The 265,510-nt window shown below is 37.8% G+C and overlaps 14 protein-coding genes and 1 long non-coding RNA gene across 20 annotated transcripts; 8 read left to right on the top strand and 7 right to left on the bottom strand.

Annotated features, from left to right (window-relative positions):
- The first annotated feature begins 33,570 nt into the window (after window positions 1-33,570).
- shisal1a (shisa like 1a) lies at window positions 33,571-59,734 on the top strand. Of its 2 annotated transcripts, XM_056235782.1 has the most exons (5): window positions 33,572-33,826; window positions 41,153-41,313; window positions 48,471-48,684; window positions 50,807-51,100; window positions 59,543-59,734. In XM_056235782.1, coding segments are annotated over exons 2-5 (576 nt in total). In that variant the 5' UTR covers window positions 33,572-33,826; window positions 41,153-41,246; the 3' UTR covers window positions 59,544-59,734. The 2 variants fall into 2 exon arrangements, with proteins under 2 accessions (XP_056091756.1, XP_056091757.1); XM_056235781.1 differs by lacking the exon at window positions 59,543-59,734 and having other exon boundaries at window positions 33,571-33,826; window positions 50,807-51,104.
- A 2,325-nt stretch (window positions 59,735-62,059) lies between these two features.
- LOC130071150 (uncharacterized) lies at window positions 62,060-67,043 on the bottom strand. Its single transcript, XR_008803969.1, has 3 exons — window positions 66,981-67,043; window positions 65,231-65,301; window positions 62,060-62,191 (listed from the first exon to the last, which is right to left on the bottom strand). It is a non-coding gene; the product is annotated as an uncharacterized LOC130071150 (long non-coding RNA).
- An 11,234-nt stretch (window positions 67,044-78,277) lies between these two features.
- On the top strand, window positions 78,278-81,913 carry akr1b1.1 (aldo-keto reductase family 1, member B1 (aldose reductase), tandem duplicate 1). The gene is made up of 10 exons (XM_056235809.1): window positions 78,278-78,439; window positions 78,715-78,882; window positions 79,220-79,336; window positions 79,418-79,495; window positions 79,609-79,731; window positions 79,838-79,944; window positions 80,603-80,684; window positions 80,872-80,955; window positions 81,103-81,185; window positions 81,278-81,913. Exons 1-10 carry the CDS (start codon window positions 78,377-78,379, stop codon window positions 81,318-81,320), a joined length of 948 nt encoding a protein of 315 aa, XP_056091784.1. The 5' UTR covers window positions 78,278-78,376; the 3' UTR covers window positions 81,321-81,913.
- On the bottom strand, window positions 81,557-85,389 carry akr1b1.2 (aldo-keto reductase family 1, member B1 (aldose reductase), tandem duplicate 2). The gene is made up of 10 exons (XM_056235808.1): window positions 85,293-85,389; window positions 84,341-84,508; window positions 84,111-84,227; window positions 83,870-83,947; window positions 83,567-83,689; window positions 83,028-83,134; window positions 82,818-82,899; window positions 82,655-82,738; window positions 82,492-82,574; window positions 81,557-82,150 (listed from the first exon to the last, which is right to left on the bottom strand). The coding sequence occupies exons 1-10, from the start codon at window positions 85,356-85,358 to the stop codon at window positions 82,108-82,110; spliced, it is 951 nt and encodes a 316-aa protein (XP_056091783.1). The 5' UTR covers window positions 85,359-85,389; the 3' UTR covers window positions 81,557-82,107.
- A 286-nt stretch (window positions 85,390-85,675) lies between these two features.
- prdm4 (PR domain containing 4) lies at window positions 85,676-92,737 on the bottom strand. Its single transcript, XM_056235805.1, has 12 exons — window positions 92,545-92,737; window positions 92,154-92,204; window positions 91,883-91,995; window positions 91,591-91,779; window positions 89,873-90,628; window positions 89,650-89,799; window positions 88,672-88,790; window positions 88,042-88,127; window positions 87,795-87,922; window positions 87,288-87,701; window positions 86,769-86,937; window positions 85,676-86,454 (listed from the first exon to the last, which is right to left on the bottom strand). The coding sequence occupies exons 3-12, from the start codon at window positions 91,992-91,994 to the stop codon at window positions 86,115-86,117; spliced, it is 2,463 nt and encodes an 820-aa protein (XP_056091780.1). The 5' UTR covers window position 91,995; window positions 92,154-92,204; window positions 92,545-92,737; the 3' UTR covers window positions 85,676-86,114.
- A 119-nt stretch (window positions 92,738-92,856) lies between these two features.
- psmc2 (proteasome 26S subunit, ATPase 2) lies at window positions 92,857-96,602 on the top strand. Its single transcript, XM_056235807.1, has 12 exons — window positions 92,857-93,022; window positions 93,384-93,421; window positions 93,510-93,591; window positions 93,692-93,791; window positions 94,248-94,379; window positions 94,465-94,537; window positions 94,621-94,716; window positions 94,834-94,998; window positions 95,111-95,198; window positions 95,776-95,978; window positions 96,085-96,181; window positions 96,325-96,602. The coding sequence occupies exons 1-12, from the start codon at window positions 92,953-92,955 to the stop codon at window positions 96,480-96,482; spliced, it is 1,302 nt and encodes a 433-aa protein (XP_056091782.1). The 5' UTR covers window positions 92,857-92,952; the 3' UTR covers window positions 96,483-96,602.
- A 1,002-nt stretch (window positions 96,603-97,604) lies between these two features.
- On the bottom strand, window positions 97,605-109,492 carry slc26a5 (solute carrier family 26 member 5). Of its 3 annotated transcripts, XM_056235794.1 has the most exons (19): window positions 109,371-109,492; window positions 108,982-109,244; window positions 107,891-108,030; window positions 107,605-107,715; window positions 105,939-106,111; window positions 103,297-103,461; window positions 102,860-103,012; window positions 102,683-102,765; window positions 102,434-102,581; window positions 101,392-101,505; window positions 101,104-101,181; window positions 100,861-100,956; window positions 100,595-100,701; window positions 100,084-100,153; window positions 99,747-99,839; window positions 99,412-99,540; window positions 98,874-99,083; window positions 98,208-98,262; window positions 97,605-97,848 (listed from the first exon to the last, which is right to left on the bottom strand). In XM_056235794.1, exons 2-19 carry the CDS (start codon window positions 109,134-109,136, stop codon window positions 97,709-97,711), a joined length of 2,220 nt encoding a protein of 739 aa, XP_056091769.1. In that variant the 5' UTR covers window positions 109,137-109,244; window positions 109,371-109,492; the 3' UTR covers window positions 97,605-97,708. The 3 variants fall into 3 exon arrangements, with proteins under 3 accessions (XP_056091769.1, XP_056091771.1, XP_056091770.1); XM_056235796.1 differs by lacking the exon at window positions 109,371-109,492 and having other exon boundaries at window positions 105,939-106,122; window positions 108,982-109,110; XM_056235795.1 differs by lacking the exons at window positions 97,605-97,848; window positions 98,208-98,262 and adding an exon at window positions 98,278-98,459.
- Window positions 109,493-112,791: 3,299 nt separating this feature from the next.
- tspan33a (tetraspanin 33a) lies at window positions 112,792-120,476 on the top strand. Its single transcript, XM_056235803.1, has 8 exons — window positions 112,792-113,110; window positions 115,180-115,234; window positions 116,342-116,472; window positions 116,754-116,828; window positions 117,525-117,620; window positions 117,706-117,834; window positions 118,444-118,605; window positions 120,287-120,476. Exons 1-8 carry the CDS (start codon window positions 113,024-113,026, stop codon window positions 120,386-120,388), a joined length of 837 nt encoding a protein of 278 aa, XP_056091778.1. The 5' UTR covers window positions 112,792-113,023; the 3' UTR covers window positions 120,389-120,476.
- Window positions 120,477-122,818: 2,342 nt separating this feature from the next.
- smo (smoothened, frizzled class receptor) lies at window positions 122,819-129,051 on the top strand. Its single transcript, XM_056235792.1, has 12 exons — window positions 122,819-123,637; window positions 124,493-124,701; window positions 124,780-124,989; window positions 125,130-125,302; window positions 125,511-125,730; window positions 125,825-125,948; window positions 126,060-126,152; window positions 126,363-126,471; window positions 126,603-126,788; window positions 126,889-127,037; window positions 127,223-127,357; window positions 127,851-129,051. The coding sequence occupies exons 1-12, from the start codon at window positions 123,340-123,342 to the stop codon at window positions 128,438-128,440; spliced, it is 2,496 nt and encodes an 831-aa protein (XP_056091767.1). The 5' UTR covers window positions 122,819-123,339; the 3' UTR covers window positions 128,441-129,051.
- A 2,759-nt stretch (window positions 129,052-131,810) lies between these two features.
- Window positions 131,811-140,450, top strand: cax1 (cation/H+ exchanger protein 1). The gene is made up of 20 exons (XM_056235793.1): window positions 131,811-131,946; window positions 132,848-133,003; window positions 133,361-133,473; window positions 133,617-133,725; window positions 134,058-134,174; window positions 134,271-134,332; window positions 134,636-134,818; window positions 135,459-135,644; window positions 135,722-135,821; window positions 136,137-136,278; window positions 136,401-136,584; window positions 136,730-136,829; window positions 136,903-137,021; window positions 137,125-137,162; window positions 137,411-137,529; window positions 137,628-137,773; window positions 138,451-138,545; window positions 138,632-138,710; window positions 138,795-138,903; window positions 140,282-140,450. Exons 1-20 carry the CDS (start codon window positions 131,874-131,876, stop codon window positions 140,353-140,355), a joined length of 2,304 nt encoding a protein of 767 aa, XP_056091768.1. The 5' UTR covers window positions 131,811-131,873; the 3' UTR covers window positions 140,356-140,450.
- Window positions 140,451-141,670: 1,220 nt separating this feature from the next.
- Window positions 141,671-151,748, bottom strand: klhdc10 (kelch domain containing 10). 2 transcript variants are annotated; one of them, XM_056235801.1, is made up of 10 exons: window positions 151,467-151,748; window positions 148,797-148,889; window positions 146,661-146,882; window positions 146,381-146,535; window positions 146,102-146,250; window positions 143,636-143,720; window positions 143,340-143,406; window positions 143,167-143,214; window positions 142,921-143,060; window positions 141,671-142,766 (listed from the first exon to the last, which is right to left on the bottom strand). In XM_056235801.1, the coding sequence occupies exons 1-10, from the start codon at window positions 151,549-151,551 to the stop codon at window positions 142,557-142,559; spliced, it is 1,254 nt and encodes a 417-aa protein (XP_056091776.1). In that variant the 5' UTR covers window positions 151,552-151,748; the 3' UTR covers window positions 141,671-142,556. The 2 variants fall into 2 exon arrangements, with proteins under 2 accessions (XP_056091776.1, XP_056091777.1); XM_056235802.1 differs by lacking the exon at window positions 148,797-148,889 and having other exon boundaries at window positions 151,467-151,747.
- A 1,328-nt stretch (window positions 151,749-153,076) lies between these two features.
- On the top strand, window positions 153,077-157,002 carry zc3hc1 (zinc finger, C3HC-type containing 1). The gene is made up of 10 exons (XM_056235800.1): window positions 153,077-153,228; window positions 153,769-153,871; window positions 154,272-154,422; window positions 154,507-154,590; window positions 154,674-154,801; window positions 154,876-155,024; window positions 155,111-155,363; window positions 155,503-155,706; window positions 155,885-156,097; window positions 156,193-157,002. Exons 1-10 carry the CDS (start codon window positions 153,095-153,097, stop codon window positions 156,262-156,264), a joined length of 1,491 nt encoding a protein of 496 aa, XP_056091775.1. The 5' UTR covers window positions 153,077-153,094; the 3' UTR covers window positions 156,265-157,002.
- Window positions 157,003-157,404: 402 nt separating this feature from the next.
- Window positions 157,405-186,576, top strand: ube2h (ubiquitin-conjugating enzyme E2H (UBC8 homolog, yeast)). Its single transcript, XM_056235804.1, has 7 exons — window positions 157,405-157,672; window positions 177,775-177,851; window positions 178,720-178,794; window positions 179,239-179,278; window positions 180,286-180,338; window positions 181,605-181,733; window positions 183,125-186,576. The coding sequence occupies exons 1-7, from the start codon at window positions 157,620-157,622 to the stop codon at window positions 183,247-183,249; spliced, it is 552 nt and encodes a 183-aa protein (XP_056091779.1). The 5' UTR covers window positions 157,405-157,619; the 3' UTR covers window positions 183,250-186,576.
- A 19,336-nt stretch (window positions 186,577-205,912) lies between these two features.
- Window positions 205,913-222,625, bottom strand: nrf1 (nuclear respiratory factor 1). Of its 2 annotated transcripts, XM_056235798.1 has the most exons (11): window positions 222,349-222,625; window positions 222,000-222,114; window positions 221,143-221,269; window positions 220,911-221,054; window positions 217,901-218,059; window positions 216,850-217,053; window positions 215,068-215,169; window positions 214,789-214,946; window positions 213,772-213,813; window positions 212,548-212,672; window positions 205,913-206,282 (listed from the first exon to the last, which is right to left on the bottom strand). In XM_056235798.1, the coding sequence occupies exons 1-11, from the start codon at window positions 222,569-222,571 to the stop codon at window positions 206,122-206,124; spliced, it is 1,560 nt and encodes a 519-aa protein (XP_056091773.1). In that variant the 5' UTR covers window positions 222,572-222,625; the 3' UTR covers window positions 205,913-206,121. The 2 variants fall into 2 exon arrangements, with proteins under 2 accessions (XP_056091773.1, XP_056091774.1); XM_056235799.1 differs by lacking the exon at window positions 213,772-213,813 and having other exon boundaries at window positions 222,349-222,624.
- A 30,938-nt stretch (window positions 222,626-253,563) lies between these two features.
- Window positions 253,564-256,782, bottom strand: LOC130071149 (uncharacterized protein K02A2.6-like). The gene has a single exon (XM_056235785.1). It carries the CDS (start codon window positions 256,780-256,782, stop codon window positions 253,564-253,566), a length of 3,219 nt encoding a protein of 1,072 aa, XP_056091760.1.
- Window positions 256,783-265,510: the final 8,728 nt, after the last annotated feature.

Below are 265,510 nucleotides of genomic sequence, written 5' to 3'. Positions count from 1 at the left end.
AATCCTGTGAAAACAACAGAAATCATTTACAGTGTGCTTATTATAAGGACACGCTGCAGTTTGTCATCTGCTGTTCTAAATGCTCGATCTCTTTAAAGCAGGATGGATTCTGATTGGCTGTAAAAAAATGTAATCATTTATCAGCTTTAAAAATGTGAAAGCGATTCCAAAGATATCGTTCCTCTGTCTTGTTATTGTTATAGTTGTGGTGTGGATGCTGCTATTCTTTTACATTTAGAATGACATTTAAAACTATCTTTATCATTATAGTCATCGTCCTTAAGGGCTTTAGATCTATCTGAGAACATGGGAAATTGGGAACATGGGAACATGGTATCTCATATATATATATATATAGGCCTATATATATTCTAAAATTGAAATTATAGAGTATGAACAAAATTGTGTTACTCCCTGGTATACCCTACATAAAATGAATCCTTATCTACAGTCACAGTTTGGCCTTTTCACAATGTATGGTCATTCGCTCTGTATATGCTCTCTTTTCCCATCTGTTTAAAAGTCCAGTGATCACGGCAGGTAAATGCACTTTCAGCGACTGAAACTAGTAGCACTTGAATTTAAAAGGTTATAGAGCATCTTGTCCTGTTTTGCTTCTACCCTCTTGTTCATCCTTCTCGTCTTCCATTATGTCCTAATCTCTCTCCCGCAGATCTTATAAAAGATGCATCACTTCCTCTGCGTAAGGACCTATAATGCTTTTATTGCAGTCTTTCAGCGCCATAAATCTAATGGTGAAAGCATTAGGAATAATAAGAAGGCTGTGGATCTTTTATATGCATGTGTCTGTGGTAGCGTTTTTATGATACGAGTGTCTTATTGTTGTGTGCAAGTGAGGTTCAGGACAATAAACAAAGTGCATGGCCGTGTTTTGAGCATGTCCATATGTCTCTAATGCCCTGTTTTGCATTTCGAACCTCATGAAACCAAGGAAGCAGATTATCTTCATGAAATTACCTGATGAAATGTGTCCAGACTCTGGAAGCTTCTTCCTGCCTCAGCCTCACACTAAAACAAACGTTTGTTTTGGTCCTTACTTTTGATTTACCTCTTTCTCTTTTTCTAGAAAAAATGTTTGCTGAGCATACAAACTGTTAAAATACAAAATGCGTTGTTTTAGAATTAAGTTGTCAGTGCTGATTTAGTCTGTTCATCAGTCAGTTTTGATGTCTAACCTGAAACGATGACTCAGCTGAATCCTAATGCTGCCCATCCTTCAGCTCTTAGTGGCAGTAATGATCTGAGACTCATCATTTAAAGCTAATCTCAGGCCAAATCTAGATGGAAATTAAAATCTTTAGTCGGAAGGTCAGGAGCTTAACGGCGTCTCACAAAGTTAGATGAACTCTAGTCAGAGCCGATTTTCTCTGCTTGAGTCTGAGAGTAGGACAAATCGGATTGTCTGATTGTGTAATCCTTAACAAATATTAATCATTTTGATCAGAAAATCAGCAGTGCTGTGAGCTTTTAGATGTGATCTCATTGACTCTTTCTAATAAAAAAATCATTGAATATTTATTTGTAATCAGTTTGTGGAAAAAAGCTTTTCATTGCTCATTATAAATAGGTCACATGAAAGGTCACATGCCATCAAATGTCAGAATTTAGCATATAAATTAAAAAAAATATATTTTAAGAAATTTACTGTAAAAAAACAAAATAATGTAATAAACATCAAATGTAACAAAACACCTGAATGCTGATTACAAAGCCGTTTACACAACATCGCTTTCAACAAAAAATGGCCGTTCATTTACATGACAGCAGCGTTTTGGGGGACTGAAAACGCAAACTTTTGAAAACGGGTTTCAAAGTGCAAGTTTTTGAAAACGATACCATTATCATCTCTGTGTAAACTACAAAAACGCACATTTTTGAAAACTTTGCCGTCATGCGGATGTGTATTACATGTTCAGTCTAGGCACGTAGTGTTTCTTTAAAAAGTGACTGCCAAGTGACGTGTGAACGGGGATCGTTTTGACAATGTTGTCGTCTGTACGAGAAAAACATAATTCATGGCATCATTGTCATTTAAACGTACCCTACAATAATACAAAACATGTATACGTGAAATTACATGAGGTGTTCTGTTACAGATTACATCTAATACAGATTTCACTACACATGGTAAAGTAACTTATAAAGGCATTTCATATTATTTAAAGTAGGTCTTTTCCTAGTTAAAACTTTTGTTTAGCTTTTATTTTCACCATATGAATAGTGGAATAAAGTAGCACTCAATAGCCTTTGCTTCTGTAAAGCAGATTGAGAACTGGTCTTCTGTAAGTCCCTCTTCGTCTATTCCTCAATTAATAAGACTTGAGGGTGAGAGAGGAAGGAGAGGAATAGGAAAATGTGGCTTTGCTAAAAAAAATTGTTTTTAAAAAATGATCACAAAACAAATTGTCCACATCAGATAGTAGAAAGCAATTTATTCAGCCCAGCTGAGAGACGCTCTGTAAGTCAGATTAATGTGTGTCTGTGGAGGTAAAGTCTGGCTGTGGCCCTGATAAGGGTGGCCTAATGAATATGTGACACTCCCAACAACAGCGCTCTAAATAGCATCTTGGAGGTGACTGGATGCTGAATGATCGGATAGGCTAACGCATGAATCCACACTCCCCGAAATATGATTTTCCCCTCGGAAATCCCAGGCTAGGGCCTCTCATTGAAACCGAGCTTTGGAGTGCAATGTAAGATGGAAGGGCTTCCAGTAATACTTGATTGAAACAGGACATAAACCACACGACCTTGGCTCAGAAGGGATTTTATGTGGCAAGTCAAAGCGTGATTTGTTTTCTGGCAAAAAAATTTGATATGGAAACAAATCTGAAGGCATAATATTATATAATGTCATGCAGTTTGTGTCGGCTTAGAAAGCAATAAAATGTGATCTGATGGGAATATGTTAACATTCATTTCTTCATATACCACTTAACACCTGCATATGAGTTTCTGACAGGCAGACAGGCATCTGAAACGCCTCATTGGCCAGGGAAATATTTAATTCATCATGTCTCGCTGCTGCTGATTCTAATTTTTACACGCCAAGTCAAGTTATCTGGCATTATTAGGCTTCATGCTTCATTTGAAGTGAGTCCCATCACAACTTCATTGTCATAAATCAGGATATTCCTCATAGGAAGAAAAATCCCAATTTCCGTCAAAAAAAGTTGCACTGCTAACTCAAATAATCAACTGTTTCCTTTAAAATAAATCAATTTCCTATATGAATAAATATGCAAATATAAACTAATAATATACAATTATAAATAAACTATTATACAAATAAATATACATAAAATACAAATATGAATGAATACATTTTAAAATATATAAACTAATATGCAAATATAAATAGATAAATAAAAATTCGTTCATTCATAAATAAATGAATAAATTATATACAAATATAAATAAACTATTATAAATAATATTAAAAGTAAATAAATAAATACAATAATAAACTATTATACAAATAAATAAATTACACTCGTTTACTATTTTTTCACCACAAATAGGGTGACTTGCATTTTTTTATTTACAAAAATAAATTTTAAATATTATTGTAAGTGCACATATTATGTTGATGAATATTTCAGAGTAAATAATTCATATACGTCACTTCCAAAAACTTTAGCAAAAAATTTATTTGCTGTATTTTGCACGTCTTTGATGCTTTAGGTATAAGCTATGGTGCTCATGTGGGTGACATGAGTTTGAGCAATAGAAATGGTCTAAAACAAGAAAAAAAGAAAAGAAAAGGAAGTGCAACAAACCCTCAAACCCCCAAATGCCCTTCTCGTTGTCCTCTGTTTTAGCAATAATCTCTTAAAACTCAGATCTTCTTTGATTCTGCTCTGACAGCCTTTATAAGAAAACAGGCAGGCCATGGTATTTAAATAGGCCTCCTATTTTAGGAGGCCTATTATGCAGAAGCTGGTGTTGTGGGTATAGGAGGGGGGTTTGTTGGGTTTCGATCTGCTTTCTCAGAGGGCGAGATCAAAGCGAGAAAGGCTGGAATCCGATACCTGCCTCCAGCCGTGTGCACCAGCACCAGCCTCAGTCTGGGAAGAGAATGAAGAGTCTCTCCCTCAGGGACCTCAGAGAATCAGAGACCCAACCCAAAGCCACAGTCCAGCCACTCACACACATGCTGAAGAATGTTCATGCTGACATTTTCTTTTGCTGGAGACGCTTGCATGTTTTAACAGACAAAAGGAATTTGTCACATTGGTGCGGATGCTGAAAGTTTTAATGGCTTAATGCCAGTTGGTGCTTTTTGGAAAAATGGTCTCAATACACATCAGCCTTAACAACCACATGAATTCCTGCTGATGGAAAACATTATTTTGACTGTATAAATGTGCAGTTACAACATTTACCAGCAGGGACTGGAAGCAGTAGAATATCTACTCCTAAATGTAGAAAAATTAGATAAATAAAGAATAAATAAATAAATAAACTACAGTACATTCATAAAAGAAAGAAAGAAAGAAAGAAAGAAAGAAAGAAAGAAAGAAAGAAAGAAAGAAAGAAAGAAAGAAAGAAAGAAAGAAAGAAAGAAAGAAAGAAAGAAAGAAAGAAAGAAAGAAAGAGTGCTATGACAAAATGTCCACATAAATGCATGGTCGTAATCTTGTATTGCAGTTGATGTGAAAAAGCCTCTTCTCTCTTGTGCTTTGAAGTTACGTGAGTATTACACATGTTGTGGATATGAAACTTCACCGTTCTGACACCTTTTCACCGAAAACAAAAGAGCACTAACAATACGCATATGTTATCTAGATCAAACACAAACTAGCTATGCTGCAGGAGATTTCCCTAGACACTCGACTACAATACCCCTTAATTAAAAACAAAGCATCAATCCGGCTCTTCGCCGATTCAAAGCTTATGCTTTGTGTTTTGTCACTTGCAATTAGGTGGAACAGCTTTTGCTGGTGACAGATGGTCTGGCAATCAGGGACCGAACTTTCAATACACATCTGCTAGCCAGAGTTTTTTTCCCCTTTTTCTTAATGACTGCTTATACGGGGCTGTTGAATGTTTGAATCTGATTGGTTTATGAACGTTCTAAGGTGTGTAATTATTTTGCGCTTATATTTTGCGCATTACAATTCCATATCACCTCGCTAAATGATTTCAGTTATTTTTCAAAGGTCCTTACAGTCTACAACAGCAAAACAACCAAAACCCACAATCACACTGACCAAGCAAAAAAAAATTGTAAACAATAGGATAAAAACGACAAATTATTTCCATGTTTTTTGCCACAAAATAAGGTTTTAATATGTATGGACAGCACATACTCTTTCACATGCTCTCTCTCCCGCTCAAACACACACACACATACAATACGGACACACACAAAAGGTTTTTTGCATCTTGAAATCATTGTAGGCTATATAACGACAAACTGACAGTCAGATATCCCATAAAAGTGATTAGCCTTTGTGTCTTTCACTTTAGCTGCTGACAGGTTTAAGCAGAGAGGAGAATAAGCCTAGTGAACACTGTTTGGATCAATAGCACTACCGCAGTCAGAAAGTCTGCATGCTGACTAAACAATGGCAGTCATTAACAAGTATGAAGGAGAGAAGAATCAATATTCGTCTGGGAACACCTTTCACAAAACACAGACATAGGACATCCAATGCAAATCAGCTTTTTCAGTGGCGAGATAGATGGAAGAGATACATTCAAACCCATTGAATTCTCCCACATTCTCACACACACAAACACAGAATCATTTATATTGATACTACACATGAGTGAGCATTAGACTTGATAGTCTTTGGTCTCAGAAAATGAACTCCAAATCTCAGTCGAAATTGGAGAATAATATATACAAAAACATGCTTAATATTAATGACAATATATGGGCAGGAAAGGTAGTTTCAAACCCGTAACAGAAGCAACAGTATTCAGGATAAATCCAGGCAGTTTCTTGGCAGGATCAGTTTAATAAGAAAGAAAGATAGTCTATTAATGATTGATTAAGTGGCTGTCATGCTCACAGCACTCAGCAGAATTGGAAAGGTCATCGTTCACGAAGCTTGTCGCATCCATTGGCCCTTGCATGTTAATTTATGAAATATTTGGACAAGGCTAATCATTTTACAATGCTTTCGGCATACAGAAAGAGTGCATTTCTTTACCCTATTTACCATGTTAAACAAGTTCAGTAGTTCATGTAATTAGCGTGATATACAGTAGGCAAAGACATAGATATCCATAATATCCAAGAACATTAAATAAAAATATAAAATTCTGTCTGGGTTTGGCGATTACCAAAGTAGAATCTAAATGTGTCAATAACATCATTCTCTCATACAAACCAGTTTTGTTCTGGTTATCTTTTTTTTTTTTTTTTAGGGTGTTAATCACTCACAGATGCAGTTTCAGACTTGCAGGACTGACAGCGGTCAGAAAATAAGCGGGTTATTGTTTGTAAGATGAGTGTGAGATGCTTATTGACTGTCGTGTAAAAAACTAACCAAGCATGTCTTGTCATGACCAAACCGTGTCTCCTGCTGATTTATTCATATTAGCAATGACAAAACAACCACATCACAAAACAGATGAGACAAACTATTTGGTTTCCACTCATCTCTTCAGATGGTGCTTTTATGGTTATGTTCCATAGAGATGGCATTAGCAGGATGCTAATAATCCTAAGGTCAAGGGTCCATTTCCCAGGAAACACATATTGATAACATTCATGGGCTGGAATTCAATTTAAGTTTCTTTAGATAAGCATATAAGTAAACATGTTCATTTGCAGCTCTCAAAGGTGGAGCTCCATGGGCCGCAGCTCATAAAAAGGGAATCACACACAGGGGCCACATAAAAGCAGTTATTTTCATGGAAATGTGAATTCCTTTTCCGTAATGATTTTGCCCTTTCAGCTGTCATTCAAACTTTACAGTGTGCTTATTTTGTTGTTGCTTGCTGGGACTGGGCTTTTGTTTGTTCACAGCTGAAGCTAAAGATGAAAATTTAGCTCATTAAAACAGTTGGGCACTGAGGGGGAAAGGCCAGCGCATTGCCTGTCTCCCGCGGTACCGTTTATCGCTTGTTTGGTTGCTCTCATTTGCGTAAGCAACTCTCTGGTCCCTTAGTGACTGTTGTCAGGGACGACGGTCGCGCTGCTTACCTCACACTGACCCAAGGAGCAAGGTGAAACAAACAGCGCCAGGAGTGAGAAAGTTTAAGAGGGGAAGAAAGACACTTTAGCTCCTCCACCAATGAGAGTCCATTAATTGAAGCAGTTCAAGGAAAGCAACTGCTTATCGAAGCATTTAAACGCAAGTGAGGATTCGCTTGTGGAGTCTGACAGCTTTCGGCTCAGTACTGGACTCGGACTGTTTAGAAATTCACCAGGGCTCTCAGGTCTTCAATAAAGGCAGAATACAATCTTCTTTAATTATATATTTTTCGAGAAAACTAAATAATAAAAAAAGCATTAAGGTTGTCCTGCACATTCAGCAGGTTTAAGAATCCAATAAACCACATTTGGACTGTGTGTCAAATGTGCGGAAGAATTGCAAACTATTGCCTTTTGTTTAATAAAAAGGCTTTTAAGACAATAAAATATTAAATACTTCTTGAAGATGCCACTTTTCTCAATCTTAAAACACTTTCTTCTGTCCCAGCTCAGGTACACTGTACAAAATGATATGTTCAATAAGTTATGACAACATATATTTTCTACATTGCTTTAACTCATCAAAATAAGTTAAGCAATTTTCAACTTTTTTATAAGTTATACAAATGATTCAACACATTTTTTAAGTCAGTTTAATGTAATTTAAGTTTAAATGACTTAAACATCCAACAACAAGTTGATTGTACTTACAAAATTAAGTCAGCAACTTTTTTTACAGTGTAACTGTAAGCACACATTTTGTTGGTTGATTTACTAAAAAGGTTAATTGGTTGATTTAAATATATATAAATAAATAAATAAATAAATAAAAAAGGAAGTAACTAACTAACTAAAGAAAATAAATAAATAGATTACCGGTTTTAACAATTTAGCATGCAAACGGTCAGCTCATTAGCAAATTACCGGTAATGAAAAAAAAACAACGGAAAACAGTGGAAATAAGGAAACGCGTGTGCGTGTGTGTTAATCTTTGTCACTTGAAACCCTTAATTTATCAGTTTTCTGTTCACACTGACAAACTGACACATGTGAAAAATTGTTTTGAATTACCTTTGAATATCTCACCCCACTCTCATTATATAACTGAATGTGTCTTTGTATATTTATGCATGAAAAACAAAAAGAACAAAGAAGTAAATTAGAATTAAAACAATAAACCACTTTAAGCAAATCCTTTCCCCTGCTGGGCAGGACGCCTGCTCTTCTGAAGATCTGAAGAGCTGCTAATGTGAATATGAAGATCAGAGGGAGAGAAAGACACACCTGCTTGCCACAGACCTGTACAACAACAGTAACACCACAGTGAAAACCAGTCAAATACACGGGCTTTCATGAGTGAAATGATCAGAGATCACAGGTGTTTTAATACTGAATAATTTAAGTTTTTCCCACAGAATCTTTCTTTTGACATCAAATTACAATTTTACCATGATGTCATGTCCACTGCTTTTCAAATGATGTATTGTGTTTATTAGCATGACATTTTAAAAATGTTTGCAATAAAACACCTGTATCACTTTTGCCCTAGCTTAGGCTAATTTCATAGCTACCATTGCATCCTAAATACAATAAAACTATATTTGCACACTTTTTGCATAATTTAACAAAACTACAGCTTGATTTGAAATGACCAACACAGTCTAATGATAATTTGTAACTTTTTTAGATTTTGACTAATTGGGGTGAATTATTTGTACAATTTGTTATCTAATTTGTACATTCTCGCATGACCTGCTCATGCCCGAAACAGGGGTTAGTTTTAGGGGTGCAGATTCAATTGAAATGTTTTCCTATAAATCACATTGTACAAATTCATACAAAAATGCTGCTTTGTACAATACTTGCATTTTCTTATATCAGGTATAAATAAGATATTATATTTATTATAATATAATATATTTATTATATTTAAATTTATTTTTCTATTAGCATGCATTTCACACAGACCTTTGTTTTATGATCCTGACTATAGAATTTTATGGTCATGATGGAAATAATGTTAGAAGTGTGGGCATTTTTCACACAATAAATAGACTTTTGACAATTTCACTCTTTATCAAATTTTTTTTTAAATTTATGATGGATTATTATTTATTTTTTTGTAAGATTAAGTCTGACTGGCAATGAGGATAGAAAAGTCATTAATAGATTAATTCTAATTAATGGTAAAAAGTTTCCAAAACTATTTTAATATTTTAATTGTAATATATAATATATATATATATGCATAATATAATATAATAATTTAAATATAATAGTTTAATATAATAAAAAGAATAACATTTTAATAATAGTTATAAAAAAAACTGGACACATCAAAATACTAATTACTGTGCTTTTTTACAGTATTAAATCTAAAAGTGAATGCACAAGCACTTTTTATGAACTTAAAATACAATACTGACTTCATTGTCATTGAAGCTGGAGAATTAAAGCAAATTAGTAGTTTATTGGTACTAAAAGAAATGTACACAGGTCTAACATAGTTGACTTTATGCAATCAAACATACAGAATGAGGTTGCTGTATAAACACTGCGAACGCGTTTCTTTATGAGCTGTGAGCATGTTTAAGACTGCCCTCCTGCTTATGCTAAACTGAGGAGGGATCTGACACACCTCTCCTGCTGCTTAGTAAAAAGCAAGAAACCCACACTCGTAATAATCCAGACGGCTGCCAGAAAGAAAGCCCCGTGGTCCTGTCTACGTCTCAACCTGAAGATTGAGCTACATGATGACTGTGATGCGGTGGGCAGGATCATACTGACATTTTTCTCAATAATGCATAATGATGAAATATTCAGGCTTAAATGTCAAGAGCCGCAGTGGAAACCTTTAGACTTAACTATGAGTGAAAAAGAAAAATCTCTTGTCCAACAAAAAAATAGGGTAAAACATATGATGAAACCATTCTGAACAAAATATAAAACTAATTGAGGAGCATAAAGCATTTCAGACCAAAGGAATAAAATATTTCAGGCCAAAGCAATAGCCAGATCATATTTTTTTATAATAGTAGCAATGAATATATTCTTCCTGAGCAGGCTTCACTTAATCTCAATTCAAAAGCATTTTGTATCAAAGTTTTTCTTGTGTATTTTCCTGAGGGAATTTGTCGGCAAAGTTGTCAGAGCCAGATTCTGCATGTTCAGAACAGACACATCGTGACTGGTCTGTTTTTGGGCCTTGGGTCAGAGAAACTAAAGTTGCTCAAGCAGAGAAACCGTCCTTCAGTTACAGAACACACACACACACACACACACACACATCATCATCATCATCATGTGCACTGCACCTGCATCTGCACTGGTTACCTATTAAGTTCCGTATCAATTACAAAGTACTACTACTGACCTATAAAGCCCTAAATGGTTTAGCTCCTGTGTATTTAATGGACCTTCTATCGCCCTACAATCCATCGCGTTCTTTAAGATCACTAAATTCGAGGCTTCTGGTCATTCCTAGGATATCTAAGTCCACTAAAGGAGGGAGGGCGTTCTCACATTTAGCTCCTAAACTCTGGAATAGCCTTCCTGATACTGTTCGTGGCTCAGACTCGCTCTCCCAGTTCAAAACTAGATTAAAGACGCATCTCTTTAGCCAAGCATTCACATAATGCTTACCTTCTATTGTTGAATCAGATCGAATGCACTAATATTATGAACAGCAGCTACGCTAATTATTTCCCATCTGCTTTTCTGCTGTTATCTCGGGACGCTAGTCCCGAGGTAAATAGCGTTCGTCAGCGTTTGTATCCAGACTCTCACGGAGACTTCAGATGCCCCAACACCTGCGATGAGACGACTCGACGCCTGTGAAGAGACGACTCAACGCCGGCGATATGTTATGCCCTAAATTAGTACATGATGACTAACTAACTATATTCTTCTATGTACATTTCTGAAATGCACTTTCTGTAAAGCTGCTTTGAAACAATATGTATTGTGAAAAGCGCTATACAAATAAATTTGAATTGAATTGAATGTGCTGTGCCCCATTAATCTAGTTTACAGAAGAGTATTGATTGGACTAAAAACGTAACCTGTGAAAAACCTCCTCACATGTTCAGTGACTAGGGCCCTGTTTCATAGAGAGTGTTTAGAATAAACCAGGATAAGGCCTTACTTCAATTCGGGCTTTTAAGTAGCTTTTATAAACGTGTCTTAGAAAAAAAACAATACTTGTGCAAAACAATGGCACTGACATATTTTAATATATGTCAGAGCAAGTTGCTTTCAGTTAAGACAGCTCAAACATTCATTTTAGTCAGTAAAACCGGGAATAGATGTTCTGTCAGCATCCAGTAATTTCCAGCAAACATGTGCTGTCCAAAAGGGTTAGCATGCTAGTTAGCAACAAGTTACAAACATGTCTTTATGGAAGGCTCTAAATTAATTTTTTCTTGCCTGCTGCACAGCATTCATATCATGAACTTAAAATTGTGTAACAGTGTGTGCTAGGCTAGCATGCAGAGAAACTGCCATGAAGATGAATAAGAATGCTAACAGGTAACTTTGGTGTTAGCTAGTTTAGCATTTGCACATGACCTATTCAAAAAGGTTGTCATTGCCATGGAGTGCTATAGAAAATCCAGCCCTGAGTGTTTCTTCCTGAAGAATGCAACAATTCTTTTCACACAGAACCGCCTTTTAACAAAAACAGTCTAAAATCAACACTTGAACAATATTTGAGATGAATCCAGTCAGATTAACCATTAGATTTCTCCATATCCTGCTCACACGGGTGAGAATTGCTAACTTTGACATTACGATAATAAGTTTTCACAGATTCCCACATCATTTCAACTCTTCCAGCCCACAAACTCATTTAAATTCACTCCACGTTCTCTGTCACTCCCCAGCGATGTGCAAACCCCTGACCTAACGCAAATACTGGCCTCCTACAATGGTTCTGTTGTCTGTAAGCATAACTGAGTCTCATTCGCCATACTGGCACAAATCTCAAAACCTCCATTTCTGCAAAAAACATCCATGTAGAACGAGACTTTCAACAGCTTATTATGAATGCATTTCTATAGCATGTGACCTGACTTAAACATACATGATCAAGCAATGTTTAGGATACACAATGCATTGTATCCTGCGTCCTGTATTTTAAATGCTTATCAGGTGAGGTGAATTACGCAGCTAAGACTGTCACATTCATCAGAAACACTGAACGTCAAGTTATGATCCCTGAATTATGAATCACCTCAGGGAGAGCAAGAGCAGTGTGAAGCAAATCCTTGAATCTTCACAGGAAGATTCAGCACACTGGCTGCATCTGAAATCGCATACTCTCTTGAGTAGGTATACTTATTTTGAACAAGCACTAAAAAAGTACATTCTATGACTGTGTTTAGTATGAATAATATGGACGTCCTTTGTGGCCTCATGGGATTGTAAAGTGTCCATCATATGCACACTTCAGATTCATATGCACACTACAGTATTGCTGTTTTTTGCCTATAATTCGTAGCTATTTGACATTCTGGCGAATTTGTGGTGAATTTGTACGATCTTCTGGGAACCCTAAAAAGGGTTAGGTTTAGGGATGGACCTTCGTGCTTAGTTTTTTTACGTACATCTTTATACGAATCAAATGCTATGAATTCATTCAAAATGTTTTTTTATTTTTATAATTGAAACTAATTTACAAAAACTCATAAAATAGTTACATTTTCCTCATTAAATCAGTGTAGTTAGAACAACAGCTCTTGACCTTTGGTTAGAAGCTTATTTCTTGTTTGCATGACATGTGGACTTAATAAATCCTTATCTTGAGCAAAATAAGCAAGCTGACATTCTGTAGAATTTATATCTTTCATTTTGAATATTATATACAAATTTAATTTACGTCTTTTAGTTTGTCAAGAGATTTAAAGAGTCGTTTTTGAAAAGTGCACGTGTAGGTGCTATACGTAAGAACGAGACTATGTTTGAATCTGGAAATGAAGCAAAATAACTGATAAAAATTTAAATAAGTCCTCAGATACCATTTCTGTAATTTTAGAGAAAAAATCTGGCATTAATTAGATCTTAAACGGATTAATTAAAGAAGTTATTTCTCCGTCACCTGCATTGATGTCATTAACCAATATGGTTGAACAACAAATCGAGAAACAGTCGTGACTAGTTGATTTCTTCAACGATGCATCATGCAGCGAGTCACATCGTTGTATGGGAAACACACTCCAGTTTGGAAAGAATATATAGATTTTTTTAATAGCACCCTATTGCCATTTACATCCTGTTCAATTATATCTCTACAGCAAAACTGTGATAACACAAAACCTTCTACTGATATGCTTTTCTTTTGTGAGCTATGAACTCTGAAAGAGGTCATTCATTCATTCACTTGTTGATGTATTGATTCCTGCATTCTCAAAAGATAAGCTATTTAGCTGATAAGAGTTGCAGAGGGATCAAGAGAGACAGAGATAAATAAATAAAAAGAGCTAGACTATGATGAGTTTGATTTGGCCAACCAGAAGGTTTCATATATTGCTTTTCAACGCTTTACAAAAATATATATTATCTTTGTAATTGATCTGAATCTTTAAAATGTTTATGATTTTAGACATTATAGTCTTATTGAACATGTCTTGGACCGTTTTAGCTGGTCACAAAATGAACAAGTGGCAAAAATAAGAGAAATTAACTTGAGGAACATGAAACAAAAATAGCCTATACGCTTTTCTGGCATGGTTCTTGTAAATCATTTCATTATCTTGAAAAATACTTTTAATAAATTTGCTTTGCTTCTGAAAACACAAAAATAAATATATGTAAAAGTAAAACTGTGTGTGTGCGTGTGTGTGTGTGCGCGTGCGTGTGTGACTGAAATCACTTAACCCTCCCCTAAACAATTCATTCATGATGGATAAAATCAAGTCCTATTATTTTTTCTCGTTAAACATCTCATTTCACTCGAGTCACATTATAAATGAATTAGGATTCCACATCACTTTTATGAATTACATAAAGAAAACAAAATAAAAGGGATAGGGAAAGAAAATCCTCAGGATGTTTTTTTTAAATCCTGTGTCTAACCTAATGCAGCTGTCAGTAATTAGCAGTGATTTCACAGACGCTCTCATTGGTGTTTGAAGAGGGGTGTGTGTTGATTGGTCATATCCTTCATTAGGACACATCCACACATCTTCTTAGCATAGGACACGAGAAGATAACTGACATACAATCATTTAAAAAACACAAACTCTTATGTCTGCTAAGAGATTTGAAAAATATCTTTTGAAATTTTGACCTCTGGCCCATTACAAAAAAAAATAGCTTTATTTTTTAACTAAAATATATTATTTAGCTCATTAAATTAAATGATTTGGCAAGAAGGATCAGGCTCATTATCACACTGGAAACTTCAATAAGAGAGAATATCTTTTCAACTCTGCGTAGGAGGCAATCAGACTTTGTTTTATTGCTGCAATGTGATGCAGTGAACAACTGCAACTTTTTTCTTAAATATTGACTCTATGTTTCTCAGTCAATATGAATACAGGGTATTTTTCTCTGAGGACATCGTCTCCATGAAGAATTCCTATATTATGTTTTTGTTTCTAGAATAAGGAAGTTGGTCAGCCACATCCAAATTTAAACCAGTCTCTTGAGTTGTCTTCGACACTGATGGTCTTTGTAAGAGCAATAAATAATTAGTATGAGGCCTTATGTTCCATTGTTCATCAGTCTGTCGTATTAGATCTTAAAATAATATATTAAACAAAATCTTCGGTACCCAAATCAACCACAAGTTTCGTAATTATGCACCACACAAGTACACATTTGCCACTGCAAATCAGGCCTAAAAGAGTTCTGAATTGTGTTGATGTACAAAATTCTGCGGCAATTTAAACTGCCAACTGCCGCAAACATACATTAAGATGTGAATTTTCGCGGACGAAATCCAATCATTTCAATATGATCACATGTAATTTCCCATGAAAGATTTCCCCATGCAAAGTCACGTGGATTCGCTGCACTGACCAACAGAAATCTGCTAGGTTTGAAAGTTACTTCTAAGTTAGCTTCATACATTATTATAAGAGAGTGGAGAGTTTTGCCTGCAAAATTTTGCTAATGCAATCACACCTTTACACTTTAAATACATGCATTGTTTGGCATACTACAACTTCTCTTGGAGAAACATAGCACCTTCACAACCTCTGAAGTATGCAATCCTCTCCCAATGGCTTTCCAGCCAGCCAGAACCTCCAGTGACCTCAGTGTTGACTTCTGAGTGCTATTCGTGTTCCCAGCTGTAGACATAGTGTGAAGGACGGTCATACATTCCCCAGAGATTGTGATGATGTTAAAGTTTTAAGACCTTTGTGCACATCTAACCAACCCGGCAAGCGTCCTGTCTTGTTCTATCCTGTCCTCCATGGCTCTTGGCCTCAAAAGCAGGACAGTATGTCTGGAAAAAATGCTGCTGTCATATACTACGACTAAAAAAATTAAACATCACCATACACACAGTCCTGTATATGTAGATACAGTCTATATATATACTGTATACTAAAGCTTCTGTTTACATTTTTTCAGCTATTGAAGTCATCGAGGCTGAAATATAGTGAAAAATTTGTTTGATTGCAGTGGCGAGTTTTTGTTTTTTTCAAAACACCTGCGCTGTAAATATAAGCCTGTTGAAGCCTCAGTTTAGTCTTTTCCCCATTAGCACTCGCAAAATACTTTGAGATGTCTGCGATCTGCGTAAACACGGCGACATATGTGGTCAGAATTGCAAATCGCTTCAGGGAAGGATCCCAAAGCGTCCACAGACTGTGCGTGCGGAGGAGGAAGAGGTGAGAGAGTCCAGACCTGAGTTTGGCTCTTATCTCTCGGCTTGTATAAACGGGCCCGACTGGAACATCATGCCCATTTCTCTGTTTAGCACCGTAACTAAAACAAACCTGGCAGTAGCCGTATGTGCCATGAAAACGATCCCAGGCCCGGGCTATTTTTTCTCACTCTGTTTTACACTTAGCACTAATGTACTTGAAATGTGTGGTGGTACGGTTACAGACTTACTGTCAGAAACGGGACTTTTGTTCGAAAAGAGGGAAAAGACAATGTGTGTGGGTGAAATCCTGTCTCTTTTCCATTTACTATTTGAGGAACTCTGAAACCTCTAGATTGAAGCTCGCTCCTAAAATCTAATGAGCTGTCTATAGCCTTCATGGGAACCCTTCTCAATGTTGGTGTTCACATTGACAGCAATTAAATAACTGGATGTCGGTGAGTCTTTGCTAGTAGCCTGAATCAGGTAGCGGATCACTGTTCATTTAGCCTACATAAAGTTGAGCCGTTGGTGTCATGCGAGATTCTATCCTCTGGCAGAATCTTGTCATCCTTTTTCAATGTCTGATCAAAATGTAATTGTGATGTTTTGTTCTAGCTAATCAAGATCTGTTCTTGTTAGCTCTATGCTAAGATAGTAGCCAAAGCTGTTTGCTTGCTAACTGAAGGCTTTCTGTAAACAACATAAAGGAAAAATATTTCATTTGAACATTTTTAGCTTTATTTTATTTACTTAATTATTTTCAAATTAGGATAAGGTATACAGAATAAAGCAATGTTTTACAGTTTCCTGCAATACTTACTCGACAGTACCACAAGACCACCATTAAATCCAAATACAGTTCGATTGTATCAATTATTCTTAATCAGGCATCGAATAGACAACCCATAAAAAATGTGGGTGCTTCTCAATTGAAAAGCTGCATATGTGGGCAGCCATGTAATCCAGTGCCACTGAATGTCATCTAAATCTGAAGGATCCTTGTAAGGCAGCCTTCATTTTGCATTCTTCATTCAGCGTGTTTTAAAGGATTCCTCAAGTGTGCCCTTCGTGTCCTCCCAATCACCAATCATATTTGTACACATTACAATTCATGAAAATCCATTATGGAAAATGAATCACAACTGAGCTTGTCCAATTTTCTCATGTAATGCAGGGGGAAAAAGATTTTGGAGGTCAAGGCATTATGTTTTAATTGGAACTTCTCATGAGGTCTAAACATTTCAGGTTTCACAGTAGGTTTGTCACGTGTGTTTGTCGCATTGACCAACAGAAAGCTGCTTGGTTTGAAATATATAAGAGCCTGTGGACTTGACCATCTCATTCTATTGTTCAATGCTGAGAATGACTCACTATAGAAGCCTCAGAAGGACTGGTTTAGGACGGACGCAGTCTCAATAGGATGCAGCCTTCTAATTGAGAAGCACCCGTTGTCTCAGCCAATGCATTGAGGAGAAAGTAGGATTCTGTAGCAGCAAAATTGCCCACTAAAACCTCAATCACTATTCCTTAATTAGTCACCTAGTAGTCCACTTGAAGGAGTGAATGAAAACGAGTGCATTTGCATTGTTTGTGCTTGCAAGTTCTTTTTTTTTTATTGAGTAAAAGGCAACTTACATCTGTATGATTCAGCTGTGGACGCCAGGGTATGGGGGCGATTTCAGACAGTAGGATTTTATACAGCTTCAGAAATGGGCAACTCCCATTGAAAAAATGAATGATTTGAGGTCGCTTTGTCAGTGCAAATCACTGTCAGTCAACGTGCTTGAAGGCAGCCTCCTAACTGAAATGGAAGTGACTGATTTCAATTGCTCTACATAGGCAGCAACATTGTACAGCATGCACACCATACTAAAAGTCCTCCTCACAAGATTTACTATCTTTAGACTAGTAGCAAGCTAACATCAATAATGATTCCAACAGTTAGACATTAGTATGTTGCAGGGCTAACAATTTGATATGTTAAAGCACACAAATGTTGGTTAAAAAGTTATTTTTTAAATTAGACTGAACATATTTTGCAGTGTTCAATGAAATCATCAAATACATATGATCACTGAGCTTATCACAATGCATTCTGGGATTGCCATGTACATGAAGGATGCAATGCGGCCTCAGTTTTCAGCCAAAATGTGGCATCTTATCTTAGCCTTTGAGTCTGGATTGCTCCTATGACATCCTAAAATCCTCTTTTCGTTGCGCTATTGTGCTCTGCAAGAGAGAGTGATTGGAAAAGAGTGAAAGTGTGAATTATTCCGACTTGAGAGCAATACTCTTTTGTAGTAAGGATGTCAAGGACTGACTCTCACAGCAATTTTGGATGGGTGCTCTGTGATCATGTTTTCATGAACACAGCAATTACTTACCCATCTTTTCCCAATGGACCCTTTGCTCCACATACACTTGTTCTCTTTGATTTGCTGTCTACTCTTCTTATTTTATATACTCTATTCAGCCAGTTCAGGGTGCCTCAAATTCAGCATGTTTCTAGGGAGGATATCTTCACAAACACTGTTGGTGCAAATAAAAAATGAAGAGAAATGCCGCTCTCCACAAAGCATACAAATAAGGGCAACAGGAGAACCATATTGCAGCAGCTTAATATTCTGTGTTTTAGTCAGTGAACTTCAATCCAGCATTCAGAGGAAAACATCCAGCTGGCTGCTTTAATTATGCTTCACCTCTCTGTCACGGACCACAGACTGGCAGGTCATTGTGTTCCCCAGACTTTTGTTGTGTGGGTGCAGTAGCCGTTGATGACTAAGGGCTCCGTGGCGACAGGCTGCCCGCCCGGTGACAGTTTCCGTGGTGTTATCACTGTGAGCAGACCACTCTATGACAAGCTTATTCTCAAAGCCAGGTGGGCCACAATTTCAGAGCAGTATGACAACAGGCATTGTGTGTATGTCAAAGAGATGAGAGAACACGACAGCTCCATTAATGCCAGTGTAAATAGGACTCGACCAAGAGGTTATGCCTCCGAAATTGAGGCCCCATATCAGCCACTGTGGCCAGTAAGCTGTCCACAAGCCTGAATGGTCTTTTTATAGCCATCCAGGAGACTGTAATCGGCATCTCATAATGGGGTTCAATAATAATGCAGGAGAATTTTAACCTTGATCAAGCCATTCATGACACTTTCCGTCATTTCATACCATCATCCATGCGGATTCATTGTCTAGACTAGTCTTCGTATTCTGCTCTGACTGCTTTAAAACCTCGGCCAATCATCGGTTATCCAGGACAGTAATCTGAATGTAATGAATTGGCATACTATTTGAATAGCTGTGGATGAAATGAAAGCATCCCTCATTCCTCTGACTGACATTTCATCCTTTATCCACCTCTCCTTCGTCTCACCACTTGAGTCAACATAATGGATGCCTTTTTAAAGTTTCCATTATCTGGACCCCAAAGTGATGCATCAAATTCATAGTGAAGGACCAGGCAGAAAATGCCAACTACTTACAAACAGCATGAGCGACATCGGCATAACAATCTCTGAAAGTGCAGGTTAAATGAAGCATCCCTGTTCAAAGATTTATCACTGTTGTTTGGAACAAAGATTGTGTCTGAAATTTAGAGGCCAAACCACTTGTGCCTGCAGCCTGTAAAACCATTGATTTCACTAAACAGTTGCACCACTTTTTATGAGTGATTTTCCATAAATAAAATCTTATTTAATAACCAGATGCTAAAGTGCTCTCAAATAAATATACAGTTTTTGTATTTATATTAAGTCATTTGCATTCTCAGTGCAAACACTTCTCCGTCTCTAAGTAAATCTGGCATGCGCATTATTCACAAAAGTGAATTAATTTTGTCTTCATTTTGGCAGGTCAGTTCAAAGAAAGACAAGTTGCAATGGAGAAGTGAGAGGAAAGGTCCACAAGCCCAGATTTAAACTCTCGTTGTCTAATGCAATCTTATGCGGTATATGTCAGAGAGCTTCCCACAAGGCCATGGTTCAGACAGATGAACACATTTCAGCAATTACTGCATTCAGCATGGATGCATTAAATCGATCAAAAGTGACAGTAGACATTTAATGTTATATTTCTATTTCAAATAAATGCTGCTCTATTAAACCTTCATGAAAGAATCCTGAAAAAAAATATTTTTCCACAAAAATATTAAGCAACACAACTGTTTTTAACATTGATAATAATAATAAATGTTTCTTGAGCAGCAAATCAGCATATACGAATGATTTCTGAAGGATCATGTGACACTGAAGACTGGAGTAATGATGCTGAAAATTCAGCTTTGACGTCATAGGAATAAATTGCATTTAAATATATTTAAATAGAAAACCCAGTTTGAGCTACAGGGGGCTACATATTTTGTGGGTGCATTTGCACCATTACCTGATGTGCATAATTTCCAAAACATTGCAGATAGAACATTACAAAAATCAGTGGGCGCAGTTTGCCAACCCGCACTGAATATTTTCTTTCTTATTTTTGTGGATTGGCTTCAGTTTCTGGTTTCTGTCTATACTGTATTTATAGCAAGCTGTTTGTAATCACTGCTGTTAGTTGGTGAGCCAAGCAGCCAAAAAATAAATAGTGAATTCATGTACATAGGACGAATTTATGGCAAGAAGAACACTGGTATTGATTTTAGATCTACTATTATAAGTAAATATTTTACACATGATGCCAGACACCGGTGCTTTATCATAGGATGCTTTACACAGGCAAACACAATCAGAGCGTCTCTCTTTTTTTTTCTTTCTCTCTCACTCCACAAATCTTCCTGATCGTTGCAGGTTTTATCAGGCAGTCTCTTTGTATTGCAGCCAGCTACATAAATTCCTTCCGTGAGCCCAAGTTAGAGTTTCTGTTTATTCTACTGCTGTGGGACACCTGAAACTCCAGCCAAAGGTTATCACTCTTTTCTAGAAGTTTGGAGGATTTGGGGAAAGCAAACAGAACCAAAACAAATGTTTCTATATAATGACAAATGTCTTTGAGAGCTTGAGCAATGGGCTTCAAAACATCCTGTTCTCCTTCACTCCGTAACATAACAGCCGTCTAATCGCTTTCCACTTTGGCGTGAGGTGAAATGGTTGTAGAAGTTTGTGTTGTTGCAACAACAGAAAAGATTAAGACGATTAAGAGCGGATTAATGATTACTGAGATAGTTTTATTGCTTTGAAATGCTCCCTTCTATTGCTCCCTTCATCGAGCCTAAAATCTCCCTCATTCAGAGCAAAGAGATTTACGGCGCCGAGTTTGACTGATGTGCCACCCTGTCATGTTTACTCCGATCTTTAACAGCCGGCTCGTTCTGAGAAGCTGTTCACTTCTCTCAGAAGCACTTGACCTCTCTCGCGGTCTCTGTGTTCGCGGTACAGTCGCCATGAAATCTCTGGCACAAGCGAGTCGGCTCTCCGAAGATGGTAGAAATCCAAATGCCATCTGCCATCTCTGAGGACATCATCGAAGAGGATTTGGAACAACAGAGCGTTATGAAAAGCCTTGTCGGAAGCATGAATATTTCAGTAAGGACGGCCACTTCCTCTCTGACAGAAGGTCAGGCCTCTGGTCTTGCTTATTAACCTTTAAATGCATGAATGTTTCACAAATCATTCTTACATATTCAGGTCTTTAGCGACCAGGAATGAAATCTAACAGGGATGGATCTCTACCTGTCACGATAATATAAAACTTTTCTGATATTAGAGTAACAATTACAGAATAATAAAATAAAGTTACTTTATTAAAAATAAAAATAAAATACTTGCTCTGCATTAAATCACTGAACCATTTCAAGGTTTGCTGATGATACTTTTGTTTTCCACCTGCGGTCACTATGAGTGAAACGTCACTTCATCATTGTGTATCAGACATCGCCACCTTGTGGAATAAAGGTGAATTGCACGTATTCAGCCATCAATGATTCAATTATTGTTGATCAGATATGCGTACACTGTTACGCACCTCGGGTCGTTAGCGACCCTACAAAATTTTTACAAAGAAATGTATGAGAAAACAGTCATTATTTTCTAATTCAATAAATGTTTTCTTGTTATATTGTTTATAATGAATTGATTGAGGAATACTAAGAAGGTTGATGTCTAACTTTAAAAAAAATGAATGAGGAGAAGTGTAACGAATGATGTCCCGGGTCACTAAAGACCCGAGGTATGCATTTAAGGGTTAATATAATGACTGAATATTCAAGAACAACTAAAGCTTTTCAACAGCTAGGGGCAACATTAGCCGGTTGTCACAATGAAGATTTTTCGGCCAAGAACGAGAGGTAAAATAGTCTCTGTGCATAAATTGTGTCAACAGGCATCATAAATGAATTTTTTGCAAAATGTAAAGCCTTGGCAAAGAAGAACCTCTAATTTGTTCTCAAAATGAATGACCAAATAAGCGACTCGTCTGTGTGAATGCAACAAAACTGAATTTTAAGAAAAGAAATCACAACCTTCTGTTTAATGTTTTCTTCAACATAAGCTCACTGGGAAAAAAAACATGCCTCTACCTACATTTTTGAAAAACTCCAACACGTACATACAATTCACTGCCGTTTCTAGATGAGATGAACACTAGAGGCAGTAAAACACCAACAACTTTTACACACAAATTATGATTATCGACTAAAAAAAGACTTATTTTTGCACGGCTCCTTGAACAATACTGTTATGACTGCAAAACACCACACAGTGCATGATCTGAAACCAGCTCCATATGTATGGCTTTTCTAACATGCTGAAATTGATCAGTAATTCACCTGGAACAGCATTGCACTTGCGATGTTGGGTACGAGTCCCGTAAAACACAAGCTCAAAGACTTCTGGAAGCAAGTAATATGTCAGGGTTTTTCAGCAACTGTTTTTTGGCAACAATAGCGTAGGGTTTCGTGTAGGTGGTACGTTATTTGCAAATGCTATAGAGCATTAACCTTTTAGCGCCAATCACTGGATATTTAATTTTCTTACTCTGTAACACTTTATTTCGATGGTCCACTTGTCCACTTTAGACATTCCACTACTATAAATAACTTTGCAACAACATTTGTCAAATACCTCTCATTTGAGTAATAGTAGACTGTCTGCTCAATATCTGCTAACACTTTATTTTGACGCTCCACAACAGACATTCTACTGACTAAGTGACTTTGCAACTATGTAAACTTATTCTACTCGAATCCTAACACCTAACCCTAATCTAACAGTCTACTAACACTCTAATGAGAGTTATTTGTCATGTAGTTGCAAAGTTACTTATAGTTAGTAGAGTGTCTAAGGTGGACCATCAAAATAAAGTGTAACCACAAACTGCCGCAATATTTACAACAACCAACATAAGATCGGCAGATTAACACGCTTTTAGCGCCACTTACTAGACATTTCTCTTTGTGAAAAGTGCAACATGATATAATTTTGCATAAAAGTCGACACTTTTTTCCAATGAGCCTTGCTTGGATTTCCTCTAAATTTTGTTTGATTACTCAAAGGTACAAATCCCCTGATTGCATTTTCCAACATCAACGACATCTATTTAACTTCATAAACAGGCTATGCGTGACATACCCAGCCTCTGCGGCTCTGCGAATGCTCCTAAACTTTATTAATCATTGGTTTTAACATTCCCCTGCTTCTCAGCCTCACCATTCTCAAAATAACTCCACCTGATTAAGATTATTGACTTTGTGGATTTCATTTTCTCATTAACGGCGATGCCAGTCAGAGCTCTGTGAGAATAGTTTTTGTCAGAATTCTGCAAAGGAAAAAATGATCCATTTAATGGGGCCCTTTTTTGTCTCTAGGGAGCCAATTGTCCTGTAGCTCCCAAAACTTCCCTCAATCCACATGTTGCCATTTCAGTGATAACATTTTCCATCCCATAGCCTGCTCATCTGGTCCAGGGTGACAGATGGTGACCTATCAACAAATACAATTCACGGGTCGATGATACAACCAGCCATTGGCATAAATGACACCCCTGCTGCTCTCGCTCGAATGGCAGCAAATCACTCAGCGGGCTAAAAAGGATGGAAATGTCTGGCCTGTTTTCAGAGGAAGTCAAGTTTCTTTTTGAGAGAAAAATAGCTTGAGAAATGTCATATTTGACATTATTCAGTCTCCAAATATCAAATGCATTTCTCTGAGCTGCTTGGTGAGAACTGTGTTTTTTTTTCATATGATGTGAACACGTATACTAGTAGATTTTTAACACTGATTAGGCCTGATTAAATGCTCTGGAAAGTGAGGGTACTCATACATACTCCTGATTAGCTGAGAGGAAGCATCATTCATACAAACACCAATCATTAAGATGGACGAAGGAGATGAAGATTGTGGTGTTGATGAGGATTTTTCTTCCAAGCTCAACCTGTATGCGGTACAATGCTTATAATCATTTCATCCCCTCTTCATCATCCCATCCCCTCCATCCTCTTTCCTCTTTAATTATTCGCCTGACCTGTTGATTGCAATCTGCCGTCAGTGCAAATGAGGCCGTGTGAAGTATCTCAAAGCATCACCTGTCGCCCTGTGTCTCGAGATTAGGAGAGATGAGAATTGGAAGGGTGGGAGGGAAGTAGCTGAAAGAAAAAATGATCAGAAACCAATGATCAGTTTTAGAGATATATGTTTTTAACAAATTTAGGACGTGAAATGAAAGAATCAGATATGAATCATCATACAGAGACTGCATGGAAACATTGTATTGATATTCCTCAAAAATCATGATAACATTTTTTTATTAAAATTGTATTTATTATTTTTTTTCTTTATCTTTCTATTTAATATATTTTGTAATTTAATATTTTTAAATGTATTTATATTACATTTATTTTTACTAAAAATTAAATATAAAAATGATAATATATACATTTTATTTTAATATTTTATATAATGTAGTCTTAATAAGTATTTTAATTATATTAATTGACTATACCATAAATAGGCTATATATAAGTATCATAATTATATTTATTGACTAAGTATATTCCAGTGACTGTTTATGATATATATATATATATATATATATATATATACAAAATTCATATTATTTTAATTCATTTATAATAAATTATATATATACATAAAATGTACCAAAAAATATATACATTTAATTTTAATATTTCATTTTATATAATATATTTTAATTTTGATATATTTAAAATATATATATATATATATATATATATATATATATATATATATATATATTATTTGATTCTTGAATATGCATTAATTGAAGATGCATGCATTGTCATGACAACAGCAAAGCGGTTTTAAAAGAGCATTTTTATTTATGCAGGAGCAAGATCTAAACTCTAAACTGCCTACAACTTTAACACTATTTTTTTGCTGTGTTGTGTTCCTAGGAAAATTTGCTTTTCCCAGACAGGAAAGTCTCACATCAGCTGCCTATGAGCAATTCCTCTGAAGGAAAAGATAATAAAGATTTACAGTATGTTCTTGTCATGCATTTTTTAGTTGTTCTGATAACAGTTCACAAGCCAAGCCAATTTGAGTGTGTATTTCTATAATAAGCTTCACTATAAAATCCTAAGTGAGTTTATCCCAATGCAATCAACCTCTAATGAAAAGTTAGTAAAAAATCATTTTATGGAATTCCTCTCGAATCCTAAGGTCCACTTTACAAGAGCAGATGCATCGCCATGGTAACAGCTACATCCTGTCAACGGGTTAGGAAACAGACATTTGAGAAGACAAGCTGACCGTGAAAATCATCATTCGTATTATCCACCCAATTAGTGCTCGCAAAAAAAAAAAAAATTGCATCCAATGATTGCATTGTTCATTTGCGCAATCCGATTCACTGAAGCAATAATGAAATGCCACAAACATGCCCAAAAATTGGTGCCATACTTAAACTTTCAAAGTAAAGTAGATGTGAGTGTGATTGTTTTCTGCAGTTAATCTCATAAATACTTTCATTGCACCATGAACTTTTCTACGAAAAGCAGGAGCGTAGCATTAAGCCCCCAAACAGCTCAACGACTCAGCCTGCATCTATAAAAGAAATGTGTATTTTTTAAAATAAATAAATAAGATGCATAACAGTTTTCATGAACGGCAGAATGGGGCCAAAACAGCTGCTTTGTGTTTGTGTGTGCCTTTAAACTCTGTCCTCTTCCAGCACTCTTGGGTTGGATTAACAGGCTTAATCGCATCAAAAACGAAGATAGTCTTTTAATCATTCCAGGAATTTGGGATTTCCATTTATTAGAAACTTCTTTTTAGATTCTTTTTGGCCAAAAAAAACTCTTGCCCCTTTTTGGATCCATTTCCATAATCGTTTTTTCATCCCACATGAAATGTTGGTAATATCTCACAACCTGCACATATCTATCAGCCAGCTTTCTGCAGGTACAAATAATAAATCATTAGCCATGCAATCACAGCAAAAGCATCAGCAATGTCACAATCTCTGGTCTTGTGTTAGAGAGGTGACTGTCACCTTCAGTTGCCGTGCAGATCTGGATATCAGCCAGCGTTGCTCTGGAGCCTGGGGTGACGTACCTATTTTTACCGGTCGTCCTCGGAGGACATGTTAGCATGTGTTTTCTATGGATCTATGCCTAGATGACCTTGTGAAGGCACTATACAGCAAACATGAGACAAGGAGACCTATAGGAGAGGCAGCAGTGGTTGCAGATGATTTTGAGGTTGATTTTTGAGCATAAATGGTTCATGAATGCATGGATTATTAACTGAAATCCCTGTTGTAAATCAGCTTAAAACAACCTAAAATGGTTAGACAGTCTCAAAACCAGCTGACTAGCTAAACCACTTTCTTTCATGACAACTCTCTGAGTGTTTGGCATGGTAATGGATATGACAATATTGATATGCTTCTGTTATTGCTGCTGCTACTCCAGAGCAAGTACGAGACTTGCTACTGCTAATACATACACAACACTGCTGTGAGCAAGTAAGACATGCGGCTGCTGTACAATATAGCATACATGTATTACCCGTAGCAGATCTAAACAGGTGGATCTGGGGAAGGTGGAGGGTTTCTGAAAGCGTGCTGCAACAAGAATATGCTGACGAGTATTTAAAGGTTTAGAAGCGAGCTCATTGGCTGCTGATACGGCAGGAACCAATCAGCTGTGCCCTATAGGGAATGATGTGATTGCAAGCTGACTGAGCCTACGCCATCTAGAGTTTCATGGCAGAACTTTGTATTTAAACCAAACCAAATAAGAACAAAAAGGCACCTTAGACTGGATTTAAGCATTTTTGGTCTGACAGGGATGGTTAGTTCTGCTATTTAGAAGAAAATAGAAAATTCAAAGTGTTTCCATAGTTACTAGAGACAGGCACATGATGTTGTACTGTGTTTGAGCCTGGAAAAGCATTGTATTTTGCATCTTCAGACGCGTTCTCCTCAGAGTCCAGCTGTATTACTTATTAAGAGTCATGTGTTCCAACTCTTGTTAAAAAAAAATTAACAAAAATAGATCTTGTCCTCCACCCACAAGCCCCTCACACTGGTCCATTCATTTACTTATCTCCTTTTCTCCTCCTACTTACTGTAGATTTAACTTTACATCACAATCAAGTGCATTTGTCAGGTGTTGAATGAAACTCATCAATAAGGAAGTGAACATCTGCAAAGGCACCTGGATAAATCTATGCCACTTACATTTATGTTGGCTAGATCAACGAGCTATTCTGACTAAATAAAGTAACATGTAAATAATAAATACTTAATTATGCAATAGTAGATAATTTGCCGGTGCCCAGTGTTTGGGGTATGTCCTGTGAAGATGGAAGATGCTCTGTTTCTGCCACTGTATAACAAACTGTAGATTGACACTAACACTCATTCAGTCTTTCAAATGAAGGCTTGTAAACAGCTGTGTTTGTCTTGCCATGGTAACAGAGCAGTGGTGATGACTTGTCATCTCTAAACATAGTCAAATAGTCCTGAACTTGTGCGTCAATGATCTACAACCTGCTGACTTCACTGAGCTCTGCCTATATAGTATAACCTGTTCCTGGATCTTTGTTGATCTTGGAACAACATTCCTTTCAGCCAATCAGATTTGAGGGACAAGTTTACAGTTTATGTCAAGTTTAGGCTTACAACCAGGGTTAGGTCCTTCCCAATCAATGTTATTCACCTATCATTTCCCTCTTATTTTAGGGATAACTTATGGGAAGGGTTAGGGATATGGACGGTTAGGATACATTTTTCAGACAGGAATGTTGTTCCAGGATCAACAAAATATGTTTACCCAGGTACGCGTCTAACCAAACGTGTATAATTAAACATACACTTTAAACACATTCCACTGACAGGAATCTACTTCTTTTTAACCACATTTTAAGAACTGCGATGTAAAATCGTAAAACAAAACCTAAAATATAGCATTACTGATGAACTGGCTATTTAAGAGTGTCTCAGATGTAAAACGTTTAAGGTACAGTCAGCCGTTCTCTCCCAAGTCTCCTTCACCTTGCCCAAAGCATTTAGCCTTTGTTACTCATTAGTTGTGTTCTGTTGCTCATGGCTCACATTCATTTTTACATCACTCTGTCCTTGTTATAGGACAGTTAACACACTGCCTTCAGAAAACCTAATGGAAGAAGAATATTAGCTTCCACTTCTCCTGATGTGGCCAACTTTAATGCTGACTTTCTGCCTCAAAACTGCAAAATAAAAGCACAAAATACACCAGTTCTGACAGATTTTTCACAATAATCATGATTAAATCAGTTATTATAAAGTGATAATAACGGATGATTTTTTCTTCCATTGTTGTTCTTCTAAGAAGCACACACACACACACCATATGCTAAAATGAATTACTGGCAAATTTTAAAGACTGTAAACCATACACAGCCTCAAATGAGCTAAATGATGTAGATTAAATCGATGCTCTGTAAGCACCAGGGTTTACAAAGTGCAGATTGATTTACCTTTAATTAGCAGTTCTTTGGAGATCAGTGAAAACCTGCAGCTAAATTTATTCTGTGTGATTAGAAAGAGAGCAAGCCACTGTGATCAGATCACTGATTTGAACCCATCTGTCTCACAATAAGCAAAGCGTAAATCGAATAGTTGTACAGTTTTTCTAACCTAAAAAAAGTATTTGATTCCGGCTTGACAACAAGTTTGTAGGAAATGTATTGTTTTGATGTCAAATGAAACTGATGATGAAAATCCTTTCTCAGTATGAATTGGGCCTTATTATTCTGTCAGTTTTTCAGTGAATTGAGGACAAAATAACCACCTTCAAGACAAAAGAAATATTGCACACATTTCATTTCCACTGTCAATAGGTCCATAGGAAAGCATTGCTTTGGTTTTGATGGCAGACATTCACGCTATTCAACAACATCACTCACCATTCTATGGCTTTTAACGTTGATCTTTTTCTGCTTGCTTTCTTTTTTCCATCACTATCTCTGTATGTTCTTCCAGGCAGCTGGTGATCTTGATAAAAGCCAGCTCCACTAACAGGAAGGTGAGGAGGAGGTCTTTGCTAAACTGTATTTCACCTGACAAACTTTGGGGGGAGCAACTCCCTCCCTCAGTTTTCATCTCTCTTAATCTCATTCTCTTTCTTGACATCTTTATCTGTCTTTCTCCCTCTAATTACATCTGTTTTCTTCTGTCGCTCTCTACACGAGATGTCCAAAGGGTTGGCCATGATAAAACAGTTTAAAACGTTAATGGAGAGATGTGAAAAATTAACCATTTCCTAAAAAGAGATAATGAGGACAGCATGTTTCATATATGACAAGACATCTAAATATTTTCCCTCTTAGATGTTTAACACTTGTTTTGGCTTGTTAAAAGTGTGTGTTTTTTTCCATTCGCTTTCTTTAATATCTTTAGGCACTCATATTGTCTATAATGCCTCCACCGCACCAATTCATTATTTCCCCAGACCTCAAGAGTTTTGTCATTTTGCTCAACAAAAAAAGACCTATAGATTACAACTTGCCTGCTGTGGAACATAAGATGCCACCAACATCTTCATGAAATAATGATGTGGTGCACTGCAAAGGATGTTTAGCATTCACATGCTATTAAGGGGCAGTTCACAAAGAACGCGCTACTTTTCCATTGTTTTTCTATGTAAACTAGACAGACGCGTTTGGCTGTTGTGCTCACGTCTCGCGTCTTTTGTAGCGTCTCATGCATGAAATGGAATTCTACGCCAAAGTTCAACTTTTAAAAAAGGCGTCTCTAGACCTTGCTCTTCTTGTTTTGTTTGACTGACCTAACCAGTCAAACCTGACCAGTTTTCAATAATTCACAACTCTTCGCACAGAGAGCACAACAGCAGTCAGATAGATAGATAGATAGATAGATAGATAGATAGATAGATAGATAGATAGATAGATAGATAGATAGATAGATAGATAGATAGATAGATAGATAGATAGATAGATAGATAGATAGATAGATAGATAGATAGATAGATAGATAGATAGATAGATAGATAGATAGATAGATAGATAGATAGGATTTGTTTGATAACTGTTCAATTTCTGTATATTTCCTACCCGATAGATGCGATTAATCACGATAAAATTACAGAAAAATGTGCAATTATTTTTAATGGATTAACAGAACTAATTTAAATATAAAATACTCATTGGTTATACATTTTTTACATTTAAATTTGAGCTGTTTTAAAAAAAAAAAAGCTTCTTGAAGCTTCTTGCTTCTGTCTCTACATGCGATGACATTTATGTGTCATCAACAGGATTCTGAAGAAAATCATTTTCTCTGTTTTTTCCTTTCTCAGCCGACACATATTTGAAGCTTAACCTCGTCAGGACTTTCTCAGACTGTGCTGACAGACACATTTGTGCCATCAGATACTGCTGCGTCTTTACAATTTCATGCGTGCATCTCATCAAAATCATGCTTGTGGCATGGTTTCAGAGTAAATATGTGTTTGTTGATGTGGGTGTGACATTGGAGATCTTTTAATAACTGTTGGCAAATGTAAGCCATTAGATGTGAACATGATATGGAACTGTATCTGCTGGTGTGTGTGTGGGGGGAGAAAGAGATTGAGAAGGAGGAAACACTTAAATAAAAGTTTGTGTGGGTATTCATTGTGTGTGTGTGTGTGTGTGTGTGTGTGTGTGTGTGTGTGTGTGTGTGTGTGTGTGCGTGAGTGCGTGCGTGTGTGTGTGTGCATGTGTATGACGGTGAGTGTATTGTGGAATGCAGAGGTGTCATAATACAGTTGTCCTGCTTCAGGTGCTCGATGCCGTACTGCGTATTGCAGAAGCAACGCATTCTGCTGCAAATGTGTGTAGGGTGTTTTAGTGAATCAACGTGGGATGGTTTCACCAAAAAAACAAAAGCCTGCTTCGACAAGCTTTAAAGCTCTTTTATCATTCATGACTCGTGTTTCACAGGGGGTACAGAGCAAGTTTAGGAAAAGCCATAAAGAAAAGACATACATATGGATCTGGTTATGTAATGCATACATAAAAATGTATTAGTTTACAAATCATGCACTACGGTTACATTGGTTTGAGGTCATAACTTAGTATTGTTCAAGGAACTGCATGAGAACAAGTCTTTATTAATCAATAATCTGCCTTGTAATCATAATTTGTGTCGAAAGGAATAAAAGTTGTTAATGCTTTACTGCCTCTAGTGTTCAGTTCAGCTGGACACTGCAGTGAATTGTATTATCGTTTTTGGAGATTTGCAAAAATGCAGGTTGAGCTATGTTTTTCCAATGAGCCAATAGGTTGAAAAAAGTAGCATCACGCTATTAATTAAAAAATTTTAAGTAATGGTAACTGGTAGTACCTGCCTTACTTTCTTGTTTTTCGGCCACGAATAGATGGAAAATTAGAAACAGGAACAGTTTCAAGTTTCCTGAACTTTAAAAAGTTAATACATTTCTTTCTGGATTTGAGAGTGTGGACAGGGATGTGCACACACTTTCATGTCTTTACTAAATATCAGATAACCTAAATGTATAAATGTAACCACACAACATGTACAGAGACTTTCCCTTATCCTGCAATGACCCATGTTCGCATCTTTTTCATTGAGTATCCAGTCATTTATAAGACCTTCTAGCTTTCAAGCCTCTGTTTTGTATTCCAGCTTCACACAGATATCAAGAAGAATAAATGTAATACTGATGCTTTACAACAGAGAGAACTGGACTGTATTACTGTTGGGTTTTGAATGTTCTCATTTGGGTCAGATGATGACAGAAAGATCTTGACCTCACACACACATATGCAATTTCTCTCTCTCTCTCTCTCTCTCTCTCTCTCTCTCTCTCTCTCTCTCTCTCTCTCTCTCTCTCTCTCTCTCTCTCTCTCTCTCTCTCTCTCTCTCTCTTTTCTTTTAGAAAGTGGAGATCTTCGTCCACGGAATGGGTGATTTTGAGATGTACCGAGGGGGATGAGTGAGTGTGTGTGTGTGTGTGTGTGTGTGTTAGAGAAAGACTGGTTGATTGAGCTCTAGCGAGCTGTCAGAATCACACACAGACCATCCCTCATTAGTGAGCCAACACTGACCTTCTGCCTTCAACTGTTGGACTATATCCAGATCCTGCTACACATGGTGAATAACTCACCCACACACACACACACACACACACACACACAAACTCATACTCAGAAGCATTCACCCAGATTAATGTGTGTCTATTGTGCTTTAGTAATTTCAATACCTTTTATTGATATGCAATGATATTTTACTGACTAAATTATATTTTCTATCCCCTAACCCAATGTTTTCCAACTCATGAATACAATTTTAATATATTATATTCTACAAATATTACAATTCTGGCTGGTACTAATAAACTGAAAATTATTTTCACGTTATGGCTGATAACTGAATATTAATATTTTATACTAGGCATACATAAATAAATAAATAAATAAATAAATAAATGTTTTTATACATATATTAATAATAAACCTTTAAAAAATTGTTTCAAATGCTTATAAATGAGTTATTAAAATTAAAATTATTAGTGTTTTTAAAAGATGATCTTTGAGGGAGTATTAGATGACGGCAAAGGTAAAAGCAGACAGAAATAAGAATGCGTAAAGAAATATCCAATTACGGCATATATATATATATATATATATATATATCCAACATGGGCCAGTAAACAAAAACAAAAATAAGTAATATAATATCACCAACAACCCATATGGTACCAATATATGTGCATTCCTATATAAAAATAAAGCAATCAAACAGAACACAAAAATGGTCTTTTAAAATGGATCAAATATTTGATCATTTGCTGCATGAAGTTAAAATAAAATGTAAAGGTTTTATAAAATTGATATGCTCAGGGGGTACTTCAAGTAAATAATTTAACTTGCAAACCTCTGCCCCTTCCAAAATATTTTCTGCATATTTCAATTTTAATTCGAACTATTCAACATGCTTTAAGCCATTTTCCTAATGGAGACCATTAACTTCTTCAAAAGATGTAGGTGATTTCAGGTTTTACTATCTCCTCAATATAGACAAAACTTAACCCACACATAACACACACACACACACACACACACGCTGCTCCCTCTCATCCTCTCTGCCTCTCCCTCTCTCACTCGCTCTGTCTGCGCTCAGTTTAAGTGCAGGGATCCAGCGCATGGAAGGTAGAGGGCAGAAGTGCGTGTTTCCTCTCCTCCCCTTTACCTCCGTTCATCTTCTCATTCAGATGACAGCCTGAACGCTCGCTGGAAACAACAGGATGAGTGTGTACCTGTGCGTGTGTGGCGTACTCCAGTGGAGAGTCTCATTCATCATGCTGTAACATCAAGCAAACTGGCTCTACAAGAGAAAGAGACACAGAAAGAGGTAAGACTGACTCTCTGCTTCTCATTAACATGAAACACGCACTTTTCTGTCTGTTTTCAAAAGCACAGACAAATTCCCTGCTTAACTCACATGTGCTGAACTTGGAACAGACCTCTTGGATTTTTTCACTCGCAGGCAAGTTACAGTGTTACTGTATATGTGCGACCTGAGTTCACATTGGCAGCTAATGTGGAATATTGTGGGAACGGTGGAGCAGACACATGATGATCAGCTCTTCACGCTTTAGATAATCACACAGGTTAAAAAGGGAACTGCTCATTTGATTGTGTTTCCTGAGTGTTTAAATATTCCGTTTGCTCGGCAGTGGAAAGGGAACATCGGGAGAGATGGTAACTTGGAGACAAGAGTGTGGAAAGCGACTATAGGGATCAGGGGGAAATGTAATGAACTTGTCTAAGTCAACAGCAGATGGGCATCCATTTAGTCTCTGTGTGCATTTGTGGTTGACAGAAGCATCCCGGCAGCAGTTCACAACTGCTAATTGGGTTCCCCACCTCGGTTATTTCTCAGACTATATATGAGTCTACGTGTTTGACAGCTCTCTTATCTCTTTGAGTAGCTGAGATGTCAGTTGGTATACTCAAGCATACTTCAGTTTATCATAATGTATCCTCAGCTGAGCAGTGATGAGTGATTTTGGATGGAGCCCTCAAGCTGGTTTTTATAGAGTGCCACAGCATGTCAGAAACCCTCACAGCTTGATTAGACACATCTAGTGACTGACATGACCAGTCTACCATACTACAAACCTAAGCTTTGGGGGCTTTGTTTAAGCTTATGTATTGTTTAAGGGCATAAATTAATAATTAATATATTTATGATATAAAAAAGCATCATATTGATTTTAAGAATTTATTTAAATATTTTGTTTTGTAATTTTTCAAATGTTTTAAATCTAAAATTAAATTAAACATATACCGGTATTACATTTTAATATTAAAATAATAGTAAAGATCTGAGGTCCTTCTCACTACAGCAGGGTTATTTTTATATTATTTATACTATAATAGTATTTATTAATATGTTGAAGTAGCTTTAATTATTATATTTCCATTTTGCATTTTACTTTAAGGTTTAGTCCTTTATTTGTGCTTTTATCATTTTTTTTAAAATATGTATATATAGCTTTAATTTATTTCCGTTTTAGTATTTTTTTGTACTTAAACTTATATTCGGTAAGTTGCCAAGGCAATATTTCTAATATTTAATGTTTTTCATCTAATATTTATATTTTATTTTATTGAAGTTTTATTTTGATTACCAAACGTGATTTTTTTAAATAGTTTTAGTTAACAATAACAAAACTGCACTACAGTCGATAACTGAGATGCAATATGGCAGCGGTTGCGTTTGCATGAAACAAGAGTCAGCGTCAGCGAGAGTCTGTGATACAAAAGACATGAAAGTAGTGTTGGTTTCAGTTACCATTTGTGGTCTGATATATAGCATTCCCATGGACGGCAGCAAATACTAGGAAATATCTGCTGAATCCTGCGATTGACCAATCAGAATCAAGTATTCCAGAAAGCTGTGTAAATAACATTAAATCAATGGTTGATCTTTAGTATCTGAGAAACGCTTCCCCCAAAGGAAACACCTGAGCCAGGATAAGAGCTGATGCATCTCCTCACAGCGTTGAGGTTTTTGTGAATGAAACAGGATTTCCAGCATATAGACTAAAAGACTTTTTGAAATCCCAAAGTTTAAATACAGCAATGTGGCATTATTATTTAGTCTCTGACCTTTTAGAAACACCATCAAAAAAATGTTCTCTCTGAATCAGAAGCCAAATTTAGGCTGCTAATTTTAGTCTCGACATGTCATCTCTCTAAGGTGAGAAATACATTTAGGAGGAGATAGTATTAATGAGAGCCATATTTCAGTCCCCTTTTGCCCCAGCAGTATTGGTTATCTGGATTTCACAGAGACGGAGAGAAAAAGACATTCTTCTCAATTACAAACAACCCGCTCTGGATGTCTCTAAACAGTTTGCTATGAATACATGACTTGAAAGGCAAAAAATCCTTTCATTTCTGAGATCCACCCAGAGTCTGTCATATAATACACCTGATGCTCTGCTTTAAACATAAATACGCCTGAGGCACAGTTACAGCTAATAGCTTAAAGCTAAGAGCAGTCGATCACACTGCAGGCAGGTCTTCCCTCAGGCTCACAGACGGTGTACACAAAGGGGCATCCGAGTCGCTTAAAGACAATGTGCATTAATGTGTGTAATGAATAAGCCTGCCTCTATCGTTTTCACATTACAGCAGAAAACGGACACAGAGGAGTAATAAAAGAGCACAGCAATGAAAAGTGAGAGAGGGAGTGAATTAGGCATAAATGGACAGAGATAAAAAGCTATTTGCAGCTGTTGATCTCCCATTTAAATGGACAATCATTCGAAAATGGAGGATGAAACCCAGGTCAGTCGAACTAACAAACTTTAAGACGTACTAGCAATTATCAGTGTTATTTTTGGATTCAACTTTTAACTGACTTATGACGTAAGTAAAATTTATGACCTCCCCATATTCCAATTCTCTCCCTCTCACTTTAGAATGTTTTCCCACCAATGAGCCATTTTATTATGACCTTTTTTAATGTATAGATTTATTATTATTGTTATTATTATTATAGACAAAACTATATTTTTTTATAATATTAAAATAATATTTTATTATGAGCCTTTTTAATATAATATTATCATAATAAAATATTTAATCGTACAATAATAAAAGTAAGAATATTTAAGATTCGAAAATGTAATTATTAATAATTTACAGGTAACATACAGGTAACATGTAACACTGTAAAATAAAGTGTTAATAACAACAACAATAAACAAAAATGTTATTTTAGAAAGGGTAAATCCTAACACATCAGTGCCTGTAATCTGATGTTTGAGGTGTTTGAAGGTGTCTGCATCCCCGTGCCATTCTTTCTGATTTTAGGTAAGGGGTGTATTGATGGTAACTATGGGGATGAGCAGAGAACAGTCTGTACCATCTGCAGTGCTAATGACGTTAGTTCATGTTATCTAAATGTAACCTTCCCTCTCTTCTCAGTGTTCAGCACATCTCAATTCAACCAAACACATTCTCAGAATTAAACCCTGGATGCAGTCTAGACTTGTTTTTTGTTTTCTTAAAAACATGTCATTAAAAATCCTTTGGTGCAATCTATGACATTTTGCATACACAATTTAAATAGATTCCATCACCCTCAAAGATTTGCATTTACTAGACCGCTTTTTGTGAGCTGACAACTGACTTTATCTTTTCACGGTAGAATGCTAGTGGAAGTTTCAAATTGTCAAGCCAGGCAGAAAGCAAAAGACCAATAACTGAGGGACATTTTTTAAATTCAGGATAACTTTGCATTTGGTCCTGCGGTGCTTTTGAATATGAATTGTGCGGTCGGGTATTTTGAGCGTTGAACTCTGTAAGGGCTTCTACCGCATGCACCAGCTCCATCTCATACATGTTTCAGAGAATATGAGTCAGATTTATTGAGCCAAACAATCCAAAATCATGATATAGTGACTGGTTTTTTAATACAGTTTTACTTTCACAAAAATGTTCCTTTAAAATGGACGTCTAAAAAGTCTGTCCAGTCAGATCTATCCTCAACAGGTTTGGCTATAGCATTGTCCAGCCCCTGCCAAATACTCTGGGCAAAAAGTATCTTTCTTCAATGATGGCCATTAAAAAGTAGGTGTATTCACTGTATATTTTTCCCTGTCTGCTATACTTCTGAGAGTCCTGCACCAGAAACTGCCTCTGAGATGAATGGGAATGCACATGCATTCCTCTCTCCAGGTATTAAAGACCTCCTCTACCCAATTCTGTCAAAAAAACGTTCCCTTGACACCAGAAAAACAGAAAGGAACTTGTTCACACAATAGTCGTAAGTCTCAGAGGATGATGTTGCATCTTCTCGCAATCTGGCATTGTTTCCTTCTAAGCTCACATTAGTTTACAAAGCTTTCTGTAATAAAAAATTTACAAGCAACAGAACACATTCACAAACAATTAGCAAGTAGCTACTCTATTATTCAATATTCGGTGGCAGGGGGTGTGTGGATGAGCATATGAATATAATTATGAATTGATCTTCAGAGAGGAACAATGACTCCAGCGAAGCTCAAGCAGAATTTTGTGATTCTCGTTTGCTCAAAGGCAATAGGAGCGTCTCCCATTCTCTCCTACAGTCTCACACATGCACAACGGTCTGGAGGGGATCGATAAACACACTGTCGTAAATCCCTGGGAAAAGAAAGTCCTTCACACTCTTCTCTGCTTCTGTGAAGCGATATGTGATGTAATGCCAGGAGAGACACTGCTAGTGGATTTGGACACAAATGTCAGAGAATTCAGAGCCATATGTACCACACTTCTGTTTCAGAGGGATTGATCCATCTAAGGAAAACACTGTATCTAGCTTTGTGAGGAGGATCCAGATCTTCATCTGTAGAATTAACAAGAGTTGTTGTGTCTGTCTGTGTCTGTCTGTCTGTTTGTTTGTCTCTTTGTTTGTTTGTCTGTCTGTCTCTTTGTTTGTTTGTCTGTCTGTCTCTTTGTTTTGTGCATACAAAATGTCCATACAATGTTTTGTTTTGGACCCCACTGACTTTCAATGTATGTGAAAGTCATATACATTCTTTAGCTAAAAATATTAATAATTATAAGTGATTAATCAAGCATTAAATTAATCAAATGAATGATAAATTATTGCATTTAAATTAATAATTGACAATTGAATTAAACAACAGATTAATATTATAGTTAAGAAATGAATAATTGTTTGAATACATATTCAATTTATAATTATTAAACTCATATCTTAAAATAAACAAATGTATAATATACTTTATATACATTAAAATAAATGAATAATATACAAAAAATTATATAGGCTACAGCATATTATATATATATTTCATATGAATTATCTTGTTTTACAAAGCAGAATAAAAATTAAGTTGGTCTCAGTGTTTTGTTTATTTGTTTGTATGTTTTTTGTCTATATAAAATGTCCATGCAATGTTATTTTAGACCCCATTGACTTTCATTGTGGAACAAAACAGTCTTCAAAAAATATATTTTTCATGTTCCACAGAACAATGAAATTCACACAGGTTTGGAACAACACGAGGCTGCGTAAAAAAATTAAAATATATATTTTTGGGTGACCTGTACCTTTAATGTTTACATACTTTCTGAATGTCCCTGAGTTTCCAAGGTAACACTAAAGCTGTTGCATATGCGTAGGACAGTGAGAATTGTTGTTTGCCTTATGTTTTTTTGCTTTCTGGTTTTAGCATATAAAAGTACAATGTTGGTTTCACCACACAGCATATGTTCGTTATCTCATCAGACCTCGCTGGAGTATTAAAGGAACAATAAACACAAACAGAGCTGCTTTCTTTATTTGATTAAGATATGAAGATATCAGCTCTGACTTATGGCTTAATGCCTGAGTAAACAGTCATTACCTCATTTGAAATGCAGAAAAATCTGATTGTTGATACTCAAGGCTATTTTTTGGAGCAATATAATTCAGTAACTGCACATTCCTGTAAAAACATGAGGCAGTATATAATAATACACAGTGTTGATTATTGATCATTGAACATTTCTGCACTAGATTCAAACGCACCTTATGCTGGGGGGGGGGGGGGGGGCTAATCTGCTGAAAATCAAATATTATGTAAAATACTATAGAGACTAAACGATAGATACAGTATGTCAGGAAGTAAATATTTTAAGGAGAATTTATCTGTGCCATGGGCTTGTGCGAATATGACTGGGTATTGATGCACGGTATTGACTTCTGGTGTGTGTGTGTGGTTTGTTTCCTCCATGTTGGCAAGGGGGAGTGTTTGTGACTGCCAACAAGCCATTCAGAGGCCTGTACGGGTGACAGAGGCGGATTGGCATGGTGACGTGTTATGACAGACGGCCAGCTCAGAGCAACCATGCTGTTAGTGTAGCTGTTAACCAAACACAGACATGCTGACTGCTGTTTAAACAGAGAGAAAGATAAGAAAGATAGATGATATAAATATAAATCTATAGAGAGAGACACATTCACACACCAAGCACATATTCCCATAAACCCCTTTAGTTCAACACATGTATTATGCAATGCAGTTCCATTTATCCGATAGCTGGTTGTCCTTAAGTGCCACATTTCCCCTCATCCTGCCTGAAGATCTCTGTCTTAGGTGTGTCACATGCTTTTATTCCATGCGATCCTCCTGCCAGCCCCTTTCACCATCCTGTGCTTAGACTCTCAAGGTATGTTCAGAATAGCATAGTGCTTTCACTATTTTTGCATCATGCACTACACACACTGTGCATAGTACGAGAACTTTCTGTATGCATGGGAAACCCAGATGACATACAACATTTGACAAAATGTGCCACTTGCAACCTGATCAAATATAGCGATCCAGAATATAATGTGCTCGACTTGACCTTCCATTTCACTACAATACAGGCAGGCAAAAACAAATTAACTGTAAATGATAACTAAAATTATTTTATTTTATTTATTTATAACTAAAATACACAAGCCGGATTTGAACTCATGCCCACGCGATGCAAAAACCCCTATAGACAATGGCTCTTAACACATATCACTCCCCACATATAATAAATTATTATGGTATTATGCAATTATACTGTGTAGCATGCAGTAGCAAATATGTTAGTATTCCATTCCAAACATACCCTCTTTGGTGCATCTTTTTTTTTTCTTATGCGTCTCGTGACAGTCGCACCAGGATCTGTGAGGATAGAGGCTTTGAAAAGGCTTTAGACAGTGAGTTTTGATTTGATAAGTTGTGTGGGGACTGGAAGGCTTTATTCATATTGCTCTGTTATAAAATATGCTTTTCATCAAAGAAGCATGGATGGAATCATTAATAAAGAATTATCGCATTTAATCCTTTGCAACATGATGTATCTATTTGTTATGGGTGCATACTGTTTGGTATTTTTCGTGCCAAGATTCCCCTCATCAATATTCGCATATCTCATGTCATATCTCATTTCCCTTTTGACAGCAATAATGAAAGGATTTTTGTAACACCAGCTGTAGCTGCATCTTATGTGTAACTTAAGTCAATAACTTAAATATCAAGCTCAACAGATGGCTTTGTTAAAATAATGCATGAGTCCTTCACTCCATTACATTTTATGTTGGAACAACATGAGGGTGAATAAATGATGATTGAAATTTTACTGTCTTGTTTCGAGAATGTAAAGTTTACCTGTAGCCTATATTTGTGTGTTTCAGAGCTTGCAGAGTAAAATGACCACCAGGCGGTGAGCAATGAGGGTGTGTTGACTTGCTCTCTCTCCTCACACTGTTTCTTCATGAGGGCTGAGAGATGACCATGAACGGCCGCTGGTCCTTCAAAACCCTGACCGTCATCTTCATCCTGCTGTCCACTGCAGGTAAGACCACATCATATAGATTTATTTAAATATAAATATAAATATATCTACATTCATATAGATATATTTAAAGTGAGTGATTTCTGAGAAACACTATTGATATCTAAAATCAACCCAAACAAACACACCCTTCCCTTCATTGCTCCTCCCACAAAATGCTCAAACACGCAATGCAAGATTGAATGTCTCTTTAGCTGAAGCAAAGCAAAAAAATGACACTCAAAACTGTCCAGTTGAAATAGCTGAAGAAAAGCCAGGAACTCACCGCATCTGAAAAATTGTCCAAATGAGAAGCATAGACCAAAAACTCCAATCAGGGAAATAAAATATTGAGAAAGGTCAAATGTAACAGAAACGTTTGCCATTTTTTTTTATTAAAGCAGTGGTTTTATCTTGCAATTGGTGGTTCCCCTTCATTGTTAGAGTGTGCAGGCTTTTTTGAAGTGTTTCCCTCACACTATAGCTAACATTACAACAACAGGTTCTGAAACAGCAAAACCAATGTTAGTCACGTATTGAGCAGAAACAACAGAACCTCTGCGTCCGTTATCAGGCCTTCCTGCTTAGGTCTCCCAGCACTTAAAGTCACAACCCCTCTTTTTCCAGTGATATTCCTCAGACATTTTCTATTTTGAAATGTCTCTCAGAGGGGCGTAGCCATCATTTTAAAAGTGAGGGGGACAGAATGTCAAGGTTTTTTCTTCAGACTTTTGTTGACAGGTTTTTGCTTAATTGGTTTAATATGCAATTTATTTTTAAAGCAATAAAACAGAAAGAAAGAAATGCAGATGTTCAGTACTATTGCACATGCAGGGTTTTTGGTTGAAAACGAGGCGGAGGTGGTAAAATCCCGACCATGTATTTAAATTAGAAAATTTTGTAAATTTTAAAGATAAATTCATTAATCTGGTGCACTTTGAGTCCCCCGAATCCACTGTTAAAGATAAATAATCCACCCGTCAACCGCCCAAACATATGATATTCTCTGATTTATATTTGATCATCACATTACAATTATTAAAATTATCAATGTTAAACATGATAATATGGTTAAATATCACACTGAAGTAGACTGATTTAAAAATAACATTTAGGTTACTTAGAATAAAAGTTCTTCTTTTGGCAAAATTAAATTTCCTTAAAAGCCTAAACAATGTCTGTCTTACTAAACTTTCCAATTGAAAACCTTCAAACTTCAAGCTTTTAAAACTACTTAAAACTTTCTAGTTAGGCTTTTTCAAGAGAACTTAAAGTTTGTCTATAACTTTTTTATCTAATTGTAAAGTGTTACCGAATTATGGTAAACATCATGTAAATGTTACAACGCTGCCTGATTCAAGCAGATCGTGGCTGTTATTGCATGAAAATACAAATTCAGCATTAACAATCACCATGTTTATTCTAATTTGAAGGGCTTTGATAACATATCTGTGAAAATAAAAGACATTACGAATAAAAAAAGATTGAAAATAGTGCACGTTTTTGCGGGTAGTGAATATTTTCAATTTACAACAAAACTTCTTAATTCAACAAGAGAAATAGGCAGAGTTATTCATCATTGTGCAACACAATTCGGATACCACATGACAACTTACTTACAGTGCTTGACTTTTTCGTGAAAAACGAGTGAAGAGTTTTTGCCGTTTTGAACTGATACTGATGGATTCGGCGCGGGTGCGAGCATGAGCGTGTCGTAGGCTAATGCACGAGTGAATGATTACCATGGAAACCTGAAAGTCACGTAGGCCTATGTAGATAGACTATCCTTGACTCTTTGGATTTTAAATCTCGATGTTGGCTACACACACCCGCGAAAACCTCAGCTTGTTGTATACACACTTGCCCTATGAAAAAGTGCGGGGGACGAATTTACATTTTATAAAAAGTGGGGGGGGACACGTCCCCCCCGTCCCCCGCGTAATCTACGCCCATCTCAGCCATCTCTCTTTCAATGGTCTTTCTTCAAATCCTCCTCTTGCTCACTCTCTCTCCTCCCCCAAAACGAGTGTAATTCCCATGCAGCGTTGAGTTTTACATTAGAATGAACAAAAACTCAGTCAGACACATGCCCTCAGAAATCATGACTTGGACTTGATGCAGACGGAGTCACAATTATAAGGATCTGACTTGGCAAAAACTGATTCAACTTTTACTCACAGTAACTAATGACTGCATTTGGACTGATTACTCAACATGAGTCATTCAAGATTGAACATTGGCTTATATTGCTCTTTCTGCCAGGCAAAGTGTGCAGTGATTTGTTCAACAATCATCAAAAACATGTGGAGGGGAAAATAATGGCTATGATGTCATTGAAAGCAATTCATGGGCCATCTACCATGCGCAAAATAAAATGCAATGTACTAACAAGCAAGTTTACCATTTTTGTAGCAGTTCCAATAAGCATTTGCCTAAATATATATAACATCACTATATACTGTATTGTGACCAATACATTTTTTATAATATTTTACAATATTTATCAAATATGATACATGCACACATATGCAGATTATTATTATTCTGATCCATTTATTCCACAAAAGCAATTGCAATTTGTGGTCTGCAATTATCATGGAACAAATATTTACTTAGAACTTAATAAACATAAAATGATGCATTGCCACTATATTGCACACTATATTTGTGTATGTATTTTTTTATATAGCAATGTAGGAAATATGTATTTTTCCATTTTGTACATGGAACTCTTTAGACTCAATAGACCACCGAATATTTCATCAAATGGTCCTCACATGAATTCGATACCTACAACCACATTTCCCATAAGACAAACAGCCAGCACAAAAGCCTCAAGCCTGATTTTGCCACTATACTAAAGGCCAGGGCGATGACAGATGCGTGTTTGGATTGAGCTCAGAAGACTATGTTGTTGTAACAGGATGTAAGAACGAGAGAGGAACTGAATGAGAGAGATATTTAGAGAACTATTTGGGGAATATTTATACAAATACCTTTTCAATTTTTTGGTCCTGTTCACTCATGTAATATTTCAAGACAAGAGGAGCCACACTTATCTCACTCAGCGGGATTCATGAAGAATGAATTGTGCTAGTAATTTATTTGTAAATGCTGTTTGTGTTGTTTTAGCAACCGATTCACTATGCTAATCGGGTAACAGGCCAAACATGGCCCAAAAAATCTGCTGAATGCAATTTTTACAGAGCAATTCCCATCTTGTATTGCTCCACTACGATATTCACACTGCCGCTCAAAGGTTTGGAGTCAGTAAGATTTTTTTTCTTTTGACAGTAAAGACATGTAAAGTTACAATTCTATTTCAAATAAATGTTGTTCTTTTGACATTTCAAGAATCCTGAAAATAAATGTATTATGCTTTCCACAAAAATATTAAGCAGCACAACTGTTTTCAACATTGATAATCATGTGAAATGATTCTTGAGCAGCAAACCAGCATATTAGAATGATTTCTGAAGGATCATGTGAAACTGAAGACTGGAGTAATGATGCTGAATTCAGCTTTGTTAACAGGACATTTTAAAATCTGGATTGAGTTGAGTGTACACTGAATTGGCACAACTTTTTAGTGAATTCCCCCCAGGGTATTTCAACAGACAAGCAGAGCCAGAAGTATCACACTCAGACTTTTGATATTGTTTATGTAACTCCTGAGCCATATCTCAACCGACAAGAAGAGATAAATATCTCAAATGAACCGAAACCTGTCCTCAAAGTGAGCATGGAAAGAAGTAGAGAAATAGAGGGGGGTTTTTTCAGTCCTAATGGCTGAACATCATGGAGTAATGGTGCACAGTGTCATTCATAAAACATTTTGCTGTTATTCTCCAGTGAGTGCAGACATGTTAATTCTAACATCAACAGACACAACTACCCAGAAGTAACTTGAGGACAAGGCTCTTTTTCAAACATCTGTGAATATTTAATATTTCTTTCATGGAATGTTTTTCGCAGTCGTGTAACTAGTTATAATGAGCGAGAGCTACAGTCCACCATCATTATAAAACACAACCAGGTAGATCTGCTCTCTCTGCCAGAAAACACATGCTGACTTCCTTCATCTGCCAAAACTCCCACAAAAGGGTGAACTTTCAACTTTATGAGTCCACACAGCTCGTGTTTGGCTTATGAGGCATTATACCACATCCAAAACCTGCCGTTCCCTGAGGTTAATAGTCCTAAACCTATCCATTAATGGTCGCGTCAGTATCCTTAAAATATTTACCGGACTCTCTTGACTGAGCTCACTTCGATAAGCATGAACGATTTCACTATTCATCTTTTGTTTTCTCTGACTAAATGTCTTAAGCGCCATTTGTATGAGGCATTAGCATTCAGACACGTCTCTCTCAGCTGAACTCTGAAATAGCAAAAGTCTGAGGCCGTTGCCAAGCCCAGTGTTAAGTAGAACTGGGAACCGATTCCATGGTTTAAAAAATACCAGAACGGAGTGATTTATGACTTTTAGTTATGTTTACAGTTCTTGAATGTGCATTCTTTCATCAATGCGGATGAAACACTAAAGTGCGGTACTAAAACCGCAGCACTGCTACGGAATCTGAAATTTCGTAAAACATATAGTGGACCCAGTAGTCTGGTCCTTTTTAGTGAATCAAAAACACTTATGAATCAATGTGATTGGCTACTCACTGAACAAGTCATTCATTAAATGAGTGTCGCTTTTAGTTGTTTATATGACCATGTTTATTTACTGACACACATTATGAGTTTTGCATGAAGTAGTTATTTATACAAGTGACAATTAATGAATGAACGAATAAGCAAATGAACAATACTTTGTGGTTTAGTGTTTTTATTTAATATATGTATTCAGGACCAATTAATGGATTGGATTAATGTCACCTATGTGCCGCATTAAAACAAATAAAAATGCGAAAAAGTAAACCATAATGTTTATCTTTGCATGCAAGAGGATTGCATTAGATTTATTTATGATTTGCTGTTTCTGTTTTGTTGAGGACTGAAAACGCTTGTCAGATTGCGGAGGGCAATAAATGCAAAAAGAATTACAGAACTTATTTCCAAATATTTATTTTACTAACAAGACTAGCACCAAAATATGAAGCGATAAAAGTCTGGTTCCACTTCAAAATACAAAATTGAAAATGTAATAAATTGTGCAATAAAGTAAAAAATAAAATAAAAACACTGAGATATAAAGCCACATTGTGAGATATAAAGTCACAATTGCCTTAATAAAAAAATACAGTAAAAACAGTAATATAGTGAAATATTATTGCAATTTAAAAAAAGAAAAAACCTTTTCTGTTTTAATAGATTTTAAAATGTACTTTATTATTGTGCTGGCAAAGCATCATTACTCCAGTCTCATGTCACATGATCCTGCAGAAATCATTCTGATGTGCTGATTTGCTGCAACATTTCTTATTATTATCAATGTTGAAAACAGTTTTGCTGAAACTGTAATACATTTTTTCAGAGTTCTTTCCTAAACTAAAGGGTTCAAAAGATCAGCATTTATTTGAAATAGAATGTCTTTATTGTCATTGAATACTTAATTGAATGCATCTATGCTGAATAAAAGTACTTATCTTACAAACTCCATACACACCAAAAATGGTTTCTGTTGTTAAATTAGGCTCTCAAAGAGACAGCCATACATGATTTTAAAGGTTTAATGTTATGGTTTTAGACCTGTCAGACAGTGTCTGTCCCCCTGGACACATTGCAGATACATTCACATTTCATTCTCACTTTATTTCTGGTTATAGGAGCATGAACTGAGGTGTTGCCTGCCAGCACAGAAAACTGGCGTACCAAAATAAAAACACTTAAATACTCCTGTTGCCACAATGAAAAGGAGAATGAAAAAATCTCCAACAGGTGGTTTTCATTTCACACCCCAGCTTTTTCTTTTGTTCTTTTTTTCTTTCCTTTTCCAAATATGAAAGACCTGCCTTGTTGCCTGTGTTTTTGCCTATTTGGTTGATGGATACATAGCGTAAGCACTGCCAAATAATTTCCCATGCAATACTGGGCCCTTTATGGGGTCAAAGGTGGCACTGGAGGGTTCTCTGCCCCACACTGCTGTCAGCACTGATTTATTCCGATCATTACGAGCCTCTCTGTGTGTCTTCGCTCTCACGTAATTGGCGGTTTTGGTCATTAGCGAGAGGTCAAATGCGGCAAACATTAACTTGTTTCCTGTGTCATAATATTTTTTGCCTCTCTTATTCAACTTCGATTCCGCGGCAATAAACGTTAAAGGTTCTTGTTTCCAATCCAGTTCTTGCGAGTCTTTTCCAGGCCTGCTCATTCATTGTTCTAATGTGAATGGGAATCATCGCCTTGATATAACCGGAAAACTTAACTGGTGGTTTCCAAAGAGAAAGTTTAAGATCACACAGTACTGACACTCTGGTGTACAGTTCAGAGCAACAACGCCTCAGTCACAAATATTAATCCACTGTAAAAATGGACAGTGAGGTCCATCAAATTCACAGATCCAGTGTTCTTGTCCATTCCACTTACCAAAGTGCCTTCTCAGACAGCTCTCATCTATATGCAAATGATGGCACGGTGCTTTCTTATTTTTCATAAAGCTCAATATGCAGCTTTAGAAATAAAAAGGTGCACTATGGGAGTGAGTCTATGGGCATTGCTGACGAGCACAGAATTTTGCATAGGAAAAAAAGTAGGAATGGCCAAGATACTTGCTTGTTCATTTGCCTTGTCATTACAATGCCTCTGAGACTCTGCGAACTTCATTATCTGATCAATTACTGGAGGCAGGATTGTTCGATGGAGAGTTAGTTTCACGAGTTGAGAAGCTGTCTGTTTTGGTGCAAGACGAACATGTTTGTTATGTCACTTGTGATATGAAGAACTCTCACTTTTACAGTGCTTATGGTTCTGGAGTTGAAGTGTACCACATGACAGAAAGTCAAAAAGGACGTATTTAATGAATCTGACAGCATTTATAGTAGCCAAAGCTCTAATTAACGGAGACATGAAAGATCTGCTCCGTAAATCTCTCCCTCTGTTCCACCCTCATAATCTCTATCGAGCGCATATCAGAAGTCATTCATCCCACATTGAATCAGATCACGAGCTGTTTGAAATCACTCAGCTTTATCGACCGTATTCTCTCATCCTCCTCTGTTTTATTTCTGCAGCTCTCTCGGCGCACTTCAGAGTGTGTGAGCCTTACTCCGACCACAAGGGGCGCTATCACTTCGGTTTCCACTGCCCTCGACTCTCGGACAACAAGACCTACATTTTCTGCTGTCACCATAACAACACGGCCTTCAAATACTGCTGCAACGAAACCGAGTTTCAGAGCGTGATGCAGCTCAACCTCACCACCAACTCAGACGGCTATGCCCACAAGTAAGTATGGTCAGAATAAAAGTATTTTGCAAGCATGCACTTTGCTTTTTTTGGGATCTGAACCAATAACCCAAACCCACACGATTTGTTCAAATGATGCACCCCCATCTAAATTTTTCTAGAGACTTAACAAACAGTGTTCATTTCTTCAACAAAATTATTGAATTAAATTGTTTTGGTTATAACGAAGACGTGACAAAAAAAAAGACAAAAAAAAAAAAAAATTCAAATGTATACTGTTGACAAAAATATGACAGCATAATACCATTAAAAATATATAAAATATATAATATTCATTCGTAGCTTGTCCGTCCATCTTAACCTTACACAGCCAGTCTGCACCAGATCGAAACTTCCTCTGATAAGGTTCTGAATCATATGCTGTGCAGTTAAAGCACTCTTCTGTTCTGTAATGACCACAGAAGGCTAGCAGTGCCATTCAGATTTTCCCCACTGGCTGTTAAAGTAACGAAGTCTGAAAAATGACTCTCGGTCTCTAAAGCAGCCAGCAAGACCAGAGATCAGTAGAGTGATGCAGTTCTTCTGAATATTATCATGGCTTGTTTATCCCTCCAGCTGACTGAGGGAGGTGTGAAAAATGTGACAATCAGATGGACTTGCGTATTTGCGGAAAGCCTGGTTTTGTCTCCCATCTTCACACATATGCAAACACGGTTCAAAAAGCATAATACAGCAGATACTAAACCACATGCACACAAAAGACAGAAGATAGAAATTTCTGACAGAACAGGTTAAATGCAGGTTTATTTAAGTCAATATTCAAAACATTTACATCAAGGACCCCCAAATATGATGGCCCAATTGCGAAGGATCCCCTTCCTAAAATATACAGGCAGATATATATATATATTATATATATATATATATATATATATATATATATATATATATATATATATATATATATATATATATACTATGTATAAATATGCATTTATACAGTGTGGGAAAAATGTGTGATATTATAAACTGAATTTAATAACAATAACTGAATTTTATATTGTATTTGGCTTAAAAGAAAAAAGGGGGGAAAAGTATTAAAAAGTATTTTCTGGAAAATATTTACATTCTATTAAGCATAACATATGAATGTCTTTTATGAATGTTAAAAGAGAGATAAATTAGAAATAAAAATATTTTCACAAAACAATATGCAGATTTATCTTTAATTAATTCATAGCTAAACATTTAATTTAGTAATTTAATCATCTTGATTTCTGAAAAAGAAATATGTAAAATAATTGGTTTAGCAGCCTCTTTCAAAATCCCTGAATTAAATGATATTGATTAAATGACAGAGTATTAAATTGGGCCCCTATAATCTTGAATATTTGCATACATCCATGACTGTATATGAAATGTTATAAATGCAATATCTTGAGAAAAACAAAAGTGATTGTACGATTGTATTGTCACAGCCTGCATCAGCGTTTTCTGAAACATCTCTGTTGGCATCTGCTGTGAGTGCGATTTATTATTCATTATTCCCAAGTGAACCAAGCATCCAGATCAAACTGTCTGCTATGATGATGAAAGAATCCCTCTGACATTTAGCCATGGCAAAAGAGACAATATGTCATACACTCGTGTGTGTATGAAAAACTAAGGCCTTGTTGTTTCAGTCATGCATCTGAGATCTCCGTCAAAGAAACATTGCAGTACTAATCCAAAACAAATCAATTAATTTTCAGCCCCACAATGGGACATAAACAATGAAGCAGTGACATAAAGGCCAGCTTGCCACCATGCCCTGACTCTAGTCAAGCATGAAAATATTATTTCACCACTCAAGATCAAATCGATCCCTCTGTGGGACTGTAGAATCCCAGAGCACTGGGTAGCTGTAAAACATCTGCCTGACCCGCACACTATCCTGCCAAAGCAATCACAAAGACCAGTGGAAAGCAATTACAGCACTTTACTGCCACTGCATTGGCACTGACCTCTCTTTTCATTGTATTAGTTGATTTAAATGAGGGGGAAAAAAATCAGGCCCATTCTCCCTTGTAATGATATGACTATTCCTGTTTCTCATTCAGAATAAACCTTTTTGCAGAGCACAAGTATAACTTCCATCTCTTTGTCGTTCCTGTCGCTTTAGTAACTACACCGCCCTCATCGGTGTGTGGATTTACGGCTTTTTCGTCATGATCCTTCTGGCTTTGGACTTCCTGTACTACTCGGCTATGAACTACGAGTTGTGCAGGGTCTACCTGGAGAAATGGGGCCTGGGAGGACGGTGGCTCAAACAGGCCAGGAGTCAATGGCACAGCACAGCTCAGGAGGGTGAACACAACATGGGATCAGGCCTGAGTCACCACCACCATCCACGGCACAGTTTGAGAAGCGAAGCACAGAGCCCTACGCTCCTGACCTTCCAGACCTCAACAGCCTGGTGAGTCAACGAACAGGGATAAAGGAGAGCTCCCAGATAAATAAACACACAGGACCCTTAAGTTATGTCCAGAGAGTACCCTAATTGATTTCTGATCTTGATGGATTGTGTCGTACTCGGACACAATGTTTTTTTTTTACTTGAATGAACATTGGATAAAACATAAATGTAACTAGCAGAAAAGTGTATTAAACATTATACTAGTATATCAGCTAAGATATAAGAAGATGGCTTTCAGCCTGTCTGGGCTCTTTCAGCAGAGGCTTGAATGCAATGCAAAAACTTTGGTAACACCTAAGTATAAGGTTATATCCGTTAACATTAGTTTTTAGGATTCATGAACAAAATATGACGTAAAATACTTTTTAAAATGTAATGCAATATTGATCTTCTATTACTCTTAAAACAACACAACTGTCCAAAACACTCCACCATGTTATAAAAATATACATTAAAATACATAAACACATGTGAAATTAATAAACAATGAAATAAGAGAAATACACATCTAACAAATGTTAATTTCTACATTTTGAATGTGATTTGTAAAAATTTAAATTGCATTAATTATATGTATAAAGAACAAACTTGAATTAACATTGAACAAAACTTTGGAAATTAGCATTAACCTAGATTAATAAATGCTGTAAAAAATGTAAAGTGCCACCAAAACTTTATCGAACTTTTATTCTCAATTAATACTGGTGGATTACAAAAAAATGGATCATACAGGTCTTATAGGCACATCAGCGTGAATGGACAGTAATGCTGCGTCCCAATTCGCCTACTTATACTACGCCCAAAAAGTATGTACTCTTTTTGTGAAGAAAAAGTACATACTTTTGAGTGTGTAGCAAAAGAGTAGGCAAGCTTTGGGACATACTACTTTGTCATCTTTAATGGACAGATCTGTCGCGTGCATCCTATCACCGTAAACTGCCCTGTCAATCATCTAGTCACAGTTAAAATCCTCCATTCAATCTAATATAACTTCTTACCATTTCGGAGAGAATTGTTGTCGCACGTTCATCTGCCAGTCATGGGTCTTTCATGCCGAGACTCTCCTCATGTGTTTGGAATTTGAATATAATAATGCATTTAAAAGTTAATGGCTAAATGTATCTTTGCAAAAGTTCACAATGCTGCAGATACAATATAATGTGGACAACATTGAATAAATACATTTTCGTCAGGTTAGATACTGATAATTAATCACTCAAACCCCTTTATCTAAACCTCTCTACATAACCGTCGGACTCGCGCGTCCTCCATGTCTGCAGTTTTTGAACACTTTTCACTCGTGTTTGAAGTTCCAACCGAATCCTCGTCCAACGCGCGATGGGTTGTGGGCAATATCCTATGGCAATATCAGCCGTTAGAGTGTGCAACGATCTGCACTTCGGATTCTGACCGGATATAGTAGACCATCCGGGTCTCTTTGGGACACTCATTTCAACATACTACGATTTGGGACGTACTAATTCTATTTTCGAATACTATTTAGGACGGATAGTTTGCAAATTGGGACGCAGCTTAAGTCTGACTAAAGGTGTGCTACAGGAAGTAAAAACAATTGTTGTACCTCATTCCAGGGTCCTGATGTCATTTCTGTATTATCCATCTTGCAGACTGTAAGACAAAATATTTGTTGTAAGTTATATGATCATATGATCTCTATACTTCAAATAATGTGGCAGTCGCCTCAACATCTGGCAGAAGTTAATTGTTCCCAATGAGCATTGGTGATTTTCAAGTATGAAATTGAACAACGAACTGGTGTGACGTCATTTCGAACAAATCAGGCCAAAACAACCTTCGTTTTGTGTTTGTTTCGGGAGTTCAAAACAGCTTGCCAAAGCAAACTTTCTGTAAAAATTCGCTCTAGCTGATAAATCCCTTCAAACAACCAGTGGTCCGTGGCAATTACGTAATAAGTTGGTGTGGCTCTGAGGCTCCGCCCTCTTTAACGTGGAAATGTTTTTAGGTTTATTTCTTCTGCTCAGTACCTTGAGGTTGGTTGTCCGCCAGTAAAAACATGAACTTCGCCATGAGTATATCAGGGCCTGGAAACTCATATCTGATATATACCAGGAAACACTTTAGACACAGAATTTACCAGCTAATCATACATTAAAGAAGGGTGGAAAGCTGACCTTTTAAAAGTCTGCAAATTCTTGGCTCAAGCAAAGGAACTACTCAGACACCACAGAAATTGTTTCAGATGGGATTGAAGGGAAAACATCTTCTAACAGCAGGTGCTGGCCACATGGGTCCCTCATGGCTAATCTGGCTCAGTATGAGGTAGCATTCGCTATGCCATCTGTTGCATCTGTTGCTCACTGTTGCCTGACACGACCTTGACACGGCGACCCTTGGCATCCAATTCAAACCCAAAGACATTTATGTTGCAAGAAAATGAATTCATTAAAAATGTATCAGTTTCCACAAAAATATTAAGCAGCACAACTATTTTCCACATTGATAATAAGAAATGTTTCAGAAATGTTTGTAATTTTACAGATTTTTGATCAATTAAATGCAGACTTCTATCAAAAACATGAAAAAAATCGACCTTACATTTTTGAATGGTAGTGGATGTTAGCTTAGACTTAGGTCACGATTGACGACGCTGGACATTTTCATGCCATGCTCCAACATTCTTCTTGACATGCCAAACTGAAATGAAGAGTCTGGAGTCTGAAGTGATTTTAATAGTAGAATCATAATGTGGCAGGAACGCTAATATGAGATATGTGTGTTGTTGCATTTCATATAGCGACAAGACACCGGTCCGTGACGCCTCCAAAAGTTCAAACATGGGCAATTAATTTGATGTTGGTGAGCATTTCACAGTATTTGATTTTTGTAATATTGTGTGGGCAAAGGTGCAAAGGCTTGGTTTACAGTCAACCTTTGATCTATTCTTTTTTAAAGTCTTACTGACCCCATACTTTGAACATTAGTGTATATATCATAATATAACATATCATTGATGTCTGCCGTAGCTTTTATCCACTCAGATCACATCTTACACTCTGACAGGCAACAAATGCAAAAGCCGTAAAAAAATACAGTTGTACGCACAGATTTAGAGATATTTTTGAAGCTAGAATTCTGAAATGCAAACTAAACTCCGAAACGAGCCAATGAGCTTTCCATTCTCTCATTCTCGCCCCTCCCCTTCCACACCTGTCCTGTCATCAGAGAGTGGAACGTCTGGAGGCAGGCGAGTGGAATCTAGCGTGTAATATGATGATGATGCGTCTCGCACTTTAAAGAAGCTGGAGAAATAGAGCTCTTGCAGCTCAGAGATAAGATGCGTGAGCGCAATAAGTTCGTCTGGCTGTTCGACTCCAAAAGAATTTTGAAGGATAAGGTTAATTGAATACATGGCACACTTGAGATGTAATTGACATCAAACCATTTGAAATGCAGTTTCTCTCATGTCTGTGTTCACAATCACTATGCTAAAGTGTGCTTTAATCAACACCATGAACTTTTGCAACAAATGATAGACAATGATCACTTTAATACTGGATGGCCATCTCAGCAGCGCACAAAATCTAATTTATTAATGTGATTTTCTCTGCCTCCTTCCGCCTGGTCGATCTGTGTGTGTGTGTTGCACAGGTGCTGCTAATTAAAGTCCTGCACCTGCATGCTGTTGGCAGGAGATAATTTAGAAGTTAAAGCCTCCCTCTACCCTCCTTCAGACTGCTGTGTCAAGATTCTCTTCCAACAAGTCAAAAAAAAATTGAATGATTATTTTCAGAAAGGTCCAAATGTCATTACTTTGAAGTAACAGGCAGATTGAAGATTTATCCCCAAACCCCAATTTGTGTAATATTTAATTTATTTGGGAGAAGTAAACGCAGAAAATTAACCCATTTGTTAAAGCAGTGGTTCTCAAACTTTTTGACTCCAAAGCCCCATTGTCCAATAATATATTCCTCAAGATATTTCTGGTACTTACTCCAATGGCAAAGCTTCTTATTTTTTATTTATAGAAACTATGGGGTGGCAATATACCATTAACATAATTACATTAAAATGAAGTGAATGTTTGGTAACAATTTATTTTACAGTGTCCTTTTGTTACATGTTTACATTAGTTACTATAGTAATACTATAGTTACTTTTCTAGTCATTTAGTTATCTATTGGTTTAAATAATTGCAAATTTCACAGTAATTTCTTCTACCCAATAAAATATTTTAGAGTTTGACATAACTACAAAAAAATCATATTAATTATTACGGTTTTAAAAATTGTATTACCTTTTTTTAGCACAAAAGAAGATATTTTGAAAGATGTATCAGTGCAATGCATCAGTGTTTTTTTGACCATGCAACTAAAGTCAACAAATATCCAGTGTAGTTTTGGACAGCATTGACTTCCATTGTATGGACAAAAATGCAAATAATAATACATTCGCTAACTCGAGGGTATAGATAACAGTGTAAAAGCTGAGATTTGCTATTGAGTCATGGTATTAATGTCACAGTTTGTGAACACAGAATGTGATTCTGAGAGGTCAGTTTGCTTCTGATGATAAGGGACACTTGATCTGAGTGATGATTAGAGTGATGTTTTAGAGCTTTGTTACAGTCCAAACTCGTACATTCGGGAGCACGGCAGCCTGCAGACTCTGGACTGTTGTTGGCAGCAAAACAAATTGCATATCACTGAATAAAAATGCATTATTCATGGAATCCATCTGATAATAATTAAGCAATTTCTCGACTAGTGGTGAGTGGAGATAGTGATTTCCCGTAGCTTTCGTGATTGCATTTCTTGTCTGTTTTGGAGTTTTCTCATCATGATTCCAGATGGCAATGGTATTGGGTTGGAAAAGAAATTAAGAAAAATGGGAATACCCTAAAGGTTTTAATGAAATTACAGACAAAAATCACAATCGCTGTAATGGCCAAAGCATCATTACCGGTACGTCTTCAACAGGCATTTAATATGAATAATGAGGCGGTAAGCTATGTTAGGAGATAGAGTCTGCACTTCTACTTTAATAACAAGCTTTTAAACCAATTTGAAAGTGTATAAAGCAGAGAATTTGACACACTATGCAAAGCCGACACTCAATTTTCATTATGTAATGGAGTGTAGCAGTGAGCATTGTTTTAAAATTACCACTCAATTTGCTTTTGATACTGAGAGCCTTAGGGGCAATTCACACCGCACAGTTTGTCGGATCAGTGTGTTACCCCTGTCAGCATCTGTTGGCATTGGTCGGGGGTTTTTTTTTCACCCGACTGAACATGTTCAATCAGCGTTTGTTGTCGGTGTCTGTTGGGGCAGTGTGAACATGACAGTTATTTTTCCTAAAATTCTAAATCCAACGGCCAGCTTGTTTGTCTGTGCGGAGTGAATTGGCCTTTAGTCTTCTGTAATTCAAACATATTAATTTAGCTATTTTCCTCTAAAAGGACTCCAGTCGGAGAAAACTGATATTTTCATCTAAATGTCAACATCTCTGAGCACTTCCCATCAGAACGCCTCTGCTTCATTTCCCAAAACAATCATCTCTCAGGGGTTGTGGAGTGGAGGCAATCCCAGTGGGGGCAGTTGGTATTTCTATTGCACACATTGCAGAGGGCAGTGCTCATCTTGTGTAAATATCTCAGCATGAAGTGACTCACCATTGTCTCAGCTCTCATACTCGAAGGGTTTGTTTTGGATTAAGACCTCGTGTTTGGTTTAGAAGAACTCTCTTTCTTTCACATATACAGATATAGCCAGCTGTTTCTGCTTTTTAGTTAATGAAAATTTCATTCATTTCAATTTGTATTGCCTTGCAACTTATACTTCTGCTGATATTATTTAGCTGGCTAACATAGATGAGGTTTTTTCTAAATTTTTAAAATGACTTGTGATGGTCTTGTAATAAGCAGTAAGACTGTGCTCCAACCACAAGCCAACAAACCAATCAGTAATGCTTTGCATATGCCGCTGTTTTCCAGCAAAAGTGTGCTTATGACTTAATAGAGCTGCGTTGTAGGTGTATAATTTCCAGCTTTTTGCAAATTGTCTTTTTGTAAAAGAAAAAAAATATTTTAGTTAACAAAAAAATGTAAGTGCCCCTATTATACTATTTTAAAGGTTCCTTTGTTTTGGAAGTCTTCTATAATATGTTTACATGCATCTAGTGTAAAAACAAATGAATTTTCTAAAAATTTACATTGCAGCATCGCCTCTTTTCTCACAGTGTCTGAATTGGTTCGATAAAGGATCAGGTCTCCCTAAAAAAACTCCTTTTAGAGAGAAACACTGCTCTGATTGGTGAGATGTCTCAGTCTGTTGCGATTGGTCTACCGCTTACAGCGCATGTCGGAAACAAAACAGCCCTTTGTACGCAGTTATACGAACAGAAACGATGGCACCGGGTTTTACCGTTTCAATTCGATCCCGAGTCTTCATTCTTTGGAAGTGCATGGAAAGTGGATTTGCTATCACTGCGCAGAAACGGCACATCTACACCACAAAACAAACTCTTCCAGACCTCAACAATAAAGTGTTTGAGAGCAGGTCAAAGTGTTCATGGGCAGCCAATTGAGATCATTGGCTGGTGTTGTGCAAATAATAATATATAATACTACTACAATAAATAATTCTAATTATGTGTATATAAATATGTAGCCTACATCCATTTTGTAAAGGATAAAATGATTTTAGTGAACATAATAAATATAGATATATGTTCTCACTGTTTTTTTTTCTTTTGGTGGAGAGGGTGTACTCCATTCTGAGTATTTTCCAGGACGCCTGTAGAGTTAGGGAAGACCTGTGTGTGACATTTCAACTCTTTTCATGAACAACGATGTGTTCCTTAGAGGCGTGTTCCAAGACCAACAAACCTGTCTGCGCTCCTGACCTACATTGCTTAAAAGCGTTCTGTAATGCATTATAAATGAGCATGGTCCTCTGTGCAGACAGACCCTTCTCTAAAGTAGGCCAAAGCTCTGGACATTCCCGAAACTTTTGCCAAGACTAAATTCTTAAAAATCTGACCACGTTCAGACTAGCGTAAGGATCAGGCAGTTGAACGGAGTCAGGCATTCATCATTACAAACAGGATTAGTTTGTAGGAACGGGTTGATTAAATGTTTTGTCTTTATCTGACATTTCCATTTAAGAGGCTCACATGTCTCATTCAAGTGGCAGAGGGATCCAAATGTTTATGCTATTTCTAAATAACTCAAGTCAAGCGTACCAGCAGTCAAGTGCCCGTTCTAGCTCTGCCAAAATGGACATTTACTAAGCAACACTTAAAGGGATAATACACCCAAAAAGGAAAAATTTGTTATTATTTACACACCTCAAACCCATATTTATTTTCTTCCTTCATTGGGACACAAAAGCAGTTTTTGAAGAATGTCCTGGTCAATTTTTTCAATATAATGATGGATAAATGTACAATAAAAATAATAAACAATGACAGAATATCCATTTTAGGGTGGAATGTAGTTTGGGGATGTCCGATAAAACTAAATACAAGTGGCGTAGTATATATACTGTATATATTAAAAGGAAGCAGAAATGTGAAGCTTATACTTATAAAAGCTCTTACATTCATTTTGTTCAAACTTGTACATTATTTTAGCTGTAAAGATGTTCTCATCATTTTTAGGTTCATTTTAGGGTTTTACCATGGCAGTTGTTGCCATGGCAGCAAAATTGTAAGATTGGAATTAGCAAGTGATTTTTTTAACACTAAATCATGTTTTTGAGCACATTGTTTACATCTTGTGGCTATGCTTTTGAAATGATGAGTATTTTAACATTTACGGATTGGTCCCATTCACTTCCAGATTTTAGCTGATTTATTTTTTAAGAAAATTTTTGTGGTAATCAACAATATGCCACAAGTGTTTAACTTAACTTGTTTTGTACCCACTTGTATTGTGAACCCACACAAATGTGTCATATCAGCTCATATTTATGATGGAGAAAAGTAAGTTTGAGTTGAGCTGAGGCTTCTAAAATTATATTCATTTTGTTTATAAAGACTGTCGTTTCAGTGTGACTTGTATTAGGCCTTATTAGCAATCCAAAGTGTGTGCAAGGGTGTTGTCTTTCCGTACAGTGAAGTAGATCAACATGTAAACAGGTTGCGATGCGATCTGAGATTGTTTGTGAGCGCACAGCTCAATCGTGCTCTGGCTTGCCCATGGCTACAGAGCTGGTGTCTGATTATAACATCCACAAGGGCCTAATCAACACATCTGTTCCACTGGGAGATCCTGTTTTCCCTTAAAAGATCATCGTACATCACTGACAGAGAATACATGCTTGTATTGTAAAATACCAAGATTACTGCATGTATTTAATTCCTTTATTAGAAATTCTGATGCCTGAGCCACAAAAATATGGGTGTCAACTGATAGATTAAATTTTAATCTTGATCTGCTCTCTCTCTCCGTTTCTCTAGATATCCAGCTTTGATCCCAAGGATATACTTGATATGACAAAGGAGGAACAGCCAGGAAATGGAGATTTAGTTTTCTTAGACTCTTTTCCTGGCCCCATCTACATTTACGACACGGACTGTGCCGGCGACCTCCTGCAGCTCTGCTGGATGGCATTTTCTCTATGTTGATGCTGAGACTGACGGCTGCAAATGACTTTCTCTGCCCAATCAGAGCAGGCTTTTTCAGCTGGATCTACTTTTCGACAGCTGTCGAAGGACTTTAATGAGAATGTTGTCTTTGACACCCACTACCTTGCCTTGTCATTTCGGAAGTTAAGATTTAGATGCAGGGAATAGGACTTTGCGAAAAGACAGAGAAGAGACTGATGGGTCCGTAAATCTCTACAGTACATGTCATGTTACCACTGCTCTGAAGTCATTGGTTGGCTTTTTTTTTTGAAGTAGCGAAAAAATATTTTTTATATCCGTTTTAATTTGACCCAACAGGATCAACCACAACATGTTCTTACAGTATTTTAAGGTACGGTCACATTTACTATTGTTATGCGAATTTCCAAGGGCGAAATCCAGTCATTTCAATAGATTGGGAATTTCAGGAAAATTTCGCAGATTTCGCAATGAGTTTAAGTTGCTTGGTTTAAGTTGAAAGATGCTTGGTCTGATTTGAAAATGACTTTACATTGCTATAGTACAATAGACAAAAGCTTTTTTGCCTGCAAACTTTTGACAAAATTTTGCTCATGTGACAACACCTTTAGATTTGAAAACTGACTATGATTCGGAATGTCCTCATTCTGTTTCAAGGAAGTGACATCACAATTTAGAAAACTCTGAAACATTTATAACTACTGAAATTTTAGGTTGGGGAAATAATTTCTACATAAAGCAATAGATAATAATGAATAACTATTAAGATAAATGTCATTTATCGACCATAAGAACCATAACTTTACCTGAAACTTGACTAAGTGGCATTGCTTCATGGAGTGTAGATCTTGATAATCAGATGCCTGACGGTCACTTCATTGTAGAAATACAGTGACATCATTTTTTTATCCCTATTGAATTTGTGCACTGAGTCGAAACCAACTAGACATAGGTAAAAGTAGCCACTGTTAGGCTGTGAGTATTCACCTGCAATAACACACAGCGTTGTGCTGAGTTGTGTTGTGTATAGAGGAGAAATTGTTGTGATTTCGTTTATCTATTTATGGTGAAACTAATAGTTTTCCCCTCTTGGAGGGAAGAGAGATATGTTATGTTTTGGAGTAATAAGTTATAATGGTTATAAATTGCCTTACGGTAAATCTGTAGTACATGCCTATAGCACCTTGTTCTGTGATTGTGGTTGGTACCTCAGTTGAAGTGTGATATGGCCGTCCACCTGGGGGGGGGTGGGGGGGAGTTGTGGCCAGCAAATTAACTTTTGCTGGCCACAATTAACTTTTTACTGTTACAGTCTGGGAGAAATAAAGATTTATCTTTTGCAGTGTTTTTGAATGTCTATCAGAACTCTCTCTCTCATATCTCCTCCTGAACTTATTTTATACACTACCGTTCAAAATTTGGGGATCAGAAAGACTTTTAAAAAACAAATTAATACTTGTATTCAGCAGGGATGCATTAACTTGATGAAAAGTGTAAGCGCATTATTTAAAGTTACACATTTTTTATTAAAAAAAATTCTGTTCTTCTAAAACGTTTTATTCATTTAAGAATCTTGGGGGGAAAGTATCACCGTTTCCACAAAAATATATTAAGCAGAAAAACTGTTCAAAAATCATTCTTGAGCAGCAAATCAGCATATTAGAATAATTTCTGAAGGGTAATGTGACTGAAGACTGGAGTAATGATGCTGAAGATTCAGCTTTGCCATCACAGGAATAAATTACATTTTAAAATAAATTAAAATAGAAAACAGCTATTTATTATCACAATAATATTTTACAATATTACTGTTTTGTTTCTGTATTTTTATCAAAACAATGCAGCCTTGGTGAGCATAAAAGCATCTAACATTAACTCCACTCCAAGGAATGTATATATTTAATTTTTTAGCTATTTATATGGCTATCCTTCTTTAAATTGGCCATATGCATATCACTCTTTTTTTCTGGGTAGCTTCTTTGGTTTCCTTCGTTAACATTAGTTAATGAATAAGGTATCAATAACTAACCATGAACAAAAAAGTTTTGGAATCTAGGTAAAAGCTATTTTTTTTACATACACTACTAATACATTTCAAGTTGTATAAATTAAAATGTATTATCAACAAACATATAAACGAATACTCAACAATATTACAGACAGTTACATCATGATCATTTCCCATCCTCTCACATCGACTATAGCCCTTTTTTGCTGATGTGCCTTTAATAGTGATGTGTATATGTCCTCTGAAACCTCTAAAAACCTCTGAAACCTCATGGTAAGACCCCTTTACATTTATTTCACACGCCAGTCAGTCAAAGAAAAGTGAGACCCAGCACTCTCCAAAGTTTTCCATCTCACCTTAGAATAGAGGTGCTGTTGATGACTTCTCCAGAGGAACGACAGTAGCAGCACCTCTGTCTTCACACCGAAGGCGCCTCTGGTGGACTGGTGGAGAGACTCCTCCTGCTCTAATTGGTTCCAGGGCTGGAAGTTTGTCTTGAGGGGAAAACACAGCTCAAATGACTTTGTGTGACCGGCTATTTCTGAACTTCCTGAACATGGAACCCTAGGCCACAAAAGTGGCACACCGGCCCTGTCTGAGTGTTCGAAATAGAGAGTCACATCATTAAAGCCATAGAGATGACAAGAAAAGTTCAGAGAAACGTGTGGCACAGGTGTGAAACTCAAAAAAAAGAAGAAAAAGTCAAGCTACATAAAAAAGCGATAAAAAAAGACATAAGAGAAATAGAGGAAGGAAATGAGACAACAGGAAATAATCTGAGAATCGCCTTCATTTGTCACTAGTTCCGAAAGCTTTGGATCCGACCTCAACAACAAATCACAGAAACTGCATTAATCTATTAAAGGTCTATTTATAGTCCTGCCGCCGTCTCGTGTCTGAGGGGAGACTGGAAGCGATTCTTTGGTGGGTGTGAAGTTAGCATTAAACGGATTAGCTCATTAGGCAGAAGCAGGGCTCTTTACGTATGCATTAAAACTTCATCATGCATGGTCTCGGAAGAGCTATTAAATATCACAAAGCCCACTAGACACACACCAAAGTTACATTCACCTCATATAGGCAATGACCCTCACGGGACCGTGTTTGATCGTATGTGAATCCATTCTGAACTAATGACTTCCTAAAACCAAGATACACTCTCGGCCCCAGTTTCAGTGTCTTTCAGTGGTGCCCCTTCCCAGCATGTCTCTTTATCTTTTCTGATATTGCCACAAATGGGATATTCACTGTTGCTTTCCACACCTGTTCAAATGCTCTCAAAACAAAGGCATCTAGGGCAACAATATATGTCAAAGCCTCCTGATTTGGCCTGTAAAAATGCATTGATATAATGATAAAAATTCAATGTACCATGCACTTTCAGAGTTAATAATTGATAATAACAAAGTTAACACGGCCTTGATTTGCTGCAATTTAAAAGCAAATTAATAGTTGTTTTCTTTCCAAATTTAAAATTATTATGCATATTCTAGCAGGGTTATCATAGTTAACTAAAACTAACTAAAATGAAAATGGAAAATAACAATAAAATGTATTTGAAATGTTCTTTAACAAGCCTCGATTTGTTCATTATTTGTTATATGCCATTAATTCAGTGTTAATTCTAACCCTGTTTGATTTAAAGATAATCTACACTCACCGGCCACTTTATTAGGTACACCGGTCCAACTGCTCGTTAACACTTAATTTCTAAGCAGCCAATCACATGGCGGCAACTCAGTGCATTTAGGCATGTAGACATGGTCAAGACAATCTCCTGCAGTTCAAACCGAGCATCAGTATGGGGAAGAAAGGTGATTTGAGTGACTTTGAACGTGGCATGATTGTTGGTGCCAGAAGGGCTGGTCTGAGTATTTCAGAAACTGCTAATCTACTGGGATTTTCACGCACAACCATCTCTAGGGTTTACAGAGAATGGTCCGAAAAAGAAAAAACATCCAGTGAGCGGCAGTTCTGTGGGCGGAAATGCCTTGTTGATGCCAGAGGTCAGAGGAGAATGGCCAGACTGGTTCGAGCTGATAGAAGGGCAACAGTGACTGAAATAACCACTCGTTACAACCGAGGTATGCAGCAAAGCATTTGTGAAGCCACAACACGCACAACCTTGAGGCGGATGGGCTACAACAGCAGAAGACTCCACCGGGTACCACTCATCTCCACTACAAATAGGAAAAAGAGGCTACAATTTGCAAGAGCTCACCAAAATTGAACAGTTGAAGACTGGAAAAATGTTGCCTGGTCTGATGAGTCTCGATTTCTGTTGAGACATTCAGATGTTAGAGTCAGAATTTGGCGTAAACAGAATGAGAACATGGAACCATCATGCCTTGTTACCACTGTGCAGGCTGGTGGTGGTGGTGTAATGGTGTGGGGGATGTTTTCCTGGCACACTTTAGGCCCCTTAGTGCCAATTGGGCATCGTTTAAATGCCACGGCCTACCTGAGCATTGTTTCTGACCATGTCCATCCCTTTATGGCCACCATGTACCCATCCTCTGATGGCTACTTCCACCATGTCACAAAGCTCTAATCATTTCAAATTGGTTTCTTGAACATGACAATGAGTTCACTGTACTAAAATGGCCTCCACAGTCACCAGATCTCAACCCAATAGAGCATCTTTGGGATGTGGTGGAACGGGAGATTCGCATCATGGATGTGCAGCCGACAAATCTGCGGCAACTGTGTGATGCCATCATGTCAATATGGACCAAACTCCCTGAGGAATGCTTCCAGCACCTTGTTGAATCTATGCCACGAAGAATTGAGGCAGTTCTGAAGGCAAAAGGGGGTCCAACCCGTTACTAGCATGGGGTACCTAATAAAGTGGCCGGTGAGTGTATATTCCCCTATAAAATACAAGCTTTATTTATGTTTTAATTATTGGTTCAATCATTTCCCATCACATGATAAATCAATTATACATATTTAACAGTCTACTTAATGTCTTTTTGTGTTAGTCATCCCTGTTTTATTCGATTAAAAAAATAAAATGTAATGTTTTATCCAAAACTTGAGGCTGTGAATGTAAAGCCTGCCTTATTTTGACAATACTTGTATATAGTCCACAAACTGTTTTTCCATCAGCATATTTTTCAAAATAATTACGAAATTATTCAATTGGATTGACTAGAGATTTACACCTCTAGACCTGATGTTTCCTGCAGTAAAGTGACTGACTGTGACCCCAAGCCACATTACAGAGTTTCTGTGTCAAGGTGTGTTTGTGCCTTTCATTCATCCGATGTCTTGAGGGCCACTTGAACATGCAGAACAGATCGACACATGACTGCAACTGCTGCCAGGTCAGACTATGTGAGCGTTGCATGCCATCTCCAATTAAAATCATTGTTATTCTGACTGCAGGTGCTCACTAACAATCGCCACTTTACATGCTTTGAATCAAAAATAAGGTCTGATATAAAAATCTACTTTTTTTTATGTAACTCAATTCTATGTTAATTCAAGATATATATATATATATATATATAATTTATTATATACACAAACACACCTTCACTTCTGTCGTCACACGTCTGTCCTCAATTCTTCACGGAAAACCGGATAGGGTCTGGAATCCGCTCTGTGAAACAAAGCAAACACACAAACAGGGACACGGTTCGTGAGCTTTTCACCCAGACTTATCAGCTGAATGCTGCAGGAGTTTGGCAGATGAGGGAATTTGTCCTCGTCAGGGTCTCGCCCTACGGAATTCAATCACCACTGGCTAATCTGGTTTATTTGGCTTGCATGGGCGCAAAGGCAATTTCCAGCTAAAGGCATTAAGGGCTTACTTCAGCCAGGTAATTGATTGTTTGAGATGAGGAGGGAAATTAGATAACACAAATGGAGGGAGAGAGAACGGTGCCCCTGTGTTTGCCACAGTTTTGTAAAGCTAATGAAGAGAAGACAGAAAACAGAAGATACGGACAAGTTCAAATTAAATTGGACAAACGTTTAAATAGCCTTTTTTGTTCTTTAAAACTGAGGTGCCCCTTTTCATTCACCTGTGTTTTCAGAAACTCATTATGGTGTTAGAGAGAACTGCAGGCCTTCAGAATTAATCGAAACTCTTCTGCACTGCGATTAGTCATACAATAGAAGGGATCCTAAAGCTCAACTTGAATTGAATCGCATGTATTGTGTGGTTAATATCCAGCTGGATCAAATACAGGAATTACATTTATATCATTGATCTGATTTTAGAGGTAGTCAATTTTGGAAAGCCAAATGATTGAGTTTTCATAAAATCCTCATATGCAAATGTATCGCTTAGTTTGAGATTAAAAATAAAATAAAAAATCCCCTAACATATAGCCTGCAAATGCAGAGTTAATGTAAAATTTCCTCTTGCAAAATGACTCCTGCTGTAAGTGGAAGGTCAGTGCACAGCTGGGCAGGCGCCGGTCTCTCCCATCCCAGCTGGAAACACTTACATAGTGAATGGACCAAAAGACTCCAAACAACCACCCACAAGTGTCTGCCCTTTGCTGCTTTGTGTTCTAATATAGCTATATTGATTTAATATTTCTCTGTGAGGGGAAAAAAAAAGAAAGAGAGGCAGGAATCTTGCTTTTTTGGGAATCTATGATTAATGACAGCTTGCATCTTGCTGTAGAAACTAAAAAAAAAAGAGGAAAAAACTGGAGGGGTACACTTTTAAACTTTAGAAAGGATGCAAAAGCACTGTCACTGTGTCACAAAAGAAACCCATGCACTATAATTCCTAGCATATGACTTCATGAGACTATTTAGTCAGATTATATATATAGATTTTTTTTTTTTTTACATAAAGTTTGAACATGACAACAACTCAGAAGCAATTCATGGAAAGTGCTACATTAACTTACTTCTGAGTGGGGCCTTAAAGATCTTAAGTATAAAGCTTCAATACATGTACTGCATTTTCTCATGCTGGGATTTCTGAATCACAGCTTACACGGGGCATTAAAATGCTTTTAAAACCTGGAAGGAACCAGCTTTCAGGGTCATGAACAGCAGGAAAAAACAATGCTAAACGCAACTAACCTATAACTGAAAAGTTGTCTATTTAGCTATGCTTTAATGGAGTTTTCAGCATTCCTTCTTTGCTGGGGTCAGAGTGACCCCAAACAGAAATATTTGAGGATTAAATTAGATTTAGTATGGTTTTAGTAGCCTATGATTTTGAGTTTCAAAATCATCTGCTGGTAATATTAATTAATAACTAGGCCTATGTCCAGAGCCTGAAAGATGGTAATAAAAATAATAATGTTTACATACCAGTTCCCTTCTGCTTGTTTTTGTTATTGAGAGTGGCTTGCACTGCTGACAAACACTGTGGAGAGTAGACAGTGGTGGCGCAACAGTGAGCACGTGCCGTGGAACACATTCTATTGGCGCTGTGCTGCTGCCACCTGGCGGACGGTACAAGTAGTGCAAAGAATATATTATACGTATAAAAAAGCTGACAAACTGAGTAGGGTATAAACGGAGGTCGGAGCCAGCTGCAAATGGGTGGGTTAGCAGCAAGTAGGTGGAGCTTTAGCCGCAAGTGGGCTGTACAAACTTCCAGAGGATTTTGATTGGTTTATTTAGTATCACCTGTGTGTTGTAGTAGCTATTGGTTTATGCTCCACGGTTGGTGGCGGTAATGTGTAAGTTTTGTTGCGATCCATTAGAAAACAAAGAAGAAAATGTCAGCGTTCACAATCACATGTCAGCGTGCCGTTGAGATGAAGTAAGCTTGTTGTACAGTTTTTTAGTTTTATAAAAAAGCATTATAAGTTCTGAAAAAGACCATTTCATTATGGCGTTTGTACACTGTTTAGTCTTGATGTATTAAAAAAGAATAAGGGTAAAGTGTATCCAAATAAATTTCTGTAGTTTTTTTAGTAGCACACAAATTACAAAATCTGTAACGTGCATGATTTCTACAATTTGCTCTCCAGATTATGGATTCTGAAGACCATAATAAGGTATTGTGGCAGTGTAATTTTTGTACGTTTTAGGACTGCATTGATTTTCAAATTGTAAATGTCTTAAACGTTTTGTAAATGGATTTGATATTAGAATACAACTCCTAACTTAATTGTACAATGCATGCAATTCTTTTAAAACTTGTTATCATTGTAGTTATGCTTTTTTTCTCTGTAATCCACAATGTAATGTAATGTAATTGAAACATTTGTTTTAATATCATAATTATTTTATAAAATGTATTACTCATATCAATCAGTGAAAAAAAAATGTGAAACGCATGTTATTGTGTTTTAGGTTCACTTATCAGTGAAAGATGAGCAGGACACTCTTGAGGCGTACCAGTGCCTCAAGTGCACACAGTTTCACTGCCTGCTTTGTCCTAAGGACAATATCAAATTTGATGAGAACTTCCAGGCAACAGGCCACCTTCAGTCCCATTTATCTTGGGTGGTAGTACATGGGTAGCCTGGCTCCGCCCTCCTACGCACTTCCGCTCAATTTTATTTTCCTTCAGTACTACGTCTGGGATTGTGCTGTAGACTTTGGTTTCCAGAAATAATTTTTTTACCGGTCCAATCAGCGAACAGAGGGAGTGGCTGAGAACGATGACGTTGATGTAGCGCGTCAGTTTGAGTTGGAGTTCAGTAATGGCAGCGGAGAAAGACGTGAGAAAATCTATTCGGTCCGTTGTTGCAAAACTGCCGAATATCCAGAAGTTAAAGCCCGAGCAAGATCAATGTTTGCTAAGTGTTGTTGGTGGCCATGATTCGGGAAAAGTTTAATTTTCCAGCTCACTCCGCTAGTGGTGAATGAGTTAGCTAAGGCGAACGATAGGATGCAAAGCCGATAGTTGTTGTCGTCTCTTCTTGTTGCACTAATGGAGGACCAAGTGAGGGAGGCAGAAAGGTTAGGAGTTGGTGCTGGGCAGCTCGGCGTGCACGATGATCACTGTAACGTTACAGCATTTGCGGCAGATCCGAAACGACCGCAGCGGCGTATTGTTAATGATTACACCTATGGCGTTATTATCCTGGCAAATGTCGAGAGCGCATTATTGTAGCGCGAAAGTACATTAATATTATGCGCGAGCGTGAATCTCTCTGCTCGCGCGCGGAATATGATGTGCCGAGCGTGAATCTCTCTGCTCGCGCGCGGAATATGATATGCCGAGCGCGAATCTCTCTGCTCGCGCGCGGGAACTGGGCGCGCGCTCTCAGATACACTTCTCTTGTAAGAATTCTCTCTCTGGGCTGAGTGAGCTCGCTGCCTCGCTCAGAGAATATGCCTGCACTTAAAAACGTGTTCAGTGCAATCGCGAATCGCTCCTCTTCCCCAGCTAACAATTTTAGGTTATAAGAACGTTTTCATAACGTTCCCATTAAGTTATAAAAACGTTATTTCTGAATGTTCTAGGGAATTTCAAAAAGTCCCGTTTTTTAGACGTTTTATTAACGTTATTTCTTGGTTATAAGAACGTTCAATTCTCCCGTTATGTAAACGTTGTATTAATGTTATTTCCTGGTTATAATAACGTTAGAACGTTCAATTCTCCCTTTGTATAAACGTTGTATGTATTAACGTTCTTGCTTGGTTTGGTTATAAGAACGTTATTCAAACGTTCAATTCTCCCATTATATAAACGTTCTCTTAATGTTTTTCTAAGATAATGAAAAACGTTTCATTCAATAAAAAAACATTAAGAAATGTTTTAATAATTATTAAAACCTGTCTTAATGTTTTTTATATAACACTATAATAGGCCTAGCCTATATGAAGAACCTAAAACAAGAACTTTCAGATTTTAAAATTAAGACAAAAAATTTAAAAAAAAGACCCATGAATCATGTCTATAATATGTGTAATGTAGTCCACTGAAGTCGAGTTGAATTGAACCCAAGTAGGCCTATAGTTTATTCCAATAAACCGATTTGGGTTGAAGTGACCATATGAAATTAACATGAACATAAACTTGGAAATTGTTGTAAAAATGAGCTATATAAATTAAATTAACTTTAACTTGTGAATGTCATTGGTTGTTTTTGGTCATTATCCTTGTCCTTGTGTTCCCATTGTCTCTTGTCTAGCTTTGTTCCCTGTACCATTGTTGGTGATTCTATGTTTAGTCCAAGTTTATGTTCATGTTAATTTCATATTGTCACTTCAACCCAAATCGGTTTATTGGAATAAACTATACTTGGGTTCAATTCAACTCGACTTCAGTGGACTACATTACACATATTATAGACATGATTCATGGGTCTTTTTTTAAAAATGTTGTCTTAATTTTAAAATCTGAAAGTTCTTGTTTTAGGTTCTTCATATAGGCTACCTTGTTATATTAAAAACATTAAGAAAGGTTTTAATAATTATTAAAACATTTCTTAATGTTTTTTATTGAATGAAACGTTTTTCATTATCTTAGAAAAACATTAAGAGAACGTTTATATAATGGGAGAATTGAACGTTTGAATAACGTTCTTATAACCAAGCAAGAACGTTAATACAACGTTTATATAAAGGGAGAATTGAACGTTCTAACGTTATTATAACCAGGAAATAACATTAATACAACGTTTACATAACGGGAGAATTGAACGTTCTTATAACCAAGAAATAACGTTAATACAACGTCTAAAAAACGGGACTTTTTGAAATTCCCAAGAACATTCAGAAATAACGTTTTTATAACTTAATGGGAACGTTATGAAAACGTTCTTATAACCTAAAATTGTTAGCTGGGGAAGAGGAGCGATTCGCGATTGCACTGAACACGTTTTTAAGTGCAGGCATATTCTCTGAGCGAGGCAGCGGCTCACTCAGCCCAGAGAGAGAATTCTTACAAGAGAAGTGTATCTGAGAGCGCGCGCCCAGTTCTCGCGCGCGAGCAGAGAGATTCGCGCTCGGCATATCATATTCCGCGCACGAGCAGAGAGATTCGCGCTCGGCATATCATATTCCGCGCGCGAGCAGAGAGATTCACGCGCGCGCATAATATTAATGTACTTTCGCGCTACAATAATGCGCTCTCGACATCTGACAGGATAATAACGCCATATACACCCAGCTTCGACAGTTGATTGAATACATCACTGTCATTAGTGTCAAATATACATTTAGAATTTAGAATTGTTCCTTGAACTCTTAAATTCGATGAACAAAACATGCAGCTCTCGTTGACAGACATCTTATTCTAAACATAATCCTCTGATCATTCGGACTTGTTTTTTTTTATTGCTTAAAACAATACACAAGTAATAACAGAAAACATTATACAAAAACAAACAAAAAATAATAATAAAAACAAAACAAAAATAAAACAGTAGGGGGATAATATAAAATAAACATGAACAAGTTAAGAGAATTACATGACACTGAAAAAAGGAAAATAATTACAAACAGATAATGTTTTTAAGGCTTTTTTTGTTCTCAGACAACTTAATTGAAAAGAGGTATTTTTAAAATTCTTTCACAAATATAAGAAAGAGAGGTTTAGCATTTAGATATTTAGATTTATGAATATGGAATTCGGACTTGTTCTTTCCAGCCGGTTTCGGCGCATGACATACGTCACGACCACACGTTAGCGATTGGCTATGGCAGATCCTGAGTGACGCTGGGCAGATCCAATAGTTTTGAACTTTAACAGAGAACCCGCCTACAAGGAAGTAAACGTTTCTCAATGGAGCGAGGCCAGACTCTCTGTACAAATGAAATGTACGAGAGTCTGGTAGAACCAGGCTAGTACATGGGTGTAAGTTGACCAAAATATTATTGTTATATTCACTATGAATAGGAGATCGTATCCAATCGTAATCAATTGCTGTTACCCATTTAACTTTTTTTGTGTTTCTTTGCATATTATAGTATGCACTGTATGTTGTTCTGGGACAGAAGTTTGACTTCACTGAAGTAAGTATTTATTTTTTTGTAGCTACATGCATTTTAATATAATTGAAAATTATACTAATTCATTACTTTATGTACACAGCTAAACATGAAGAACATAAGAAAATGGTGGTGTGCCATCTTGCTTGAAAGTTTTTTTTAGAGTAAGTGTGAAAAAATTAGCTGTACTTTTAACACGTGGTGTTTTTAAGAATCCCTTAAAGAAGTGAAGAAATCTTGTTCACTCTGTAAACTGTTTTGGGAAGTCATGGAACGGAATGATTTAGTGACTCGCTCATAACACTACTTTTACTTTCAGTAAAAATATATTCTGCAGACCCTTTGAGTGAAAAGGAGTAGCAAAGTGTTTCAGTGATGATGAAAATCAGCAGGTGTAAACACTACTTGTACTTGCTCTATCAAACTCCTTTAATATCTGTTCTTAATACTATTAGGGGTTGGCAAGATTTTGAAATGTTGTTGTATTCATTGGTGAATACGTTTAAAAAAAAAAAAATTATATTGGACCATTAATTAGATTTTTTTTATTTTTTTATTTACAAAAGTCTTTACTGTAATTTCATTTGTGATCAATGTAATGCATCCTTGCATTCAATTAATTTTGATATTGTACTTGTTCTATTGCTTACTTTATTTGTTTTTGTTGCATGACAAACAAATTGTGGAAGACATGGGAGAAAGAGAAAACGAGCTGTTGTAGCTGGTATTGTCAGCTTTTTATATTTTGCTGATATTATTTTGTCAAATTAAAAATTAATGGATAATTTTTATCACTTTTTTTAAATTCTAATCCTCTTTCAGAAGAAGAAAAATGCACTGCACTCCCTGAAACCTATGGGAAGAAAAAAACTGAACTTGCATATGAAAGTAAGAACTTTGATATGAAACAAAGTACATATACTATGCTGGGTTTCAAATTATGTAACTATAATATTGGTCAGCTAATTTTAAATTACTTCATTTTAGCAGACCAAACCCCAGTTGTGCCCTCTGTTTTTAGCAAGGTATCCATAATCATTTTAATGATGATTTAAAATGTGTATCATAGAACGATTTTAATCCACTTATATTTTTCTTTAAGGATGAGCTGTTAAAAGACGATGACCCTCCATCATGCTGCATCTTCAAGGTAGTTGAATAATGTTATATAATGTGCTTTTTTAATAAAAAATTAATGGCCTGTGCTAACTGTTGCTATCTTTTCAGTTATCAGGAGCGTTGCTGAAGAACATACTACTTGAAGTTGTTCTTCAATAAGAAGATGCTGCCTACATGCCCCTGTCATTGGCTTGCTCAAGGTTCAGAATCAGGCACACTTCTTATGGCTAGAATGTAAATATTGACATTAAAAAATAAAACGCATAACAAGAACATCATTGATAATGTTAAATGTTATGTTCATTTTTTTCAGCTCAGGTGTTGCATGCCGGAAAAATAAGTCATCTCACTACAAACAGCTCTTCTGGAGGATGTACTCAATCTCCACTTGTTTGGAGTGTGGGTTTGAGTACAAATGCTGCACACCTGGTACGTTTTGTGTAAATTGGTGATGAATAAACTAGTTGTTAGTCTAAAGGAAAACTAAAAATCTAATTTACTTATGTCATCCCTTGGAGTTTAAAAGTTCTGGACACCATTCACTTGCATGGCATGGAGCTACAGAGCTGAGAAATTATTCGTAATGTTTGTAAATGTTCAATGTCAACTATAAACCCTAGTTCTTATTGTGCTTCTTGTGTATCCACCAGGTTTTGCTGGGAAGGAAAAGCAAGGCGAGCTCAAGGGCATTTATTCAGAAACCTTCCACCCTGGATTTTGCCGTTTTCACTGCATGCAGATCAGTTCTAATGAGCTGATATAGTGTACTTACAAATAAAAAATAAAAAAAAGACTAAAAATAATAAAATAAAATAAACACTTTTGCAATCAATTCTGAGTGACTTGTACATGATTTTATTCATTGAAAAAAATAGTTTATCCACCCTGAGATTTAAATGTAATATATGTGTAAAACGTTCAGAAGAACATTAGTCTGTATTTAAAAAAATAAAAATGCAGTAAAAATGGATGGTAACCTTTTTTTTTTTTTTTACATTAGCGAAATGTTTTTCATGTATTTACACATTCACTTCACTGAGTCCAATTGCATCACATTTTAATGTTAATTTACTTGATACTGTAGAATATGTAGCTAATATTCAGAAATATGCTTGAAATAAGGCCTACAGCCTGATGAATTTAAAACACCATCACTTTAAGTATGGTAAAAAAGGTGTAAAGACGTGACTTCATCATTGACAGTGAGTGGTATTGGACACACACAATAATAACAAAGCTGTAAGATATCAGACCATGATGAGGAACGTAATATTTGATCGTTTATTTTCATTACTGTCGCTACTTCCTGCCATACTCATTCACCGCCGTCCTCGGCAATGACAGCTTGGGGATTTCCGCATAAGCTCCTCCCACTTGCGGCGTAAACTCCTCCTACTTGCACATTCGTGAAATCCCTCCTACTTGCGGCATAAGCTCCTCCCACTTGCGGCGTAAGCTCCTCCCACCTGCAGGTCTCCGGGCTGCAGCGATACATACATGGACAAACTTACTTTCGAGGGACAGTCTGTCGAGGTCCGTCAACGCCAGCTATCTAAACTTTTCAAAAAAAAATGTTTGTGGTAAACTTGTATCTAACAAAAGTGATATTGACTAATGACAGTAAGCGCTCCAGTAAAGTGGTCTGTTATCGCTCCTGTTGTTATGGTTAAGTTACCTACCTCGTCACCTGAACGAGACTTTTTCGCTAACGTTACTACTTCGCGTCGGCGTCTACTTTGCGTTAGACCAAAACACGCATTATGACTAACTTGTAATTTATAACCTTTATATAATGTAGAAAGAAAGGTAATAATATAAACATTACTGTAATATGCTGAATTGAACCTGTTAGTTAAGACTGCGCCCCACACTGAACATGTATGCTACGTGTCCCAAAACCCCATGTTAACTTAAGAAATATTAACTAGGTGTCTGTTGTGACTAAGATCTATACACTTGCACTTTAACCACTGATATAAAACATAACATGAACCACATTATTACAAGTTCCTGTTTGTATGAGAACATAGCTAACCTACATGAAAAAAATGTCTAGTAACACCTGCAGGCCAATATTTTATATGCCCTCCCCTCCCCTCCCTCTCTTTTCTAGTCTGGAAGTGCACTTTCAGATGATATGACTGTTGAATTTTTTTCCTGCAGTCCAAGCACCGAAAGAGTTTTTCTTCTGAGTGAATCCGCAGGTGCCTCTTGAGGCGGTAAGAACTAAAGACAGTCATTTTACACTGAGAACACAAATAGGGCCATATGCCTGTGTGTGTGATGCCTCATGTGGACCTACAGGTCGCAGGACTGTGTAAAACTCTTTTCACAGTCTGGGCACTGGAAAGAATTGTGTCCAGTCTGGTAGCTCCGACGGAGAAAAAGGCCTTTCTGCACTCTGTGCAAAGGAATGGTCTTTTCTTTCTAAGTGTGTGAGAGTTTATGGAGGGTCAGGCTGGCCTTCAACGTGAACGACTTGTTGCACTTGCTGCATTTGAAAGTTTTTGTGTGTAATGGCTGGTCGAATGTGAACCAAGTTCAGTTCACATTCAGTTCACAAGAGTTTTCCGTATTACAGTTTTTCCACAGTGTGCACAAAGCCATTCATGGTTTCTCTTTGAAATGGCTCCTCTGGTGTTGCATCAAAGCCCAGGGTACAAAAATCCCTTTCCACAGTCCGCGCAATGGTCTCTCAGGCTGATGCATCAGCATATGCCGCTTATAGGAGTTTAACCAGATGAAGATGGACTGACATTCGGTACACTTATAGGGTCGTTCCTCTGTGTGGATCCGCTTGTGTCTGATAAGAGCGGGCCGGCGCCCGCATTCGTTGCAGCGATGCACTGCCTCTTCAGGGTGGGTCTTGTGATGGTCTCCTGGCGCTGAGCCAGCTGGATGTCTCTCCGCAGTACAGTTGTCTGATATTTCAGCTTTTGTAGCTTCTATTCCTCGAGAACATCTTTCGGTGACATTAGGATGTGTTTGGACACATAAACGAGTTGATGGCGACGGAGGGCCATCAAAACAATCTCTGTTACCTAAAATTATGTTTATCTCTGTAAAGCTGCTTTGAAACAATCTACATTGTTAAAAGCGCTATATAAATGAAGATGACTTGACTTGACTTGACTAGTGCGCATGCATATATGACGTCACCAAAACACACCACCGCGCATCCAGCTACCTCGTCGTGCTACAGGCTGCAGCGAGGACCTTTTGTGAGAATTGGAGAAACTGCGGCCATATTCAGATACCAGACAGAGAAAAGGACACTCATCGGTGTGGGTGAGCTGGTGGGTTTTCAACTACAGTATCACTTATAACCTCAGTTGAGTGGGCTTTCTTTCCTGTGGACTGAATGGGCACTGTAAACAAGAGAAGGTGTGAGAGGATCCATCTGCAACAGGAAATGTCATCACCTTAATCATTCACAGAAAGTGCTTTATACATATGTAAACAGTCCTACACGGCCCGCTCCGAGTGGGATTTGAGCCAGGGCGTGCTAACAAAGACCTAAAGAATGCAGCCTCTAGCGTCAGTCTCTAGATCGCCTCTTAAGATCAGGGGAGTGAGGTTTACATGAACTGCTCTTACATGCCTACGTCCGTTACACTCAGTCACCCCCCTAAACCTCGATCCCATTCGGGTCACGGCACCTACTCAACTACTACTCAAGTCCTACTCAACCCGCTCCGAGCGGGATTCAACCCAGGGTCTCCGGTGTGGGAGGCGAGCACGCTAACAAGGACGCTAAAGACCGCAGCCTCTAGCATCAGTCACGAGTGGTCCTTTTGAGATTTTTCAGTGCCATCTGTTGATCTGTGGTCTTCTGGAAGTGTTAGCCCAGAATCATCCAAACCAGAGCCTCTTGCAGGGTCTCCATCTTCACCTTGTCCTACCTGAGTCTCTGTACATTCAGATGGTCCTACTACTGACTCAGCGTCTTTCAGTCAAAAATCTGAACTTGACTTACACTCTGCTGATGGAAGTCACCCGCTTTAGAGTTGAACAGGATGCAATTTCCTGCACTCATGGACTGACAAGAGACTGAAAAAAAAAATGCATTGGAGGTTATCACACTATGGAAGACAACCATTATAAATACTATATAACAGACATGATCAAATTCTTGGTATCTAGATGTCCAAGGTTCTTGTGTTCCTTAAGCAGTGACTTTAGGAATTTGTCTCCATGTCTAAGACTAATCAATTCTAGGACTGCTTCTGACTAGCCTGACTTCGTCAGACTTCGTACTTCCGCTCAATTTCAGTTCACTTCTGTACTCAGTCTGAGATAGTGACCTATCTCTCAGTTTCCCTCCGGCCTGAAAACAGCCGGCCAATCAATGAACAGAGGGCGGGCTGAGAGCCGTGACGTAGACACTAAGCGCCGAGTTTAAGATTGTATTGTTAAACATCTTGAATGGAGGTGATGTTTAAGTTGGAGAGAGAGGTGATTGCGTTATGTGATTGGCTTACGGCTAACCAATGATTTTATACTTCAGACAAGCGCAAGTAGCAGAGTTTGGTATTACCAGGCTAGCTTCTGACACCAATGTAACAAAATCTGCCAGCATCGGCATCCCATACTGCATCACATCCTTTTGCTGCACAGTTCTCCACATAAAAGCAGAAATGGGGCGTATAGGAGGAACCAAGAGGCGCAGGGCGGAGAGAGGGACAGGAATTCTGTCCGGAACAAAGTCCTTTTAAGACTGGGTTTGGTTGATCTTTCAGTCTAAATATTATAACAAACAATTGTTCGTTATCTTCGAATCTAAAGATTTAATTCAAACATCTGTAGAGAAAATTAGAAAATTAGATTTTAACACTTGCAGAATATCTGTTATGAACTCTCACCCAAGTGCTCTTCTTGTTTGGGGAATCCAGTATTCATGATGTAGTAATTTAACTTCAACCATCATTGAAGAAAAGAAGTGCACTGCACATCTCATGAGTTGCATGTTATATAGCTCACTTTTGTTGTACAGGATTGGTTGATTTACCACGCATAATTACATTAGTCACTGTTTTTGGATTTCAGGGTTGACACATGTGAAAACAGCTCTGGTAACAACCGAAAATACAGTTCCAAATTTAAAGCTTAAAAATAAAAAAATAAAAAATGGTACAAAATTACAATCTCAAACCGGCCTAAATAAATAAAATAAAATAATAAATAAATAAATAAATAAATAAAGTGTTATACTATACAAAATAATCACAGTTATACTGTATATCATGTCATTCATGTTTTAAAAATCATAAACAATTTCAAAACTGTATAAATAAATAAATAAATATGTTATACTGTACAGAATAACAATCATTATTATATGATATATCATGCCATTCACATGTTTTAAAAATCAAAAAAAATCTCAAAACTGTTTTGATTTTTTTCTTTAAGTTATTTTTTACTTTTAATTTTCTTTAAAAAATCTCCCTGAACTACAAGCAAGTCTGCTCTATGTTGGAAATGGAATGATGTTAGGATTGAGGAACTGCACCGCCCTAAATGGGGCGTTTCCAGACCTGACCAATCAAATTCACGTACAAGCCCATGTAATAAGCAAGTTTCAAAAGAACAGGCTGCTGCAGACTGAGTGAGAAAGCTGCGACAGTGTGCAGAGTGCAGACTAACAAGTGCTTTATTTTATATCTGATAAGTGCTCTATAGTAAAATTCACCATGACATTTGTAACTCTCAATAATGGAGCTAAAATGCCCATTGTTGGACTGGGAACATGGAGGGTGAGTATTTACGTTTTTTCTTTTTTTTTTGTACTGTACAATTTGATTCTGTATGATATTAATTATGGTAAATATTTGTTTTTCTGCCGTTGCTTTTATTGTTGTTTGCCAATTAAACACTAGAGGTTTATCCTTTTATTTTAAACCATTCTTTTATGAATAATAATGCTTTTCTTTTCAATTTGATCTTTTTTTTTTCAATTTTAGAGATTTGATAATAATTGCAAAGTCCACTAAGATAAGATTTAATATTAAAATTCTGAAACCTGCTCCAGTCTGCTCCAGGTGAGGTAACAGAGGCTGTGAAGGCAGCCATTCTGGCCGGCTACCATCACATTGATGGGGCCCTTGTCTATGAAAATGAGAATGAAGTTGGAGACGGTGTACATACCATGATTAACCAAGGAGTGGTAAAGAGAGAGGACCTTTTCATTGTTAGCAAGGTAGTAACACATTTTAATGTAAAGATTTGTCTCAGAGGCACATGACAGGAAACATGGTCTCATAAGGCCAGTCATGTGCCTTGTAATTTCACACAGCATGAATCATGTCAAAGATCATACACAGTTGTGCATTTATATAACATGTATTGTTGTGTTGTGTTCCATGTGTTATAATGTGCACTGTTACGTCATGCCCTAATTAATAATTACTGAATGCAAGTCATGGTTAGAACATGATTGAACAATAAATCTTGTAGAAAACAGCTTAACAAATACATCATGTGAAAGGGACTTTGGCCATAAACAAATGCAAAACTAAATCCTGTATCTTTTGAAGCTGTGGTGCACTTACCATGAGAAACACTTGGTAAGAGGAGCCTGTGAAAAGACCCTAAGTGACCTCAAACTGGACTACGTTGATCTCTACCTAATGCACTTTCCCATGGGCACTAAGGTAGTACTAAACAAGAACTTATTGTTTACAATATGCTACATTTATTTTTATTCATGCTGATCTGTGTATTCAAATTGGCAGCCTGGAAAGGAGCTTTTCCCATGTGATAAGGATGGCCATGTAATTCCAGACAACAGCAACTTTCTGGAAACATGGGAGGTAAGGAGTAGAATAAAAACAAAATTAATGTGAGATTCCTGTAACTCAGGCTCACATTTAGTTGATCAAAGAAAATTTTCTGGTTACTTGAGTGTTAAATTGTTCTCACAAAGGCAATGGAGGAGTTAGTGGATGCTGGGTTGGTCAAGGCCATCGGTGTCTCCAACTTCAACCGGGATCAGATTGAAAAAATCCTGAATAAACCAGGGCTCAAGTACAAACCTGCCAACAACCAGGTATTGGGTTGGTTGCAATACATCCTGAAGAATTTAAAACAGATCAAGACTTTGTTGTTCAAGTTCAAGTGCCAAAATCTTTTCAAAAATTACTTTTCACCTCCAGATCGAGTGCCATCCATATCTGACTCAGGAGAAGCTGATTAACTACTGTCAGTCCAAAGGAATCACAGTCACTGCTTACAGTCCTCTAGGTTCTCCAACCAGACCATGGTAAGTACTTTCTTTCTATAACTAATATATATATATATATATAGAGAGAGAGAGAGAGAGAGAGAGGAGAGAGGAGAGAGGAGAGAGAGAGAGAGAGAGAGAGAGAGAGAGAGAGAGAGAGAGAGAGAGAGAGAGAGAGAGAGAGAGAGAGAGAGAGAGAGAGAGAGAGAGAGAGAGAGAGAAAGTTGGGGGTATCATTACAAGTAACTTGGATTAAGATAATCAAATTACTTTTTGATATGACAAGTAATGCATTACTTTATAAACATTACACATTAATATTTGAGTTACTAGTAATGCATGTTACTTTTCAATGTAAATAATTTGCTTAAACATTTTTTAAACTACTGAATTAAAATTCTCTCTTCTCCATAACATAGTCACTTAGACGTGTGTGCACAAAAGCACAAAAGTAACAAAAAACATTACTTTCAACATTCAAATCAAAGAGTTGTACAGTAGGTAACATAACCCGTAAGGTTAAGAGATGTTTTGTACAGCTTTCAGTAACTTTCCATAAAAATTTAGTTTCTTTTTAGAGTAATGCAATATTATAACGCATTGCTTTTAGAAGTAACTTTTACTAACACTATATATTTATCTATCTATATAAAATATGGTATTGGCCTTACATTACAACAGATTTGACTTTCTTTAGGGCAAAGGCAGATGAACCATCACTACTGGAGGACTCAAAGATCAAGGCCATTGCAGATAAGCATGGTAAAACCACAGCACAGGTAGGTGTAAACTTGCATGTTTTTTAATTCATGTTAATTCATGTTATGTATAAATCAACCTAGAAGAAGTACATGTTCAAGTACAACTTGTCAGCTGAATGTAAGACGACCCTTAAAACATTAGCATTACACACTTTTACAAATGCATTCCTCCATCATAAGACTAAACAGGGAACTTTTTTTCTAGGTTCTAATCCGGTTCCACATGCAGAGGAATGTTGTGGTCATTCCCAAATCTGTAAACCCCCACAGAATCAAAGAGAATTTCAAGGTACTCTCATTTTAATTAAACCATGTACTTTGCATGTGTCCTACATGTTGCACCAGTACTGAAATACAAGAATAACCGGATCAGTTATGATGGTTGAAGTGTATGATGGTTAAGCATAATCAAGATTTACTTCTTTTATTCCTGCAGGTCTTTGATTTTGAGCTGAGTAAAGAGGAGATGAACACTATACTGAGTTTTAACAGAAACTGGAGGGCTTTTATGCTGGAATGGTGAGTCATCATTATGAACGTTTGCAGTGGACTTTGTATCCGTTTGTGTAGTATTAAGTTAACTAAAATCCTCCTTTACCATTTTATTGCAGGGCTTCCAAGCATAAGGATTATCCACTGAATGCAGAATTCTAAAGCTTTAGTAAATGCTGTTTGCATATTAACTGATTTTAAATATGACTCCTGCATTTCCCATTGGGGATAAATTAAGTATATGAATGAAGTATGTTATGAGCAAACCCACATTATCAGCATTTATTCAAGTGTAATAAAGCCATTTAAGGGACTAAATGTGGTTAAATGTAAAGGTCAAGCGAGTTGTTTAAGACATGAGAAAGATATTCTTCACATTTAAAAACATAAGCCAGAGAGCTGTTTGACGAAGAGCTTTATTTGGGCTTTCAAAGCATACATCAATATATTGTAAACAAAGCTGCTCTTACAAACTGGAAGTGCTTTGTTGTCATTTTGAAAACAAGGAGTGTGCATATAAAAAAAAAATATTCTCAGGACCAATACTTTCTCTTGTTATCTGCCCAATTGTGCAAAATGTGTGACATTGTTCAAATAAAAAAAGTTACTAGTGCATATGTTTTTCAAAGATTTAATTATGATTAATTGGGTTGTTTTGTCATGAACCTTTTTACATTTCCATGTGTACACTAAAGTAATAACAGCTTAAAATTGTCAATGCATTAACAAATTTAACCTCCATGTCTATGGTAAAACAACAACAACAAAAAAACATTCATTAGAAGCTAACCTGTAAATCAAATCAAGGATGACCTGTAAGGAAATTTCTCAGTAACAAGTTTCGTAATGCAAAATGAAGAGCATTTTCACACTGATCAATGACAAAACAGCATTCTCTGGAACAGAGGAACTTATTTTCATCAAACAGCACGTTTTGAGATGTCTTCTTTTAATACTCAGCGTTAAACGGGTAGTCTTTGTGCTTTACACCCCTGCGTTGACAGATGTAGAGAGAATCACATTAAGTTTAATTATTGATTATAATAAAAGATTATTATTATATAATTAAAAAGTATAATAATAAAACTAAGTTTTTCTTTCCTTTTCATATAGAGTAAAACCAGGGTTCCCATCCCTTTTACTAGATACTGATTTTTAAAATAATTTTACAGAGATTGAACTCCCTAACAACAATTTCTAGTTTATCACACATTTCAGAACCGACCATAAATAGAATAATTTATATTGACTACATTTCTGTGACTTCCATAGCACAATTTCCTGATATTTCCCGGTTGACCATGATCTTGGGAACCCTGTGAAACATACTCACCAATGCATTGGACAAGCCCTGAAGTTCTTGTTGAAGCCCATAACGGTCTTCATATCATCCTCACTCAATTCAAAATCAAAAACCTGTGAATATAGACAAAAATATTAAAATACAAGGAGCACTGTGATTCCATGACCTTAATGACCTCTGATGATGAACTTACTTGAAAGTTCTCTTGAATACGCTGAGGTGTGATAGACTTGGGGATGACGATGACATTCCTCTGAATCTGGAAGCGGATGAGGACCTGTACATTGATGTAAAATTGACATTATTATATGAATCAATAACAAGCTATGACGTAACTAAGATGACAGTCTCCTTACCTGGGCGGTTGTCTTTTTGTGCTTCTCTGCAATGGCCTTAATGTTTGGGTCATCAAGCAGTGAGGGATCTTCAGGTTTAGCCCTAAGTTTGAGACAAAGTCCAGTGTTATTCATTTAACAAATTAGAAAGTCACCAACTGCAACTTAAACCTTTGCAGCAAATAAATCTCACATGCAGCAAAGCATCAACATGTGGGAACGGCTGCCTACCAAGGTCTGTCTGGAGAACCTAGAGGACTGTAAGCAGTGACTGTGATGCCTTTGGACTGACAGAAGCTAATCAGCTTCTCCTGAGTCAGATATGGATGGCACTCAACCTGAAGAGGGAAAAATATAAACATAAAATTCTGTTTATATTTATACAAAAATACTTTGGGATCAGTATGATTTTTGGTCCCACTAGATTAGGTGTCTTTAACTATGTGTTAACATTTAAATTAGTAAAATACATATTAAAAGTTCAATATCATATTATTGATACAAAAAGTTATTCTTGTTTTCCTGCCCCAAAATAATCATTATGCCTGCCAACCACAAAGCAAGCAGTGTCCTAATGATATTTTAAGACTATATCCAGACAAATAACTGTGCCTGTTCTGGACAAGTAGCAGGAAATTAAAGGAGTAATTGCATTACAAAGCTGCTGGAGGCGAAAGGCTGATCTCTGGATAAATGTTGACCTTTCTTGGTCCATCTGTAATTGTCGAATTAAACCACACTGACGCCCTTTAAAGAGTACCGGTACCAACCTGATTGTTGGCAGGCTTGTACTTGAGTCCTGGTTTATTCAGGATGGCTTCGATCTGTTCTCGATTAAAGTTGGAGATGCCAATGGCCTTGACCAACCCAGCATCCACTAACTCCTCCATGGCCTACAGCACAAATATCACGCCATAACTATAATTAATTAAATAGAGCTAAAAAGATTAGCCTTTATACACTGGCATTACAATGTAAAGCAGTTCTTATAATAATGCAGTAAATGTAAAACAGATTCATTCGTACAAATGAATGTGAAAGGTAACTTTAAAATCTTTTTAAAGTCTTCTTACCTCCCAGGTGTCCAAGAAATTGGTGTCATCACCGATGGTTAACCCTTCACTGTCCAATGGAAACTGATCTGGCCCAGACTGAAAAGTAATGATGACAATGCATTTCTGAATGGTGTTACAGTGAGATCTAAGCTTTTATTGTGGAGAGATTAACACTGAATGCTAGACATGAATGAGTGACAGACAGGACTTTAGAGAAGGAGTTTCATTCTGACTTTCTCAAAAAATTCTAATAAATCACCTTAAAGCCCATTGGCCAGTGAACCAGGTAAAGATCCAGGTAGTCCAGTTTTAGGTCACTTAAAGTCTTCTGGCAAGCTCCCTTTACTAAGGCCTTCTCGTGAAAGGTGCACCAAAGCTGTGAATCAAAATTACATGCAGTGTATTCACTTCATCATAAACCTACTAAATCATCAGTAACCTTCCATTTGTCAATCACATTCTTGAGGTAAATGCTGCAGCTTGACATACCTTGCTGACCACAAACAGTTCTTCTCTTTTTACCACACCATCTTTTATCATGGCCTGAATTCCCTCTCCGACCTCCGTTTCATTATTGTACACTGCGGCTCCATCAATGTGTCTGTAACCCGCAGTGATGGCTGCCTTCACAGCCTCTGCAACTTTACCTGGAGGAGACTGGAGGGAATACAACAGAATTTAGACAACAAATTTAAACACCAAAAAAGAAAGGAAAGGTATGGAAAGGAGAGGGGAAAAATTTTAATGGATGGGAGAAAGGAAAGGAAAAATGGGAAAGAAAGTGAATGGAAAATAAGGGAAAGTAACGGGCAGAAAAACGTACAGAAAATCATAGGAAGAGAAGCGAAAAGGAAATTACAAGAAAGAGGAAGGAAATTAAAAACAAAAGAAAAAGCAGTGCACTAAGACTAAACCTGCTGATTGTGTAGTATAGTGGGTTCCAACATGATTCTACATATGTCAGATATCTTTAGTCAATTTAATATAAATTCTCCTCACAAAATCTCTTCTTATCTAACGTTAACTTACCAAACAAAAGACTTACTGATTACTGAATGTTATCAGTTAAAAGACACGCACTGGACTGATATCGGTGACTTGCTTAGTCACTATGATCAAACTACTTTCTCTAGACACAAACATTCATATTTCGAACTTGCTCATAGTTTATTGCCCCTAATTTTAAATCGTAAAACAGCAAACGTTCACCTGTTCATAACCGCCAAAGCAACTTCTTTCCTCTGAATTACGCAACATTTGACGATTCATTTCGGACTTTTGCAGCCTCGTGTAAATTCTATTAATGTGTCTTTTTATTTTAACTTTTGCATGCATTTTAAAAACTTTTTGGTCATGAATTCCACGTGCCAGCTAAATTAATGCACTTATGTAATGTAAGTTAACACGATCTTTCATAAAATGAACCACACCGTAACGTTACCTTCCACGTGCCCAGCCCGACTATGGGCATATCTGCCTCGGTATTCAGCTTCACAGACGTTGCCATGGTGAAAGATAGATTAACCACGAGCTGTTTCAACAGAACAATTCCAAACCTGTGAAGAAAATGGGGTGAAGGGTTTCACAACACGGGTGCAGTTTTGGATCGATTGCTCCGGTCTTTCTTTCTTTTTTCGATTGCTCCAGTCTTAACGTGTGTTGAGGGATGGTTGAGGGAGCGACGTAGGCTTACGTCACTGAACATTTACCAATAAAACCCATAGACTGTAAAAAAGAAATAAAATATAACCCTGTTATGAAAAAATCCTCTTTTCATTTGCATTATAGACTAATATATAATAATTATCCATTTAGAAACAATAATTTATAATGCATATTATTTTCATTAATGACAATGTTTGCATGGAAAATGTAATATTAGTTTATTTACAATATAAATACAGAATATAGAAAAGGCATGGCTGCTGTGAACAAGTTAACTGAACAAACACGTTGAACAAAAAAAAACAAATGTGCACTGTAAACAAATATTTTATGCAAAAAAAAAAAAAAAAAAAAACTTATTTCAAAAAGGCAATGTCTTTTGTTCATTTTTAGACAAGAGATTTATCAATTTAACTGTGACAGTTGACTTGAAAACAAGTAACGCATTATTTTTCTAATTTAAATCTAATTGCATTTCTATTGGCCAGGTGACATAGGGATACATTTTGGCACCAGGAATAAAAGGCTGCTGGGCAGAACAAGAATACACAAAAAAGGACAAACAGGCTAGACAAGGCTTGGTTTGTTAAGAGTAAAGTTACATTGTTTTTTCAGAAGTATATCCTCCCATGCCTAATCCACACTCCTCCTCATTGGCTGGATTGATCTGTCCTTCAACTTCCCTCTCTTCCTCCTCCTCCTCATCTTCCTCATCATCTTCCTCCTCCTCCCCATCCTCACCCTGCGCCGCGCCTCGACCGATCTTAGGACCCTTGCAGATTTTGAGGTGGCGTGTGAGGTGGTATTTAGTAAGAAAGCCCTTGTTGCACTTTTCACAGATGAAGTCCCGTTTCCCATCGTGAGAGTTTAAGTGTTTTTTGAGATGGTCGGTCTTCAAGAACTGTTTGTCACACTTTGGACAGGTTATCTGGCGGTCTCTGAAATAGAGAAAAGATAAGCAAAGAAAAAAGCAAGGTTGAAGTTAAAGTCAACATGAAACAGCATTCTCAACCTATTTCATATCCATACTGTCACATATGAAAGGTCATTATTCAACAAGAAAAATAATGTAGGACTTGAGTTTATTCATCAGGATTTGATTGGATCATGAAATGCACTAATAGTTACTGTAATATTTATATTAATTATATTTTCTATTATTATATATTATATGTTATTTATATAATATAATAATTATTTAGAATTATATTTATAATATATATTTAAAATAAAATATGAAATACAGCCTTACAGTGAATGTGAATACATGTGCTGTTTGAGATCTTGTTTCCGCACAAACATCTTGTCACAATGGTCACATTTAATGTTCTTGGCACCAGTGTGTATAACCATATGAGATTCCACATGCGCTTTCTGAGTAAAAGACTTCCCACATACTGTACACCTGAAGTTCTTCTGACCTGCAGAAAAAAAAAAAATATATATATATTATGAGCACAACAGTAATGATGACAGAGTATTTCTTTAGCTAATTAAAAACAAGCTAACAGTGGTTCTCTACTTGAAGTTCATTTCAAAAGTTAATTTAAAAACATCATGAACTGACATTCAAAAATTATTATTACCTAGTTATTATATTGATATAGCTTGTTATTACAGTTTGATTTTTTCCTTTTTTCCCCTTTGGATTGAATAAAAAAAAGGAACTTCAAAAGGTAAGATCCATTTTTATTTCATATTGACTTAAAAACGAATTATAACCATTTCAAATGCAATTTTCATATGTAAACATCTAGACATGCACATGTACCTGTGTGGATTCTCAGGTGTTTTCTGAGATTGCTGGGATCACTGAAGGCTTTGCTGCAGTAGCTGCACTTGTGTGGTCTCATGCCCATGTGGCCCATGAAATGCACGTTTAGCTTAGTGGACGTAGTGAACGCTCGTGTGCACATGCTACATTTAAACTTCCTCTCGCGACCGTGCCCGTTGCTGCTGGAATGTTCATTCACGTCTGAGTGGCACTGCCATTGTGGGGAGGAAGCGGACCGGGACGGCTCATTGATCACCTTCTCCTGCGACTGGGATTGGCTGTGTGTAGTGTGATGGTCCTGGGTGGGGCTATGGCTCTGGGCATGGCTGCTGAGGTGAGATTTAAACTCTGTGAAAGAGGCACACTCTTTTCCACAATGACATATCTGGCCCTCTGGCACTCTGGGTACACCTGAAAAGATACATAGCAGCATTGAAAAGATCATATATGAATATATATGGTATAGTTATCTTCCTGGTTAGGACACGCTGGAGGAAGTCCCACCTAGTTGTCTGCTATAGTCCCTGCTAAAATAAAACAGCAGCTCCTGATCTGGCAGAATCTCTCTGGATGTGCAGAAATAAAGCTTCCCGTTGTCAATATATGCGACGAGATTCTGTTCCTCTGTAGTCCTGCAAATAGAGATCGCAACTACCTGATTGTTTTCATACCATGCATGATTTTCAATATAGAGCTTCCTGATTTAAGTGATATGGGGAAAAGTTTTTTAAGGATAAAGTGAGGTGGTTACCTTGCTTTCCGTACAAACATCATCCAGTTGCATTCATGCTCATCTGTCGTCACAATACAGAACTCTTGGATATCGTTATGGAACATCTACATTAGATTAAAGACACTGTTAAAGCCATTCTTGGGATTACAACATGATGTCAGTATAATAGTGAATAAAATACGTAGATGAGGCGGTTTAGCTACCATGCAAAAATCTCTTATGCTCACCAAGGTTGCAATTTTTTGACCAAAATACAGTAACAACAGTAATATTGTGAAATATGTTTCCATTTAAATGATACAACAATTTCCATTTCCACGAATCATTCTAATATGCTGATTTGGTGTTCAAGACATTTCTATACTATTATCAATGTTGAAAACAGTTGTGCTGCTTAGTATTTTTGTGGAACATTAAGGATTCTTTGATTAATAATATGTTTTGAAATAGAATTATTTTGTATTATAAATGTCTTTACACTTTAGTGTCACTTTTGATCAATTTAATTTAATAGCTAAATAAAAGTATTAAGTTCTTTATAAAAAAATTAAATAAACGTACTAACCCCAAACTTGTATAAGTAAAAATTAAAGAAGTAAAAATGTTTAGCCATTTTAATTCACATATATTTAGAAATGTGGCAAGGACCTTCCATATTTGAGGGGTGTCCTTGTCAGACCAGTCTGTAAGTTCTACACTGCTACAGTGCTGTCCAACCATCGGCCCAAAGCAGGTCCTGGAGGGTATAGTCTCTCTAGCAAACACCCCTGCAGAAAACAAAAAATGCCTTTAGCAATGCAAATAAAATCTTCAGTTTTCAAAAGCAAATGGACTTCACTTCCCAATAACTACATTTAACAAGCTAACTGATAATGTCACTCACCCAAACATCTTCAAAAAAATGGAAAGTAGTAAGCCATACCTGTCAACATTTGGGTACCAAAATACAGGAGACCTGAGGGAGGGGGAGATGGATGGGTTGGGGGGGATTATGGGGGGTGCTGGATGGCAGAGGCAGGCTAAATACACAATTAATTGCGCAGATATTAACATAAATAAATACATAATATTCACTAAAAATAAACATGAATAAGACTTATTCGTGTTTTTTTTTATGTATTTTTATCGGTTGGAAAAAATTAACTAGATTAATCACATTTTTTGCACGAGTAGGATGGGTTTCATACTACAAGATCTGGCAACTGGACAACCTTGGAATTATATATTGATGTGATCATATAACGACGTTTGGGCCATACAAATAACGGGAGTTTCACGGGATTAAAAACTAAACGGGAGGGGGGGGGCGGGAGATGGGTGTGAAATACGGGAGACTCCCGGGGAAACGGGAGTGTTGACAGGTATGTAGTAGTAAACTGTTTTTGACTAACTTTTACCAGCAATAAGATGCTATACAACTAGGTGCATCATTTATTGGTACCATGTAGATTATTGGCTGATTTAAGTGATTATTTATTTATTTAATAATTGTATTTTGATAATTGTACACAAAGCATCAGTTTCTGTCGGATAGTTCAGAAGTCTTAATATATGCAGACTCAACCAGATTAACAGTTCCAGTGTTTAAGGAGGACTGAATTTAAAAAAAAGCAAAACTTCACTTACCAATAGGTTCATCAGCAACAGAAATGCGGAGGCACAAGGGGCGGGGCAGAGAGAGACGGGCTCTGCTCTGAATGGGTGTGTCTGGGATGAATGTGACTGGTCCGTGCTCAGGGCAGTCCGAAGGATATGACTGCTCACATAAAGTGCACCCTAAATGAAAATAAAACGCATGAAATTGGAACGAAACACATTGCATAATTCAAAATCACCAAGTAAAACTTACATATGTTGAATGCAGTGGCCATGTTTTCCTTATTAGATGTTGAGTCTTCTAGTTGTAAGGTAGAGTTCACCAGCACCAGGCTGTTGTCTGGCCCAAGAGATACTTCTGCAGTGATGGGTGACACGTTGACAGGCTCGAGTCCCATACCTGAAGGTCCGTGTAGAGATACCGTGTCTAGTTGAGTCTGTGGCACCATGGCCCCCGTGAGCACCACACTAACCACCCCAGAGTTCAGTTCTCCAGTGGAGTGCAAGGCTTCACCCAGCGTCCCTGGACCACCTCCTCCTGCAGTTCTGGTTCCTACTCGACCGCCCATGTGCTCCTGTTCCATCAGCTCCAGCCCTGCTCCATGCAGGGGCATAACACCTCCTGAAGAATCCACACCTGTCAAACCCTCATGACGCTGAGGTCTGGAACCCAGCTGCTGCTGGGTGTCTGCCCCCACAACACCTTCCATGGTGGCCAAGTCCTCTTCCATTCCATCAGGAGACATCGGACTACTGACACGTGACTCCATGGTTAGTCCAGTGGCATCTAGCTGCACTTCGTGAGAGCCTCCCTGATGGAGATCAGCCTGGCCTCCCACCTGCCGTATGTCTAAGGTCACCAGGCCTTGTTCTAGAGGGCCACCAGGGCCGCTGTACGGGTCTAAGCCAGAGGGGTTGTTGTTGGATACGGAAAGAGTCCCATCCATGTTAAGGCTGCTGGGATGAATGTATTGGGGAGGGGGACGATCTGCCAAATATGACAGAATACCTAAAGAGATGAGAAAAGGCCAAATTTCATACATTTGATTCATTGGTGTACTAACACAGATATTAAAGTTTTAACGCCCCCTGGGGTTCCATGAAGGTACTGCACAGGGTCAGTGATATGAATTTTATGAACTTTAAATGTGCTTGTTTTGCTTTTTTAAATGTATTTTTGCAGAAATAAAATATTTATAGGATATATCTCTGCCAACAATACATTTTAAATAAAACTTTAGAGCAAATTAAGCATTTATAAAATGCATTTTAAAATATAGAATTAATAAAAATGTATTTCAAATTAGATTAATTATTATCTAAAGCTTTACTTTTCATGATTTAAAAATGTATTTTAAATATGATTAATTTGCTCAATAGCTTTATATAAAATGTATTGTTGGCAAATATTATATCCAATTAAAATGTATTTCTGCCAACATAAATGATAAAAATAAATTTACTCTAAACCTTATTTCAAAATGTATTTTGGCCGAAGTAATATATGTTATATATGACATACACACAAACACACACATTTTAAATAAAGATATAGAGCAAATTAAGCACATTTTAAAATGTATAGTCTATTACTGTTTTTTTTATATTTAAATGATTCAACAAACATAAATCTCTCTCTCTCTCTCTCTCTCTCTCTCTCTCTCTCTCTCTCTCTCTCTCTCTCTCTCTCTCTCTCTCTCTCTCTCTCTCTCTCTCTCTCTCTCTCTCTCTCTCTCTCTCTCTCTCTCTCTCTCTCTCTCTCTCTCTCTCTCTCTCTGTTTGACAATAAAGTGGCACAACGAATCCAGGATCCTTGCAAAGTTTGTAAAGATATGTTGGTTCATTAAAAAAAAAATACTAGCTCATAATGTAGATTTTTTTATTTTTTTTATAATATTTTTATCCCTAGGTCTGGAAAGATTGTCAGCCCTTGGTTTAAAGTGTATCTTAACAGGTTTTCTGTAACATTACCGGGAAGGATATGTCTGAAGTAGCTGCTCTCCAGGTGTGGGTATGGAGGAGGTGGTAATGTATAATTTCTCTCTGGAAGGCCACACATAACACCTCTGTCCCCTAAAGGACCCATGGGTAACATCAGGGACAGTGCAGAAGGAAGAGGCCCAAGTGATGGACCCAAGCTGGGTATTGCGACTGGCATGCCTGAAATAAAACCAGATAGTGTTACTTCTCCAAACACCCGACTTCCCACACTGTACCAAACAAATGTCATGCCAATGTATACACATCTAAGAGCCATTCTGACCTTGAGAAGTGATGGGATTGTGGGTTGGGGATGTGGGGAGGCCGAGGTGACTTGCACTCACGGGCACACTGAGCTGGTCCATGCCCACTGGGCTGAGGTTCATGTCGTTCATGCTGAACAGAAGAAATGTCATTGCATTTCAAATACAATGACTATACCATAGGTTTATGTCATATGCTGAACAGAAGAAATGTTTATATTGCATTTAAAATACAATATATATATATATATATACCATAGTGCTTGAGCAGAAACAGACATGTTTGTTTACCTGACAGCACAGATCACTTAAGGCATTGTTGTGATGGATGCATTCTTGGATCTGGAAAAGGGAAAGATTCGTCCTATTAGTAATTAACGTTAAAACATTTAGTTGTGGATCACAACACTCTTATCATAAGCCTCATTGAAGGTTTAAGACTAATTTCATAGTCTTTCTGGCTATACATTTACTCAATACGCTAATAAATACAAAGACCTACATAATATTTCAAGAAATATGTATTTTATTTTATCAGACATCGACAAGGAAGAGCCAAAAATGTAGCCAGTGTTTGAGGCTAAGCTAGCCAGTTAACTAACGTTAGCCTAGATAAATGCAATAACAGAAGGCAAGGTGTTAACTGAAAGGTATATAATTTAAAAGTAAATAATTTACTTACTAAAAAGACCAAATATTAATCCCTCCGTGGAAGATTTGTGGTATAAAAACAATAACATGGCTAAAGGCAAACAAGACGGGTTTATGATTTAAAACAAGAGTCCCTCAATGTGTCCTGACAGTGCAGTCAAGTCAAAGAAGCCAAATGCAAAATTAAATACATAAGTAATTAAGTACATAAGTAATTTAAAAAAAAAGCTATCTTACTGTCTGTATGTCCATAACGTTTTGGTTCAATATAAAGAATATAGGGGATGGGGGTCTAACTTTTATTTTGAAATGTAAACTCCGTTTCCTGTTCTCTAATGCACCGGAAAACCAAAGCGCTGTGACTGTCGTCTGAAAACCTGCTGTGTAATCTCGTCTTTACAGTCACTAACCGAGTTTATTTCGAAGCAAGAAAGCAGTCATGCCTGATTATTTAGGAACCGAGCAACGCAAAGTTAAAGAAGAGGAAAAAGAGGACAAACCAATTCGAGGTAATATTTGCGATTACTTTCGGTTGGAATTTAAATGAAACGAATTAGCAGACAAGTTAGCATTTGTTGACTAGCCGCACAACGGTTTCACGTTGTCAACAAAAGCCGAATCATCTAAGCTAAATCTATTTTAATGTTATGCTATTGTAATTATTCCACCTATTTGCTGGCAAGTTCATGATATGAGTTGTCAAATGTCTCGGTACTAGTTAAATCTGTTTGTGTTGCCTTGAACATACTTTTTTACAGAATAATAAACACGTTAATTGACTATCCTGACTGATTTGGATAATTTAGTAATCTATCATCATGTGGCATATGCATGTCTCATTTATTGATCTTGATCTGTTTTATTTCTCAGCTTTGGATGAAGGAGATATTGCACTCTTGAAAACCTATGTAAGTATTCCTACTACAGAATAATGCCTGATTTGGCATTCATACTTCATTTAATATATTTTGTGTGTGTGTGTGTGTGTGTGAATAGGGCCAAAGCACGTATTCCAGACAGATTAAACAAGTAGAAGATGATATTCAACAGCTTCTGAAGAAAATAAATGAGCTCACTGGTAAGTGCACTGTCATCGTGGTGTGGGGAACTAGTTTTGTGGATCACTACGTACGTAGTAAAACAAATGCATTGATACTGTGTTATGTGTGTCTTAACAGGTATTAAAGAGTCTGATACAGGTCTGGCTCCTCCAGCACTATGGGATCTGGCTGCAGACAAACAGACTCTACAGAGTGAACAGCCTCTGCAAGTGGCCAGGTATGAGAGGAGGACAAAGACATGTAGGGTTAATAAGGGTTAACCTCAGATTTATTGGAAAAATAATAGATTATGTGCTTCGAATACACTACCAATCTTTCTTTTTTTTTTATAAATATTTTTATTCTGCAAAGATGCATTAAATTGATCAAGAGTGACAGTAAAGACACATACAATGTTACAAAAGATTTCCATTTCAAATAAATGCTGTTTTTCTGAACTTTCTATTTGTCAAAGAATCCTGAAACAAAAGTATTACATTTCTACAAAAATGTTAAGTAGCACAACTGTTTTCAATATTATTAATAAGAAATGTTTCTTGAGCACCAAATCAGCATATTAGGAATTTCTTGAAGGATCATGTGACAATGATGCTGAAATTTAGAATGGGAGTTTATGTAATAAAGTGGTTGAATGATATGATACTAATCTGCATATTTTTTTATTTGTTCATAGATGCACAAAGATAATCAATGCTGACTCGGAGGATCCAAAGTATATCATTAATGTGAAACAGTTTGCCAAGTTTGTGGTGGACCTGAGCGATCAGGTCGCTCCAACTGACATTGAAGAAGGAATGAGGGTTGGGTAAGCAGGAAATGATGGATACATTCATTTCTGTATGTTAGAGAGTAGCATCTGATCTAAAGGAGTATTGTGTATCTATTAACAGTGTTGACAGGAACAAGTATCAGATCCATATTCCACTGCCACCAAAAATCGATCCTACGGTCACAATGATGCAGGTACGAAACAGCTCAGGTTGCTTAGTATCATGTACATCATCAAGGCAATACTGTAGGAATAATGATGTACTGTTCATAAACAGGTGGAGGAGAAGCCTGATGTGACCTACAGTGATGTTGGGGGCTGCAAAGAGCAGATCGAGAAGCTCAGAGAAGTTGTTGAGACCCCTCTGCTCCATGTGAGTCATAAGTGCATCCAAATGTACCTGTTAAACATAAACAAAGGTATTATATGTCTGTAGATGTTTAAGATACTACATATTTTCTATAATCAACCTCCATCTATTTAATTCCAGCCTGAGCGCTTTGTGAACCTGGGTATTGAGCCTCCAAAGGGTGTGTTGCTGTTCGGCCCCCCCGGTACGGGGAAAACCCTGTGTGCCCGAGCTGTGGCTAACCGCACTGATGCCTGCTTCATAAGAGTCATCGGATCCGAGCTTGTTCAGAAGTATGTTGGAGAGGTAAGTGCTTTTTCTATTCAGAAGAAAGCTGTGAATTAAATTGTTTTTTGTTTTTTTTGTAATTAGGTGCTAGTAAGATCTATATAATACCATGCTTTTGTGTCTAACCCAGGGTGCCAGGATGGTCCGTGAACTGTTTGAGATGGCAAGGACTAAGAAAGCCTGTCTGATCTTCTTTGATGAAATTGACGCCATTGGAGGTAAGAATTTCCTATTTGCAATAATCTGATACTACAGTCAAGATCGGATAATTTCAGCTTTCTTTGGGGGTCTATAATCTAGACCGGACTATAATATTAGAAGTTTAATTATATTTAAAAGGTAGTCCACCCAAAAAAATTAAATGCTATCATCAAACAATTTCAGTTCCCATTGACCTCCGTTATATATATTTTTTTGTTCATACAATGAATATCAATGGGAATCGGAATTGTCTGGCTACCAACAATCTTCAAAATATCTTATTCTATGTTTCACAGAATAAAATCATACAAGAAGATATTTTGAAGAACGTTGGTAGCCAAACAGTTTTAGTTTTTATTGTCCATACAATGGAAGTCAAATGAAACCAAACTCTTTGGTTACCAACTTTCTACAAAATCTTATTTTGCGTTCAGCAGAAGAAAGAAATGCATACGGGTTTGGAACAATATGAGGGTGAATAAATGACAGAATCTTCATTTTTGGGTTGACTATCCATTTAACATCTCAGTCACAACAGCTTTTGTATGATCTCAGTGAAGTCTCACTTACCATGCTTACGCTGCCCTCTTATAGGTGCCCGTTTTGATGATGGAGCCGGAGGAGATAATGAAGTCCAGAGAACTATGCTGGAGCTGATTAATCAGCTGGACGGATTCGATCCCAGAGGAAACATTAAAGTCCTGATGGCCACCAACCGACCAGACACCCTGGATCCTGCTCTGATGAGACCCGGCCGTCTGGACAGAAAGATTGAGTTCAGCCTGCCTGACTTGGAAGTGAGTGTTAGCTACAATAGTGACAATTTACTAAAAATAGACAGGTATCATATAACATCATTCTGAACTGATAGATATGTAAATGTATGTAATGCTCTGTTTCTAGGGACGTACTCACATCTTCAAGATTCATGCCCGTTCTATGAGTGTGGAAAGAGATATCCGCTTCGAGCTTCTTGCACGTCTCTGTCCTAACAGCACAGGTGAGTTCTTACTGACAAACATTGCAATTAGCACACAATTTAAAGAGGCTATATTTGCATAGGCTTAAACTGACGCATATGTGGAGGCTTTCAACAATGTTGTTGCTGCAAGCTGTAGTTAACATAGGACATTGTTCCCTCAGGTGCTGAGATTCGCAGTGTGTGTACAGAGGCAGGGATGTTCGCCATCAGAGCTCGTAGAAAAATTGCCACAGAGAAAGACTTTCTGGAGGCTGTGAACAAGGTCATCAAATCCTACGCCAAGTTCAGCGCCACCCCTCGCTATATGACTTATAACTAAAAGTTTTCTTATGTGCTTTATCCCCACTTAAATGTTTTCTGCCTGATAATTCAAGGATTCTCATGTGTCTTGGCACCTTTCTGTGATTATCACTAAAAAAAATAAAAACATTATCCATACTACATGTCGTCTATTTATATATTATATATATTAAATGTTTAATTTTTTTCCACTTCTTTGGGATAGTTATGCCTGTAATAAGTTAGTAACTATACAAACTAGAGGGCATGTTTGAGGAAAAAACATTTAATTTAGAGTCATGATTTGAATTTATTATACAAAAATACCTTAAATCCACAAAAGCATAAAAAGACAATGCACTACATTATATGCAGTTGCAACTGATTGTTGAACTTTTTGGTCTTCATTACTGTAATTGAACAGCATCTAAATATTAGTACATAATATTAGTAATTGTGTGCGTGCTCTTGCTGTGAACCAAAAGGTGCTCTGAGTGAACATTTCATGGGCAATATCTGTGTCAAACATGTCAGAGAAAGTCTCAGCCTGTGGGCTTTCCATGTAAATGTCCTAAAGACAAGAACACCTGAAATTAAAGACTTCATGGAATCAGCTTTTTCAATAATCATCAACTAAGACCCCTTTATGTTAATAATGTTCTATGTAGCCACAAAAATAAATTGCAGTAGGTCCCAAGTAACTGGCGCGACCTGGATAAATCTTTAGACAAAAGTGTCTTGATTGAATGGAGATCAGGTTTTAAATATGTAACATATTAAGCCTTTTTTTTCCTGAATACTACAGACAGATGAGGAAAAGAAAGTAAAAAAAAATGAAATGCTGTGAAAAGAAAATAATTTGTAGTAAAAAAACAGCAAGCACATGGCGTACAACTGTAAAACAAAATTTCTATCCTAAATATAAGCTTACTGGAATGTCAATAGACGAGTGCCAAAAAATAAACACGTCAAGAATCCATCTACCCTAATTGCACTTAAAGGAACTCAAAGTACAGAGTGTTTTATTATAGTCATTCGTAACAAGTTGTGTTAGAGCTTAAGATCAAGGCTAGTGCAACAAAAGAGCACCAATGATATTAAGCCCAATATTTGCAGGTATATTCACATTAAATAAAGCGTTTACACTGAAAACATTTTGGCCAGCCTTCTTTTGTTATCGTGTCATCCATCCTAAAGTGACCCTATTAAAGTAACAGTACTTGTGCTCGTTCCAACAAAGTTGAAATGTCAGTTTGGTTTGTGTGTTCAATGGATGTCAGGACAGATGGGGAGGTCCTTCCTGTGTTTACAGTGCAAGACTGCGTCATGAATAGTAGGGAAAAGGAGGTCAGAGGTCACAGGCTCACAGAAGAATTGTAGTGTCCTGAGATCAGAGAGAAGGATCCCTGCACAACACAAACATATAAAAGGTCTTGTAAGGATCTTAGGAAAGAATCATTCATTACATCATTGTTAACCTACATTTCAGTTTGGCTTGGCCATACGACCGTTAATTAGTTCCAACTCTAGGTGGAGATGTTTACCACATTCAACAAATATATCAGAATGAACTTTAACCTACATAAAGACATTTAACGTTCATCATAAATTTGTTGAACTTCAATTATATTATATACATTTTTAAATGTTTATAAATGTAATTACTAGTTGCTGCATAGGGTATGTACTCTGATAGAGTTTAAAAAAAACATTGTTATATTATAGAAATGTATATCTATATGTAAAAATAAAATTAATTTCTTACTGCTACATCCAGCAAGTACTACTTTCACGTCAACTGTTGCATACTCCTTGATCACCTGTAGAACAAAGAAGAACTATTGCAAAATGTAGAACTACAAATGACAATATTTCTGTAGTAGATTTCTGCAATGTTGTGGGTGGTTGACAAGGTGTTGTGAAACAGCTGCTAAGGTGTTCAGTTTGTTTAGCACAATAGATATCTGGTATTTGCTCATTTTATCATCCCTGGGGTGAATATGATAAATTGGATCACCTGGGAAAGTAACAGCACACCTTTTCTCAATAAGCCATGTCATATCTGTACCACAAACAATGATGGAAAAGTACTGTCAATTTAATATTAAGGCCTGGCTTCACAGTTAGGGCTTAGATTACATTAGGACTTGGCCTCAGTTCAATTAGGATATTTAAGTAGCTTTTATAAACATGCCTTAGAAAAAAACATTACTGATGTGCATCTTGAGACAAAACCATGGCATTGACATTTTAAGATATGTCAGTGCAAGTTGTTTTCAGTTGATTGTAATGACCAAGTGATGTAATAATAAATGGCAAGCTGGTCAGCACTTAACAGCACGGCATGTGGTCTAACGTATTAAGCCAGATCTCACCGTTCTGTCTTCACAGAGGTATGTGTCATCTTTGAGAATAAAAGCTATCAACTTACTGATTTAATAGTTTTGGCTCCTACAGAGTCAATAAAGTTAACAGGAGTAAAGTCCAGTATGATGGAGTGAATGGGGGTTAGACGCTGCAGAAAGAAGTCGTCCTCAGATTCAGACTCAGTGTGGTTCTCAGTCGTCTGGCCATTGCTGTACGCATGCATCCGTTTTTGTGGCCCATTCACCACCTCATGAGTGACACCCAGCTCCACATCCTGTTGTGACACCACAGAACACATCAGGTCAGAAATGTTGTATCACCAAACCACCACATTACAAGGAAATAACTTTAAGCTATAATGCCGTATTTTAGGAGCCAGGGTGAAGTTGAGATTGCATGCTTTAATTTGTCATTTGAAATTACATTTGTCTTGCAAACATACATTTGTTTATGCATAAAACAATCCTAACAATGGAAAATTCAGAGGGGAGTAATCTGGCGCAACATGTAACCCACGCTGAGGTTCAAATATCTACGTAAAGGATAAGAAGACTTTATTGACGTAAAAGTCACAGATGGAAGAAGAAAAAAAAAAAACATACCAATAAGACAACTGCATGTTTCTTCATTGAAGAGTCATGGTTTACGGTCTTACTCTCCCCGTTGTCTCTTTTCGCATATTTTAGCTGTGATTTCCTGGAAGTGAGCAGTTGTGCCGGGTCAATTCCGGTCTGTAGTCAAACAAAGCAAAAAGTACAGAATAACAACTATAATATCTGCAAAATACACTGAACTTTGTGAGGCCAAACACTTGCTGTTCATGGGAGCTTTTCTCCACAAAACAAGATGTACTCAAGGACAAACAGTAAAACGTGCACACACAAAATAATTCAGTCTAAAACACAAGTTAATCATAACATCAAGCATTTAGACTCACCTTCGCCTTGAGGGCGCTCACATACAGGTCACTGTTTGCAAAGTAGATGGAGGTATTGGACTGAAAAATCTTAATCCCTGAGCATTCCTCAGCCTTGATCAAGAGAACAAACGGCAGATAAGACGACAAAGATTGTGGGTGGAAAAAGGATGATGGATTAAATCAGGACTAATTGGGTGACTGTGACTAAGAAAAGCTGAGAACAACAGTTTTGAAGTGAAGCATGAGTTACTCAAATGTTACTCATGAGATGGTTATGGGTTCAGTCTCATGTAAAGATGACCCAGAACTAGAAAGTTACAATGGTTTAATGTCTTTTAAAAGCAATACGTCTTACCTCTTCATACTCATCCACATCAAAGTACAATCCAGTATCTGGGATTTGTCCAAGAAGAGCATTCTTAGGGCTTTAACAAAAGAAAAAGATCTGAATTAGACATTTCAAATGACAAAGTAATAAGGTAAACAAAATTCAGAAAATAAATATTGTAATTCATATATATATAAATATTTGACTAATTATTTACTATAAATAATTTATAATAAATGAAAGCTCAGATTTAGTTTGTACTCAATATTACAGGATTAAAAAAGAAAATGTAACTATTAAAAAGAAAAAACAGACTAGTGCATGAATTGCCATTAGAAAATAATGAATTAACGCACTGAATAAATGATCCATGTGTAAACAAATTATTTAATAATTATTTGTATGTACTCAATACATTTCAATAAAATACAAAAAATATGAATGTATTATTTTTAGCTGTAAAGAACTTTTACAAGATTGTTTAAAAATCTTGATATTGAATTATTTTGTATCAGAGCAGTAAGACATTGTGCTTTACCACTGTGTTCTGTAAATAACTGTGAGTATGGCAAAGGCCATGGAAACCACCAGACCATAATCCAGACCAAGGAGAACCGATGCAAAAAAGGACACCAGCCAAATTGCCTGAAGAAAACATGTCAGACATTAACGACAACAAAACTAGATTTCATCAAGTCCCAAAAAAAAACACACACATGAAGTATATTAAGTGGAAAGAGCCATTCAATTAAATAGATGGAAATTAGTATGATTAACCAAATGAGAAGGGCCTCTGAAGCTCACCAGTTCAATCTTGCTGGTTCTCCATAATACAGGAATGTCTTTCATTTGCTTAAACATCCCCAGAAGATTGACCATGATGATAGCAGCCAACACAGTCTAAAGGGAGTACAAAGAGGACTCTAAATAAACACCATCTGATCTCTGACGTCTTTTGCATTAAGACAAACATTTTAGGTGGTTTTCTTTTGAATGCACAATATCAATGAGCTCCATGGCAAGCATATCAGAAAGTTCTTCACATACTGTAGGTAAAGGCTGAAAGACAAATCCAATGGCCACCACAACCAGTAGCACGAGTAGGGACGCCAACAGTCCTGCAATCTGCAGACACACACATCAACATAATTCAATTGAGTCTTTTAGGAGGCACGACTGTCTTATCTTATCTTTAAGGTTTTACAGCAGTGATATAGCCACTGTGATGGATTCAGTATCAGAGGGACACTCCGTTTCAGGAAAAGTAATTTTGCAATAACCAAGAAGTACATACAATTATCAATATGGCATCTTACACAAGAAAGTCTCACTCACTTCAGTGTGTCCTCCTGTGCTCTCCTGTACCAGGCTGCGAGACATTGAGGCGGTAACGACAAACGTGTGGAAGAATGAACTCATAAAGTTACAAAGTCCCAGCGCCATAAGCTCCTAGTCACATTAAACACAAAATGACTGGATAAGACCATCTGGTTTTACCTCAGGATCATAAAAATATTAAAACTACTGTAGAACTAATGTGACACTGAAGACTGGAGTAATGACTGCTGAAAATTCGGCTTTGCAATCAAAGGAATATTGCATTTTAAAATAGAAAACAGGTATTTTAGATTGTAATAATATTTCACAGTCTTACCATTTTACTGTTTTGATGATCAAATAAATATGGTCTAAACAGCAAAAGAGGCTTCTTACAAATAAAAAAGTACTGACCAACTTTTGAACAGCAGCGTACACATAAATATACTGCAGATATAGTAAAAGTATTATGTTAGCATGCTATTCTTCACCAAGTTGAGAATCTTGGCTCCTCACACAAAAGTTCAGTCCTAAACAGACAAACTGGTGAGTTACTGAGGTCACAACCCATCTTTATTACTGTTGTTCATCTTAAGCAAGCCTCTTTGCATTATGTTGCCCCATATGAACCTTCCTTGCAATTAGTGTACTAGAAGTCATTTTGGACAAAAGGATCTGCTAAATGGAAAGTAACCAAGTAACTGTGTGGTCTGGCTAATTCAGATATTCGGCTGCAGTTTAAAGCCATAGAAACCAAAATAAAGGGCAGCTGAATAAAATCCATGTCCCTGCTTCTAGGAAACACTGAATCAAATTACTTGGACAATGAAGTATGGGACAACTGAATTAGAGACAGTGTAGCAGTAGATCTATTTTTTATCACTTCAAAACTAACAAAGATGCTTGAAAAGTATGCTCCTTTAAAGAAAATTCCACTTGGTTTGACATTATGTTATATAACGCAATTTAGATCACAAGTGTGGCATTGTGCTTGAATGTTTTTAGGGCAAATGTACAAGGCAGAACTAAGACATAACAGACATTTCATTTTATTCTCTACCTGATTTCCATCCACACTGTAGCCATGCTTGAGAGCAAAGATTTTGGCTAATGATATTGCAATCGAGAAGCCAACAACAGATATAGCAACGGCGTCTGCGAGGAGGTTAGGAAAGACTGAGAAGTCTGGAATCTTGGGTGGCAGCAACCTTAAAACAAAACATTAAGAAAGAAATATTAAAATGTAAACATTTGTAAAAATGTAAACTGTTTCAGTTCAGAAACTTTGAGTAAGGTTGCGTGATCTTACCCAGTGGGAATTTTACCCACAACTTCTACGCCATAGTTTTCAGACATAAGCATCCCGTATGAGATTCCAGTGGACACGATTACCTTTAAAGAACAAGAACATCATGGATTTACACAAAGGGATTGTGAGTGCATGTGTGAGTACAGTGTTTCATGGAAAGGGCCTTTAAAGTTTTACCACTATGATTTCTCCAGGGATGGGGATAGGTAGCTTCTTCTTGAAGCGTTCATTGAGATCTTTGATGATATACAGGAACACAGTGCACACCAGTCCAATAATAAGCGTGACAACATTAGTGGTGGCAATGTTCCTGAAGACAGCTTCAATGCTCTGGGGGAAAAACAAAATGAATGCCACAACCACACATTTTTCAGATCTATTATTTATTTCAGTTTTTCTTCCAATTAACGAAAATGATTATAATATAATATTATTATAATATGTTTCAGTTTTACGTAGTTAACAACTATCTTTATTCATTCACGGTTCACAAAATACCTTAAGCGATTAGAAAAAGTGTTTATGAAGTAATGTGAAACATGCTCATAGGTGCATCAGTGTCACATATCAAAAACAAACACCCTGGAGTTTCCCCAGGGTGAAAGGTTACTCACATACACTACAGAGAGAGGCCCATTAAAGCGCGCAGTGTGCACTCCCAGCAGGTACTTGAGCTGCGACACTGAGACGTGCACAGCGGCAGCCGTAGTGAAACCTCGCACCAGCGGTTCAGTCAGGTAAATAGCCAGGAAGCCGAATCTCAGCAGACCCAGAACAAACTACAGATCATCAAAACACAATTTATGTTCCCAAACATCGATCTGAAAGTACCACGGGTTACAGAAACTTGAGGAGAATCACATGAAGTCATCAACTTGAGCAGGTTTACAGTATTCCATGAAAGGTGTCTATTATAAACACTGAGTAGGCCTGCAGATATGATGGTGATGTATACCAGAGATGGGGACTCGAGTTTGAGACTCGGACTCGAGTGCGACTTAAGTCCCACACACAGTGACTTCAGACTCGACTTGAGACTCGTCCTCGAAAGACTTCAGACTCGACTCGGACTCGAGCTGCGGGACTCGTGAACAATGTTTATTTTTAGGAAACGTCTGATTAGCTCGCTGTTACCCCCCTCCCTCCGTTACCTATAACCTGCCTACGTAACCACGTACTACGTGGCCTATTGCTGGCAGCGCGCGCGCGACCACACATGAGAGGATAACAAACAAAAAAGTTCGACTGCACCGGCCGCTGCTGTGCCATTCATCGTTAGCTTTGGGTTCAAAAACTTCAAACAAGACGCGCTAAAAAGAAGTGCTCAATGCAAAATATGCAGTATCACGATAAAAGATTCTGGCTCAACTACATCTAATTTTATCAGGCGTCTGAAAACGCACCCTGATAGGTGAGTAAACATGTTTAGCTCAGCATTGACCATCTACCGTTAGCTTGCTTATTGCTTTAGCTACCTAACGTTACGGGAGGTTAACTCCGATTGTCTTCCTTATGAAATATGAATGAGCGTTTGTTTAATTGCCAAACTTGTGGTGGTCGATTAAGTTAACGTAATGTTAATCATTTACGTGCCGCTGGCTGCCCGTTGTCTACAAACAGGTTACAGGATTATTGTTGTTTATGTAACGTTACAGTTTCATTTAGTTATAACGTTACACTGGTTTGAGAGTCTGGGATGTGTTGACTTACAGTATATAAGCTATGATTAGTTGCATAGGCAGTGCAGCCAGAAGAAGCCATAAATGTTTTGTGGCCCATACCTAGTGTGTTAAGAGAAGAGAAGGTTAACCAGTCTGATCTCACCCTTTGGATTTTTTTTATTTCTAAACATTTTGTTCTTAACAAGTTACATGCCATAAGTTGGTCAGTTGCTTCACATTTACACTAAAGATTTTGAGCATTTGAATGTTTTGGAAGTGCACTGTAGTGTTAATTTCATTTGGACGCAATAGTTTATTTGCATTTAGCTACACTGATGTTTTGCACTAAATAGGAGTGTGTCAATTTTAGTGTTGTGAGTTATATCATTTTCTATATTTGGTCTTATGTCTTGGTATGTTCAAGCTACAAGGCAAAATAAAGAAATTAACTAAAAGTAAAGCATTCTTGGTGTTTTTGTCATGTTGCAATAGCCTGTTTACACTGATTATATACCAAAATCAAAGCTGATACTGTATACTAATAGATAAAGGAGTCATAATAACACATGGTACCACTTTATTTTGATAGTCCACTTTATACATTCGACTAACTATAAGTAACTTTGCAGCTGCATGTCAACTAACTCTCATTAGAGTATTAGTAGGCTTAATATCTGCTAATTATGTATTATAATATCTTATTTTGTTGGTTCCCCAACAGATATTCTACTGACTATAAGTAACTTGGCAACTACAAGTCAACTTGTTCTCCAAACCCACATCATAACCTGACAGTCTACTACAGTCTACGAATACTCTAATGAGAGTTAGTTGACATGTAGTTGAAAATGTACATGGTTAGTAGAATGTCTAAAGTGGACTATCGAAATAAAGTGTAACCTAACATATTACATGCTTTGAATTCCTTATATAAAGTTATGCAGTGTTCTAAGCAACCTGGATGGGTCGCTGTACGTGATGCAACGCTTATAACCACAAGAGACTTGAGACTTGACTTGGACTCTAGCTCAAAGACTTGAGACTTGACTTGGACTCTAGCTCAGAGACTTGAGACTTGACTTGGACTCTAGCTCAGAGACTTGAGACTTGACTTGGACTCTAGCTCAGAGACTTGTGAGCATCTCTGATGTATACCATAAACTTGTTTTAATAGGTTTATGGTAACATTGCACTTCTTTCTCTTACAAAGTATTTCTTTATAAAGCTGGCCATTTTTGCTGATAATGTGAGCAGAGTGACTGAGAATTGCACTAGAATGTTTTTCAGATGGTCTATGTTTTTATTATTCTGCTTTGTAATGGCAACATACGACTATGTTGCTGGAATTTACTTGCAGAAATTCCAGCAGAGATACTGAGAACGCACTAGTTTTGATCTACTACAGTTCTAATGGGGCAATCAAGTGACAAATAAAGATGAATTTAGCATTTCAAGACAGAAATAATTAAATAATACATTCTTTGATATCAGAAATTACACACTTCACCCTTAATAAATAATACAATAAGAAGATGACTAGATTCTACACTCTTTGTGATGTTCAAAACTGTGGATAAGAACAGAAAGTGGCCTACCTGAATGATTCCTACTAGGGTTGTCAGAGCTACAACCACTTCCACTCTTCTGGCATCACGGGCGTCAAAATCCACAACCTGTGATGCGTTGGTCCCATTGACTGCAAACATGGAGTCCGGGACCTCCCTTACAGCCACCCCGCCAATCATAAGACTGATTACTGCAAAAGTGCCTGAAGAAAAACTGTGTTTTAAAGAAAACTTATGTATGGATGACATTTTTGTAATTATTTAGCAGAAGTTGTCATATACACACAGTCTAGATTTTTAACTATTGTTTATTTCAAAAACTACTTTTTATGTTAAATGCTTTGCTTAAAAAGTGTGATTGGACTATATTTAATTATAATTATACTATTTTAAGTGTGTCTTAAGCCTTACAGAGTCATTGTGTGAGAGAATACTTGGGTTTTGTATTCTCTTTAGATTTGTTTGTCAACATTATATTGATGTAAGACAATATTTATTTTTATTTATTTGTTTAAAATATTAGATGTTTTTCAAAAAGGGTAGGCATTATAAGCAAGAGCTTCAGCCTACACCTGTTTTAGACAGAAGTAAATATGCTGTAGTTTGTCAGCTGAGCTGTGTTTAAACTAAGTTGTCTGTCTGAAATAAACCAAACCAAACTAAACCAGAATAACAGGTGGTGTAATTGCTGTAAGGTGGCGGAGTGTCGTCACGGAGCAGGAGCCCCACTGTCATGTGAGCAAATATTTACAAGTTTATTTACGTAAGTGAGCTATGTCATGGCTCTCCATCTAGATAAAGCCCTCTGCAACTTGGTCTGTTTTACACTGTAGAGGGACAGAGTGTGAGTGTTGTTTAAACAGGAGGCAGCATGCCTCTGTGCAGCAGGACCTTACCAAACATTTGGACTGTTGCCCATTCTCTCGCTCTCAATTCACGCCATGGGCCCGAGAAAGCAAGATAGTGAAGCAACAACTCTGGTTTGGGTAACCTTTTGAACCTTGGATCTATCTTCTCAGTGTGTTTCTAATATCCTACAGGGATTTCTGAGGGTTTGAAGATCCCCACATTAAACAAGACAAAAACAAAAACTGCAGGGCATCTACCCACCCATAAAACAGTGCACCAGTGCATCTGGACCACCACAAATAAGGCTCTTAAAAAATAACTTATAAAAGTCGGGACACTGAAATCAGAGTCTGTTTATCCCAATGCTGGGATAAACAGACTAATGATTTTAAATCTTATCCAACTAAACTACACTTCACAATGACTTGGCAAAACTGTACAGAGGAATGTAACTTTTCAAGTAGCAGCAGCAGTCTGCTGTCTTTTGCACAAGCAATCTTTTGGGAGAAAAAATAATAAGAAAAAAACAGCCCAACATTGCAGCTTGTTAGACTAACTGCAGTTTGTACTGATTTAATGTGCTGCATGGGCTAGGTTTATCTAAAATAAATTATACTACAATAATAGACAGGTGTGATAAAACATTGCACGACAATCTCTTTGAAGTCATGTTGCATAAATTCACCACGTAAACTTAACTAATCAGAATTCAACTTTCCAGACCAAGGAAACACTTTCAATTTGACGGTCAATGAATCGACTGTGGGTGGTGCAACTGAGGCTGAGACTATTTTTTAAGTCACAACCATGTTATTAAAACCTTGGGATGCATGCCATTGAGTCTCACCTATTGATATATGTCTGGAGGTACCAAAGAATGTGTATAATAGGACGGGATAAAATGACGAATATAACCCAAACACTGGAGGAACAGCTGCCAACATCGCATAAGCAAGCCCTGTTGAATGTGAGAAAGAGAAGCAAATGATCAAATGAACTTCAATAACGCGATGGCATAAGAGTAAACTAGATGAATTAATAACATAACTAACATACTATAATAATAATTACATAACAATATTTTTATATAAGTATTTATATTTAATATAGAACAGTTTTCAATAACATCTGACCTTGAGGTAGCTGCATTACACCTGTGCTGATGCCAGAAACGATGTCCCCAAACAGGTATTCCTTTAGTCGATATGATGGCAGCCATGTTAAAATGGGAAAAAAACTAAGTGCAACCGATTTGGCTTTCTCAGATGAGCAGCTGAAAAAAAAGGGAGAGATGGCTGTTAGTACAAATACATCATCTTCTTCATAGTTTCAAATTTTAATTTGTGTTATTTGAAAATGTGCATATTCAAACACTGAAAAAGGTAAAAAGACATTTTGTATCCTTGCTATCAAATCAGATGTGACACGTTTTGATGCACCATATGTGAATATACGTGAACAAGATTATCAGTGAATGACAACTTAAATTATAGTCTGTCCTTGTCCATTGAAACGGAGTCATCAATTCATCCAACTCAGATTGGGATGGGCAGGTTTAACAAATGTAATGTGTCACTATTGTTGTGTAATACTAGTAGTACTGCAATCTTATATGGAGGATATGATCAAATAATGAATATATTATGACTGTTGTTTTATCAGTCCAAGCTGATTTCCTGAAGTTGAGATAAGACGTGAACCTGATAACATTATTATTATTATTATTATTATAATAATAATTATAAGTTATAAAATACAGTGGAGAAATCACAATAAGATGATTGGAAACAGTTTATATACAGTTGAGTCCAAAAGTCTGATACCACTAGTGCTTTTATTTAGCTTTTAATAATTTAATACACTTTTCGTTATTAATCATTTAATCAGCATAACAATTTGAGAGAAATGTTGAATGTCAGAATGTCTTAGTATTTGGTTTGTCTCTCTTTTGAGCATGAAATCCACAAGTTAGTGTAAAACCTAATGATCATGTCCTCTGGCATGATATGAGAATGATCGTCTTGTGCTTCAGTGGATGAACATCTGATAATGTGTACAAAGAGTCACATGATCAATATCTCAAATTTGCTTGTATGATTAATGACCTAGAAATACTGCAGAAAATTTCTCAATGCGGTCTCAGGCTTTTGGACTCCACTGTAGCTTACAAAACACAGACTTTCATCAGTAACCATGAAAGCAGAATCTATTGAAATAGCCTTACCGGAGATGCTCAGTTATTCTCCGTCTACAGGACTTTGGTGTCCTCTTCTTCCTGTGCAGAAGCTCTGAGTCAATATAGCCTTCATTGAACACGGGTCGTTCCACGTGGTACATCAATGTACCGGATGGTTCCTCGCTAGCAGTTACGTTCTCCATAGCAGCAGTGGAAACACAGGCATGTCAGGCTATGATGACCTTGAGAAAGAACGTGCTCTTGCTTTACTTCCTCTTCCTGTTTTCAATGAATAGTGGAAAGATGGCACTCTGTGAAGAAAGAAAAGTTTTAAGAATCAGCTTTAAACTATCACACACAATGCTGGTTTTATTCAAGCCTGTTCTGTTGATCAGCTATTAGGTAACAAAAAATTATAAGTCACACTTGCAACCCACCTGGTTTATTTGGAGACTTGCAGGGGTCAAACAGTGCTGGTGTATAATTACAAGCCCTTAAAATAATCTCGAATGAAAGCCAGTTTTAGTCTGCACAGCCTGTTACAGATGACAGTGATGATCTACCATGCAACCTACAGGAAAAAATAAATAAAACTCTGAAAATTAGTTTTGCATATTAAACTAATAGGGGTGTGACGGGACACTTATCTCACGAGACAAGACACGAGATTAGGTTCACAAGAACGAGACGAGATTTTTGCACAATATTTTATAGAAATCCTCAATGACAAAATTCATGACTAGAAAAAATAGTCTGCAGGTGCATTTTGAAATGTTTTAACTATTATAATAATCAAATCTAAAAGGGTTTTTTTTTTTTCTTTTTTTTTTCATTCAGAGAATCAGAAAAATTGTGTCCTTAAGTAATATGATATGTAATATGGTTTCATGGTACACCAGTGTGTCTAAAACACACAACCTGGCCTGAGGACACGGTGTACAGCTTAAGCAATAACAACCCCTCCATGGATCCAGTCCATTTTTAGTACAGTCCACTGCAAATCACAAGGCCATAGTAAAACACACTGTAGGCCTATATGACTGATGTTGCTGGTGCAGTAGGCCAAAGTTGGCAAAGCAGTGGTATAAACATTACAAACCATGCACACTACACAAGATGAACTCATGACATTCAAGGGCTATTCCATGAAAACTGCTGCCTTGTCCATTTTGAAAAGGCAATTTAAGATTTGAAAACATACATTTTATTGCAAAGAATGGGTTTGAGTGCTAATAAATTACATTTACATTTATTCATTTAGCAGACGCTTTTATCCAAAGTGACTTACAAATGAAAACAATAGAAGCAGTTCTAACAGTAGGACAACAATATGCAAGTGCTATGACCCTTCTCAGTTTAATCTAACGCAGTACATGTAAAAAATAAATAAAATTAACACACAATTACATTGTGTCATCTCAACTTAATATAAACATTATAAATACTGAGCTATAGCTATGCTTTTTAAATATAAATAAAAAAACAGTAACGGGGGTGACAGTAAAAGTGTTGACAGTTTTAAAGTTCATTTAGCCATAGAATTGTGCTCAAGGCGTGACACTACAGTGTATTTATTGGAAAACAAATGCTGATATATCTAAAAAAAAAAATCATGCTTTCAAATAATCAGTAGCTTAATGTACAAAAGCATGGTGACAGGACATTTTAATATGGTTTCCTATTGGCAAACAAAATATAAGATGGAATGATAAAGTGCTTTTTATCAATTTAACTTGTATTGTAAAATCATGTTTATAGGGTTGATCCTTTGGGGGTCGGGGACACAACTTTGAATGCGTTAAGTAAAGTATAATTTGAGCTAAAATATAAAATAATAATTAATACTACTATAATAATTTAATAATAACGTAGCATTTAACTCTTTTTGTCTTTCAAATATAGAAAATGTGCATATAGCAAATGTCCATTTTCTTGCACACCCAGGATAAGTAGGATTTACAAGTCTAGAGACAGACCAAAAGACGAAAAAGCACTTAAAAATAGTTAGTTATTTCTTTGTACACACAGTAAATGCTGCTTTCAGCCATCCATCGTTGGAAGTCATTGTTTACATGGTTATGAAGTCATGATGTAATAACATACAGTGAGTTTCAACAGTACGTGTGTTTCCGCCATACTCTGAGCCCTCACACTTTTAAAATCAAAAGGCAACCAAAAATAGACATTTTCGAAGAACGTCCTCGTTCTGTTCGACCATACGACTACAGTCCACAAACCTGTTAAGCAGGTACGATATAGTGTAACCAAAGAGCTTTGCTAAATTATTGTAGTTTTAAGGATGAGAAAAAAAGTCTAAGCATCTTACCTATCTCCGTTCTGAAAATGACCCAAGGTCGGAGAACTGGGCTGAGAAGAGTACGAGCATCGACAGTCCTGTTACTGTATAACATGTGAAAGCCCTTTAACTGCCGACGACACGACAGCTGCGTCATCTGCTGCACTGATAAGAGAAGCGCTACGTCACCTCATGCGTCACGACGCACCCGGAAACGCCACATGGGACATGTAGTTCTTCTCATTATAACACAACCGTATCAGATAAAGGAGATACATTTTGTACACCTGATATTCGGCAGATTATAGAGAGATTGTTAAAAAGGTAATTCATGTTTTTATAAGTAATTATGATTAGAAAAAAAGCAGCGTTTTATATAATAAATATAAATAATAATAAAGTATTTCCCCTAAGGACGCAACTGCGATGTAAGCGCGCCCTCTTGTGTAACAACTATGCAACAACAATTTAAAACCAAGGTATTATAAACTATAATATACAGTACTGTGTGCATAATATATATATTGGATTTTTCTCATTGGTGTTTTAAAATGAATTTTTAAAATGTCCATAACTTGCCCCTCACACTATACCATTATAATGGCTACTATTACATAGACTGGCAAATTAGGACAGAGTCTAGGGAGAATCTGATTCCTATTGTATCATGATTCAAAGTACATCAAAATCATAAAGTACCCATCACATGTCACAGTTTTATAACATGATTTAGTTTAAATTATCAAAGTATTTCCCATTACTGCTGTCAGTGATGAAGATGACGCTATCCTACTTAAACTGTAGGTTATTCACCTTTATTGCTACATTCAGCTTGCTTCATACATTCAATATAATGTTACACTTTTAAAAGTAGGGGTAGCCTATTAAAAGCATATAATATGTCTCTTACCTGTAGAGAAAATGTCAAGGTTTAAAAGCCCAATATCAGGCTCCAGCATGTCATGAGTCTAGTACATAAAAACAAGAAAACATACATAAAACAAGATGCACTGAAGCTCTTCAGTGTCAAATGACAGTACGTCACTCCCAGACTGCACGTCCTGGTGTTTTGAAATGCTTTTTAATGGTTAGCTGTACAAGCCTTTATTGCTCAGAAATATGACATTGCAATACTGATGATTACAATGAATTGTGTAAATCGTTGTGCAGAGACATGACAATGCCATGACAATTAACTCTCTTCTGTCTCGTTTCAACTACTAAAATTAAAATGCATTATTTGTGCATGCATTTACATGTGCAGAAGTGTGAGATATCACTCTTTAAAATAAAGGTTCCAAAAAGGGGTTTTCACCAGGTGGGTTGAACCCACCTTTCAGGTCTCCAGGAGGTTCATCATCTCCATCTAAATCCAACAGGAGAATAAAAAGTGCATTATGCTTGTGGTGGGCATATAATGCTGATAGAATATAGTTAATGTTTTGCTTGGTCTCAACTTGAAAAAGATTCAAACGCATTCACACATGGTGATTCTTTGGAAAAGTAAATAGGAACGCCCACTGGTGCTTCTATGCCGCACATGCGACCGCTGTTCGGCTTTCTCACAGTTCATTAACTGAGCGAAATCAGGAAATGCCTTTTGAGACAAGCCCGGATTCAATGCGATGCGTTCTTGTGATTTTAGTCGCTCGAGCGTGTTTAATAAACATACTTGAAGAGTCGTTTTAGAAAAAGTCGAGTGGATGATTTGATTCAGCAGGATGACAATCTAGATAGATAAAGTTACGTGAACGCTGAAGGTTTGTAGGTGAGAGACATCACAAACCTTTAATCATGCCAACAGCCAAAAGAGACAAGGAGTTCACTTTCGTCAGTCCAGTGGTGAAATATTTACTTTTCGTCTATAACATGTTATTTTGGGTAAGTGCTGCTCACTTTTACTTACACGATATTATATTATATTATATTATATTATATTATATTATATTATATTATATTATATTATATGTTATCACATAGGCCTACAAAATATAAAAATAGCCTATAGCCTGCCTATTTTTACTCTCTGTGTTTTTATTATATAAGAACAGAGACTAAATAGTGCAAAATAGAGCTGTTTCTTTAACTTATCACATGACGAGGTTTAATGATTAATGCTTTACCAAATGGCTTTTGAAACTCCCACTTTAACATGCTCAAACACCAAGCAAGCTTTTCATATAGGCCTACAACCAGATGTACTTAGTTCACTTGCAGACTGAATGATGACCAAGTCAGTCTTTTAAAAGCAACTTGACTTATGTATTCATAAAGACAGACCTGCATTCATGGTATGAACAAACCCTGAAAACATCACCCATGGGCATGTCTCAACACCAATGTGTGTTACAGCACCACAGGCTATCTCTGAATACTTCGAAAAATACTGAACAGTTCATGACGCATTGTACAACAGCTTAACCTGTTTGATCTTGACTTGATGTACTGAGTTACACTGAGGGAACTGTCTGCATTTTGCCCCTGCTGCGTGATAAGATCTTGCTAGAATAATAATGAGTTCATATTAGACCTCATCAACAAAACCCTCTTTTGTGAAGTTCTTGATACTGCCAGTTTACTTTCCCAAACTTTTCTGAACTTGAGGCTGTTTCTAAGCAGCGGGTCTCATTGATTCATATGCTGATAGAGCCATGCAGGGTGTTTTGGACTAGTGGGGGCCCCATGCCTCTTTTATTTGTTGCCCTGTAGCATTTAGTTAATAATAGACCTAAATGAATATCGCCTCTTCAGAGGGAGAATCAGACACCCAAAATATTTAAAACAGTCTTGGATAATTACTTTAGTTGTTTGCAGAAGGGCATCAAGAACATTCTAACAATGTAAGTGGACGCAATCGGTAGATTTAAGTAGAAGTCAGTTGATTTTAGCTATAAGAGTGTACTGCATGCTTGCTGGTGCAAATATGCACATGCAAATACCTAAGGAGATTTCATGCTGAAAGCCTCAAGAACAACTCGCTTTTTTATATAATGCAGTATAATAGTACTGGGCAGTTTCTACGGGGTCTCAATGCATTGTAGAAAAGCACTAAACCCGAATCTGCACTGATACAAAGCTAAAGCTTTGACCTTTGTGAGAAGTGATGCAGCATATTACAGTTTGTGGGTGCTACAGGAAATGAGCAAATGTTCAAACCTTTTTACAGTCTATGGTTCAAACTAGCATCTTAGATCAATCAGTGTTCCGGAGAGCTTGTTTCCTTCCTTTTAGTGCGTATGACAAAAAAATGAACATATATTTTAAATAATTACTGCTTGGATTCTTGGAATGACTAAAACAAAAATGAAGATGCAAATGCATTTTAATTGTTAATTTTCAATACAAATTGTATAATACAGTATGAGCTCTGAATTATTATTTAATTATTATAAAATTATTATTATTATTTCATAAATTAAATTATTTAACCTTTATTATTATAATGAATAAACCTAAATAATTTGAGTTAGACCAATTTAAGTACTTTTCAAATGCATTAAAAAGCTCCTTCAGGCAACGACTAGGGTTTTTTCTGGCTTTGAAGTGATCTCAGTCTACACAGCTTTCTCTGAGAAAAACTATGTGGAGTTTCGTAGTAACCGGATAGCTGTGTCAGAGAAAGGGGTCTACATTGTGTCAGACAAACTGGGACCTTTAGTTGTGTGAGAAACCAAGAGTGAATGAACCTTGAAACTTCACTTCTTAATATAGAATTTCATCTGCTCTTTTCTTCTCATGAACTTTCACACTTGCTGATGCTGTATATAATAAAAGTATGTGAAAACCGGTTATATTTTCCCCTCTGAAATGTCAGGTGTTTTTTTTTTGTCTTTACTTTACTTGTAAAACGTGAGGATGTTATCCTGCCACACCCTGGAGAGGAATGCCATTCTGTTTCTGTACAACATCTGTTTTAACATACAGACTCACTCCTTATCTTTCTGTTATAGATAATTGCACTGGTCCTGATATCTATTGGAGTTTATTCCAGGATAGTTAAACACGGTAAGTGTGTTTACTTGTTTTACCGTGTTTACATCCTCAGATCCTTCATAGCCGTATCATCATACACATTCACTTGACATTAAAGGTTCAGGCAGTCTGATATTGCAATAGCAATAGTTTTAAGTAACCAGTGCCATTGTAGAAAGTCAGCCATTAATAATTGATTCCATGATTGAAAGTGTCCAGTAATATATGAGTTACCAAGATAAAGTGAAACTTTTTTAAAATAAAATTACATACACTACCAGTCAAATTTGGAATAATTGAAAGAAAAGTCTCTCAGACTCACCAAGGCTGCATTTATTTGATGAAAAATAAAGTAAAAACTGTATTGTGAAATATTATTACAATTTTAAATAACTTATCTATTTTAATATATTTAAAAATGTTATTTATTCCTATGAAGACAAAGCTTGAATTTTCAGTCTTCAGTGTCACATGATCCTTCAGAAATCGTTCTAATTTGCTGGTTTTCTGCTGAAGAAACATAGTATCAATGTTAAAAACAATTGTGCTGCTTAATATTTTGTGGGTGATGCACTACCATTCAAAAGAATTAAAACTTTTCAGCTAGGACACATTCAATTGTTCAAAAATGACAGCAAAGACATTTCAAAGATTTTTGCAAAAGATTCATTTCAAATACATTTTTTGAACTTTCAATTCATCAAAGAATTCCAAAACAAATAATAGTCTTGGTTTCCACACACATATTAATGTTTTCAACATCAATTATGAGACCCATTATAAAAAATTGAGCACTAAAATAATTTATAATAATTGAGCACCAAATCAGCATATTAGAATGATTTTTGAATGATCATATAACATTAAAGACCGAAGTAATGGCACTTGCATGTTAAACAGTCACAGTAAACAGTTTCTTTTTTTAAATTCTAATAATATTTCACAATAACACTGCTTTAGCTGTACTTTTGTCAAATAAATGCAGCCTTAGTGAGCATAATAAACTTCAAATTACTTAAATCCAAATGTTTGACCAGTAGTATACATACAACATTATAGATAACATTTATCTCTCCTTAGTGTAAGTATGCCACAAAAACTGTTTCTATATATCTATCTGGTCTGCTCTGTTTTGCTCAGCAGAGACAGTGCTGGCCTGTCTGACTGTGGATCCTGCTCTGTTACTGATGATAGTGGGCGTTCTCATGTTCTTCATCACGTTCTGTGGCTGTGTGGGTTCTCTGAGGGAGAACATATGCTTACTGCAGACGGTCAGTAATAAAGCCAGCTGCCTGATCAAAAGTGTCTCATCAGGACAGGACAGTTCCTTTGGCATTTTTAGATGATTTTGAGAATGGTACATCAGAATTTGGCTACATTATATGTGTAATTTGAATCAGTGTTTTCATAACAGTCTTGGTACATTTTTAATCAGGACAAAGTTGCTCATTAGTGGAGATAAAATTACATACGGCATCAAACAACATACATTTTACATAGAAAATGTCAAATACAAAGTAAACCCTAATAGCAAACTCTGATTCCCCTGCAGTTCTGCATCGTCTTGACTATCATCTTTCTGCTGCAGCTAGTGGCTGGTGTTCTGGGTTTTGTCTTCTCAGACAAGGTAAAAAAGCATCATGAATCAGATTAGTAGGCTAATGCCAATGCTACAACAAAGCAAGATTGAGTATATCCATTTTTTAGAGCTAATGTGAACTTGGGATTTATTTGCTCAAGTAATTGACGCTCATTTAAATCAAAATGTTACCTTTTATTTGTTTGATTTACTTTTAATTCATCAGATTAAAGTATAGTATTTGAGTGTACTATTAACTGCCCCTGTATTTGTGAAGGCTTTGTACAGGCATAAACAGTCTCGACATGCTATAACAAAACCCCTTGTCACAAAAACACTGGGTTTTTAGTTGACACGATGCGCCCCCTAGTGTCTGCCACCTACCAGTGTAATTAAGGGATAGTTCACCCAAAAAGGATTTACTCATCCTCAACACAAAAGAACATATTTTGAAGAATGTTGGTAAAAAAAAAGTTGATGGCACCCATTGACTTCCATAGTAGTAAAAAGAAAACGTTTGTCAACTGTTTGATTACCAACATTCTTTCAAATATGTTCTTTTGTGTTCAGCAGATTCATACAGGTTTACATGAGGGTGAGTAAATGATGACAAAATGTTAATTTTTGGGTGAACTACACCTTTAGCTAACAACAACAATTGACCAAAAGAATCAAATCTTTAAATGATCATTTTAATAAATCTGACAAAAAAACGAATTTTTCAATTAAAGTTATCCATTACAGGCTCGGGGCAAAGTTACAGAAATGGTTGACAGTGCCATCAAGCATTACAGGGATGATTTAGACCTACAGAACCTCATCGACTATGGACAAAAACAGGTCAGGGTAATGTATATATGTATATAATGCATAATAATAGTTTGTAATGGCTGGTAATTATGTTTCTGTTTTGTGGTATGATCAGTTTAACTGCTGCGGGGGGATCTCTTACATGGATTGGTCTCAGAACATATACTTCAATTGTTCAAACGAGAACCCGAGCAGAGAGCGCTGTTCTGTACCCTTCTCCTGCTGCCTGCTCTCCAAAGAGGAGGTGAGAAAGGGCCTCCAAAAAAGATATTTGGAATATACCTAAATATATTCAATATTATATATTTAAATGTTGAATATATTAAAATATAATATATACATATATTAAAAATTATAATACTATATATTATGTGGTGGTTTTATTTAAATGTAACTATAAATATAAATATTATTATATTAATAATATTAATAATAAATATTTATATTTTATTAAAAAAATATGTTGTTGTCATTATAGTTATTATAAATAATATATATATTATTAATTTAACAGAAGGAATTATTATTATTATTATTCTTCACAGTTATATAAATATAGTAGGGATATAAATACACATGTAAACACAATAAATTGTTTCTGTAATTGGGCTCCAAAAATTATGTTTGTACTTTTAAATATTATATATGTAATATTTAATATATTCAATAATATATAATTACATTTGAATATATTAAAATATCATTAAATGTTAAATATTTCAAATGTATTCATTATGAATATATTATAAATAATGAATATATTAAATATTATTGATAATATTGTTGTATTTAATTATAATATTGTAAATATATTAATCATATATTAAATGTTGCCTTTTGTCTGTTTTATCAGAGTGTTATAAATACCATGTGTGGTCATGGGATGCAGAACCTGGACTATGTTGCAGCTGGTGCCTTCATCAATACCAATGGCTGCATTGATAATGTGGTGAACTGGATCCACAGTAACCTGTTTCTGTTGGGAGGCATCGCACTGGGCCTGGCCATCCCACAGGTAACCCCTGATATGGGATTAGAGGGCAATCTGCTTAAAGTTGGCATGAAAGGGAAGTTACTATAGTCTTTTCTTCCCTATTGTGACATGAATAAAATGGCCTCGAAAAAGAAAAAAATGTAGGGTGGGACATGATTTTTTCCATCCGGAATTGATTGGATGGTTTTGGTTTGCTATTGCTGTGATGTCATGTGAGTGACAGGTTATTGTCCTGCCCTCACGAAAGAAACACAACATCAGAGAAGGGAAAAGATGTCGCTGCAAGAGGGGTTATTTTACTTAAAGCTCCAGTCCGTAACTTTTTTAAGTTAAAAATAATCCAAAATAATTATATTAAAAAAAACTTATTCTGCCAGTGGTCAAAACTATCTGCTTGCCATAGCTAGATTCAAAACGGTTAGCTTGTAATAATGATTTTAATTCCAGTGGTACTGGTGGGTTTCCGCGGGAAATTCGAGCATGTCTTTGCGTCATTACGTCACACCCGTACACATAAAGAAGGAGTTTCGGCTAGCCGGCTATACTGCGCGTGACGAGATGTTTAGATGTATAGGCTTTTCTCGCAGCACTTTACATAATTAAACTTATGGCATCCAGAAAGATCCAAACAACAATCATCAGTGTCAACTAGAGTTTCAGCAGTTATAAAACCCAAAAGACTTCGTACTTCAGATTTAAGGTGGCTAGAGAAAGAGAAAGAAACCGTCTCATGCGAACACAAGGATTTACACATCGGCGGGGCTTTTGAAAAGTGCGTGAACTCCGTGTTTTGAAGGGGTTCAAAACGGAAGAAGAGACGGCTTTTTTCTGCTGAACAAGTAAGACATTTCAATAGTTCAATCGTGTAACAGTACGTTTTCTTAATTCACACAGTTATGGAGTTTCCTTTGTTGTGCCTTTCTCGTTTTGCTATTATGGAGAATATGAATTCTGAACTACGCAGGTAGCTGCTAACCATAAACCACATTAAATTTAACATTAGTCACGCAATGCTGATGTTGTTAACATGAACAATTTGAGAACAAAGTAGGCTATAATTTGCACGGTTGCTGTAAATCGCGTTGATTAAATCTAACGAAGCTTATCATGTCGAATGCTTTTTCCCCCTTAGTTGGTCAGAACAAAAATGGATTTTACTTACTTGTTCAGAAGACATTTTCTTATGAAAATTCTTATGTTGGTCAAACTTTCAAAAAGTGAATCTGTGATTCTGTATGACAGTATCCACACAGCGCGGTGACTGACAGCAGCACTCGCCTCAAAGCACTGTGTTCATCCGCGCTGTTTCATGCCGATTTACAACCCACGTAAAGATGATAATTCCGCGAATCACTGCAGTTACAGATTTCGAACAGAGAGATGGCGACAAAGAGGAAAAGATACGGACTGCAGCTTTAAAGATTACATGGGCACATTAATTTAAAAAAAAATGATGTGCACAGTTTACTCAATATAAATACTGCAATATTCCATAAAAAAATAAGAATTGTCTATTGATTTAATCGCAACATTAAAATTAAATAAAAGTTGAAAAATTAAATAATGTCAAAGGTGGGTGAGCAGATTTAGTCTGATTTCAAACAGGCTACATTATGCATTTATTTTTAAGCATCTATACATCTATCTATACATCTATATTTAAGCATCTAGAACTGACGGCCTGTTCTCTTCTCTTTTTCAGCTGGTTGGGATCCTCCTCTCGCAGATCCTTATTAATCAAATTCATGATCAAATTAAACTACAGAATTACAACCAACAACATCGCTCAGACCCCTGGACCTGAAACTGGCAAGAATATATATATATATGCGTTTCTATAGAAAACTCATTGCTGCCTGAAGTGACTGACATGGACTGGCTTTTGAATAAGAAAAACTAGGCTTAAGAACAGGCAGTCATGTTTTCAGGTATAAGGTCATTTGTATGATATTTTATGAATCAGAATGTTTGTATAAATATTGTTTAAGTGCACTGAAGATCAATAGGTCAATAAAACTATTTTGGGATATTTTAAGAGTGTCACAGAAAATTTTCAGTATGGACATTTTTAAAAACAAATTTTGTTTTGGCAGATATCATGAACATCTGAGGTTGAATATACAGTATATATATATATATATATATATATATATTTAACTAAATGAAACTTTAATTTTCTGTTTTGTATTAATATTGTTATTGCCGGTATTATAATTATTATTATAATTAATAAATATTTATATTTTATTTGAACAAAATTAATTATTATTATTATTATTCACAGTTATAAGGATGCAAATATGCAAAAGCACGTAATTGATTCCCCGTTTCATTAGCCGGTGTTGCACATGGATGCTCAGGGATTTTATTGGTGGTCAGTTTTAGTCTAACACATGTTACAAAGACGCATTCATAGACATGGTAGAAAATGCATTCCAGGTGCAGAGCACTCAGCAGAGAAACCAAGAGTGCAGCGTACTGAGAACAGCCGAGAGCCGGTATTTCATGAGGCTTTTATCCAAAACTCATTTGGAAATCCAAACAGACAGTGTGGCAGACACCTTCAGTTTGTTAATGTTGTTTAAAGGCCAGTGGGGTAAAACATGAAATGTGAAAACACTGCAGAGGTATTTTATGTCAGTGTATAGGAGGAAAGCAATAAACTGTGTGTAGAGAAAGAGAGGGAGGTAGACTTTTCGGGCCAGGCTCTCCCATTTGGAGCTTGAGTGTGTGTTTGTGTGTGGTCCCCGGTCTGTGCCTCTCTCTGACTCATTCTAGCAGCCATGTTAGACGGGCTTTTTAAGGAGGCCCTGTGCTGGGAACATGCAGCATAGCTTACCAACCACATCCACACCAACAAGTGCTGCTGTCTAAATCTGATACACCAAACTACACAAAGTTTATTCTCCTCCCTTGAGAATTCCGTTTAGTTTACATCGCAACGGCCAAATTGGAACCATGGGAATAAGATGGAAAAAAAAATACGATTTGAAACGATTAAATGAGATGAACTCAGTCATGAATCACAATCACTGTAAACAAATTGTCCTAAAGGTACATCACCAACATAAAAGTCCTTTTGTTGTTGTTGTTGTTGTTGTTGTTTGTCTACAATGCAAGATTTCACTATTGACACTCCAAGTGAAAGTGTTTAAAGTACATTTTGTATGACTGTCTATGTCATATATTGTGCGTTAGTTTAAATTGTCTATCCTGTTCATTGCACTCTTCACTATAGTGTTGTGAATCACACACCCAAGATTTTTAACCATCATTACACTTGTGTATATATTGAATTGACAACATCCTGTTCCTCTCATCACTATTAAAGCTCCTTTCCACCACTTACCAAAAAAAAAAATCATGCTTTGGTAAATCATATGGTCAAAATTATGAGATGCAGTCATAATAATAAGTTAAAAGTCAAAGTTATGAGATGAAAAGTTGAAGTTGAAGAAATACTAAAGTCGAAACTGAGATACTTAGTCACAATTATTATATAAAATCTAGACTTTTATGTCATAATTATGACTATTTATGACATAATCATGATTTACCAAAGCATGTTTTTTTTTCTTATGTGAATCAGAATAAAGGCAAAATAACCACAAATATTAATTAAACAATTATAAGAGAGGTATTTAGCAAAGAAACGTATATATATATAAATATAAACATACACTGTAAAAAAAATATGATCAATAAGTTATGACAACTTATGTTTTACATATTTAACTCATCAAAATAAGTTCAGCAATATTCAACTTTTTTTACAAGTTATACAAGATTCAACTAATTTTTTAAGTCAGTTTAATGTAATTTGAGTTGAAAAGGCTTAAATATCCAAGTTGATTGTACTTAAAAATTTAAGGCAGCAACTTTTTTTTTTATAGTGATTTATGTTATATAGTAAATGAACTTTTTTGATCATAGCCTACCACTTTCAGGGTACACTTAAAATTGTTCTCATTCTTTGTTTCTCATGTAGCTAGAAGAAATAAAGACAAAAGGAAGATATGTAAGATAAGTAAAAATGATAATATCGGACATGAGGGAAGGTATGAGTGAAGCATGTAAATATTCTGTAGGCCTGGCATGAGTTGCTTTTCCCCAGCATGAGGGGGATGGGAGGGGAGCAGAAGTTTTTGTTATTGTGTGTCTGTGTGTGTGTGTGCACCCTCTCCGTGTGCATACCAGAGACAAGACAAAAAAAGTTTCTTGTGAAAGTGAAAGACATTTTAGTATCACTGGATCTCAGGTCTCCATCCGATGGGCAGATGAGTTTTGATAACATTTCTCTCACTCTGGTTTTGCTGTAAACTGGGGGGCGCGGGGACGCGCTGAAGGGGGACGGAGCGCGCAGCCCCGGGATCAAGTTACAGTCCCAGTCCCAGACTTTTCAAGGCAACATTTTTTTTCCTCCATCACAAAAGTGGGGGATGGTGAACGCTATTTGGTTTCTTCAACATTTTAGAGTAAGGAAAAACGGAGCTGAGCTAAACTTTGCGCTGAAGCTTAAAAAGATTATTTTGTTTATTACTTTTACGCACCGCATTTGTATGATGACGAGATTTTCAGTAGTATGTGAGCGAGAAAAGAGGCATAAAAAACTTTGGAATCGGACGAAAAGACATTTCTTTTAACGGGGGAAATGTCGAATCAGGAATCTAGCAAATATTCACACTTTGGCTTTGTTTTAAACCTTTAAGCGCATTGCGCGCGAGTGGTGAACGAGAGTTTAATTGGAAACATTTGATGAAACATCGATACATTGTTGCGTCTCCCAAGATGTCCTCCAGGCGCCTCTGCTCCATTGTTGGAAGCTTTTGGATGCTTTGGATCTGGGCAGCCACCTCTATGGTCGCTCGGGCGGTCATCTTGCACCCAAATGAAACGGTATCCAACGACTTTTGTAAGAAATCGACAACTTGCGAGGTGCTAAAATACAATACGTGCCTAGGTTCACCTTTGCCGTACACACACACTTCTCTAATTCTGGCTGAAGACTCAGAAACTCAGGAGGAAGCCTTTGAGAAACTGGCCATGTGGTCTGGTAAGTTACTGTTTTATTATATAATGCATAAATGCAGTGAAATAACCTTTTCCCCCCTTTAAAGCTAATTGAGTTATTTGAACACTTGAATAAAATTGCTTGATTGGACTTGATTAAAGTTTTTCGATTGTATGTCAGTTTTGAAACCTATTGCATAAGAAAACCGAATATTGCGGAACAAAATATTTCCTATGCAAATTGGTTGCAGAACATAAATAATATTAACTTTGTCATAAAGATTTTGGCATAAGCCCACACAATGTAAAAAAAAAAGTTGCTTCCTTCGATTTTTAAGTACAATCAAGTTGGATGTTTAAGTCTTTTTAACTTAAATTACACTAAACTGACTTTAAAAAATGAGTTGAATCTTGTATAACTTATAAAAAATGGAAAATTGCTTAACTTATTTTGATCAGTTAAAGCATGTACATGCATTGTCATAACTTATTGATCCTATCATTGTTTACAGTGTATTAAACTAAATTAATTGTAAATTATTAAATGTTTAAAATGCATTCTTAGATGACTTTTACATCAGTTATTAATGCCATCCTGTTCTTAATTTTCCTCAAGTACCCCATAATGACCAATCCACCCCTTTCCTGTCACATTCACACCTTAATCCCAAAGTTCTCAGTATTGTTCCTGAAAGTCCATTGCCAATTGACATACGAAAAAGAAAACTACCAGATATTTAAATATCCACTCGATGCTGTTGAACTTAACTAAATATCCTGATTTATTTCTATAAATATTACTTTGACAAATCATCAGGATCTTAACCAGACAGCTAATGAGAATTAGACACTATTTTCTCAGACAATTAACGTCTAAACCTCAATCTCTTGTGCCCAGGGTTGAGAAATGCTCCTCGCTGTTGGGCCGTCATTCAGCCGTTGCTGTGTGCCGTTTACATGCCAAAGTGTGAGAATGGAAAGGTCGAACTGCCCAGCCAACACCTGTGCCAAGCTACACGCAAACCTTGCAGTATTGTGGAGCGGGAGAGGGGCTGGCCCAACTTCCTCAAGTGTGAAAACAAGGAGCAGTTCCCTAAGGGTTGCCAGGTAAGTCATCCATTTTTGCGTACGCCTAAAATGGTCTGAGTTGCCTGTGATGTGACCAAATTGACTTTTGACTTTCAGAATGAGGTCCAGAAGATCAAATTCAACACATCAGGACAGTGTGAGGCTCCCCTTGTCAAAACTGACATTCAGGCAAGTTGGTACAAGGATGTGGAAGGCTGTGGGATCCAGTGCAACAATCCTCTGTTCACAGAAAACGAGCACTCGGACATGCATAGCTACATTGCCATCTTCGGCTCACTCACTCTCCTATGTACCTTCTTCACACTGGTAGGTGAACCGGCGAAGACGGGTCTCCGTAATCTCAGGCTGGCTGACTTCCTGGTGTGCAGTATTTTGACAGAAATCAGCTCACGTTTGGGCTACAGTCTTTAATTTTGAATGTTATTCCTGCTTACAATTTCCCACAGGCTACATTTCTCGCTGACTGGAAGAATTCCAACCGTTACCCCGCTGTGATCCTCTTCTATGTCAACGCGTGTTTCTTTATCGGAAGTATTGGATGGCTCGCTCAGTTCATGGATGGAGCCCGCAAGGAGATTGTGTGCAAAAGCGACGACACTATGCGGCTTGGAGAGCCAACGTAAGTATAAAGCCAGCGGAAAATCCACCTTCCAAAAGATTGGATTGCAGGAAATATGAGTTACGCTGCATATTACAAACATTGACTGTCAGGAACATTTGATAGCCAAGAAAAGTAATTGGACCGAACAATAATAGCAATATAATTATCACTTACCAAATATTTCTGTATGAATAATACCCATTTTCCATGGCTTATTTTTCTCTAGGTCCACCGAGACGCTGTCATGTGTGATTATCTTTGTCATTGTGTATTACTCTCTTATGTCTGGTGTTATTTGGTTTGTTATGCTGACTTATGCCTGGCACACATCATTCAAAGCCCTGGGCACCACCCATCAGCCTCTTTATGGGAAAACATCCTATTTCCACCTGGTCACATGGTCTATTCCTTTCATACTGACAGTTGCTATTCTGGCCATTGCAGAGGTGAGGCTACTCTTGTCTTATTTTTTTGCACGGTTAATATCAGCATATTCACAGTGATTATTTTGAATATATGAAACTTTGAAATAATCCACAGGTGGATGGAGATTCAGTTAGCGGCATTTGCTTTGTCGGCTATAAGAACTATAAATACCGGGCAGGGTTTGTTCTGGCTCCTATCGGTGTGGTCCTTGTCGTTGGCGGCTATTTCCTGATACGAGGTGTGAGAAAAATATTTTCATTCTGCTTGACAGTTGGAAATGCCATAAAGAGATTTACCTAGATGTATTCAATTCATCTATGTTGATTGATACCATAATCTCATTTTCCAGGGGTTATGACATTGTTTTCCATTAAGAGTAACCACCCGGGGCTGCTCAGTGAAAAAGCTGCTAGCAAAATCAATGAAACCATGCTGAGGCTTGGTAAGTTTGGGTTTCCTCTTGAAATTCTTTGCACATCACACAGCATGTAATGCTTTCATCAAAAACAAAATGAAAAGCACACCAAATTATGACAATACAAATGTCAGTCATAGAGGTAAGTAATTATACTGCGGCTATCGTAATAAAATCATGCTATTTAATTATTCCATCTTATCTATATGACAAATTGCAATGTTTTTCATTTCTCAGGTATATTTGGATTCTTGGCCTTTGGTTTTGTTTTAATCACTTTCGGCTGCCATTTCTATGACTTTTTCAACCAAGCGGAGTGGGAAAAAAGCTTCAGAGAATATGTACTGTGAGTCCTCTTTTTCTATAATACACCTACAGGAACAATCCGTGTGTTACCTTATCTACCATACAGTGTTCTGTGGTTGTGATACTGTAGCTACTAGTGCTGTCATATAACAAATGTGGTTTTTAATACAGATGTGAGGCTAATGTCACCATAGCTCACCAAACAAACAAGCCAATCCCAGAGTGTGCCATCAAGAACAGGCCAAGTCTTCTGGTAGAGAAGATCAACCTCTTCTCAATGTTCGGCACAGGCATTGCAATGAGCACATGGGTTTGGACGAAGGCCACAATCCTTATCTGGAAACGTACCTGGTTCAGGTATGTAACAAACATACAAATAATTTTTTATATAATATTTTGTGTTATAATACATTTAAAAAAAGAAGTCTAATATGAACTATTTTCTCTCAATTCCAAGAATCATTGGACGAAGTGATGATGAGCCGAAACGCATTAAGAAGAGTAAAATGATTGCCAAGGCATTCTCAAAGCGAAAAGAACTGCAGAAGGATCCGGAGAAAGAGCTGTCCTTCAGCATGCACACCGTTTCGCATGAGGGACCTGTGGGTAAGCACCTCCTCCTACATGCTAAAAATCATTTTGTCAACTTTTAGGAGTACGCTAGAATATTGAACGCTAAAAGACACTCCACGAACTGTCTACCAGTCACATCTGAAGATGTTTTTGCTACCCATATAAGACACAAATAAATCCTAAAATAACTAACATCAGATTTTTTTAAACCCTTGCAGCGGGTATCAACTTTGACCTGAATGAACCATCAATGGAAATGTCTTCTGCATGGGCCCAACATGTGACCAAGATGGTGGCTAGAAGAGGGGCAATTTTACCGCAGGATATCTCAGTGACACCCACCGGAACGCCTGGTTAGTGCTCTAGTTCTTAAATAATAATTGATTCATATATAATCAATAGTTAAAGGGATACTTCACCCAAAAATTTAAATTCTGTCATCATTTACTCACCCTCAAGTTGTTCCAAATCCGTATGAATTTCTTTCTTCTGCAAAACACAGAATATATTTTGAAGAATGTGGGTAACTGAACAGTTGAAAGTAACCATTAAATTCAATGCCTATCATGAACTGTTTGGTTACCCACATTCTTCAAAATATGTTTTTTTTTGTGTTCAGCAGAAGAAAGAAATTCATACAGGTTTGGATTAACATGAGGGTGGGTAAATTATTACAGAATTTACATTTTTGGGTGAACTGTCCCTTTAACTGTAACTGAAGGCAAATAGCAGAATTTTGGTATAATTTAACAAAAACAACAACAATAAAACATAATTTTACTACACCGTATACTGTGTAATATTTATTATATTTACTACAATAATTAATAGCATTTTCCCCTGCAGTTCCACTTCCAGAAGGAAGGAACAAACTTTGGATGGTTGAAGCAGAAATTTCTCCTGAAATGATGAAAAGAAAGAAGAAGAAGAAAAAAGGAAGACGAAAGGAAATACGGCCAATGGGACCTGCAGCGGACGAAGGGAATCCTGCCTACCACCGGAGAGAGTTTGGCTCCAGTGCAGTGCCGCGCCTTCCAAAACTTCCCAGTCATCGGAGTCTGGTGGCAAACCTGTGGGAGCAGCAGCGACAGCAGCAGGAGGAACAGGATATGCTACCTGGAGCCTTCCCAGAATTCAGGCCTTCATGTCCTCTTCCTTACCAGGACAGGTATGGTGGGTTGGGATACTTACACAATAAACCCTCCAGTCTCCCCCTTGCCAATCCCCTGACTTTAAGAGATAGCGTGCAAGATTGCTTCCAGCAATCATCATGGCGACCTAATGGAGTTTTCCGGCACCTTGGACAGGAGGCTTCTATGATGGATGCTGGCAGGACTGCCGTTGTGCCACGGGCAGATTGCAGGAGGGGTGTACCAATACACTCCAGAACCAATTTAATGGAGGCTGAGCTATTGGATGCAGACTCGGATTTTTAAGTCTTGGAGTTGTTGGTGCTCATATTGTGGATAAAAGCGAAAGGTGCTGGATACTCATGCCAAACAATGAACCTTGGGCAGGACTGTCAGCTCCGCTTTTCTAAAGGATAATGCTTTTTTATGCAACCCTCATGATATTATGAATTTGAACTGGATTTATGAAACATTATTAAAAAGATATTTGTGTCTTCAGCGTGGATTTTATAACATCCTGCTTGTGATTCTGCACTTTTATGGTTCCAATTCATGTTGTTTAGTTTGCCAAGTGGGGTAATATGTTTGGAAACAGGTTAGTGTGTCATGGGGCTTTATTCAAGAATGCATCATAATTCAGATCTTGGCTTCAAGGGGAAGTGTGTAATTTCTGCAGCACTGGAGTCACCAGGCAGAATCACACAAAAAAAGAAGACGACTATTTTCAAATAGGTTTCCCTGTCTGTCATTGGTCACTTTAAACAGAACTAATCCCACCTAGAACACACGCCATTGGTTAAGCCCATGTTGCTGTTTTGGCATGTTCAAAAATAGACAATTTTCAGATCACTTGACCAGTTGGTGACGCTGTAACCAAATTTGGCATTTGCCCTCAGATCATTGTGCTGATGAAGTGTACCAATAACCTGACTCCGCCAGATGGATTTGCTCCGCATATCCATCTGGAAACCTTCCGTTGAAGTAGTTTTGGTAAGGGGCGAAAATACTGGTTAGCTGATTGGCCTATGTTGGTGATAGACGGGCCAAATCAACCAATCAGATCAACGAAGCATATGACGTACTAACAGAGCGTATCTTTTCCTCTGAGAAAAGCCTCCAGAGCAGTGTTTTGCTCTTCTTTCAGTGAAGAAATACTCTGTAATTCCGATAAAACTTGCTCGATAGCCACGCTGATGCTAGTTTCATCCGCTGAAGCCGACATGTTCTTTAGACTGAACTGACGCGCTTCTCGTTGCGTCACACCTCAACCCGCCTCAAAGCCAACGCTGATTGGACGTTCGTTTGGTGAACTGCTCCCAAATTTTCTTTAACGGAAAGTATCCAGACTGATCTGCGAGTGAAACCTTGAAAGCTCGCGAGATCAGGATGGTCTCACGAGGCTAGTGTACCAAGTGTAAATTTTTGATAGATCGAAGTATTGCCAAGATACAGCCTCTCATCTAATTTTGGTTCAAAATTGTTGAATTTGCTTCAGCGTAACTTTTGAGCGGTCCAGCGATCATCTGATCCAATTTTGGTAAAAATGATCAAACCGTTTTCCTTGTCAGCCATTAGTCAGTCAAAATACTGCATTGGTTGAGCCAATGTTGCTGTGTCGGCATGTTCAAACAAACATACAGTGTTTACACTTTTTGGGGAAATCGGTGTACAAATGGCTTATTTAAAAATTGTCCCCACATATTACACTGAGATGGGAAACGTATTTTTTAAAACCAACCAACACATTGTTCTGAAAAAAAAAGGCTGTTTTGTATCTGTTTGAAAATCTCACAATTCCATTACAGGCTTTTTATAGACATAAAGAAAAGTAACTGACAGACAAAAGTGCTATTTCTTCAGAAAAAGAGAATCTATTCATAGCTATTATTGTTACTTTTTGTTTTGAAAAAAATTGCCTGGTGCAATTACAAACAAGTCCACCTCTCACTCAAAGAGTAAGAGAAAATAAAGGGCATTTTTTTTGTTCATTTAAAAATGTTTTAAAATTGTAGCTCAAAATGCCAATGGTTATGTAAGATTCTGTTTCCATTGACAAATATTTCTGTACAGTGCTATTACAAAAAAAATATTTTTGTATTTTCGATTGTTTTTTCTTCCACCAGTTTTATTTTATATTATTTCAAACTGTACATACTTTAGATCACATTTTTGTTTCCTACATCCGTTGGAGTAATTTTGCTTCATACACATACATAATTTTGTTTGAGTTGTTAAGCTTATTGACACTTTTTATATTTTATCTTTTTTTGCCTAGATTGTTATGTGGAAATATTAACAAAAAAAGCAGCTGTGCAGCATTTTTCTGACAATTTGAAGCTGTCCTTCAAGAATGTATGTTAAGAGAAAGTGTTTAATGAAGATGCTTGTGCTCTGTGACTGCGATGATATGTTTTCCTCCATCACTGTTACTGTTATTCGCTCATAAGAGCCAGTTTGTCCTCATCAATACTCTTTTATGTCAGTATTTTCATGTGTTTGTGTGTATCTTTGTTTTTTTCTGCCAAAGTTTCATTCTATTGTATATATTTTAATATTGACACACCATTAATTAATAAAATGTACTGAAACTGATGAAAACAAAAGGATTCAGATTACAAAATGTTGAATGCTTCCAGTTTATTTTCATTATACACCTAAAAAAAAAGGAAATTATGTTTAGTGATTGAATACATTTCATGTCACTGAGAGTATATATTTTTTTATTTTGCAGATAAATGGTGCATCTCATAAGAATATTTAGTAGTACATAAAGAAAGAAAAATATATCTTTCTCTCATTGTTATTCCTGTACTCAAAGATACTTATGAAAAAGAGTATAAAGCTGAATCATAATAATCTTTAAGCAGCTGGTGAGCTGGCAGTGTTTTGAAAGAGTGGTCATATTTGTACATAGTTTAAATACAAATAAACATAAACAAATATTTAATCGTGTCTGTGTTATTGTTCGTTCTCAAGCCAGTGAAATCAGAACAAACTCTTATATGAGCTAAAAAAAAAAATTATTCACTCCATAAAATAGATTGAACAGGAGCGTTCTGCTTGTAAGTGTGATAGGCTATTTGCTTATACCAGTTCAATAAGAAAAAAGCTAATACTGAGTAGATAACTTACATTTTAGACACAATTTTGGCAGTCAGGTTGTTTTGCTCCACCAACGGTCTCCTAGAAACGCACATCAGTGGCGCTTAGTTCCTGAATGAATCTGTGTTTTTGAAAAAATAGGCTAAGTAAACAATTCAATGACAGTCTCATAAGAACAGTAATAGGCCTACATTGCCACATTCTGGAATGATGATTTCACCTTCAGAAAAAAGATCCCTGAAAATCCCTAACTGTATAATATGAAAAACCTATTACCTAATACTATGACATTAATCGTTGTTTATGCTCAAAATATTATGACTCAAATAAGACTTTACTCTCATAATGTTACTTTTTTTTACGTGGCACTGGAACTGTCTTATGTCAAAAATAAAAGTACTTATTATTATTTCAGTTGTTATTATTTGTAGTATTAGTAGTAGTAGTAGTCGCAGTATACTGTAGGTTATTTTTGAAATCACACAATTAATTCTAATGTTTAGACAGGGAAAGGAGGGCAGTGCTGAGAAGCGCGCTCCCAGGATGCGTCGGTGGCGCGCACAGGCAGAGGCTACAGAATCAGATAAACTGATCTGATGTGATTTGATAGTGGACGGAGGTGCGAGACTGAAGCAGGATGGCTCACAACACCAAACACACGATGTCCGCTGATGTGGAGAGTCGGAGGCGACGGTCCACCGAGAGTTCAGGCGAGTATTGCAGTCATCTCATGATTATTAAGAAGTTCAGAGACTTTTTCTCTCATTATAGTATTAATTAGGACCGATTTTAAGATAGTTTTCTCTGTGTTTGTCTGCTTTGTTTGTTTGTTTGTTTGTTTGTTTATTTAGGTAACGTTACCAGTGGTTTTCCTAAACTATAGAAACTCCTTCGATTTCTTTTGGAGATTTTAAGTCATGTCAGTTAGTAATTGTAGATATTTTGACAAATAAGGCAAATCCAATTTGTTGGGGAATTTTGGGAATGTGTCTCACCTGTAAGGAGAGACTAATTTCACCTGTTTCTACCTACCTGTTTCTATCTACTGTAGATGCAAAGTTAAATCTGCACGTAAAAACATCAGTGATGTGCAGATGGCGTGTCAAATATTTGATTAAGTGTTTGTTTTTAATCTGTCACAAATTTAAAGGCACTTTCCATAGTTATATCATCTGAAAATAAAGATTGTAAGCAGTTTTTTTCTATGTACATGTCTTTGAAATTATTTGTGAGAATGTTTGGTTAATTCTTAAATGCTGAAGTAATGTGACCTTTGAACTTCTAAACATATATTTTAGTTTTTAATATGAAATCAATTAAAGCTAATTGGCCCATAAGTAATATTTAACTTCTTGTGTTGAAATATGGTAGTAAATGTAAAGCTTTTTTTCTTTTTTCTCTTTTTTTTACCTATGTCATGATATCAATTAGCAATGCCATCAGACACAGTCGCTTTACTAATGTTGTGTTAGAAACTCTTGTTCATGTGACCATCAGGAGTCTTTTGTTAGTTCCACACTGACTGGTGGGGACTCGACCAAGTCATCAGATGACCATGAGAAACCTCTAAATCCACTGAGACATTGATTTCTTTCTCTTTATGACCTTTAGAGCCCCTCTGGGACCATGAACCCAAAGGTCGCCGCTGTAGCTCCCAGTGTGACAGACTGTGTGTAGCCGGAGCATATATTGAGATTCCAGATACTCCTTCCCCCTGCACCTCCCAGTATTTAGCACACTACACCCCGAAATGCCTCTCTACCCACAGTGAGTGTATTCACATAGACTCAAAGTCTCAAAAATAGTATTTTATCACTTTTTTGCTCTTGTTTGTAGGAAAGTGTTATTAAACAGAGAGTGAAATAAGCTTAGAACAATTTCAATATTTACTGGGTAGAAATGTTTTTTTTTTCTATTATATTTGTATTATTTACATATTTACAAAAATTTACAAATTACATATTTACAAATTTGTTTTATGTTATAAGGTTATGCAAAATGTGTGAAAATAATATAGTTTGTAAGTTTTTAGCATGCATAAAAATACTAGCTATGAAAAAGCAATCAGCCATTTTATTCCAAAGGATTGTTGCAGATCTTTCTCCAAAAATGATCACTTTTCAGGGCATTCCCTGCATTCACGATGCACGGATGACGTTTGGCAGGAAACGAGCGTCAGAACCACCATCCGAGCAGAAAACGAGGTGGAGGCACATAAACTTGCCAACAACTACAAGGTGTGTAAATATGAGCGCTCATGAAATATTCCTGTTTTAACAGTCAGGGATGTTTCCAGAGTGGGGGAAAAAATACAGAATAAGGGTGCAAATCCATGCAATAACTGGAGGAAATGATTTGTTTATGTTAGTTTGTATGCCAGTTTGGTTTCAGGAAATGGAAGAGTCATGTAACCGAGCGGCCCATTGAGGACAGATCTGATGTAGTTAAGGAGCTTTATTCTGAGCTCAACTATATCAAACATCATTCAGGTTAGAAAAAGATAAACCCCAAAAATTATTGGACATGCAAGCCACCCTTGAAAATATGTGTCATTGCAAAAGATATTAAACTATAACTTTGTTTTTGTTTTTAAACTACACTTTTAAAGAAAAAAAACGTTCCTCAAAAATACATTTTTTTGTGACCATTTGTTTAATAGTAATTTAAAAAGAAATGACTGAGAAAGATCTTTACAGATGCCTCATGGTTTAATGTTTGATCATTTATCCTATGGCATCCCATTCACTTTAAGTGTGGTTTGAATGTATAAAATACTGTAGTCTGTTGATTAACTAATGTTTTCGATCTCTTTTGCTTCTAGGATCACTGGTTTCTGTTGGAAATATAGTATATGTATTGCTCTTTGGCTGGTGGATCTCTTTGTTTTACTTCTTGGTTAGTCTGCTGATGTTTTGTACCATTGCTGGGATCCCATATGGTATGTCAGGGTTCATTTGTCATTTATTTTTGTTAATAGTCATGCATTTTTACACTTTATTCTCACTTGAATCTGTTCTCTCATATTTTGTGATAGGAAAACTCTGTTTGGAGCTGTCAGGTTATTTCTTATGGCCATTTGGAAAGGCTTTGCAGAAAGTAAGAGCAAAATGTACCAGCGGAAGGTTCCTCAAAAGCATATATTTCGCTTGTTCATGTTTTTTTATTTTTTATTCTGTCACACCGTTAAATCATTTTGCAAAGGCCAGTTAAATAAACTAATCTTATGTCTTGTAGCATGGCACATGACATTCCAGACTCTGCGGTCTTCATGTTTTCCGTGTTATAATTGATTTAGAATGCCAATAATCCATTTTCACTGATATATTTGCAACTGCACTCCTTTCAAATCTAAATGTGAAGTCTCTCGTCTGACTGCACATATTTAAATTTTTCTTTCAGAGCAGCAGCCTGCTTAGGAAATGTTGTATGAAATTCCCACACTGTGAGGCCATTCCAGAGGAAGTGGATGAAGTAAAGGAGTCTTTGGAGGTGAAAGAATCTACACCTTTGCTGCGCTCCGCTCCTGTCTTTACCACAGAAATCCCTGTGCCTACGCAGCCCCCCAAGCAGGCACGTTACTGGGTGAGACTGTCAGTTTTGAAAATTTATTTAGGGCCCAGTTTACCTGAGGCTGGTTTAGTTTGTGCCAACCCTGGGTTTTAGGCACCATGAAAGTGGCTTGGCCTTGTAACTTGCTCTCCATGGCTAACCTGCTCGGGGCAGGTTATGTTCTGGGTAAGAGATCTCAAACTGAAAACGGACCAATCAGCTGTGAGCAAAGTAATACAGCTATATTGACAATAGTCACTTCCCCAGTTTCTCTTGCTCCAAATTAAAGGTCACTACATAGTAAGAGATTTTTAAAGACAAAATCGTCTGGATTTATATACATTGCGTGAACTTATGTTGTCCACTAGATTGAGAGGTCTGAAAAAGCCTATACAATTTCCCTCCCCTCGAAGAAATCAGGACAGAAGTGGTTGAAAGTGGACAAAAGAGCCCTAAATCGGTCCGATCGACCAAAACGCATCTTAAAACCAGGTGTAAACAGGGTCTAGCTGATAGGCCATTGTTATACTGTAAATCATGCTTGGGGTTTAGTGCATCGTTGGTAAAGTTTAGGATTGTTGACCAGAAGGTTGTTAGTTTGAAGCCCATGAGGACTACTATAAACAAAAAGATAAGAATTCAAAAAATGGTTACCTCAAGGTTTTCTTCCTAGTGTCGGTTGAGTACGTATGTTTGGCTGATGCTGGGATATCCCCTGCTGGCTGTGGTTCATTCCCTGGCCGTCTTCCTGTCCTGGATGATGGTGTTCACCATCCCTGTGTCAAAGATGAACGGCAGGACCTTGAGCATCATCCTGCTCATGCCACCGGAAGAGGTCAAAGTTCGGACTGTGAAAAAGGTGAGTACTATTCTACTGTTTGCATGATACTTTTACTAACTGTTTCACTAATAGTTGTTGTATCTACTATTCTTCAGCCACAAGGTTGCGAGACCAGAGTTCTGCTTTGCTGTTACCGTGCCTTCAACTGGTACTACTACAAATACACTGTGGATGGGATCAATGTGTTTGCTGTCAGTATCCTTCATGTCTATGCCTGATTTTAAACCACTCTCACCATACCTTTTTTATGTATGATTTAGTCATAATTGTTTTATGAGACACACAGGGCGGGAAAAGAAAAATAACAACTGAGACAAAAGGGAGGTAATGATGAAAATAATTAAATATAATAAAGTATATAAATATACTCAATAAATGTTATAAATATTGAACTAAACTACTTTAGTCGACAAATCCCTTTAGCAAGCTTTATTGCCAAAAACTAAAAAGTTGATTTCTTTATGAAATGCAGTATTTATGGACGTTAAAATCTTTAAAACCGATATTCAGACCTGTTGCCGCTGGTTATCATCACTCTGGTGATCGGATATGTGGACAGAGACAATTATTTTGTGAGCTCAGAGGTGAAGTTTGCCACAGCAGTGAGCTCCATTATCCCATTGTCTTACTACATTGGAATGGGGATAGCAAGGTAACATTTAAATCTGTTTATATGTACCTATTCAAGTTTCTATTTTTATTATATTGTTTATTTTAGTATATTTTCTTCTTTTTCATGTAAAATCTGTGTGAATCCCATTGTTTTCTCTGTAGTATTTCCGCACAGAGTAACTTTGCTGTGGGAGCTGTAGTAAACGCCACGTTCGGCTCGATTACGGAGATGGCCTTCTACATCACAGCTTTGCTGCAGGGTCACCGCGCAGGAAACAAGTGCTATGCGGAGATCGTCAAATCTGCTCTCACCGGCACCCTGCTGGGCTGCATCCTCTTCATACCTGTGAGAGCGAGTGTGCTTTTTTATGTGTGTGTTTCTGGGATGCTGCTTTCTCACACAAGCCCTTCTGCTCTGATACCAGCCACGCATACATGTTGTACATTATAAAATTCCCCTAACAGCTACATTCTGTGTGAGTGCGTTTTAGGGGATTTGTATGATCATCGGGGGCTGCAAGCACAGAGAGCAGCGGTTCAACAGCAGGTCGGCGGGGGTCAGCTCAGCCCTGCTCTTCATATCAGTAGGAGGTGAAAGCGCCACCAAAAATTCACTATTTTTAGGTAGTATGAATTATTTTTGACCTTTTACCTCTGACCACAGGTGTTTTCGCCCCCACGTTGTTTTCAAAAGCTTATGGAAACTTTATATGTGAGGGCTGTAACAACGCAGCTGGTAACACCACAAACCCCTTCATATGTAACAATTGCCATTATGACCTGGTATGTTGTTTACTTAATATGATTCAGGCCATTTAGACACATTTTGTGGATGTATATGATGCAGAGCACAGTATTTAAATATGACCGTGATATTTTCCTACAGAGCGAAAACAACCGACCACTTTTTTTGAGTCATATCGAGTGAGTATCCAATTGCACTTATTTTTACAGTCGTCATCATCTTAATTTGTATAGCGCTTTATACAATACAGATTGTTTCAGAGCAGCTTTACAGTGATAAACAGAAAAATAATAATTCAGTGATGCAAACAGAATTCAATTCTGGTGTAAAGCAGGTCTAAAAAGACAATAGTAAACAGTCATTATTCAAAAGTATTTATTACAGCATGAGCATAAAGACATTTAAATGTTTCCGTCTTTGCTTTCAGGCCTTTAGTGTACACTATCTCTGTCCTGTTACCTGCTGCGTATCTCATTGGTCTGATCTTCACCCTTAAGACTCATTCGCATATTTATGATATCCACGTCAGTGACGGACACTGTCATGGTGTGTATTTGTGATTTTGCATTTGAGTTATGCCGTTGTAGGTGTGTGTGCTTTTATTATTTAATGTCCTAATCTCTCTCTCTCTGTGTGTGTGCTAGTTATTAGTGACCACGGTGCAGTGGTTCACTGGTCTAGAAGGAGAGCTCTAGTGGTGCTCATTTTGGCTACGGTATTGATGGCAGCATGTGCTGATCTTAGCACTGAAAACATCAAACCGATCCTCTCCAACTCCAGTGTCTCACAGGTACAAACATGTATATAAAAATGTTTTTTAATGTTTTTTTTTAATCCAATATTTTTTTAATAATCAAAAAATATATATTTAACTTTTTTTTTTTTTTTTTTCATTTTCAACTTTCTTTTGTAATGTTGCTATTTGAGCATGAAAAAGTTCTCCAAAGTTACAAAGTCAACTCCAAAGGGAGTTTATCTCTCTATCAGTAAGCACTGTTTCTGCACTCCCTAAATACCTCGATTGTAGTCTTGAGTTTTCTTCCAGGAAGGTTCACGTCACAATATTCTTTGTTTAAATAAATTCTCACCAAAGGAATCGAGTCCTGGTCGAGTTGCTTTAGTAGTGTAATGAACTTGAGGTTATGGTGAGGGGCGTGACATTTCCGACTCGCTAGTCCAGCCGACCAATCAGAGCACATTGCACTTTTTGGAAGGAGGGGCTTCAGAGAGACCGGAACTAAACAGCATTACAGACATACTGGGAAGAGAGGTGCTGCAACTATTTAAAATAAGTGAAAAATTAGTTTTTTGAACTTCAGACATGAAAACCTGTTTTAGTAGACACCAAAACCAAAACCTTTTATTAATACTATAGCCTATAGGTCTTTTTCATAAATAGCAGGCCTTGTTCTTACTCTGTATCCAAGCTTAAATGTTCATTTATAGCACAAATATATTGTGTTACAGTATTTTATTGGAGTTACTGTATTGGCCATGGTTCCTGAGCTTCCTGAGATAGTCAACGGGATCCAGTTTGCTCTTCAAAACAACATCAGTCTCAGGTTACAACTCTTACAAAAATGTGTACTTAACTGTTTTCAATATATGATCTGGATATGCCTCTAATATTGTTATGTTTATCATCTAGCCTGGAAGTGGGGAGCTGCATTGCAGTTCAGGTGTGCATGCTGCAGATACCGCTACTGATCTTGTTCAATGCTTTTTATGTAAGTCACACTCAAAAATAACTTAAGTTGGTTTCTGTTACTTAGTTCTGCAGTATGACACAAGTTCTATCTGTTTCTCCCAAGGATGTTGGATTCGTTCTTATATTCAGTGATTTACACCTCTGGGCAAGCATCTTTAGCGTTATCCTGGTCAACTACATATTTATGGATGGAAAGTCGGACTACTTTCAGGGTAAGCGTTATTAGTATTAGGGATTAAAGGACCAGTTTGTCCAAAATATAAATCATATCATCAATAGCTATTATGTAAGGAACAGTCTGCTTAACAGCCATGATCGCTCTTCGGCAATAACTCCTTTGTATTCTACTGAAGAAAGTAAGTCATACAGGTTTGAAAGGCGGATGACAGAATTTTGATTTCTGGGTGAACTATTAAAAAATATAATGGTGACTCTTTACAATAATGATTCATTTAACATTAGTTAGCATGAACTAACAATGCTTCTACATGATTTATGTTTCTACCTAAAGTTGTAAAAATTAATTAAAAAGTTTGCGATTTAACATAAAACATTTACGAAATAAAGCACCATCCCATGTTCAGGAAAACAAAATGGTCACTTCATGGGAAATTGGCCCAAAATATCTGCAATAAAAATGGAAGTTCCTGCAATCGCCACTTATCTATTTTTTCCTACATCATAAATGACTTGCATTTCAGAGTGCGTCGACGAAATATTGATTTGCGTTCAGATGCCTGGTATTTGAAAATGCAATCATGTGAGATACTTAGAGGGAATTAATCCAAATCATTTTGATGACAGGCTTTGACTAAGGCATTTCAGAATGATCAAACCAACATTTGAGATTCTGTGCTATTACATTTTTCAGCTGGTTAGTCCAGTTATCCAATCACATCCATTGTTGAGGCAGTTTTTTTTGTTCGAGAGATTTATTCAGTAAATGTGTTTCCATCGTAGTTTATGCGCATGTCTTATCAGCATTTTTTTTACCTGTTTTTAACTTTACAGATTTTTTTTGTGCACTTTTAGAATGTATGCCCATCTTGCCGTTTTCATCCAGTATTTGTTTATGCGATATCCTAAAATGCACATAAATAAATATGTGGATGGAAACATAGCTACTCCTAATTAATGTTCATTTCTACATTACATTTACTACATTCTTACTAATACCTTTTTAAAATCAAAAGTATCTGTTTACATAAGTTAATGCACTGTGAATTAACATTATAATTAACATTATAAATGAACACTAATAAAGGTTAATAAAAGCCCTAATAATATATTGCTCATAGTTAATTCATGTTTACTAATGCATTAATGTTAACAAATGAGAACTTATTGTAAAGTGTTACCAAAATAACAATAAAATATAACTGTTATGTATAATCATGTATGAACTAACGTATAGAAGTTTTGTTTATTGTGCCTTTTTGTTGTGCACGATTTGAGACAATGAATTAGTAGTATTGTTATATGTCATTTCTATGGTTTGGTTTAGTTACAAGATATTAGTTCAGGTTTCATTGTTACATTAAAAAAAAGTGAATACTAATTTCTGACTATGGTTATTGTGTTCCTGAACAGGAACGGCTCTGGTGGTTGTGTACCTCATTCTCCTGGCTTTGTACTTTTTTGCACCTGCTCCTCTTGGATGTTGAATTTTTTTTTCCCTTTATTATCTTTTATTGTTGGCATGTTTGTAGTGTTTTTGTGTATGTTTGTTTCATATACACTGTAAAGTTCTTTATTTAGATGATTTGAATAAATCATCCCCCCCAGCATGCTCTCAGAAGTATGAGAGTTTGCTCTTTGAAGCTGAAAGCAATTTCATGTTTACTTAAAATATGCATAAAATATTTTACATTCACAAAAAAAAGGAGTAGATTTAGCAATCTATTAAAATTAATAAATCAATTTTGTGTTCCTTTAACTTTTCTTGTTGTCATTTTTGATTAGATGTAAAAACAACAGAGATACAACACAGCCAGCAGTTTGAACAAGTTTATTAATTTTTCAACAATAAAACACAAAACTGGTACACAAGTTACAGCTAACCGGTAAGTACCTTGAACATTTGCTGCACAACTAAGGAATTGAAGTCCAGCGAGACCCCTTGTCTAAAAAAAACACAAACCCGTCACGCCATGCAGACTTGAGTGAGATATTCCGCTGTGTTGTGGAAATCATTTCTATGAAAGTCATAAATATGGAGTTGTCACAGTCTGCACATTGCCTGTATGACAAAGCACCCTAAAGTCCTGAACCATGCAAACAGGAATCCAGTCATGAAGAAATAAAATGGCAGAAAGTGGTGGGTAGGCACATATTATAACCAAATTCCAGAGTGAAGCTACAGATACAGAGGTTGTAATGATAGCAATTATAAATCTTTTAACATTTTACTCAACTACATCAATTGCTGGTGCCTAATAAATGTAGTTACATGGCCACAAACCATAACATGTTAAAATAAAATGCATGAACTTTGAATTCAAGATGCTGTATTTGGCATTTTGACTGATGTTTTTGAATTCAGAGCTTGATAGTTTAAATGGGTCCGCATAGTAGAGATGCTCCGCTACATTATTGCTAAATGACAGGAAGGTTATCAGTTCTTTTTTATTTTTTTGACTGTACAGATATACACAAGGCCCAAAATATCATAAGCATTATGCTGACCAAACACGAAATAGTCTAAAATTTTAAGTTTTATTTATTGTAAATGTGTCAAGTGCTAGAAAGCTTGATGAAAATGGTCAGTGTTGTTTGTAATACACCTATTATAAATTCAGGTCAGCTTGTTTGAGTAAAATTTAAACGAAATAATAATAAAGTGCTTTTAGCAAGGCTTTGTCTCATTGTTAAATTTAGCACATTATCAGGTCTTCCTCGGAAAGGCACTAGATCAATTAAATGAGTGTCTGCAGTTGGCTGAAATGTGTTGATTTAAAAACTTCGATGAGTGATGATTCGTTTAAGGAAAAACAAACATTTTATTTCAGTAAAAGCTTTAAAAGTAAATTAAGGAGCACCTTATTCACAGTGATGTAATGACTGGTTTACAAAATTGAGTGAAACATGGGAACAGCTCTGCTATGGCTGTACAGCTTTGTTGAAAAAACAAAAAAAACAAATTACTCCGTCTGGTGTTTGTGCCTTAAGTGCAGATCTGAGCAACAGCGTCCAACCTAAAAATCAACATTCGCAGTGAAAACCAAAAAATTGCCATTTTGTTAAAACATTCAACATTTCAACACTGTTTGCACCATTTTCATTGCAGTAAAACCTTAAATCACAATCCCAGGCATCAATAGTTCTGCATAAGTTGGTATCTGTTCAGTAGTGATCTGAACTGTTGCCTGGAAACGAATTAAACCCCAATTACATCACTGCTGATTAAATATTCATGCTGTGATGTGATTTATAAAACTTAAATAATTCTTTGACAGGAAAGGAATTAAGATACATCAGTAAAAACAACTCAACGTCCCTCATGTCACTTCTGAAGGCCAATAAATAACAATATTACAATCTCAAAAAAAAAAAAAAAACCTTTCAGGTCACTGACCCATATAGTGTTTGAGAAAAAACCCTTCTCATTAAAGGATATTTATGTTTTGTATTGATTTTCAAATCATTAAAAGGTGCATACGCAAAAAAAAAAAAAAGGCATCCTACAGTTTTTGGTTTTAAGGCGGGCTGCGTTAGGATGGGGTTCCTTAGTCGATCCTGGAGCTTGAGTCCACGCGCTGGCGTCAAGTGCCGTTGTCCTGCCCATGATCAGCTTCCGAAAAAAAAAAAAAAAGTACACACATAGTACGTACACATATGGTCTCTCGCGCTCACAGCCCCCTCTTCTTTATTTTAAGCGTTCAATGAGTTCCTGGGTGAGGCCCAAGTTTAGCAGCTGTATCGGGGTAAGTTGGGCCAGGTGCGGGAAGGATTTGAGCAGACGATCCCAGCACAGCTCCAGCAGACTGGGCACTACCAGCCAGATCTTAAACAAGGAACCAGTCCGCTTATTCTCATGGATGTTCACCACGCCACCGTGGATGTACATGCAACCAGCCTATGAGGGGAAAAAAAGAAAGAAAAAAAAGTAGTTAAGAATAAATATGAATACTTGAGGATGACAAAAATAAAATGTAAATACATAAAAATAAGTAAAAAAAAAAAATAATAATAAAAAAAGGTAATAAAATATATAAATAAAATAAACTGACCGGGGTAACAGCAGCACAATGGAAATATGCAGGTTCAGGCATCACTGCAGGTAGCTTATTCCACTGGAACGTCTGCAGGTTGATTTTCCACAGGTCGTCCAGTATTACTTCACCATTGTAACCTCCACATATAAATACATCTGCCACAAACAACAACAGCAATCAAACACTGAGCTCGAAAAAGTAACAGTAAAAGAGTAAAATCTTCAATTCAACAGTTTAACTAACTAACCAATGGTAACTAACCATTTTTAATCTGCACACAACTATGACATCTCCGTGGGGCTGGGTATCCTGAATAATAATAATAATAATATTTTTTTTTTAAAGCACTGAATAAGCATGTAATACAAAACATTCACAGTGTGCTTTCCATTGTCAGATGTCAAAAAGATTAAGATGAGAATATCATTACTTACCTATTCTTTCATGAGGCTTAGTTGTGATTTCCTCCCAGGAATTTGTTTCAAGGTTATATGCGTGTATCTGATACAAACATTTGGGACAATTGTCACTTACAATAAAATTTGTGAAAAAAAATCATTCAGTAATGTAAATTGTCAAGCAGTTTGATTGGACAATTTAAGAACTATTTGCACAGGGACGTGTTTATATTTCATAAGCAGGGCCAATTATTTCCAGTAAACAAAATAAATCATGTAACATTTGTGAAATGAACGCTACCTAAATTGGTGATTCATGGAAGCATTTGTACCTTGTCTAATGGGTAGGAAGTCCAGGAAGTTCCACCTCCTAGAATATATATCCTCTGTCCATCATGAGCTATCTCATGCCTATATCTACAAGAAACAAATTTAGAAGGAAGTTTGTCATATCTGCTCAAAGACTGACCTTTTAACATCAGACAAAGAGTGAGTTTTAGTAACCCTAGCTTTGTTTAAATGGTTAGTGTCATCAATTACTCACCCTTATGTTGTTCCAGACCCATAAGGCTTTCATTCTTCTTCAGCACACAAATTAAAATATTTTTAATGAAATCTGAGAGATCTCTGTCCCTCCATTGAAAGTCTATACACCCAAAACTTCAAAATGTTCATAATGAGATCGTAAAAGATTTTCATAGGAATAGACTGGTTTAATCCAAGTCTTCTGAAGAGACACGATCACTTTATATGATGAACATTTAAATTTAATTTAGACTTTTATTCACATTTAAACATTGATCAGAGAGCACAAATAGAAGCTCAACTGTATCTCTTGACGCGCGAGAGCAACCCTTATTGGTTCTTGCGGAAGCTCAAACGTGCTGCGCACGAGAATGAATGAACCTTGTTTGGTTCTCTCTCGCACATCAAGAGAGCATGAGCGTCCATTTGCCGAATTTGAACGCTATATGTATGTTTGCTGTTTTTCATAAACACTGTTATACTGCTTAAAACTCTCTTCACATCCTGATAGCAATCAATAAAAAAAATGGTCTAAATATTTTTTAAACATTTACATGCCAGGGCCTGAATTTCGTTTTGGAAAATGGGGGGGAAATCCCCCCTTAGAGGATTCTCATGGGGGGGATTTTTGAGGGGGAGAAAGGGGGGGCATTTTTTCCAAACAAAATTATTACATTTATCTTGCCTAAATGTTTGCGCTCATTGCATTTTTACAACGGGGTAATATTGTTGTTAAGAATTTACACATCACAAGGAAGCTTGATTTAAATTGTTTAATTAAGTTGAAAAAAGTAGCACAAATAAATACAATAGAATAAAGATACAAATAAATATAATTAAAGAGAAAAGTTTTTCAATGGGTCTAACACTAGTATTCATATACAGAATCTGAATAAAGTAATCAAATGGAAAATAACACTGGGTAGTATTTTAGTCCTGAATAAATTAAATACATAGGCTATTAATCCAGATTCCTTTAACTTAAAGCTATATTTTGTTGTTTTGACAACAAAATTAATGACAGACACATATGGCTGCCGTCACTTTAAGAGCTAGTGCACGGATCCTGTGTTCATTATACTGGCATGCGTTTTATGCTTAGGCCTATTAAAGACAAAACCGACTATGTTTAGAGTACAGCCTACTCACAAAGACCGAAATTGACAATTTTGCGTGTTAAAGCAATAAAATCCGCGAAAAATAGTTACTGGCCAGCTGTTTTTGAGGCGGATTTTCTATGAATGTGCGCATAGAAAATAATCTCAGAGAGCGCGCGAGCACTGATTAGTTTAAAATCGCTTGAATGTTTAAACTGGTAAGACTTAAAAAGACTTCAGTCACGATGCACTGCTGGCCCGGTTGTGCAAGTGAATATTCCGTCATGTCCCGACCTTACAGTCTATGGTCCCGACTCCAAAACGCGAGTGTGTATTATCACCGCAGCGCTTGATGCCTGCCTTGCACAACACATTATGAGAGAAGAGATAGAAGACGCGGCACCGCTGAACACTCACGCTGTTTGTGAAATTGCGTCTGGAAGATAGTTGTTAAAAGAATTATTTGATTTTATTATCTGTGTGGATTACGATTGCGGGAATTTCCCGCATTATAAATGGGAGACCTGCGGGAATAATTAGAATTATGCGCAATACCCGCAATCCCGCGCCGAAATTCGAGCCCTGCATGCATCTTCTGTGGAAGTCTCAGGACTATGCAGAGTTGTAGACAGACAGCAGCCGCCTTTTACAGTTCCTCCTGAACCAAAACAATGAGCTTATGCTAAATTCACGGCATAACTGCAGTGATTAAGCGATTCCCGTCCTCGGAATTATGCATTTGTATGGCAGCACTATCAATGGCGAAATGAATCTGCAGCAGTCAGGTGGTACAAGTCAGCGTTTGCAGTTGTTTACGTTCATTATTATTGTAATGTTATGTGCTTTGAGACATGGAGTATTTTAACGCCTTCTCTCCTGCCGCTTTGTAGACTCTGCTGTGCACGTAGGAAGAAGCTTTCAAACCTAGCTTGCTATTGCTAGCCTCTCAGAAATTGCCTACCCTACCTTTAATGTTTATGTGTGAATAAAAGCCTAAATTAAATCTGTTCATCATATCAAAGCAATCATGTCTCTTCATAAGGCTTGGATTAAACCCGCTTGATTCATATAGATTTATTTTACGATTACTTTATGAACGTCAAGAGTTTTGGTTGAATACACTTTCAATTAACGGTTACAACCAAACCACAATCCCCCCCCAAAAAGTTGACTCACCGCTCCTCAGGCAGGTCGTCCGGAGGGTTGTTGGGTTTCAGGTGAATCCACTCACGTGTTGTTAGATCCAGTCTGTGAAGATCTGTGCTGTAGATGTAGCCTGTCGTACCTCCAAATACATATAGGAAGCCGTTGATTATGGCCATCGCCTGCAAAACACAAAATAGGGATCACTCAATTAATCTACATAATATAGTATGTTTACTAGAAAACATTGGATACCTTGTACTTCTTTTCGTTAATAGGTTAAATCATAGGAATTTGTTTGGGTTTTTGTACCTGCCCATATATTCGATTGGGTTTCTTTCCCCTGCAGTTGAGGAGGGACCAACGTTTGTATTTAACATTGCAGACGTGAACATCATTTCCGTTGTTTTCCCCGAACGGGATTCCGGTCCCGCCGAACACAAGCAGGTTATTTCCGTGTAAAACAGCTGTGTGACGTACAAACAAGATGGTCAAGAGAGGAAAGATGTTTCAAATACCTGGCATACCGGTGGCTTTTTGGAACATCCTCAAAATAAAAATAAAACAATTTAAAATATCATTTTCACATTACCTGACATCGAAGCCAGTTCAGTGGGCATGAAACCCTCCGTGCGGATCTGTTGCCATGTCCCTGTGGCGAAGTGGAACCTCCACAGCTCCCTGAACAGCGGGTAGTCTTCGTTCTCTGAGCCACCTGATTCATCGTAGTCGGGGTTGTACCCTCCGAACACATAGAGGTTGGTGTTGTCTGCTACACAGCGATGGCCACTCCGGGCCGGAGGGGCTCTGTGACCTACAGAGACAGACAGCAGCCTATTGATGATGAGACGACAAACAGCTGGGAGGTCCTCAGTGAGTTAGCATCTGTCTTGAAAGGTAGAAGGAAAGATTAAGGATGGAGGGAAAATGAGATCCAGTGTTTGTTGCTGGGATTGAACTGTAAGGGGTTAATTCCACTGTGCTACTTTTCTATTGGTTTTTCAAAGTAAACGCAGACGTCTTTAACCGTTGAGCTCGCGTCTTTTGCAGCGTCCCGCGCATGACACCGCATTCTACGTGACGCGTTGTGTGAACCAGCCCCAAGGCAACAAATTATTCTGAGTAAGCACAACGCCAATATTCAAGCCTCCACAGGACAGTTCTGGAAAGCAGGAAGTAGATTAAAGACACATTTGAGTTGGTTCTTCACAAAGTCACCTGTGAAACAAAATGCAAACTGCATTATTAGTTTAGTTTCATCCATAACATAGAAACATAACCCATTCTGATTTTACTAACTTTAAGGTAAGCAGTTGGGCAATTAAATGCATCTACATTTCAGATACATATATATATTAGATGAATACACTTTTCTTGAGTTAGATCAGCTCTATTATGAGTAAAGTGAACCAATCCAACCACATCTAACCATGTTCATCCTACTTGAAATGCATTCTTGAATATACAAATTAAAACTGAGTGAGCTTTATAATCTCCAACCAGATTTTTTTCATATTTAATCCACTTGAATGTCATAATGAGATCCAAATATTGCAGATGTAGAAGTGAATGGATTAGCCTTAAATGAACTTCTTTCACTCAGATAAAGCTTGAAAATGTGTCAAATCTATATGTACAAATAAATATCTGAAGTTTGACTTGTTTAGAAGAAACATCTACACGATGGTGACTTCAAATACAACAATTTAACACAAAACAGCATGGGTAACAGAACACAGCTGTGACACCAAATTAATTAACAACCACTAGTTCAAAACCCTCATAAGCCTTCATTCCTTGTCCAGGCCTGCTTAATTAGATATTCATATTAAAGAAGCTATGGCCACTCCCCCAAACACAATGCAGATTCAGATACACAAACAGGATCTTGGCTGAAACAACTCCATTTATAAAGGTTTTTATTCATTTATTAATATAATAATAAATATTATATTTATTTGTTAAAAAAACAACAACTACTAATATATATATATATATATATATATATATATATATATATATATATATATATATATAAAACAATTTATTTTTATTAGCATTATTGTTGTTAAATATATTATAAAAAAATGGAAAGTATATCATATTAAATATGTTTTGTTTCAATAATGTAATACATTAAAAATATATTACAATTAACCAAAAGCGCAAAAGATGTAAAATGTCCAAACATCCGTTTTTTCCCCCAGTGTACAAAACTGTTGTTGACACCCAACTTTATCTCTGAAAATAATGGATCCGCACGCGCACGGTTCAAAGGCCACCGAACCTACGATCACAGCATGCGAAGCGCCTCACCCTTGCAAATTTCTTGCCAGTGAATTTGCCTTGAAACCTGGATGCTGCACCTGAGTGAGAGCATCGCAGGGATAATAAAGATGGGATGGAAGTGAAAAATAAAAACTGACAAATCAATAAAAATAAAAAGGATCAACACACATCACTTACAACCAGACGAACACTTTGGCCTTTCCCGGGTTTTTTTAAAACACCCAAGCCATCCTGCCCCAGCTTTGCCCACAATGAAGCTTAGCAGAAAGAGCCCTGGCAAAAAGCGGTGGTCTTTTTTTTCTTTTTTTTTAACACCACAGTGAAGAAGAGCAGTTTTGAAGAGAGGGAGGGTGGGGACAGCATGGGGGAGGCCTCCAGATTTGTCATGTGGGTTTTCTTTTTGAAGTTCAGTTAAAGGCAGACATCGCCTATTACCCACCTTCTCTTAAAAACCTGTTAGGGATCCGTAGACTGGGGCAGGGCTGGCCGAGGAGTCTTCGAGCTTGTACCCAGGAAACTCTCTTCTTAGAGCCTGTTACCACAATCACCGCAGTCAGACAGACAAAATAACAACAACAAAAGGACAATGGCAAAATAAAGAAAAACATAAACAGACAAACACCCTGCCCATCACTCAAGGGGTCAACAAATGGGTTTGGAAATAAAAAAAGGCTAGTGTACAATAAATTGAGGTGGTATGTCACTTCCTACATAAAAAAACAACAACAACAACTCCTCACTGCCACATGACATGCCCCACAGTTTAAGTAATCTGTGCAATAGATAACCATGAAAAACATTAAGAGACTCATTCAAAAGGACCACAAAATACTCAGAGTTCAACAGCCCTAATACTCAAAGCAAAGCAGAATGAAAATCATTTGGTACTAGAGCATGAACAACATATACCCAGGATAAAATAGAAAACATGCACGATTGCAAAAAAAGAAAAAAAGATCATTATATATTTTTATTTTTATTTTATTTTTTTATTATTATATATATATATATTTTTTTTTTTAATATGTATTATTGTAATATTTCACAATATTACTGTTTTACTGTACTTTTGATTAAATAAATGCAGCCTTGGTAAGTGTAAAAGACCATTAAAAAAATATTAATAAAAAAAGATAATTAGGGGTTTTAATCAATCAGGATTTCCCACACCTTCTTACCAATTCATTTCCATGATATCCCCACGCTCTCATGATTACTGGATAAGGATTTTTACAGATTGCACAAAGGAAATTCATAGTCAAAATAATTTAGAGACTAGCATTACATTTTTTTTAATTACTACTCTTTTAATTCTATGACTTATCCAGACCTGGAAAAAATGATGCCCACCAGAACTCTGTTTAAATGTACTGTGTTGATATGTCTGGATTCAATGTTTGGAAACAATTGAAAACACACTGATAACTGGTTTGCTTAGGTTCAACAGCAAATCAACTACAATAAAAATGATGGATGCACCGCGGTAATGTTTGACAGAGCATTGCCACGTGGTTTCTATTGGATTCTGTGTGGTTAGAAGTCAAAAGTCTCCGCAGGTGTGAGAACACATAATAACGTAAGCCCCTTCAAAATACAAACTGAAGATGTCCACTGAAGACAAACTGCAGGCCATGACCAAATGAAAAGCAAGTCACATGGTTCGATTTGAGGTTTTTAAGATTGCCATATGCAAATCATCATCTGAGGGCTACATTTACAGGGAACCGGCTGCCTCCAGCTGAGAAGTGTGTATTATGCATGACATGTTGTGCATGAAACCCAGCAGCTTCAAAACACATGTTTAGGACAACCTTTGCTTGAATAACAACATACTGCGTTCTTTCTAACCCAAGAAGCCTGTGGCGAATACATCAATTCTGTTTGGTGTAGATTTTGCGCAAGTATAAAAAGGCGTTTTATATAAGGCGTCTTCATATAAACAGGAAGGAGGATATAGATGGCTAGAGCTGCAGGCATATGATGGGTGGTGTGAATATCATTAAAGTCCTAATGTCACACTGCAAGTACTGTTTTAATGCACCACAGCTGCCTGAAATTATTAGTGTATGTCTAACTGCTGAAAGATAAAAAAGAAAAGAAGTATTTACACCGTGACTCTGAGCAGAACCAGACAGAGCCCGGCTTTTATTTACCCATGGAGTTGTATTTACACATGTTCTGATCTGTGGCACTATTAACAGTCCAAACAAACGACCAAGTGAAATAATGTACATCCCTAAACTATAAACATCACACTAAACACGGAGTAATTCTGAATATAAGCCTTGCCACATCCATTCTTTTTACTGGTGATGTGCATTAAAAACCATTTAGTCTACAACTTTTAAACAGAATCTAACTTTTACGTTTAATCTAGAAATACAAATACATAATTTAGTAACACATTTCCCCCCAAACTTGCATTAATTCAGTCGATCAATATGTAACAAGTACAACATGATTCCAAACAGGTTTGCTTATTCAAGACTGAAACGAATTAAAACTGGAAACCAAGAGCATAGAGTTCAAGCACAAGCTGCTTATATAAACTTTAATTTCTAACAACTATATTGGCACTATTTGCACTTTATAACAGTAACTTAATGGAGCTAAGTTAGGTCTGTAAATCAACATTTAACAGATGCATTAAAGAGAAATGCTTAAACTCCACTTGACAAGACGATCAAATAGTTGAAAAAAAACATTAAATGCAGATGTAAATTATTAAAAATATTCATATCACAGTCAAATAATCTAATGTATAGTCTGACATCTATATCTTAATGCAAATTAAGCTGTCAAGCTCAATTCCCAAGCTAACTTTTTGACAGTAAACCCAACATCAAATGACGACTACAATGCACTGACTTTTGCAAAGTTAAATATGTGATACGCATCATAATTAATAAATGCGAACTTGAAAAGTTTAAAATGAAAACAAAACCATTAGCGATACGGCTAACGCTAGATGCTAGCAGCGCGAGAGATGTGAAATACAAAATAACTGTGCTTTATATTATGACAGATATTAGATAGAAAATTTATTTTCCTGGAAAAAAATATTGTTGTTTTTGTGCTTATTCAAGCGGTTAACTGAGTCCTCACTGACCTGCGGCTCTTATCGGAGGCCTTCCAGACAGCCGCTCAAACTGATTGAGTCTGTCCGGGCTGTGTGCTCCTTCTGCGGCAGACATCGCTCCAAAAATCACGCTGAAATCATCCACCTACACGCACTCGCAGACAACGGGATTTCCTTCAACAGACAGAGGTATATCGTAGAGCATAACTCAGCCCATTCTCCCCCGAAAGAGACGCTTAAATTAAATAGATGGACCTGACCGGGTCTCCTTTGCAATGAATGTGAAGGCAGAAACGCTGGTGAATTAAACACATTCAAGATGGCCACCAAAAAAAAGACATATTTGGACGTTTTTTTAGGCATTTCAAGATAAAAGTCTTCACGATAAACGTCAAACTTTAAAATCATGAAGCCATGAAAAAAAATGTTGGGTGTTTTGAGTTGTACAATTTTGGTACATTTGAATTAAATACTTCAAGCTGACCCAAAATGTCTAATACTACGAAAATGCTGCAGTTTGTCGTGTAAACCCTGCTGCAAGTAAATTTATGTTATATATATATATATATATATATATATATATATATATATATATATATATATATATATATATATATATATATATATATATATATATGGGGTATGGGCTGAGTTATGCTATACATATACATATATTTTTTTTCAAAATCACCATGAAATCAAAATGTGCATTTTTTCTTTTTTATGGATATAACTGTATTTATTATAAATGATTTTTCAGTGCACATCATTATTTTATCAAATTCAAATTCATGTGCACACTTTAAAAGGTTACTTCAAGGGATTGTATCGTCATCATCAATTAGTCAAACAAAATCTCATGTCAAATGTCATACATTACTTTCAAAATTAATAGTTTTTTTTTATATCTCTATAATATAATTAATACATTCTAATTGTCCTAAATGTACCTGCAAAATTATTTTGCATATTGAGGGCAGCTTATATATATTTTGGGGCACTTAAGAGATGTATAATCTTTTTACAACAAACACTGCAATTTAAGTTTTCACCCTACAAAATCTATTGCGTCAAACGCCAAAATGAGACATCATATGATAATATGTTTGTTCCCAACTCAACTCAAGGCCATCAGACTGCAGTTTGAATAATCTAAAAGGATCTCACAATGAGTTGGACTGTCTACAGAAAAACAAATGTCTCTTACATTAATATGTTCTGCACAAACTATCTGAGTGTGTCAAATGTGTGTTATCCATAGACTGTAAAAAAAATAGGTGTTATCGCAGCTTTTTCAGTCTATGAATCACACTAAAGAAGCATCAATTCATAATTCAATCCCCCGTTTTACAAGCTGTATTATGTGGATAAATCTTTTTTTTTATTTTTATGTATTTGTCTCTGATTAACAAGATGTTAATGAGAAGAACAGTATTTGATCATACATTTGGTGAATACAACAAGCCTGGTCATTACTACAATTAAATTATTATAATTTGTTGTTAACGTCTGTCATCAAAATAAGAAATTTAGCAAAATGACAGAAAGTTTCTTAAATGGTTACCACGCTATACTTTTGTAATGGATGGGGCGGAACTGTGTAAAAATGTTGATAATTGAAATCTTGTAGTGGGAGTGTTTAGAGACAGACACCGAACATGGCGGCGCTCGGCAGCCGTGCAAATCGCCCAGAAAACGGCGAAAAACAAAGCAAATCTCCTCTCGTGTCTCCCCTGAAAGTGCGAGAACTTCTAAATGAAGGCGTAGCCTCGGAAGACAACGTGTTTAATTGGTAAGAGTTTCATTATAATGAGAGAGAAGTTACAAAAAAGTGAGAATGTGCGGGATTCGGGAAGAAAGCAGGGCAGGGGTGGTGAGCAATTCGACAATCGGATAAGTTTTTACTGAAAACCCTGATGGAACATTTACCTTAAACCGGTAGCTGTGTTTTTGAACATAGTAGATGGTACCAAATGGACTTTGACTGATGCAAACTTCTTGACCATCTCGGCAAAATCAACAAACTAGCTAAAGACCACCAGCTTAGATTAGAAACAACCCACGTTACCCGACTCCCTGTCAACCTGTAGCTAGTTTTTAACTAGTAATTTGCTGATGCAGGCTTTTCTTAGACCAGCAACAAACCAGCTACCAGCTGGTCAAACTGTTGTTTTTTTATAAGCATGACAGCTGGTCTTGGTATACCACCTTGTTCCAAATCACATCTTAAGATGTTATGCTTTTTTCCACTGTATGGAGTAAGTCACTTGGGTTTTACTTATGTGTGGAAAATACAGCACTAGGTTGATTCACTTTTCTCTCCATGTCTCAGTTCGCAGCAGGATACAAGCACACTGTCTCCAAATGGTCTTGGGAAAGCTCCTTGTGAGGCAGCAAACAAAGAAGCATTTTTCAACAGAGTAGAATCCTACTCCATATCCTTTTGAGTGTCGCTGTGAAACCATCAGGGTCAGTGCCTGAAGCTGGATTTGAGAAAGCAACAGGCAGTTTGTGTTGCATATTTAATTGCATGTCTGTTTTAGACTAATCAACTCAGTTGTTGAACTTTTCATTAATCACTGATTGATTTCAAGATGTTGTATGTATTACATGTCTAGTTGTTTGATTAATTTGAATGACTTAGTCTTTAAAACATGACAGACTTAGTCACCATGAAATCAGAATTGACCGTTCTTATTTTTCTTTTATGGAATATTGCAGTTTATTAATAATGTCCATTGTCCTGTCCTCTATATGAAAATATGAAAAAAAAATCACAACTTTGGTTTCATTCATTGCCTTTGCAAAAAGAAGAAAAGTCCTTAACATAAGCACTGTCTGAAATGGGCCGGAAAGCCCCGTGTGCTCTCGCCGCTGAGATGTGCACGGTACGGCTGGATCAATGTAGACTGTGATATGTTAAGGTGTTCTAGTTGCCAGGCTTTTCTCTGTGCATCAATCCAAGCAACCTTGGACTTCCAGAAATGTAAGTTTTGCTCTGTTTTTATTATAAAGCGAAGCTATATTTTGTATCTGCACACATTAACTTATTTATTTTCACTTTTTTTAGATGAAGGACGGATTTCGGAGTTGCTACAGCAGCTTCAAACGCAACATGAGAAATTTTGTTCCTGGCCAGATTTTCCATGTCCAGGTATTTTGAGAGGCTCACTAGTCGTCTGTCTGTTTGACATCTAAATCAATCATTGCTAATCAATAATGTTGTTTGTGTTGCAGATCGTTTCTGGATGGTTCCTATTAATGAGCCTACGATATTACTCGGTGCCTTTGTAGACCGTTTCAAGAGTGCTTGCCTTCTAGAACAGCAGCTGCCTGCTATGAAGCCAGAGCAGCTCAAAGCCATGGTATTATTCTTTATTTTTAAGTCCATGAAGGATTCTTCTATGCATTCATAATTTTGGATGTTCTTTTTCCTCAGACCTTAACTGAAGATGTTATAAGTGTCCTCCTTCAGCTGATTGAAGATGAGCAAGTGAAGCAAGGTGGTTCTCCCTCTAAAGTCTCATCAGATCTACTCTCTGTACAGGTGGCAGCATGCATCATAGCCCTCTGTGGTTGGGCAGCCAGGTAAAAATCCAATCAGTGACTTTTGATGATTCAGCAATGGCAAACGATTCAGGTTGTGTGTCATTTTATGCCTTGTTTCCATTTAGCCCGTCACTACACATTATGAATCTGCCCACCCTCACTTGTTCGTACTGCATGAGAAAGGTAGGGATGTGGAACTTCTATCAAATGGAGACTGTTTCAGAGGGTGAAAACCCTCCGCAGTCTCCAACATCTACTACTGCCTCGACTCCAACTCAAGGCACAAGTGGGGAAAGGGGTACGCCCACCTCACCATCCCAATCCCCCACTCCATGTCGCATGAAGCTGCGTAGTCAAGACTCCACACGCTCTGAGCAGGTGAGTCTTTTGCATTTTGACATTAGTTTTTAAGTTAAACTTTCCTTATAAACTTAACTGGGAATGACCATTATATTACTTTGATGTTCTTCAGTGAGTCACAACCATCTAAATTGTCAACACTGTCTTGTGCATATAGATGGACACTACATCATCCCCACTGGTTCTTCGCACCAGAAGCAGAGACTCCCCTATCCCACATGATGAGCTTCCAAGCCCCCTGTCCAGGGGCAAGAGACCAATGACCCGCAGCAGGGGTCAAGGAGAAAACCTGGCCATGGATGTGCCCTCTAGTCCACAGCGAAAGACAAAACGCCTGCGTCTCTCATCTGCCAGTGGCTCTGTAAGGACTATTATTATGTATAAATTGCTGTTATTATTATTATAGGACAATGTTACATACATTTTATTTATCTGCATAACCTGATGTCCTAATGGCATATTTGTTTTTAATGACCCTACAAGTTCAATTAAACCATCACGTTTTCAAATTTTAGCCTGTTTTGTTTTATCTGTTATAGGAAGGGCCCATGCACAGAAATGTGTTTGACCCAGTAGCCCAGCACCGAGACTGGTGTCCTTGGGTGAGTGTGGGAAGAGAGGAGGGCAATCTAGACGGGTCTGTCTTTGTTGGCTGTGAGTCAGAACTCCCTCAACCAGGCTGGAAAGCAGCGCTCACCCTGTTCTTATCCATGAAAAGAAGCCTCAGTCCAGTAGGAGCCAGCCCATCTCAGGTGAGCCAAATATTACCAACTACTATTTTGTTGAAGCTAACAATCAGTTTTCATCTCTCTAACACTGTTTTTTTTTTTTTTCTTCTTTCATTTAGGGTCCTCATGACAAATCAAAAAGGGTGTTCTCGATATTCCGACAGTGGCAGGTATCTTCCCCAAGCCAGTAAGTTGCACTTTGGAAAGTGGACTGGGAAACCCTGGTGACGTTATTCTAGTGGTACGCTGTCCTTTGTAATAATGACAGTACTTTCATATCAGATTGTTTCTTGATAATGTGAGTCTTGTTTACAGTATTGGGTTTGGTTGGGAAAGGGACAGTAAATCCACACGGATCAAAGCAGCCTGTGCTGAAAGACCTTGCCTTGGAACAGGAAAGCCCAGCAGAGTTCTTCTCAGAAATTGTAACTTTAACACACTGTTTTGAATCTGGGCCTGTCCAGTCTACATTCAAACATCAACAGACCAGTGGCCAGCGCAATTTACCTTGCATGGACTGCCGAATAGTCCTCGCCACCTCAGGCTTTAGGGTTTTAGCCTAATTTAGGGAAGCTTTAGTGACGCTCCTAGACCTACACTGGAAGACATGCTAGTTGTATCATTGCTGGACGTTGTTCAGATTATAGATCAGCCAAGGATTTTTCTGCATTGTTTAAGTAGGTATATGATATTTACTTCCATAAATGTGAATGGACTGAATCTCATTTTTAAAGATGTTTATCCTTTATCTTTTACCCACATGCCAGCTAAAATAGATGCCATATTTAGAAAAGAGTGCCAATGTAAATGGTTTTGTTTTTGGATCACTTTCTCTGTAAGTGCTGCCTGTAGTGCCCTTCATCATGCATGCAATTCTTGGCATCTCTGCCTAATCTAAATAAACATATTCCTTTTGCTGGTTTTCACTATGTATGGTTTTTTCATTGTGTTGTCTTAAAGGGATACTCCACTTTTTTAAAACCTTTGACTCCTATGGCTTTTACATGCTTGTAAAATGCAATATTATGTCCCTTTAAAAAGAATGGGGGAAATGTCTTTTCATTTTTGTTTACTATCAATATTGAGCATTAAAAATTTAACTGTTAAAGGACAAATGTATGTGCATAAAAGAAATAAGTTCGGTAGCACACAACAGTTATTATAACAAAGAGGACCGTGCCCCAACTGTCATCGCGGACTAAAAAACTACAATTTTACAGATGTACTACAAATTTGAATGGTCCACTCTTTATGACAGCCCGAAACACCGCATCGAAAGAGGAATGAGGGGTACACCTTTCGTCGCGCAGACATGACGTCATAGGCGGAGGGATAGATAGATAGATGTGAGTGAGAGCTGTGCGGGCAGAGGACTACCAGTGCTATCCGCTGCGGACAGAAAGTGGAGGGCGAAAAAAAAACTCTCGAAACGACAGCTTGCCGTGTGCCAATGTGCAAAAATATACAGTTTCGGTAGAGGCCAAGGGATCGGGAATCAGTCGCAGAAGATTTGAGCTTCGGTCATCTGAAAGAGGAGTGTATAAAGATGTCGTCTCCAAGTCCGGGCAAAAGACGAATGGACACCGACGTGGTGAAACTGTATCCTTTAAAATATAAACAACAGAATTACTGTAAAGCTACAGCCGTCAAATGCCTAAAATATTCACGAAAACAGCCCGAAAACGCTTTTCTTGTTGTTTTTAAACCATTCGGGGCGGGCGTCTGGTCTGAAAAACAGTTGTCAAAGCCAGTATAATGGTTTATTGGATGGTGATCAGCTTTTGACAACAAAAGTGTTTTGATGGTTGTCAGTGCGGCCAGCAACAAAGCCAATATTTCTAGACGTTAATTTCTCAAATAACATAACTCAACCTAGAAAGCAGATTTTTCTCGACGGGATTTGTTCGTTGTCAGTGTTCAAAGGCAGAAATGTTGAGGATTATTTATAGCAGATATGTTGCTCTGTGTCCTTTGAGTGTTTTGTCATCGCTTTTCTCTTCAAATCCACACCAACGCTTGACATCCACAGGATTTAAACACATATTTTTATAGATACGAATCGTATATCTATATTGATATGATATCTGACAAAGTCAGACGTGTTTTTGTGCAAAATAGTGAACGTTACTATACATTTGGCCTGCTAGCGAGCTAGCACAACCTCACAAGCCAGTTATTTATTTATTTGTCGATTGTTTTTGTTGCAGTTTTATAATCAGAATAGACATTTGTAGGCCTTCCAAGAGCTTTTAGCACGGATTTATTTGTATTACACGAAAACAATGCGATCTTTATGCACAAATTGTTGACTTAAATATAGACGCTTTAAAATGTTTTTTAAATAATAACATCAGAAATGACATAAACTTCTAATTCAGCGTTATTTTATAATCCTGTCTGAATGTGTTTTTCTCTTTCGTGGAGGATCCATCTTGTTTTTCTGGCTTTTGTTAAGGTCGAATGTTCTCGTTTTAGGGGTTAAATGTTTTGACAGGAAATTTAGCCTCTATTTACCATCTTTCTTTTTATGATTTTAAAGTTGTTGCTACAGTGCTTGGGTGCGGATGTTTGTCTTTGTCTCTAGTCCATAAGAATCCCTTTAGTTTATGGTGTGATTGACACAGCAAAAGTTTCGTAGAGTTGTTTTTCGTCTTTTGCTCAAGAGTTCCATGGCTATTATGTGTGCTACCATGCCTTTATTCGTAATGTGGTTTGGCTGTGCTGTCAGTGTGTTTTGTTGAGTGTTTTTGTCTATCTAAGCATCTAGAACACGCAGTTCTGTTGGTTTTGGAAACGTTGGGTTGATCATTTATGAAGTGCAGTTATGTCAAGCCGTTTGAAACAAAAGAAACCCGCATAGATTTGTTTGTTTTAAAGATCAGGAAAGTTTCCATGCTTCTGACTGTCCTTGCGATCTGTTTAGTTTGTGCCGTTTAATTTCTGTCTTGTGTAGGATTATGACGTATGTACATTAAAAGTAAATTATGCAACACTCTTTGGGACAGTGTAAACTTCTGTAAGGCTCTGGGAATGTCTCGTTATGTTTTTGTCTCGAGCAGTAGGAACTAGCCTTATGATTGGCCACTCTGTTACTACCCGGAAACTGCAAGTAGGTGGGATTAAACAGTGAGTTGAGTGACAGTGTTTCCTAGTTAAAGCTCAAGTGTGTAATTTTTTTCAAATTACTTTCTTCTCTCCCAATATAATATGCAGATATATTTATTTGTTATCTTTTATTAGGTTACTTTCTCTTGTGTGTTTAAGTGGCCCCACACACACAACATTAGTTCAACCAACAGAGTTCAACAGTCAGGTTCCGAAAGAAAAAAATCCCATTCATTTTCTCCATGATAGTGGAATTGATTTTTAATGATACTTATAAACCTTTAAAGACTGACCTATTGTGAACTACAATTTTGTTAATGGTGTATGCTTTTGTTGAAGCCACCAGTTTAGTTTATTTCAACTTTTTAAATAAATAATTGTTTAAAAGCTTAATTTTTGGTGAAAAACTACATTGGCCATAATTTTGCATAGAAATCTCCTACAATCAGGTAATCAAAACAAGCAAATTATGCCTAAAGAACCGCCCACTCCCACGAAGAACTGTGAATTTATAGTTTGATTTTATATTTATATATAGATTGGGACATGAAAAATATAGTTTTTATGTTGGTTGTCTGTTGTAATAGTTCTTGGGATTGTGGTTCTTTTACTCATTTAAGGTGTTAAGCATGTAGTCTTTGTCTTTTTGATTGTTTTTTAAAATTCTTTTTTGATTCAGATCAAAGTTTGTAATGTGATTCACCTCGTATGCTGGTTGGTTCGTTTCATGGCTTATATCTCTCAAATGAAGATTTAAAATAAAAAATCCCAATGGGAAAAATACTTTCGGAAACAAGGCTGCTGAAAAAGTGGATGGGCACTGTTGCACTCCATGGCATGAGTTTGGGGGCGGGGCCATCTGTTTATCAACCAGTAGCAGACAATGGTTTCGGAAACCTGTTTGCTGTTGTTATCTAGCGGTGCAGAAAATTCACACTTCAGGGGTCACGGGTGGAGGACTGCAGGTTAAAGGTGAATGGACTTAATTACAGAAAACAGCTGATGGCAGGGGCAACTTTTTTTAGCCTTTCAAGCAGGTGACAAGTGTGACCTAAAAGTTTCCTTTAAAGAAATTAAAAGAAGAGATAAATACAGTAATGATGTAATTTACCTTCCGTTATTATTTTGGTCAGCTGGATCCCACAAACCTTTCACTAGGAAAACATGACCACAGTAATTGTCCAGAATGTCTGGAAAAATTAACAGTAACTTTATTGTTTAGCGTTAGTTTGGCCTAATTGGTGAAGGGTGTGTATTTATTTATTTATCTGCTTATTAAGTTAGCATAGGAGACGATAATAAGTAGGCCATCCATAGGCTGTTGTGCATTATCCAAACATTTATTTTCTTAGTGGATTCCGACACAACATTGGCTCAACCAATGGTGTAAATGCCCGTTCACACCAAGAACGATAACAATAAAGATAACTAACGATAACTATATTAGCGACGCGTACACACCAGCGGCCGATATCGTTCTGTGTGTTCTATATGCACGCTTCAGTTTTGTCATCTGCCGCTTTAATTGTTCGAGCTCTTTAAAGCAGGATGAATTCTGATTGGCTGTCAATGTTTTTATCTTTATCGTTTCTCTGTATCGTTATCTTTATAGTTGTGGTATGAACTCTGCAATTCTTTTATATTTAGAAAGATTTTTAGAACTATATCTTAATCGTTATTAGGGCTGCTCCCTAATAGTCGACTAATCGTTAGTCGACTAGAAGAGGCTTAGTCGACCAAAAATGTTATTAGTCGGTTAATCAAAGAAAAAAAAACTTGTGGTGAGCTCACGCAGTCCGTGGATAGATCGTTAATGGCGGGTCCTTGTGATAATTACACTATGTTGGGCAGGAAATCCAAACGTTTGCATATCATCCATCGACCTGCTGCGGAGATTACGAGTCCGCATCGTCAACTTCATCACTGTGTGTGAATGGGCCTTAAGTTTGTGGCTGACCAATGGCAGGTGAGGGGAGTGTTTGAGGGGAGGAGCCAATTTTGGTGACTTTTGGCTCAGAAATGACATAATTGAGCTTAATCATGTGGGGATCTGGACGGGATCTGTGCATGGGATTTGGGACAGCTCTAAAACAATATGGTGGGTGGACTGTCTCAAATTGTTGTCATTGCAAAACACATGCAAAGACGCCCACCCTCCCCCAAAATACACACTGACAGCCATGAGAAAACACAACTTAAATACCCTGTTCCCTTAAGGGGAAACCGACAGACAAGTGACAACTAGGAACAGGTTTCCAGAGTGCCTCCTGTTGCTTGGGACAAGTGTTTGATGAGTTTTCCATGCATAACTATTGTTTTCCGCAGTATCTTTCTGACATAACCTGAAATGCACGCTACCTTATGAAAGGCAAGCAGCAGGGCCGTTTAAAGAGAGTTGTTATGATCTGACTCCACGATTCACGCTCGGTAATTTGCTACAGGCACCAGAGAGCTGTGGATCTGGAGCACGCTCAACTGGGAATTCACAAAATGAATGTCAGAATGACCTCGCCGTGCAGAGCTGCCTTAAGCACTTCCTAAGCTTGAGAGAGAGAGATGATGACCCGTCTTTGACATCACCAGATACTTCTGAAACATGCTCGAACAGGTCAGACCTGGCTGTTGGCTTTGACTGGGCAGCATGCAATAGCATAATGTCAATATGTTGTGTAACATCTGTTGCACTTCTCATTTAGCCTATCGTCTGTTCACTGAGGGATGTAGATTTTTTGAATATATTAATCTGGAACTCAAAGACCTCCTGATTTAATCAGTGTGGACTGAGCTCTAGTGGTTCTATCTTTTTTTCTCACATTACCAAACCACGTCTTGATCTAATTAGCTGGACCAACTGTAAACGAAATGCTCGTTTCATACTGATTTCTTTGCCTTTGAAATGCATCAATAGTTAGCAAGGTCAGTTTACCTAGTGAGTCTAATGATTTGTCATTATGAAATCTTCAGCAATAAGTCATCTATATGTCACTGGACAAGTATTCACATTTTTCATTTTGACCTACATATATTAGATTCAATTGTCAATTGAAAAGTCAATTGAATTTTTTTGCTCTTGAAATTTGGCCTTGCTTTAAAAAATAAGTGATAAAACATCACTAAACTATTCCACACCATTTATGCTTCGAACATAATTTATCTTGTGAAATATGACTTCTACCTGATGAATGACACCCCCCCCCCCCCCCCCCCCCCTTTACACATGTAAGATTACGTTTACATGTGCAATTATAACACACTTTTTTTAGACTTGGAACTGGGCTGTTTGGATGTTTGCACAGATGAGCAACTTGTCTTCAGGGAATGTAGTTTTTAATAACTTTTTTGTAAAGTTTCAGTGTTTTGTCATTGCTGTCTCCATATCCGAACCAGCCATTATATGATAAAATTCTCTTTTATGTTCATTTTGTCCCAGCCAGTCACAAGATATAGCGTCATGCAGAGTAGTCCTGCACACAGTATAATCGTCCCGAAGTCCCACTTCATATAGATGCATGTTAAATGTCAAATGTGCCATGATTGTGTGACTGGGCCATATCACACAATATTTCACTTTCAGTGTGGCTAAAAAAAAATTGTGCATGGTGTCATGCTAAATTTTGTATTCAGAAGGCACAACCTTTTTGTCAAAGGTGATTTGATAACTTGTGCCAGGTTCGAGCATTGTATGTGGAGGTATGCTCTTAACACAAGTGCTATGAGTACTCGCTATTTTCTTGCATAACTCGTTGGTTGATTAATCAAGAGACTTCGATGCTGGATTACTGTAAACTTGCTTCCACTGTGAGCATTTGTTTGACAAATAAGAGGCCTATTTAATAGTCGGCATGATGGCCACTGGCATTGCTTCCAGCTCTTACATATTCTTTGATTATGCAAACACATCTACATCTTAAAAAAAAAAAAATCTAGGTGTTCCCATTGAGTTGTCCTTGTTTAATCTTGACTACTAAGAATCAAGTAGAGGATTATAACCGGAAAGCAAGACCCCTTCAGGAATGCTTTGTGTTTCTATCCACTTGTTTGACTGCCAAGGCTTTAGACGAGGAAACAAAGGCCACATAAGCAATTTTACACAGGAAAAATAAAGAGATTGACTGTTAGACTCTTACAAAGATGATTATGCAACCCCACCTTTTAAAAAAAGCACAGGCATCGCTGTTTGTAAACAGCATTTGTTAATGGTAGTGAGGCTGCCGGTTGAATAGCAAAGCTGTGCTTTTCCTTGGCTCGAAGTCTCCGTCTTGTTGTCAGCCTGAAGGTTTGTCATAACATTTCAGTGCCATGTATGTGGCGGCGAGGGGGAGGGGGATTTGTAGTGTACCAGCATCCATTGTTCGGCTCCGCTAATTTGAGAAAAGATGCAGAGAGCGGCGAAAGTTTTCCGGGGCCCTTGCCAGCACTGTAAAGGGAAAACCATCGACATTTAAAAATGCCCCCTTGTGTTTAGTGGAATGTATCGGATCCCCATGGTGCTGAGGCAAAAGCCCCGGTGTGTAAGACCAATTGAGGGCTTTATCTGGTGCGATCGGGCCCTTTTGTGCGTGAGCTGACATCCTGCCTTCCCCAGCCTGCATTCATATTCCCATGGAGTCGTAGAGTGCACTTCTGCTGTGTTATTGCCTCTTTGTTTGCTAAAGGAAGATATTCCTCATCATTCTCATCTGTTTTTGCTGTTATAATGTGCGTATGTTGCGAGTACATAGCCTAACTGAAATGACTCAGAAGGGCTGACACTTGGTGTCAGGTTTACCAAGCATGGATATTTCCTGCAGCTCAACTGGTGGAACATGGGGCTTTCAAAATCACAGGCTTCAATGCACTGTACGTCACTTTGGATAAAGCCGATAAAATAAATTGTAAATGCAAATATAAAATATTTAATTTGTTTGGCTTAAAGGTACATAATGTAACTCTTTTTTTATTCAAAATTTGCACAATTTTATATAATGAGCGAGTACATCATGAATCCGTCGTCTTATCCTCTTATCCTGAATCACTACAGTACGCCTATAAGTTTTTATATTCTGATTATTTTAGACCGTGCGGGATGTCAACCGTTGCGGAGTAGCTCAGTACCAGTGTGACTCTCGCTAGAGCGCCAAAAGTTACATACTAGTGTAACTTTAAGGAAACTTTGAGAGTAATTATTTACTTATTTATCTATTTCATATTGTTTATAAAGATTTTATATTTATGCAATAGTATTTTATTTATTATCTTTATGGAGCTTGCCGATCTGATTAGCCATCCATTTTCTGTTGTATGTAAAGCAGCAGCATGAACATCCTGCTAAACGGCTCCTTTAGTGTTCCTCGGATGATAAAAATTTTTTGAGCAGTGCAAGTATGGCCATTTAAGAAAACTTTCATCTTTGTTATGAAATCTCTTTTTTATGTCAGTATATAATTATTGTAGCTTTACTAAATGTTGCCCAGGGTTTCTGTATATGAGCTTAATTTATCTACAAGATTGTAAATATAGAGATTATTGACTGGTAAGGATTGTTTCTGTTACAGTGGGTTTGACGGACAGGGAGGGCAAACGGGTCGGGTCGTGGATGCGTCTGCCTCTTGACAGTGGGAGATTTGAGGCCCTCTGTAATCCCACAATAACACTGCAGTTTCCTGCACGCATGGCCAACCTCAGGCTGAAAAACAGATGGACTGAAGTTCCTCTCTTTGTCTGATGATTGGGGCTGTGCCACATGTGTGCATTTTTTCCCTTTTGAGAATAAATGAATCACCATTTTTATAACGGTCCAAAACGCACAACAATTATCTGTTCTATCAAATCTAAATGCTGCAGATAAACGGATGTAATCGCTACTGTGAAACTAAATAATCAGATTAGCTTTGATGTATATGAATATCTTTGTGACCTATATTAGACTGTCTTGCTCTACTTATGTATAACTACAGCTTGTAGATGCCAGGTGACCTTTTTTGATGGAGAAGTTTGAAGTATTGCATTTGTACGAGTTGTGGTGTAATCAGCTGAGTGCACATGCTCTTTATCATGTCACTGCAGGATGTTTCAGGTGATATGGTTGTTTGACCCATGGTGTGTTGCATGCTGATGGACCCTGCCCTTTGTAACCCACAGAAGAACCTTGTTTGAAAAAGCCAGAAAAAAATAGATTTTGTGAGAAATTGAAATATAGATGAAGATGCCAGCTACTCTCTTATTGTGAAAGAGACGAGGAAAATGATTTCTGCTTGATTAAAAAATATGTAATAGGCTGTCAGTCGATTTAAAATTGTATTATCAATGTTATAACACAATATGCACATTATTTGAATTAATCACACACACACACACACACATATATAAATAATTGTAAAAATAATTAATAATAATAAAATTCATTTATTATTCATTTAATATTTTTTAAGCCCAGTTTTTGGGAGAGAGTTAGTGTAGAAAACAAAATACTTCATGAACACTACTAAATCCAATTCAGGTCAGTGTGCCGAGGGACAAAATTAACATTTTTAGTAGCATCATTATCATAAGGGTGGGATTACATGCAGACTAACATTAATGAAAGCTCATTGTGGCACTCTATTTTGTTGCTGTTTGTCTATGGAAATGAGAGCAGGGTCCACTTGGCCGCAGGATGGGATTCTGGCGAGAGGCGGTGCGTGTTTGGCTGGTTTGTGTGTTCTCAGGAGCCGGCCCCTATGTGAGCAGGAAAGAGATCAAGATCTCTCATAGGAGATTCTGTAACTCATTATAGCTGTGTAGCCTTGTAATGCCTCTAACTTTATGGCCTTATTTTTAGTATGAAATATATGGTTGCTTGAAGTCAAAACTGTTTAGAAGTTATTACATACAGTTTGTTGTGTCATTTTGGCTCCCATGTAAACAGGTTACCACTTTCCTGCTGCGTGCATAAGCATTTTCTCACTGAAAGCACAAATCGTGCTTAATTTTCTGGTCTTTGTAAATGGATTTGACCTGTACACTGTATGCCAACAAACATTCTATGGTCATACGTGGCAGTGAACAGGTTGAAGTTTTATTCAAGAGGGCATTTCCATTTGGATTTCACTGCCTTTGAACTGTGGGTTGCGACAGGCATTGATATGTTAAGTGTGCTAAGGCTTTTCTTTCCCCGTCTCTTTTGCTCCATCAGTATTTATTCACCGACTATGTTCAGGCCTCTGGGATCAGAGATTTCATCCTAACAGAGCTCTTCAGATTGCAGCATTCCACTCGGAATAAGAAACTTGTGATGTCGGAAGGGAGGTTAGCTGCTTTCGTACGGAGTAAAATCAAAACAGATTTGGATCCTGCACTAGAGTAGATCAGAATTCTTCACCTCAACATGCCAGCAAATCATGGGCCGCTCAACCTCGACGCTGTGCCATATGTGACTGTTGATATGCTAAATGGGTTTATGGCATTTTGTAGTGTTTTCTGTGTTTCTTTAAGATTGTGTTTTTAAGATTTTCTTTATAAAATGTTTGATTGTTAGATGGAGACCAAAATGTGTATGGTTAGTTTGAAAATGGCCTTTAGAAAAAAGTAACCTTCCATGTTCAAATCTTTTACGCTGCAGTAAGCAATATAAGTGGACATCAGAATGGTAATGAAGTCAGTTTCTGGTATTAGATTAAAAATGAAGGTATGTCGGGTCCCGTGATATTGGTTTCTGCAAGAGAGTATTGCTACAGACATGCACATCTGAAACCATTTTAACTGCAGATAAACATGAGCCATGTCACGTTCCGTGATGTCATTTCCTGTCCTCAAGGTTACAAAAGGGAAAATCAAATGCAAGACTTTTATATATAAAGAATTTTAGTATTAAACTATTATAGTATTTATAAATGTTTTGAATTAGCTTTTATTTTTGGATTTTCAATTTTAATTTGAGGTTTAGTCATTTTGTTATATTTATTTTAGTTTTATAAGGTTTAATGCTTCACATTAAATTAATTTTATTTCAGTTAGTTGCTAAGGCAACATTTTCATTTGTTTTTAAGATACTTTTTTTAAAATAGTTTAGTTTACAATAACTGATGCAAAACCACATCAATGATGTCTTTTTTTCTTCAAATAGGCCTTATGATCGTTCATTATTTATAATGTATTTTGTATTTGTAATGGGGGACATAAGTAGGGGTGGGCGATATACCAGTAGACACGATTAACTGGTAAAAATGTGTCAACTGGTAGAGATTTTGGATCTCAGTTACGCTGGTTTCTGAGCGCTGTCTGAGAAACGCACATGAAGCCGCTGCTCATAGAGCACATGAGTACTGAACTGAATGCTTTTTGCCACCTAACTGGGCGTGAATGGTTAAATGTGTGGTCAAAGTGAACATGTCTTTGCAAGTAAACAGTCATTTATGTCTTAAGTGAACGTAAACGGTTGAAAAAGAAAACGCACAGGTATATTGAATCCGTGCAGTTGGTCTTAAAGTGACAGCAGCCTAATAATCCTGCTGCTGTCTGTGTCATTAATGTTAATCAAACGATAAAAGAGAAAATCTCTCACTGCTCATCATGAGTCATGACTGAATCACTTTTGTAAATTAATAAAAATGTATTTATATTTAATTTACACAGTGAAGACTACGCCGTTTTTTACATTTCATTAATTTATACAATTTATGTAGTGTTTCTTATTTCCAGTGCTTGAAGTTTCAAAGATCTATAGTAGTTTGTTTTCCTATATGCTTGTAATAGGTTCCTAGTTCTTTGTTCACTGTTTACTTGTCTTCAGATATTGAATATGGTGATAAGAATTAGGAAATTTCAACATTTTTTGATATCATAACCTTATTTAAAGCAAAAATAACAATATTGTGAATGATATATATTGTCATCATGTAATACAATTACTCCTATTGTGATATAAGATTTTGGTCATATCACCCACCCCTTGGCATAGGTAATCAATTCTATTGTGTACGTTTTGTAGCCAAAGGGGCATAAGTGCAATTTACTTGACTCCAAATCCTTGATATGTTCAGGCTGTATACTATACCGCATCTAGCACTTTGTACTCCAATACGGCTAACAGAAAGCATTATTATGTTCAGTTCAGGCTTTAAACTCCAGGTCTTTGCGTGTCTCTGTGAAATGGCACACACGTATGTCGCTGCCCTGAGCACTACTGCTTCCCTTATTTAGAGGGCATGGCATGCAGCGTTTAAGGTCAGGATCCACTTCGGCAATACCAGAGGTCAGCTGGACTCTGACCCAGCAGTGATGGTCAACACTTCCACACCGCTCCAAGTAAACAGAATAACTGGACAATGTAGGATACATGTGTCCGTTATTGGTTGTCTCCATGCTCCAAACAATTTTTTTTTTTTTTTATAATTTTTTTTTTTTATAAATGTGTAATTTTCAAATTAATTATCATAAATACATTTCAAATTAAGTATTAATTATATGAATATTATCATATATATTGACTTTATAAAAGGCATGCTTTTCTTTAAGATATCACTCAATCACTAATAATTGGCTATATTTTGGTCATTGTTCTTGGTTTTATTTTATTTTTTAAAAACAAATTCTTTATGACTCTATTTTTTTTAATTATTAAATGGGTCCCAATCTGAAACACAGCTGTTATTAGATAACACTATGAGAGATGGTTTGGACGAGATTGCTAACTTTAAAGCTAAGCAGTCTCCGGGTTGTGCTTTACTGTAGATGACTGGTAGTGCTAGATCCATCCCCCACCCCACCCCACCCACTCATTCGCTCTCATATCTAAACACACATATTACCAGACAGCTGCTGCTCGCTTTCAAATCAACAAATGCACACTTATGGGACATGCTGGCACAGCGCATAATGTTTGTAACGTCTACGTTGGCAACGAAAATACAAGGTGTAATAATGTTTATTCAACATTCCTCTACTAAAGATGGCTACAGATGACTAGCTCTTTATGAGACATAATGCAAACAGACATATCTGGAGTTGATCAGTACAGTGCATGCATCTAGATCAGTCCTACATAATTAAGTATAGGGGTTTTCTCTAGTAGGTGCTTGTGTATGATCTCTGATGTGGTATAATGCCTCACTGATAGCAGATGCCGTGTCACAGCAGTGTGGTGTTTCTGTTCTGGCATTTATCTAGATGTTCTCAATGTTTTTACATTATTCAATACATGTTTGATATTTCCTATATATTTGCTCTAATGGCATGAAGATTTTTTTTTAACCACGCCATTGTTCCCATATATATTTAAAATGCTTAATGTAAGAACTAAGATACTGTTAAAATTTGTTTTTATAATAATTTGTTTAATTGTTTTTCTCTAAATGTAAACAGGAAAGAATATGTATATTTTTTTCAATGAATTTATCTACACTCCAAGTAGAACGTCATGATCCCTTAATCACGGCAGCGAACGCAGCATAAGCTCGTTGTTTTGGTTCAGGAGGAACTGTGAAATGGGGCTGCTGTTTGTTTGTGGTGCGCTATGACTGTCTGTCTACAACTCTTTATAGCTTCATGGAACGCGCTGATGACGTGTGATGTCTGCGCGAGTGGGGTGTGCGGAGGTATGCAAATACATACCTTGATAGGCAGGTAGGTAATGAGGTCCTGAGACCAATTTCTGCTACAGAGTGCTTGACTCTTGCAATGTCACTACAAGATCTTGACAAAAAATTGATGCACCTCTTGATGAAAATAACATCACAACATTTATTTCAATCAAGAGGTGCATCAATTTTTGGACAAGATCTTGTAGTGACATTGCAAGAAGTCAAGCACTCTGTAAAGTCTCCTCCTGCACACCCCAAAGACTTTCAATGAATTTAAGGTCTGGACTCAGAGGTGCCAATTCATGTGTGAAAATGATTCTTCATGCTCCCTCCCAATCGTTCTTTCACAATTTGAGCATGATGAATCTTGACATTGTCATACTGGAATATGGTCTTGATGTGTCTTCCTACATGGTTGTTTATAAAAATTAAAAGCTACACACTCCATCAATTAGGATTAGAAGAACTGTTGCCAAACATATAACATGCTAGAAACATAATAATCACTGCAATAATGATCCAATCATAGACTCTTTAGCATTTGCCTATTTAAATACAAACTACCTTTTTTTTGGCCGGGCAGTGTGTATGTACATTTTTTTTTATATTTAGCACACTTCTATTCTTGATTGCTATCAGGATGTGAAGTTTCAACCAGTATAACAAAAAGAGTGAATTAAAAACATTGCATACCCTACCTTTTAAAACACATGGATATCTGTGAACAATTTTAAATCATTGAAACTATCAGTTTGAACTAAAAAGCCAGAAGACAAGGAAAGACTTTTACTAATGACAGTCTTTAGAAAATGCAATGGCCAAGGAGCTATTAATACTTAAAATCATTGAGATTTTGACAATGTTACTTCATTTCATATCATCAGCCAAATCACCATGAATATATAATACATTTTTGCCCAGCTTTAGTCTAGAGTACAGCAGATGTCCAGGAGAGATGAAGACTATCTCATGTTCCTGCTGATCAAATGAGAGGTGGTTAATTAGGAATAAAATAGAGCCCTAGTGGAGAGAGCTAGGAAAAGGGAAGGGAGATTTTTGAGTGGGGTCCATTTACTGTGCCCAGACTGTTACACAGTCACTGTAATAATGCATAGTTCTCACTAATTCACCCAGTCTCTTTTTAAAATCTAACCAGATTCGAGAAAAATGGTTAAACATTCATGCATGTGTCTCCAGAGGTTAGCTGCACACAGCATAACTTCAGCCCAGAACAGAGCAGACTTACACAGAGTTTCATTGAGCCAGGCAGCTGGTGGAGGGTGTGAGGTTACACTAGGATAGGATGTTGTTTTAGGGGTACTGGCAATGGCCATAGATGGCTTCCTTTCAGGTTTGACGTCTGTCTTTTTAACCCTGTTTGACCTGATGCAAATCATGACCCATATTTGCTTGATGGTTGAATGGAATCTTAAACCTCAAGGTGCGTCTTGTCTGTTTCTCCATCTGTGAACCCATGTACTTCCTCTTAGAGTCTTGCAGACTAAAAACTGCCACACTTCCTGTCTTTCATCTGCCCAACTGTGTGCTTGTGTATGAATTGCAGAGAGAGAGAGAGAGAGAGAGAGAGAGAGAATCTTCCTGCCTTTTCACATCTGTCAGAATGCAACAGTTCTGAAAGTAAAAATTAAATTTGTTTTGTTAATAGGTCAAGATTATTATTTTTTTCTTCATATCATTTTCTTCAAGTGAGCTCTGTTGTTAGTTTAGTGATAGTATATGCCTCTGGAAACCCATAAAGGTGCAGTCACATTTACCTTTGTTTTGGTATCCAGTCATTTTTACGGAGCCCCTAAACGGACCTTTGCAAAAATAAAAAATATACAGACTTTCGCGTGCGCACGAGAAACTTTCACATATGCACGCGAAACTTATCTTGTGCTCACCAGAAAGTTTCACGTGCTCACGAGCACGCAATAGATTCTTGTGAGCATGCGAAATTTTGGCGCAATACGGCTGTGTGCATTGTCCCATATAAAAATGATTGGAACAGTAAAATGTATTAATTTCATTGGTACTGTAAAAAATTATGAAAATTGGTATTTTGTTAGGGCAGTATATTTATGTTGTCCCATATGAATGGGACAGTAAAATGTACTAAGATTTTGCATTTCACAAAACTCACTTTATCAAACCACTTTGTCAGATTTAACGCGTCCTTACTAGTGGTGGAGAAATGCTTATTTTCTTTATTCAACTACCTAGCAACACCTTAGCAACCACCCTAACAACACTCTAGCAATGTGTTGGTGAGTTTTGCATTCAACCACCACTTACTTTTTCTTCAGAAAATTAAAAAAATCTGGCTAAAGTTGTTAACCTAGCAACACCTTAGCAACCACCCTAACAACACTCTACTAATGTGTTGCTGAGTTTTGCATTCAACCACCACTTACTTTTTCTTCAGAAAATTAAAAAATCTGGCTAAAGTTGTTAATTTGTGCTTGGAGCTCGGGTGGTCACTTTAGAGCTCAATTACACCTTACGTGTCTATTGTTTTGTAGATGTTGCAACACAAGCTCCAATTGTTTTGTTTTTGTCCGTCCAACACTAGTAGATTTGAGACCCTGTTAGTTGACTGAGTGGTTTACAAAATAGAAATGCTTCGGACAGAATGTCCGGAGCCCTTGGCATAAACATAAATATTTTAGACCACAAAGCTCTTACACAGACGCTCTTACATTAACTGTACTGGCCTGCGGTAGAATGGTGATGTATTGTCTTTAATCATCTGTAAGTAATGTTGCCCTAACAAGCAGACGTGTTTTCCACCCTGTTGGCAGTGGGTAAATATTTTGTCTGCGCCTCAAGGCCAGCCGTTAGCATTAGGTGTCAGAGAACAAGATTCCCTCCTTTCTGTGTTTGTCTATAATGATGAATGAATGCGTCTCAGGAAAAAAAAACATGCTGCTACGCTGTTGTGCCTTGGCAGTTGATGTCTGCCTGCTGTTATCATCCTTGGCAATCCAGAATGAACAGGAGGGGCAAACCTGGCTATTGTGTTTGTGTCTTTTGCACAAGAGACAGATTTAATTGTAATTGTTCCCTGTGACTCATGCTGTGATTCAGCACGGTGGCCGCTGACTTCACTGGTACTAATAAAAAGACTGAGAACACACTTTACCTGTATGTCAACCTGCATACCTGTTTCAATTTTGATCTGATTTAGGTTCCTGGCAGTCTGCGATCTTCATTCTTGTAAATTGCACAAAGAAATGGACCTACAAGAGAAAAAGTTTATAATAAAAAATAACTTAAAAATTAAAAATAGTTTCAAATTATATTTATTATACTTGTTTATATATATATATATAATCATACACTCACCAGCCACTTTATTAGGTACACTTTGCTAGTACCGTGTTTTGCCTTAATTATTCATGGCATAGATTTAACAAGGTGCTGTAAACATTCCTCAGAGATTTTGGTCCATATATTGACATGATCGAATCATGCAGTTGCTGCAGATTTGTCGACTGAACATTCATAAACATCACAAATGTGCTCTATTGGATTGAGATTTGGTGACTTTGGAGGCCATTTGAGTACAGTGAACTCATTGTCGTGTTCAAGAAACCAGTTTGAGATGATTAGAGCTTTGTGACATGTCGCTGAAAGTAGCCTTTAGAAGATTTGTACACTGTGGTCACACAGGGATAGACATGGTCAGAAACATTCTCAGGTAGACTGTGGTGTTTTAATGATGCTCAAATGGTACTAAGGGGCCCAAAGTGTGCCAAGAAAATATCCCAGAAACCATTACACCACCACCATTGATAAAAGGCAGGATGGATCCATGCTTTCATCTTGTTTACACCAAATTCTGACCCTACCATTTGAATGTTGCAGCAGAAATTGAGACTCATTAGACCAGACAACATTTTTCCAATCTTCTATTGTCCAATTTTGGTAAGTCAGTGTGAATTGTAGCGTCAGTTCCCTGTTTTTAGCTGACAGTAGTGGCACCTTCTTATGCTGCTTTAGCTCGTTTGCTTCAAAGATCGACGTGTTGTGCGTTCAGAGATGGTCTTCTGCATACCTCGGTCGTAACGAGTGGTTATTTTTGTTATCTGGCCATTCTCCTCTGACCTCTGGCATCAACAAGGCATTTTCGCCCACAGAACTGCCGCTCAGTGGATATTTTCTCTTTTTCGGACCATTCTCTGTAAACCCTAGTAGATCAGTAGTTTCTGAAATACTCAGACCAGACCGCCTGGGACCAACAACCATGCTACGTTTAAAGTTAGTTAAATCACCTTTCTTCCCCATTTTGATGCTCATTTTGAACTTCATATATAAACAGTGAAACATTTACAGTGACTGTCTGTACAAATGCTGTCTGATGCTCTACATAAAACTATGTAAAAAATATTGCAGCTGGACTTACCAAAGTGCTGACAAAATTACCAAAATAGCTCTTACTGCATATATAAAAAAGTGTTTATTTGAGCATAAATTCCTTGCTGGGATTATCCCTTATTTTGTCTGTCCAGGCTAGGACGTTCTTTTCTCATAACAGACTTCTTAAAGAAGGTGAAACACCAATGGTTTTCTCCCACATGTGTTATGACCATTTATCAAAATGCTCTTTTTTTTAACCCAAAGGGCAAAGCAGAACAAGACAGTTTCTCTATAAGATCATATAACCATAAACATGCTTGTCTGGACCTGTTCGTTCACACAGGTTTATAAACACTCGTAATCATCTGTGCATAAGACGGCATTGTGTAACCAACCACAACAGCTGGTAGTAATCCATGTCTAAGCACGTGTTGTTTCAACATACATGAACGCTAATCCGATTGGCGCTCTCTCTTGTTCCTTAAATGTATCAGATATTTCTGAGTGAGGTTATTGATCAGTCTTTTGAGTGTGTGAGTAGATTAAACATGTGCATAAAGGAACATTGGCCCAAGGGTCTCCTGTAGATTATGGCTTAATCCATCCATACAAATCCATTGAAGGGGGAGGGAGTGGTGAGATGGAGGAAAACAGGTGGGTGTCAAGGCAGTGTCTTTTGAGAAGAGAACACGTTTGTGTTGCTTTGTCAGCAGCCGGCTGGAGTTGAGCCAGCTGGAGTTGAACAGACATTTAAGTTACGATCAGTTTTAACACCCAAGAACCATTGTTTTTTTGGTTTTTTTTTTTTTTTTTTTGCGTCATTTGAATGTGGAAGTACACACAAAATTTGATAGTGAAATTTGTGGTGAACAATGAGAAATCTTTATTTGTTCCTTAATCAAAGCTGCTTCAAAAGACTATTATAACACCTGAATCCTGTGGACCACTGTTATGGATTTTTTGTATTTGTAGGGAAAAGGGCAGCTTGGACAATCTGCTGAATATCTCCTTTTGGGTTCTACAGTGACAAAAAAAATGGAATGACTTGACAATGAGTGGATAATGACAGAACTATTTCCTTAATGTGTACAGGATTAATGGAAATTAATAGCGATCTATTTTAAATCTGTGTCACCGATGCTTCAGAGGAGAAACACGTGCTTTCAGTTCTGCCGAAGGTGGAGAGGAAAATTATCTGTAATTTTCTTCCCATGCTAGTATGAATCCATCTCTTCTTGTGTCGTCTTTAAGATGAGGGGAAACCTGCATCAAAACTGCCTCAAAGGCATGAGGAATAGAGAAGCCCTGCAGCCTCCAGGCTTCAGTATTTAGAGTGTGAGTGTGTGTGTGTGTGTGTGTGTGTGTATGCCTGTACATGCATGAGCAATTGCTTTTGTGTCCATCCAAAAGAGGCTTAATATACAGGCAAAAACTAGTCCCACATGTCATTGGGCACAGCCAGACAGCTCAGCGTGGTTCTTCTCCACTGGAGGACTCGTGATCACAGCGATGGGCACAGATTCTTTAACAGATCTTCTGAAGCTACACATACATACACGCACTCGCCCCTTTCTCTTTTATCTCACAAGACAGCAGCATTCCTTCCTGAACGGATTGTGATTTCATGTGTTAAAGAAAAAGGCATGTGCAAAATGGAGCTTGTTCCCCATGAGTCATCAGTCCGATCTTCAGGATGGTGTTTGTTCCGAGTCTCTGTGGTCATTGGGAATAAGCAGCTAATAATGGTGCTACATTCTTCAGAATTGAATCAGTGAGTGAAAACATTGTGCAGTATCACACTCTTCCTTGGTGTTTCCTCTATTCTCTCAGCCTCTGCAGATACTTCACTGCCTAAAATAAACCCATGATGTTTAACCCCTTGGTGACCACAGCTGCTTACAGCTACAACTGATGAAGAAGCCAGCTGGTGTCCTAAAACAGTAAATACTATCCGCCTCTGTCACGCTCACCCTGTCTCAATCTGTTTCCCTTGTATCACTTTGAAGGACTAGGAGTGCCATTAAAAAATGGATTTAATTGTTTATTTATTGAAAAAAATAAATTATTATTATTAATGTATATTACAAATAATAAAATACGTACATAAATTACTTTTCAAATCCACAAAAAAATACATATTTTAAATTTAATAGCAACAAAAATGACTATCATAAATTCAACTTATATATATTTTTATTTATTTATAGTTAAATATTTGTAGATGTAGTAAAAAAAAAGTCATTGGAATGTTAAATAATTTAATTTTTTAATTTATTATTTTAGTGTTGCGTTTTACTGTTTTTAAACATAAGTAGATAGTTCACCCAAAATGAAATTTGTCATTATTTCCTCATTCTGTCATTTTTTTCGGTCAATTTTGATTGTCTTTAAATATCAATTTAAACATGTGTTTAAATGACATTTTTGTTTTTAATTGATCATTTTTCTTCTATAATTTAAAAAAAAAATTTTTTAAAGTGAATGCTGCTAATTTTCCTTATTATAGCACCACCCATTCATTAATAGATCTTCAGTTCTGCTTCTTTGTTTTTAAATTAATCCCCCCCCCCCCAGAGTGTTTTTAAATGATTGAATATTAAAAATGATTCTTGACCCTTTTGTTGTATACAAGAAGATATAATTGTCCACAATGTTGGATTTTTGGGGATAAATCTCTGCGTAATTACAGTCATTCGGTTCATGCAACTTGAGATTTCCGCATCAAAAAGCCACAATGAGTGAAAATCGTAAAGAGAGCAGCTTCCACACCTCTCCCGGGAGCCACACGGTCTTTTGCACCAGATGTTTTAAGGCGACCACTTGAAGTTGACAGCTCTGTTTCCCAGTAGAGCAGAGAATCATCATTTGAGACAAGCACTCAACTGGTTAAACTCTCACACAAGTCACAGGACACATCACGGTTCTAACAGAGCGTAAACATGTTTGCCTTCATGAGCCAGTCTGGGCAGCGTGAGTGTATGGTTTGAGTCACAGTGCAGCCTACACAACAGCTGACAGTTGACACGCATGATAGCATCATGAAATTACGAACAATGACAATGGCAAAGTCTGCTTGAGAACTGTGTTTTGGGTGCGTGTTGTGCTCAAGCCGAGGTGGCAGACTGTGTGTACGTTTTTGAGAGCGTCGGGTCTCCGTCATGGTCTTGGTGTGGTGGTGAGCATGCATTGTCTTGCTCAGCGAGGGTCTGACTGCTTCTCTCTGTGCCGTCAATATGAGAAGTGACAGTCTGACAACCATAGCTAATGAGGGGAGTGTGGTATCGAGTTGCCCTGATGCCCTGTGCATCAGTCAGAGTCGTGTGGGTCAGACCCACGGATTGTGTTTTTGCTATCCGATCTGCTGAGCTGAACCTATTGATGGTCAGAGAATAAAGGCTAAGTGAGAAACGTGGTTTGTGAGATTGATCTGTTGGTGTGAATGTGCTCTTTTTGTACGTTGAAAGGTCATTTTAGTGCCTCTTTCCAGTTGCATTTTCTTTTCACTTGAGGTTAATTTAATTTGGATGATGAGTCTGTCTTATGTCATCCTGATTAAATTTCATTCAACATTTTCCCATGTGCTATTTTTATTAAGTATTTTCTATAAATGAATTGTGAATGATATTGCTTGACTGCTTTTGTGAAATGCTTACAGTTAGTATCAAAGCTCTTGAATTTGCCTTAACAGATTTCATTTAGCATTGAGAGTAAACATGAAGTCACAATCCTGAGTGGACTCAACGAATTTGTAGTGAAGTTTTATGGACCACAAGGAAGTAAGTCTGTTTTTAAATTGTTTACATATATGTTCTTTATGAAAACATTTCCAGCTCAAATTTCACCCCAAAAATCAAATGAAAAAAGCCCATTTTAAGACCATAAGATTTTTTTTACATTTATGACATATTTTTCATGACAAATAATAGTGTGTGTGTTTAAAAATTCCTTTATGAAAAAGCTTTTTCATGATTTTCTTGTTTTTAACACAAAAATCAAAGGCTTCTAATTGATTCTGAATCATTACAGTAATTTGTTTCTTATTTCTTTTTGGAGCGAAATATGACCCAGACATGGCCTTGTTCGATTTCTTCACCTAGCTATCACGTGAAGCAATGATGCCACTTTTTTGCATATTTAAACATGCCTATCTTACACAACTTTTGGTTTGGGACTTACTCAGAAAACATCTCGGGACCCTTTTTAATTATCATATCATCTTCTGTTAAATGATCATCTTTCCTCCCTCTCTCCACTTGAGAGGTCGGAGCAGGTCTTATCCGTGACCTCTGCGGCTAGGCTTTACCTTTTGGAGTTTGAGCCTGTGGCCACAAGGGTCAGATTGCAGAAGGCTATTCTTGGAGTGAGCACACGTTGCACCATACCCCATATCACACGAGGCCAACAGCACAGCTTCCCTGTCCACATGTACACACCCACACGTGTGTCATTACACATACAATTCATAATTATCTAATTAAGAATTAGTTACACCCACACAGCGTCACTTTTGAATACAAAGAGCTCTACGCTTAGTCATTTAGAGTGTGCATAACTGCTTGTCTTTTCAAAGCCTGTGTTACAAGCTTGAGGAGATGTGAATTGTTTCTTGAATAGTCATGTGTCTCTTTGTGTTTTTCCTGCCAGCACCGTATGAAGGGGGTGTATGGAAGGTGCGAGTAGATCTTCCAGACAAATACCCCTTCAAATCTCCCTCTATAGGTACAGTATTACTATACATGTATCCCAAAAGAGCCATTATCAGCTGAGTGTTCTTCAAAAGCCATTTTTATGTGGTGTCATATTTAAATGTCTGTAAAGATGGTGTGGTAGGAGAAAGGTTAGGAACAGCCAGTGTTGTGCAGTCAAATGTTGTTATTTGTATCTAATACCATTTTAAGACCATTAGGATTTTTTATATTTATGACAATTTTCATGACAATTAAGCACACAAATAATTTTTATTTGAATAATATTTATTTAATTATTTATTTAATGAATATTTAATACAGTAATTTGAATCGAGGAAATAGTCATAAATAATATAAAGCAAAACACTTATTTATGCTATTTAATTAGTTTTAAAAAGTAGGAAACCTATGCAATCAAATGCTGTTATTTCTATCTATGATCTCATTTCATCTTTCTTCTTCCATCCCTCTGCAGGATTTATGAATAAGATTTTTCATCCGAACATCGATGAAGCGTAAGTCTCTTTATTCTGAGTCTGAATTGCCTTCTGGTTTGCTTTGAGCAAAAAGTTATTTTCTTAAAAGGATAGTTCACCCAAAAATGTACATCTGTTATCATTTACTCACCCTCATGTCATTCTAAAACTATGATTTTTTTTGTTACTGATGTGAAACACAAAAGATATTTTGAAGAATGTTCGCACTGCTTTTCTCCATATATTCAAAACGTCATCAGGAGATCGGGTGCAGAAAAGCTCCAAAAAAGGACCAAAAGTGTTATAAAAGACACACTCTTTCAAAGCAATACAATAGTTTTGTGAACAATGTATTTTCTTAAATCCTCCTTTTTAGCCCTCAGATATTTATTTTAACTCTAAAAGTCATGCAATGTTTGACATCAACAATAGCAAACTCTTTCTTTTCAGCAGTATTTTTTTTAATTAGCATTTATTTTAATATTTTCAGTTTTCATTTAAGTTTCAGTAATTCTGTTATGTGCTTTTGTCAATTTTATTCTTTTAAAAAATGTATTTTATATAGCTTTATTTTATTTTTATTTCTGTTTTAGTTGTAATAATTTTCTAAACTTATTTCATAGCCAAGGCATTCCATCTAATATACCGAAAACAATTTTCTTTTTAGTTTTAGTTAATAACAGCACTGGTTTTCAGCAATAAATGTTCTTTTTTTCATTCTGGGTGATTTGGTGTGAATAGACATTAAAATAAAAGAGCGATATGAAAAATGCTGTTCATATCATACTGATCTCAGAGTGAAGAGAGAACTTTTCCTACCTGCAAAATGTATTGGGTAACACTGTTCTGGAATGGAGAAGTGGAAGTAAACAATGTGATGGGGTGTCAATGTCATTTTCCTGTTATCACAGTAACGCTGCTTTGAAACAGTCTGTATTGTATAAAGCACTATTTAAATGAAGGTGACTTGACTAGATCACAGTATAATGATATTAATTGAGGTCATCACCCCTACTCTAATGCCAAGACTGTTATTCTTTGTCCAGGTCAGGGACCGTGTGTTTAGATGTGATCAACCAGACATGGACAGCTCTTTATGGTATGTATATGCGATCTCGATCATGTATATTGAGAATAAATGCTCAGGAAAAGCCATAGCTTGCATTGATGCTGCCTGAGGAGTAGAATAAAGTCTCGGCCCCTTAGACAGGACCGTGGTGCACAGTAATCCTCTTAACCTCTCTGAATAAGCTAATACCTGCAAGGTCAGAAAACAGCATCAGCTCACCTAACAACCACTCTTAAATGGCCCATTCCCACCAGCAATCATTCACAGCACCATTGTCTGTCTTTTTGCAGCTGTCACTCCATTTTTGTCTTTATAATAATAGAAAGTCACAAATTTAGAACAATTGTTATTTTCATTCAATACAAGTGTAGTTCAGTTGTTTGCATCCTAGTGTTGAAGATATTATTTTGTAATACTTGATTCTGATGTTCTGCATTCTGTGTTCAGATAGTGTTGACATATAGAGTGGTCATGTTTTATGATTCAATTCAACAGCACAACAAACATAATATTTAACACACTGCTTTATTCCAAAAATATGAACAAGTTTAATTAAAACAGTGGCATGTAGACTTCCAATATTTCTCAATTAACTGCTTCATTGATTCGCTACTTTGTACAGTAGATACTATAGAAAGTCTGTTATTCATATATTTTATTTATTTATTTATTAAATGAATTGCTCTTCTGTCTAGCCCCCAAAAACCCCTTCCCCCCCCATATATTGTCCACCTACATTTTTACACAATTTAAATTTACACAAACTAAAATCTATTATTTATTTTATGTATACTATAGAAAGTCTGATATAATTTTATTTATTAAGTCTGTTTGTAAAGGATCACTTTGCGGTTCTCTTTTTTTCTGCAAAATAATTCAAACTCAAATTTATAACCGCCCCTTGAACTAAGTAATTACTTTGAACTAAGTAATAACCGCCCCTTGATCACCAGAACTTTATTTTGTGATAATGACCCGCTGACTGTACATTATCCCGTATTTGGTTTATATATATACTCAGCTGCTTTATGTCATTGTCCACTTTGTGTTTGTATAATAGTGACAGCTAGAACGTACAGTACTGTCTATGAGAGAAAAGAGAAGGACAGAAAGAGAGAGAGAAAGAGAGAGAGAGATCTATGTCTACAGCCCCCACACTGAAAGGGAGATTAGGCCATAATCATGTCACTCACCACAAATCCTCCATTTTGTGCTGCATGTTGGGCTCATAACATAAGACTTTTGCTCTGCTCCTGTATTAAAGGCTCTACTTCCTGTCTTTCTCTTTCCTCACAGATCTCACCAATATCTTCGAGTCGTTCTTGCCACAGTTACTGGCCTACCCGAACCCCATTGACCCTCTGAACGGGGATGCGGCAGCCATGTACTTGCACCGGCCAGAGGACTACAAACAAAAAATCAAAGGTGATTTGGAGAGTTGCTCTCGTTTGACTTGGTGTTCTCTTGGTTTAACCTCCATCTGGCCTCTGGTTTTATATCTGTCACCATGTTTCACATCACCACTTTACAATGTCTTCTGCTCTGAAAAATGTGTGTGCGTAAGGTACATGTGATCATAATGAAACATGCCAAATTGCAGACATCATTTTTGACCTAGCTGTCATACAAAGACATTATGAACACATGCAAAACAAGAGAGAACCAACGAAATAATAACAACTGATTATGTTGTAGCCATTGTACGCTTTTGCATTTGAGCTTTTTGTTTCTCTATGCATTTTTTTTCAATAGTAAAATAAAACCTGTAGATGTTGTTTGCCAAATAATTTTGTCAGATAAATAAATTAACCAAGTTAAGTGTTTTGTTCTTCCCTCATATTTAAGATATTTAAAAAATACATAAAGTATTGTCCTCATATTTTGATGGTTTAATCGAATTTGTAGGTTCATTAAAACCAAATTTCTCCTCTGGACATCACTCTTGGCCAGTCGTATATCTTTTTCTTGCAAAAGTTAAGTCTTCTTGAATTTAAAAAGCCAAATTACTGTCTTTACCATTATGTATTTCTAAGCAAATTTGTGGATATATTGTAATTTTTAAATGCTTTTTCATTAGGCAAATTGAGTTTCCAAAAGCATGAATGTTGGTATCATGACCCTTTTCTTGTCTTTATTTTTATATAGTAAAATGTTTCGGTAAAAATTCACTACAGTTCAATTTTTTTAATGTCAGTTAGATTTTCTAAAAAGAAACCATTACTTTTATTCAGGAAGGACACAATAAATTGATCAAAAGTGACAGTAAAGACTTTTATTTATAGTGTTACAAAAGATGTCTATTTGAAATAAAGGCTGTTCTTTTGAACTTTATATTCATTAAGAAGCTTGAAAAAAAATGTATCATGGTTTTCACAAAAAACTTAAGCAGCATAACAGTTTTTAATATTGATAATAAGAAATGTTTCTTGAGCATCAAATCACTGAAGACTGAAGTAATAATGCTGAAAATTCAGCTTTGCCCTCAGGAATAAATGACATTTTAAAATATTTTAAAATAGAAAACAGTTCTTTCAAATTGTAATAATATTTCTCAATTTCACAGTTTTTACTGTATTTTTGATCAAATAAATGCTGCCTTTGTGAACATAAGAGGCTGAGGCTTTTTCAAAAACATTTGAAAAAAATCCTTTGAACAATAGTGTGAATATAGGTATATATTTGTTAATTTAGTGATACAACAGTGTGATAAAACTTCATTATTTTAATAAATTTATATATATTTTTTGTAGTGATATAATTATTTGCTTTCTGTCTTTTTCCCATCTATCTCTTTCTGTCTCGCTGTTTCTCTTCAGAATACATCCAGAAATATGCAACAGAGGAGGCTCTGAAGGAGCAGGAGGAAGGAGCGGGCGACTCCTCTTCAGAAAGCTCCATGTCTGACTTTTCAGAGGACGAAGCTCAGGACATGGAGTTGTAGTTAAGGGCGACAGTTTCTCCCCTTTACCACAGAGACTATATTATTTCCTAACCATGCGAAGCAGACTATAAAAGATTCATATTTAAACAAGGTGATTTTTTTTTTTTTTATCGTTATTATTACTAAACCAGGATTTTTATGGATATCTAGCGTTGACGATGAATACGGCACACTCTCTAGGTGTTCTATCTCTACTTCTTGGTGGTTGTTTTCCCCCCCCCCCCCTTTTTTTTTCTCCCTTTCACTCTCTCACTCGCTCTCTCCGACACCCCAACAAAAGAAAGGCTTGTAGTGTTGATTCCACGTTGGTAGCTGCGTAGCTGGAATGCATGTCATCGCCTCCCTAATCCACCTTTTCCGATGCAGACCGACGGGACAGAGGCCGTATTTAACCGGGGGTGCCCTTGTGATGTTACTAACGTACTGAGAGTTGTGTCCGTGATGCTCTGATATATGAATCCCCTCAGCTTAGACCTTTTGCAAGGACGGTCTTCAGGTGGAGCTGTGGCAGTTGGATCGGACACGTTTTGCCTCATTACTCCCCTCCACCTCAGCGCTTTGATCAATCCAGCGCAAGTCATTTTGAATTATCGTTGCTTCCCTGGTTGTCCTGTTTTTTTTCTTCTTCTTTCGTTTGTTTGTTTTCTCTTTAAACAGCTGTTTTAAGATAGAAACGCTCAAGAGAGGAATTTCTCCTTTCTCCTTTTTATTTGGCTCTCACCTTGAGGGGAAGTTTCCACGCTGTACGTTAAAGCAATCATCAGGATTTTACAGAACGTCACACACATTCTGCTCACCAATCAAGCCCACGATACAGCGTCTACGGCGGAAAATATCAATACGACTCCCTTTAAGTTCCTCGAGCGTCTTTTTAAAGAGGATGTAGATGTAGAGGCTAGCACACCGAAGCTCAACTTTTCCACTAGCTCGATGTTTCTGGCTTTTGTTTCCTCGTTGTGGAAGTCCCACACCCACAAAACGTGGCTCTACACTGTGTGACCTTCCACAGTGACCTTCACTAAACGACCAGGAAAGTGACTGTCCTGCTTTACGGAGCACAATCTTTTATTTTGTACCAACATTGTATGCACAGAGTGTTTTGTCTTTTTCCTCTTTCTGTCTCGCACCCTCTCCCTATTTACGAGCATCTTTTTTGTACATTTGTTGTATGATGCGGAAGTGGAGTCGTGTAGGACTTTGTTGGTCTAGCCTAGAAGAAACCTTCAAGAGAAAAGAGACAAAAAAAAGACTTTTACTAACATTTGTAGAGTTCATCATCTTTTCCTATTGCTTGTGCATAACTATGATAGCTGTTGTTTGACCTCATGTAGATCTAGTTAGTTTTACTGGGTGGTGAAATCAAAAATAGTTGTTCATATGGATTTAGGTTTCGTAACCTGCTTGTCCGAATACAGATATTATTCGAAGGATCCCATTTGGTAAGATCTGCCTCGGAACTACTTGTGGTTTTAGGAGAAGGCCGAGTAACATTTACTAATGCTGAGGTGGGGTTTGGCCGCTACGGTGTGGAAACGGGCAGATATCTTCTGTATAAAGAGCTTTTGAATTTCAACATCTGCAGATATCATCAGTGGCATGTTGGTAACATGAAGAACCAGATTTAGTTTGTGTGTGTGTGTGTGTGTGTGTTTTGCAGTATTCTCACAAATCTCGCATTCTGAATGCACTTGCAGATTCATTCATCGTCCAAAATGTAAACGAAACGGGGTTGAAGTGAAGCGTACAACGTTACAAAACAGACGCCGACCCCAGCGGAATGGCATTAGGGGAGGTGTTTCAGTTTAGTTCAGCTCGCGTGAACGATTCAGAGCTGCTTATTTTTATCCCATGCCTTTTTTACGTTCTCTCCTGTTTTTCATTTTGAATTAAATCAATGCTTTATGGGCAAAGCATTTGACCTTGTTTTAGCCCAAGTCAAGAATTGGCCAAATTGTGCAATAGGAAAAAAAAGAGGAAAAGTCTCAGTTGAACATTTTTGAGTCTAAATCAGTTATTGGGGGTTCATATTTTCAAGAAAAAGAAGAAAAACATCACTTATATGCAGTATTGTATTAAGAGGAAGTTATGATGGTCGCAAGGAGAGAGACAGCATATGTTTAGACAGGCCTTTGTTTCACATCTTTTAGACATGTATGGAAGAAAATGCTTCTCGTTGTGGTTTGGTTGCCTTGGTAAACATTTTGCCATGCCAAGCAACACGCACCCTGACAAACACAAAAGACTCAGCTTCTCTATTTCATTTCTGCTTCATTTTTGATCCAATATGAGAGGCAACATGTGGAGATTTAGTTTAAAAACATATATTTTTCCTTTGTTTTTAACAAATGTCATGTCAAAGAGTAAAATGACTAAAGAATTTGAGAATATCAAATAAACAAATGTATAAGCGTGCTTCCAATATAATTAGAAATTATACCATTTTTTTGTGAATTTATTTACTAATTTTTGGATTCCTATTTTTTCCCTCATGTCAATAACAGAGGCATCCATCTGAGCAGGTAATATGTGCTGAAAAGGTCTGTGGGATTGAAGGGAGTTTTTATTTATTTTTTATTTTTAAGTTGTTTAGTGGGTGGGGTGGAATAAATAATTACAGTGTGTCCTTTGTGTTTTGCACTCATAAGCCCCCAGTGCTTACACACACGCACAAACATTGCACACGTACACATTCAGGGGATAGCAGTTATTAATGGCGTGGTCTCCAGCTGTTTGTTTGCCTAAGAGAGAGAGAGCGAGAGAGAAAGGAAGAAGAGATGTGTCTTCCGGCTGCTGCCATGGCCTCAGAGGCTCCCCCTGCTGGCCCTCTCGGCCAATGGCATCGCGTCTCTTGCAATTGTGTTGATGACGAGCTTTCCAGTGCACTTTGCATGCGTCCGGTGTAGAGTCCAGTCTAATTGAGTCCTGGCTGTCCACTCCTTTAGTCCCTTATACCTGTGCTTCAAGAGGGTGCTCAGACATGGGGCTTATGTGGGCACACAGCATGGATTTATTTTTTAATTAGTATCTGTATCTAGTTCCTAGTGTGTGATACGCTGACTTAAAAAAGAAAATACACTGTTTTTTTTTTTTTTACACTTTTTTTTTTAAAATCCCAGGTATTATGGTAATTTGTCCCTTTTATTTCCTTAACCATTAATCTTACTCTATTTTTTGCCATTCTTTTTTTTTCTTTTGCATTGTGAAGTGGGCATGCCTGTCACAAAGGACAAATGCTCTTTATCTATAGGATTATAATCTCTTAAATAGCTGTGTACAGTAAACTGTAATAACTTCTTTTTTAATAAAATATTAAATATGTGTACAAACTGCTTTGTATCTTTCTTCAAAATGGGTCATTGTGTTTTTCATTTTCATTCGAGCATTTTAGTGCCCCCATCATGTATATTGGGTGAAATGTTAAACTCACGATTAAAAAAAACAAAAAAAACAAACAAACATCATATTAGTTTGACAATATCACAATTAAATGATCATGAAGTGAATTTTAAAGTATATAAGTAGATGTGTCCTTGTTAACTTATAACAAAAAATGGAAATTTATTACGAACTTAAAATAAAATGTATTTATTTATATTAAGAAATAATAAAACGAATAAGCATGTTTTGCTATCCATTTTATTTCAATTGCCACGTAGTTTGAATGCATTTTCTTCATAGACTGTAAAAAAAAAACATCTTAAATTTATGTTTCTATCCTGTTGGAGTTTCGTAATATCCCTTTAATGATCAAAGACCGTTCCTTACGTCTTCTCACAGGAAATTACATCATATTTGGCGCGAAAGCTACAGCGCAAACATCAGTAAGTAAATCCGTTGTATGAATTTTATGATGTTTTGCTGTATTTGTCGGTTTGTTTTAATCTAAAACGTTTCACCTAATGATAATATGATAATAGCATGATAATATATATATATATATATATATATATATATATATATATATATATAATAAATTAAAATATCACAACGAACTTACTAACGGTCAGTCCCTCGCCTTAAATGAGTTTGACCAGAGCATATTGACCATTCGTCTATGCTCTTTTATAGAAATAGGCTACTTAAATTACAACTCATTTTAAAGCTCAAATGATTCAGAATGATCCAAATGCTATTCCGATATATATAAAAATATTGAGATGTATTTATTTTGAATACATTCAATATTTTGAATGGGTAAATTGTAAAGCCTCTAGGGATGCTTCCCTTTGCCTTATCGTTTACATGTATGATGTTGTTACTCTGTACCACCACTAGATGACAGACAGGTTTCAAAAGTGGCCAGGAGGAGAATAATATGCATTAAAGTCCGTTATCTAATATTTATTTTAAAACTATTGCAAGAACACCAAAAAGGCTCTTCATTTCATCCAAAAAATAGACTATAAATCACAGCATAAAGCACTAAAGACATAGCAGATATAATTTAGGCCATCTCAATGTATAAAGTGGGCCAAATGCATTACATTACTATCTTACCATTTTATATAAAAATAACAGTAAAACAATTGAACAATTGAAAGTTTGGGGTAAATCACATTATGTAAATCATGTTTTTCTCCAAAACACGTTCGCCACAATTATTGGCACCCCTACAAATTCTTATGAGTAAAATATCTCTAAATAAGTATATTCACATTCATTTTTTAGCACACCAGGGTGACTAGGGACATGAAATTGTCCTTGTTTCACAGGAGTTTAAATATGAGGAAACACAAAGGCCAAATTCCCTTAATCATCCATCACAATGAGTAAAGCCAAAGAAAATAGTTCTGATGTGCAGAAAAAGATTGTTGAGCATCACAAAATAGAAAGTGGCTGTAAGAAAATAGCTAAAGAATTGAAAATCCCCATTTCCACCATCTGGGCAATAATTAAGAAGTTCCAATCAACTAAAGATGTTACGAATCCTCCTGGAAGAGGACGCGTGTCTATTGTCCTAATGCACGATAAGGAGGAGAGTTGAAGTGGCCAAAGTCCTACTCTCATCCAAAAACAAACTCCAATAAAAGTTGTTATATTCAGTTGTCAGACACGACTGGAACTTCAGAAGGGACCAGATTCTATGGTCAAATGAAATTGAAAAAGAGCTTTATCACAAACTGTGATAAAATGTACCCCATGCCCACTGTTAAATATACCACTGGATCTTTGAAATTGTGGGCCTATTTTGTTCAGATAAATGGATTCTATCAAATACCAAACAGATAAAAATGCTAGAAATATTATAATGGGTCGTGGTTGGATAAGGATCCCAAAAAACCCATCAAAATTAACTCAAAAATGTGTCACTGAGCACAAAATGAAGCTTCTGCCATGACCGTCCCCGTTCCCATACCTGATGAGTTGAGTGAACTGAAGAGAAGCATGGATCTGGGAATCTGAAGGATCTGGAGAGATTCTGTATGCAGGAATGGTCTCTGATCTCTTGTCAGGTGTTTTACTCATCAGGCATTATAGGAGAAAAATTTATGGCCAACGTGTATTGGAGAAAAAAACACTTATTTCATAAATAGATTTTCCCCACTTTTGCAATTCTTTTTACTATGAAAGGTTAGATTTTTGTGATTTATTTATTTATTTAAAGATCAAAAGGATTAACAATGCAGATTTATTTTCACAGGCTTCTTTGTTCATATTTACCAATGGTGCCAATCATTCTGACCACGGCTGTATATGTTTCCAGTTTTATGTGCAGAATTCAACATTGGCCAGCAGGTGCCCCATGACCATGAGTTACACAAAGGAGAATCCTAATCCAAATGTAGTGCCATTAGTGGCCTGCAGGGGACGATATCACTCATTTTACAAGGGAGGAAACAATTTAGTAACATAAGGCAAATTAATCTTTTCAACCAAAACATATCTGTCACGCAGCAGTCTGCCTCACTTGTTCTTTCATGCTTAAGGAGCATTAACAAACGAATACAAACTGTATGCCATTACTCTCCTTCAGATTTCCCCCGGCTTTCCCTTTCCTTTTTCTGCTTCTCTGTACTTTAAACACATCTGTTTTACCCCATTATAACTCCAGATCTCCCCCCCCCCCCCCCCCCATTAACATTTCCTCTGAGTCAGAGTCTATGCGTAAGTAGTCGAGGAGAAGAAGACATCGAGCTGGGACAGAAATGGGGCAGTGCGTATTCCTCTTCTTTCCAAAGACCTGACCTCCAGTGATGGAGAAACATGAGCTCCTCAATGAAATATTTAAAGCCTTTATCTGCAGTGCGATGGTCAAGAGGGCTACAGGCCTACATGATGTAATGCCCAGCCCCAGTCTGCCGCCGTGATTGGCCGGAATTATAGCTTTACCGTCATGTGACCAGCCCCTGTGGTTCAGCGAACTCACAGGAGAAGCTTGATACTCTTTCATATTCGTTAATGTCTCCATCATTTTCACTTAAAACAATTTCGGACTAAAGGGCTTAGAGGTAATGTGTTGGGATTTGTTTTCGCAACTATCTGATAAATGGCATGCGCAGAAAAATTAAATTATGGAAAGATATACAAAAAAATGGGGTTGAAAGTGCTTCAGAATGAATGACAAATATTGTTTATCTTTAACAGGACTGCAGCTTTGTAAGGATAAGAATGATGCGGCAGTTGATATCCATCCCTATAATCACAGTCTGCTCAGTTCTGACTAAACAGAACTCTTATCAGTAAATGAGTTTGCAGATATTCAGCAAACAAGGAACGTTCTCAGAATGTTTTGGCAAGGTTATCAACAAACGTTCTTCCAGAAACACTATTAGAACATTTGTTCAGAGTTATCTGGTCTTTAATAATCACAATTATTCAAATGTAACATGTTCATAACGTTTACAAAATAATGGAATGCTCCTTCAAAGTTCGCATAACCAAAACTTGACCAAAAACATTGAAATAACTTAATGGGAACGTTAGCAAAATGTTCTTTGAACATATTTTTATTAGCTGGGTATACACCCAGAATCATAGTGTGTCCTATCAAAGTATCATATGGCAAGATGGTTGATATGACTGCATCATTTGTATGATAATAAAAAAAGATATATTGTAAGAAACAACCAAGACCATAAGCTAAACTATTGTCTTAATTTCATTTCATGTCAGAGTGCGTCTCCTGTGAAACGGCATCCTGATGCTGACATGTGAGACAGTGGATCTTGCCCGGCTGAGCGTCTCTCATGTCGAGGACTCGGTTACTAAACCAGCCCAACTCTGTTATTAATGGATGTCCGTCTGATTAAAAACGCCTCAGACAAAGACACAAATGGCAGATGCTCTGACTCCCCGTCTCCATGGTGACTGATAATGCCAACTTTGTAAATGTTGCTGATGGTAAGGTGATGACATACAGGGTGATAAAAAGCCCCATGGACAAAATTACTATTCTTTTATTAGTATTAATATTGTTATTTAAATATCATTTTATTCAGGTATTTTGTGCTTAGTAAGTGTTTCATTTTATTAATCCTTTTACAATCAAATTGCATGAACTTATACCAAGTTTCCTAACACATTATTTATTTATTTATTTTCTTCCTTGATTATCTGAAATGCTTCTTTCCATTTAGAAACAAACAATATCGGATCAATATTAATTATATGACACCCCCATGCAGTCTATTAACAGCATCTCAATATATTCTCAAACCATCATCCCCACTAGAATGATTAAAATGAGCTTTTTGACAGTCTGCAATAACATCTTCTTCCTGTGTCTTTGCAGCTTGTGTTAAAGCTTTTAAGAGATGCTGTGAAATATTAAAAAATAAAATTGTAATACATACATTTATAAAAAAGGGACTAAATTATGAGCAACAAACATTTTAAAATCTTTTACTTCCAAGAAATTGTTACTGTTAAATCGGTTAGCTGCGTTTAATCGCATCTGACAAAAGTTTGTAAATGTATATATATTTGAGCCTATGTGTGAGTATATATATATATATATATATATATATACACTCACCGGCCACTTTATTAGGTACCCCATGCTAGTAACGGGTTGGACCCCCTTTTGCCTTCAGAACTGCCTCAATTCTTCGTGGCATAGATTCAACAAGGTGCTGGAAGCATTCCTCAGGGAGTTTGGTCCATATTGACATGATGGCATCACACAGTTGCCGCAGATTTGTCGGCTGCACATCCATGATGCGAATCTCCCGTTCCACCACATCCCAAAGATGCTCTATTGGGTTGAGATCTGGTGACTGTGGAGGCCATTTTAGTACAGTGAACTCATTGTCATGTTCAAGAAACCAATTTGAAATGATTAGAGCTTTGTGACATGGTGGAAGTAGCCATCAGAGGATGGGTACATGGTGGCCATAAAGGGATGGACATGGTCAGAAACAATGCTCAGGTAGGCCGTGGCATTTAAACGATGCCCAATTGGCACTCAGGGGCCTAAAGTGTGCCAGGAAAACATCCCCCACACCATTACACCACCACCACCAGCCTGCACAGTGGTAACAAGGCATGATGGTTCCATGTTCTCATTCTGTTTACGCCAAATTCTGACTCTAACATCTGAATGTCTCAACAGAAATCGAGACTCATCAGACCAGGCAACATTTTTCCAGTCTTCAACTGTTCAATTTTGGTGAGCTCTTGCAAATTGTAGCCTCTTTTTCCTATTTGTAGTGGAGATGAGTGGTACCCGGTGGAGTCTTCTGCTGTTGTAGCCCATCCGGCTCAAGGTTGTGCGTGTTGTGGCTTCACAAATGCTTTGCTGCATACCTCGGTTGTAACGAGTGGTTATTTCAGTCACTGTTGCCCTTCTATCAGCTCGAACCAGTCTGGCCATTCTCCTCTGACCTCTGGCATCAACAAGGCATTTCCGCCCACAGAACTGCCGCTCACTGGATGTTTTTTCTTTTTCGGACCATTCTCTGTAAACCCTAGAGATGGTTGTGCGTGAAAATCCCAGTAGATTAGCAGTTTCTGAAATACTCAGACCAGCCCTTCTGGCACCAACAATCATGCCACGTTCAAAGTCACTCAAATCACCTTTCTTCCCCATACTGATGCTCGGTTTGAACTGCAGGAGATTGTCTTGACCATGTCTACATGCCTAAATGCACTGAGTTGCCGACATGTGATTGGCTGCTTAGAAATTAAGTGTTAACGAGCAGTTGGACAGGTGTACCTAATAAAGTGGCCGGTGAGTGTATATATATAGACACACACACACACATATATTGTATATTTACATAGTTTTATGTTAGATGCGATTAATCGATTTGACAGCTATAATAATTTACATATATATACTGTATATAATCATTAATTATTTATTAAAGATTTAACACAGTATCATATCTGTTATATATGTGAATGAAATATTTTCCAGTTTATAGTAACGCCTACATCTACCATTAAACATTTTTTATTTCAGTATTACTAAATAGCAGTTTTTCTATTTTGATATTGTTAATATTATGAACTGAAATAGTAATATTTTAAATAATACTTATAGTTATTTATTTAGTTACTTATAAATAAAAATAATTTAAAATAATTTTAGAAAGAAAGCAAGCAAGCAAGAAATGTATTATTTTCTTATTTCACTTTCTTATATTACTAAGTGTTTTATATTATTTTATTACTAAGGGATTTAATGATTATAATACTTCCCCCCCCCCCCCCCCCCCTGTGGAAACCCCAGAACAAACAATATTAATAATTACAATCTCTTAGAATTATTTGAACCACATCATTTTAAATAATAATTTGAACCACAAATGGTGGATTGAAAACTGTTGGTGACACTACAGTTATAAGTGTATCATTCTTATAACTATAATATTAACCCTAGAGTATATAATATTTCATGTATAATATAACAGACACGAGGTATGCAGTGGATAGACGTTTGTCAGTACATCAAATGCTCCGCTGGTCATCTGTAAACTATTCCACCACGCTTTTTGTTCCTTAGGCCCGTATCATGTATCATTCGATGAGGGCTTCAGTAGTGCCAGAAGAGTGGGCCGGTTACACCCGATACCCGTCCTGGCAGGTGGGGAGGGCTCTAAACGTCATATGGACCGACAGGTAGCTGCAACGAAATGACTATTTTAAAAATTCAACAGCTTCACTCAGCTTCCCTCATACAGGTGATCCGCGGCTCGTGTTTCGACTTTTCCAGAAGTTAATCAGGTGAATGAAGAGTGGACGGGTGAGGGGAGGACTCGACCAGGGCTGACTGGTCAACAAAGAGCCCTTGGGATAGGTTTCACTCCGGCTATTCGGTTTGAATAGATGTAACCAGAGCCGCCAGACTAACGCCACCAGCATAATTTAAAAATATAGAGGGTTTTTTTTTCCACTGAGGTGTCAGTATAGGCTTCAACTATCAACAGCAGGTAAGTGAACTCGGGGGTTGTGGGTAACGTGGACCGGTATATATATGAGGAGCGACCCAATGGAGGACAGCCTCGGTTCCCCAGCCACTGTGATGCACCGACTGCAGCTGCTCTAAAGATGTCCTGATGTCTTCCAGGATGGAGGGATACTGTCTGTGATGACGCCTGCATTGGGTAACCTTTTATATCAGTTTAACTTAAGATCATTTTATTTTTAGACTGCTAAAATGTTGTCCTTGACCTAGTTGACACTGGGGCGCAGGCAGACCTAAACCTATACAGGAATTATTAGAAATAGACAGAAATGACTATACACATATAGATTAGAAATAAACTGAATTAAAAAGACTTTAAATGTATAACAGCATACGGTCCTATTTATGTTTTGTTTTAAATATTCAAGCAACATGCAGAGCACAATGATGGATTCAGGCTGCTAACCACGGAAGAGTGTTATGTAAAAGGATGCTCGTGTAGCTGGCAGGGCCTGCAGGCATATAGAGCAGATGAAATGGTGCGTTTGAATGCCTGTTCATTACTGACCATCTGGATGATGTCATCTGATCCCAAAACTCAAGACCTGCGGGACACGCACAGGGAGAAAATCCTAAACCAATGCAATGCATTATCACTTATTGATAGACTTTACTGAAGATGTAGCTATGCTGCTTTTTTTTTTTTTGTTGATCATCTAGAATAATTTTTTATAGATCAGAGAAATAGCTGGTCTTCAGCATGGTTTAGCTCCCAGCCAACTGACAGGTGCACAAAACCTCATTAAAAACAGGCAAAAGTTCTCTTGGATTAGGCTGTTAGACCAGCTCAGACTAGCAAACCAATTTAGTCTGGTTCAAGAGTCTTAATTCAGCTGAGTTCTTTCATTCCCCCTTTTGCTCTCTCTCTCTCTCTCTCTCTCTCTCTCTCTCTCTCTCTCTCTCTCTCTCTCTCTCTCTCTCTCTCTCTCTCTCTCTCTCTCTCTCTCTCAATACAGACAGAGCCTCTTTGTCTGCCAGTAATACAGGTAAACACCTGTCTTGGCCCTCACAACACTTCACATTTAGTCCAATATGTGTTTGCAAGAGTCTGCTCTGCTGTCTAAATTGAACGACAAATTAGTCAGAACACTGCGATATTAAAGGGATGCCATTCTAAAGAACTATTTTCACAGTGTATATTCAGATATTCTGTTTATAATGTATTGTTCAAATTATTTACATTTAGCCTATATTAGTACAGCACTGATAAAGAATAAGACATGCAAAGTATACTGCGCAATTAAATAAAAACTATGTAGGCCTATAGGCTTAATATAAATCAGAGAAACGGCGTTGCGTGTTGGAACAAGAAATAAAGAAAAAAATAGACTGGTTGCTGTATTTTTGCCAAATAAAATATATCACGAATTCAAGTCACACCACGAAGGCCAGCGTTCGATCTTTTAAAAATAAACTCGTTTCAACAACCTTTCAGTGACGACAATTCTTTAAATTAACGTTCGTGTGATGAGGTAACGTTATGCTAACCAACGGATGTCCATCGCTGACAAACAGAAGTAGCCTATTTTTTCGCTTTGTAGATTTACATATCAGAAAGTTATATATATTAAAAAAACGTTAATGTTTTTTTTTCAACTCTTTCGAGATAGTTGAGATAGACAATTTGGGTTGTTTACTGACAGGAATTCTTTTTAAAAATTTGATCGCCTTGAAAATCTTCGAATAATTCGCACTCCTGAGACTAAATAGGCGCTGTTGTTGCAGTTAAAAAAGCTGCTCGCTTCATCATTTTTGTATGGTAAAATGAAAACCGTTCTCCAGAATAAATCGGGTTTTAAAATCTTTTAATCCGAAGATGAAGTAACCCAGTGCCAGCTGTAGCCTAACGTTATGCTAGAAGTGCAGCAGAGCTCAATCAGAGAGCCTCGCCTCCCGTCAGCTCCACCTTAAAAGGACAGAAAAAAAGCACCTGAGTTAGTTACATCGCAAAATGCTGGAGACAAGAGGAGGGTTGGATTATTCCGTCGGCACTGGGGTAAGATGCTTAACTAATTATCTTTCCATTGGCAAATCCTCACGGTTGCAGACTAAACAAGCGGGCTACCTTCTGTGCATATCGACACGTTTAATTTTGTCTGCATGTTGAGAAGAGAAAAGCTGAAATTCTGAGAGTCGTTTGAGCACCTGGAGCTGCGCAGGTACAGCGACTCTCCAGGTGGAAAAGAGAGGGAGAGAGAGAGAGAGAGAATATGTAAGGGGGGGAAACTGGGCTGCATTTGTTATTTGATACTCAGGAAGTCAGTGACGACGCTTTGACTTCTTTGTCTCATTGAAAAATGCTCGATTATGCGGCGAGAGAGCTTGATAAGTCCGCGTTCACTCATGGAAGCGAACGAGTTTAAATCAGCGCGAGCTCGGCGTGGCGTGTTTGGAGAAAAGTCGGGTCGTTTTTCGATAGCAATCGCTCAGATTGTCGTCGAACCTTTGCAAATCAGGTAGAGAAGAGTAAGTTTGAGATTTTAGTTGTGTTAAAAGTTGTGTTAGCGTTCAGAAATAAATAAATAAACTAAAGGAAGAAGCCGAGTCTGAAAAAAGTCAGGATTTTTAGACGTACGCATCAGGTAAGTTTCTAAATAATTGTTTGAAATCAAACACAAATTTCAGACTAATAATGGATTGTGTAGCTATATAATTGTTTTCTTTTTGAAATATTATCCTGCATATTTACCTATGAATTAACATATTTTCTACGGGTTTTATGGACTGAAAAGGAAAACAATGTATAGCCTATAGCCTATTTTTGTTATTATTATATTACAGATTATTTTCAAGGTTATTTACTACAGAGGATAGGCTACTTGTAGTCTCAATGCAGAAATAAGGCGCATGTGTGGAAATGCATTCACAGCATCCCTCTGCAAAAATAGGGCTGGATATCCGAGTGGTTGACTCATAACGTTTTTATCAGCATCATGTTATGTTCAAATTTATTTAGATATTTAAGGAAACGTGTATGTTTTAGGTGCTGTAACTGATCGCCACTTTTTTTTTTTTGCTGTTTTCAAACTTCTTTTTGCCTTCTCCAAATTCTATTTATTTATTTATTCAAAAAAATAACTCAGTATGAGATTATGTAGGCTATAGCCTAATAAAAAAACTATGTATAATAGCTGAAAAATGTGTAGCAATTATTTTAGTTTAAAATGGTTTTAGGTGACAATAGCAGGTCAGACCGCAGGGCATGTCAGCAGCTTCCCAAAAGTATTTCATGTCATCAACCCATCTACACCATTTCCAGGGTCCCGAAATCTAGCAAAATGTGATTACCGGTATCTTCTTTTTGTTTCTGATTTTTTTATATATATTTTTTTAGCCCTGCGTCGTTTGCATAGGCTTTGTTTATAGAGTAGCCTATAGATTTGTTTAGTAGTCTAGGTACAACTCGTTATTCTATCAACTGCATGTGGATAACAAGTCGAAGTAACTAACAGTCAACCGCAAGATTATTGGGTAATTTAGCTAGCATACATTAATTCCCTTACGTTTTTTTTTTTTAATTCAACAAAAGCAAAACAATGACACTGAAAATTATTCTGGTAGGATGGCAAACAGATCGCCCACATGAACAATTAATTCAGGATTAACTCTTAATTTATTATAAAATATTTTTATATAAAGTATATTTTTATTTGCATTGCATGTTACAAGTAGCCTATATGGCTATATTTTTGATATTTTCAGTTTGTCACGCATCACCACAAAACCTACAAATGCCTAAAAAAAAGTACATATATATTAAAAATTAATATTTAAAAAAATAAAATATGTAGCCTATTTATATTTTCTACAAAATATTTTATTTTCAGGTAAACAATAGCTAGCCTACACACGATATCAATGATTGTTTTGTCTACAATCACCTTGGGAGAACGAGTAGCCCCGGGCGTTGTCCTTTTGGGGGAGACTGAACTAGTCTGGCCAAATCTTTCCTAAAATAACTGAAGTTCGAGGAGATACTAGCTAATTAGACAAATGCGATTAACCGGGAGCTTTGAGACTGTTATTGAGGTTACCGAGAGGTGCCAACGCACTCGCACGCAAGCTTATTGATGATGATAAAAAATGACGAGACTAAAAACCTCCACAAAAAAAAACTTCGATAACTCCTGCCGTATTCAATGTAAAAACAACCGGGCAGGAATATGACGCAGTGCAGGGTTCAAAAACACTGCATTCAAGATTAACCTCTGAATAATCTGGTTACCTTACACGAAAAATATAAAAAGTTATAATTTTATCAGGATCGAATGATTTGGATTTGTGGATTGACCTGAATTAAAATAATAATATTAATAAATCAGATAATAGTCCATGATTCTGGATCAAATATAATAACAATAATCAGCATTGTTACACATGGTGGATTATTTAATTAATTTCTGTATATTGCCTATTTTCTAGTTGACAGAAATGGAAACAGATCATTTGTGTTGCTAAACTAAATGTTTGGCACATTTTATATAGTTAGGCACTGGATTCACGCTGTTGTATTCACAATTTGGGAAATTGTGAGAGTGATGACACTTTATTTTCGTTTTTTACATGCTTTGTGCCATGACACTCAGCAAAAATAGACTGTGAAGTCGTCATGATATTATCATATGAGAATTTGTTTCTTTCATTACGCAGGGGTGGGGGCGAAACAAAATGAGTCAGACCAATTTGACTATGCTGGCTTCTCAACTTGGCTTTTTAGAGGTATTGATTATTCCAGGAAATTGCAAGAGGAGTCCTGCTCCGGGAGCCATTTGGGCGTCTGAAAAATCACTTAGAACATCATTTTTGATCTGGAATCAATCTGGCCTCCATCTCCTGCAGGAGCTGAGGGAGCAGGAGCTAATGGCTGTTCCTGCATGGGTCCTTCTGGGTGGGGCTGTAGGCTTCGCCTATCGGGGAGGAGGGTGCTCGAGGTCTGGTGGCTTCTCCCATGGCAGATGGCATGTAACCAGAAGATACAGAGTCGAATGCAGCAAGCTCTCTTGGGTGCTGTGTTTGATAATGTAGTGTTGGGTTTTTTGCTTAAGGCTATAGTGAACCCAGCAACATGGCGTCTCTTGTGTCACTTTACTCAATGGTGATGATTATGCTCAGGGTGATGTCAAATACTAAAGGAGCACGTTGATGGATCTCTGCAGGCTTTAATTGCACATTTGTCTGCTGTGTTTGGAAGGACATCATTGTTTTTATCATCACTCCCATCATGCTTGGACATGGAAACGGTAAAGGGATCGTCCAGAAGTTTGTTTGATAATCTCTTAAGATTATCTAAAGACAATTTCGTTTGAGGAAAAGACTGTCTGTTCTTAAGGAGATGCAAGTCCCTCCTCAGCATAAAGTATGATTATGTATTAATATAACTTGGTATAATCTCCTCAACAGCTAATTAAAATGCCTGGTTGAGCACATTATGGAGGATAATGTCAGCATTTCAATTGATTCAAAATCGTCTGTAGCCATGTGGAAAGTCACTAGTGTCCTTTGTAATCTTAGTGATAATCCAACAAAAGTAATAGCTTGGCAAAGCATTGTATTTTTATTCTCATTTGTCATAACTGAAATGAATTAGTAGTGTCTTTTATGAAGAATCTTCAAACTGTAGAAAATGGCTAGAAACACCAAAGCTGCCAAGGTCATTGGTTCATGTCCCAGGTAATGTGTGAACTGATGAAATGTGTATCTTAAAATGCAGTGCAAGTTGCTTTAGACAAAAGCATCTGCCAAAATGCACATATACAAACTAGACTTCCCCTCCACTGGTTTTACAGTTTTTATTTTACCGGATTATTCTGTAGTGAATCTTGTCTTTCTTGGCTTGCTGTCTCTCTGAAAATCACTTTAGCGTTTCCTTTCTCACTCTCTGTCTCTCTCTCTTTTTCCATTTAGGAAGAAGGGTTCTTCTCAACCTCCTTAACCAAATCTCCCCAACCTCCCCTGTCCACCCCCCTCCCCGCTGCTCAATCGTTCTTTCATTGGTGTTGCTGGAGGCCGCAGGTTGTCTTAAGGGGTGAAGCTGACAGACTCCTGTTCTGTGTATGGCACTGGTAGAATTCACTGTGAAAGCACACTATCAGTGAATTACCAAAGGGCCATAAACAGAGCAGAGAAAGAACCACGTGATGGCCGATTTGCTTCAGATTTGCTCTCTGGTGTAAGTGGGTACAGATTCCAAACTCTCTGCTGAGCCGGACGCTCAGCTGTCCCTCTTCTTTGCCTGTTTTGGCACTAGCACATTTTTGCTTTTTTATATATACGTTGAGCAATTATGTGTAGTGCCAATATGGGACAAGACAGAAATGCTGCAAAAAATCTCCTGATCACGAGCAAAAGGACAGACAGCAGGCCGTTGGCGCGATTGATCCTCTCCTAGCCAGTCATGTTCTATTTTCAATCCTTCTGCCCAGTGTAACATAAGAAGCGACCTTTGCTGCGGAAAGCCGAAAATTCAATAATCTCGGCTCTTCCTGAAGACATTTTCCTTTCTATCACTGCAGCTGAACCCTAAAAGAAATAGTTCACGGTGGTTTTTGCACGGAGATGATTTGTACAGATGCATTATTACACTAAAACATTTTGTCTTGCATCAAACGCCATAAACAGTCATTAAAGGAGGACGTTCAGATATTCATCTTCTCTTGAAAGCAACTGCATCTTCATCGATCAATGTTCTTTCAAAGGGAACATTTTTTGCAAAAAATGTTCTGTACTTCTGTGTAGTGCTACAGTTCCTGATTAACAAATCTTATAAATAAAGGTTCTTCTTGGCATTGATGATTCCATGAAAAGCCATTAACATCCATGGAACCAAAAGGAGTATTTTTAGGAGTGTATTAGAGCCTTTTTTCTTATACCCAAAACCTTCATTAATTGCTCATATCTTATTTTTCATTTAAAGTATCTTTAGAATTAAATAAAAATGCAAGAAATTACAGCTTGTCTGTTGTGGTAAAAAAAAAACGGCCATTTTCTCCTCCGCTACCGAGTTCAAGGACAAAACCACAAGGTTCTCTGACGGTATTTGGCAATGGTAGAACTCACACTGGTGAGGTAGTCAGATCCGGTGGTTCTAGACTTGCCAACTACTACCTGAGAACTTCTCCACTGTCAAAATATCATCTCAGAAAAATTGAGAGCACCATTTTGAACCCTGACTGCATTTCAGTGATGTCACAGGCTCCACCCCCGAGTGAGTGACTGTGAGTATTGCGGGTTGGGGTGAAATTCAAATATTCCCCCCTGCGCACCACAGTCTCAAAGCTCCTGATGCTTCGCTCATTGATCCAAACTGTTTGCTGATACTAGTCGGCCATGTTTGGCTTTCATTTCATTGTGTATCTCATAATGCACATATAAGACTTATTTCTCTTTTTTTGGGCTGTGTTAACCAAAATATGGCATTAAATTGTGTGTTATAAGTTACTAATCAAAGTCTACTGAAACCAATGGAAACCAACCAGATGTTCATATTCATGCGCAAAATAAAGAAATAAATAAACAATGACTGAATGAAACACGGCTCTTGGAGAAGTGGTGTGGCATTTGTGTGAAACAGCTTGTGTTTTGTCGCTTGGTAAAGGGAGAGGCTGCCCTGTATCTGGGTCAATGGCTGCTAATGTAGGTGAGGAGAGGATTGCTGGATTAAGTCCTCTTTATCTCCTTTTGCATAAATCTATTCATACAGAATGAATGACATGAAATGAAAACATTAGCCATCATTGAAGCGTAATGCTATTTCTAGTGTCTAGTTCCACTCTCTTCAGGTCTCTTATTGGTGAACTTTGGTTACTAAATCTGAACCTCATCGACTAAAGATTAATTTTCATTATAAAGAATATGGAGAATTTGTTAGAGAACTTATGTTCATACATTATTTAGGAGCAGTTAAAAAGGAAATGGTGTACATATTGGTCATTGAAGAAAATATGTGACCCACTATAGTGGTTTCATCCCTTTTTAGACTCATTTTTGCATCTATAACAGTTGTGTAGACTTCCAAATGCATTGCAATATCCCATTCAATTCATTTAGTCGTAGCTTTCTCCATTGTTTTTTTTTTTTATCATTATCCTCAGTATCTCTCTGCTATTGCTGTTCACCTGTGTTTACCTCTCTACGTCAGAAAATCCAAAGTAAATACGCGTATATGGGAGAAGAAAGGAACATTGTCAGATTCCTGCCGAAACTTTGGCTGCAGTAATTGCTTTGTGGGAAATCTCTGTCCATGTGGGCCTTCTCCAGATGGGCCAGCCGGGTCGGGTTACACAGCATTTTCCCCGGCCCCCTCCTCTGTACCGACTACTCCTCTCATTCAGTGAATAATCCCTGGTTAGGAGTGAAAGAAAGAGCATGGCTGAGACAGAACTCGGTACTCTAATGTAAAGAGAGCATTAGTGGAATGAGATTAGGGTCCATCTCTCTTACGCACTGTCTGATGCCGAGGTGCGTATGATGGTGAGAACATCATCAATGTTAGAAAGTGATGATGATGGTGGTGGGAATAATATATCCTCAGGAAGCATCTGTGCAGTTTTATTCACAGTAGTGTTTTGCTTTGTGGGAAAATTGATGAAAGTGTAATAAAAGTGATAGATAGATGATGACTAAGCTGATTAAGACCGCCTCCAAGGTGATAGGAGTTCAACAGACATTTTTAAAGAACGTGTTGTTAAAAAAAGCCTATTCGATAATTAACTGTCCATCACTTCCATTATACAAGGTGTTTGTTGTCCTCCCATCAGGCCATAGATATAGAGCAATTTGGAGGAAAATGTATTTTGCTTACTTTTTTTATTCATGTTCTTATAATGTATTTGTTCTGAATGTTTATATGTGTATTAGTGTGATGTGTGGCACCTGTGCAAACCAAATTTCCTAATAAACTGACAGGCAGACAGACAGGTAGGCTGGGTTTAGTAGAGGGGATAATCCATTAGTTCAGAGCTACTGCTACATGAACGCCTGTGTGTGTGTGTGTGTGTGTGTGTGTGTAAGAGAGAGGGCCAGAGGGATGCAGTGTGTATTAAGATATTAGCAGAGATTAAAGCTCTGCCCCAGAGTTTGTGGAGCTCCAGGCTGGAGGAACAACCCCCTGCGGAGAGCCATATCCTCTCCTTAACACAATCAATACTTCTGCCCCATATTCCCCTGATGACACAATACCACCAGACGGCTATTACCATTTGTCTATAATGGCAACCTTCATAAAAAGATAAAACTAATAAGGATGCCTATACATTTACAGCTCTGAGACTGACGGTGCAATAAGTTACTTTGGCTTGCTTGCGTTAGCAAAGCTTTCTCCTCTGCCTATTGAACGCCAGTTTTAGCTGATTACACAAATCACAAAGTTTATCTATGGGGAACAAGTGATAGGAAACAAACTCGCAAAAATATGTTAAAAAAAGAGAGGGACAAAACCCCACTATTCTCTTTAAAATAACATAAATTGATAGGACAAAAGTGTAGGGTGTTGACTGGATTAAAATTTTTCAAAATAAAGGTTATCATGAGCTATATGACACGAGTTATGGTATATTCCTACTACTACCCAGTATATTCTAGTAACTCATTACATATTATATACAGTGAAGTCTTAAAATCACATTGGAAATTTAAATGCTGATATTAAAACATTAAAACAATAGTTCCCTCTAATTCAACTTAGCTTCACAGTATAGTATGAGTGAAAACATCGACACTAAAAATAACACTTTACAATAAAATTATATTGATGAACAATTTATTACTTTTGCTATTTCAGGTTACAAAATTAACATTTAATGTTTTATCATTGAAGAATCAAGATGAATTAAAAATAAACAGTATGTTTTTAAATTAACATTAGCATAGATTAATAAATGCTGTAAAACGTAAAATTTCATGAAACTGCATAGTAAAATGTTTTAATAATTTAATTTATTAAAAAAATACAAAAGCCTTAAAGAAGTTTTTTTCTAGTTACATAATAAGTATCAAAGATTGCACTACACTTGTCAGTGATTTTACGAGTGACATCACACTTAAATCAGGCACGTAACGCTCTGATGTTAAGATAGAATTGTGGTTATGTATTCGGATTAGAGCTGAACGCTGTTCTGTGAACACGGCCCCGACTGAGGAACAGATTGGCTGAGCACTTGGTCGGGATGAGGGCGGGACCAGGGCCGATTCTCAGAAAGCGTGCTAATAAGAGTGCCTTAATCTGCAGCTCACGACTGACGCACGCGTGCACTGAACATCTCCTGCCAGCTGCCACCATGACCTGGAAACCACAAACACACAAGTCCTCGCTCTCCCTTATACGCGGATAGTATACACACTTCCCTTAACGTGTCCCTCTCACTTTGCTCTGTTCAGAACTGATGTGGTTTGATAGGGATTAGACAGTCGCATGCTTCATATCTCTCCGATCGTGGACTTCCACGCTGATAATCTGGAAGTGGAGTGGGCCGCTGGGATGTGTACGGTGCCTGATGGATTAGTGCGTGTCCCTACTCCTCCCTCGGCAGAAGGACACGGGCCTTAAATCCAGGTTTTAGCCAGGAGGGAGGGATCAAGGCTTATGATGCAACAGGAGCCCCATCCATCACAACAAGCTGGAGGGGGGGGGTGCGGATGTGACCATGTGTTTTGTTGTAAAGAGGTCATGGAGTTTTCGTGATGAGATTACTCAACTTCATAAAAACAAGTGACTAGTGACCTTGACATAAGACAGGTGGCATCTAAATGCACGCAGATGACTAACTTCCACATTGGATTTATTCTCAGATTTTGGGATTTATGACGGTGTTAGTGCAATATGGCTCATAGTTCTGAATGACAATTGGTCAATACAGTGTTTCCAGTTGTGCTAAAAACCTGTTGATCCCACTGCACAGCTCCCTTTGAGGCCAACTATAAACTTTTGATATTGCAGTATAATGAACTATAACAGCAAAATGAATTTCCTTAATAAACTGTTATAATCAGAAACCGGTCTTTAATATTTTATTATGTATGCCTAGTACTTGAATTATTATTAAAGCATTAAAGCACTTTCCTTGTGTCAGCAATGATTATATTTCTGTAATAATTTTCAAAAACACAATTCTGAATAGTGGCCACTTTATTTCCAAGACTGGATAAAAAGGGAAAGACAAACTCTGTGAATGTTACCATCATTCTTTCACCGGCAACATGGGAGAGCTCGGTTTCATCAACCTTATATTTTACATATTTTACATAAAAAGATCTCATTGTGTGAAGTCTTACAGAAGTATAAAAATTCAAACCGACCAGGAGCAGAAAACTTGACAGAGTGGGTTATGAGTGGAAGAGGTGATTAACAGTAACAAAACATCCATATTTGACACACACACACACACACACATTTGCAGATAAAGAAAGAGATATGAATTTATGGTTCTTTGCAATATATGCAATAACATCAAAATTCAAAATATGCCCTGTATCATATCTTGAGCTCTTTCAATGTGTGATTTTGTGTTAATCTAAAGATATGAGTGCACGTCTAACCAAAAACATTAAAGAAAAATAAATAAAAAAATAAATAAAACATTTTCCCCAGCAGTTTCAAAACAAGATCAGTTTCTAAAATGCTAATATACCATGAATATGTAAAGTCTGTTCATTATCTGAAGTATAAAAGTTGAACGATACGGAGTGCTACATCTTCAGCCTTGTCACTGGTAAGTCGTCGACATTTATAGTTATCGATTAATAGTACAATTCAGTGAAAGTCTATTGACAGCACTGAGCGCCAGTGTTCTTCTGTACCGACAGGAAACGGTGGTCTCATTCAATATACCACACAATCATTCAAGGTCATACCATTTTTTTTTTACATTGGGAATTAATGTGAAATGCATACAAAGAGAATTCTACATTATACATCCTGACAAAAAAAGCAAAAAAAAAAACCAACAACATGCATGTCATCTCAGTAGTCAATGTAATCTAACACTAAAATCGTAATGCAATTTTCACATAATATATTAATGAAATGATTCAAATATGGCACAAGATGGTTCACAATATATATATACATAAACCTAGATAAAAACTGAGGAGAAAACATATCAAGAATGACTTATCTGGGGAGTAAGGAACAAATTATGCCAGTTTTTGAAGGCTGAAAATGTGGTTGATTTTGTTTTCTTTTGTTGAGGATACATTTCTTTTGTTGCAATACATTTATCAAACATCAGCTAAAAAAAAATTAACTAACGTTAACATATTTAACAACACTAGAAAAAAAAAGAAAAAAAAGTAAGACAATGAACTGTGTACAATGTAAAAAAATAATAATAATATTAACAGGAAAAAGCCATCCAACCCCTGCAGACGTATGTGAACAGGTTCAAATATTATTTTTACACTATACTCCAGCAGCCACTTCACATAGGTGCTGAATTTCCTGTCCCACACATCTGCAGGGGTAGAGTATGTCACTGTTCTAGGGTCACCACTTCCACCGCTTGTCCGTCAAGTGTTACCGTGTTGTCGATGCGCGTAGCTACGGGAGCCATGGCCACCTGAACGGGTCGATTTCCCTGGGCCAAACTGGTGACGACCGTCTGATACATGCTGACTGGAATCTGGACGAGACCTGGGATGACACAAACACCCGTTACATATATGACAACTTCTGTGTGTATAAACTAATTTCGGTCACTCTTCACAGATCTAGCTGAAGATGCACAAAGTACAACTGTGATGTCATCAGCGAAGACAGCGGCATAGTGGTTTGGGATGCACGTAACTTGTCATTTGAGACAGTTGGGAGGGAGGGGAGTTTTGAAGTGCGGTTGGATGAGGCCGCAGAGCGTACGCAATCGAGCGGCCATGTTAAGAGTTTGAACGCTACGTGGCCAGGGCTGGGCTAGAGCATCACACTGCAATGCGGAACAATGGAGTAATTGAGGCGGCCACTCCCAGCTTCCGTTTCTCTCCCTCTCCCTCTCTGACTCGAGGTTAAACCCCTCTCTCTTTCTCAATCCACCTCTGTTTCCCCGCCCAGCTGTGAGCAGAGCAGCCTGGATTACTGCTGCAGTCACACGGGGCAGGAGGGCGAGCAACCTGCTCATATGGGCAAAGCGAAAGGTCAAAACTAACCGTGGCTCGTAAACCCATCGAGAAAGTCTTGCGGTTACGTACCTGCCGGCCGCTGGACTTCTGTGCGTTGTTTTCATTCTCTAAAAAGTGTGCAGTAAAATAGTCTCACGATGCTACTCTGTCCCAGCGTCTCAAAGGCAGGCTCATATTTCAAACTCGTCATTTAGGCTGTCAGTTACTTTATCTTTTCATGCCGGCACAATCTCCCCAAGCTAAATGTTCCCTTTAATTGCAGCTTAACACAAAAGTAGATCAGTTTTGAGCTTAAATGCATCTTAAACAGGCATGGAAAATGATTTTGACTTGTTCCCCGCAGAATAATTGAATGAATTCTTAGGTCAAATCTTACAAAACCTGTCAAAAAAACAAACGTTCAATTAAAAAAAAAAAAGCATTAATGAGGCTATAATAATTAAGCTCTTCACCCATTTTTAATGATTGTAAATTCAAATAAATAAATGTATTTTCACTTTAAATTAGAAAGTGCTTATAACAATGAGGTTACACTGTATTTTAAGGTATCCTTGTTACAGTGTAATTAGACATTTAAGTACTGGAATAATAATCAAGTACATGTACTAACTATAGGGTTAGGATGAGGGTTTGATTTAGTTGCATGTAATTATGCATCATTTATAGTTATTACTATAGTAATTAAAGGACACTGTAAAATAAAGTGTTACCAACAAATGACAAATAATAATAATGACACTCAGTTGTCACTAGTGTAAATTCAAATATAACACAATTTTAATTAAGTTTTTTCATTTTTATATTATGTAAATACTTCATATAAATAATACCTAAATAGTATATCTTTATATATATATATATTTACACACACACACACACACTGTGTATATATGTTTTTTTATATACATATACACATATTTTTCTTTTGACAAAAACATCAACATGTTTTTATGAGATTCACCACTTTAAAAAGGGAAAAATCAGTTACTCCACATGGGATACAAGTGACTCTAATTTCTCTTAATCACATCGTGTCTCAATAATTGACGGGGAGTTTGGAAGCATTGTTTTTTTTGAGTGAAGAGCCTACAAACCCCTCAGTCACTCTGACATCGAGGGTTTCTACAAGGCTTACGGAGCGATAGAGGGGCATTGGAGCAGGAAACATAAATCAGTCACGATTACCTCAGACCAGGCACTTCAAAGCTGCACCCGCACTGCCATTTCGCTGATTGAATAAGGTCAATAAACACTGGCTGTCTGTCAAGTGTCTGTCTGTTGTTGACTACGCTCTCCAAAACCTCCCCGTGCTGAAGCGTAAATTGGGTTTAATTGCGCAGCTTAACGTTGAGGGCCTCGTTTTGGGCACAGGTTGCTCTCCGGGACTCACTGCTGGTGCTGGTTCAGATGAACAGTCAACATGCTCGGTTACGTATGTGGGAAACGGGGCGTACTAGCATTCTCTGTACTGCCCTCCTCTAGAAAGGTTCCTTGTGTACAATGTTATATAAAGTGACATCCTCTTAAAGCAAGTTTTCCTTCATTTGCAAAAAATAAAAAAGATGGCAGGGGGGAAAAAAGGCCAACAGATGGTCAATCAAGAGATAGCGAGTATAAAATGTCCTCTAGGCTGCGGGACCAAAAAGTATAGTTCAATATGTAGTACATAATTTCATGCATATGTAGAATTGCTAATAAACTTAACGATTCAATTATATAAAATATTAAAAGAAAAAAAATGTAACGGCAGTGGTCATATATTGGTAACACTTTACAATAAGGTTCCATTAGTTAACATGAACTAACCATGAACAACATCTCTGTTCAGCATTAGTTCATATTGGTTAACGTTAACTCACACATGTACTAATGCATCAATTCACATTAATAGCCCAGTTAGTTAACATTAGTTAATGCATTAGTTAACATGAACTAACCATGAACAATGCCTGTAAATAGCTTTGCTGTTTTGTACTGTATAATACTGTATTTACATTAGTTTACGTAGCAGTTGACACACACTAAGTATGAACATTTCTAACTCACCATGTTATCCTAAATGTAAAAATACTGTTGTGTACCTTATCAACACTCTTTCATATAAGGCATTGATTTGTCGGTAAACATAATGCTACAGCAGAAAACAAATGTTAGTAACACATCAGTTAATGTTGAAATAGTGTACACTTTTCACTCAATCCATTAATAAATGCTTATTTGAATGCAAGTAATGATAGTAAAGTACGTATAAACATGAACAACATATTTTTCCGCTGTAGAATTATGTTTACCAACAAATCAATGCCTTATAAAAGAGTGTTGATAAGGTACACAACAGTATTTTTACATTTAGGATAACATGGTGAGTTAGAAATGTTCATACTTAGTGTGTGTCAACTGCTACGTAAACTAATGTAAATATGTACAGTAAGTTAACCTTACAAAACAGCAAAGCTATTTACAGGCATTGTTCATGGTTAGTTCATGTTAACTAATGCATTAACTAATGTTAACTAACTGTGCTGTTAATGTGAATTGATGCATTAGTATGTGTGAGTTAACGTTAAAAGGGGTCATATAATGGTACATGCACTTTTACAAGTTGATTGTACTGAAATGTGTGTTGGCAGTGCCTGTACACAACCATCATATAATGATAAAAATCCATCCAGTGTTTTTGTTTTAATCTCCTTATATGTTTTCCCCTGCCTCAAATCGAGCCGTTCGACCGTGTGACGTCACACGGTCGGACGCCCCTCCCGCGATTGTTGATTGACAGCAGCGTTTCAACACAGACCCGCCCTCGCTCGTGAGCCAGCTGTCATAGTCTGCGCGGACCGGCGCGGTCATTGTTGATATGCTGGAGCACTGTCTATGAGCAGAATGGCGTCTAAGCGATTGTGGTGTTCTGTTCTTGGGTGTAATAACGAACACAGCAGTCATTTTAATGTTCCTAAATCCGAACCGCTGAAGACGCAGTGGCTGAGTTTGTTTTCGAAGGGAATATTCCCCACGAGCAACGTCAATGCTTTCATGTTTGCGCGAATCATTTCTCACCAGACTGCTTTATAAACAAGGGTCAGTATAAAGCTCGTTTTGCTAAGAAGCTACTCATGAAAAAAGGATCGGTACCAGATATTCGTGTTCCTGCTGAACCTCTAGAACAACTGAAGTGAGTGTAACGTTTTATTAACCTTTATATTAATATTTATATCTTTGCAAATCGCTTGCACGCTTCACGATGAATGAGTCTAAGGTTTACACTCAGGGTACATTACGGCATGTTTTCTATGTACGACGTTCTCAATATAATTCATAATCCCACATTTATAATGAACAACGCGTTATGGTTATTGTGTTACAAACGGTGTACACAGAACAGAGGGGCGGAGTGAGCACAGCTCATGATCATTTAAAGGCATATGCACTGAAACGGCGTGCTGAAAACAGAGCTGTTTTTGACCAGGTAAAATAACTGTTTTCTTACAATACTAATGAGAATTTTTAATTAAAGTATATTACAAACTTTTAATTTAGACCCTAAAGAATCATATTAGCTTGTACAAAAATGGCATTATATGACCCCTTTAACAAATATTAACTAATGCTGAACAGAGGTGTTGTTCATGGTTAGTTCATGTTAACTAATGTTACTTAACTGTGCTGTTAATGTGAATTGATGCATTAGTACATGTGTGAGTTAACGTTAACAAATTAATAACTAATGCTGAACAGAGTTGTTGTTCATGGTTAGTTCATGTTAACTAATGCATTAACTAATGTTAACTTAATTGTGCTGTTAACGTAAATCGATGCATTAGTATATGTGTGAGTTAACGTTAACAAATATTAACTAATGCTGAACAGAGATGTTGTTCATGGTTAGTACATGTTAACTAATGTATTAACTAATGTTAACTAATGGAACCTTATTGTAAAGTGTTACCCATATATTAATACCAAGAGTGGGGAAAGGCCTGACGCCCATGTCTTTAAATGTGGTTGTAATGCCTGCTAATCAGCTTTTGTGTTTAAATACAGCCCTTGCTCCTGTCTATTCTCTTAATGTCATGTGAGATTGTGTGTGTGTTTTATAGACTGGGCTTCCCGGTGCTGACAGCTGGCTCTGTGATTAGACTATGCTCTGATAATGGAGAGGATCAAAGCCCTTTAAGAGGGTTCCTTGGGGGGTTAGGAGGGGGGGCTTCTCTTTGGTCAATGGGGGCAATGGGGTAAACCAGGACACTAGGTACGATAGGTCACTGGGAAATGGGCAGGTATGATTGGACCAACTTTTGAGCAGAGCCATTTTACCCATTAAAATCAACATTAAAGCAATTTGGACCCCATTTACTTTCTTAATGGATGTTCTTGGTCTTATTGTTATTGAACGGATCATCAGTGTATATTAGAAATAAATAAATAAATAAATAATGAAGGATGCACCATATCGATTGTCAGCTGATTTATCGGTAGATATTGAATGATATTAATCTTTAAATTTGAATCTTTAATTGAATGTTCCTATAGCCGACAAAGCATACGCCACTAACCGAATGTCCATCCAAAGAATGCATTTTAGAATTTAATAATTTGTTATAATTAAGTTTGTTTAATATGAACGCCAAAATCACGAAGGCTAAAAGTTACTATTATTTATTTTCAGCAAGTTTCTTTTACTCCAACCAATATGGATCTGAAACAGCAGACAATGAAATCTTTATACTCAAAAATGAACAGCCATTTATCATACTGTACCTTATACTATTGCATAAATTCACTTGTAGCATTTTAATTATTTTAGGTTTTAGTGTTATTGTTAATTTATTTAGTGTATTATTTTAAATGACTATAGAATTTTGAGTAACATTTACAATACAGTCCCATTAGTTAGTGCTAGTTTATTATTAGTTCATGTTAGCTGTATATTAACAGATACAACTTTTGTGAAATGTTTAAATGAACAAACTAAGATTAATAAATGATTTAGAAGTATTTTTCAGTGGTATACAATGTAATGTAGTTAACTAATGTTAACAAACAGAACCTTATTATAAAGTGTTAATGAATTTAGATTTGTCATTTTTTTATTATTGGCCATAACAAGAAAAAAAAGATTTATCGGCCTATTGCATCAGCAAGAATTGTAATATTGGTGTATCCCTAAAAAATGCTTTGTCTTTGTTATCTTGAATCAAAATCAACTTGCAACAATTTTCCACAGAAATGCGTCACATTATGGAAATGGTTTGCAAGTGGCACTTCACTTTGTCTTGAAGGATGTCATGGTCAGAAGAGAAAAAATACAAACTTATGTCGATTTTCTAGCTTCTTTCAATCTAACCTAGTTTATCGCAGCTAAAAAAGGAAACGTGTAGTGCCATTTCACTACGCAGTAATGAATGCCTATAGTACACATTAGCACTGCTATTGGTTTGTAAAATGGCTTCTAATGCATGTGTAAGCAGCACTACTAGAGGGTGCCGTGCATATGCAGAGCGCTTAGTGGTTGAGTCAAAGCGAGGATTAGCAAGATGTGTAGAACCTGGAGTCACCATCTGTCCAACAAACACCCCGGGGATTACAATAGACCTCCACGGACTTCCTCACGCTCTCACACACCTTACATGAGACCCATACGTTCCCTCACATACTAGATGAGTGATGACGAAAGGGAAGTTTCATCATATGTTCGCCGACCCCACACTTTCCTGTTTGTTATGTATTTGAGTGTCAGGCTGGAACAGAGTGTGTGGATGCTTGTGATATAGAGCAAGGGTTCATACCACTGCCATCCGAAACTCCAGTTAAAGCTCCTACTGCGGCCGCCGTTTCTCCCGCTAACACGATCTGTCCTCCGCCCTGAAGAGTCGCTTCCGCTAATGTCGCCACTGCGTGAGCTGCTGCTTCACTGCAACACACAGATGTAAATTAAGGAAATAATCTCACAATATCCCTGCTTTCATAAACATGCAATGCTTTATACAGGATTTAAGATGTATTGATGTGAATTGGTGTGTACTGCCCCCTAGTGCAGGAAGTCACTCAAGAGGAACCAGAAAAAGATAACCACTGTCCTAAACAAGTTCTTCTTGCTCTCGTGATAGATGTCCAAAATACGGACGCCCATTTCTGACACATAAGTAGATGGGTAACCAAGCCCAGGCCCGGTTCCAGAATCAAATCGCGTGCTCTAGCCTTAATGCACATATCAGATTTTTGTCCTGTCCATTGCAATGGTCACTATGTCAATCATTGCAATTTTCGAGAGTGAATTCCGCATTTGCAGCGTGCACGTGGCAGTTAATCAATGAAGCTCTCTACACTATCGTGTCTACACTCTGTTTGTTAAAATGAGAGGATTCCCTAGCTTGCATAATTCAGCACTGAACAAAAACTGAGCGGTGAGTGGATTCGGACTAACTTAAAACAGCCCTGATTGGCCATTGAGTTAAAAAAAAAAAAAAAAATCAACAGATATGTCTGTGATTGGCTACATTGCTCAACACTGAAAAAGCACGTTGTAAATAGAAACATTTTACACTCTACAGAGCGCAAACACAAATACGTTTGCCAAATCTGTTTCGCCAATATACTAATATTACAACTTCAACTGAGGATGCTGGTGTGCTCTTGCTTTCATTTGAGGGTGCTTAGCACCCTCTAGAACTAGGCCTGGCTGAGCCTCAAGAGACTGGCATAACAATTAGACCTTGTAAACTAAGATCTTTGTGACTCACCTAATGCAAAGATTGATGTTGCTTAGCATTTACTAAGCACTGCATGTCAGGCTAAAAATAACTACGCCTCAAACAGAGATCAGGCTTGAAGTAAAGCTTATTCAGGTCAAATAATGTGTAAAGCTAAAAAAGCTTAATTTCAGAAACAGAGCGGTAGCTGCTTGTTCTCCGCTCCCACACATGTGAAGACTAGCTAGGTAGTCACTACTGAATTTAGCCTTTATTTTTTTGTCTTTTTGATGTCATGCATTGCTGAAGATTTATCCTTACTTGTAGATGAAGAAACTTCTGCATTTGTCCTTTTCAGCGACCCTGTTGATAACCATTTATCCATGTTTAAATCTGTTGTAGTCTACAGTAACTGTATGCAACAAAAGTATGGTAGATAAATTGGTGGTTTATTCTTAACACAACCAAGTGTTACCGATGAAAGTCAAAAATATGACACAGTATTTTGAAATTGACTAAAAGTTGAAAGTGACACCAAGTCAAAATTGTGAGATAAAAAGTCATATTTGGACAAAATGTTTTAACATGTTCATCACAAGACTTTATCTAACTTCATAATTAGTCATAATAATTATATAAAAAATAAACATTATGACATACTAATCTGTCATAACATTCATTCAAAAATTACATGAAAAGATGAAATTGAGTCAATTACAACAGTATGTCATAATTTCAACTTTCTAAGTCATAATTATATCCAAAATTGACATTCTGAGATAAAGAAAATGGACAAAACTCAAATTTTTGTCACAAGACTTTTTAATCTAAATTATGACTTACTACATGATCATGAGTTTTTATTTTATAATTTGAAATTCAAACAAAGCATGATTTTTTTTTCTTATGTGGCAGAAATGGGCTTCCAATCCAAATAGAGTCCAAAGACTGTCTATCCCGATTCCATTTGAGATACTGAAAAAAAGGGCTTTTTACAGTGCTACGGGGCTTTAGTAGACTTTTTTTGATCACATTTGTAGATGTCCTGACTGTGCTAAGCAGACTGATGGTGGATTTACTGCTTTAATGAAGACTGTTGAGCAGAAAACAATGCCTCCTCAGCCTAATTGTTGTGGGAATGGAGTATGATCCAATTGTTCCCTTGTCCTGTATTTCTGTGCTGCTGCTAACTCCTTGTGATAAACAGGAGAACAGGCTCAGGTGAGGCCTGTTAATAAGACCCTGGGGACTTAAACCTGCACCTAGATGCTGCTGCTGTTCAGTATTTCCTTTCTTTCTCTCCCCAACCCCAGCTTCACCTCTACTTCCCATGAGTACCTGTTGAGTGCCATGGTAACAGTTGCCCCCTGTTGCATCTCATGTGATGCAGCAACCGCAGCTTCGGCTAAGGAAGCCACAGCCTGCGTGGCCTCCGACGCTTGCGTGGTCTGGATGGTCATCTCGCCTCCCTGTAGGGTGGCCCAATTCTGCTCCACCTTAGAGACGAAATAACAATAATAGGTGTGAAGGGAGAGATATGCGCTAAAAAAGTACAGTATATGTGTGTAAGGACAGGACAGAACATGCACAAGATGCACAAGTGTAAGTTGACATTACCTCTCCATCTGTCACTGTGGAGTAATTCACCTGGGCGACTGTCACCGTGCCTGGCAATTCTGACGCATCTGCCAGTGTCGCTACCGTGGCTCCAGTGCCAACCTTTTGATTAGTTCAAATTTGGACGTTAGGATACTGTAATGTGACCACTGGTGTAAATTTAATACTTTTTTTTAATATCTTATATATATATATATTAGGGGTGTAACGATACACGTATTCGTATTGAACCGTTCGGTACGAGGCTTTCGGTTCGGTTTTCGGTACGCATTTTTTAACCGAACGGTTCGTTGGACCATTTTTCCTGCCGACCAAAATTTCGTTATTTCAAATGAAGGCGCGTCACGCGTGGCAAGCGCGCTCATAATGTGCGTGACCACAACATTGCCCAACATCAAATGGCAAATGTAATGTAAGCGGAACGAAACCACCCGTTATTGTGTGGTTGAAGGACCGTTTATCAGTTTGGACAAATACAGCGCGAGCCGATCATAATCATCAGCACTGTTACTACACAGCCAAATCCAGTAAAGAAAGCATTTGAATTCGCCACTGAAGTAATAACATCGCTGCAAGATCTAGTGAGAAACATTCGCATTTCTCCGTTATTAACGGATCAAACAGCGCTGACGTGGAAACCAGGAAGAAACATTGTGCCATGAATGAACTATCCAGTGTCCACAGATCAGCAACATTCACCATGGGTTTACTGAAGTAACACTACTAACTGTAACCATGGAAGTTTGGCAGGAATAGTAGGCTATAATGCTTTCAAGTAACATCACGTCGGTTTTATTTTGACATTATGAATACAATTGCTGCCCTCAAATGTTAATCTGAACTAAAATAAACCTTTGTTTATAACTACTACAATATTACATTTAATTTTGTCCAAGGAGCTGTTTTGTTTTATAAGCTCCTAAGAAAAGTCAAGTATAGCTCCATCATTGCTCAAAGTTAAAAAATATCATACTTTATGATGTTAGTTTTAATAAAAATATAATTAAAAAGATTAAATCAAGGAAATTTCTCTGGCATTTCTTTCTTTTTGCTGTATCGGAAACGTACCGAATCGTACCGAACCGAACCGTGACACAAGTGTATCGTATCGAACCGAACCGTGAATTTTGTGAACCGTTACACCCCTAATATATATATATATATATATATATATATATATATATACTATATATCTTATTAGCATAACAAAATTTACCATTTTAAAATTGTGGGGACTTTTTAATGTTTTAGAAAGAGGTCTCATATGCTCATCAAGGCTGCATTTATTTGATTTAAAAAAAATACAGTAATATTGTGAATTATTACAAATTAAAATAAATGTTGTATATTTTAGTAAATTTTAAAATGTAATTTATTCCTGTGATGGCAAAGCTGAATTTTCAGCATCATTACTCCAGTCAGTGTCACATGACCCTTCAGAAATCATTCTAATATGCTGATTTGCTGCTCAAGAAACATTTCTGATTATTATCAATGTTGAAAACAGTTGGTTGTTTGTGTGTGTGTGTGTGTGTGTATATATATATATATATATATATATATATACATACATACATACACAAGTTTATACACAGTCAGACCAATTACATGTATTAAGGCAGTAAATATTTGATGTCATGTTGACTTTAATATTACATATTTGTTATTTTTGTATATTTTGATCTCCCTCTATATTAAAAATGAAGTCCTCCAGTGGATCTTGTATATACTGTAGTCAAAAACAACCGTGCAGTTTTTCCCACAACTGGGACCTGAGCTCACCTGTATGAGCGAGACGGTTCCATCAGGATTACTGATCGTCTGCACTACGGTCTGTGATGGCACTAGGTGTGCAATGCTGTGTGTGGCTGTTGTGGCAACTTGCTGTGGGGTGATCTGGTCCTCAAAGGCGTAGAGCAAGTCCTCTCTCCCATGCTGCTTATAGCAGTTTTTAACGATAGTCCTCAGGGCTTGCGTCCATGACACCTGTTTTCAACGGAAATAAGCTCTCGATAAATCAAGATGATGCAAGCTTTAGCTCATTTGCTTCAATTCAGATGCCATTTTGTGGAAAGCTGACAAAACTACGGTGTGGCTGATTCAACAATTCATTTGTCATCACTCATAGCATTTATCATAGAATAAAATATTTTAGTAAAAATATATGTTGGTAAATACTGCTGTTTAGTACTGTATATTGTTATTGTTCTATATTTTAATAAATTAAAATATCTCTTAAAGATATCTTCCCTCTTCACGATGACTCGCTTGCTTTAGTCCTCAGATGTAAGTCGCTTTGGATAAAAGCGTCTGCTAAATGACTAAATGTAAATGTAAAATGGTTAAATATTACCTATTCTTATTTTAATCTAAATTTCTACTGTATTTTTCTTCATATATATATATATATATATATATATATATATATATATATATATATATATATATATATATATATATATATATATAAAATCTAGGTAACGCTTCCTTTTACAGTCCTGTTACCCATGTACTTACTATGTACTTATTATAGTAATTATAATTACTGGGTAATAACTAGGTACTAACGCTGAACCTACCCCTAACCCATGTACTTACCTTATATTACCCAGTACTTTCTAGGTAAGTACACTGTAAGTACACGTAAGTACTGTACTGTAAAAGGAAGCGTTACCAAAATCTACACACACTTTAATATAATGTATTACCATTTTAAGCAAATTTATACATTTAGTTTTGAATTTTTAACCATATTCTATATATTGATATATAGAAAATATTCTGTAGTGTTTTTTCTTTATACCCCAGTCCTAGTGTGAGCCCCCAACACTACCCTCTGTTTCTGCTCCTCTGTTCGGACGTCACTGCGTACATTGGCCCAAGGAATGTCCTCCGGCCACCAGATGGGCTTGCAGCTCTCTTTCCCCCAGCCAGGCTTCCCACGGCCTGTGGAATACTTTAGCATTTCTGGAATGAACGCTCTGAGCTGGGCCTGAAAAAGCAACAAAGAGCACACAATCACTGTGGGAGATTTTAAACTGGGAGTGGCAGAGCACACGACGGCCTCTGGAAAAATTAAATTTGTGTGAAGAGAGTTTGGAAACAGCAAGCCATTGATTTTCCCCTTTTTTCTGTAACTGAGTACAGACAGTCTGCCGACACGTATAGCTTGTGAAAAGCTAAAAGTAGACTATTAGGTTTCTATTTAAAGATTAATCTATGGGTGAGGCTCCACTGCACACTGACTGGAGGAGATTGAGAAGATGGAACATACACCACTGCACTATAGATTATGTAGACAACAAATAAATAAATTAACACTTTTAAGGTTGGTACACTACTGTTCAAAAGTTTGGGGTCAATTGTTTTTTAAAATAAATTTGACAAGATTTCTATTTGAAATAAATGCTGTTCTTTTGAACTTTCTATTCATCAGAGTCCTGAAAAAATGCATTACGGTTTTCAGAAAAATATTAAGCAGCACAAATGTTTTCAATATTGATAAAAAATGCTTCTCGAGCAACAAATCAGCACATTAGAATGATTTCTGAAGGTTCATGTGACGCTGAAGACTGAAGCAATTGCTGTTTGACACATAACTACCACTTTAATGTAAAAAACTAAATAAAACAAAAAACAAGGCATCTGTGCTGTCTCTTTACAAGTTTAAAGATGGCAATGAATGGTTAAATAGATGCAAGGAAAGATAAATAAAAATATCTGCATAAATACAAATCAATAAAACCAAGAAATGGAAATAATAAATGCAAGGGGGAAAAAACCAATTGAAAATTCAGTAAATGAATTTCGCAATGATGCCATATTGCTTTTGGTTCGATTTGAAATGTATTTTAATGGGCTTAAAGTCGTAATCTAATATGTGTTAGTAAGGAAGTGTTGAGGTATTAACACGACAATCAAGGGGCTTTTTTTTTGCCTAAATGAGTCCATTGACAAAAAAAAAAAAAAAACCTGCGTTGTATGGGGCAGTCCATTAGCCCATACAGCTCTGTCCTGGGGGTGAGGGTGGAGTTTATCCCAGTGCCCTCAGTGCCCTTGGTAATTCCGTAGGCAGGCCAGGGATTGTACTGCACAGCACTCTGTAGCAACGTCTGTTCACCTCCACATCACAGGCTAAATTTGGCTTGGGAGGAATAAATCAGTTCCCAAAAGAGCTTCTCCCTCCCTCCCACTGTCACAAACACAAACACTTCCTGTAAGCCTGACATTGGACGGTGACAGACAACAACATGGCGAAAAGTTCTGATACAACTAATTCATTGAAAAGTCACATGTTTTTGACCAATTCCTTTCTAAGATTCTTCCAGTTGTGATAGCTGGATAAGGATAAAAAAAAAAAAAAGTATTTCAAACAGTACACTCAAAGTTTATTGTAAAATATGTAAGCATACCTAGAAAAATGTATACTCACTTATATATATATATATATATATATATATATACACACACACACTACACTAATACCAATACCATTTTAAGTACCAGTGAACATTTTGTTAATGTTTTTGAAAGAAGTCTCTTATGCTCATCAAGCCAGCATTTATTTGATCACAAATACAGAAAGAAAACAGTAATATTGTAAAAATTATTTTAAATTACAATTTAAAATCATGTTTTTTTATTCTAATATACTTTTAAATATAATTTATTTCTGTGATCCAAAGCTGAACAAAACAGCATTTATTCAAAATAGAAATATTTTCTAACAATAATTATCACTTCTTTTTATCAATTTAACACAAGTTAATTTTTTCAACGAAAAAATACAAAACTTTTGAACGATAGTGTATATTGTTACAAAGGATTTCTATTTTAAATAAATGCTGTTCTTTTTTTCTCTTTTATTTAATTTTTATGCATCAAAGAATATTATAAAAAATTATTAAGCAGCACAACTGTTTCCAACATTGATAATAAATCAGCATATTCAAATGACTTCTGAAGGATCATGGGACACTGAAGACTGGAGTAAAGATGCTGAAAATTCAGCTTTGCATCACAGGAATAAATTATATTTTAAAAGTATATTCAAATAGAACAACCATTATTTTAAATTGTAAAAACATTTCACAATATTACTGTTTTTTTTATCAAATAAATGCAGGCTTGATGAGCATAAGAGACTTCTTTCAAAAACATTAAAAATAGTAATAATTCCAAACTTGCCCGGTAGTGTATATATATTAATAAAACCCAATTTAAAAATCTCAATGTACATAAATAAATCATGATAAGAGCTAAAACCTGAACTTAATAAATACTGATGTTAAGTACACGGTTCAAAGTCATGTAACAGATTGTCCACAGTGGCATCATGAGTTGTAGACTCTTCCTTGTGTTTGTGCAGATGGTCTAATTACATGGCGAAGGAATTAAGAGGAATCTCACGCCCCAAACACCCCGATCAGCTGCCCATTCCCTCCCCCTGCTCTGCTCTTAATCCACTTGGGAGCCAATCAGAAACCCCTGTGCTCGGCCACGATGTGCCGGATAATTACTCGCGCGTACAAGCTCACCTGATGATCCCTGCACAGACCTGCCTCCAACTGCCACAACCCAAACAAGGCGTGTCTGTCCTGAGGGACATCAGCACAGAGCATGTGGGACAGTGAGTAATGGGCTAGCTGGTAAATGAAGTGGCTGAATTGGTTATGTGGTCTTATACCAGGCCAAAAGTAAAAGTAACCTGTGCTAAAGCCCTGTAGTGGTTGAAGTGAGACGACTTCTTCGTCTCGATTAAATGCTGCTGCACTAGTCTAGAAAAAGCTCATTTGCATGGCAAAGCAGAAAATTCCTGGCTCATAGTGCCACCTGGTGCCCACCTGTGTCATCTTGTCCACAGACACTGGTATGCCGTCAATAGTCAGTGGAGGCAATTCAGAGGTGAGCTCCCCACCACCAGGGGGCGCATGTTCAGCCAGAGCATTTTCCAGATCCTCCAGAATCATGCTTTTGTATTTCCTCACCTGATCACAGGACATCAAAACAAAACTAGGGTCAAATCAGAAACAGTGCAAATGCTATGAAGAGGAAATGCACAGTAAAAATACTCACCACATTCTCTAATGGCGCCGCTCCAAATACTCTAAACACAGGGTTTGGTTTAGAGGGAGAGATGCACAACACAATAGCCTGCTGGCCAACCCTTGTCGTGTACTCGTCTAGAGTCGCTCTCAGCTTCCTGCAGACATAGTAAGAGTCAGTGTTGTTATTATTAACTACAATTCGTAAAAATCATGCTAACACTTTACAATAAGATTTCATTGTTAACTACTTTAGTTAACATGAACTAACAATGAACAACACTTCTACAGCATTTATTAATCTTAGTTAATGTTAATCTCAACATTTACTAATACATTTCTAAGATCAAAAGTTGTATCTGTTAACATTAGCACTGTGAACTAACATGAAGATTTGTATTAACTAACATAAACATACCGTAGGTTAATAAACGCTGTAAGAATATATTGTTCATTGTGAATTCAAGTTAGTTCATGGATTAACTAATGTTAAAAAAGATGAGACCTTATTGTAGTGTTACCAAAATCATTTTTTGTAATTGAAATAAAGCTGAAATTAAAAATATATAAACATTAGACGAAAAACATACACTTAAAAAACTTGAAATGATCAAATACTCAAATACATTAAAAATAAAAATATATTACTGCTAAATAGAAATATTTATTAAAGATAATAAAAATGACAAAAGCACATAGCCAAGTGAAACTGAAAATATAAAAATAACAGCTAATTTAAAATATGAATAAATACTATAATAGCATATGAATAATACTAAGATAAATAATTATTTGTTTTGATTGTTTTAATCAAGATATTATTTTATGTTGTAAAAACCACTGATACTTAATACCAATTCATTGAACAATACTGTGAATATAGTTCACCTAAGCAAGCGGGTCTGTTGTCTTTTACGGATTGAAGGGTTTGATTCAAAGATGTGCGGCCGTTTACGTTTCTTCCCTGTTGCTACAGCGGCGGCTGCTGCCATGCCAACAGGTCCTGAAAAAAAATTAGGGGCATAAAATCAGCTGTTTTTAGACATTCTATATCATTCAGGATATACACTGTTTGTGTATTCACTGGGAATTGAAGCAATGAGTGACATTGCTAGCACCATGCTCTATCTTAAGCTATAAGACAGCTGCCAATTTATGGTTTAAGTTCGCCATCTAGTGGTCAGTGTAATCACCACTAGTCACAGTCAGTACCCAACAACAATGTGCTGGAACCGACCTGCAGCAGCCAGATGTGCAGTGACCTCATCTGTTCCAGTTGAGTTGAGGATGTCAGAGTCATCATAAGCGTCATCATCGGGCGAGGAGGGCGAATCCTCATCAGCGCTCAGCATGCCGTGCTCTGTGTACGTGGCGACATGCACCTGCCCGACCTGCTGAGAGACGGCATGGGCCTCGATAGTGGTCATGTGCTCTGTCTGATGCACCGTGTGGTCTTCCATCACCCGATACAGTTTCTCTCAAACACACTGAGACACACATAAACAATATATTAGCACACACACATTCCACAAGCAACTGGTTTGCTTACATTAATAGATAAGGTCAGGGTAAGAGTTATTGACCTAATATTTTGAGGTGGTTTAACTTAAATATATGTGTGTGTGTGCAAGTGTATTTTAATTTGTACATGCATTTAAAAATGCACTAAAAATTTAAGAGGGCATCATCTTCTGACATTGTCTTATAATAGCTACCAAAATCACTTTTTACTAGTATGTAATGTGAATCAGACTTACAAGGTATTCTATTAGTATAGTCTTGGCAGATATGCTTTTATATTGAAACATCATGACAAAACATTTAATCTGGGGTGAATCCAGGTAAACTGGGCCACTGAGTGTGATCTCAATGTCATTAAGTGGTCTGAATCAGCCACCCAAAATTTGACATTTGTAATGTATAAACTAAGTAGTTTTCACTTAATGTGTAGGAAAAGGGTCTCCTTTCTATACACACAAAAGTTCTCTAATAACCATTTTCATAAAGCACTGCATCTATTTTTATTGCTTTAAACATCACTCCAGTAGGGGGCACTAATCATCACATATAAACAAAATTTTCACATATTATTATTTTTTTTTTTTACAGTGATAATGTTTTGGCTGTAGTCTGTACTACTGACTGATTTCTGTATTTACCCAAAAGGATATGTTCGCATTCAAAATTATTAACAGCATATACCTTTGCTGTGCATATTACAATTTAGCAATGTACAATAATGTAAATAAATACCTCAGGAATTATTTACAGGAAGAAATCAAAGCTTTATCAATGACAAACCCAATGACACAGAAAGAGAACATTTTTTTAATTAAGTTTTATTGAATAATAAGATACTCTAATGACATTTCTCTCACAGCAAGGAGTATGAATTAAATTTATTAAAACGTTTTGGATTTAAAATAAAAAATAAATAAAAACGTATGTAGGAATAACTTAGGATGACGTAGGTGCTACGAATGATCCACATAGATAAATACACAATCTCGCGTCGCGCTGCATCATCATCATCATCATTCTGTTCAATTCAACGGCCCTGACACTATGTTCTGGAAAACGGTAACGTTACAAATGATATGCCCAAGACCAAAAACGTTTACAAATATCAAAAGACACTTCAACTAGCATTATAAAGGGTAGGTTTGAATATCTAAAATAACTGAATCGATATAGACTAACGTTAGTAATCTCTAGCATTAATAACAAACACATAAATGGCGGTTATTTTCAAACTGTGAATAATACGTGTAAAGAGAGCGAACTGTAATAGTGAAACATTAAACACTGAAGCCTGTTCAAAGTGCTATTTCATTCACGACAGTAAAAATTTCAGACGAGCTTCAAAACATCTGAAATTATCTTCTAAATAAAATTTAGCCGGCACCGTTGTCGACTCTGTATAAAGCGATTTAAATATTCGACTGATCGATAACACTTCTGTGCTAATATGCCATGAAACATGCATTCAAATCCGATTCCCCGATCAAGAGCATATAAACACAAGCTCTCAAGCACTGAAAACCCATTTAGCATCTGGACAAAACAAGAGCGATTACGATTGCACATCTAAATTCAGTAGGCCAAAGGCCTGCGACAGCGCCATGATTATTTTGCCCCAAATTTGAGCGGGGTAAATAATAATTGCCATCCTGACAAATGCTTTCGATATCGTCCCGAGTTCTGTTTCGCATCGTCGCGATCTGCATCTGAGTGTGTGAAAGACAAACGCTGCCGGGTTGTTTGGTGCGGCTGCGCCGGGGCTGAAATGGCTGGAGATTGCGCGGTAGGGCACTAACCTCAGAGCGGCTGCGCTACTTCGGGCCTGCGCTGTGCGGCGGAGCTGCGAACACCAGCTGCAATGGAGGACAAAGAACGAGCAGCAAGTGCGCGCGTCCTGGGCTCAGCTCAGCGGCTGATGCGCGGCCCCGAGCGAAGTGCACAGAACAAACCCCGCCCCTCCCTCTCTCTCATTCTACAGACTAGAGCCTGACCTACGCTACATGATAGCGCAGCACAGAGTACACACTACACTTTCTAAGAAGTGTGCGGGGAATAGACATTTTTATTTTTTGTTAATATGAAACTGTGGAAAAATATTTTTTCATGCACAGTTCATTAAAATATGGTTGGACAGAGAATTAAAAATATAAATAAATAGTTTTTGATTATTTTGTCAAATTACCAAATTATTCAAAATAATGAATGTATTTATAAATTGATTCTAATATCTATATAGATATATTTTTCACAGTATATATATATATATATATATATATAGGCAAAAGCTTTTTTGTGTGTGTATTTGTAACTGGGTAAAAGAGTGAAGAATTCACATGTAATTGTAAATAAATTATTAAATTTGTGTTTAAAAATATTTTTTTTATTAGATATGGTTATTTATTTTTTGTTAATATGAAACTGAAAAAAAAAATGTTTTTCACATGCACGGTGCATTAAAGTTCATTAAGTTTATTAAAATATGGTACAACGGAGAATTAAAAAATATAAATATATATTGCTACATTTATTTGACAAATAACCAAATCATTTCAAACAAATAATGTATTTATAAGTTAATTTTATATATATAGTAGGCTATATTTAATTTACACGTGTATATATATATATATATATATATATATATATATATATATATATATATTCAATTGTAAGTTAAATTAGTAAAATTGTTTATTAGATATGGTGTTTTGAATGAATGAATGAATGAGGCATTTATATAGCGCTTATATGTACTACTGTACACCCAAAGTGCTTTACAATCATATCAGGGAATCTCTCCTCAACCACCACCAGTGTGCAGCATCCACTTGGATGATGCGACGGCAGCCACAGTACAACGGCGCCAGTGCGCTCAACACACACCAGCTACAGGTGGAGAGTACAGAGAGTGATAGAATTAAAAATAGAAATGATTTTTTTTTGATTATTTTGTCAAATTACCAAATTATTCAAAATAATTACGGTAATGTATTTATAAATGGATTCCAATATATATAAATATATATTTATTTATATTCTTTTTTCCCCAAAGTATTGTATTTATTATATTATATTACTGCATTTATTTTTATTTCTGGAATTAAATCTATTTTATTGTTAATATTCATAAAATGTTTCTGTAATGTCAGAATAATTAAAAGATATTGGATGGCAAAACATCCGGTTTTTCGTGTACACCTATTAAACTACATTGCTTTTAACTTGGCTTCTTGATTTTCTACGAGACATTTAAAATGTAAACTAATGCAAAATAAAAGTTCTCCAAAAAAACACACAAAAAAACCTCATACACCTGTTTCCAATTAAGCCTTAATGAATCTTGATCGTGTGTGTGAAGGGAAGGACAAAGACGAGATTGGATGTGGATACGTCGTTTTATCTATAAAACCCATACATTTGGTGAGTAGGCCTACTTTTGATTTTCTTTTCGTTAAAATGTTGTTATGAGTCTTTTGGAGATGAGACAAAACGATAAAAGAGTTAAATGTCCGTTGTTAGGAGTAAAAACATCCATAAGAGGGCAATATGGTATCACAAATGTTTCACCTCGTCTGTTTGATTTATGTGTATCACTAGATGGCAGTAAATGATCATTTTTGAGTTGCTGTGAATGACTGATGGTGCATGCGATTGAAATGACAACATTGTGCTTTTGCTTGTGTTTAACTGAATGTCAGATTATTCCAAGACACCAACTATAGCTTTCTACAATGTATTTAATGTGGTTATTGTCTGCGTCTAATCCAGTTAATGCAAGCTATGTATTAAAATGCCCTTTAATCATTGGGGAAATTGTATAATAGCCTAGATATAATTTCAATCCACTATGGCATCTTTTGTTGTTGGCAGTGGACCTGAAGTTCACTTTAGTTTATTGCATAAAGCTTTACTTTAAAGGTGGTTAAGGTTTAGTTCAGCCTATTGTGGCAGAGTGACTGGAGGCCCATGCGGTAGTAGCCTACGCAAAGTGATAAAGAGTCGGTCTTTAGAGGTTTCACAATCTGCGATCTATCTTCACTGCTGCCCTGCTGGGGAGAACCGATAAGGTTTCAGAGGAGTTCAATAATTCTCTTAATTGATTGTCTGGAAGTGAAGATAATTCATGGTAATTGTCTGGCCAGTGAGGAGCTCATGAGTTGAAGCCACCGAGGGAGGAATAATGGACGCTTCACTCACTTACATGGCAAAGATAGACCAAGAGACTAGTCACAGTTTGTTTTTGCCTTCTCAGAGTTAAACGGACTAAATGCAGTGAACTGAGAAAACAGATTGTGCTTTGCTTATTATACACCAGGCCAAAACACTTTTCTCCATTCTGTCACCTGATGGAGTTTTGGTTCCTTGCCTCGGCTTTTGGCTTGTTTAGTTGGGAACATTTTAATATTCAACAATATTATTGATCTGCCTGCATTGACACCATTATATGAGAACTGAACTGAGCTGGACAATGACATCACGGTTTTCTCCAGAGCGGCTATAAATTAACTAAATTAATAACTTTTTTTACAACAAAAATGAACCATCACTTAACTTACTTAAGCTGGACCATGACGCTATTTTCTTCTAGAAACAAACTTTGTTGCATTATTTTCCTGTTATCACTGTAAAGCTGCTTTAAAACAATATGTATGGTAAAAAGCGCTATAGAAATAAAGGTGACTTGACTCATGAATGAAGACAAAACCACCAGAGTGCACTCTGAGACCATTTAAGTAACTTTTATCAAGATTTAATAATTTAACAACATCTTTGGATGTTAATTTAGGACACAGTAATTCACCATCAAAAAAGCACACAATTTCACCTGTAAGCAGAATTATGATGATTGCTATTATTTATAATGAATATATACACATTTTATAGTATAGGGGCCTTTAAATATTGCCTTTGACAATGGGGGCCTTGATGTAAAAAAATGCTGAGAACCACAGTTGTAGGGCTTCCCGAATATCTTCTTCAATATAATGCTCATAATTTCATGTTGATTCAAGCACTTTTTCTTTTGTCTTGGGCATTTGACAGTCATAACTGTTTCATTAGTCAAACTGCCAAAGGAAAGGACTGTTCACATTTATGATTCAAAATTAAAACAATATAAAAAAGGCAACACAAAATGTGGGCATCACCAAATCAGCCATTAAGTGTGATCTTTGCCAAACACAACCAGGCAGGCCTTATCTGCGGTGGGGAATGAAGGAATGAAACCAGAAATAACCCAAGCCCTTTAACCATAGAGGCTTGTATAATTTATTCCAGCTGTAATCAGAGCACGGATTGCTGTCAGTGCAATCAGCTCATAATTAGGAGAATTCTCTGTTGTTCTGCGGTGTTTTCTGGGAGGCCCTGTGGCGCTGAGTGTCTGTCTGGGGGCTGATGTGTAGCAAACAGCCAATTTACTGAACCATTAAGATATCGGCACCTTTTGCTTTTCCCTCGTAACCTGTTGCCATGCCTGCTTCTCATCTGCTATTATCTCTCCCTCTCTTCCTCCGTTCTATGTTCCCTCCGCTCCCCCCCCCCTCTCCGTCTGTGCCTTCCTCCCCCGCAAGTCCTGTGGCGAACAGGTGCAAAAATGATCTCTCATTCACAAAGGGCGAAAATACTTTGCGTATGGTGTCTTTGTCACATGTCAGAAAGGGGGCCAAAGACTGGTCTTTCCCATGCATTTGCAGTTGTCAACTGAGGAGGAACTGATAGATTGGAGAACCTGCCACCTTTCTCCTTCCTCTGCTTTCTGATTTGCTAACATCACAATATATATATATATTGTGCATCTTAGGGTTAGGGATTTTTTCAAAATGACTAAACTTTATAGTGATGCCAAATCATGCAATTTGTTGATGTTCTGTAATTTTTAATTTTCACCTTCTGAATGATAAAAGAGGTGAAAAAAAATCTCACAGATTCAAATGAGCAACCAGAGTAATTTCTAAGGACCAGAAAATAAGACTTGAGGGGTGGGTTCTGACTTCAAGTCCTCCTGGGAAGTTTGTATCTAGCTGGGAAGTCGTAATATGACGCCAGACACGTTCAAATCAATTGCGACATACCTACCTTTTCTACAAGAAATTCAGTATACAATTTTTTTAAACAATATTTCTACAAAATGTAAAGAATGCACTGTTTTCGTATCGTACTGTATTCTGTTCATGCAACTTGGCTAGTTTTTTTTTTTTGTAAATAAAATTTTAAATAAATAAAAAGATAATTTCATTTATTTTTACAAATACAGTTTTCCACTAATTATGACTTTGTGGTGGTGTTCATGCGCAGTCGACTTGTATAATCTTTCTGACATAACTTGAATGCACTAAGCAACCAGCAACCTATGTGGTAAAAACCACACAGAACACATTAATAACAACCATATACTGTTGAAACCTATATAGGGAGAGAGACAAAACCATTCAAATTAAAAGTTGATTAGCTCAGTTTTAAAGGTCGTTTCAGTGGTAGACTAGAATATCTAGGTTCGTAAGAGTGGGACGAAACAGAATAACAGATCTGCAGATGGGACCGTGTTGTCTAGTATAACATGTCTACAGTAGAACTAAAAGGGTCATTCTCTGTCTCTCTTCGGTGTGAATGCTTAATTTAACGCTCAGGAGGGGACTGTACTACTCTGACATCAGTGCCCCACTGTGACATTTCTTGCTCTGCAAGTAATGACAGGGCATGGAGGAAGAGTGAGGAGGCTAAAAGTGAGAGGGAAAGAAAGAACGAAAGACATAATGGTCTGTTCAAATAGTCCACATCAATCCCCCTGGCCCCCGCACTAAATCTTTGTTCTGATAGGGATAGGAGAGTGGGGTCCCAATTTCTGAGACCACATAAAAAAATCCAGAATTTTATTTATTTTTATATGACAATTCTTATTTTTTATGGAATATTGCAGTATTTATTATAAATAATTTATCCATGCACATCATCATCATTATTATTATTTTAATTCATGTGCCCGTGTAATCTTTAATTGAAATAACTTTCCCTCCTTCTTGCAGACATCTCTTCTCTGATGATGTGTTTACTGGCGGGACAACCTGTCACTCACATGACATCACAGCAATTGGAAACAATAACGATCCAATCAATTCCTGATGGACAAAATCAAGTCCCGGCCTACATTTTTTCTTGTTCGACAAGCCGTTTCACTCAGATATGTCACAGGGAAGAAAAGACTATCACAAACTCCTTGTGAATTGACTATTACACACACACACACACACACACACACACACACACACACACACACACACACACACACACACACACACACACACACACACACACACACACACACACACACACACACACACACACACACACACACACACACACACACACACACACACACACACACACACACACACACACACACACACACACACACACACACACACACACACACACACACACACACAGGGCATTTACCTCTGCAATTCTGCTTACTGTGAAGCTCAAAATGATGGATCCTATAGGGCAGCTCTCTCACAGGTTGAATTCACCGGAGACCTTATTACTTTAAGTCTCTTTGCATGCAGTTCGGCTGACATGGCACTGAATGTGTGGATTGCCACAGTGTTCAGCTGCCCAATTATGTCAATAGCTCGGATTTGAAACAGAATATGATAATGCCTTGGAAAGTTGCTAACTCCCTTGTTTTGAACTTATTAGCTGTGGTGTGAAGTGCTGTTCTGTAATTTATCGCCTCTTGGAGTAATAAATGGGGAAAGTAAGCTCTGTTTCTCTTATTGATTCACAGTGAGTGTTGACTTGCAGGTCAAGAAGAGAGCTCTTGCGCTCAGCACCTTATTTGTCAGCTTGCTTCTGAGAGTGTTGACCAAATCTGTTCTGCATGCACAATTATATTTACAGCATATTATTTTACTGCATATACAGCATTATTTAAGCTTTTAAAACAAAGGGCAATCTTGAATACAAAGCATGGAAGCACAAACGCCCTTATTAGAGTACAAAAGATGAGCACGGCCATTTCTCACTGCGTCACCAGCATTTGCTTTTGCACAGTCACTGTGTTGTTGTGTGGGAGAGGCGTTTGGTGTTGTTTTTGGATGGAGGATGTGCGGGCGTAACATTGCAGGAGGGAATGTAAGATGGAATGTGGTGTGAAGGCCAGGCTCTTGAGGGTGAGCATGTCTTGTCCTTTCTATAATTGACTCTGGAGCTACGTGTTTAGGTTTACAAAAATTGGCCGTTGATCCATGTAGGGCTGCAGGCTGCAGTTTCACTTTGCAGTTATTGCTTGATTTACACCTCTGCATAAGTTCGCAGGTGAGAGGAAGTGACGACATTGGTGATAAAGAGTGTACTGTTTGTATCATTTTGGTGGAAGAAGGAAGAAATGGATTGGACAGGGAAATTAAAGGGAACTGTCAATCAAACTTGTGCGCAAACATGCAGAAATACAAAGCTCTGTCATTAAACTTTAGGTGCAGGCTGATAGGTCCTTAATCAGTTTGATAGAGTTCACATCGTTATCTACATAGCGCAGCTGATTGGTCGCTGTGGCATCAACATTTCGAAAACTTGGCAATGGCATTGTTTGTTGTTAGCAGTCTGCAGTGAGCTTTCAGAAACCCTCCACCTCCCCCAGCTCCACCTATATTGATCTGCTACAGGGTTATTTCATGTATGTTATATGTGCTGCAGCAGCATGTCTTACATGCTCAAAGCAATTTCTGTGAGTGTATTGGCAGCAAGTATCTGTACTTGCTCTGCTGCAGCAGCAGAAGCAATAATCAACAGCTATCTTATTCCACCAAGACCAAATATATTAACATTGCCACATCCATTACTGACCATTACATGGTACATTCTGTGCTAATGTCATCCAGTGTCTAGAGCTCATTTGGGGCAGTAGAGATTTGCAGGTAAAATGGTGTAATGAAATGGCATAGATTTCCAATACCACAGTCTAAAGAACAGGATACCTCAGTTCAGACCTTTACTTTTATCAATATCATGATATTTCTATGCTCTGCTTGACACAAAACATGGTCTGTATTCCAATACCCTAGATTAATTTCAAATGAGCTCATATTTATGTTGCTTGAGCTATGTTTTTTTAATACCAAAACAAACCTGCAACTTGTGAAGATGAAAATTGACCATTTTATTAAGAAGCAATATTTGGATTTTTTTTTTTTCAATTTTAAATGAAATAAATCACATATTTGTGTCAAATTAATGAAAGTATCAATCTCAATCTGAATCCGCATCAAATATAAAGTTAATGCAAAAAGTAAGAGTCAAAAGTATATAATGCAAGAAATCATAAAATGACCACTAAATATATTTACATTTTTCTGGTTATATTTTATGTTATCGCTATTTCAAGTTTTGGAGCTTTTGGGAGTTGTTCTCTACTCATTCAATACTTGTACAGCTAGTTTTAGTTTCTGACCCTGTCTATTAGCCACTAACCACTGTTGTACACCGTGTTTAAATTCCACATAGAATAGATGGAACGTCAAATGTAGGATTCATAGAATTTCCCTGTGGTTTTAGAATCTGATCTCAAGAGTTTGGTGTATTTAATTTAAGCAGGAGATGCGTTCTGTATTCTGACTAGATTTTGAGCAGGTTAGCAACCCTTAACACATTTAGACCTAGGGGCGTATACATAAGTTTAATCGTACAAATTAGTCATCCAATTTTTTTTCTTTAAGACTGTTCATAACTTTTAGTCAGTTACTTAAAAACGTTGATCGGTCTAATTTACCGAAAACTAAGACTTACCCCTAACTAACTGTTAGTTGGTCATACTAGTTCTTAAGACACAGTCAAAGTTTATGCAACTGGCCCCAGAGTTGTCTAAAGTCAGTGTGCTCTTTGTCCTTGAATCGTTTTGTATTCTTGTCACATTTACCATATACATGTTTACTGTATTGTACGACTTAAGACTATGGAAGGAATGGTGGCTATACATCATACTAAATGTTTTAATCTAAATTGCAAAAAGGTTAGGTTTAGGGTAGGGGATTGAAAGCTAAGTCTAAAAACAATAGAAGACAAAGGCAGGTCACCACCATGTTAGAAAAACAAACATACATTTGTGTGTGTGTGTGTGTAAAGTGCTTCTTCACACTCCAATTCACACTGTCTTGTGTGGCTGTGTTGATATGTGGGTTCAGCAGGTGTGTGAATCACAACCCCATATTAAATCTAAATTTACCTTTCATTTCCAAGATGATGAATGGAAGATTGAGTGTTTATTTATTTATGCAGCTTTATACAGCGATTCAGACTCCCTTACCATTCAGCTTGTTAATGCATTTATATTCATAGGAACATAACTTTCACCTTAGAACATGTATATATCAATTTCAACCGAGTTTTTATTCATCTGCTCACAGTATTACAAATCAGTAAATCTGCTTATAAGGGCCAATATTTCAAAAGGCTTTTATTAAAACAACCCGGCTGTGCCGTTATAGTAAAATATTAAGATCCTGGCCACATCGATCCTGTCTTCGTATTCGGGTTTGTTCTACAGAATCCAACTCGGCAAATCATTAAATTTTTAGTGTCTACTTATATCCAGTTGAATAATTTATCAGGCGGTGGGCCGAGTGATTCAGAAAACACTTGATTGCATGCTGGGGGTCTGGGAAGGTATTGAACCAGGAAAGATGATTTGAGAATGCATTGGATGAAAAGTCGGCGGTACGGCGGTAAGCAGAAAGATGCCGATGTTAATGACTGGAGAACATTGAAACTGTCCATTGTGACAAACTGGGGTTTGTGGAAAACTTGAAATAGAGTTCAAAAGTTTGGGGGTCGGTAAGATTATTTATGTTTTTGAAAGAAGTCTCTCATGCTCAGCAATCAATTTATTTGATCAAAAATACACTAAAAACAGTAATAATGTGAAACAACTGCTTTCTATCTTAATATATTTTAAAATGTAATTTATTCCTGTAATGGCAAAGCTGAATTTTCAGCATCATTACTCCAGTCTTCAGCATCACATGACCCTTCAGAAATCATTCTAATATGCTGATTTGGTGCTCAAGAAATATTTCTTCTTATTATTAATGTTGAAAACAGTAATGCTGCTTAATATTTTTGTGGAAACTATACTCTTTTTACCAGGATTCTTTGATAAATAAAAAGTTCAAAAGAACAGCATTTGAAAAAGAAAACTTTTGTAACATTTTTAATCAATTTAATGCCTCCTTGCTAAATACATTTTTAGTAAAATAGTTCTTAGTAACCCAAGACTTTGGACAAAATATACTTTAGCCATAAGAAATAAAAACCACATAGAAATATGTTCTTTGCTTGCAATGTAATTAGGAATACTTTATTCACTTGTTAAAGAATCATATTTATAGGTGGGTGCTCTTGATAGGTGCATTTTCCTCACTACTATCATTGTCTCCTATGTTGACATGCATTGAACCAGTGAGCTGGGCAATTATTAATTGATAATTGATATGAACCCCATATAAAAAAAAATTCTGGTTTGAATGCAACGGCTCAATGTTAAAGTTTTGTAGGCCGAGTCTTACCTGTAAACTTTCAGACTTCAGGGGGTGCATTTTGTACATATTAGGCCCTACAGTTTCTAATTTTAACTAAACAAAACAAGAACATTGTGTTCAGCTCATCAAAACCTCTCTCAATCCCTTTAGGTCCAATTAGCTCGGCTGTCCATTGTGAAAAGCGTTTTTTTTTTACTGACAACACAATTTCAATAGTTTTGACAACAAAATATTTTGAAAGAGGGGTGACGCCATCAGTGGTAATCGGCAACATTCGTTTGCTGGAGTGAGAATGAGAGAAATTTAGCCTCGCCTTCTCCTTCCTGGCGCCTCCTCCCTCCCTCACTCCTTCCTGCCCGCTCATTTGATTGTTTTTACATTACAGCATTATGTAAATATGTGCATTGGGATTCTTTGGGGAGCATCTGAGCATTAGCGAGGGCAATCTGGGCCTTTGCTAGAAATGCTAGATAACACATGTCCACTTGTCACGCAAAGACAAACACACAAACAAATGGACATTAATAGACTCAAGACCAGGCCTCATCTGCAATCGCGCACCATTTGCTGGGACCCCCAGGTGTCATTTACGAATGCTGAACTTACGGCTGTGAATAGACATTATTAATGGAGCCCAGAGTAGAGATACAAGGAGCTGCTTAGCCCTGAACCTTTAGCGAATATGAATAACAATGGGTGAGGGATCATTACCTCGGCCTACAGGGAACATTTAATCAGGTTTTGCGTAATGAAGGCAGTTGCCGTAAATCGGGCACATGCATAATGTTCTGCTGACATGTGCTCAGCATTGCATTAGCATCGCTACCACTGCCCTGTTAGCAGAAGTGTAATTGAGTCAACAGAAATCTGAAGTCCAAATGAACACTAAATGTAAAAAAAAAAAAAAAAAAAAATCAGTCATTCACAAATAGGTTAGGTGAAATTAAATCCTTTTAAAATCCACAGGCTTGAAATTACATTGATACAAATATAAATATGCTAATATCAGTCAAGATACCACAGATTCCTTTTTTTCTAATATCTAGCCTTTTGTTTTGTCCAAACCACCCTTGACATGTACTATGGACTAAAGCAATGATGTCGCTTTCAAAATGAATGGATTTTAGCCACACTTCTTGATGGCCTGAAAAAAGAGAATAAATTATAAGCATTAGTGCAACCGAAGGCACACTGAACCATGATTTGCTACACTATTGCTTGTCAGAGACAGGCAGTTACTGTGATTAAGGGGAGGGATATCGTTATAGACATTCTTGTTCAGTGATTTTCATACTAGGAGGGTCTCCGCAAACTTCCAAGGGGGCCTCAAGTATTTAAATGAATAAATGTATTAATGTATTTCTTATATAATATATTATAATATGATCAAATAATAATGACAAAAAAATAATGAAATAATGAAACATTTATTCCCCCCCCCCCCTTAATAATTGTTGTTTTTAATTGAAGAACATGTAGCCTAGTTCTTCTGAATTCACTCAATAAACTGTGGTTAATTAAATATATAAATACTCAGTTTCTGTTAATAAATTATTTCTTCGAGTAAAAAAGATTGAAAATAACTGTTCTAGAGAGCGTTTTATTGGATAAATCTTTGCATGAGTGTAGTCTAGAATATTTTTTCAATCTGTTGTTCTGGTAAAAATAGTGTAAATTTAATAGTGTATATATATATATATATATATATATCTGCTAAATTCTGCTAAAAATTTAATGTGTCAAATTTTAGAAGTCCATAAGCATATAATCAGCCTCCAATGATCTAAAACTCCCATAAAACAAAAAACAAAAAAAACATTACACTTCTCAACATCTCTTTTGTTTCAGGTCTCAGTACTTCACATCGTAAGCAAGAAGAAAAGTTGTTTCAGCAGGACACTTTCAAGATAAAGTCGGTTGATACCTAATCCTGAAGACATCAAAAGTAAGTTCAAATGTGTTTAGTCAAGTTCAGAAAATGCTGTTTTGCAAGGAAGATGCTGGACATGAATATGATGCAGATCACAATCCTTTTTTAATTCTCTGGATTCGGTGCGACAGACGAGTCAAAGCTGATGCGTTTACCCTGCTGTTCTGATTAATGAAGTGCAGCAGTGAACTGCATGTCACTCATGTCTGTTTGATGTCCTCACGCTTTTCCTTTGTACTGAGGGCACAACAGCGGGGGCCTCGATCACAGCCAAACCCTGTTTAATCTAAATTAAAACTCACTAATCTTGTTATTATGCTGACCCCTTTGCGAGACACACGTCCACAAGGCCCCCTCATCCCCCTACCCATCACCCAAACATTTTCATCCAACCGAGACAAAAGGTTATGTCTCTTTGGGGGAATTAGATGACAGTATGGCGGGCTGAAGTGGGAACATTGATTTCAACAGGCTTGTTTTGATCACGAAGGTTTTGAGTGATTAGGAGTTTTGCTTTTCGTCCCTTTTGATTGTTTGTAGTACATCTACGGTTCTCTGCTCAAAATCGAGGGTAAGCTACCCCATCACTGCCTATTTGAGATCAGCCATTGGGATTCGGTCACATTGCTCAAGGTTAGAATTTGAGGATGGAATAGCCTGTGTCTGCGTCAATGGAGCTGTGCGGAGACACGTATGACCTCCTCCTAATCCTGCGATGTGTCCTGCATAAGACTTTTCAGAGGACAGGCCAGACCCCGTACTGGAGATGGAGAAAGTTCCATTTCCATATGCATGAGATGAGCTGTTGTTATTTTAATGAAGGGCATCCTCCCTCGAGCAAATAAAAAAGACTCAACTGATGCTAGACATGCCTCTGTGATCAGCTTTAATGGTCTATCTTTGTAAAGAGATGTGGCAGAAAGAAACACATTAGGGTGATGCCTGCGTGTGTCTCAGGATGTCTCATTTGTCTCTTTGTGATGATCCCAGACAAACGAAAAGTGAAAAACAAAATAAAATCTACCACATTTATAATGTTTCTGCAAATGTCCTTTTTAATGCATTTTTTTGTTTTATTTTCCCTGCTCTCGTGCTCTGTCTTTTGAGGGAAGAGCCTGGAGCATTTGTCACAAACATCCTCTGCAGAGAAAGTTTTGTATTTTGTCTGACTTGCACAGGCATACAATTATTTATATATATATATATATATATATATATATATGTGTGTGTGTGTATGTGTATACAGTATGTGGTAATTTTATCCAAACCTAATCCTCATAGAAACCTGTTAACATTATAAGATTTAAATTTAAATGTGATTTGGCTGATTTATGAGCATTTCAAATAGTGATGACCATGCTTCAAATGTCCTTGATTATTATTATTATTAATAATGACAACAATAATAATAATAAAACATTTTTCACTATATTGGTAAGGACATTTTCAAAATGTTGGCCTTCACAAGTGTAGGCAAACTGCACTCAAAAACACTTATCACAATAATCTATATTATCATTAAAAGTAATTGATTGGCAAAACAAGTAGGCCTATTGTCACAAATAATAATCATATATAAATATAATTCATTTTACAGTATGTGTACAGTGCATTTACCTTAGAAAGTACTGGGTAATATAAGGTAATACTTGGGTTAGGTTTAGGGGTAGGTTTAGGGTTAGTACCTTACCCAGTTATTGCAATTAGTATGAGTACATAGTATGTATGTATATGGGGCATGTAGTATATGTATATCTCCTCAACCACCAATGTGGAGCATCCACCTGGATGATGCGACGGCAGCCATATTGTGGCAGAACATATGCTTATTTCACACACCTGCTTATTGAGAGACAGAGTGATGAAGCCAGTCAGTGTGTGTGTGTGTGTGTGTGTATATGTGTATATATATATATAGAATAGGGGGGTGATTAGGAGGCCATGATGATGGACCGAGGCCAATGGACAGATTTGGCCACGATGCCGGGGTTAAAACTCTACTCTATTTGGAAAGACATCCTGGGTTTTTTAATGACCACAGGGAGTCAGGACCTCGGTTTAACATCTCATCTGAAGGACGGTGCTTTGTCTGACAGTAGTGTCCCCATCACTATACTGGTACGTTAGGACCCACACAGACCACAGGGTGAGCGCCCCATGCTGGCCTCACTAACACCTCTATAAAGTATATGTATATAATTGTGTCCCATTAATGATTCACAAATTCTGGGTTTAATAGAACAATTTAGTTTAGTTATAATATGACGTGTATATGTGACGTTCTCTATGACATGCTTTGGTCATATGCTTGTAGTCATGAAGAAATGTCTACTTAGTCACTTAACACATACATACTAATTGATTCTACAAATTCCTGCTGGTTCCCTAAGCTCTTGGGAGAGTTTCTCCTCAGTAATAATTTTTCTCAGAGTCAAGAGGGAAAAGACGAGATGTCATCTCCTTTGTATTTGTATTATAATAACCTACCTAATGATTATGCGGCAGTGAAAGTGATATGAATCATAAGTAATGAAAGAGCAGGGACCTTGTAGAGATGAGAAATGCATGGAATGAAGTTATTATTCAAACAAGACTGAAGTAGAAGAGGACGCATCCAAAAGAAGCCTAATAAGACGAAGAGGACTTATGGAACAGGACAAGTCTTGTCCTCTTAGACGTCTGCCATTTATATTGGTTTTGAATTAAGTGTATGGTGGTTTACATTTTTAAAGCTTATGTTGATTACTTGTTATATCCACAAAGTAAATGTTAGTCCAATTAAAACATCTGTCTGAAAGTTGTTGGTTTCTGAAGTTTAAACTGTAAATTTAAGTGAATTTCGTCCCCAAAAGGTCTTATTGAGTTTTGGTTGCTGGTGATGCCCTCAACCGGTTCAAAGACTGAAAGATGGAAACTATTGATTATTTAATTTGGATCTCAAAATAACATCCTCTATCTATAAGTCTGGAAACATTTCAGATAAAGATCACTTTTTTATAAATAGAATGAGATAAAATAGACTTTCAAGGTTAGTTTTTTTTTTTTTTACTGTCATAAAGTGCAAGACTCATTTGGTTAGAAGAATATTGTCATAAGCCTACTTGTATTGATTAGTTAGGTTTGCTGTGTGAGTGTGCATGTATTCGAGCCTGCGAGTTACCAAATGCTGCTAAAAGGATAGTTAAACCTTAAATCAGTTACATTTGTGGTGATGACCAACCAATGGTCCCAACGAGGAATATGGCTTATTAAACAAGCCATAAAAAAATGCAAAACGTTTTTGAGTGTCTGATTTAGGCCGGGTAGGGGATAGAAAACATAGTTAGTATAAAATTAGCTCAGTATAAAATTAGCTCAGTATAAAAACAACAGAAGTCAATAGAAAGCCCCCACCATGATAGAAAACCAAATATCTCTCTTTCTCTCGGTGTGTGTTTATATGAAGCAGTGAAAGAATGACTGCCACCTTTGACTTGCTCTTCATCCAGCCTCAGATCACTCACTGTCAAGATTTTCAAATTCAATTTATCTATAGATATTTCAGAAACTCATTTGGAGGTGATTTTCTCTCTCTCCACACCCGGTGGCTCTGGCTCCAGTCATATACACCTCTCCCGTAGGCGTCCGTAAGCCAGATCCTGAGCTGTACTATTTGATTTAATTTGAAGGGCCATCTGTAATCCCCCGCGGTACTTACTGAATCCCTGGGCCCGTCTGCTCTGCTGTGCTGCGAGTGTTTGCCCGCTATTGTACTCGCTGCAGTGCGGGGCTCCTTTGTCATTTAGATCTCACACGGTTGAAAAAAAAAAAGTTTTGAGCTGCTGTTTACCTGCAGAACTCATTCAAAATATGACTCATATGGTATCATAAGTATTTCTCTGTCACATCATGAATACCTACACATAAACTGTATGATTCAGCGATTTAATAGGAAATACAGTCATTCAATCATGTTTGTATATTTGAGTTAATATCCAGTGGTTTAGTCCAGTGATTCTCCTCTGATTTGCTTGTAACAAATATCTAATATTGAAATTTATTTAAATGATCATGAACCGCATAGACTCAACAATACAATAGGCGTAATTATTTGTGTAAATTTTAAAAAGGGAAGAGAAAATGCTTCCCATATTTTTTGCATTTTTCCCTCACATTTTCCCCTTTCATTTTATTTACATAAATGCACAATATGGTTTAAAAGATTGGGGTCAGTAAGACTTTTTTTTTTTAAGAACTTAATCATTAAACTTAACATTAAATTGGTCAAAAGTCACAGAAAAGACATTTATAATGTCACAAAAGGTTTCTATATATATAAAAAAAAAAAAAGAAGTTATTTTGAACTTTATATTGTTATTACAGCAATGTGTCTATTAGGACCTTCTAGTGGCTGATACAGGTAGTGCTTTCATTCTTCTCTTGTGGTTTTCAATCTGAGGGTGCAGTGCAGGGTCGAGGGGGGTAGTCGGTGCTCTCTCAGGGTGAACAGCCGGATCTGTTAGTACCGGGCAGAGATAAGCACCTGGAGAGCTTTTATATATTCTTTAAAGTGTCCAGTCAAAAGGAGAGAGCAATTCGGCAGCACAGATTCAGCCCTAAATTCCATCTCCTCTCTCGTCCTCTGCATGTCATCCTCTTTGCTCTGAACTAAATAATTAGCCTTTATGTTTGGCGCACAAGAGTGAAACATCCACAGCCTATCAAATGAATGGAATGTGACTAATGATGTCTTAAAAATACTGATGAAAAATAAATGAAGTAATAGTGAAGAGTAAGAAAGTAGCAGTTAATGGATTAAAACAAAAAAGAAAGCATTAAAGAAGTCATGTTAATTGAACAGTTAATAAACCGAAAATGATGAGACCTTCTTTCCAAGTCTCTCTCTGTCGGTGTGGATAGTAAGGGTAATAACCCTTTTCTTTGCAGAGGCAGTGAGTCAGCAGTAATTACAACCCCTGGCTTTGACTCCCCTGACCCTTAAGTTCTCCTCTCGCGTCTATAAATAACAACATTGATGGGTCAGCAGCATCACCCATGAGCACCATCACAGCATAGCAAATGAGATCCCATGAGCTATGTGTGAGAGAGAATGAGTGTACGTTTAATGATACCGAGTCTGCAACCATAAGTGTGTGTGTGTGCGTGTGCATACGCAGCATACATGTGTTATTAATACGCGTTTAAATTGGTAATTCATGGGCTATTGGTCAGGCCATAAGTGTCGGCATCAGAGTTGTAACAGAGAACTGCTGTCGGCATCGTAACTCCCTCCACGATCGATCCACGTGCAGAGAGGCTGATAAAAGGATTGAGCCGGGCTGGGCAGAACCTCAAGATCTGCTGCAAAAGCAGTTGAAGTGTCAAGTGGGCTGGCGAGAGGGGGGTTGATAACTTATGTGCGCCCTCGCCATTTCTCGCCGACTTGTTAGTTGTGTTCTCGGTTTTCTGTCGGATGAGTGATTAGAGCCAGGGTTCTCAACCTTGGTCTGTAACCTTTTTTTAATGATCCACAATGTTTGCAATCCCGCACCCCCACAGCATTAAGCTGGTTTTAATCTCACAGACGACAAATTACGTTGTGTTAAGTTCTTAGCAATAACAACACAACTTGCAATTTAATCAATATTATTTTTATTTATTTAATTTAATGTAATATTTATAAAATATATATATTAATCTTTTTCATTATTTTCATTATTTTATATATTTTATTATTTAATAAAATTGATTTACTATATTTGTTTATTTTTATATATATATTTTACACACACAATATAATAAAAATCTAATGTGTGTGTGTATGTATACACTCACCTAAAGGATTATTAGGAACACCATACTAATACTGTGTTTGACCCCCTTTCGCCTTCAGAACTGCCTTAATTCTACGTGGCATTGATTCAACAAGGTGCTGAAAGCATTCTTTAGAAATGTTGGCCCATATTGATAGCATCTTGCAGTTGATGGAGATTTGTGGGATGCACATCCAGGGCACGAAGCTCCCGTTCCACCACATCCCAAAGATGTTCTATTGGGTTGAGATCTTGTGACTGTGGGGGCCATTTTAGTACAGTGAACTCATTGTCATGTTCAAGAAACCAATTTGAAATGATTCGAGCTTTGTGACATGGTGCATTATCCTGCTGGAAGTAGCCATCAGAGGATGGGTACATGGTGGCCATAAAGGGATGGACATGGTCAGAAACAATGCTCAGGTAGGCCGTGGCATTTAAACGATGCCCAATTGGCACTAAGGGGCCTAAAGTGTGCCAAGAAAACATCCCCCACACCATTACACCACCACCACCAGCCTGCACAGTGGTAACAAGGCATGATGGATCCATGTTCTCATTCTGTTTACGCCAAATTCTGACTCTACCGTCTGAATGTCTCAACAGAAATCGAGACACATCAGACCAGGCAACATGTTTCCAGTCTTCAACTGTCCAATTTTGGTGAGCTCTTGCAAATTGTAGCCTCTTTTTCCTATTTGTAGTGGAGATGAGTGGTAACCGGTGGGGTCTTCTGCTGTTGTAGCCCATCCGCCTCAAGGTTGTGTGTGTTGTGGCTTCACAAATGCTTTGCTGCATACCTCGGTTGTAACGAGTGGTTATTTCAGTCAAAGTTGCTCTTCTATCAGCTTGAATCAGTCGGCCCATTCTCCTCTGACCTCTAGCATCAACAAGGCATTTTCGCCCACAGGAGTGCCGCATACTGGATGTTTTTCCCTTTTCACACCATTCTTTGTAAACCCTAGAAATGGTTGTGCGTGAAAATCCCAGTAACTCGAGCAGATTGTGAAATACTCAGACCGGCCCGTCTGGCACCAACAACCATGCCACGCTCAAAATTGCTTAAATCACCTTTCTTTCCCATTCTGACATTCAGTTTGGAGTTCAGGAGATTGTCTTGACCAGGACCACACCCCTAAATGCATTCAAGTAAATGCCATGTGATTGGTTGATTAGATAATTGCATTAATGAGAAATTGAACAGGTGTTCCTAATAATCCTTTAGGTGAGTGTATATATATATATATATATATGGTGGAAAATGGTTGGATGGATGAATAGATAGATAGATAGATAGATAGATAGATAGATAGATAGATAGATAGATAGGTGTACTGTAGGTGTAGTGAGAGTGCTAGATTCAATTGTAATAATTTTGAATCAATTGGGGTTGTTTTTAATCATGATGTACAGTAATTCTATGGTGATGCATTACAGCCACGTTTATATTTAAAGACTCAGTGCCTCCCTCAGACTTATTATGAATTCATGCTTGGTGTGACGGTGAATTTCAGATCACTCTCACTGTCTCACATGTCTCATTGTGTTTCAGGTAATGATTGTTTTATTGACAAGGCCCTTGTGTTTACGGAGTGAAGCTGTTGGCTTTGTTTGTCGCGCTGAAGTCTCAAGGACAGGGATGGATTTTAGTCCAAGTCATTATTATGTATTGGAAATTATTTTCTTCTTTGTTGAGAATTCTAACGGCTTTGAAGGCTACTGAAGTGTTGAGGAAGGTTAGAGCGCTTAGTCATGTTCTTTCTCTGGCACAAAGGTGCTCGGTATTAGACTTTCTGCCCTGATTCACAGGGCCTGGATCATCTCATTCTGTCTGTGTGTCCCCCCCCTTCTCTGCTTTTTGGCTGCCGGATTGTAGAGACCCTTATTCCACTGCCCTGACAAGGAGTGGATAAGAAAAATAATAAGATCCAATTCGAACAACAAACAGTTTGTGCCCGAAAGATATTTTGGAGGAATATTAACTTTGTAGTTTTAATGTCTGTGTATAACCTGATTTAACTTGGGTTTAATCAAGCCTCATTTTATAAATCTCATTAGTTACTTTTAATATAATTTTCTGAGTTAAATGCCCTTTTTGCCTTTTGTGATGTCTTAAATCTTCTCTCTCTTTCTCTTTATTTTTATTCTGTCTGCTTTTATAATCTGTTGAGTGTTGTTGAAGAGAAGCTGTGAGTGTTTTTTTTCCTGATGGGGTGTGATATAGAGATTGCTTGGGGCGTAGCTGATTTTAATAACCCTTGCAGATCCTTTCCAAAGCTGTTTATTAAACAGTATACAATCGAAAACAGAGAAGACAACCTCCTTGCATTCATTATTTCCAGAATTAATGAAAAGTGAAAGCTATATGGACACCAGTCAGGAATAGGCTGATGTTATATTTCATTTATATTCTTCACATCCATAAATGATTACAAATGTAATCCTACTTTTGTGTAAATGACATATTCATATTGCTAGATATATTAAAAGGTGCATCAGGTTTATGTAATCAAGACGCCACTCTCAGAGGAATGGGAACTTAAACATAGATTTCCCATGATGCTCTTGCTGATTCGTTGCATTGTGGATGCATTTTTTAAGAACACATTGTAATGTGTATTATGTGATCCAGGGCTCCAGACTAACTTTTCCACTGGTTGCACTGGTGCTACCAACTTTCTCAGTTGGTCGCACCAGCATATGATTTGGTCGCACCTTTTTTTCTTCTTTTTTTGCTACATGCCATGGGATTAATCAATGCATGCTGATGAATAGTGGTTCTCTTACGAGAGGTTCTCTCGTATTGCGTAAGCTAGCTTACGCTGCGGGAAAGATTCATCTTTGCTGAGATATTGAAGCCAAAAATTATTTCATAATTTGTATCCATACACAACGCAGTTCCTCTGCGGCAGACCTAGAGCAGGCTAGCTAGCAGCTCATTGGTTCGCTCAGAGAGAACTGCTTAAGCCTATGGGAGAGCGGGGCTGAACCCGCTTCCAATGAGAGGCGCCCGCGCGCTCATTGCGTCATGGCCCGCCAGAATGGGCGTGGCTATGGTGTATAAAGCAGTCTCTCCCAGGCTTATATGTTGATTCATTTCATCTTCAGCAAGCTGCACGCTTCTGCTGTCCTGAGAGAAGCCGTCGCCGTCGAGAAGGCATCACTCTAGCGAGCTCCCGGACCCTGAAGAAGCCGGCCGTCTTCGCCACCTTCAGCCGCCCTGCAAGCTAGCGCCATCCGACGACTGTATCCTTCTCTATTATATCTAAAAGAGCCGAGCGTCTTTTTAAAGATGTCTCGTTTTTCCTGCGGCTCTTGCCGCGCTCGTCTCGAGGACGGAGACCGCCATGTCATCTGCGCTCTGCCTGGGACTCGAGCACGCAGAACTCGCCCTCGCGGATGGAGGATGCGACTTCTGTGAGAGCCTGCCGTTGTCGTCCCTGCGGGCACGACTTCTGGCAGCAAAATCCGCTCCCGCGCCGCCTTCCTCTTCGCCGCGTAAGAAAAAACGCCGCTCCCAGAGGCCGCCGGAGCCCCCAGCGGAACAATGCGGGCCGCCGCCGCCGCTTCCCGCTCTCCCTCCCCGCCCCTGCCGGACATACAGTTGCCGCCGAGTGGCCGCTCTGTCGCTTCCGATGACGCCGCGGAGGAGAAGGACTCCTGTTCACTGCTCGCTTCTGACAGTGAAGAATGGTCATCTCTCGGATCCACGAGAGAATCGGCGGGGATCCGCGCCGGGATAGAGGAGGAACTAATGCGCCTCCTCTCACAGGCCGTCGAACGCCTCGGTCTCGAGTGGTCTCCTCCACCCGAGCAGGCCCCGAACCGGATGGACGGCAGCTTTTTTCATCGGCGCTCGACCCCCGCGTGCAACCGGGCCGCTCCATTCCTGCCTGAACTTCACGCAGAGCTGACGAAGTCCTGGAATGCCCCGCTCTCGGCTAGAAACCGCTCTGATATATCCGCCTCGCTGCGCTCGGTGGACGGAGCCGCCGAGAAAGGCTACTCAGCCATGCCGCCCGTCGAGGACTTGGTCGCCGCACACCTCTGCCCGCCCTCTGCTAGATGGCGGTCTTCCCCCACGTTCCTTCGAAAGCTTGCAGAGCGACCTCGAGCTTTCATGCTCGCGCCTACGCCGCCGCCGGTCAGGCCGCCGCAGCGCTACATTCAATGTCTGTCCTCCAAGTTTTACAGAGCGATATTCTCCGTGAGTGGGCCGAAGGCGGTAGAAACCCCTCCCCCGCTGTCACGGATCTGAGAAGTGCTACGGACCTCGCCCTTCGCGCCACTAAAGCCGCCGCACAAGCTCTGGGGAGATGCATGGCCAGCCTTTGTGTTGCCGAGAGACACTTATGGCTCACGCTCGCCGACATGGGAGATTCTGAGCGCGCCGCGTTTCTTAACGCGCCCCTCTCCCCGACGGGCCTTTTTGGATCTGCTGTCACGGGAATCGTCGATCGCTTTTCTGAGGTCCAGAAAGCTACTCAGGCGATGAATTTGTTTCTGCCCCGCCGCGCTAGCTCTTCCGCGGGCCGCTCTCGCGAGCCTCCTGCCAGAGCTCCACCACAGCGCCCCCCCTCCGAAGCTCAAACAGCCCAGCGCAGACAGGGCGGCCGCCCTCGCTCTCGCTCTGACAGCCGCCGCAGACCGCCGCCCCCACGAGGCCCGCGACCTAAGATCACGCTGAAGCCTGATCATCAGAAGTCTGCCTAGCAAAGTCAAGAAAACGACGGTGCTCTCCCGCTGCGGCCGGACCGCCGTCAAAGCTTCGCCCTCTGCCAGTCCCCGTTATTTCGCCGACTGCTGTAGTGTTGACCGCCACAAACAAGCCGGTGTCCCAGCCCGCTTGCGAGCGACAAAAAGCCGTTTTTACGGCTACCCAGAGAAATCTCAAAAAGAGAAAATTTGCCAGTTGTGTAGAAAACGTGCCCACAATCATGTGCTCACCCATACACACAAGCATAACATACCCCGTGTCTCTATCAGAGCCCCATCACATGAAACGGGCACAGCCCGCTCTAATATCAGAGAACATAAACACGCCCACGAGCTCGTGCGCGTGTCCCCTCTCTGCTCGCTCTGTTTCACGGCCCATAGACTCCTCTCTGAGTGCAAATCCCGTTGCCACACACATTCAAAGCGCGCCCACACACTGTGTCCAGCCCGCTATGTGCAGCAATCAGGGCGATATAGCCATTCGGCCACTAGCCGCATGCTCCAAAGCGTGGGAAGCCATTCCAGGCATTTCCCCGTGGGTGCTAAGCATTATAAAGAACGGCTATCTGCTACAGTTTCGCCGCCGCCCGCCTCGTGCGCGCGCGCGGCTCGAATCTACTGTCAGCCCGCTGGCCGCCGGCACGCTCCGCTCAGAAATTGCGACGCTGTTGCAAAAGGGCGCCATAGAGAGAGTCCCACCATCTATGACCGAGTCGGGGTTTTACGGCCGTTATTTTCTGGTTCCCAAGAAAGACGGCGGCCTCAGACCGATTTTAGATCTCAGGTCTTTGAACAAAGTGCTCATGAAGAGACCGTTCAAGATGCTCACTACCAGGAAACTCCTCGCGCAGGTGCGCCAGGGGGACTGGTTCATCTCTCTAGACCTGAAAGACGCCTATTTTCAGATCCAGATAAATCCCCGTCATAGGCCATTCTTACGTTTCGCCTTCGAGGGTCATGTTTATCAAATACGCCGTTCTCCCGTTCGGCTTATCTCTGGCGCCCCGCACATTTACGAAGTGCATGGATACGGCGCTCGCCCCCCTGCGGAGCCAGGGGCTGCGCATATTGAATTATCTGGACGACTGGGTGATTTTGGCCCAATCACAGACGGAGCTTCTGTCGCACCGCGCAGTTCTCCTCGACCATCTGAAAACGCTGGGCCTCTCTGTCAACTGGACAAAGAGCTCCCTTCAACCCAGTCAATCGATTTCCTTTCTAGGAATAGATTTGAACTCGGTCACGATGACGGCTCGCCTGTCTACACAGCGCGCGCGCAGTGTACAGCGACTGGCCACCTCGTTTCAGTTGGGCACCCGCTCACCTCTGAAAACTTTTCAGAGGATGCTGGGTTACATGGCCTCAGCCTCCGCTGTGCTTCAGCTGGGCCTTCTGCACATGCGTCCGCTTCAGCTTTGGTTAAACAGCCGTGTACCCCACCGCGCGTGGAACACGGGCCGCCAGCTGATCAGAGTTATGCAGACATGTCTCACGGCGCTGCAGCCATGGACAGTAGCAGAATGGTTTCGACAAGGCGTCACGATGGGGACCTTTTCTCGCCGAAAAGTCATCTCGACAGATGCATCCAACACGGGTTGGGGTGCAGTCTGCGAGGGCTCACCGGCCTTCGGCCATTGGTCGACACAGGAATGCCCCTTACACATAAACTGTCTGGAAATGCTTGCGGTCGAGAACGCGCTTTCGCGCTTCCTCCCGCTCATTCGGGGACACCACGTCCTGATCCGTTCGGACAACATGGCTGTGGTCTCCTATCTCAACCGTCAGGGCGGTGGCAGGTCCAGGAATCTCTTCCTACTGACACACCGCATTTTAGTTTGGTCCCAGAGCCGCCTGCTCTCGCTCAGAGCGACGCATGTGCCGGGCCATCTGAACGATGGCCCAGACATACTGTCCAGGAACCTCATCTCCTCAGGAGAATGGTCCCTGAACACACAAACGGTCCAAATACTGTGGCGGCTATTCGGCAGAGCAGAAGTGGACCTCTTCGCGTCAGAAGAGAACGCTCACTGCCCAATATTTTTCTCAAGGAGCGAGGACGCGCTAGCCCAGGAATGGCCTCGCCGCCCGCTCTATGCATTCCCTCCGATCGCTCTGCTACCACAGGTAATTCAGAGGATCAGGGACACACGCCACTCGGTGCTCCTCATAGCCCCGCGTTGGGAGAGTCAGAATTGGGTTCCGGAGCTCACTCAGCTGTCGCAGACAGCCCCGTGGCCCATCCCAGTCAGAGCAGATCTCCTCTCTCAGGCTCGCGGCACGATCTGGCACCCCCATCCACGGCGCTGGGCGCTACATGCATGGGTGATCAACGACTATTCGTTAATTTGCCAGAAGGAGTAAGAAACACTATCATACAGGCTAGAGCACCTTCCACGAGAAGGCTCTATGCGTCTAAATGGTCTGTGTTCTCAAAATGGTGCACCGACAAACATCTGGACCCACGGTCATGCGAGGTGCCGTCTTTGCTTGTTTTCCTTCAAGAGATGCTGGACAAGGGCAGGTCCCCCTCCACTCTCAAGGTTTACGTGGCAGCCGTCGCGGCGTTCTCTGAACCCCGACGCGCTCAGTCCCTGGGCAAAGACGAGTTAGTCATCCGCTTCCTCAGGGGAGCTAAGAGGATGAACCCTCCGCGCCCCCCTTCGGTTCCTATCTGGGATCTTTCTATAGTTCTCGAAGCTATGAAAGCACCCCCGTTCGAACCGCTCGAGTCTGTGGACCTAAAATACCTCTCGCTCAAAACCGTTTTTCTGACGGCTCTGTCCTCAGTAAAACGCGTGGGGGATCTTCACGCGCTCTCATCCAGCGCCGCGTGTCTCGAGTTTGGTCCGAATGATTCTGTTGTCATTCTCATACCTAGACATGGCTATGTCCCGAAGGCGATTGGTACCCCGTTCAGGGCTCAGATTATTTCCCTATCGGCTCTGCCTTCATCCGATAGTGAGCGCGACGCCAATCTCCTCTGCCCGGTGCGGGCTCTGAGATTGTACACTACGTGCGCTGCCGCGTTCAGACGCGCTGAGCAGCTTTTCGTGTCGTTTGGGGGGCGCACCAAAGGTCTGGCCGCCTCTAAACAGACACTGTCTAGATGGATAGTAGACGCTATCGCCTCTGCTTACGCATCTATATGCCTGCCCTGCCCTCTGGGCATCAGGGCGCACTCCACTAGAGGCATGGCCTCATCGTGGGCATGGTCCTGTGGAATTTCCATTCATGACATTTGTGTGGCCGCGGGATGGGCCTCCCCGTCCACTTTTGTCAGGTTTTACAACTTGGAAGTTCCCGCCTTGCAGGCAAAATTACTAGCTGTCTAAACGACCAGCTCCCTAAGAAGCTGCATTACTGGGAGTCCCTCACACAACCGGTTCGCCCCTTGTGCTCTCCTTAAATGCTTTTACACTTCATGTGCCCGCTTTGCCGGCCTCTTACATGCTTATGTATACACCTCATGTGCCCGCTCTGCCGGCCTCATAATACATTCACTCCACGTTAAAAATCCCCCGGTATCACCCTGGGATTCATGAGTGGATTCATAGCGCGCACGGCGTTGACCAGGTGTTCCCGCAGCGTAAGCTAGCTTACGCAATACGAGAGAACCTCTCGTAAGAGAACGAATCGGTTACCTAACGTAACCTCGGTTCTCTCTAGAAGAGGGAACGAGTATTGCGTTCCAGGCCGTGCTTGCGCTACTAGCGTTTAGCTTCACGCTGAAATAAATCAACATATAAGCCTGGGAGAGACTGTTATATACACCATAGCCACGCCCATTCTGGCGGGCCATGACGCAATGAGCGCGCGGGCGCCTCTCATTGGAAGCGGGTTCAGCCCCGCTCTCCCATAGGCTTAAGCAGTTCTCTCTGAGCGAACCAATGAGCTGCTAGCTAGCCTGCTCTAGGTCTGCCGCAGAGGAACTGCGTTGTGTATGGATACAAATTATGAAATAATTTTTGGCTTCAATATCTCAGCAAAGATGAATCTTTCCCGCAGCGTAAGCTAGCTTACGCAATACTCGTTCCCTCTTCTAGAGAGAACCGAGGTTACGTTAGGTAACCGATTCGTTTTAATGGACCAAGGCTAGCAAAGGCTTTCTGGGTTGCAGCAGAAATACCTGTAATATATTAATTATCATTGCCAAATTTCAGGATTTTCATGGATTTTGGACAGTAATTTTAAGCATTTTACATTTGAATTATATACAATCTATCTATTTACATTTGAATCATATTCTATCTATCTATCTATCTATCTATCTATCTATCTATCTATCTATCTATCTATCTGTCTATCTATCTGTCTATCTGTCTATCTGTCTATCTGTCTATCTGTCTATCTGTCTACTGTCTGTCTGTCTGTCTGTCTGTCTGTCTGTCTGTCTGTCTGTCTGTCTGTCTATCATCATCTTTCTATCTTTTAAAAATCATTAAACATTCAAATGTATGCATTACATTTGAAAAGATTAGAGTATTATAATAAACTGATACAGATTTTTCGTTATCAAAGTTTATAGTTGTAACAAAAAGCAGAAATCTCACACTCCTTGCCATCTGCATTTTATAATAATTTCCTTTTCCTCTGTCGAGCGATCATGAGAGTAATCGCTCGACAGAGGAAAATATAACCGCTGAAAAGACGTAGGAGGAAGGGGCTCTGTGTTTCGTGAGACCATTTTTATCATTTTATATGCCTTAATTCGTGAATTCGTAATTGGCGCGTTTCACCATCAGTGTGCAATCAGGGCCGCATTAAGAGCTCACTGGGCCCCGGGGCTATGAGTTACTGCAGGGCCCCCCCACCACCACTTTAGGTCACCAACTACATGAGCTAAATGTTCTATCATTATACAAGTCATTTTATTAATCTATGATATACTTCACACAGTTAAGTTATATTACTTTTAATACGATTTTTTATCATATCAAAATTTTATGCCACTAAAATTTCATAATTCTTGTGACCAATTTCAATATCACAAAAAATAATAGTAGCTTAAAGCTGCTGTCCGTAGCTTTTTTTGGGTTAAAAATTATCCAAAATACATATTTGATAAAATACATAACCAGCCAGTGTTCAAAACTCTCTGCTTGCCTTAGCTCGATGCAAAACGGTAAGCTTGTAATAATGTTTTTAATTTTAGTGGTACTGGTGGATTTCCGCGGGAGATTCGAGCATGTCTTTGCGTCATTACGTCACATCTGTACACATAAAGAAGGAGTCTCGGCTAGTATAAGCTATATTGCGTGTGAGGATGTTGGAGGTAGAGATTTATAGCCTTTTCTCACAGCACTTGATATAATTAAACTTATCAATTTGATGGCGGATCCAGAAAGGTTCAAACGACGATCATCATCAGTGACAACTAGAGACTCACCCGCTGTAAAATGCAAAAGACTTCGTTCGGACTTCGGAGTGGCTACAGAAAAAAAAGAGACTGCAACCGGACCCATGCGAAAACAAGGATAATATCGGAAGGACATTACATGATGTAGTCACGCAATGCTTGCTGACGTTGTTAACATTAACAATTTGAGAACATAGTATAGCTACTTTGCACGGTTTTGCGTGAAATGATAACTTATAAGCAATTGTTAGATTTAATCAGCGCGATTTACTGCAATGTCAGAACCAGAACAAAAGTGAATGTTTCTTACTAGTTCAGATGACATTTCCCGGTGAAAATTCTTATGTTGGTCGTACTTCCAAAAAGAATAATCTGTGATTCTGAATGACAATATCCACATCGGCGCGGTGACTGACAGCTGCACACTCTCCTCAAACACTGTGTTCATCCGCGCTGTGACGTGTCGAGGGTGTTGAACTACAACTCACGTAAAGTTGATAATTCCGTGAATGACTGCAATTGCAGATTTCGAACAGAGATGGCGACAAAGAGGAAAAATGCCGGACTGCAGCTTTAAGAAAAGAATCTCAAGCTTACTGATGACAAGAGTCACAAATAACAATAGAACAAAGGCACATAAGAAATCGACCTACTTGAAAAACTTAAAGCACTGAATAATATTATATTGTATAAGTAATCAAATATTCAATACATAGTTTTCACTATAAATTCAACATTCATTCTTATTAATTTTACAAAAGTGATTCAGTCAAGGGCAGTAAATTACTTTATTTCTGATGTTTTATCATTGACACAAATGGCGACAGCAGCTTTATTAGTAGCTTCTGTCACTTTAAGACCTCAGGGTCGGAACTCAAGTGCGCTGTGCAAAACCGTCTCAAGTTCACCATGGTCTCAAAACCAAAATGAATTCTCTCCCGCTGCTTACTGTGCCTGAGCAGTTTAAAATAATTTGCGTGGGGTCCGGATAACAGGAAAGTACCATAATTTGTATCCAAACCACAATGCTTAAAAACGCGTTTAAATTATAGCCTAAACTTGTATCATGATGGCGCAGGAAAATGTACATATTTCTACCGGATATATTATCGCCAGCCCTTGTCATGTGTCGATGCTTTTTAATGAAAGAGGAACCGAGTCGGCTTGCTGGAATTAACTGTTTTATTAACCGATCCTTATTGCTACAGCTAAGCTACTGAGCATAACACTGTCACATGCATTCCACACTCTCGGAGGCCCCCACTGACGTCACCGTTGTGCGACTCCCACAACCTGTAGTTACATATCACAACATCTCCCCCTTTTCAAAGGTTAAAGCTTCAACAGTAAAACAAGATGTACTACATCAAATAAAGATAAACATGAACATAACAGTCTCTGGGTGTTTGATGAATTACATTGGCATTACTTATTGTGATCTCAGGCACCTAATTTCTATTTATCCTATCAATTATCGGATCTTTCCCAAACATAACAATCTATTCCCATAGAACATAACTCGGGAACATAATGTAGCTGTATTAACTATACTTATCACCCAAAACAGAAATACTGAGGAAACAGTGTGAAGATAAGTATCAATAAATGTTCAAGTGTCTCTATATCTGAGAGGTACTCTGACCTCACGACCTCTGGATGTCACTTGAACAGTTCTCTGAGGGGACGGCTGGTGTGGTGAACACACCACAGGTGAATCTTTCAGTCTCTGGACAGAAGCAGGGTCACCATGACTGGGTCTAGCCACAGAAGGAGGGCTGCTGTGCAGCTGCAGCGGAGATCCCTCAGACTGCTGCTGGTGGTCTGGAGAGTCAGCCAGCTCCGGGACTGCCTGCAGATGTCTTCTATTGCGTCGCAGCACTGCACCGTTATCTGTCTTCACGATGTAAGACCGGGGCTCACTGCACTTGCTAATGACTTTAGCAGACGTTTTCCACCCCTTTTCTCCATCCAATTTCACTCTAACGGCCTGCCCGGATTGGAGATCAGGAAGTGGCAGAGCAGAGTGACGGCGATCGTGAAAGAACCGGTAGGCTGATTTAGCCTGAGCATCCTTCTGCTGGATTTGATGTCTGTCCACAGGAGAAGCTTGTAGTTTTCCTTCCAACATAGGAAGTGTGGTCCTAATGTCTCTTCCAGCCATAAGTAAAGCTGGGCTCACCCCCGTAACAGCACTAGGGGTGGCTCTGTAACACATTAGAGCAATATATGGGTCTGGCTGCTTTAAAATGCGCTTAGCGGTCTGCACGGCTCTCTCGACAGCACCATTTGCTTGGGGGTAATGAGGGCTGGTAGTCGTATACACAAACCCATAGCTTTGGCAGAAGTCTTGAAACTCACCCGAGGTGAATTGTGTGGCATTGTCGCTCACCAGCTCCAGCGGTATCCCCCATCTTGCAAACATGCCTTTGAGCCTGGTAATGACCTGGTGGCTGGATGTTGAAGACAGGTGGGAAATTTCAATGTCCCTGGAATAATAATCAGTCACAATGAGATAATTCTGTCTTTCTATCTCGCACAAATCAGCAGCAATGCGCTGCCAGGGTCCCCCAGGTAAAGGTGTGGTGAGGAGCGGTTCACGTCTTTGAGTGCGTCTATTTTCAATGCAGAACTTACATGTTGACACTGTCGTTGTGATCTCTGCACTGATACGAGGCCACCATACTGACATCCTAGCTCGAACACGACACCTTGTTAGACCTTGGTGTCCCTCGTGTATCTGTTTGAGCACTTCTGACCTAAGTGCAGTTGGGATAACCAGTCTATCTTGATACAACACTAGTCCATCGGTCTCAGAGAGGTGAGCTCTGGCAGAATAATATCCATGCAGGGATGGAAACAGCGATGCCCTTGGTGGCCATCCGTTCCTAATGAACTGCGCAATCTTTTGTAGCTCTTCATCCTCTAGTGTAGTGGAGCGGATTTTTCCAAGTTTTTCTGATGAAACAGGCGCATTTTCTACCACTGACTCCACATATGCTTGAACGTCCTGGTCAGTGTGTTCATCACCACTGTCAGTCAGTGGGCTCCTAGAGAGAGCATCGGCTATGATAAGCTGCTTCCCCGGGACGTGCTCAGCCACAATATTGAATCTCAGTAGGCGCATTAGGAGTCTTTGGCACCGTGGAGGGACTTTGTCCAGCTCGTATGTATTTATGAGGGGTACCAGTGGTTTGTGGTCTGTTTGTAAAAGGAAGTTTTCCATGCCTTGCACATAGCGAACGAAGCGCTCACATGCCCACACCCCTGCAAGACACTCCTTTTTAATTTGGGAGTATCTCTTCTCTGCATCTGACAATGTGCGGGAGCAGAATGCAACTGGCTTTAACACACCCTCCTGTTCCTGCAATAATGCCGCACCTAATCCGTAGCTGCTCGCATCGGCGCTGATGACAGTCTTGCGGTTAACATCATAATATGCAAGTGCTGGTGCTGCCACGAGCGTAGCTTTCACTTTCTCAAACGCCGCTTCTTGAACATCACTCCACACCCACTCACTTTCTTTCCTGAGCAGGGCAGTGATGGGATGCAGCTGTGAGGAGAGGCCAGGCAGGAACTTTCCAACATAGTTGACAAGACCTAGAACCTGTTTAAGTTCCGTAACATTGGTTGGGCTTGGCATCTGTGTGATGGCTTTAACTTTATCAGTGTCAGGTCTCATGCCTTCTGCACTTATGAGGTGGCCAAAGTACTTTATTTCTGTTTTGCCGAAATGACACTTGGCCTTGTTCAACTTTAAACCACTGTCCTTTATGGTCATCAGCACCGCATCAAGACGGGTGTCGTGTTCTTTCCTTGTTGCTCCATAAACAAGTATGTCGTCCATTACTACTACAACTCCATCATGACCCTTTAACAGTGTCGACATCTGTCGTTGGAAGATTTCTGGAGCTGATGTGATACCAAATGGCAGCCGTCGGAAACAGAATCTCCCCATTGGGGTGATGAAGGTTGTCAGCTTTTGGCTTGCAGCATCCAAGGGGATCTGCCAAAATCCGCAGGTGGCGTCAAGGGTAGAGAACACTTTAGCTCCAGCTAGCTTGGGAGCAATATCCTCCAATGTTGGCATGATGTACCTCTCTCGCTTAACCGCCTTATTTAAGCGCTTTAGATCGACACACACTCGCACTTGCTCCTTGTTCTTTTTCACTACTGGAACCATCGGGGTACACCAGTCAGAAGGCGCTGTAACCTCCTCAATTATGCCCAGGGCCAGCATGCGTTTAAGTTCAGCCTCTACTTTAGCCAGGAGGGGGAACGGGATGCGACGTGCCGTCGTCAGTGAGTAGGGCTCACAGTCAGCTTTAAGCTCGATTTTTACAGGGTCGCACTTGAGCAACCCGATATCCCCAAACACCTGACTTAACATTACAGTGTCCATCCCGTCTACTCTCATGACCAGTCCCATTCTTGTGGCAACACTCCGTCCCAGGAGGTTGTGAGAGTATGGCCCTTTAATTACAGTTATCCAGAATCTGTACTTTTCTCCTTTGTACTCACTTGTTGCCAGGAACTTGCCAATACTCTTAACTTCGCCGCCGGGGCTGGTGATGGGTCCTTTCGTTGCAGTGACCAGGCGGGAGCGCTGTGGCAGTCTCATGAATGCAGCCTGTGACATTACACTGACGTCTGCCCCAGTGTCTATTTTGAATTTCACAGTGCTGCCATTAACAGGTAAGTCAACGAGCCACTTATTTTCTGAATCAGGTTGATCCATTATGTCTGACACATGTTCAGTAACTTCTCCAAGGAAAAACATCTCATCTGTGTTAGTGGTGCTGCTAGGCATTGTAACCACCTCTTTCAGCATCCTCGTCTGACAAGCTGCCTCAAAATGTCCAATTTTATTACACCTTCTGCACTTTTTATTCTTGGCTGGGCAAGGATGTATTTTACCATGTTGTCTGTTACAGCGGGGACAGGTAGGATGCTGTTTTGACTCACTGTGTTCCTGTTTTTTCTGCCATTGTCCATCGTTGCTGCTCCTTTTGCCATGGAACGGCCGCCTCCCCTGTCTCATGGCGTCTACTGCACACTCCGAGCGCAGGCTCACATTCTGTTGCTTTATTTGTTCGCTCTGGCGCACTATTTGAATAGCTCGTTCAAGAGAGAGTTCCGGCTCGAGCTGTAACTTCTGTGATACATCGTTGTCAGATATGCCAATAACTATTCTGTCCCTGATTTGCTCATCTTTAGTGTGCCCAAACTCACAGTACTGTGCTAGTTCGTATAAACTTCTCACAAAAGCCTCTACTGACTCACCAGGCTTTTGTGCTCTCTTGTGAAAACATGCTCTTTCATGGATCACGTTTCTCTTGGGCACAAAATGATCGGAGAATTTGGCTATCACCGTGTCATAGTCCTACCTCTTTCCTCTTCATCCTCTCCGCTGTCATCGTACACAAAGGAATCATAAATCGCTTCCGCCTCTCTCCCCATTGCGTATAGAAGCGTGTTTACTTGCACTTCACCGCTATCTTTGTCCAACTTTGACGCCACCCGAAAGCGGTCGAAACGTCGGCGCCACATCGGCCATTCCGCCGGCCGCGTGAAGTCAAAAGATTCCGGAGGTCCGAGCTTCGCCATGTCTTATTTTCAGAGCGTGAAGTCGGCCACTTCTGACACCATGTCATGTGTCGATGCTTTTTAATGAAAGAGGAACCGAGTCGGCTTGCTGGAATGAACTGTTTTATTAACCGATCCTTATTGCTACAGCTAAGCTACTGAGCATAACACTGTCACATGCATTCCACACTCTCGGAGCCCCCCACTGACGTCACCGTTGTGCGACTCCCACAACCTGTAGTTACATATCACAACAGCCCTTTAGGCGAAAATTGATCAAACACAAAAAGCATCATACATCCATCAAGTTAATAATCAAACTTTCCGAAAATTTGTGGGGTCGATGATGACGCATGTGTTTTAAGAATAGTGTGAAGTTTCTTTTGTTTAATATTCATTGTATTCTATTTTCACATCTTTTTGTTAAGGACTTTTATTTTGGTGTTGAGTCCTCAGAGAGAGGATGATGTAATGAGAAGCGGGAGTGCGGGAGAAAAAAAGGGATAGAAAGGGTGCGAGCGAGGAGTGTGGTGTTGCTCTGCTCTCTAATTCTAACACTCAATAAAAGTTGTTAGCCGTCAATATTCCAAGTCCATCGTCATTCTTGAGATTAATCCACGGACAGTTAAACCCCGGCCACGCCTTACATATTTGGTGGCAGCGGTGATGGTCTCCGGCCTCTTTGGAGAAGTTTATGCTGGACGGGTAACTTATGGTGACGAAAACGAAAAATATATGATATTTGCTGCCCTTTCATCATAGAGACTGGATCAGTTGTACTGGTGGGTTAACTCAGACTGGAACGCGTTTTGCTTAACGTGTAACGTTTTCATTTACATGGACTGTATTCATACGGACTATATTTATAACTTTAGAGCAGCTTTATTGTTTTCACCATCGTGTGAGTTTTCTTTTCATGTACAGTTATTTGTTTATTTCGTTTATTTTGGTGGGGGAAAAAAAGAGTAAAGAAGACGCCTGTATCTCGACGGTTCGAAGTTGGCTCATTGCCAGGATTTGACGACGCTCACTTTTTCTGAAACGTGCGCGCGTGTCTCCCTCCTGTGGCGGCCTTCGGTAACTGCACATAGCCGAGAGTAAAAGGAGAAAGCACTGCAAATGTGACTTAGAAAATAGACTTGTTATAAGTGTTCATCTACTTTTTTTAAACATTTTTATATATACATCCTCACTACAAAAGTCACAGTATAAGTCTAACTTGCAGACAATCTTTATCAATAAAAGACTTTGGTGGACTTAACTGGTTGGTACAACTGCATTGGCATTACTCTTTTCAAACATGGCAGAAGACAATGTAACAACCCCACAAGTGCACTTCAGAGCTGTTTTACCTCCAGACTTCACTGGGGATGGCAACGAAAGCTTTTCTCAATGGGCTCGTCGTTTTCAAGTATGCTGCGAGACCTCAGGTATGGACAAACCTCAGCTTGCCAAAGTACTTCCTTCAAGATTGGCAGGTGCTGCATTCAGTTACTGGGATAGTTTGTCAGATGACATCAAAGCTGATTATGACAGTACATGTAACAAGATTGCTGCAGTTTTTGATCACAAACAGCTACTGAGAACTTTTCAAACATACTTAAATGCCAGACCGCGTCGCAGCAACGAGCCATTTGAAGTGTATGCTGCTGATTTGACCCGCCTTGTTCACCAGGCTTTTCCGGATTATGGAGAATCTGCCATCAAAGGTGAAATTTTGCGACGCTTTATAGCTGGACTTGAACTTTCATTGCAAACTAAACTGTATGAGTTTGGTGTAACTACACTTGAGGATGCAATTAAAGTAGCTGGTCGGTGTGAGAGGGCACGTTCCACAGTCACTGAGCCTTTTCTACTGCCGACATCCTCTGCACTAGGGATGGGCGATATGGCCTAAAATCCATATTGCGATATACATTGCAGCCTCTTGCGATAACGATATATATCACGATATATAAATTATAATGGAACCATTTCAGAACAGGTTAGACAGACCATAAGGAAAGCCAAACTGCAAAATGTATTTGTTTTAAAAACATTTATTATGCAAAACTGTAATTATAGAACATAATGTTGCAGATGAATAAAATTCAAGTACACTAGCTGCAGAGACTTTAACAAAGAAAAAGCTTAAAGTATTGGGTTTATTTCCTGTAGTGCACGCCTGTTTCACACATACTCCGTGTGCAGTGCAGTGCGGTGGTGTGCGGCACAGGAGCAGCACGCGCTATTGTGCTTTCACATATGGTGCGTTTGCAGTGCGCAACTGATCTACAGCTGTACGACAAACAACATTAATCCTCTATTTTTTATTTCAAATCACTATTTATATTATTAGTGTCTTTTATAAAATAATATAAAAGAGTTTCAGCATTGTGATTCTATTTGTACACAGACAGTAGGCTAGTAATACGCACTCTTTCACAAGACTTAGGCTATTCACGTTTAAATTGATAACACTTAAAAACGTATTATTACTTCTATATAGATTTATATATTAAGTTGCTCAAGCAAGTGGCAAAACATTTATACATTTATGTTAACATCGCAAACATTTTAAATTAAAACATACATAATTGACATAAACAGCTCTCTCATACCTTTTCTTTTGCATTTAAATCTTTTTTACAAGAAATATTGCAATCACAAAGAACTTGTTTCACGAAGAGACAAGTGCATCCATTATGTCGCGTTGTTGAGGTAATGTTACTGTGTAGTTTCCTTGCTTTAATTACCCCGAGCTTAAAGTTAAAAAGAAAATGATTGAAAAATAGTATAATTTTTTTTTTTTTACTATATTAGTAAAAAGATTACTATATTTTCATATCAATCCGTGTTCATTTTGACCATGAACCATGCGCTGTCACTTTAATTCAGCACGTGCAGCACAGCAGAAATAGACGGTGTGGAAACGATCACTGCACTGCTGTATACACACCGCTCCTGGAACGCATTGCCGCACCGCATCCGCGTGCAGGCCTGTTAACATGGGTACGGAAAAAATATATAGCCTACATATGCACTGCAAACGGAATATGTGTGAAACAGGCGTTAGCCAGAACTGTTGCCCATACAGAGTATAGTTTGCTGCTGCTCGTCGGACGGCTTAAATCCGAACCAATGGATGTTGCACCGGTTTTTTTTTTACCAGCTCCTCCGTTTCGCTTTCAGCCATGTTTACTCAAGATGTCGAATACGATGATGCGTTGCAGCCGTTTGCAGCTCGTGGCTCTAAATTTTGCGGGTAGATTGCGTCAACATGCATTATCGCGATAGTGCAATATAATTAAAATCCATATCGTAGACCAATTTTGTATCGTTTATATTGCATATCGTTTATATCGCCCATTACTACTCTGCACCTGAACCTGCCAAGGTACACAGCTTCACAACTGAGTCTGCCAATATGTTCGCAGCGCAGCTCAGCATCCTCCATCTGAAAGTAGGCAAACTTCAGTCTGTCGTGACTGTTGACACAGCCTAAGCCTCATCACACCAGTGCTGTCTCACCTCCTGATCGTCACTTCACCTATCGTCAGAGATCACCTTCACTTGACAGGGTGAAAGACGATCACTATATGCCATCTTCTCGTTATCAACATTTCACTGCATCTGATGAGCCCTACTCCAGAGGAAGATCTCCTGTACGTTCCAGTAACAGTCATCGCAGACTACACGGGAGCCCCGGGCCAAGTTATCATCAGCAGCAGCAAGGGTATGATAGACCCTTACGATACGACAGTAGAGAGACTCGTTTTAGCCCTCAGCAGAGATATACTGCATACGATGACTCAGTGCCTTCTCAACCCAGCTACAGGCATCAACTGAAAGATGACAGCAGCCCAGGTGAGAACCGAGATCGATGGAGGGATGAGCAGTATCACAGACGTCGCTCTCCAAGTCCACAACGACCCCATTCACGCCATGTACACTTCGTCGAACATCAGCATTCGGGAAACGAGTGGTAACTGGAGATGAGGGCCAATCTTCAGTTCAACTGTCAGCGGCCCATAGCAACAATGCAGTCACATCTGTGGACACCACACGCTGGACACCTTACATAAAAGGCCTCGTCGAGGACCAAGAAATCAGTATTTTCCTTGACACGGGCGCTGGTTTGTCACTCATCAGTGAGGCCTTACGTCAACGCATCCCTGCACTTAAACATCGCCCCTTACTGAAAAGTTTCCAGGTGGCACACACACTGACAGGACAACAGTTAGACATTTTAGGTTCATTATCTGTTACATTACGTCTGGGGTCACACATATTCAGTATGAACATGTATGTCGTGAGAGACTCTAGACAGGATGCTCTTCTTGGGTGGGACTTTTTCAAAATGCATGGTGCCTCAATTGACACAGCCTCTGGTGCTTTTATGTTCAAAAATGACAAAATTTCTCTTCTCAGTTCCTCCCAAGCACTGCCTTTTTGCTGTAATGTGTTCCTGCTCTCACAGGTCTCAGTCCCCCCTTTGACAGAGATTGTTGTTCCTGCCTCTGTAGCATGTACCTCAGAAACAGGAAGTCAGCTCCATGGTTTTCAAGGTATTCTGGAACCACATGTGACCTTTGACAAAGATTTAGCTGTTGCTCGTAGCTTCTCTAATGTCGAAAATGGGCTCACAGTAGTTCATCTGCTTAACCCCACACATCAAGACATTGAGTTGCCCAAACAGACCCATTTAGGTCAGTTCTACACTGTGCGTGACATGCCTTCTGATTTCTATAAGCCTGTGGACGGTCTTGTAGCTCAGGTTAGCCTGCCAAGCCCTTCATGCCAATTACCTGATATTCACATGGGTACAGACACTCTTACTCCCAATGAGTTAGAGGTAGTTAACTCCTTCCTACAAGAGAACTGCGATGTCTTCAGTACTTCTTCTACTGATCTAGGTAGAACTGATTTGATTAAGCATAGCATACACACATCCTCCACATCCCCTGTGCGTCAGAGAGCATACCGTACATCTCCTATCCTACGAGAGGAAATCCACAAACAAGTAGAGAAACTCCTTGATGCTGACTTAATTGAGCCTAGCCATAGCCCATGGGCCTCCCCAGTGATACTTGTTCGTAAGAAGGATGGGTCTTACAGATTTTGTATTGATTATAGGCGGTTGAACTCGATAACCATTAAAGATGCACATCCCCTGCCACGTGTGGAGGACAGTTTAGATGCCCTTTCTGGGGCCACCTTGTTTAGCACTCTAGATTTGTCAAGTGGCTATTGGCAGACTCAAATGGATGATGCTAGTAAAGAAAAAAACTGCCTTTACTACGGGAGATTCCCTCTATCAATTTAAGGTCATGCCAATGGGCCTTACCAATGCCCCCCCAACATTTCAGAGGTTGATGGAGCTTGTTCTCCGTGGCCTCCATTGGTCTAAGACTCTGATTTATCTTGATGACATCATAGTCTTCAGTAAGACCTTTAAAGATCACATTCATGATCTCTCTGAAGTGTTTGGAAGATTGCGGCAGGCTGGTCTCAAACTCCATCCTTGAAAGTGTCAGTTTTTCAAACAATCTGTACTCTTTCTAGGACATGTGGTTTCAAAGGATGGCATTCAACCTGACCCCAAAGTGACTGAGAAAGTGCTGAATTGGCCTCGTCCAACTACACCTACAGAGGTTAGAGCTTTCATAGGCCTCTGTTCATACTATCGCCGGTTTGTCAGAGACTTTGCGGAAAAAGCAGCCCCTCTACACAATCTGACGAGGAAACATACCAAATTCACATGGAGTGAACAATGTGAGGACACATTTCAGTATTTTCGCCATGCTCTGTCTTCCCCTCCCATTCTCACCTACCCAGATTTCAGCAAGTCTTTTATTCTCTATACGGACGCATCTCACCATGCGATTGGTTCCGTACTTGCACAACAGCAACAGGGTGTTGAAAAGGTAGTAGCCTATGCCAGTCATGTGCTAAGCACAACAGAGCGTAACTGGTCCACCTTTGACAGAGAATGGTGGGCTATTGTTTGGTCCGTTAGACATTTCTCACACTACTTACAAGGATGCCCCTTTGTGATTGTTACAGACCATCGTCCCTTGTTAGGGTTAAAGAAAATGCCTATTGATCGAGATCCAACCGGGCGTAGAGCACGTTGGGTATTGGAGCTTGACGTCTACAATTGGGTCATAAAACACAGGAATGGCGTAAAGCACACACATGCAGATTCACTATCTAGACGCCCGAGTCAAAGTGATACTATTCCTTCTGTTCCCTTAATGTCAGACAAACCAGAACCTTCGGTAGTCACCGCCCATAGACTGTAAAAAAATATGGACGTAGTATCCGTGACGTCACCCGTAGGTTTCTGAAGAGCGTTTTTGAAGCCTAAAGTGGGCGGGGCTAACCGTCGCCATCTTGGCAGCGCGTCACCTCTCGTCACTACCGGATAAAATAAAATGGGCAAAGAGGCGGATCGTGGGTGGAGCAGAGGTGCTAATGCTATATGCTACTGGCCTCGCCCTAAAGTGACAGCTGATTGAAGATTAAAGCCAATAGTTAAAGTTCATTTTTTTGCCTTTCGAAATATTATAATAGTTAAAAGACGTAACTAAAAGTGAGACTATTTACTTTACTTTTTTTAATCCCTTAATCCCTTTAACTTTATTAATCCCAAAAGGAGCAATTAGTTAAGAGCATGTAGGCTATACAACAGTACATAACACAGATCACACACATTTCTCACAACATACAAGCAGTCAACTATGTGTATCGTGATGCATTATTATTCTGCTAGTTAAAAATGTATTATCATGCAGACAGTTACTTACAATATTGCTCTGAGCTTGTGCGTGTGACAGTGATTCATGCACATACATGTCAGTCAGCATGGCATCGCACGTCAAGTTCAAGTTCGTAAAAGAGCTTTATTCAGTCTGATTTTCATCTGATATCATCTGATTTTGGCCGCCTCTCAATTTCTCAGATGGGTTAAACCAGCTTTTAAACCAGCAATTAAAGATTTTACCTCAGAAGTTCAGTAAATGCACTAGAAAGCCGCGCTCATTTAAGTGTGCATGGACGAAGAGAAAGCTCTGACACCTGCAGGATTTCATCTGACGGTACTTTTTATTTTACACTACAAAGTTAAATAAGCATATCTGTTCCGTGAGAGCAACAGTACCGCATAATGAGTGTGGTCTCTATATCTACAGACGTTTTTAAATCTAAACTCAAAAAAGCAATGAAATTGTCAGACATCCAGATTAGTGCATGCGAGGGAAACAACTGGAAATACAGCGCTGGTTGTTCTCTCCATCCTCGACAACAACGGAATCCAACGGCGTGCATGGGCGAAGGTATAATACGTGTATTAAATTGTATGAAATAATCCCGAAAAAAGCACACACAGCTGAGGGTGACGCTAACAGACAGCAGACAAACGACTAGCAGTGAAAGCAGCGGCAATCCACCTGTCACTCAAGTGGCCACGCCCTTAATTATGCAGAACTTTAAGGCTTAATATAATTTCAACGGATGAGTTGTAAAAAAAATTCACCCCCCTCACAGTCGTTATGAAGGGCAAAATTAGCGGTATAGACCAAAACAACTATTTGCCACCAGGCTGTAAACATGTTTTTTTCTGCTGTGAAGTGAGGCATTTTAACATAGGGGAGATACAGATTTGACTCGCTTTTGCAGTCAGCCTCAAGCGGCCACTCGATGAATTGCAGTTTAATTCACTTCCGTGTTGGTTTCAAGAGAGAGACGGGGAGGTTGCCGCTTGTCACCGCCCCTCTTACCGCTCATGCTGTCATAGACCTTTCTCAGACTTTGTCAGTCGATCTTGAACAGGGTCAAAAAGATGTCACACTGAGGACAGTAAGTGAATGGTTGAAGGAAGAAAAGCGACCCCCAGCTTGGGTTCTAAAGAAGGGGTCGACAGAGCTCAAAGTATACTGGCGACAGTTTGATAGACTGCATTTGCAGGATGGAAAAATCTACCGTTTTGCCTG

This window comes from Rhinichthys klamathensis, unplaced genomic scaffold, assembly GCF_029890125.1.
Source record: "Rhinichthys klamathensis goyatoka isolate OS25496 unplaced genomic scaffold, OSU_Roscu_1.1 h1tg000430l_1, whole genome shotgun sequence".
In the NCBI taxonomy this organism is placed as follows: domain Eukaryota; kingdom Metazoa; phylum Chordata; class Actinopteri; order Cypriniformes; family Leuciscidae; genus Rhinichthys; species Rhinichthys klamathensis.
This window is presented reverse-complemented; position numbering and strand designations above follow the sequence as displayed.

Bases quoted from the DNA above. Each gene is read 5' to 3' on its own strand.
- shisal1a (XM_056235781.1), top strand. From the start codon at position 41,247: ATGACCATGAACGGCCGCTGGTCCTTCAAAACCCTGACCGTCATCTTC. The intron at 41,314-48,470 runs GTAAGACCACAT...TTATTTCTGCAG, and splicing joins CATCCTGCTGTCCACTGCAG to CTCTCTCGGCGCACTTCAGA. The intron at 48,685-50,806 runs GTAAGTATGGTC...CTGTCGCTTTAG, and splicing joins TCAGACGGCTATGCCCACAA to TAACTACACCGCCCTCATCG.
- akr1b1.1 (XM_056235809.1), top strand. From the start codon at position 78,377: ATGACATTTGTAACTCTCAATAATGGAGCTAAAATGCCCATTGTTGGA. The intron at 79,496-79,608 runs GTAAGGAGTAGA...GTTCTCACAAAG, and splicing joins ACTTTCTGGAAACATGGGAG to GCAATGGAGGAGTTAGTGGA. The intron at 80,685-80,871 runs GTAGGTGTAAAC...CTTTTTTTCTAG, and splicing joins ATGGTAAAACCACAGCACAG to GTTCTAATCCGGTTCCACAT.
- akr1b1.2 (XM_056235808.1), bottom strand. From the start codon at position 85,358: ATGGCAACGTCTGTGAAGCTGAATACCGAGGCAGATATGCCCATAGTC. The intron at 84,228-84,340 runs GTATGTCAAGCT...TTTGATTCACAG, and splicing joins AACTGTTTGTGGTCAGCAAG to CTTTGGTGCACCTTTCACGA. The intron at 82,900-83,027 runs GTAGGCAGCCGT...TCTCAAACTTAG, and splicing joins GGTTCTCCAGACAGACCTTG to GGCTAAACCTGAAGATCCCT.
- prdm4 (XM_056235805.1), bottom strand. From the start codon at position 91,994: ATGAACGACATGAACCTCAGCCCAGTGGGCATGGACCAGCTCAGTGTG. The intron at 91,780-91,882 runs GTCAGAATGGCT...GTTTTATTTCAG, and splicing joins CAATCCCATCACTTCTCAAG to GCATGCCAGTCGCAATACCC. The intron at 90,629-91,590 runs GTAATGTTACAG...TCATCTCTTTAG, and splicing joins CTTCAGACATATCCTTCCCG to GTATTCTGTCATATTTGGCA.
- psmc2 (XM_056235807.1), top strand. From the start codon at position 92,953: ATGCCTGATTATTTAGGAACCGAGCAACGCAAAGTTAAAGAAGAGGAA. The intron at 93,792-94,247 runs GTATGAGAGGAG...ATTTGTTCATAG, and splicing joins CAGCCTCTGCAAGTGGCCAG to ATGCACAAAGATAATCAATG. The intron at 95,979-96,084 runs GTGAGTGTTAGC...CTCTGTTTCTAG, and splicing joins TCAGCCTGCCTGACTTGGAA to GGACGTACTCACATCTTCAA.
- slc26a5 (XM_056235794.1), bottom strand. From the start codon at position 109,136: ATGGAGAACGTAACTGCTAGCGAGGAACCATCCGGTACATTGATGTAC. The intron at 101,506-102,433 runs GTAGAGAATAAA...TAATGTGACTAG, and splicing joins ACAGTGTGGATGGAAATCAG to GAGCTTATGGCGCTGGGACT. The intron at 100,702-100,860 runs GTGAGCTTCAGA...TGTTTTCTTCAG, and splicing joins GAACCAGCAAGATTGAACTG to GCAATTTGGCTGGTGTCCTT.
- tspan33a (XM_056235803.1), top strand. From the start codon at position 113,024: ATGCCAACAGCCAAAAGAGACAAGGAGTTCACTTTCGTCAGTCCAGTG. The intron at 117,621-117,705 runs GTCAGGGTAATG...TGGTATGATCAG, and splicing joins TCGACTATGGACAAAAACAG to TTTAACTGCTGCGGGGGGAT. The intron at 117,835-118,443 runs GTGAGAAAGGGC...CTGTTTTATCAG, and splicing joins GCCTGCTCTCCAAAGAGGAG to AGTGTTATAAATACCATGTG.
- smo (XM_056235792.1), top strand. From the start codon at position 123,340: ATGAAACATCGATACATTGTTGCGTCTCCCAAGATGTCCTCCAGGCGC. The intron at 125,303-125,510 runs GTAAGTATAAAG...ATTTTTCTCTAG, and splicing joins ATGCGGCTTGGAGAGCCAAC to GTCCACCGAGACGCTGTCAT. The intron at 126,472-126,602 runs GTGAGTCCTCTT...TTTTTAATACAG, and splicing joins AGCTTCAGAGAATATGTACT to ATGTGAGGCTAATGTCACCA.
- cax1 (XM_056235793.1), top strand. From the start codon at position 131,874: ATGGCTCACAACACCAAACACACGATGTCCGCTGATGTGGAGAGTCGG. The intron at 135,645-135,721 runs GTGAGTACTATT...ACTATTCTTCAG, and splicing joins AAGTTCGGACTGTGAAAAAG to CCACAAGGTTGCGAGACCAG. The intron at 136,830-136,902 runs GTGAAAGCGCCA...CTCTGACCACAG, and splicing joins GCTCTTCATATCAGTAGGAG to GTGTTTTCGCCCCCACGTTG.
- klhdc10 (XM_056235801.1), bottom strand. From the start codon at position 151,551: ATGTCTGCCGCAGAAGGAGCACACAGCCCGGACAGACTCAATCAGTTT. The intron at 146,883-148,796 runs GTGGGTAATAGG...CTGTCTCTGTAG, and splicing joins TAACAGGTTTTTAAGAGAAG to GTCACAGAGCCCCTCCGGCC. The intron at 143,407-143,635 runs GTACAAATGCTT...TGTTTGTATCAG, and splicing joins CTTCCTACCCATTAGACAAG to ATACACGCATATAACCTTGA.
- zc3hc1 (XM_056235800.1), top strand. From the start codon at position 153,095: ATGGCGGCGCTCGGCAGCCGTGCAAATCGCCCAGAAAACGGCGAAAAA. The intron at 153,229-153,768 runs GTAAGAGTTTCA...TCCATGTCTCAG, and splicing joins GAAGACAACGTGTTTAATTG to TTCGCAGCAGGATACAAGCA. The intron at 155,707-155,884 runs GTAAGGACTATT...TATCTGTTATAG, and splicing joins TCTCATCTGCCAGTGGCTCT to GAAGGGCCCATGCACAGAAA.
- ube2h (XM_056235804.1), top strand. From the start codon at position 157,620: ATGTCGTCTCCAAGTCCGGGCAAAAGACGAATGGACACCGACGTGGTG. The intron at 178,795-179,238 runs GTACAGTATTAC...ATCCCTCTGCAG, and splicing joins CTTCAAATCTCCCTCTATAG to GATTTATGAATAAGATTTTT. The intron at 180,339-181,604 runs GTATGTATATGC...CTTTCCTCACAG, and splicing joins GACATGGACAGCTCTTTATG to ATCTCACCAATATCTTCGAG.
- nrf1 (XM_056235798.1), bottom strand. From the start codon at position 222,571: ATGGAAGACCACACGGTGCATCAGACAGAGCACATGACCACTATCGAG. The intron at 222,115-222,348 runs GTCGGTTCCAGC...ATTTTTTTTCAG, and splicing joins TGCACATCTGGCTGCTGCAG to GACCTGTTGGCATGGCAGCA. The intron at 217,054-217,900 runs GTAGTGTTGGGG...CGTTGAAAACAG, and splicing joins CAGAGGAGCAGAAACAGAGG to GTGTCATGGACGCAAGCCCT.
- LOC130071149 (XM_056235785.1), bottom strand. From the start codon at position 256,782: ATGCTGAAAGAGGTGGTTACAATGCCTAGCAGCACCACTAACACAGAT.